Source organism: Muntiacus reevesi, chromosome 1 (assembly GCF_963930625.1).
Source record: "Muntiacus reevesi chromosome 1, mMunRee1.1, whole genome shotgun sequence".
Classification (NCBI taxonomy): Eukaryota; Metazoa; Chordata; class Mammalia; order Artiodactyla; family Cervidae; genus Muntiacus; species Muntiacus reevesi.
This window is the reverse complement of record NC_089249.1, coordinates 204571359-204859716: the sequence shown is the minus strand read 5'-3', so window position 1 is coordinate 204859716 and position 288358 is coordinate 204571359. Positions and strand designations below refer to the sequence as shown.

The following is a 288358-nucleotide window of genomic DNA, read 5'->3' as shown; positions in this document are numbered from 1 at the left end:
AAGCAATCTAGGTAAGAAAGGATTGACCCCTTAAACAGAATGGAGAGTGCTTAATTCCAGCTGATTTCTATATTTCAGACCCTACCCATCAGCAGTGAGGTCAAAAAAAATTAAAAATAAACAACTGCTGCTTAAATCATGAGCTCTGTGACTATTAAAATGTCATTGTGACTCAGACTATTTGTGCTTCTTTGAAAACAAGATCTATTTCAACCACAATGGTCTGACATCCCAGTTAGGGTGGATGACATGTGCTTTTTTTCACCCCTTCTCTGTACCACCCAGCACCTCCAAGCTTGAATTCAGTTCCCTGAACTCTAAGGGGCCAGAGTTCCTCTATTTAGCGAGGCAATGATCCCAGAGCAGCAAGGAATTCCTCAAGGAGCCTGTTGTTTAAAAAGGGGACGGTGACGAGCACAGTGGAGATACATCGGGTGATAGGTGCTGCTGCAGAGCGGAGGTGAAGTGTTCCTGGGGACCGAGCAGGAGGCGTCGGTGCCTCGGGTGAAGGGAGCACCGAGGCCCCGCTGAGGAGGAGGACTTTGGCGTGGACCCGAGGGCGGGAGAGAAAGCCGCAGGTGGGAAGAGGGCGAGGAGCAGAGCATCTGGCGGGCAGCATCATGACTCAAAGCTCAGAGGTGGGAAGCCTGGAGGTGTTCAAAGAATACCTGGTGTGAGGTGGAGCTGCTGAACGGCCATGGGACGCTCTCCTTAGGTGACGGCAGATCAATTACATGTAAGTTTCTTCTTGTCCACTGGTCATTTTGCTCAAAACCAAATGTGACTTGATCTTTGTTCCTTTCTGAACTTACTTTGAAAATATAGTAAGACCTCAGAAAAATTCCACTGACAGTTTGCCAGCTAATTTGTGGTCCAGAAAACAGGTGTATCAGGTCCACAAGAGGGTTAAGAGGTTGGTGAGGGTCTTGGATATTGGAGTACAAGGGTTTTCTGAGGGGAGGAATGTTAAATTTGAGCTTAGAAAGATGTATCATGACGCAGTATAGAGGAAGTATGGGGTGAGAGAGAGGGTTTCTCTGCAAACGAACTAAATTGAGTGGCTGACAGTAAGAATGACTATGGGTGAGATGGACTCCTCACACAGGGCTTAGTGACTAATTCAGGGTGTTTGCACCTTGTGAACTTAGAGTCCAAGGAGCTTAGTTTGAGAAAAGGGATGTATTACATGACTTTTGAAAATGGCAGCTTTCAATTAAGGTTTCCTTGGTCCATGATAAAATTAGACTTTATTTCCCGAGCACATACAAATGGACCCAGCAAAGGGAAGACAGGTGTGCTATGTGATAGGGAAAGCCAGTCAGGATTAAATACTGCTGTGAGTAGCTCTGGTCCTTCTTAAAATAACTGCCTTTTGTTGTTATTAATGCTGATAATGGTTGCATCAGAATCTTTCAAAATAATTTACTTGCCCACATTCCACTATTCTGAAAGGAACCTTTTATTGTTTAGGCAAAAGCAATTGTGACCATTCCCTAAGAATTATTTCTACCAAAAAAGGGACACTTTACTCTCAGGCACTTACAAAATTTGGATGTCTTTGAATATTCTTGTACTGTGGTGGCCAAGTGATTACATTTATTTCTATTTCTGCATCTTTCACTGATGATTTCTGCATCTTACACTTTAGCTTAAACATGCTGTTGAGCTTTCCAAATTTGTAAATTATTGATTAGTTGATTGCAGGTTTAAAATCAAGCAGGCTCATCTAGGGATTTCAAGTAGTTCCAGGCAAAACTGGGAAATAGTTGGCATTTCTTTCTGAATCTCTGGATCTCCATCTCCTTTCATAACCATTTCCTCTTCTCATCTCTACCCACTCTCCGTCATCCTTCCCCAGGACTCTCCCTCTGGACCATCAACTCATAGCCCCCAAGTCTGGTTCCTGCAAGTCCCTCTAGCAGCCGCTTGCTCCCAGCAGGATCTTCCTTCAATTTCCTTTCTATCTACCTCTTTTCTTCCTCCTCCAAACAGGAATAGTATTCAAAGACAAATCCCTGCCAGTGTGTTAATGTGTCATTTTCCCTGGTAAAATACTGCACTTTAATAGAGACCTGTGATGATTTGACCAAATGAAGTTATTTTAATAGGAACTTGGGCATCATAGTATGCTGGGAGGTCAGAGGCTTACAATCTGTAAAGATCTTTAGAGTTCTCAAAATGCTTTCATCTCTATTGTCTCCTCAGTTTGGTATATCTAAAAGGGATTGGTGGTGAAAGGCTCAGAGAACAAGAATATATATATTTATATTTTAGCAGGCTTCTCAAAACACCTGATCAGGTTGCAAGGAGGGTTAACTATATCCTTAGATCTGCCTTTTAATCAGCATAGCATGGTAAAATTGCAAATTAAAACTGTGTTAAGACATTCTAATAGTTGGTTTTCCTGTGAAGAAGTGAGGCCCCAGACTCATGTATAGAGAGATGTCGCTGATGATCTGAATTGAAATGACTAGGTTGTTTACTGGGGCTTCTTGGAATGGTTGCCCATCACTGCATCCCCCAAATGAATGGTGTACCCGTTCTAAAACCTGAGTTATGGGGTAAGCCTAGGAATTACAGGATGCTTAGCTAAGAGAAAAGGACTTGATACTTTGCCTTGTACAAAGGACAAGGCTGGAGAAGACTGGTCCAGGGTGTCATGATGGTGCTCATCATAATAGTAAAGTGAAGACCAGGGGTGAGAAAGAAGGGACTGAAAAGGTATTGCTATATTAGTCAGACAGCCCATGACTAGGGTGTCATTAATACAGGCTCATAAGGTTCTGTATCCACTTCTCCACTGTTTTCATTGAACTTCACAGGTCTATGGTCCTCTTTTTTCTTCTATTTCCCTTTTGGATTATGTAATGTTTTCATAAACAAAATTTTCCTAAAAATGCAAATCTGTCTCAGCTGTGTTAAAGAACAGACAAAGAAAATGGCTCTGGCTTCATTTGGGCCAGAGGGAAAATGGACATAGTAAAATGGATTTTAGTAAGCCAGTGGGAAGGCCAGGGATCAGTTGGACATGAAAAGACAAGAGGCACCATAGTGTGTCTCAGTGGTAAAGAACGCGCCTGCCAATGCAGGAGATGCAAGAGATGAGGGTTCGAGCCCTGGATTGGGAAGATACTCTGGAGGAGGAAATGGCAACCCACTCCAATATTCTTGCCTGAAAAATCCCATGAAGAGAGGAGCCTGGCAAGCTACAGTCCACGGGTCGCAAGAGTTAGACACAACTGAGCTTGGCACAGCGTAGGCATCTATTCCTCTATCACCAAAAGGCTTTCTTTTGACCCAGGTTTTGGAGAATTTTTTGTTTGGTATGATTAAGTCCAGTTTGGGTGTTTGGTGTGGGTATGGATGCCCTTCGGAGAAGGCAATGGCAACCCACTCCAGTACTCTTGCCTGGAAAATCCCATGGACGGAGCAGCCTGGTAGGATGCAGTTCATAGGATCACTAAGAGTCGGACACGACTGAGTGACTTCACTTTCACTTTTCACTTTCATGCATTGGAGAAGGAAATGGCAAACCACTCCAGTGTTCTTGCCTGGAGAATTCCAGGGATGGAGGAGCCTGGTGGGCTGCTGTATATGGGGTTGCACAGAGTTGGACACGACTGAAGTGACTTAGCAGCAGCAGCAGCATGGATGTCCTTAGCTAGAAGCACCAGGGAGAGCTGCCTTGGCTACCTTCCCTGTCCGCTCTTCAGTTCCTATTAAGAATTAGCACCCAAGACTGGTGGGGTGCTTAAAAACAAGCAAACCAAGCCCAATCCATGAATATCCTCTATACTCCTAAAGAGATGTTTTTAAAAAACAGTCAAATTTTATTCCAATTGTATTTTAAAATAAAAATGAATCATAAATGAATCTCCTGCAACTATTCCAACCTTTAAAAAATTCAGAGTCAAGGAGCTGCAGAATATTATTTCCCCTAAACTGGTAACTCCTTCCTCCCAGATACCAGTTGTAATTCCCTTTATAAACTGTTTTTAGACTGTGATTTTATAAACTTTGAAGTGTCAACATATATGCAAACTGCTATCATGCTCACTAGTTCTATACCTCAAGACAATGATTATAAATTAACTGAAGAAATACTATGTTAATCCTCTAGGCCATAATTCTATTTTTATTTGGTTGCTTATTTTCATTGAGCATAATTTCTTTTGAATTCATGGTAATTTCCATAGATGACTATGTAATTTTTTTACAGACAGATTCATAAATGTGTCCTATGATTTACCTATATGGTAATGTCTAATGTAAGTGCTTTTCTTTATCAAATTTGATTTAAATAGGTTTAGTTCAATATATGAAGCTTTCACTGACCTTGGTGTCTACTTCAATGTGCCTTTAAAGACAAACAGTAATATCCATACACCTTAGTTTTTCTACTAGCAAAATAGAAATGGTGATAATCTTTCTTTCTTTCTCTTCCTCTCACCAAATGGTCTTAAACAAACAGTAGGAAGCTGCTGTAAGGCTTTTAAAAAATGCAATCAATTTCTTTTCCCAAGCTCGGTTCTCTAGGTCCTTTCCAGGATCAAGTATTGAACCAGGTTTTTGTTTTTTGATGAAAAGAGAAAAAGCAGCAGCAGTTTAATGGTTTGGGAGTCTGAGACCCCTCCCTTCTCCCCTGGCCCAAGCGAGAGAGCGCAGAGGAGGAGCATGGTAGCTTCCTTAGTCCTGTCTTCAGTGAAGCAACACTTTGTTTCCCTTGCTTTTCATCTTTGTATGCTTTTCAAAGGTTTCCCCTGACATTCATCTTCATGGTAGCACCGTGAGATAGCACGCAGCCATTTCTACTTCTCATCTTTCCAGCTTAGTGACCTCTTCAAGGTCCCACACACAGTAACACGGAGGCTAGAGACTGAAGACCCAAACCCAATGCTCCTTGAGAGAGTTTCTATATTGAGCAACTTTTCCAGCCCGGCTCAGACAATAAAGAATCTGCCTGCAATGCAGGACACCCAGGTTTGATCCCTAGGTTGGGAAGATCCCCTGGAGAAGGAAATGGAAACCCACTCCCGTATTCTTGCCTGGAGAATCCCATGGACAGAGGAGCCTGGTGGGCTGCAGTCCATGGAGCTGCAAAGAACTGGACACGACTGAGTGACTAACACTTTTCCAGCCTCAGTTTCCTCATACTACAGAGATCCCTGCTTTCATGGAGGCTGTGGTAGAGTGGCTATCTTCAGTCCTGGCACACAGCTGGTGTCCAGTCAATGGGCTCATTATAAGAATGATGTGAGAGTATTGTTATTGGAGGGAATTTGGAAGAAACTTGGCAGGGAGGCTGGGTTTGGAAGTCAAGTTGGCAACACACCTGAGGTCAACATTACCTTGTACGTTTCTCATCTTCTGTACTCTGGTTGCCCTTCCTGCCCATCCCTCCTGGCCCCAGGTGGCTGCCCTGAGAACAGTCTGGTAATTTCATGCAAGAGTAACATATTCTTCCCCATAGTTATATGGAATTAAGCATCCCTGTTGAAAAAGCTTCTCTCTGAAGAATAGGATGATGAGCCTAGAAATAAAGTTGCCCTTTGATGTTTACTGCCTCTCCTTCCCTTCCTTTCTCTCTGCAGCCTCTCCAAGGTGCAGCCACCATGATCTCGGCAGGCTGATGATGGAAGAGAAAGAAGCTGGGAGACCCCGTGCTCTAGCATCCCTGGACAATGGATGGAGGACAGCCAGTCCCTTCTCCCCTGGTGCCCCTTGGGAACATGTCATCAGATTCTAGCATGTCTCTGGAGCAGAAAACCACATTTGTTTTTGTGATTTTGTTGTTTATTTTCTTGGGCATCCTCATCGTCAGGTGCTTCCGGATTCTTTTGGACCCGTATCGGAGCATGCCAACCTCGACCTGGGCTGACGGACTTGAAGGCCTGGAGAAAGGGCAGTTTGACCATGCCCTTGCTTAGCAGGACAGCACCAGAGGTCCATCCTGAGGAAGAGAAGTGCTTCATGTCTCAGTGAGAGGTTTCCATTAGTCACCATTCTCAGCAGCTCAAAGTCTTCACCCTATCTGGTTCTAGAACCACAATCCGTTTATTCAGTAAACATTTGAGACATTGGAGATGGAGGTTTCTATTACCAACCCCAAATGGGAAAGTTTCAATTTCGATATTTACTCAATGAAAGAATATTGTTGAATGTGTGTGATGACGAAGCCAAGAGTACCAATGGTGACTTTGCCTAAAATGAAGCCCTACTGAACCTGGGGGACCTGACTAGGTCACCAGGAAAAAACACCTGATTTGCATCTGAAGGCAGGGCCAGAACAGACTTCCTTGCCCTAATTTTGTCCCCCAGCTTGTTTTATTTTCAAGGGAATCTGGGTCCTAGGCAGAGAATGAGGAAGATGCTGCTGAGTGGACCCAAAGCAGGTACTTGTTTTCTCCTAAAGCTAAGAGCAATGGGAGGCAATGGGGAATGCTTAGAAGTGGTTGATCCCTGGGAAATACGAGTGAGGATGATGTTATTTTACTTTTCAAATAAAATGAATTCAAAGGCTTGTAGAGGTTTGCAAACTATTTACCAGGCCAAGTGCATTCTATGTATTCATATTAATAACATGAGTAGAGGTAGCGATACATAATCTGAATTTACTTTCTTTGCACAATTGATTGAAATAATAGGTGGCTATTTCAAGTTGTGCTTTTTTTTTTTTTTCAATAAAAAGTTAGCTGTTTGGAGGAGAAGACTTTTATAGTCTTAAGAAGAATGTATGCTTATGACTGAATAAACCAAATAAAACTTTTCAAGAAACAGAAGTGTCTCTTCTCTCTTATTTCAGTGCTCTGGAGGCAGTGTGTTATATCAAATGCTGAGGACTGATTGTTCTGAGAAAGAGAAAAAGACCAAAGACCATGAAAGGTCATCTAATTCATCCCTCTCCCATTTCAGGAAGGGCTTCCAGGGATTGACACATGGGACCTATTCTAAGCACCGTTTAATCTTCCAAAAAGAGAGATATGAAAACCTCTTATTCCAACTCCGTACGGATAGGAAAAACTTTCATCTAAACCAAACTCCTTAAGGCTGCATTTAAAGTCTATGTCTTTTAATTTTCTCCTCAATTAGCCTTCATTTAAAAAAAAAGTTTAAAAAAGGAACTATGCCTAAAAAGGCAGCCCTTAGTAAGACTTCTCCCTTGTCTTATTCTTTCTTTTGTAACATTTTGGAGATTCTTCTGCTCAGCTTTCCCTTGTCCCCCATGTTCCCTCTTGATTTATTTTCATTTAAAAAATAATAGCTCTACTAAAATGTAATTAACATACCACAAAATTTAGACTTCTAAAGTAAACAATTCACTGGTCTTTAATATATTCACAAATGTGACCATCATCACTATCTAATTCCAGAATTCTATACCCACCACCAATCATGTCCCACCCCTCTTTCTCTCAGATCTAGTAATTTCTAATCCAACTTTGGTCTCTATGGATTTGCCAATTCTGGACATTTCATACTAATGGAGTCAAAGAACACATGGCCTTTTGTGTCTGGCTTCTTTCACATAGCATGTTTTTAAGATAGATTCATCTGTGTTGTAGCATGATCTGTATTTTATATCTTTGTATGGTCAAATAATATCCTGTTGTTTGGCTAGATTGTGTTGTTAGTCACTCAGTCATGTCCGACTCTTTTCAACCCCATGGACTGCAGCCCGCCAGGCCCTTCTATCCACTGAATTCTCCAGGCAAGAATACTGAAGTGGGTTGCCATTCCCTTCTCCAGGGGATCTTCTCGACCCATGGATCGAACCCGGGTCTCCCACATTGAAGGCAGATTCTTTACCATCTGAGCCTTTATTCATCTATCATGGTTATTCATTGGCCAGTCTTAAAAAAAATGCTGCTATGAACACATTTGTACAAGATTTTGTATGGATATATGTTTTCAATTCCCTTTAGTAAATTCCCATGAGTGGATTTGCTAGCCCATATGCTAATTCTATGTTTAACTTTTTTTTTTTTTTCTTTCTTTTTTTTTTTTTTTAAATTTTATTTTATTAGTTGGAGGCCAATTACTTCACAACATTTCAGTGGGTTTTGTCATACATTGACACGAATCAGCCATTGAGTTACACGTATTCCCCATCCCGATCCCCCCTCCCACCTCCCTCTCCACCCGACTCCTCTGGGTCCTCCCAGTGCACCAGGCCCGAGCACTCGTCTCATGCATCCCACCTGGGCTAGTGGTCTGATTCACCATAGATAATATACATGCTGTTCTTTTGAAACATCCCACCCTCACCTTCTCCCACGGAGTTCAAAAGTCTGTTCTGTACTTCTGTGTTTCTTTTTCTGTTTTGCATATAGGGTTATCGTTACCATCTTTCTAAATTCCGTATATATGTGTTAGTATGCTGTAATGTTCTTTATCTTTCTGGCTTACTTCACTCTGTATAATGGGCTCCAGTTTCGTCCATCTCATTAGAACTGATTCAAATGAATTCTTTTTAACGGCTGAGTAATATTCCATGGTGTATATGTACCACAGCTTCCTTATCCATTCATCTGCGGATGGGCATCTAGGCTGCTTCCATGTCCTGGCTATTATAAACAGTGCTGCGATGAACATTGGGGTGCACGTGTCTCTTTCAGATCTGGTTTCCTCGGTGTGTATGCCCAGAAGTGGTATTGCTGGGTCATATGGCAGTTCTATTTCCAGTTTTTTAAGAAATCTCCACACTGTTTTCCATAGTGGCTGTACTAGTTTGCATTCCCACCAACAGTGTAAGAGGGTTCCCTTTTCTCCACACCCTCTCCAGCATTTATTGCTTGTAGACTTTTGGATAGCAGCCATCCTGACTGGCGTGTAATGGTACCTCATTGTGGTTTTGATTTGCATTTCTCTAATAATGAGTGATGTTGAGCATCTTTTCGTGTGTTTGTTAGCCATCTGTATGTCTTCTTTGGAGAAATGTCTGTTTAGTTCTTTGGCCCATTTTTTGATTGGGTCATTTATTTTTCTGGAATTGAGCTTCAGGAGTTGCTTGTATATTTTTGAGATTAATCCTTTGTCTGTTTCTTCATTTGCTATTATTTTCTCCCAATCTGAGGGCTGTCTTTTCACCTTACTTATAGTTTCCTTTGTAGTGCAAAAGCTTTTAAGTTTCATTAGGTCCCATTTGTTTAGTTTTGCTTTTATTTCCAATATTCTGGGAGGTGGGTCATAGAGGATCCTGCTGAGATTTATGTCAGAGAGTATTTTGCCTATGTTCTCCTCTAGGAGTTTTATAGTTTCTGGTCTTACATTTAGATCTTTAATCCATTTTGAGTTTATTTTTGTGTATGGTGTTAGAAAGTGTTCTAGTTTCATTCTTTTACAAGTGGTTGACCAGTTTTCCCAGCACCACTTGTTAAAGAGGTTGTCTTTTTTCCATTGTATATCCTTGCCTCCTTTGTCAAAGATAAAGTGTCCATAGGTTCGTGGATTAATACCATTCACCATTGCAACAAAAAGAATAAAATACTTAGGAGTATATCTACCTAAAGAAACAAAAGACCTGTACATAGAAAACTATAAAACACTGATGAAAGAAATCAAAGAGGACACAAACAGATGGAGAAACATACCGTGTTCATGGATTGGAAGAATCAATATTGTCAAAATGGCTATTCTACCCAAAGCAATCTATAGATTCAATGCAATCCCTATCAAGCTACCAACGGTATTTTTCACAGAACTAGAACAAATAATTTCACAATTTGTATGGAAATACAGAAAACCACGAATAGCCAAAGTACTCTTGAGAAAGAAGAATGGAACTGGAGGAATCACCCTCCCTGACTTCAGACTCTACTACAAAGCCACAGTCATCAAGACAGTATGGTACTGGCACAAAGACAGAAATATAGATCAATGGAACAGAATAGAAAGCCCAGAGATAAATCCACGAACCTATGTTTAACTTTTTGAAGAACTGTGAGTCTGTTTCCCAAAGCAGCTGTATTAGTTTGCATTTCCACTAGCAAAGTATGTAAGTTTTGATTCTTAACTCTTCCCAACTACTCAGATTTCTTTAGCTATAGAATTCATAACTGTGTTCACTTCTAAGAATGAGCCAGATTAAAACGAAACCTCTTGCTTTTGTCAAGCTACAAGTTAACTGATGCCTTCAGAGATCCTACATTTCTAGTTCCAAAAACACAACACTGATGCTGATCTGTGGTCATCCTGTGGTCTGTTAAGTCACCTAAGTATATATACTTTTTGTCTTACTATTGCATCTTTCTTTAACCTACTAAATGTAAAGTTTTCTTTTTTCTTCAAATGTACCATGTCATGTGTATCCTTTTTTAACTTCTCTCCTATTTTCTTGGGAGTCAATTCAAACCCATTCGAGTACTTACTGAGCACCTGCTTTGAGCCTGGCATTTCTAGCATTGGAGAGATAGGAAAAACATGAAACTAGTTCTTGCTCTTCAGTAACTGTCGACCCCACTGAAGAGCTGAGAAATGAAAGAAGGTATGTGTCCATGTCATTGTTCAAACAACTGTGGGAACCTATGGTTTCTACACCATCAGAATCCTCTGAGAGCTTAATAAATATATATTCACCCCCACTAATTTTTATTACAAAATGTGTATATGACCATGGTTAAAATGTAGAAACAATATGGAAAGATATAAAATAAACAGCCAAAGTTAAAGTTCTGCCTCCTTAGTTCATTCCAGCTCCTTAGTTCCTCTGGGGGAGCTTGCTGAAAATGTAGATTCCGACAGCCTTCCCTCCCTGCAGAGTAATTCTGTAGAGGTGGGTCAGCAAACAGATGCTCCAGGAGACAGAATATGGGAGAGATGGATGAGGGCCAAGATAGTCAAGGAAACGTCCCAGGAAACAGTGAGTCAGTTGAGGACAGTGCATGTTTAAGTGCATGGTATAAAACTTGATGCAATCTAAGTTACTATTATGAAATGAATTATGTCTTGACCTAAGATGATAGATGTGTTTTAGATATGTTCATTGGAAGAGAAGAGGGAAAGTTGTAGAAGAGGAAAGGGAGTGAGGGTGTGGGACTTAGAGCAAGGGGAGCAGCCTGCCTGGACAATATAGTTGGAGGGAGAGTTGGAAATTTTATGGGAAGGATAAGGGTGGAGCTCAACATCTGAAAGTCGGAAATGGCAAAATGAAGGGTGAGAGTCACTGCAGATTCTTGAGAAAGAAAATGAAATGGGGAGTGGTGGTCAAGGCCAGTGTGTGCACCCTCCCTTGGGGCCACGCTAGGATCTGCTACTAAAACAGGACAGACGCAAATAGCCATCTGCCCTCCACGAGGCCTTGGAACACAGGGTTGCCAGTAAGTGCCACAGGGCCTCCCAGTGCCTGCTCTTCTTTCTCTCCTCACTTTATCCCCCACTCTATTTTTGTTTTTCCTTCTCAGATTACTGCTCCTTCTTTAACCCACCCCCTCACCGGTTGGGCCAGTTTGATCCCACCCTGAATATGGGTCTCCCACGCTCCACCCTCCCTTGTCCAGAGCCAGAACAAGTGATGAAATGCTTTGGGGTATTCAGAGTAAATTGATCCCTCCAGTGAGAAGTGCTAACCCTCTGTTTTAATTACTCAGGACTCCTTGGGGTGAACAGACTATTCTTGAAAGGTCACAAAAGCCCTCTCTCTCCTGGCTTTCTGGCTACAGGAGTTATAGTGCAGCATTTTGCCTACCTTACAAGACATTTATAATGAGTGCAGCTGCCCTCTATCATGTATATCTGTATCCCAGGATGACAAAAATTACTTTCCCAAGGTCACGCTAGAAGAGAGCTGACTTTTGATTCAGAAAAATGTGGCAGACTCATTCTCAGTCTGAGCTCTGTTTGTGCTCCCAAGAGACTCCAAGTTCTAGATCAACACTGCTTCTTCCAAAAGACCTCTTTTTTAAAACATCTTAAACCCTGTAAAGTAAGTCTAATATGGGTTTGAAGGAGATTAACTTGACTCCTGCTGTTACACTAATGAACATTCCAAGTAAGATTGTTCTTTTACTATTTTTAAGGGTTAAAGCTGAAACAAAATAAAGCAACAGTTTTAGTAGGCAGAAATTAGAGTGGATGTATTCAGGGGGGGAAAGTACCCATTCAAGTCCCATTGTTTTATTGAAACACTGAAACTTTTATATTACATTGATAAATTTGGTGTGATGACAAATTTTGCTTGATGACAAATTTTACCTGACTAAATCATCGAAAGACATCTCATAGTTTCAAGAAGATGTCAACTTTCAGAACTGACATATAAACCATATGGAAACATAATTATTTTCGAAAAAAATATTTTAAGCTCCAAAGCATTGAATAAATTCTGAGATGTGATTTGTGAGATCTGAGATATATGTCTTCTGAGACAAAGTATACAAAGAGGCGTGCCTCAATTATTGATTCACCACAAAGTTGTAGAGAGCTGTGATCTCCAGAAAATGTGTTCAGTTCCCTAAATGTGCAAGGTCAGAGTGGGATCAAACTGGCCCAAGCCAGAAGAGTTTAGTTATTTGCTTGTTTGAGATGCAAAAGAAGGACAACCATTTAAGCTTTGTCTCTCCTGTTACTTAAAAGAATAAATGAATTATTTCCAGAGAGGTGTCTACCTCTTTAGAAGGAAGTCGTCCCTACCCTTACAGCTGGTTCCAGCCTGATGAGTCAGCACCCAACCCTTCAGCCAATCTGGGGCTCTTATCAAGGTCAACTTTTTAGAATAGGATTCCCTGCTGAATTGAGAATACAGTTGAAGTTTTGCTTCCAGTTTACTGCCATAAAGTGCACTCACATCTTATCACAAAACACCACAAGATATTCCTATATAATTCCATCCCATAGACTTCCCCAATATCCTGATTGATGTGTCTATGCTTTAGCCTAAGAGAGATTCCCTTAAACCATTTTTCAAAGGGGATTTCCATTTTCTTTTCCCTTCTAAGCTTCCCATTATTTTCTTTTAAGCCCTATTATATTCTTAGAGCTCCAAATATTAGGCAGCTTTTAAGAAGGCAGCTCGTCCTGGATTCTCTGGAGTTTGCAAAGCTGTAGAGAAACAGTGCTATCACCTATTTCAACCCCCTCACTTTTCATGGAAAGAAATAGGAAGACAAAGAGGTCAAATGGCATGCCCATAGTCACATCTCCACCCACTAGTTATACTTGTGTCGTCTTACATATGTGGTGTGTGTGCACATGAATTCAAACAAAATGAACAGTTAATAAATCTGCGAAGTGAAAAATGTCCTTTTGCTAACTGTCATGAGAGTTACTCTTAAATAATCTCCTTTTTTTGGCAGGGGTGGGTGGTGGGGGAGAAGACATGTTGTATTTCTTAAAAACAACCCTATGGACAGTATCTTTTCCTTTGGGGTATTCCCAAGCTTCAGTTTAGGTGTCTGGACAACAAGAGGTATTTCCAGGTAAATTATAAAGGATCCCTTAGCAAAGATTCTGGATCTCTAGACACAGGATAATCAATCTAGGATAAGGCTTCAGAGTTTATTTCCAAGTAGATCTTTGAGCTGTTTTTCTTAGCTGAAGAGGCTCGCCAAGGGAGATGACAACATAAAGTTCATAAAGGTTTTGGATCCAGCCCTAACTCTGGCTTATCAAAGAGATGTCTGGGTCCTCTTAGGACAGAACTAGAGCTTCAGAAGTTATACAACAAAGTATTTCAAGTTTGAAAGGACCCTTTATCCTTTTCTGTCATGCATTTTTTCCTAGTTACCTCACTTATTTCTTATCCTCTATTTTCTGATAAGTGGAGTGCTGGAAGAAGCTGAAAACAACATTAAATTCAGTACTGCTCTGGTGTATAAATATTTCTTCAACAGTCACAACAAATGGCTGCCTGAGTTCTGCCTGAACATGTCTAACTTCTCAAGGAGTCCATTCCATCTTGAGCTCGTTCTGTTTTATAGAAAATAATTTTAACCTACTGTAAACTTGTATTTTGGCCATTTTCTCCAAGGGGACACCACTGTTTTCTCCTGAAGTGGCAGATTTCTGATATTCTTTAATAGGACCATCCTCGAGATGCAGCTGTTGTTGAAAGACACTTCTTCATGGATCCCTCTGCCTTTTTGCATGTCCTGCTAGCTGAGGCACTGACAGAGTTTAACTCCTTTGAAAGTTCTTTGTTTAGAGATAGTATCTCTCTTGCCCTAGGTAGATGGTTGGGCAGATTTGCTTGTTGTTGTTCAGTTGCCCAGTCGTGTCCAACTCTGTGACCCCATGGACTGCAGCACACCAGCCCTCTTTGTCCCTCACCATCTCCTGAAATTTGCCCAAATTCATGTCCACTGCAGGTAGCCTATTATAAGAGATTGGGGTTTCCTGAGCTCAGGATTCCTCTCTTATAATGCCACCTATCGTGTGTACAAGTATCATGTCCTCCCATTGGCATTGCCCTGTGCGAACTGGGATAAGGAGCTGACACAGGGAAATGCTGATACCCTGGGTCCTCTGACTGTTGTGAGTAATGAACTGTTCTCTGACTCTGGGTCTTATGCTTTCTACCACCATCCATGAAACTGTGTCAGGCTAACAGATCAGCTTGCAAGTATGGTCAAATCTCAGCTTCTTCAGATTTCTTGACGGTTATTATTACTCCCCCAGGATAAAAATACTCCAGTTCCTTACACCACCCTTTATAATGTCATATGTTTTGAATCATCTCTTGTTCTTATCAAACATTCTAGATGCTCTTCAGTTTAGCCATGTCCCTGTTGCAGAGAAAGGAAAATAATAACCCCTATGTGGCTGATTAAAATGAGTGGAACCAAATTCTGATTTATTTTGTTCTGAGAAGCACATGTTACAAGATGCAGTCCAAGAGGAAATCATCTTTTTTTTTTTTGCAGCCACACTACTGTTCATAGTAAGCCGTTCAAAAGTCATCACAGGCAGCTGAAACTCTCGGGTATTTTTATGTATGCCAAGGTAGAAATTTACCTATGCCATGTGGTGCCAAATGTTATGTCAAACATAAAAGCCCATCCTCTTCTGGTACAGTTTTAAAATATTGCACCCCAGTCTAAGAATTTAAAATTTCTCTTTTTTATTTCATTATATTCCATTGAGTTAATCGGTCTAGGCTTTTTATAACCTGATTCCCTCATTATCATATTCATTGTGCTCACCATCTTTGTGTCAACAAGACTTCCATATTTTTTTTCACTTTAATAGCAAAACTTCAAACATATCAGAGCCAAGTAGAGAGCCCTGGGTCATGCCACAGAGATCTCAATGCATTTAAGGAATCTGTTGGCAGACATAATTGTAAGCAAATGCTCCCCCCAGGAAACTCCATGGAGATAGACACTCCATGGAGACGTTTAACCAAGAGGAAACCTAGGAAGCATGATGACTCATGCAAGTCTGCAGCAAAGTTCCAGAAGACAGGGAAACCACCAAAGTGATATTCGCACAACCTTCCAAACTCAGCTGAAATGTTATGGATCCAAATTGGCAAATGGAAGTCACACAAATGGCAAAAAGAGCGTCTATCCACTTTTGCTAGAGCTTCAAACTCATAGGCAGTGAAGACTGTTAGCTCTACCTAGCTCTGTGCCCAGCGTTGTAACTCTGGTTACACATGAAAACAACCTCACACTATCTGCTGGAGAAAACTCCTACTAGTGGCAGAGATCATCAAGCATATACTAACCCACTTGAGGTAGTAGATGTTACATGATAGTATGGATCAGTTTTTCCAGTGGTCATGTATGGATGTGAGAGTTGGACTGTGAAGAAAGCTGAGAGCCAAAGAATTGATGCTTTTGAACTGTGGTGTTGGAGAAGACTCTTGAGAGTCCCTTGGACTGCAAGGAGATCCAACCAGTCCATCCTAAAGGAGATCAGTCCTGGGTGTTCACTGGAAGGACTGATGCTGAAGCTGAAACTCTAATACTTTGGCCACCTCATGCGAAGAGTTGACTCATTGGAAAAGACCCTGATGCTGGGAGGGATTGGGGGCAGGAGAAGGGGATGACAGAGGATGAGATGGCTGGATGGCATTACCGACTTGACGGACATAAGTTTGAGTAAACTTCGGGAGTTGGTGATGGACAGGGAGGCCTGGTGCTGCGATTCACGGGGTCGCAAAGAGTTGGACACGACTGAGCGACTGAACTGAGCTGACTGATGGATCAGTGAAGGAGCACACACCGGGCGCTCAGGCAGCTTGAATCTTTACTGGTCCTACCAGGAACCAGCTGGAAGGTTTTGAAGAAGTCCCTTAATTCCCCAGGGCCTCGTTTTCTTTTCATGTACACTGAGATATATGGACTAGCTAATCTCTAAGTACCCCTTTTTCACTTCCTAAGAAAGCATTTATAGCTAGAAACTTGGGAACCATTTACTGAACACCAACATGAAAGAGATCTGAAAAACTTAGTGTGTCTCAGATCACATGGCCAGTGTGAGGTTACATGAGAATTTGAATGTAGGTGGCACAGTGGGTATAGAGTCTGCCTGCAATGCAGGAGATCCACGTTAGATCCCTGGGTTGGGAAGATCCCCTGGAGGAGGGCATGGAAATCCTCTCCAGTACTCTTGCCTGGAGAATCCCATGGACAGAAGAGCCTGGCAAGCTACAGTCCACAAGGTCACAAGCAGTCAACCCTATGGTTGCCATCTCAGCACAGCGTGCACCATCTACCAGATAGCACTAGGAAGGGAACCAACAGCAAAAACTCTGAAAAGAAGAAAAACTCTAGAAATAGAAATAGCTTTCTAGAAACACTAAATTGAATCAACATTCTGCTGACACATTTGTTGTTGTTATTTTTAAGAAACTACCTGGAAAAGAGATTTTATGGGCTAACAAGTACAAGTAGCCTTTCACAGGGCTGTGAGGTTGACTTAGCATACTTAGTTTTGTTTTGTTATGAATATTCAGCTTGTTTACATTCAGGTTCCAAACCTCCTTCATTTTGTGACCTGGGGAAAATGACTTAACTGTTATACCTTATTTCTTAACTGTATAATGGGCATGCTATTAATAGCATTTTCCCCACAGGCCTTTTTTCAAGAACTAAATGAAACTAGTATCTGACTAACAAGCTTTTGACAAACACTGACTTGAAAACTGCTACAATGAAGGAGGGATATTTTACATATGCGCCTCACTGAGACACCAAATTATTTAAGTATGTACCCCAAACATAAGACTCTACCTTTAAAAATTAGGCTATTAAGGGCAAATTTTGCACAATTGTACTTTGTGATTAGTTTGTGTTTCTAAATTCAGGATATAACAAAGAAAATATCCAGTTTTAAAGTAATGATTGATTTGAGCTCAGTACTTAAAAGCTTTATCTTTGGAACTAGTTCAGACCTCTAGGCACTGAGAGACAAGGTTTCTCTTTTTCATTCCCAGAAGTACTCTTTCATCATACAGATTTTTTTCTTTACATGAGCCAACTTTCAAAATATTTGGAAACAGAAAGGATTCACTCTTAGGTTTCTTATCATTGCTTTGCTGGTGACCTTGATAAAGTCAATTGAGTTCCTTCACATTCTCCATAAAATGGAAGTAATAAATGGGACTATGAGGCAAATAAATCAATGATCTTTTAAGTGTGTAAAATCTTACCAAACTATTAAATATCAAGATATGAATATTTGAAAATAATGAATTTTTGTGTCCCCCAAAAGAAATAGATTAAGCATAGACTTAATTGATAAAACAAGATAAATGGCAAATGTTACAAATGCTACTTCATAGCCCCCAAGTAATGTATTTAATCCTGAAATATTGGAGAATTTATTGTGGATGTTCTCTAGCAGTATAATCTCTGCCCTTTGCTAGTCTGCCACCCCCTCTAAGATAAGTAGAGGCTTTTGCAGCTATTTTTAGTTTTAAATTAGTTTTAAATAGGGAAAACATTAATCTTGTGATTACCCTCCTCAAAGAGTTCCAAGACTGAGCTTTCATGGAGGTCACTCTGTTCCTCTGAGGGGTCTATAACCGAAGTTTCAAAGAATACCCAGCTAGCTAGTCCAGGAATGAAACTATGTGTTTATTTAAATATCTCACCAAGGAGGGCAAAACATGAGAATGATACGTCCTCAAACTTTTGCAAAGAAATTCTTGGCAATAAATCTCGTTGACTCTTTGGAATTGGATAGGTCTGCTTAGTACATTGGACCGTTTTCCAAAATATCAGGTTATTGGCCACAGCTTTTGGTGGAGAGGTTTCTATGGGGCAAACACCTCTGGGGAGAAATCTGTAATTGGTGCATCCTAGAGGATGTCATTGGGGGATTGAATAGAATAGCCCCTGTGGTCAGCCATGATCCTCTCCCAGAGACTTTTCTCAAAATGTAACCTCCCCCTTGTGCCCTGGGAAACCCTACCTGCTTTCTTGGATTGTTCTACATTGCTGAATCATTCTCTACCTTTGCTTACCCTTCTGGGTAATTTAAATCTAAGGAGTGAAAGTTTCCAAATGCTGTGAGATCACATTTTGCATTAATCAATTAATTCATTCATCCATGTACATTACTGAGTACCTAACAGCTATCAGGCACTGTACTGGGCCCTCATTGGGTTTACAAAAATATATACATATACTTACTCTTGAGGAGTAGACATGCTAGTTGGGAAGCAGAAAAAAGGTTAAACTCCTATCTATTACTTAACTTTTGAAGAAGCAAACATTCTGATAAAATTTTGCCCAAGATGCCCCTTAAGTTTGATTTGTTTCCATTTACCTTCTAGAAACAGTATTACTTCCCATTAGTTTTTAAATGAATGTTTTAAAATGTTTCAGAGAAATCAGTAAAATATGATAAATGAGTAAATGTTATTGAAATATACAAATGTCTTAACTGATGTCTTCAGATCCTAGAACTACCCAATGTTTACTTTTTGGAAATGTCTTTAAGATAGATTTAAAGAAAACATTTGGATTTAGGCCAAATGATGAACCCTAAGTTCTGGGAGACCAAATTAAATCAGTTAAATGGTGAATAGGAAGAGTTCTCCAGGTAATTAAGACCTTTTCTCCCCTACAAACCAGTGCTAAAGTCTGTAAATGAGGAGAGGGTTGATACTCTGATCAGCTGACCGAAAAATAGTATCCACAGTACCTGAAAACTCTGGTTAATCAGATGATAGTGATTATTTGTAATCATCTTTATTTCCTGCATATTTCCTAGTCAGCACACTACTTTAGATATAACAAATACTTAATAATTATTTGTCACATAGAAGCGAATTTAACTGAGGTTAAGTGCCTGAATATCTACTTATCCTGTGGCCACTGAATACTGCCTGAGATAAACTTCCATACTCTGACTCTTAATGTCTATACTCTAACTCTTAAGGTCAAAAACATGAAAGGCCAGTTACTGTCTTTTCCTTTTTTCCCCCATTAAAAAAATTACTAGTAGGTCCTCTGTGAGGGAGTCATGTGTATGTGTGTGTATGTGTGTGTGTGTGTGTGTGTGTGTGTGTGTGTAGGAATTTTCCTTAGGACTGACTCTCATTTGGGGGATAAGTTTTACTTTCTAACCATCCTTTGAGCCCCATGTAAAGAACATAATTAAAAGTAGAAATATTTTGGTGATTTTGTCTCTTTTAAGCTAAACCCATATTATATGAAATTCCTGCTTTTTAAAAGTTACCCTCTAACCACAGTTTGAAACGGAATTTAGCATGATAAACATTTACTTAAGAAACATACCAGGATAGAAGAATTGGGTGATGGATTACCATACATTTAAACAGCCACTGGCAAAAACTAACCAACTCTTTTTCAATCTAACTTGACTGGATCTTTTTGGCTGGTAGCCTTTCTGTACTCGGCTGAACTGGCACTCTTCATATTTTAAAGAGACACATGGATTTTCAAACTAAATCTTTAAATCCCTAATAGCTTGGTTTCTGCTATAACTCACTAATTCCCTTCTGCTTGTTTTAATGAAAGGAAAGGTTTAACAAGGAGGGATAAAATTATTGTTGTTATTGTTTTTTTAAATCAATAACAAGCTTTGAAATGAATGTGGAGCCTTTTGTTAAAGGAGACCAAAAGGCATTGCATTATGGCTTATCTTTTTTTTTTTTTTTTTTAATGTTTTCATGCATCCATTTTTCTTATTATAGATTTAATAGCCAAGGTTTCAAGTTACTGTCATTTTCCTTTGTTCAATCATCTGTTTGACAAGAATACATGAAGAGTTTCCTACGTGGATGGCATTCTACTGGATATACACTGAATCAGATAGCATCATTGGCTTTGAAATATTTAAAATCCAATAAAGAAGCTAAGGGTCACAAATATGCATCAGATTTCAGACTGCGTGTGGGCACAGAAGGATGTCTTTGCTGGTTGGTCATAATGAAGGAGGTGACATTTATCTTAGGTCTTAAAGAATAGATGGAATTTCTATATGCAAAACCAGGAGAAAGAAGAAGGATGAATGAGGGGGTGTAAAAGGTAAAAGACTGGAAAGTGGAGGATTTGGGTTCTGGAAACATCCAGAAATTCACTTCAGGTACTCTAGGACATCAGGGTCTTCATCTGTAAAATGAACTATGTCAGGTGATTTCCACCTTCCTTTCCAGATCTATCATTCTATTGTCATGGAAAAGCATGGAATTAGCATGAACGGTCTGGAATGACCAGTAATTAAGATAAGCTGGTGCTCAGGGGTTCGTGTTGAAAGAAAGAGTAGTAGGCTTTGGTCTTCAATATCAAATTGGGGAGACTACCTTCAGTACTATTAATAATAATAACAGGATCTAATGTTCAATAATATTATATTTAATGTGGAAGAACAACAATTTTTAAGTCTGCTCCACCCATCAGTTGACATTCAGAAAATGATCTTGAATGACCTGATATTTGCATGAGGTTTTGTCACTCATCCTTTGCTACTTCCAGTTATGTCAATTAATTGCTTCAGAAAAGATTGGTTGTTTCTTCTCTTCTCAGAGACAAATCAGGCCCACCGATGGGTAAAATTTAGGTATTTGGGATCTTAAAGACACAACTAGTGTTGGCATCTCAAAGGAGGAGCCAAGCCCCTGCAGTGGCATCAGGAACTTCTCCTTCTAATCTTGTTCTATACAAATTGTTGGGTTTGGTTAATAGATTGGTTGCTTTGGGGACTCATGAAAGAAGATGTATTATTTTGGCTTGTAAAATACTTGCAAGGGTAACTTTTTCTGAGCCAGGCTTGTTCAAGTTAATAAACAGCCCCTACAGAAATACCACATGATCCCTCCCCCAGCCCCTCCTCAAAAAACGGAGTGAGATTCTTCCAGCTAAACAGAGCTCCATCTTTTTATGTTCTCATTGCTGTTCCAAGGCATCACAGCTAACATGCAAAGAAGCAAAAAGCTGGGGGGTGGGTAGCTATAACAGTTTAGATTTCATCTGATGAACAGAGAAAAGGATTTTTTTTTTTTTTGAGTAGGGAATGGTTTGATCTGAATTATTTGCTATGAAGAATGATTTGGAGACAGAACACAACGTGGATAAGGGACACTGGAGGAGGGAGACTGTACAGGCAGAGAAACCTGGCAGGATACATTGTAAGAAGCTGGAACTAGATGGTAATATTAATAGTAAGACTGAAATGGAAGAGATTCAAGAAATATTAAGGAGGAATACAAGAATGATCTGAAAAATGCTGTCCAATAGAAATATGAAGTAATTCACATATTTAAATTTTCTGGTGGCCACATCAAAATAAAAAGAAATAGGAGAAATTAATTTCAATGATAGCATTTAACTTTGCACAATATATCCAAAATAGTGTCATTTCGACATGTAATCAATGTAAAAAAGTATTAATGAAATATTTTACATTTCTGTTTGCTGTACTGTGTTCAAAATATAATGTGCACTTTGCACTTAAATTTCATCTCAGTTCAAACTAGTCACATGTGATTAGTGGCTACCATATTGTTCAGTGCAGCTCCAAATGACAATCATACATGAATTGGCTCATAGAAGAAGAAAGGAGAGAGAAGCTTAGGATATGAATCTAAAGGAAGATGAAGCCTGGTTCTTTTATTAAACTTGGAAATGTTAGAAGATGCATGTGGTTGGGAAAAGAAATGGATATAGAGGATGAACAAGTAGTGAGCCTATCACTGTGACTTAAAGGTTTCAATAAACAACTACAGGAAAATACGGAGTGGGCAATTGGAAAGGCAGGGTTAAAATTCAGCATGAAAGACAGAACTCAGGAATGAGATACAGACTCAGGAACTGGTTCTGAGAGGGAGACAAATGGGATGGTGATATTCAACGTGGTTATCAAGGGCAGGGAGAGGAAAGAGCCTTGAGAAATGCTGCAATTGAAGGGTACAAGAGTGAAGGCAATTTGGTACATGAAAAAGGTCACAGCCAGAAGCCTGGGAGGAGATCAGGTCTGGGAAAGCCAGAGAGAGGGGCCCATACACTGCAGTCTGTTAGGATTCAGAAGACACACTGGCCTGGAGGGAAATGGAAGCACAATGAGAAAGCTGTGGTAAGAAATGTGTGTTTTAAGTTTGAGATTCATTCTTCTCTTCACTGACCTTAGAAAAACTGTCTTTCTGAGTTTCCATTGTTTAACTGTAATAATAAAATAATAGAAAAAAGTGAAAGCCGCTCAGTTGTGCCCGGCTCTTTGCGACCCCATGGAATTCTCCAGGCCAGAATACTAGAGTGGGTAGCCTTTCCTTTTTGCAGGGGGTCTTCCCATCCCAGGGATCGAACCCAGGTCTGCCACATTACAGGTGGATTCTTTATCAGCTGAGCCACCAGGGAAACACAAAATAATAGAAGGTAACACATATTACTTATTTCCTCTTCTGCACCAAATACTGTGCTAAGAGCTTTACAAACATTACCTTATTTAGTTTTCACAAAAGACTTATGATATCAATTTTAGGGAGTATGCTGTGATAAGAGTATTATTAGATGACGATATGGCTAAGGAATCCATTTATCACTTATTTTAGACACCCTTCTTTTTAATTGTATATGGGACATGGAAAATAGCAGATTCAAAAGTTTATTTCATGTACATACATATACTTTTTATCCTTCCCCCAAGAAACAGTGCTTATGTCAGTTGAAAAATAGATTTTCTTTGACTATTTGTCACATTGCTCCCCAAACACCAAGTTATATGAGGATTGATCCTGAAGTCAACATTGCTGTACTAATTTGGTCTAAAGTCTCTTTAAAGAATCTGCTGCCAATTCAGGAGACATAAGAGATGCAAGTTGGATGCCTGGGTTGGGAAGATCACCTGGAGGAAGAAATGGCACTCTCTTCCAGTCTTGTTACCAGGAGAATCCAATGGGCAGAGTAAGATGGCAAGCTGCAGTCCATGGGTTCACAAAGAGTTGGATATGACTGAGTGTGCATGCACACACACACACTCTGGTCAGAGATCTAAAATGTATCTAAGACAGGAGAAAGACATTACATTTTAGACTTCTGGTATAGGTTAACCTTGATTATTCCTGCCTTGTGTTTGGCATAAACCTGTGATTTAATTCAAGATCCTGCCTTCCCTCATCTTCTTAAATAGATTATTGATCTTCAAAAAACTGGGCCTAAAAATGGCATTGGTTTTTTTCAAATGAATAATAGCCAACTTTTTGTGCAAGTTGCTAATTTGAAAATATAAGAAATTATTTTTATTCAGCCATAGCAAAGTAGTCAGCATATATAGAGTGCTATCTATGTACCTGGTATTCTATATGATGACTGTGAGTTAATTCATGTGATTATCCCAAGACTCTGTGAGATAGATGCTGTTTTTATCTCTATTTCATAGAGTAAGGCTAGGCAGAGGACATTTATGTTACTTGCTCAAGATCACACAATAAATAAATTGGAGAGCAGGATTCAAAGACAGTGTGGCTTTAACCCCTATTATATTTCAAATGGAGGAAATGGATATCTGGAATGCATAGAAACATTCTAAAAAGTTTAGGCTGCAATTTAAGAATCAATTACAATTTCTTAATCAAAATCACAAGCTAATTGGAGATTCTGTCTTTTCATTATATCAATGCTCATTTACTTAGTATCTATGATACAGCATAGCAATGGAAGACATGGTCATGCATAATTATAATAAAGAGTTCTTGCCCTTGAATTAGCTATAATCTAGTTGGGAAGACAAAACTGATGCACAAAACATTCAGAGAGCACTAAAAGGATGTAGTTAAATATTAAATCGAATGGTGCATAAAATTGTACACTAGATAGGCAAGAAGAGGGGGAATTCAGAGGACTGGTGGGCTAGGGAGGAGTCACAAAGGATCTTAAATGATAGGAAGAAGCTGGATGAGGAGCTAGAAGACTATACTTGTCAAGAAGATCAAGGTGAACATAAATGGAAGCTATTTAGCACTTGAAATAATATTCCACTATCTGGATGTACCACTGTTTATTTATCCATTTACCAACTATAGAACATCTCAGTTGTTTCAAGTTTTAGCATTTGCTCAGTTTTTCTGTGTACCTAAAACTGCTCTAAAAAAATAAAATCTGTTTTAAAAAAAGATAAGTGGAAGTTCTGGAAGAGGAATAATCATGGTGTAATGGTTTCTTCTCCTCATTCCTCTCTCTCCATCTTCTTCATCTTCTCCCTCCACTTCCTCTCTCTGTTACACCTTCACATTCATACATCATACATCCATGCTTGTGGCACTATGCATGTGTATGTAGGTAAATATACATAGGCTTACTTCTAAATAATATTTGTCTTCCGGCAGTCTTAAAATGTTTCTGATAAACTCAGAAGCATGATAGGTTGCTGGAGATGACAATCTGTAATTTTTAAATCTGCATTTTACACCTAACCCATAAAATCAGAGGGTATGAGAAAGAAATAAGGTATTGGCTGCCCCTGACTAAATCTGACAAAAATATCCTCCTTTCAGAAATCAGGGGCAGGTCAACACCTGCATCAGGGAGATATTTTTATTAAAAGAGAACTCTTTATTTGGCAAAATTGACTGTTTTTTGATTGACACCATACTTTAGTCTTACCTGTACACATTTTTGGTTTATCACTGCTATGGGCAATAGAGAGAAAATTGCTCTGTAATATTATACCTCTGAGTTCAACAATAAAATCTAAAGAAAAAAAAATATTCCTCCAGTACAGTGAGTTAGGTGACAGAGATGAAAATTCAGTTTTATGGGTTGAAATAAAGTTATGAATCATGGGTGTTATTACCAAAACAACCAGTTTTATAAGACCAGGATAAGGAATTCTTATATAAAATTCACAATATCCTCTGTTACCTTGATTGTATAAAACAAAGGGACTGACATTTCTGTCTTAATTTTGAGACACAGTAAATTGGATTGGACTGGTCACAGGATTTTTACAACTGATAAAAATATATTACTTTGTTTTTAACTGAAAACTTCTGTGATTCACAGGCTAGTACTTAAAAGCTATCTTTCCCAACATCAACAGAGTATGATATTCTTGTTGTAGTACTGTATTTTTAACAACCTCCACGAGTAGTTTCTGGAGCAGTAGCCATATCTGTATTCTGTAGATGTACTCAACTGGGTCAGTGCTATTTAGACACTATCATATCTGTAAGTTCACTGACCCAGTATAACCAGGGGCAAAATTGATCCTCTCCTCTTTTCTTTTACAAAACCCATCATGAACTCATAGATGTGATAAAAGGCATCAGCAGTAGCATTATTTCTGATTCCGTCAATAAGAGGTCTATCTGTATGTGAGATTTTGTGCCCGTGTATGTAACCAAGACAATAGCTTCCTGGAGTAATCAGATATATTCTAGAATTCTGAAGTCACTTTTCTTTTAATATTTAAGTAAAAAGTTCACTGATTCCTCTTTTCATATATTGTTGCAAACCTAGAATATTTTTCAGTAACTACATTGATTTTTTTGTTGTTGGGGTTTTGTTGGTAAGGGATACTGCTTTACATCTTCCCTGATGACTTCTGCTTTCTAGTTCTTGTTCTATTGAATTCTCAATCTCTTCTCAGCCTTTCACTCACTGTTTTTTGCCATTTTCTGCACTGCTTTATACCATCTGAATCTCTCTACTAGCATAATTCCTTTGAATATAGGCTATGTGTCTAGCAGATTTCGCTTAAGGACTTGGAGTGCTAAAGAAGAGTTATATAAAATATGCAGCATATTTGACTGGCTAACTTTCAGTGTTAGTCTTGTTCTTAAACTCAATCATTCTTTTTGAGTTAATTTTTACTGGTTAACTTGACTTTGGCTGCAGTCTACTGTCATATTGTTGGGTTCCTCTCTCTTCTTCAACTATTTCTCTTTCTCTTCAGCTTGCTAATCCTTAATCACCAAATTCCTGCTCACTTCTTCTCTAGAATAGTTTATGTATATCATCAAGTTATAGAAGAATATTTCCAAGTATGTTTACACTAGCCTCTGCTCTGAAGTCTTAATCTTCATCATCAAAACACTGCTTGATATTATTTATGCAGTTAACTTGTACACATAAAATGTTTTCCTAAAGAGTAATATATGCTGAAAATATTACAGAAGAAATGATGTCTCTTGGGGTTGTTTCAAAATAATCTGGAGGAGAGGCATAGGCAGAGGTAGATATGAAACAACGGTGACTATAGGTTGTTATGTCAGTATCGCTGAGTTTTGTCAGTAATGATCATGACTGTTGAAGTTGGGTGATGGATACATGAGCTCCATTATGCTTTTCACTCTACTTTTGTATATATTTAAAGTATCCTATAATAACAAGCTAATGCTTTTATACCATATATATATATATATATATATATATGTAGAAGTATATATAAATATATAACATATAATTTATATATTAGTTAATATGAACTATAATAAAGTATAGTATATACCATATGATTAATAATTTTACAATATATAAAGATATATACAATATCTATAATTAGTGTAAACAATTTAAGTGATTAGTAGACTAAAAGCTGGAGGACAAAAGCAAATATTGGATGAAAGACAAAGTTAAAGGCACACTTAGAGATTTTTTAAGAAGAAATACAATGATAGAAAATATATCAGTTTGTGCTACTAAACAACCAATGAATCACTGAAGAAATCAAAGAGGAAATCAAAAAATACTTCAAGACAAATTAAAACAAAAAATATGATAATCCAAAACCTATGGGACACAGCAAAAGCAGTTCTAAGAAAGAAGTTTATAGCAATACAATCTTACCTCAAGAAACAACAAAAATCTCAAATGAACTAATGTAAACTAATGTTACATATAAAGCAACTAGAGGAAGAAGAACAAGCAAAATCCAAAGTTAGTAGAAGGAAAGAAATCATAAAGATGAGAGAAGAAATAAATGAACAATAGAAAAGGCCAATGAAACTAAGATTTGGATCTTTGAAAAATTAGGAAAATTGATAGACCTTTACCCAGACCCATTAAGAGGGAGCTCAAATAACTAAAATTAGAAATGAAAAAGAAGTTATAATTGACACCACAGAAATACAAAGAATCATAAGAGACTATTACAATCAACTCTATGCCAGTAAAATGGATCAACTGGAAGAAATGAACAAATTCATAGAAAGGTACAGCCTTCCAAGACTGAACCAGGAAGAAAGAGCAAATATGAATGACAATCACAAGTATTGACATTGAAATTGTGATTTTAAAATGCCCATTATACAGAGTGAAGTAAGCCAGAAAGATAAAGAACATTACAGCATACTAACACATATATATGGAATTTAGAAAGATGGTAACGATAACCCTATATGCAAAACAGAGAAAGAGACACAGAAGTACAGAACAGACTTTTGAACTCTGTGGGAGAAGGTGAGGGTGGGATGTTTCGAAAGAACAGCATGTTTATTATCTATGGTGAATCAGATCACCAGCCCAGGTGGGATGCATGAGACAAGTGCTCGGGCCTGGTGCACTGGGAGGACCCAGAGGAATCAGGTGGAGAGGGAGGTGGGTGGGGAGATTGGGATGGGGAATACGTGTAACTCTGTGGCTGATTCATATCAATGTATGACAAAATCCACTGGAAAAAAAATAAAATTAAATTAAAAAATAAAATAAAATAAAATAAAACTCCCAATGGAGTAGCATTGACTTGTAAACGCTACCACGTGTAAATTAGATAGCGAGTGGGAAGTTGCTTTATAACACAGGGAACTCAGCTCAGTGCTGGTGATGACCTAGAGGTATGGGGTGGGGTGGGGTGGGAGGGAGGAACAAGAGGGAAGGGATCTCTGTATACACTGACTTTGTTGTACAGAAGAAATCAACACAACATTGTAAAGCAATTACACTCCATTAATAAAGTTAATAAATAAATAATTCCAACAAACAAAAGTCCAGACTAGATGGCTCCCCAGGTGAATTCTATGAAATATTTAGAAAAGAGGTAACATCTATCATTCTGAAACTACTTGTTTAAATAACAGAGGAAGGATCATTCCCAAACTCACTCTATGAGGCCACCATCACCCTGATACCAAAACCAAAGAAAAATATCACAAAAAAAGAAAATTGCAACCCAATATTACTAATGAATATAGATTCAAAAATCATCAACAAAATACCAGCAAAATAAATTTAACAGTACATTAAAAAGGGTCATACACCCAATCAATTGGAATTTATTAAACAGATGTGAGAGTTCTTTGATATTCACAAGTTGATTGGTATATAGACCACATTAACAAATTAAACATTTAAACCATGTGACTCTCTTAATAAATGTCAAAAAAGCTTTTGACACAATTCAACATCCACTTATGACAAAGTTCTTCAGAAAATATGGACAGAGAGAACATATCTCAACATAATAAACGTCTTGTATGATAAGCCCACAGATAATATTCTCAAGGGTGAATAGCTGAAAGCATTTCCTCTAACACCAGCAATGAGAAATGGGTGCCCACTCTGACCACTTTTATTCAACATAATTTTAGAAGTCCTACAAATGGTGACCAGAGGGGAAAAAAAGAAATAAAAGGAGTCCAAAGTGGAAAACAAGAAGTAGAACTGTTTGCAGATGACATGATATTATACAAAGAAAATCCTAAAGGTGCTACCAGAAAACCACTAGAGTTCATCAGTGAATTCAGTAAAGTTACAGGGTACAAAATTAATACATCAAAGTCTGTTGCATTTCTATACACTAACAATGAAAAATCAAAAAGAGAAATTAAGGAAACAATGCCATTTACCATCACATGAAAAAGATAAAATACCCAGAAATAAATCTACCTAAGGAGGCAAAAGATCTGTACTTAGAAAACTATAAGATGGTGATGACAGAAATCGAAGATGACACAAACAGATGGAAAAATATACCATGTTCTTTGACTGGAAGAATCAACATTTTCAAAATGACTATTGAATCTGACAATATACAGATTCAATGCAATCCCTAATCAAATTACCAATGGCATTTTTCATATAATTAGAACACAAAAATCTTAAAATTTATATGGAAATACAAAAGACCCTAAACAGCCAAAGCAATCTTGACAAAGAAAAATAAGAGCTGGAATAATCAGGCTCCATGACTTCAGACCGTATTATAAAGCTACAGTAATCAAAAGAGTATGATACTAGCACAAGAATAGAAATACAGACCAATGGAACAGGACAGAAAACCCAGAAATAAAGTCACACACCTATGGTCAATTAATACATGAAAAAGGAGGCAAGAATATACAATGTAGAAAAGACAAGTCTCTTTAAGAGCTGGGAAAACTGGACACCTACACATAAAAGAATGAAATTAGAATACAACACCATACACAAAAATAAACCCAAAATGGATTAAAGACCTAAATCCAAGGTCATATAAAACTCTTAGAGGCACAACACTCCTTGACGTAAAGCACGGCACATCTTCCTGGATCTGTACCCTGAGAGTAATGAAAATAAAAACAAGAATTAAAAATGAGACCTAATTAAAAGCTTTTGCATAGCAATGGAAACCATATTTGAAAGAAGACAACCCACAGAATAGGAGAAAATATTTGCAAATGATGTGACTTATAAGGGTTTAATCTACAAAATATACAAACAGCTCATACAGCTGAACAGAAAAAAAATTTAAAAATGAGCAGAAGATCTAAATAGATGTTTCTCAGATGGCCAAAATGCACATGAAAAGGTGCTCCACATCACTAATTGAGAAGTGCAACTCAGAACTACAGTGAGTATCACTTCACACTGGTCAGGATGACCATCATCAAAAAGTCTTCAAGTAATAAATGCTGGAGAGGGTATGGAAAAGGGAACCCTTCTGTTTTGTTGGTGGAAATGTAAATTGGTGCATGCACTGTGAAGAACAGTATGGAGGTTCCTTAAAAAATGAAAAATAGGAATACCATATGATCCAGCAAACCCTCTCCTGGGCATATATCTGAAGAAAGCCATAATTTGAAAAGATACATGTATCCCAATGTTCACAGCAACATTATGTACAATAGCCAAGACATGGAGTCAAACTAAATGCCCATTGACAGAGGAACAGATAAAGAAGATGTGGTACATATATACTATGAAATATTATTCAGCCATAAAGAAGGATGAAATAATGCCGTTTGCAACAACATGAATGAACATAGAGATCATCATACTAAGTAAGTCAGACAAAGAAAAACAGATATCATATAATACCATTTATATGTGGAATCTAAAAAAAAGTGATACAAATATACTTATTTACAAAACAGGAACAGACCTACAGATTTAGAAAACAAATTTATGGTTACCAAAGAGGAAAGGTGGGGAGGAGGGATAAGTTACGAGGCTGAGATTAAAATATACACACTACTGTATATAAAATAGATAATCAACAAAGACAGTACAAATACAGTATAAGAACTCTACTCATTATTCTGCAATAAGTTAGATGGGAAAAGAATCTGAAAAGAATCCAAAAAAAATAGATGTATATATACCTGGATCACTGAAACAAACGCAATACTGTAAATCAATTATATGCCGATAAAAAATTTTAAAAAATTAAAAAGGCACACTAGAGAGGTTCCCTGGTGGCTCAGTGGTAAAGAATCTAGCTGCCAATGCCTAAGACAGGGATTCAGTCCCTGATCCGGGAAGATCCCACATGTGGTGGAACAACTAAGTCTGTGCGCTACAACTATCGAGCCTGTGTTCCACAACAAGGGAGCAAGAGAAGCCACCACCACTTCAATCAGAGAGTAGCCCTTGCTCTCCACAACTAAAGAGAGGCCTGCAGAGCAGTGAAGATCCAGCACAGCCAAAAATAAGGAAATACAATTTAAAAGACACATTAGAGATATTTTAAGAAGAGATGTATTGGTAACAACTGTATTAGTTATCTTTCAGTGCACAAGAAATTATGACAAATTTAGTGGATGACAACAACAAATATTCATTATCCCAAAGTCCTGTGGGTCAGGAATCTGACCATGGCTTAGATGGATGTCTTTGGATCAAGGTCTCACACAGCTGCAAGCAAGTTGATGATCAGAACTTAAGTCATTCCAAGGCTTGACTAGGTAAGTATCTGTTTCCAAGCTCATCTATGTTGCCGTAGGCAGGTCTCAGACCCTCACTGGTCGTTGGCCAGCGACATTAGTTCCTTGCCCATGTCTCTCTCCACTGGGTAGCCCCACAACACAGCACTGGTTTCTTTAGAGAGTGATTGTGTGTGTGTGTGTGTGCGCGCGCGCGCGCACGCTCAATCATGTCTGACTCTTTGCGACCCCATGAACTGTACCCTGCCAGGCTCCTCTGCCCATGGAATACTCCAGGCAAGAATACTGGAATGGGTTTGCCATTTCTTATTTCAGAGCATCTTCCTAACCCAAGGATCAAACCTGAATTTCTTGCATCTCCTGCACTGGCAGGCAGATTTTTTACCACTAGCACCACCTGGGAAGTCCAGAGAGTGATTAAGACACAAATTTAAGCTAGAAGCCACAGTCTTTCATCTCCTAATTTCAGATGACATGCCATTGCTTCTGCTATTTCTGTTTGTTAGAGGCATGTCAGTAAGTCTAGTCCAAAAGGGAGAGGATTGCATAATGTTAGAATACCAAGAGGTGAGGATCTTTGGGGGACATGAAGGAGGTTGTCTACCACACACACAGTCTTTAGGCCCCAGTGATTCACATTCAAAATACACACTCCCCCTTCCTAGGTCCTCAGGGTCCCATTCCTTTACAGCATCAGCTCAAAGTCCAGATTTTTATCATCTAAATTAGGTCCAGATATGGATGATATTTCTCAGGTATAGTTTCTTAAATATAGCTTTTTGTGCACAATTTTCCTCAGCATACAGATATGTGATCTGTGATCAGCATACAGATCCAGGTGATCTGCTCCTCACACACTCAATATATAATGGTGAAATAGGCCTATAGGATAGCCATTATAAGCATTCTAATCAGAAAAAGCAAAAAATGGGAGCCACAAAGGAGAATCTGGTGAATAGGAATTCTTAAATCTAACTGGGAAAATGTTGGCAATCCCTTGATTAGTCCCAGCAATCATTCTTCATGGCTTTTGGCCTTAAATTGGCTAACTTGGTCTGCATAGCAATACCACAATTGGGTGGCTTAAATAACTGAAATTTATTTTCTCACAATTCTGGAGGCCAGAAGTCCTCTGTTAATGGGCCAGCAGTGTTGATGTCTGATGAGGCCTCTCCAGACAGCAGATAGCCACCTTCTTTCCATATCCTCACATGGCCTTTCCTCTGTGCATGTGCGATGAGAGAAAGAGAGATCTGAGGTCTCTTCCTTCAAAAAGATGTTGGTCCTGCCCGGTTAGGGCTCTACTCTCATGACCTCCCTGAAGCCTCATGGCCTCCTTGAAGGCTCTATATCCAAGTATAGTCTCATTGAGGGTTGGAGTTTCAACATATGAATTTTGAGAGATTCAATTCAGTTCATAACAGGTTCTTAATTCAGCCTCCTGCCTCATCCTTCCTATTTCATGAAAGATATCACATTTACCCATGAGTAGTTTTCCCAGCCTACTTTCTGATATCTTGGGGGATCCATTTGCCTCTTTGTACTTTTATGCTGCCTCTGTCCTTTTCAACCCAAGGTGGCATGGTACATCTTTAATCTCAAAGAGCCTTTTTTATGACTGAATCATTCTCTGAGGCCCTACCTTTCATCTTGCTGAGGTCTTAACAAAAGATTTTGCTATCATACCCTCAGCTTTATCTCTAGGCCAACAGCATAATATTATGTCTTTGGTATTTTTGCCAAAAATGCATAACTGAATTTAATCATGAGGAAACATCAGACAAACCCAAATTGAGAGGCATTCTACAAAATAACTAACTGATATTCTGTAAAAGAGACAAGGTTATGAAAGATGAAGAAAGCCTAAGGAACCAGCTCAGATTAAAGGAGACCAAAGGTATATGATTAAAACAGATGAAAGGGTGTGCCAACTAAATACAGCATGGGGTCCTAGATTGGATTCCAGTCCAGAAAATGGACATTAGGGGAAACTTGGCAAAATCTGAACAAAATATGTAGATTACTCAATAGTACAGTAATTTAAGGAAGCTAGATGAAGGTGTACAGGCATAGTACAATATTATTTTAGAAACATTTTTTGTAACTGTGATATTCAAAATAATAAGCTTTCTTAAAGCTTTAAATAATTTACCAAGGAGCAGTTATACAGAAAAGATGTGAATTTTAAGAGTGTAGGCTAGGAAGTAGTAGCCGAGGAATTGTCAGAAAAATGAACCAACAGGCAAAACACATTACTTAGGCATTTCCAACTATTTCAGGTTTGAGGCCTCCATATAAAACTGATTATGGTCAGGAAAATTTTGTCTGTGTTGAACATTGAATATATATGTTGATTTTGCTCATTTTATGTATGTTTTATAGATAGAAATGTAAAGATACAAAATAGAAATCTTTTCCATTCCAGCATTTAATGTCAATTCAATAAATTACTCATTTGTAGATCATTTATCTTCATAGCTATTAAATAACAAACCAATAAGTATATAATAGTACATACTCAAATAAGCAGGGATGACATAGCAGAAAAAGTCTTATCCCTATAGGTTTGCATGCTGGAACGCTGTTACTTAGTATCATGGTCTTACAAGAAATAAGACAAAGTAAAACAAAGAATGTCCATTATCTGGAGCCAGGGCCACAAATCTAAGCTTAGGACTGGTTATTCCAGGGGCACTGGAAATGAAAATTTGTGTACCATGTGGGTGGAGACACTGAGGCATAGTTTAAGTTTGCCTCAAGAATGACACTGAGGCATAGTTTCAGTTTGTGCTGACTTTCAGGGACATATTCAGCTCCAATCTGGCAAGTTTGCAAAACCAAAGCCCTCGTTAGACAGTCCTGATTCAAAACTGAAGTCATATCATATGGGTTAGAGAAATACAGACTTACATCCAGTTTAGCCAAGCAGGAAAGAAATGCTATATGATTAAGATAATTCCAAGAGAATAATAGTCAGTGAAAAAGGGTTGACATGGATAGTGGAGTATAGAGTAGTAATTAGCACATTTTTTTATCATCATAGTTTCTATTGCTGCCCTTTCCCAGTGACATGAGGTTTGGAATGATAATCAGTTCTGATCTTTGGTTTCAGCATAGCACACCCTACCTCATAGGTGTTACTGTGCACATTAATTAAATAAATGCATATGTCAAGAACGTGACACAGTAAGTATTTGATCAACGGCAGCCTTCATTTATGTCCTGATGATGTTAAGCCACATCTAAGCAGACTAATGGAGAAGGCAATGGCACCCCACTCCAGTATCTTGCCTGGAAAATCCCATGGACGGAGCAGCCTGGTAGGCTACAGTCCATGGGGTTGCTAAGAGTCGGACAGACTGAGCGACTTCACTTTCATTTTTCACTTTCATGCATTGGAGAAGGAAATGGCAACCCACTCCAGTGTTCTTGCCTGGAGAATCCCAGAGACGGGGGAGCCTGGTGGGCTGCCATCTACGGGGTCACACAGAGTCGGACACAACTGAAGTGACTTAGCAGCAGCAGCAAGCAGGCTAATGTTTTGGGGAGAAGTGTCCAACAAAGACACTGGATAACAAACCAGATACAAGAAAAAAAATTGAAAGAACTTTCATGACCATTTTTTCATATTCCATGAGTTAAGGCAAAAATGATAGCTAAATAAGCCTTGGAAGTTTCAGGGTTCCACTCAGATACTACGGATCTGTGACTTAATCCAGAAAGACTATTTTTGGCCTCTCTGCCCATAGGCGGAAGTGGAACTAATGTGTTCATTTTATTGCACAGGAAATGAAGATAATTCAGATACAGCAGCATGTCTTTTTTTTTTTTTTTTTTTTTTTTTAGCAGCATGTCTTAAAGAAGCATTAATAATACCTTGGATAAGATAATTCTGAACCTGGTCCCCTGAAGAGTGGGTAGGTGGGGAGAATTCAGTAACTGGAAACTAAGGGATCCTGAAGATGAATTTATCAGGCTTGCATTTCATACGCATGAACTGAAGTTCAAAAATATAATGCTATTTTCTACAATTAAAATATATCTTCTGATGTTGAGTCTTCATTTGGGTTCATGCACACAAACATAATTTATTTTAGGTAAACTCAGTGAAAATATGGTAATATCTCAGACAATCTTAGTTTATAATGCAGAAACATTGTGGATAGAGGTTGCTTTTTGGCTTTTATCCCTGGATTTGAGTCTAAGAATGAGTGGGTTGATACAGAAATTTTGCTCCAAATCCATGCAATATTCTTGGGAAGGAAGTCATTTGCTTCTTAGTCCTGTTGTGTTCTGACCCTATGCAGATGTCCTTTGACAGGTAACTTACCTGCTTTTTAAGGCACAACTCACGGCTTACCACCTGCCAAAATGCATAACTTCACAGTCAATGTTTGATTGTTAGACTCTGCCCAAGGTTTGTCTATTTAAAAGTTTGTGATGCTGCCATGGTCTCTGGTTATCACACTGCATTCTCCCAGGCCCAAGCTCCAGTATTCTCTTGGTTTCCCTTTCCATGTCCTAATTTTTCTCCCCATCTTGAGATGCAGAGTTCAGGCATGCTCAGAGGCTGTCACTCCATCCCTGACACTGTCTGACTCATCTCTGCTCTGTTATCTGCAAACTCCGTTCTCATTAAGGACATTGGCTTGGTGTACGATTCTGGAGTTCAGACTGCACTGGTGAAGTATTCTTTTCTATTGTAATGGTACCAGGAACTTTACCAGCCAGTGAGCCTCAGTCAGAATGCAAGAGATGTGTCCTTTTTGTTATCAGAAATCAAAATTTAAAGGACAATTCCATTGTTTTTCCCCTCCATCTTCAGGTGTCAGGTGAGAGATGGGGAGGGGCAGGGGCAGGACACAGAAATAGACAAAAGTCTTTAGTCTTGCTTCTTTTTTTTGTTTGTTTGGGTTCTTGCTTCTCTTCCAAATTTTCTCTTTTTAGCACAGTTCAAATGTTTTCTGGTCTTGGGGCAGGGGTAGAAGCATGGGTGAGCTTTACCAAATTGCTTTTACTTTCAAGACTTTTTGGTCATACATTAAAGAAAGTGAAGTCGCTCAGTCGTGTCTGACTCTTTGCAACCCCATGGACTGTAGCCTACCAGGCTCCTCCCTCCATGGGATTCTCCAGGCAAGAGTACTGGAGTTGGTTGCCATTTCCTTCTCCAGGGGATCTTCCTAACTCAGGGATCGAGCCAGGGTCTCCCACATTCCAGGCAGACACTTTAACCTCTGAGCCACCAGGGAAGCCCAATCCCACATTAATGTTTTTGAACCTAGGAGCCAAAAATCTAGAGTTATTGCTCCCCAGCCCTATCAGAGTAGAGATTCTAGGTGGATGGCAGCCCCAGACCTATCATGGAATGAGCACAGGAGGAAAAGATGAATTGGTATCAAATGATAACCCTGACAAGTAAATATTGTTCCGGTCTAATGTGGCTTCTCATAGAATTCCTTCTGTTAACACCTCTGCTAATCGTAGCTTGTAGAGCACAATAAAAAAGCATTCTAGCATCTCATACACTCCTCTGCTAGCTCACCACCAATTCTCCTTGGAGGGCTATTCCCCTCCCTGTTACCAGGTTCCCTGTGGTCTCACAGGCTCATCCAACTTTCCCTTCCCTTTCCTGGTTCTTATCCCTCAGACATAAGGTAAATTTCAATTGTTTCAAGGCATCTTTCCCAAGCATATATCTTCTTTGATGAGCTAAAACTTAATTCCTTCAGTTTTCATTCATTTAGGATTTATTTCATTATTGTTACATTTTTTTCTTCTACAAGAATATGTCACTTGAATGTAATGATCTTGCCACATACTCTATTTACATGCTATGAATTGTTTATCATGTTATTAGTACATGGTGGATGCTAAATACTGATTCATTGTTCTACATTGGTTTAAAAAGAAACATGAAAGTTTAAGCAATGTTATAAATTGTTTTCTAAGTTTTGACAACAGTTTGGTTTGTGTTTCCTGGACACATAAAAGGTTTCTGAAAAAGCAAAACTGAATAAACCTAATTTCCTAAATTTTTACCAAATGATTTACAATTAAATATTGATCGTAGATATGAAAGGCTTTTAAATTTTCTGAGGAAACAGTCTGGTTTGCTTCTGTATATTTATCATTACTTTTTTTCATCATGTTATGCTGTTTTCTGAGGCAGCTGTCCTTGCCATTTTAAAGGTCTCTTTACAAGGTATGGATAAAAAAATATGCTAATAAAGCAAAGAAAGACCAGTACACCATAAATATAAAGATTAGAGGAATGATTATATTATTAATATCAACTATAATAATAATTTCTTAGAATGTCTTATAGATAAAAATAACTAAAAATTCCAATGAATAGATCAGAACTATGTTCATTTATAAAGTTAGCTATATAATTGTATATTATTCTATTATTATTATTTTTGTCTTACTAATAAGATTTGATTTTGTCAGTATTCCATCCATCTGTTCATTCATTCAACAAATGATTATTAAGCCCTACTCGCTAGGCATTGAAGTTACAATAGTCTTTACTATCAAAATAACTTAAAATTGTAGTTTCTAATTCTACTGACCAATTTAATTTTCTATGTCAGAAAGAACTATAATTGAAATTAGATTTTTTTCAAGGGGATTTACCTGGTGGTCTAGTGGCTAAAACACCATGTTCCCAATGCTGGGGGCCCAGTTCAATTCCTGGTCAGGGAACGAGATCCCCCATGCCACCAACAAAGGGTTTTCATGCCTCAACTAAAGGTCCTTTGCACAGCCAAATATAAATAATAATTTTTTAAAAAGAGGGTTTCCCTGGTGCCTTAGTGGTAAAGGATCTGCCTAGTAGTGCAGGAGACACATGTTCAATCCCTTGTCTAGGAAGATCCTGCATGCAGCAAAGCAATTAAGCCCATGTGCCACAACTACTGAGCCTGTGTGCTAGAGGCCAGGAGCTGCAACTACTGAGGCCCGAATGCTCTAGAGCCTGTGATTTGCAGCAAGAGAAGCCACTGCCATGGGAAGCCTGTGCACCACAACTAGAAGGGCTGCAGCTCGCTACAACTAGAGAAAAGCCTGCCCAGCAACAAAGACCCAGTACAGCCAAAGACTGAAAGCAAATAAATAAAAAGACTTTTTTTCAAGCATCTTATAAACTCTCTAACCAGCATTATTTTTGTAAACACTTTTAGAAACTTTTAAAATATTTCATGAATATATTTAAAAGTTAAAAGAGCAATATAATTTTCTAAATACATAACGATTCTAAATTTTGATTTAAAATATGTGTTTGCTTTTTAACTTCTGGCCAAGAAAATGCTTGTGATTTGTATTGAAAGAGGCAGCACAATGACTTATACTTTTCAAAGATAATAGCCTTTATGGGAGATTCTATGCGAGGAGAACTTCCTTTGTGGCTCGGATGGTAAAGAATCTGCCTACAATACAGGAGACCCAGGTTCTATCCCTGGACCAGGAAGATCCCCTGGAGAAGGGAATGGTAACCCACTCCAGTATTCTTGCCTGGAGAATTCCATGGACAGAGGAACCTGGCAGGCTGCAGTCCATAGTGTTGCAAAGGGTCAGACACGACTAAGCAACTAACATTTTCTTTAAGAGAAGAAATGATGCTCAGAAAGTCAGGCTCACTATTGCCTGAATCAAGAGGTTTGTTTTATATTAGCACTTAGAAGATAAACACTAGCAGCAACCAAAGGAGGTGGCGTTCACTGGATGTCATCTGACTTTGAGTGGGTGGACAGAGAGGAACAAAACTGCTGAGCAGCAGACGCAAGTAAATGTTTGTGCCAGAAATACACACGTTCACCATCATAACATCACTCCCACTTTTCTGCTTTGGTAGATAAATAGACATTCTATTTATTCTTCCCAGAATATGACATTTGTAGGATATTATTTTCCTTTAGATAGTTTTCAGTAAGATGTGAAAGAGGGTCTCTGTACAGACAAGCATACCAGGTATCTAATAACTCTTTGGATAATTTAATATAACCCCACCCAACATTCGTCATGGCCAGAGACTGTCATTTGACAAAGCTACAATATTATCAGCATCTCTGTTCTTGTCACTGTGCTGTATTCTGCTAATGTCTGTGGTACTTTGCTGGCCCAGGAGAGTATGCTAAATATTAGGAATGATTCAATGCTCCATATTCATTTTGACAAATGAAATACAGTCCTGGAGGGAACAATGGACTATTTTCTGTTCCATCTTCTGGGCCATTATTGGAAGCATGGTGCACAGAATCCCAATTACATTTCTTTTTCCTTTGCTAGAAATGGCACATAAATTGCCAATCTCCCTTCTAAAATTCAAAACTAATCCAACAATTAAAATGTATCTCTGTTTAGAAAATATTAGAGCCTAGTAGCTCAGCTTTTTTTACTTCAAAGCTGAACAATGTATTTTCAAACAGCGTTCTCTTTAGAGGAGATTTTTGTAAGCTTGCTTTGATTCTTTGCCTTTGATTCTTTGAATGCTCAGTTGGTTCCTGGTAGGGTTATTTTAGTTTGTTTAGTAAAGCTCACATTAGGATTTTTTCAGTGTAGGTTAAAAAGTTCTAGTTAATTAAATCACATCAATCAATTGCATCCATCTCAATTACTTTTTGAGATGTGATATACTAATAACTGTTCCTTTTAAAAACTATATTAAATGGGTCATGAGTGAAGGCTAAACCACCTGAAACATGACCAAGTGAGGAAAATTTACCACTGGAAGGGGTCTAAAGGATAGAGAGATTTTTCTTCATAAATACTGGTTAGGTTCTTTGGTGGAGAGTATTAACATATAAAGTTACAGAAGCCTAATTCACATGGGGTGGGGGTGTTCTGAATTTCTCATCTGATTTGAATGGAAACACAGGTAATTTTTATCTTTTTTTTTTTTTTTTTTTTCAGGTCTTCACTTTTGCCAAAAGTGAAAGAAAAACCACTTTCTCACATGGGAGAAAACCACAGTGTAAGTCAGGAAAAAGAAAAAAGTAGCTGAATAATCAATTTTCATTGTGTAAGTTGTAATGAGATTCTCTGTTTTTATAATAGACACCACATAACATAAAATGAATGGAAGAGAAATTGCCAAGGATCTCAGAAAATGTAAAATGAAAAAAAGTCACTTGAAAACTTGCCTAATGTATCCCCCAGGACTGAAGGAACTATAACTATTTTAGGTCTGCCCTTCTGATCCCACTTTCCTTCTAGTGAGTCAATAGAATTCAATAATCAAATGCTTCAAAGGATGGCAAAAGGTCTGACATAATTCACAAGGAAATGATTGGAGTTACTGCTAGGGGAAGGCAGAAACTTTAGGTGCATCTTTATTGAGTCTAGATTTGATTCAAAACCAGAGGAAAGTCATAAAAGCATCAGGCAAAGAAGACAATTGAATGTTTGTCCTTCCTATAGGACAGTTCAGTTCAGTTACTACGTGGAGTCCGACTCTTTGTGACCCAATGGACTGCAGCCCACCAGGCTTCCCTGTCCATCACCAACTCCAAAAGCTTGCTCAAACTCATGTCCATTGAGTCGGTGATGCTATCCGACCATCTCATCCTCTGTTGTCCCCTTATCCTTCCACCTTCAATCTTTCCCAGCATCAGGATCTTCTAGAATAAGCCAGTTCTTGGCATCAGGTGGCCAAAGTATTGGAGCTTCAGCTTCAGCATCAGTCCTTCCAATGAATATTCAGGACTGATTTCCTAGGATGAACTGGTTGGATCTCCTTGCAGTTCAAGGGACTCTCAAGAGTCTTCTCCAACACCACAGTTCAAAAGCATCAGTCCTTCGGTGTTCAGCTTTCTTTATAGTCCAATTCTCACATCCATATATGACCACTGGAAAAACCACAGCTTTGACTAGATGGACCTTTGTTGGCAGAGTAATGTCTCTGCTTTTTAATATACCATTTAGGTTTGTCATAACTTTTCTTCCAAGGAGCAAGCATTTTTTAATTTCATGGCTGCAATCATCATCTGCAGTGCTTTTAGAGATCAAAAAAATAAAGTCTGTCACTGTTTCCCTATCTATTTGCCATGAAGTGATGGGACCAGATGCCATGATCTTAGTTTTCTGAATGTTGAGTTTTAAGTCAACTTTTTCCCTTTCCTCTTTCACTGTCATTAGGAGGCTCTTTAGTTCTTCTTCACTTTCTGCCATAAGGGTAGTATTATCTGCATATCTGAGGTTATTGATATTTCTCCTGGCAATCCTGATTCCAGTTTGTGTTTTATCCAGCCCAGCATTTTGCATGATGTACTCTGCATATAAGTTAAATAAGCAGAGTGACAGTATACAGCCTTGACATGCTCCTTTCCTGATTTGGAACCAGTCTGTTGCTCCATGTCCAGTTCTAACTGTTGCTTCCTGACCTGCATACAGATTTCTCAGGAGGCAGGTAAGGTAGCCTGGTATTCCCTTCTCTTTAAGAATTTTCCACAGTTTGTTGTGATACACAGTCAAAGGCTTTGTCATAGTCAATAAAGCAGAAATAGATGCTTTTCTAGAACTCTCTTGCTTTTTCAATGATCCAACGGATGTTGGCAATTTGATCTCTGGTTCCTCTGCCTTTTCTTAATCCAGTTTGAACATCTGGAAGTTCATAGTTCATGTACTATTGAAGCCTGGCTTAGAGAATTTTGAGCATTACTTTGCTAGTGTGTGAGATGAGTGCAATTGTGTGGTAGTTTAAACACTCTTTGGCATTGCCTTTCTTTGGGATTGGAATGAAAACTGACCTTTTCCAGTCCTATGGCCACTGCTGAGTTTTCCAAATTTGCTGGCATATTGAGTGCAGCACTTTCACAGCATCCCCCTTTAGGATTTGAAATAGCTCAACTGGAATTCTATCACCTCCACTAGATTTGTCCATAGTGATGCTTCCTAATGCCCACTGGACTTCGCACTCCAGGATGTCTAGCTCAAGGTGAGTGATCACACCACCATGGTTACATGGGTCAGGAAGATCTTTTTTGTATAGTTCTTCTTTGTGTATTCTTGCCACATCTTCTTAATATCTTCTGTTTCTGTTAGGTCCATACCATTTCTGCCCTTTATTGTACCCATCTTTGCATGAAATGTTGGTATCTCTAATTTTGGTATCTCTAATTTTCTCAGAGAGAGCTCTAGTCTTTCCCATTCTGTTATTTTCCTCTATTTCTTTGCATTGATCACTGAGAAAGGTTTTTTTATAACTCTGCTATCCTTTGGAACTCTGCATTCATATGGGTATATCTTTCCTTTGCTCCTTTGCCTTTAGTTTCTCTTCTTTTCTCAGCTGTTTGTAAGGCCTCCTCAGACCACAATTTTCCCTATAGAGACAATGGTAGTTCTATTTGGCTTCCACAAGTTCTCAAAGCAAGTTTCTGGATTTTATCTACCATAAATTCCCTTCCTGAGACTCCTAGAGCAACCCACATTCAAGGACAAGGTGCTGTATAAAAAGATTTAATTAGGGGCCCAGGAGGTGGCAAAGATTTAGCATTATGCAATCAAATTAAATATTCTTCTGAAGCTTTCTATTTTCTCAACAACTTAGCAAAGTTACTCAGAATATAATAAATCCAATGGAGAATAAAACCAAGTGATTAATCAATAGTGGCAAACTCTATGACCTTTTCAGAGGGTACTTGGTTTTCCATTTTTGCTTGAATCCATTCCAAGAAGAACTAACTTCAGAAATAACGTGGAAAATCATTTGATCCGGTGTCAAACATTCAGGATTTGGTTAGAAAGGATAAAATTGTGCCTTTATGTCTGAGGATTTAGGGAGTACTATTTCAGTGAGTTCTTTACCTTCAAAGGTTTTAAATGTCCACTGTGGACTAGCTTCCCAGGTGGCTCAGTGATAGGGAATCTGCGTACCAAGCAGGAGACATGGGTTCAATCCCTGGTTTGGAAAGATCCCCTGGAGTAGGAAATGGCAACTCACTCCAGTATTCTTGCCTGGGAAACCCCATGTACAGAGTAGCCTGGTGGGCTACAATCCCTGGGGTTGCAAAAGAGTCAGATACGACTTCGTAACTAAATATCAGACATAGTGGACTCACTGGGAAAGCACTGAGATCTCTGGTTCTAGCTTCATTCATTAATTTGTTCATTCATTCATTTACTCACTTCCATCACTCATTCTTTCCACAAATTCATGCTAGAAATTACTATGCACTAGGCACTATGCTAGGCACTGGTGATACTCTATCAATCAAACTCAGCCTTTGTCCTTCAAAGCAAGGAGGAAACATGTTACCAAATGATGACCATACTGTAAACTTCTTTACAGGAACTTGATATTATGATGGGAGACCTCAACTATCCTGGGCACCAGTGGAAGGCCTCCTTGAGGAAACAAGGTTTAAGCCGAGATCTGAAGGATGGGTAAGATTTCACTACGTGAAGAAGAGGGAAGAGCTTTCCAGGTGGAGGGGCTAACATACACAAAAGCCTTGGGCAGGAAAGAGCATGATGCTCTGGGCAAGTTCAAGAAAGCCTAATGTGATTGGAAGCAACAACAGCCCTAAGAGTTTGATTCTTGGTTTCTAAAGACTATGTTTCAGTAAGCAAAACCAGGACTCCTGGAAAAATGGCCAGTTCCAGGACTGGAGAGGGAAAGTACAAGATGAGCCTCAAATACCTTGCTGTCAGAAAGTAACAAAGTGCTTAAAGAATAGAGAGGACTTGTCAAAATAACACTGAAGCAAAGCCAGCTTTAAGAAGCTTAAGTACTGAAATAAATAATGACAGTAGTATATTATAAAACAGTGAATTAAAATAGAAAATTATGAACCCATATTGATATATGTACTATACACAAATAAATTTAAAGTTTGGTAAGAAATGAGATATTTACGTAGTCTCAAATTACCTTCCTACAAAATATTTGTTAATTACAAAGGGAAAAAGAATATTTCACAATGGAGGATCTTGGCAGACACTATGGTCAAAATTAACTGAAGGTGGGGGAGAAGGGGACGACAGAGAACGGGATGGTTGGATGGCATCACTGACCCAATAGACATGGATTTGAGCAAGCTCCAGGACATGGTGAAGGACAGGGAAGCCTAACGTGCTGCAGTCCATGGGGTCTCAAAGAGTCGGACACGACTGAGTGACTTCCGCTTTCACTTTTCTGTTTTTATGATTACTGTTGTTGTTCAGTCACTCAGCCATGTCCGACTCTTTGTGACCCCATGGACTATACAGTCCATGGAATTCTCTAGGTCAGAATACTGGATTGGGCAGCCTTTCCCTTCTCCAGGGGATCTTCCCAACCAGGGATTGAACCCAGGTCTCCCACATTGCAGGCAGATTCTTTACCAGCTGAGCCACAAGGGAAGCCCATAAAAGTAGAAATTGTATGTTATTTTATAGCAATCAATGAGAGGGAAAAAATATCATTTCTCTGATATGCACAACCATCATGAAGAAAAACCAGACTAACCCAAATTCAATGATATTTTCCAAAATAATTGGCCTGTTATCTTCAAGTTTCAAGAAGATAAAGGCAAGCCAAGGATGAAAAAATGTTCCAGGTTTAAGGAGACTAAAGAGAAGTGACAGCTAAACACAATATGTAACTCCAAATTGGATGTTTGACCCTAAAGGATATTATTTGGATACTTCATAAAAGTTAAATAGGATTTGAGAGATGAATTTCATGTGAAGATTGTGATGGTTTAAGTATGTAGGTGAATGCTCTGCTTTGAAAGAGTTCATGTGATTAGGTTAGACCACCCAGATAACTTCTCTATCTTAAGATCAACTGATAGTAACCTTAACTATATCTGCAAAACCCCTTTTGTATAAAACAACACAATCATGGGGCATAACACCAGGAGTCAAACATTGTGGGGGTCATTTTAGAATTCTGCCTGTCCCAAGATGGGAGAGAGAAATGTACAATAATTGAGTCTTCTGCCAAACAATATATGTAAGGAACTGAAGGAGGTGAAAATTTGCTTCTCAGATTCATGAATTGGGGGTTTGGAAATTCTGTATTGTGATCTTTGAGACATCTTCAGCAGTAAAATTCTTTGTTTTGTCTTTATTAGGCAATAAGAGCAGCCACAGTATGTTTCTGATTTACTTATCTTAAGGTCTGGCATATAGTAGATGCTGTAATGTTGAGGATATGAAGAATAAATGCTGAGTGAAGGATCAGCTATGGCAACCAAAGATTTATTTCCTCATCTGACTAATCAAAATCTTCAGTGCCAATCTCTCAGTGAGTTATTCTTTCAGAGTAATCAGGTTAAGGAGAAATCTGAGAGTTAATTTCCGGTTCCCTTTTGATTGATGATATTTGTATGTATATAGAATTGCAGAGGTGTTTTTCTTTTGAAAATACAATTGGCCAAGAAGACTTAGAACATATTCATTTAGCAATAGAAGTAGCTAATATATTCAGACTGAAAGAACCTTACGACGCTATGTTGTTACAATTAACATGTGTAATGATGAAAGTTTAAAGCATTATTATATAGGGATATATGAGGAAATTGTATTCAAGATTATTTTGGAAATAATTTTACTACTTTTTGTCATTATACAATGTAAATATGCTCAAAGCAAAAAAAGAAAAAAGAAGAAGAAAAACACAGAAGAGTATGAAAAATAAAGATTACCTGTAATGCCACAATTCAAAGATAACCACTACTAATATTTTGATGATATCTTGTCAGATTTCTTTCCTCTGCAACTATGCATAAAACATATCACTTATATTATATATATATATATATATATATATGTATACATGCAGTTCTATATATGGAGTTATTTTTAATAGCTGCAATATATTTTATCATGTGGTTCTAGTAACATATTTTATTTATCCAATCCTTTATGATGGCTATTTAAACCATCTATAAGTTTTTAGAATTGTACATACCATCAAAATAAATATCCTGGTGTATAAATCCTTATACTTTGGTTTAATCATTTCTGTATAGTAAATATCTAGAACTACTATTGATAATTTGATATGCAAATCTTGATATTATCAGACTTCCACCAGAAATGTTTAATCCCATAAACAGATTATAAAGTACCTGCTTATCCTTACCCAAGTGAAGTGAAGTTGCTCAGTCGTGTGCAACTCTTTGCGACCCCATGGACTGTAGCCTACCAGGATCCTCAGTCCATGGGATTTTCCAGGCAAAAGTACTGGAGTGGGCTGCCATTTCCCTCTCCAGTGTATCTTCCCGACCCAGGGATCGAACCCGGGTCTCCTTCATTATAGGCAGACGCTTTACCGTCTGCCGTCTGAGCTACCAGGGAAGCCCATCTTTACCCAAAATGGGTATTAGTAAATATTTAATATTTTCAAATTTGGCACATGAAAAATAATATATTGTTTTAATTTGCTTCTTTTGTATAGCTGTATTACATTTTATTTTTTCTTCTGAGTTTTAAAAAGTATTTTAAGATGAGGTTGTTTGGCTCTTAGGTGTTATTTCCTCTTACATTTTTGTCCAGAAGTATATTTTTTACCCCTTATAAATATTGAAATCTTTATTTGAATAATATCTAGAAGGCTGTGTTACTATGACAGGCAGCCTCTAGGATGGCCCCCAATGGTCCCAGCCACCTGGTATTCATAACGCCCTGAAATCCCCTCGCCCATTGAGTGTGCACTGTCCCTGTGAGTCCCCTTTTTGTATTTCCAAGAGAATATAGTACAGGAGATGGGATGTCATTTCCAAGATTATAACACTCTGTGACTTCTACTTGTGAGCAGATTCTCCTAGTGCTGTCTCAGCTGCATACTTTGAAGAAGTAAGCTGCCATGCCGCAGCGCCCACCTGACAAGAAACCTTGAGAAGACTCTGGCCGAGATCCAGCAAGGATCTGACCCTCAGTCCATAGCCCGTGAGGAGTGCAGCTTTCCCCAGCTGCATCTTCAGATGAGACCCAGGCCTGCCTGCCATCCTGATCACAGCCTTGGTTGTGGCCATTTTATTGTACTACACTCTCTTGCAATGAGATGCCCTCTGTGGCATATTGTATCTCCAAGGTTTACAACAGAGCCTTTCAAATACACTGAATTGTGTCTTTAACATACTATATTTTATGCTACAGAGATCCAATGTTTATTTTGAGATTCCAGTATAAATGGGTTATCATATACTATATGGCAGTAAGCAGATTTTAAAACAGCCAAAAGGAAATTTGACCTCAGGATTATTTACATTTGACACAGAAAGTTGACAACAGCTCTAGTGTTTGTGCTTGTAATTTTTGTTCAAGATCTTACTGGCTACTTATGCAACATTTTACTTTTCAACTAGCAGTAGCAGTCTTAAGAACACTCCTCTGCTTTGACTTCCCAGTAAAGATTGGAAATTCTATGCCAATTTACTTACATGTACTTGTATTTATATAGATTTGAGCACCTGCTTATGTATGTCCTGACCTGTCTAGATTCTGTGAAAGATAAATAAAATAAATATTTTACTTGTTGACCCTGGGATGCATTTTTCCTTAGAAAATGTTTAGTGTGGAGAGCTTGGTGTTGTACAAAGGCACATTCATTCTGCTTATGGAGATCGGAGGACACCTCTGTTGCCTCCTCTAGAATCATGCTTGCCACTTAGCATTTTTGTGTTAATGTGAGTGCAACTGTTCAAAAACTTAAGAACATTTTGCTAATGTAAGTCATTTGTCTAAGAATGTCTCATTTGGCTCCCTGCTTATGAGGCATGGCCAGAGATCCACAAATTGTCATTTAGGGGAATACAGAAGGCCTCTCTCCCCTTTCCACCTTGCCTCTGCCTCCTTGACTCCTTGACTTTGCATTTATCACTTTAAATCCCACCTCAGGAGAGTCCTCTGATAGAGATGAGGGTAACATGACTTACTTCTACTCATTGAAATGTTTACTATGACAATTAGAGGGAAAATTTAATAATTCCTTATAGAGATTCTACTTATACATTCATTAAGTGAAAGATTTTCACAGAATGAGGAATTCAGCAGTGCACAAATTATGTCTATGTTCTTTTCTACCAAGTCTTTTTTTCTCACACAAAGGAAGGTGACAACATCAGAGTTAGATGTAGACAAAATAGGCTGGAGAGCAAGGCCAGAACAGAGGAATGAAAGAAGGGGAGCCTATCCTCTCACTTGCAATTTTACCCTGGTTTAGTCAGCTTTGAGTGACCACTACACCTTCTGTTTTAAACAAAACTGAGTAGCCGTTACCCTTCTGCCCAAAGTCAGAGTTTGGTTTCTTATTATCAGCTTTTACCATCTGAATTTGATCAGTTAAGAGAAGTCAAGAAATCTATGTTAAAAGTTCAGAGAATTCCCAACCTTGGCAGCTCACAAGAAATAAAATTCATGATGCCTCCCATCAAAGAATTGAGAGACTGTTTTACTTCCAGACTTCAGTTTACAAGCACAAAGGGAAAGACTGTTGTCCATGGAAAGCTCATATACATCTCAGTAGGAAGATGAGAACTGATTCACTGGGAACAGCTCTAGCACTGTTCACAGAGCACTTAAATAATAAGGCAGTAACTCAACATAGGACTTCCCAGGTGGCTCAGTTGTAAAGAGTCTGCCTGCCAAGCAGGAGAGGCAGGTTCAATCCCTAGGTTAGGAAGATCCCCTGGAGAAGGAAATGGCAACCTACTCCAATATTCTTGTCTGGGAAATCCCATGGTCAGAGGATCCTGGCGAGCTATAGTCCATGGGGTTGCAAAAGAGTCAGACACAATTTAGGAACTAAAACGAAATTCAACCTATGAGAAACACCTTACAGCATCTTCCCCGAGGAGTGATTAGTATCTCAGGACGACACCTCCTCAGGGTTCCACCTCTACCTTCTCCATTTGGTGACTTTCAGAATGACTGGATAAGCCATTCAGTGTGACAGAGAGACAGGACAGGATTTGGAATCAGAACATTTGGAGTCCACTCAGTACTTCCAGCTATGTGAGCAAGTCATCACATTTCTTTAAACCTCAGTTTCCTCATCAGCAACAATTTCATCAAGTTGTTCAGAAGTTCATTGAAATAAAAAGTGTGAGATATGTTGTTCTACACATTACACTCATGATTTTTGTTGCTATAGGTGTGTATAAATTCCAGAACATTCCAAGAGAAGCAGCATGACTTATTCAAACACAGATGTTATGACAGTAACATAATTGCCACTCATAAGCAGCATGAAAGGTTCAAGTTTTCATTCTAGTCTGTTAGGATACATCCAAAGATATGCCTGGAACAGAGGACCCCTGGGAAGTTCTCTCAGTAGACATAAAAAGATGCCTTTGAGGTTCATTATGTATATTTTAAAAATGAAAATAATTCAACTAAAATAATTTCTTCTAAAAATATATATGTTTTATATTCTACCACACACATACAAAGTAAGTCTAGCCAGCCATTTATATACATAACAACCTTTTCTGATGACAAGAGTTTTAAGAGAAACCAATCCTTAAATTAAGTTGCCATGCCTTTTGCATTCAACAGAAAGTGGATGCAAAAAAAAATGAATTTGGAGATTATGCTAACTGATTTTTGTTCTTGAAAAGATGTGAGGCACTGCGATGGCAGGTAGGGAAACTTATTCAGTTTTCCAGTTTCCAGAAGTACCTGTAGTTGCTAGGCCTTTGATAAAATATTTAGTGGATGAATTTGAGTACTCTACTCATGACTTAAAAATATCCATAGTAACATTTTTGATCAACCTAGACAGCATATTAAAAAGCAGAGATATTACTTTGCCAGCAAAGGTCCATCTAGTCAAACCTATGGTTTTTCCAGTAGTCACGCATGGATGTGAGAATTGGACTATATAGAAAGTTGACCACCAAAGAATTGATGCTTTTGAACTGTGGTGTTGGAGAAGACTCTTGAGTGTCCCTTGGACAGCAAGGAGATCCAACCAGTTCATCCTAGGAAATCAGTCCTGAATATTCATTGTAAGGACTGATGCTGAAGCTGAAACTCCAATATCTGGCCACCTGATGCAAAGAACTGATTCAATTGAAAAGACCCTGATGCTGGGAAAGATTGAAGGCGGGAAGAGAAGGGGATGACAGAGGATGAGATGGTTGGATGGCATCACCGACTCGATGGACATGAGTTTGAGCAAGCTCCAGGAGTTGGTAACGAACAAGCAGGCCTGGGGTGCTGCAGTCCATGGGGTCGCAAAGAGTCAGACATGACTGAGCAACTGAACTGAACTAAAATGAACATTTTGAGTGGTGGTGGGCTGTATAAAATACATATAAGACAGTGATGAAAAGTTTGGATTTTAATAACCAAAGGACATATATATGAATTTCAGACTCTCTAATCCCTGGCCATGGGATCTTGGGTAAATTATTTAACTTTTCCAAGTCTTAATTTCTTTGTATGGGAAACAGCAATAACAACGATCACCACCACAGTGTTAAAATGAATAATGTGAATAGAATAAATGCTTAAAGATAAGTTTTAAAAGATACAAAAAGTCTTGAGGATGTTTACTGCAGTTACTAGTTAACCTTTAAAATTTCATTTCTGAAGTTGTCAATTAACTGGAGACATGTTATTTTAAGGAGAAATTGTCAGCCTAAGATAACCTGTAGTATCATTTTACTTGTGGTTTTGATCTCCTTTGCATCTCCAACTTCAACTAAGGGAGTCTGATTGTTTATTTTTATTTCATAAGCAAAATTCATGAAACCTCAATGTGAGATTTATGTTTGCTTTTTAAAAAATCGTCATTAGGTAAATCGACAGACAAATGAAATTAGTTCCTGCAGTTGTAACTGAGCAACCACCTCCACTGGCAGTTTTGTTTAGTTGTTGCTCTGCTGTATCTGCCATGTGTGAAATGACAGGCGGATCATTCAGGAAATTCAATCTACCCACAGAAAGCGGCCAAACATGACAGCTTATTTTGGGAACCATTCTATCATGAGGATACATTTGTTCTTGTAGCAGCCTCAGAAAGCCTCCCTTTTATTAAACCGTGTCTTGAATAAAGGAACAGCTAACGTCTACTACCTAGAGAATGGTTTTCTCTTGACAAAGTTGCCTTATCATCAACACATATTTTATTGCTAAATATTTGTTTATTGCCTCTTTCCAGCAGCACAGATTGAAAGATGGCTCCTGGAAGGCTGAGCACAGTCATCTCATTAATTACAAATAGAGAATTCTTATGATAGTGCATATGACATTTTAATCTTATAAAATGTATAAAACAATATACTTCTGAAAAAGAGGACATGGGAATGGAACTACTGGTGTTCTACTCTTTTTACTTTTAAGTTTGAGACGTGGTATAGTTCTCCATAATTTGTTTAGTAATTAAAATTTAGAAACCAATTTAGAAGTTACTATGTTTTTACCAGAATCTTTAGGTGAAAGCAAATACTTGTTTATTAACTGTAGCTAAAATTAAGAGTGACATTTGTTAAGGCACTTAATTGTACTTTTTATTCTCTTGAATTATTTTCTTAATCTATATTCTCTACCTATAATATAATAAATTAACTATAATCTCTACCCAATCTTGGGATTTATAGTTCATTTAACTTCTTTTACTAATGCAACTCCAAATGGCCAAAATAATCCTTTGAATGATGAATAATAAGTATAATACCTTGAAAGTGGGAAGGTAGCTCCATTTTACCAGTTTCTAGGACTTCACACTCTTGTTTAATTTATTTTAGATTCAGTAAGCATCTCACAAACTTTTTCATAAAATAATAATAAAGGCTTATCAGGACAAATAATAATTCACTGGTTGAGGAGTGTCTGGTAGATTGTGAGCAGTTTTTCTCCCTGTGGTACAGGTCGAGTGTTCTTAAAATTAAGAACACTGGCAAAATTGCTTGCCTTTTAAAGTTACTCTATTTAAACTTTTTCCCTTATTTTTGACCTACCACACATAAACCACTCCAAGATCAAATTTCTTTTCTTTTCCTCAGATTGCAGTTAATAATTAACTTCTTCCCTAAAATTAAAACAATAAATACAACATTCTCAATGCTTTTTAGTTGTTTCAGAGTAACTGATTTTTGAATAATTTCTGTATGTTTTCTGTGAAACAAAAATACTGTCCTGTGCTGAAAAGAGCAGATTCTAAGAGGAATTGTTTCTCTACCACACTGATAGCTTATGATGATGAATGTTTCTAGAATGGCAAAACATCCCCTGCTTTGAATGAGTACAGATGGTGTCAACTGTCTTTCCTATTTGTCATTTCCATTTCCATTTACTTTCAACTCACATTCACAACAAGTTCCAAAGTGTTGTCTTCTTGGTGAAGGATAATGATGAAGATGTGACTTCCAGGTTAAAGAGGTGACTTGTCAGTCATATTCAGATTCTCATAGTTGGGGCTGAGACTGCATTCCGGCTACTCAGGGGCCTGTTAGACTTTCTGTAAGGGAAATGTGTGTCCTTCTCTCGTATTGCTGTTCTCTCCTGTCTTTATCCCAACTCTGAATCTTCTGATCTCTCCTTCAGTGTTCCAGGCACTTCAGGGAGAGTACAGAAGCCTCTCAAATCCTTGTCCATCGTACAAGTAACACACACACACACACTTTCAGTGCCAAGTAGTGCCGGGTACAGACTGAGTATTCAATCAAGTGAATACATTCAATGAATGGTAGAAAAAGTGAAGGAATAATAATGACATGAACGATGAAGGAAGACTGAAGGAAATATGAAGGAAGATGTTATGAATTTTTGACATAATCAAGATGTTTTGTTTTGTTGCTGTTTCTATGGGAGTAAAGATGAAGTTTTATCATTCTTGGAATAGAGAGATTAAAATGGATGTCTTTCTTAAGTTAAATAAACATGTTATTAGACAAAACCATTTCAAAATAATTTCTAATCTATAGCTACAAAATGACTGGTAGTTTTATGAATATAATAGGGTTAGTGAGTACAGTATATTTTAAATAGAAATATTGTATTCTGAGGATAAATGATATATAAACTACTATAGGGCTACTGTTTATAGTTTTATCTAAAATAGTGATTCTCAAATTATATTTTAGATAAAAATATTAAGTGCTCTTATCCTTTAATTTTTTGTTTCCCTTGCTGGTATATATCTCAATGAGGAAGAATAAAAACATAAAAATAGAGAAATAATGACCTTAAGGATTGTGACAGTAAATTAATCTTACTGAATATTTTCTTGTCTAGATAACATGAAAAAAATGTGTAAATCACTTATATGGCAACATCTTATATTAATGAGATCATTGTTATTTCTATCATAAAACAACCAAATAAGAAATGCATATGCAAATTATATAAAATTATGTGCAAATATATGCCTGCACTGGATGGTTAAAGCCTCCTAAATATATTTCATCCTTCCTCATTATGTAGTAGCAATGGGATTTGAATGGCATTGATAGCCCGCCCTTAGTCCTAAAGGGTGGGTTCTCCCAAATCCTTTCCTGTTGCCACAATAGTTGGTTTGATGGTGGACTTATATTTCAAATTTAAGTTAATCACATTTTCCAAGTCAATGTGACTCACCTACTTAGGATCACTCAGTTAGAACAAAACATATGACTTTTGTCTAAGATTAGGGAAAACACCCTCTTTCTCTATCTCTAGCCGTGAACAAAGTCACCTGGAATCACATTTACTACTGGCAGCCATCCTATGCCCATGAGGAAAGTAAGTCATCAGAAGAAGCCAATGGTGGTGATAGAAGAATGGGAAGATGGAAAGATACTGTGTTCTGATACCGTCTCTGGTTAACCTGGAAGTACTTTTAATCTCTGAACCTTCTACTCGCATGAGCCAGCAAACTCCCTTATCAGTTAACTGCTTTTGCCTTCCCTGTAACTAGTAACTGAAAGTATCCATTACAATACAATGTCCATAAAAACATGTTAATTTATTTGGCCATAAGTTATGAAAAAAATCCTAGCAGAGAAGATGATCTTCCTGAGAAACAACTTCTTAAGATTCTCTACTGTCACCTAGTTTGGTTTTACTTATTTGAGTCTAGAGTCTTTATTGGAAGTATAAAAAAGTCATCAAAGAGATGAAATTATAACATTCAAATAAATTATATTTAATTTTACAGCTAACCTACAAGAAATTTTAACAGAGATACAATTAGAGACTCTACATAGATTCAACAGAACCTAGCGTAGCAAAGTATTTGGAAAAACAGGAAAAATATTTTTAAATATATTAACCCAAAAGAGGAACTAAAAAGCCTCTTGATGAAAGTGAAAGAAGAGAGTGAAAAAGTTGCCTTAAAGCTCAACATTCAGAAAACTAAGATCATGGCATCTGCTCCCATCACTTTATGGGAAATAGATGGGGAAACAGTGGAAACAGCATCAGACTTTATTTTTTTGGGCTACAAAATCAGCGCGTATGGGGACTGCAGCCATGAAATTAAGACGCTGACTCCTTGAAGGAAAGTTATGACCAACCTAGATAGCATATTAAAAAGCATAGACATTACTTTGCCAACAAAGGTCTGTCTAGTCAAGGCTATGGTTTTTCCAGTGGTCATGTATGGATGTGAGAGTTGGACTATAAAGAAAGCTGAGTGCCGAAGAATTGATGCTTTTGAACTGTGGTGTTGGAGAAGACTCTTGAGAGTCCCTTGGACTGCAAGGAGATCCAACCCGTCCATCCTAAAGGAGATCAGTCCTGGGTGTTCAATGGAAGGACTGATGTTGCAGCTGAAACTCCAATACTTTGGCCACTTCATGCGAAGAGTTGACTCATTGGAAAAGACCCTGATGCTGGGAGGGATTGAGGGCAGGAGGAGAAGGGGACGACAGAGGATGAGATGGCTGGATGGCATCACTGACTCGACAGACATGAGTCTGAGTAAACTCCGGGAGTTGGTGATGGACAGGGAGGCCTGGCGTGCTGCAATTCATGGGGTTGCAAAGAGTCAGACACAACTGAGTGACTGAACTGAATTGAACCAAACCCAAAGGGAAATTTCTTGGAACCATTATTGTTTTTACCTATCTCTAACTCCAATATCTTACACTGTGATAGGAACATAACAAGATAACAAATGTTTTTAAATGAATTAGTGATTTACTTTCAAGAAATAAATAACTATAAAAGAATAGCTTGTCAATTATAGAAGGAACACAAATACGTCCTCAACAAGACAGTGTAACAGTTAAAAGAAAGCAATGAATATAAGCAAAATCATGAATGAGGACTGGGCTGTAGGTTGAAGAATGGGGTTTCCCGAATAAAAATCAACAGGAACATGAAAAATAGAAGTGCATGAATTAGAGTTGGGTTCGAAGCAACAGAAACCAATCTGGGCTAAGAAAAGAGAAATGGAACTAACTGGCAGTCTACCGGGACTCATGAAATCAGTTGAGTTTGCAGTTAGAGTTGGTTAGAATGGACAGCAACCAAGGCCATTCCAGAGATTAAGAAGCAGGACTCATAATAGGCAAAGTTTAGGTCAGTATGCAGCTATGTAAGGGAGATGACAAAGTGAAGGCTGTTTGTGGCCTGAATGAAAGCCATCCCAGTGGATACTATGACTAGTTGGAGAAGACTGAAGAGAGATGGAAAAATAAACAACTTTTTGGATGAATTTTTCTGTGAAGGGGAGCACAGAAAGACATGAGGTCAGACAGGTTTTAATGCTGCTGCTTAGCATGTTTCTATGACAATGGGATAGGACTAAACCACTAGCTGGAACAACCTTCCTTGCGAAGGTCCCTAGGCTGCTCCTTTCCCATCCGCTGTGTTTCAGTTCTATGCTGTCTTCTGTTCCTAGTTGTACATTCTTGTTTTATTCTTTCTATAGCACTTTTTCTATCTGAAATTATCTTCGGTAATTTTTTTATTGACTCCCCCAACTAAAGTATGATATTTATGAGGGTGGCAACTTTGGCTTGCTTTTTATCACTATATCACCAGCATCTAGAAACCCCTGTCACGTAGCAGAGCCTCGATAAGTATTTGTGGGAAAAAATAAATGAGCATATGGATAACTAGAACTTCAATTGCTTATTTTATTCTTATATCACTTGTTTGAGATTCTAAGTCCCAGGATCCAGTTGCTGAACAGCCAAGTTCAGATGCTGTGCAGTCCTTTGGATAGTATTTGTCCCTCCTTCGGTTATGCCGTGAGTGCTGAGTACATAAATTTATTGTCTCTCTAAAACTGAACACAAGGGACAGAGACAATTCTTATAGGGGCATTAAGAGACTATTTGGGATTCCTAATATGACAAATGTTCATGCAATATAGAATTGTGAGGAAGGAAAAACAATATTAACTTTCTTCCATTAAAAAAAACCATAGATGAAAAGCTGACATTCCTGCTCATCAGCTAACAGCTTTTAATTTTATTCCTGTCTTCTGAGGAAAGGCTTTAGGACCAAGGGGTAGGCAAGCCTCTCTGCTCACCCAGGTAAACAAGCCTCTTCATTAAAGCATGCTGGAAGTCTGGAGATAATTAGACCCACTGTGTCAAGCAATCAGCAACACAGGGAAGAGGTCACAAAAAACAATGACAAGAGAGCTGGCTAATTCTTGAGAGAAACACAAGGAAAGTTGCTGCAATTAATTGAAAGATGTTTGGGTTGTGAACAGTACATGGACTGAACAGTCCATGTACTTGTTTGTGAGATGTTACCGTGGTTTCTCTCCCCTTCACCCCCTCTTCTTGTCCTCCCCTGGGTCAGACACACCCTGACTCCCAGCCACAGGCATTGTCACCGTGTCTATTACAATGAAAACAAAGTGAACCTCCCTGGGTTAACTCTGTGATTAGTGGTCATTAGTCTCCACAGAATTGTACCTCCACAGGAGGAATACCTATGAGGTACTTCTGCTTGTTTTTATTCATTTATTCTTTCTTTTGGTGCTTGGCATTTGTTAAGTAGGACACCCTTTGGAACATCCAACACTTTCTTCATTTACTCTTTTTCTAGTAGAACATGCATGGCTATTAGAATGACAGCCTTGATAAAATGATCAGTTCCAAGGGAATGGGGACCAGTATTGATTTTATTTATGCCTCACACCATGCTTAGTGCACAATGGGTCTTCAACGTTTGGTGAATTAGTGAATTGAAAGTGAGTGGAGAGGTAAAAGCCAGAGGGCTCTTTCCCTGGCAGAAGCTCTCAAAACCTCCACTGCAGCTTTGCCTTCTTTCTGCAGCCATTCTAATTCATTGTCATCTACTATCTGTTCTGTTTTGCTCTCTGCTCATTGTATGTTTCTTCTACCTTCCTTTCTGATCTTATTTCTTCTCTGACCTAAGTTTAACAAGAAATCTTGATAAGTGTTAGGCTGAGAGCACATAAATTATGTATAATCCTTAGGATTCTTCTTTGTTATATATACATATATGATTTCTGATTCTAAAATAAGATGTACTCCTGACAAGTAAGTTTACAGATTATGCAGAGTGTTCTTTAAGAGCCCTGATGAGCTTATGATTTTTTTTTAAATTTAAAATGCTGTTAATGGAGGAAGTGCTGATGATTTACATTTATTTCTAGAAATTTTAAAAATCCCCCCATATCCTTTAGTCTAGAGGGAAATTTTGTAGTTTTTTCTCAAGATTTAGTCCATCTTTAAAAATAAGTTCATTTCAATGACTTTCGTTAATAAGTTTTTTCCTTCAACTTAACCACAAAAGGATAGAATCATTTATTTCATTATTTAGCCTGTTCAGTCAAAAATTCTGTAGACTAATATGTTTTCAATAAACCTGCTAGTTTCTTCACCACTTCCTTCTGAAATCCTTCCCTGTAGCATTCGTTTTAGAAGGTAATAGTGGAAAGGTCACTTTGTTTTTCAAGGACTTTTTGAAAGTCTGTTTTTGTACCAGCCATAACTCCTCACCTCTTTTTGATCATGAGATGTAAGATAAGATTAATAAGCATTATAAATAATTAGTGCTTACACTGACTTTCACCAGCCATTACTGAGATGACCTTCCTTTCAAAAATTGGTATGAACCAACCACACAGTGAATATCTGCACATTCCTCTAAAAGGCAGTAAAGTATAATCCATTCTGTGGGTTTTTTAATAAGATGGGCCAAGGAAACAGAACAGAATGTTAAATCTGGAAGGGTGACAGAAACAACTCAAGTTGAGTCTTTTATATTAAAAAAAGGTCATAAAGAGGTAAGATGATTTTCTGAATTTCACACAGACCGCTAACTAGAGGCAAGGCCAATACCCCAGTTTTTATCTTTCCACATCCACCTAATTAGTGTTGATTTTTCCTCTTAGAACACCAACTGCTCATTGGTTCATAACTTCACTTGTATCATTTACTTGTTTTTATCAGGGATCTGGGTGACAAGGTTCTGTTGGAGAAGTAAATGCTCATTATACTCTTTAGTTGATAAACTACCACTGATTTCACATTACTCTGCCAACAAAGGTCCATCTCAAAGCTATGGTTTTTCCAGTAGTCATGTATGGATGTGAGAGTTGGACTATAAAGAAAGCTGAGCACCAAAGAATTGATGCTTTTGAACTGTGGTGTTGGAGAAGACCTTTGACAGTTCCTTGGACTGTAAGGAGATCCAAACAGTCCATCCTAAAGGAAATCAGTCCTGAATATTCCTTGGAAGGACTGATGCTGAAGCTGAAATTCCAATACTTTGGTCACCTCATGTGAAGAGTTGACTCATTGGAAAAGACCCTGATGCTGGGAAAGATTGAAGGCGGGAGGAGAAGGGGATGACAGAGGATGAGATGGTTGGATGGCATCACCAACTCAATGGACATGAGTTTGAGCAAGCTCCGGGAGTTGGTGAAGGACAGGGATGCCTGGCATGCTGCAGTCCATGGGGTTGGAAAGAGTCAGACATGACTGAGCAACTGAAATGAACTGAACTGATTTCACTACTCTTGCAGTTATCTGGTCTACATGCTCCCTCCCTAGAAATAAACTCTGTGATTAGAAGAATTTCTCTCTTTCAATCTATTTTGGATGCACTGTGTGATTAGGTTTGTGTGAGTCCAGGACATAGAGTTCAAAGCCCAGGAGTGATTCTGTCTGTAGACTGCAAAGATCGTATATGTACTTCCTGCCAGAGCAGGAAGTGGAGTGAATGAATATTAGTTGTCCTGGGTCCACAAATGCATCCAGGGAAGGATGTAGCAACTGGATGGGAGAAAGTGGCTGTGTTTTTCAGACAAACAACAAGGAAGAAGGAGCAGTGGCTACAGATGATTTGTGACAGTGAGCAGATCACCAGCTAATCAGTACAATTTATTACTTCTGCAATCCTAAGTCTGGATAGAAGCCTTAATTAGGATGTGGCCACGTGCAGTTTTCTGCCTGGGCCTATGGGATTATCACAAGGGGAGGCAGTCTGTGGCACAAACTACTGGCAGCCTGTAAACCAATCCATTTCTGTGACTACACACACTCAGACAAACAGTGTGATTGTTTCCTTAGCACTGGCTCTGAATGTAAACATGTCATGGTTTGAGCACAAAAACCATTACTTGTGGCCCACTTTGAGTGCATTTTCCAGAAATGATGAATCCATAGTGATTTTCATCTACACTCATGCCTGGATCTGATTTGTGAGATGTTTTTAGAGGTTACTGTGGCTTTGGAATTGAAACTTTTTCTCTGGGAAGCTAACGGCCCTTTCCTCAGCCATTGTTGTTGCCTAGTAACGGGGACAGCAGAGTAATAACAGGGATTCTAAATGTCTCAGGAATGGGGATAGTCAATGTCTGTCCCACAGATAGGGCATCTCAGGGGGCCCGATTTGAGATGGGAGAATGTTACAGCAGGACATCTGTGGTCCCAGGGTGTGACACCCCAGGGAGGAGCAGGTGAGTTCCTAACTACTCCTGTTCCAAAAGAATTCATGGGAATTTATAGATAAAGTAGCCTTCACTTGGTGCTTCAAAGAAAACCTTTCCTTCATGTCTGGGGAAAAGCATCAGACAGACTTTTTCTCCTTTCCTGGAGAATGAACCCTTTCTTTGAACATGGATGCCTTCTCAGATGAAAGGGCAGGGTCTGATATGCAGAAGGTGTTCAGTAAATATTTGTTGAATAAAACGTTCCTCACTCATTCTTCTCAAAATCACATACTCACCCCAACCATGATACTGGTGTGAGAAGGGGAAGTTGAGGCAGTCCTTTTGTAGAACCACTGGAATGAAACGTCATCCTTGCTGCTCCCTTGCCAAGAGATACACACAAAAGAAGTTAGGTCATTCCAACCATACTCAAACAGAAATCCAAACCAACTCTGGCTATAAATATGGAAGTACAGTACCTTGGTACAATCAATCTATAGTTAATCACTCGGAAATCTGCATGTTGACATAATGTTCCTTTCCCCTTAAAATGTAGATGTACCTTCCACTTAGAATTTTCTTTTAAACCTTGTATGAGAGATAACCAGAACTTTTCTGTAGAAAGAGCTATATCCTCTAAAATGATGTCCTTGTGATATGCACACTTGTAACTCTAGTCCTGATTTATTAAGATTTAAAATATATTTTCATTACATGAAATGTGTGCTCACTTGCTCAGTTGTGTCTGAGTCTTTGCAATCCCTTGGACTGTAGCCCTCCAGGCTCCTTTGCCTGTGGGAATTCTCAGGCAAGAATACTGGAGTGGGTTGCCATTTCTTTCTCCAACATGAAATATGTGAGCCTTGTTTTTATTTACTTCTAACCTATGTCTATGGTCCATAAATGAAATGAGAAATTCACAAATTCTCCTGTTTGTGAGAAACATTTCTACACGCAGAGGAGTCTGTGACTCTCAAAAGATTGACAATCTTTTGGGGGAAGGAAGTTTTTTGAAGGTAGTTTCTGTTAAAGAAAATAAAAATCTAGCAAACACTTGTTTTCATTTCTCTGAACACGGCACTTTTAGAGATGACATGTCATTGTGCTGACAATTGGAGAGCTGAATGCAATGTTACCAAATGGAGGAAAAATGGCCTGTGATAAAAACAACTTTGAAAGGAACAGCCCAGGGTTCAGCAGGGAAGTCAAGTGGAGAGCGAGGCTTTGCCCTCACTGTAAATCATCAGTGGGGGGTCTGTTCTGTTAGTATATTTGGCAGTCTTCTGTGCAAGCATGGAGCAGGGCTCTGATGAAGGAGACAGTGGATGACCATGAAACTCCACTTCACCTTTAGAACGGTGCAATTCAGCTCTTTCACTTCTAAGCAGGAACAAACTGGCCCCATGTATCTGCCTGCCTTAATTTCTCTCCCCTCCTCTTCCCAGGCCCTTGAGACAGACCTACTCCATAGCGTGTATAGTTTAAACCAAATGGGAACGTGCACAGAGTTGTCTAAGCCAGGGATGGTTAGGTGCTGGATGCAGTTAACCCAGGGGATGAAACAAAAAGCTCTATCCTCTCCTAAAAGAGACGAGGTGCTCAATAGGTGTATTTCCAAATGAATTTTATTAAAATATTCATCCACTTGGACCAATTGGTGAAAAAAAGGAGGCAAAAAGTTGGGAGAACAGATATACAGAATTTTTTTTCACTGAAAGGAATGAAATATTTATGTCCTTATTAAATACTGGAAAAAACAACTATAAGGCCTATATGTCATATTATTACTTCCTGCCAAAAGAAATTTGAAGATGTTTTTTCAGATCTTCTATGAACCCTGAAGGAAGAAATCACTGCAATAAAAACAAGCTTCATAAATATATTTGGTAATTCTAATTTGTTTTCTCTCAAGGCTAATAGGCTTTCTAAAGCTTTTGTTCCCTTAATTATGGTACAATATGACTTGTCCTGTTGTATGCTGAGTTACTATGGTTACCCTGAGGCCATGACTCATGACCTTTAAATATTATTGTCAGGCAGCCAAAGCTGCCTTTTAAACCCATAGTTTTGTTTCAGGCATTACTAAAAGAAATTACCTTCAAACAGTACTTTTTCTTGTATATCTGTGTCACATCTGAATATGCACATGTATTAGACTCATTTTTTTTTTTGGTTTGGTTTCATTCAGTGACCGAATATTCATTTCTTGATTAAGCACAGTCGTACAGTCCTTGTCTTCTGAGAGGTGTCATTGAGAAATGCAAAAATAAAGGTAGACAAATAGCTGTAAAACATCATGAAATGAAATAAAACCCATAAAAGACAGACGTCCAAAATCTGCTTGTGGACACAGAGGCAAGAAATGGTTCTGACCAGTAGAACTGAAGAGGCTTGTGGGAGCAGCATTTGAGTTGTGGTGTAAGGAATGGGAATGGCAACCCACTCCAGTATTCTTGCCTGGAGAATCCCATGGACAGAGCAGCCTGGTGGGCTACCGTCCCTGGGGTCCTGGGATTGCAAAGAGTCAGACACGACTGAGCGACTAACACTTTCACTTTTCATTGTCATGAAGAATAGGTAAGATTTTAACAAACAGAGATGAAAGCATGAGGAAACAATCTGAGAAAAAGATAAACACACACTCTGAAACTACAGGGTATTAAAAATCAAATTTGGCGAAAATATCAGTTTTTGTGAGATAGATTGATAGAAAGTAAAATTAGTTAAAAGGCAAGAAGGGCCAGCTTACTAAGGTCCTTCAAATGGCTTGCTGTTTTTCCCAGCAACTGTGATGATCAAAAGCATGTTTTCCATTTCATGACAAAAGGTACTGTCAAGTAGAAAGCTGATTTAGGTATGATGCAAGAAAAACAATTATATCTCTCAGAACCCCAGTGTGTCCTTCACTAAGTGGGAATTTAATTAATTTTGTTCAGTAGTCACTGATTACTCTGTGAACATTTTAAACGGTTTTGACTTTTTTAAAGTAAGAGACATGCACAGAAATACGGGAATGAAATAATACACTCATTAGGGAGATAGTAGGATAGAAAATAATAAAAGTGCCCCAATATTGTAAAATAAGGTTTGCTGGTTGGTAACAACAGAATGACTTATTAAGATTGGAGGTTTATTAACTCAAATATTCATTCATTTATTTGTTCATCAAATATTTATTGACCATCCTAGCCCTCTTGAAGATGTTAGGGATAGAGTAAGAAAATAACAGCATAAAAAAATTCCCTATCTTTAAGGAATTTATATGTTCAGTTGAGAGGAAACACAATGGATATAATAAACATGCAAGTACATAAAGTGTTAGAAGGTGGTAAACACAGCAGAGGAAAATCAATCAAAGTAATTTGGATGGACAGAGGAGTGAGGAGCTTAATTCTAAATGAAGTGCATGTGGTAGGCTTGCCTGAGAAAGGGATATTTGAGCAAAGAAAAGAAGGAAGTAGTAAAAAGCCGGGTGGACAAGTACAGATGGAAACTTCCTGGCATAAGTGATGGAAGAACAATAAGAAAGCCAGTGTGACTCAAAAGGGAGGAGTTGAGAAGAGGAATATGAGATGAATTCAGACAGGTAAAAGGAGTGCTGTGTTTGGGAGGGGAGGAAGGGAATGGAATGGAATCCTACAGTAGGTGGAAAAGCTGAATGGCAAAGACATCTTTAGGAGCTTGTAGGTTGTTATATGGCCTTTGGCTTTTATTCTATGTGAAATGGAATCCTTTATTAGAGATTTTTGTTTGTTTTTAGCAGAGGAGTGAAATAATATTTTTACAGTTGATGTGTGTTGAAAACTGAAGGTAGAGGGCAAAAGTGAAAACCAGAGAGACACATTTAGGAGATTAATGCAACAGTCCAGGTAAGATCTGATGCAGCTTGAGGTTTAAACCAGGTTGTTAGCAATGAAGATGGTGAAAACTGGCCAGGTACTGGATATATTATAATGGTAGATCCCTAAATTTCCTGTTGGGTTGGATTTGGTTTCCATGACAAAAAAAAAAGCCAAGGTTTTGGCCTGAGCAACTGGAAAGATAATGTCATTGTCAACTGAGATGGAGAAGACTGCAAGTAGAGCAGATTTGGGAGTAGGAATCAGGAGTTAGGTTTTAGAAATGTTGAAATTGAGATGTCTACTAGACATCCTGGTGGAGATGTCAAGAAGGCAATTGAATAAATGCATCTGGATTTCAAGGGAGAAGTCTGCACTGGAAATATGTACTGGGGAGTGATCAGCATATTGTGTTAGTTGCTCAGTCATGTCCAACTTTTTGCAACCCCATGGGTTGTAGTCTACTAGGCTTCTCTGTCCATGGAATTCTCCAGGCAAGAATACTGGAGTGGGTTGCCTTTCCCTTCTCCAGGAGATCTTCCCAACCCAGGGGTTGAATCCAGGTCTCCTGCATTGCAAGCAGATTCTTTTACTGTCTGATCCACCAGGGAAGCCCCAGCATACTAATAATATTTAAATCCCTGAAGCTGGAGCAGCTCACTGAGGGAGAGAATTGAGTAGAGAAGAGAACAGGCCAAGGTCGAGAGTTGAGAGAAAGAAGAAACAACCATCAAAGGAGACTGAAAGGAGCAGGAGATGGAATGGGAAGAAAGTCTGGGACCTTAGGATGTCTTGGGAGCCAAGTGAAGAATGCATTGCAAGCAGGGAGTCTTGAATCATGTCAAAAGTTGTTAAGATGAACTGTGACACATGACCACTGGTTACAGTAATGTGGACTCACTAGTGAACTCAGTAAGTGCAATTTCTGTGGAATGATAGTTGTGAGAGCCTGAATGGAGTGGCTTTAACAAAAAATAGGAAGAAAGGAATTAGAGACAGTGACAATATAGTTTTGTTCTAATGGGGATCAGAGTAATGAAGCAGAAACTAAAGGGTTAAGAGGGCTCAAGATGCAATAAATAACAGCATGTTTGTAAACTATTGGAAATAATCCAGCAGACAAAGAGAAATTGATTGAGAAGCGGTGTAGGAGACAAAGAATTCTCAAAGTCTGCTGTTTCATAGGATATGTTTTTCTTCTTTCTTTTTTCTAGTTGAAATAAGATATTTTGCAGGTTTTCAGAACAGATTGTACTGTTCGGACTGCTTATTCTCAAGAGGACCTTTAAAGGCTATTTTATCTTCTTCAAGTAAAGTTTACATTCCCTAGTTTTGACTTCCTTTAAAAATGTTCAGAAAATGACATTGGGAGGAAATACTTTAGAAGATACATCTCCAATGTTACAGCATAAAGATCTATTAGATGCAGGGTGTGTATGTGTGTGTATGAGTGTGTGCATGTCTGAGAGAAAATTTTGGAATTCTAAATTCTTACTTTATTTCAGCACCACATCTGGAAATTCAACATCAACTACACAACAAAGAAACAAAATACCGGTAAGAAAAGAGGTTTTCATGAGCTTCTCTTTTAAAAGCATTACAGTTAATGAAACTGTAACTTCTTTAAATGATGTAGAGATTTTTCTAACATAGTTTCTCTTTCATATTTTACTAGTAAACATTAAAAAAAATAAAACATGTACTTTACCAAGTAGAACGTGTTAAAGTGGGCAGGGTACCAATGAGGGGATGCTGCTGGGCAGGAGGGAAGTTGGCATAGGGTGGCTGTGGTCACGCTTTTCCTTGGGATCTCACACTGCTCTCTGGGGTCTTGCACAAGCATAGACATCCTGGGTTACTTCAAAGTATTTGCTAGTATATGAGGAAACTCTGGAATTTAGACATGAAACAGATTGGGTAACTCATCTTACTTGGTTTGTTTGGGCTTGGGTTTAAATCACAGTCTCTTCCCGATATTCTCAGTTCATTCCCTTCCAAGTCATTCTGGAGCAGCTGGGTCCTTTCTACCTAAGCCTCAACCAGTCCCCCTAGAGGCCTCAGGTGACAATTGGGTGGGTTAGTGTTAGAGCTGTGATGAGTTCATGGAAACTCATTACACTAGCTTTCTATTTTTATGCAAGTTTGAGGATTTCCTTTAAAAAAGGAAAAGGATGAGCTATCTGTACACCCTTGATTCAGATTCAGTAAGGACCCCCTAGACTCTGCCCACAGACATTTCTGGAACAACCTTTCCAGCTCTAATGTAGAGGCAGTGTGCTAGAGAAGACAGACTGCAGGACTAGAAATTAGGCTGTAATGATACCCCAAGTCACTTAAATTCTCCGAGTCTTGTTTTTCATCTGTAGAATGAGGATGATGAGACTTTAAGAGTCTATTTGATATAAGATGTTTGGGATATGAAAATGGTTGGGAAGCTATCTACAAGTGTACAGTGGTACAGCTATTAGCAATAGATTCATTTCAAACAGACACTCTGGCCCATGGGACCTTGTGCTTTGGTTTCGCTATTTCTTTCTGGATTCAGCATTCTGCTTTTCTACTCATGACCCACTCCGGCATCATCAGCTAAGAACATTTGATCTAGTGAGGTACATATTCAGAACCTTACTTCCACACAATTATTTTTGTTCAGTGTTAACATCTCTTTTCTAAGAATTCATTTATTCTGGTCCCAGACAGACTGGACATATGTCTCAAACCCACAGAAATTTTCAGGAGGTGGGTTTTTGTTGAAGAAATAGAAGTCAACGGGAAACTCACTTAGATTAGTAGAATATGAGTTTAATGAAGAATTTTTCTACCTCTAGTTACCATTGAATATTCTATTACTATTTTTCAGTGAGTTTTTATCTTATGTAGTAGAGCTATTTATGGTTTTGTTGTCCAAAGGAAGAGTGTCCCTCACTGGCACTAGATGAAAACATTTTTTCTCTGGTTAGTTGTAACCCTTGAGCTAGTAGTTAAATTGGAGTTTTGGAAATTGGGAGACTTCAGCCTACCAATCTCTGTTGACGGCCTTTTCTCAATGCTAATCAGTTAACACCCTAGAGGTAACCCTCTCCCTGGCTGCCTAAAACACTGAAAAGGACAAGGCGCCAATGACTACATTTAGGATTTCTGCCCAGGGCTCCCAATTAGCTTCCCGGAGTTCAGAATCTATCTTCTCTCAATTTACATTTCACACAGTCGAGAGCCCTGGGGCTTGAAGTAACTGCTTTTGCCTTAGTTACTGAAATTTTTACATTTCTAAAAGAATACATTTAGCTTGAGGTAGAGGGTAGGATTAGAGACTTGAAGGCCACAGGATGGTCACAATTAGTGCTGCCTCCTCAATGCACAACCCCCTTCAAATCTTGGAACTCAAAGGATGATTATTTAGCAGACCAGATTCTGCCCTGTACCACAAGGAACCAAACTGTAGGTGAATCTCAGATGCCTCTTTTGAATAGGTGTGGTTAGCTTTAGGAGAGATCACAACGGATGAAGGATAAAAATGTCTTTAATTCTCTGAAGGTATCTTGAGCACCAAAGCAGAATGAAACACACTCTACCTTTGTGGCACCTGGCCTCTGAACAGTACTTTAACATCTTGACTTTCCTGGTAAACTGTGCATTCTTAGAGTCTTTATTCATCTCTGCAGCTAACTGGCTTCAGTTATATCCGACTCTGTGCAACCCTATGGACCGTAGCCCACCAGGCTCCTCTGTCCGAGGGATTCTCCGGGCAAGAGTACTGGAGTGGGTTGCCATGCCCTCCTTCAGCCAACCTAGGGATCGAACTCTTGTCTCTTACGTTTCCTGCAGTTTCTTTACCACTAGCGCCACCTGGGAAGACCCATTCATCTCTATGTCCCTGAGAGAAAGTTTGTGATATCAAAACGGCATTCACTCAATACCATCTGAAACAGAACAATTGGACTGAGTTCCAGGCAAAGCACTAGGTAACTGACAGATGTTGTCCCTCTGAATTGTTACAGCAGCACATGGGAGTGGATTTTTTAGAATCATCACTATTGTACTTTTCTTCTCCTCCTCCTCCTGCTCCATGAATATTATTATTATCACCTTAGGAATTAAGAAATTTAAAGTCAAGGAGGTTGAGGGAGAGTTCAGTTGTTGAGTGATGGGCGAGTCATATGTTAACTGGAGAGCAAGAACATTATGGTGTCATCCAGTGAGAATTTACGTAGATCCACTTTTCAGGTGCCAGGTTACCCCTGTTTATCTGGACCATATTAGAATGTTATTTGAACTGTTGCCTTTGCTTCATTTTAACATCCTCTGACAAAGAACATCTAGTGCTTATAAGTCACCTCACTGGAAACTGTTTAGGAAATAAAAGTTCTGTTGCGAGGAGCCGTGACTGAACCAAATACCCGACTCAGGGCTTCTCCCTGTGAACTATCCCTGAAAACTGTGACACAGAAATGAACAATGTAAAAACATCACATGACCTTTCGTTATCTGGAGTGGCACATCCAGAAATGAGAGTGTGGCTACAAATTCAATAATGCTAGAATATGTATGAACTATTTCACTCATTTTACAAAACTAGGCTTATTATGAAACCTCATAAGCCATTTAGGGCTCAAATTGTAATTCAGTGATGACTTCATTAAAGAATTATCAAGAGCCCAAAATATTAAAGCACTTTAAAATTTTTTAATTCATAAGGTCAAGTTCATAGCACACTATATAGGAAGTCAATTTTATGAAACAAGCTTAAATTAGCTTTTAAAATACTACATTTGACAAACTGGGAAAGACAAGAATGCCTTAAATTGTGTCAAATTGCATAACTTCTATTCTTCTAGTACTAGGTATAACATAGCATTAGTTTTGCAGGAAGCATATATTTGGTCACATTTCTGATATTTTTAAATTTTAGCATTCTGAAATAGCTTTCAAAAGATTCTTCGCTTTAATAAGCAAACTTTCAAATCACTAATGAATTACAGTTGTTAAATATTGCTTGTATTTTAAATGAACATTTCAAATGATTTAAAGGAGACATTCTTACTTATCTTGCAGTGAGATCAATATAGAATTGCATTTCTATGTATACTTAAATATAAAGATTTGTTGCTGTTACAAGAAATAGGTTATTTTACTACTCCAATATGTAACAAATGATATCTCAGAACAGTTTTAGATTTTGTTTCCTTTCTTTTCCTTTTATTTTTTCCTTTCTATCTTCTTTACTCCTTTCTATTTTTTCCTTAAGCATACTTGACAATGTATGTGTACTTGACAATGTAATGTGTACAAGTTGATGAGTTTTAACATATATATATACATGTGAAACCACCATCCCAGTCAAGATAATGATCTTTCCATCACTCCCAGAACTTTCTCATGCTCTTTTATAATCCCTCTTACTCATTCCTTCCCACCTAATTTCCAAGGAAGCATGTTTCATGTCCTTATGTATTGTTTTGCATTTCCTTGAGCTTTATATAAATAAAGTCATACAATATGCAACTTTTTACTGACTTCTTTCATTCAGCAAAATTATCTTGAACTTCATCCACATTTTAGTGTGCAATTAATAATTAATTTTTATTGCTAAATAGTATTCCACTGCACTGAATGCACCAGTTTGCTTATGCCTTCACCCACTGACTGACATTTAGGCTATTTCCAGCTTTTGACCTTTTACAAATAAAGCTGCTATAAATGTTCATGTACAAATCTTTGTATGGACATATGCTTTCTTTCCTCTTGGGTAAATCCCTAAGAGTGAAATGGTTGAATCACATGGTAAGCTGTATTTTTAACTTTCTTAACAACTCCCAAACTATTTTCCAAATTTGTAGCATCATGTAACATTCCCACTAGCAGTGTATGAAAGTTTTAATTTATTAATATTCTCTCTGATTCTGGTAAGGTCAGCCTTTTAAGTTTAGCCATTCTAATAGGTGAGGTGGTATCTCATTGTGGTTTTAATGTTCATTTCCTCAATAACTAATGGTGTTTGAGCACCTTTTCATCTATTTGCCATCCTTCTATCTCATTTGGTGACATATCTATTGAAATGTTTTGTCCAACACAAATTTTTAAGTTGTGTTGTTTGTTTCTTGTCATTGGGTTTTGAAAGTTCTTTATATATTCTAGATACATGTAATTTTTCAGATGTATGTTTTGCAGGTATTTTCTTCAGTCTATGGTTAGTGTTTTCATTCTCTTAGAAGTGTCTTTAGAAGAGCAGAAGTTATTAATTTTGATGAAGTCTAATCTATCAATTTGTACTGTCATGGATCATGCTTTTGCTATCTGATTTAAAAAATCTTTGCCCAAGGTCACAAATATTTTCTTTTTTCTACCAGAAGGTTTATAGTTTTAGGTTTCACATTTAGATCTATGATTTACTTTGAGTTAATTTTGCCTGAGATGACAAGCAGCTGAGTCTATCACCAAGAATTTTACTTGGATGAAGGCACTCCATTGCTCCAAAGTCATCCCCGTTCATGGGTCAACCTGCATCCAGTGATTGGTTGATGCAGGGCTGCAAGACCTGGGTCCCTTTTTTTGAGGGCAATCCTGAAGGGAGCCGGGCCAACTCGCTAATGGAATCAGCTCAGGCTGCTGTTGCATTTCTGCTTCTTTTCTTCGTTATAGGTGTTGCTTATAAGAGCCATCTCCAAAAAGCCTTCTGTAGCCAAATCTCTGAGAGTCTGTAACCCTGGAACTCTTAACCCCATAGAATAACACAACCAGAATAAGTCTAATTGAATGAATGAGGTTTTGTGAATGGGAATTCACAAGAAATGCAAAGCAGTCATTGTGCTGTAACTGAGGGCAAGACAAAAGACATGAATAGAAACGGTCTCTGCAACTTTGATAGTCCTTCAGACAAATCTTTCTTGATGTGAGAGATTTAATAAAAATCTGCAAACTTTAAGAAAGTAAAACATTTCATTTAATAAAGCATGGTAGAACTTCTCTGGTGGCTCAATGGTGAAGGATCCACCTGTCAATGCAGGACACATGGGTTTGATCCCTAATCAGGGAAGATCTCACATGGCTGGGAGCAACTAAAGCTGGTGTGCCACAACGACTGAGCCTGTGCTCTGGAGCCCAGGAGCCTCAACTACTGAGCCCAAGTGCACTAGAGTCTGTACTCCACAAGAAAAGCCACTGCAATGAGAAGCCCGTGCACTGCAGCTAGAGAGTAGCCCCCCATTGCCACAACTAGAAAAGAGCCTGCACAGCAACAAAGACCCAACCACAGCCAAAAGTAAATAAACTTTTAAAAGCATAGTCATTTTCATGGTTTCAAACTAACAACTGGATTTTTCACCCATAAAAGAACATGAATAGTATAGAAATAAAAACTTTATTTCTAGGGATATATGCTAGTTTATCTAGATAGTATCTAATATCCCCAATATTACTATATCTGGATGAGTAATGTTAGCTCCTCCGATGCTGGAACACGAATGTTAGCCTGAATTTCTACACACTGTTCAACCTCTCATGTAATGACTTTTATATCGATATCTTGCAAGAAATAAGGCACTGATCCAGGTCAGGCTTTCTTGCTCCTATCCCACTGTTGTCCCTATATAATCATCTCAAAAGTTCAACTAGTTTAATAACCTAAATTCTACAGGCAACAACTTCAACAGAGAGTTCAGGTCAAGCAGTACATAGAGAGGTGGTAGTGATGGCATCATTGGTGAGAAATATATATATATTTCCCCCCCCACCTTTGGCTACTATCAAGAAATATCAAAACTTCATTAAAGTTTTGGAAGGATATTAGCTGCAATTGGCTAATGGCTTATCTTAATATTATATTTATCTGAATGATTCACTTCTTCTTCACAATACCTGTCCACACTGGGAGGCAGAGGGACACTTAATCGTTGTTTCTAAGGGACCTCTGGATGGGAGCCTTGCCTGGAGTGCCCTGCTGCGATCCAGGCAGGCAGCAGTGGGAAGAGAGTGTGCAGAGTGCTCAGCCCGGAAGTGACGCACACCATGGCTTCTCCGGCTTCATTACCCAGAGAAGTCACATGGCCAGAAACAACTTCAAGGACTGGGCAAGGGAAATCATATAGTGTGCTAGAAGAATTTTCCGAAATATTCTGGTGGACAAAAATTACAGCAATACTGGGGACTTCCCTGGTGGTCCAGTGGTTAAGAATCCACCTTCCAATGCAGGAGTCACGAGTTCAGTCCCAGGAAAGGGAGCTAAGGTCTCACATGCTGAGGGCAGCTAAGCCCAGGAGCCACAACTACTGAACCCTCATGCCTAGAGAAGCCCATGCACCAAAGAGAAGAGCCCGCATGCCATAACTAAGAACTGGTGCAGCCAAAAACAAACAAAAAATATTACGGCAATATAAAGCTAGACATAAATAAGAAAATAATTAAACCTAAGAAAGGAAATGCTATAGTTAGATACAAAATAAAACGTTTCCTCCAGAACTTTTCATTTTAATAACAAGTTCTATCCAGCTTAAGAGTTAATAGAGAGAGTTTAAAAAGAGTAGTTTAAAATAAGATTGGTCAAAGAACTAGGAAGTGTCCTTTACAAAACGCTCCTTCATAAGCCGTTAGGCAAGACGACCTGTTTTGTTTTTAATTTTTCTAACAGAGTAAATGTATAAGAAACAAAAGGTCCTGTTTTCACATGCAAATATGTTCCTTTTAAAAAATGTCAACAGGCAAAGAAATTTAGAAAACATGTGGCACTGAAACAGATTGTTTACAGATAGACTGTTTTCCAGAATGTCCCCAAGAAGCATCGGTGGCGCAAAGGACCTCTGTAAACTGAAGTATTTGAGTGTCTGCAAATTTGTTTCATCAGATGCCCATGACATTTTTTTCTCTATTTGGCTTCTTCAAATGGCAAAAAGTTCCAAACAACAGGCATTATTTTGGGAGAAAGCATGGTAATTTGTGCTGACATTTTTTTTTCCCTGTAAGAATGGAAATGTTAAGAAGTGTGTGTATACACACAAAAGGAAGGAAGTTTTGAAATGTAAAAAGGGGACAAAAGTTAAATATATATGACTATATGACTATATAAAGGTTAAATATATTAGTTGAATTTAAGGGTTACTCTGAATAAATATTCTGGATAAACTCAGGTTTCATGTATGTGGCTCAATCATGTCTGACTGTGACCCCATGGACTGTAGCCCATCAGGCTCCTCAGTCAATAGAATTTTCCAGGCAAGAATACTGGAGTGGGTTGCAATTTCTTCCTCTAGGGGATCTTCCCCTTCCAGGGAAGGAACCCATGTCTCTTGTGTCTCCTGCAGGCAGATTCTTTACCACTGTGCCACCTAGAAAACCCAAGTTTCATGTATAATTTGCTCATTTTCTGAAACCTGAACGTTCAGATCAGAGGAAGACAGGGCAAGGGAAAAATGTGCTTTGGGGACCATGGAATCAATCAGTCTGACTATGAGCGCACACTTCAACTGCTGTCATCTGAAGAAAAACACTTTCCCAAACATCTAGATTTCCTTGAGAGAGACTATCCCCTGAAGGGTTCAGGTCAGTTATTCAATCTAGGAGTCAGTCTCCCTTTGGGAGGCTGTCTTTGGGTGCTTGGAGAGAAGTTGGCAGTGAGTGGGGTGACCTGGGGATGAGAAGCACAAGGATGCAGGCTCTCAGGGATAAAGTCTGGCCTCTGGCTGCCCTCAGTCTCATCAGGCAGGTTGGATAACATCAGCTCAATTTGTTTTGATGGTTTTGTTAAACTGAAATTTGCTGCTGGGAATAATAGCTCCAGGTCATCATGTCAATAGCTGAGCTGTTTAATTTAGGTAAGGTATCAGAGTGAATCAGTTATTTCAAAATATGTCTAATAATTTGAGTCAAAGTGATGTATTATCTGTACTTAATGAGGTTCAGAGAAATGGAATGTTTCTCCAAGTTATGATTAGATTTTGCTTCTGCAAAAACTTCACTCTCCCCTCAAACAAAGTTATGCACTAATGCACAAAGATGAAAAGATAATTGAGTCTCCAGAAATTCTGTATCTCATAAGAAAGTACACCACTATTCTAACCCATAAGAAGTACTTATAAATATTCAAAATAAATATTAGTACATATTTGTAGCATCTATTACAATATAATATTCTTCATATATTAAGGTCTCATATTAAATCAATGAGGAAAAGATTAGCCTTTAAATTGAAAATGGACAAAGGACAAAATTTCTACTTTATAAAGAAGACATACAAATACCCAATAAGAGATCCAAATAGAGGCAAAGAAATAAAAAATTTTGAACTTAGATATCATGTTTACCTGTAAGTTTGACAGACATAGAAAGTATTGAAAATATCATTATTGTCAAGGGTATAAGAAAAGTCTGATTTTCATGTCATGGGTGGGAGGATGAAGTTGGAGGATGTAATCTTAAATATGTATCAAGTATATAATCTTTAAAATCCAGTAACCACTTTTTCCATTTATACTATTAGAAAAACAAGGTCAAAGATGCACATATATGCTTATTACAGGTTTGACCAATAGTGGGAGAAACTGCCTGTGCACATGGTAAAATTTATTGTGACCATTGAAAGTTATGGTAGCTTTTAAAGTTAAAATTGGTGAGAAATGACTTTATTATTCAAATATAGATACTTATGAAATTCTATTAACTGAAGATGATCATAATTTAACCACATATAACCATGTATAGTATGAATGTTTTATATGTTATTCATCTTCAGGTACATACACACACAAGCCTAGAAGATTATATACCAAATGTGGCGTCTAAGTCTGCTCAGGCTGCCATAACAAAATACCACAGACTGGGTGGCTTAAAACACAGACACTGATTTCCCACAACCCTAGAGGCTGGAAAGTCAGAGATGAGGGTGATAGCAGGATTGGGTACTAGCTTGCAAACAGTTGCCTTGTTGCTATATCCTCACATGGGTCAAAGGGGGAAGGAAGGGAGAGGTAACAGACAGAGAGAGTTCTCTGATTTCATCTTACAGGGACACTAATCCCATCACAAGGACACCACGCTGATGACTTCATTGAAATCTAATGACCTCCCAGAGGCCCCATGTCCTAATACTATTACATTGGGTGTTAGAGCTTCAACATATGAATTTGAGGGGGCCTGGAACACACACCTTCAGTCCATAACATGTAGCAACCTCTGGGTGGTAAAATTCTAATGATTCTCACTTTCATTTTTATATCTTTTATATTATCTAAATTTGGGGGACATAGTATATTGAAAATTCATGGCCCAGTGATGTTGCTCAATACATGTCTTTTTCCTTTCTCCTTTCTCATCCCTGTAATATTGGAGTCCACTTATCTGAGTATCTGTCCTCCTTTTCTCAATTCTTTTTTCACATTATGAGCTACTGGAGGGTAGAAAATTTGATGAACTCAGCTTTATCTCCAGGCTTTAGCTCTGGACCTACCAATGGCAGTCAGTCAATACATGAATGCTTCTCATGTGTTTGTTATTGAATAGCCGGTCACATTTTTCAGTTAGGGAAGAAAATGTTCTTGAATCATATATTTAATGCAAAGGAAAATTAAATTGTAAGACATTTTAAAATTAGATGTAGTTCAGAAACATTCTTTGGGAAAAAGTAAGCCCTGTTTTGCCTGCTTCAAATGCCTAAGGAAAATACTATAAATTCTAGAACAGTCTGCTTTCCCTAGGGGCTATTTCTACTTGGAATCTTTCTTAAAATAGAAATATCTATGTCCGTGGTAGTAACTATATTCTGAATCTTATTAATTTTTCTCCTCCTGAGTAAAGCTGCATTTGGCCTTTTGCCTTCAAATGTGTTCTTACATTCTTTTCTGACAATTATGTTCTGAAAATCTATAAAAAGTCTCCCATAATAACTTTGTGACTGTTTAACATGTAATGCTGAGACCTGAATGGTCCAATTTCAGAACTGCTTTGTGGTAAAAAAACAAACAAGCAAACAGATTAGTACCCATAAGGTAATTTTCAAATTACTCAAGTTCTTAACCCTCAGTATACTAGGAAAATAATCATCATTACTGACCATCTGGATTAAATAAACTCATCTAAATTTTTTTCATTTTTAAAATTATTTTCAAATACTTGACAGAAGAATAAAGGCATAGGTTTAAAATTTAAACATAGCAAATCTAGCTATTACCAAGCAAAACTTTTGGCACATCACTGTTATAAGATACAGCAGGATACTGTCACACATTTCCTTAACACAGTAGGAAAGTTCAAGTTCTGTTACAAAATTCTGTGTGATATAGCCTGTCCTGTATGAGCGTCTCCTTTTTATCTTTAGAGGTATGTGTTTCATTTACTGTTTCATGACTGAGGACATTCACCTAAGTCTCTCAGAAGTCTTGATCTAAAAGTTTGAAAGTCAAATATCTAATTTAAAATTTTCTAGTAGCCACATTAAAGGTTTTAAATAAAGAGGTAAATAAACTGTAATACTATATCTTCTCTAGGGCTTCCCCAGTGGCGTAGTGGTAAAGAATCTGCCTATAAGGCAGATGTGGGAGATGAAGTTTCAATCTCTGGGTCAGGAAGATCCCTGGAGAAGGAAATGGCAATGGAATGGGTTGAAGTGGGTTGAAATGAAATGGAAATGGCAACCCACAACCCAGGTCTCCTGCATTGCAGGCAGTCTCCTGTGTTGTAGGCAGATTCTTTACTGGCTGAGCCACCAGGGAAGATGCAGCTACATGATATCAATGCCAGATGCTAAGATACTAAGAGTTACTAACAGATACTAAGAGTTTCTGGTCCTTATGCTCAAGAGCTCAGGTTCTTTCCTTAGCTGTAAGTTCCCAGGAGCTATACCACAGAAACATAAAATCTAGAGCTTAAAAAGATGATTAAAAAATAAATAAATAAAACAAAGCAACTTCCCTCTATGGGTCAAGCATTATGCTAAGCATTTTTCCACATGACCACATTTAATCACCATGGCAGCCCTCGGTGAGTTAGCATTTCCTCCATTTTTTAGAGAGGAGGAAGTGGAGGCTCAGGATAATTAAATTACTTACTTAAAGTCAAACAAGTAGCAATCAGTCAGATTCACATTTGAAACCAACAGAACCCATTCCAGTTAGTATTCAGGAGAAAGTGGATTTCAGAGGATGCCTAGGAGAGCCAGAGAATCGGTCTCAGAGACTACACCCAACTTCCCTGTCAGATTCTGGTAGAGAACCTACTACTGCCGCCACTGGGCAAAGGCCCCACAGCCCCTCCTACTTCCTTTAAGATGTTACTTCTTTTTTTAAGATTTTTTTTTTTTTTGATGTGCACCATTTTTAAAATATCTTTATTGAACTTGTTACAATATTGTTTCTGTTTTGTTTTGGCTTTTGGACTGCAAGGCATGTGGGATGTTAGCTCCCCTACCTGGGATCCAATCTGCACTTCTGGAATTGGAAAGTGAAGTTTTTGTTTTTGTTTTCATTTATTTTTATTAGTTGGAGGCTAATCACTTTACAATACCGCAGTGGGTCTTGTCATACATTGACATGGAAAGTGAAGTTCTTAACCACTGGACTGCTAAGGGAAGTCCCGGAGATGTTACTGCATCTGCCTCCTGTCACTGCGGCCTCTGAAAACAGAACGACCCTGCTCACCCAGTCAGATTCCATTCTATTTTGCACCTTTCACATCACTCTCATTTATGCTGAATCCTCAGGCTGCTGTGTCAGACGTGGGGAGCCTAAGTCACGTGCCTACAATGGGGCATGGAGGGGCAAAGGAGGCCGGAGTGGGAGCTCCTGGCTTATTCTTTGGGGAGATGGGGTTCATGACATGGGAAATACTCCAAACAGGGAAAGACAAGGCATGACAAATGGCCATTGCAGAGTGCAAGATGAATTAGATATAATGATCTCGTCATTTCACAAGCAGCTGGGTCCCACTGAGCAAGCTCTGCCATCTTCTCTGATATGTGGCCATGCCTCTTAGTAATATTTTGACTGGGAGACCTTAAAAGAAGTGGAAATTTACAGCAAAAGAGAGCTCTCTCATCTGTCCTCTGCTTACCTTATCACAATGGAATGTACTATGGAAATTGTGGCTACACTTTTATCTGATCCAAAAGGATGCATCACATTTCTCCTTCAGATCTTGGTAAAGAGGGGAGTCTGAGCAAATGCCAGGCTGGGTTGAAGGAGGGGGAGGCTGATCATGGAAAAGGTTTCTCATGGAACATCAAGTTCAACTAAGGATTTCCTTGCTAGGTTTTGGGAAGAGCATCATTAGAGTCTTCAAGTTTTTAACCACTGCAAGTTAACAATTTAAAATTTTTTCTAAAAGTTTACTTATGTGGAATCTAAAATTCACCAGTAGACAAAAAATTACCTTCACTTTGAACAACATCAATCATAAATCATTTGTTGCTGATTACATACAGAATAGCAAAAATTTATTCACAAAACTAAATTTGAAAAAATGCCATTTGGGCAATAAAATTCTATCACCTTACACATAAGCTGAGCTGAAAATCCTTCTCACAGGCATATACATTTACTGAACCACTGGGATACACTGGGAGGATGAAAACATTGTTGGTCAACATACCTAAATATTCAAAATCCAGTTGGAAATGATGTCTGAGAAAATAAATAATCCTGTCACTAAAAACTCAGTTGTATAAAGCATTATCCTTACAAACAGGGGAAGTATTTGCATTATTAAATGTCCCACTAAATAAAAATTTAAAACAAATAATATTTGGTAAATGTTTTAAACTAAAGGAATCAAAATCTTTTCCTTCATGAGAGTACTTTACTATGCTTTTTCCTTTTCTTAAATTTCACAGTTTTTATTTTGTGCAATCTCTTTTGCAGTTCTTTTTCACAATAATATTAATCACAATTCATACTAATTCCTTCATGCCATAACTTATCTGCTCTATACATTTGTTTTATAGGTTATTTAAAATTTTATCTGTGATAAATATATATATATAAAACATAAAATTGACCATTTTAAGCATTATTAATTTACAGTTCAGTAGTGTAAGGCATGTTCATGTTTTTGTGCAACTGATATGCATAACTTTTAATTTTGCAAATCCAAAACTCTATACCTATCTATTAAATAGCATTTCCTCATTTCATCCTCTCCTTTATTTAAAAAAAAAATTAAAATCATTTTTTTGGAAGGTAATCAAACTTAAAAACTTTTTCACAGCAAAGGAAAACACAAACAAAATCAAAAGACAACCCACAGAATGGGAGAAAATATTTATAAATGAAGCAATCAACAAGGGATTAATCTCGAAAATGTACAAACAGCTTATGCAACTTAATATCAAAATTCAATCACAAAATGGGCAGAAGATCTAAATAGACATGTCTCCAAAGAAGACATGTAGGTAGCCAAAAAGTACGTGAAAAGATGCTCAACATCACTAATTACTAGAGAAATGCAAATCAAAACTATAATGAGGTATCACCTCACATCAGTCAGAATGGCCATTATCAAAAACACAAATTACAAATGCTGGATATGGTGTAGAGAAAAGGGAAATCTCCTTGGTGGAAATGTAAATTGGTACAGCCACTATAGAGAATAATATGGAGGTTCCTTAAAGAAGCTAAAAGAAGAGCTACCATATGACCCAGCCATCCCACTCCTGGGCATATACCAGAGAAAACCATAACTAGAAAAGATAACATATGCCCCAGTGTTCATTGCAACACTATTTACAGTAACCAGGACACGGAAGCAAACTTCAAGTCCATCAACAGAGGAATGGATAAAGAAGATGTGCTACATATATACAATGGAATATTCCTTGGCCATAAAAAAGAAAAAAATGCCCATTTGCAACATGATAGACTTCAAGACTGTCATATTGAGTAATGAGAGTCAGAGAAAGAAAAATATCATATCACTTCTACGTGGAATCTGTAAAAGGGTATAAGTGAACTTATCTGCAAAGCAGAAACGGACTCACAGACTTAGAAAACAAACTTACAGTTACCAAGAAGGGAAGTTAGGGGTGGGATGAGCTGGGAGACTGGTACTGACGTATATACACTACCATATATAAAACAGACAACTAATAAGGATCTACTATATAGCACAGGGAACTCTTCTCAATACTCTGTAATGATCTATATGGAAAAGAACTTGAAAAAGAGTGGATGTATGTAAAACTGATTCATTTTACTGTACACCCAAAACTTACACAATATTGTGAATAAACTATAGTAAAAATTAATTAGTAAAAGATAGCAGCAAATGTTATAAACATTGAAGCAATTTGAAAAATGGGTCAGGGTATCCACAGACAGAGGGGGAAATTATGTTTTAAAGTCTCTGAAAACATGCTACTAATGTTTTGGTAGATGACTGTAGCATGGATAAAACTCAAGACCAATTGTTCATAAAACTACACAATACATAATATTTTAGTACCTACAAACATCAGAAATGCATTCAATCCTTCTCATTGGCAAGTGTTAATCAATGAGGAATAATCAAAGGTTACAGTCCTCAAGATATTTCCTATGTACCTTGATTATCAACCAAGAATCACAGAAAATACCCAGTGCTGCTTGTTTTTCTTTCAGCAACATCTAACACTATTTCAGAATTACTCTCCCTGCTCCCAGTCGTTTCAGAACAAACCCAGTCTAAATTGATTTATTGGGGAAGATCAATCAGCAGATGTTTGGCAAGCAGAAGGTTCAATGTGCACTGGCCCACCTTGCTTGTGCAGAAAAGACAAAATAAGACAATGAACACAAAGCTGTTGACTTTAGCCCTAGGGTTTCAAAGATACCATCTCATCCGAAGACACAAACTCATTACTAATGCTTAACAGCCGGTTTCATCTCTGATGTTGAAAAAATGGTTTTTCCCTCTGACAGTAGAAGAACTGGAAAGAAAAGCCATTATAAATATAAGATAAATCACATGAAAGCTCTATGAAAAGCTTACTTATTCCCAGAGTAAAGAAATTCACATCAATGGCAAAAAAACTGAAAAAGTTTATCAGTGATGCGTGCTGTTCATGGCAGACCCTATTAGCTGCCTACCCAACCTCTCGTCACCTCTTCCTTGCTGATAAAATATTTATTTGGTTGTTTATGATGAAGTTGAGTCCAATAAACAATCATGATTTAGACAGAAAAAAACAAAAATCACTTTTAACAGCAAATCACCTTGCTACATCCTTTCTCTTTTTCTATTATGAAATAAATATATTCTCATTATTAAAATCTTTACTTCACCGTCAGCATGACAGGTTTACTAGTGTGACTCAGTTACAAGAACCAGGCTTCCCTGGGAAGGTATGTTTCTTGCTCTAGTGTCCAAAGAGAAGAGCCATTCTGATTCTTTTGAGTCTGGGGTATCTCTAGGAAGAGCAAATTACTCTCTTGTTCATCTGCATGATTTACAATAGAGGCAACAATAACCTATTCATACCCTCGTTCATTAATATTTGGTATTTTATTTTAGAATATAAAGCAAAGGTGCTGGAATACACTATTCCCTCTAAACAAGGAATATATAATTTGGGTTACACAAATAGCATTGAGAAAAACACTTAAGCATCTTGAAAGTAAATGTGAAACTGTGTGCTTATAGCACGTGCACGTGTGTGTGTGTGTGCAAGCATGTACAAAGGTTTTTTTTTTTTTTTTTTTTCTGGTAGGAGAATTGATAGATATCATTAGTTAGTCAAAGAGGTGTATGATACCCAAAGTTTTAAGAAATCCACCCATAAAATCAAAATGCCAGAGGGCTGTTTTAAGTCAAAGAACACATTCTGTAATATAACATGAACCCACATTCAGGTCTCCTGTAACTCAGAACCTGTTTTACTACTAACTTTTATTTAAATGATGAAAGATACAAACTATTTACTAGGTCCCTTTTCTCCTCTAATACCATCCATTCACCGTCTGTGAGAACTTATCTAGTAGTATTGTTTGAGATAGACCTGGGGTATCTGAAAGCAGGTTAGAACTTCTCTTACCTCCTTCTAACATCTATTAGAATCCTCATCAAGGAGAAAAGAACAGGCCCCAAAGCACAGAGTAATATATTATGAGTGAGCATAAAAATGTTCAATTAACCAAATTCTTGACATTCATTTTCACATAAAACTAAATCCAGGACTTTTATATTGGAGAGAAATTCTAAACTGAGTATCTGGTGGGGGTATTAATCCTGAATGTCTGGTTCCAACCTATTTCCCCATTGCTTAGCACAGTACCTGGCAAATGGTGAGCCCTCAGTAAATATTTTTTGAACTTAAACGAATTGAATCATGTTCAATTGAACTAAAGTTAGTTGGCCTGTTAAGAGTTTTAGGTAAGCCATTATTTAAAGTTATATTTATGAAGCTATCGTATGTTGTACGGCCATTTCTCTCTAACTGGCGCCAACAATCTTTTTACAAATTAAAACCTGAATCACCAATTCCTTTTATATTCCTTTTTCTTTTGCTCTATAGTTGATGCTATGGAAATGGAAAAAGAGTTAACCTTTCACAGGTTGTAAAGGTCGACCTTATAAAAGGTCGACCTTTACAAGTGTGGGGTTTTGTCCAGAATAACAGTATCTTGGAACTGTGCTAAAGTGACTTGATATTGAATTCAAGTCCATCTTGGACTTGGTCCAGGGGAATTCAGGGAACATAGTTCTGGAATAGCCACCTGACAAAACATTCAATGTATAATTTATCAGAGGTCACTTAGATAGAAGGCCTCTACGCTTTTAGATTTTTATAAACCAGTAAGAATTTCCATCAAAAAATAATTGGTTAGTTCTTGTAGGATTGCCAATTTTTCAATTTTTTCCAAGACAAAAAGAAAACAGCAAAACACAGTAATTCCCATGTACTATCACTAACATTTGTTTAAGACACATCTTCTTAACACAAACATATGTAGAATGATCATAATCTCACAATAAAGGACAGTCCTCTAAATAGAATAAACCTGGCTTCATGAAAAATTCACAATGTCCTTTTCAAAAGTTTGCTTTCATCCTTTTCTTGCTGACTGGTGAAAATGTTATCCCAAATCAACACTGATCTATGGGCTGGCATTTGAGAACCACTAACAGAATTAGACCCTTTCAGCCTGAGATTTTTTTGTTACTCCCTCCATATCCACTCTCCACCCTTCCCCACTTGCTCTTTCCAGGGAGTTGGTCTCTCTGGACTTGCTGTTGAAGTTCTCTTGTCCTCTGGTTTCTCATTGGGTTCAGCCCAAGGAACATCTAGACAGAAGTACAGCAGGGGAGAGGAGAGGAGGGTCAGGCTATTTATTCCACTGGTCCACCCACCACCACTGCCTGGACACAGGTTGGCAGCAGCTGTATTTTTCTGCCCAAGACCTCAGTTTATTGGATGGCCCTCCCTGCAAGCTCCCTTTCTAGATCCTGTGACAACAGTCCCACACACCTCTCCCCCTACTCTTCAGGTCAAGGTAAGACAAAGAGTATCTTCACATCTGGGTGAGGGCAGTGGGAGGTGGAGGGGCTGTCTCCATCCTTGGTTGACACCCTTACCCGTACTCTCACCATTTCTTTCATCAAACTGCCCTCGATCTCTTTAACTATGTTTCCTTCTGAAACCTGACCAATGCACTTAAAGATGAAAGAAATAAAGCCTCAAGAATGGGCTTCCCTGGTGGAGATGATGCAGGAGTTGCATTTTCAGTCCCTGAGTTGGGAAGATGCCCTGGAGAAGGAAATGGCAATCCACTCCAGTATTCGTGCCTGGAAATCCCACGAACAGAGGAGCCTGGTGGACTATAATCCACGGCATCGCAAAGAGTTGGACGTGATTTAGCAGCTAAAGAAGCGAAGCTCCAGAGTCATATAGCCCGGGTCACACAACCAGTGAGTCAGGTTAGGTCTACAACTCCAGTGCGGCCTTCCACATTCCAAGCAGAGTTCTCCTTAGTCAGTGCTCATCCGTAATCCTCCCATGACCATCTCCTTTGAGGTCATAGAGATAAGCACTTTCTAGAAACTCTTTCCACCGGGCTTGGACAATAGATGTAGTTGGTTCATGTTTCAAACTTAAATATTTTATTTAGTGATTAATGACACAACCTCAACCACAGAGAAATACTGTTTTCACTATAACAGGTTGGAATCAGCAAAACTGAATTGTTAAACGGTTGCCTAAAGAGAAACAGGCAACTTAGCCTAAGAAGTTATTGCAAAAGCTAAGCCCAGAGGGCATGAGAGGGACTAGCTTTCCACTGTAAAGTGAATTCTGATGACTGGAGATTGAGGGAGGAGTGGAAAAAAAATCTGCCTGGAGGTAAGAGGCTGAGTTGGGGCTCTGAGGGAAGACTTTAATCTACGTGAGACATATAAGCAGGTTCTAGAAGGGTAAGACAGTTTAGGGCATTTGTTGCTTGTCAAGCTGGGGGAAAGAGGAGTAGGGCCACAGTAATAAATAGACAAGACATCGAGCAGGAAGCTTGACTGTTGCAGAATGTGTTGAAAGCGTGTTTTATCTGGCAGGAAGTTACTGGACCACTAGGCAGAGGCTGCTGCTGGAGCCCTGGACGTTAGTTGCTCCAGATTGGTAAAAACATTTAATTGTCTTAAACTGACTTACTGCAAAACGCTCTTCTGTAAAGGCAGAAGGCCATAACCACATCTCTATTTAGCAACCTTGCTTTTAAAGAAATGCACCCACATATTTAATATATTAACTTTGTTCTAATTGCTTACTTGACTGAATTTCCCATTGCCATGGTTTAATCATTTGCTGTTACAGAAGTGTCTTAATGGGAACTTTCTTTTCCTAGGGTTTAAAAATTAGTTAGCAAATTTTTAACATCAAATGATTCTCTCTAGAGGAATTTGAATACAATCTGTAAAAAGAATATTAATTGAGTATTCATCTGTCCAAGCAGTTACCTGATTTATGTCATTTAATCCTCACATCAACCCTGCCATCATCACCCAACCCACACCCACCACCTCGCCCTCTGCTGCGCTGTCTGGCCCCTGACCTTGGCATGCAGACTTGATCTGGGGCTCTCAACCCAGTCAGTGTTCTAAGCTGGATACTTGGAAAGGATTGCTCAAAGGAGGCACTGTTACAGCCTCTCAGCATGAAGGACTGCTCCATCTGGTGCGGTCACCTTCTCTGACTGCTGAACCTTCAGTCAATCAACAACTCTTTATTGAGCTCCTAGTAAATGCTCAGGGCAGTGCTGTCTGGCTGCTGCGGGCGGTTGTCTTTCTAAATGCTGCACGTGGATTCAGAGGCAGGTGAAAGATTTCAGTGAATCAGAGATCTTGAACCAGTCCTGAAGGGTGAAAGGGATCTCTATGGCTGAGGAAGAGCAAGGTCATTGTAAGACAGAAACATAATGACTCAGAAATAGGGAAGGGAACAATGAAAAGGTGCTGAGTTGGCTTAGAGATATCAAGAAAAATTAAATTAGAACAAAGAGTAGGTTTTCCTCCAAATTCTCAAATGAGGAACATTTATAGCTAAAAAGGAAATCTACTCTTACAGTGTTGCAGAAGGCTCGTCATCTAGTACACTGTCCACTTTAACACGAGAGCATAATAATCAAGTGTCTGGACTATAACCAAAAGTTCATGGAATTTTTAATATTCTGTAATAGTCTTTTACTTTGACCATCCTGATTATCTTAGGTACATGCATTTATATTACTGATAGATATTTAGGTAGAAATTCTTAGGACAAAGAGTGGAATTTAAAGGCTGGAATACACATTGAAGTGCTGGGGTTTACCATTTGAAAATCCACAGACATAGACTCAATCCCCAATCAACTATATATATCATACATTTTTACTTTTGATTAAAGTAGTTGATGAGGGAATCATATTAATCACAATACAGTTTTGTGTTCATAAGAAACATAAATTGCTTTATATACACAGTGTCCACATGTACCTGAGGAGAATGAACTTAATGATGTAAGTCCCACCTTTCTGCTCTTATATCATTGCATCCTGCAAAACCGGGACAGTGACCAACTACACCTAACTGTTTACACTCCCTGAAAATAGACACCTACCTCCAAAACTTCCAACGCCAGGTTTTTTACTTATTTCTGAGATTCCCTGTGTGCATGTTCAGTTCTGTCCAACTCTTTGTAATTTCATGGACTATAGCCCGCCAGGCTCCTCTGTCCATGGGATTCTCCAGGCAAGAATATTGGAGTGGGTTGCCATGCCCTCTTCCACGGGATCTTCCTGACCCAGGGATCAAACCCATGTCTCCTGCTTTGGTAGGTGGATTCTTTACCACTGAGCCACCTGGAAAGCCCTATTTCTGAGATTATTCATGATTTAATCTGTAGTCTTTTGCTTGGTTAATGGAGGTTGTTTCCTATTAAAAAGTGCTTGACTTTGTGTAAGCCATTTTTACTCCGAAGTAGATACATTCATGGCTCTTCCCCTTAAAGGAGAGGGGGTAAGAAGGCAAGTCAGGGAATGGGGATTGACGACTGGGATAAAGGTGCAGAAGACACGCTTGGCACTCCTCACAGTCTGCTCAGAACGCTCCCTGTTCCATAACACACGATGCTGGCTTAAATCTACCTGTACACAAAGGCCTGTGCTAAATAACAGTCTCCAGTCAAGCCTGTTTCATTTGACTTTGACTTGTAATGCTTTTGTTTTACTGGAAATGGTTGTTCTTTCTGGCAAGGAAAATTAGGGATGTTTGGAGAAAAAGACCTAGAGAAGTAGATTAGATGATCTTGCTGGGGCTACTCAAGGATTTTTCAAACTTCCTGTTGAGGTCAAACACTAGACAAGAAGATTCTCTTGGAAATAGTGATCTAGATCAGGGACTCTTAGTTGTTTTTTTTTTTTTTTTAATAGTTTTGACTCTCAACAATTTCCCCTTTAGGCATAAAATGTTTTGCTAGATAAACTACCTAAAAGTATAAATATACAACAATTTTGTTTTGTTTTGTTTTGAGATGTTTTCGACTGACTCTTGAAATTATTAGAATCATGTATGGGAGAGTGAAAATTATTGGTTCATCCCTGAATAGATAATATCACTGTTCATCTATTAGAATATCACTGTTCTAACCCAGAATTTTTACCCACCAAAGGCTGGGGGAAAGTATACAGTCTTGTGTGACTTAGGAGCCATGCTCTTTTTGAGACAGAACATTTTTTTGCCCCTCATCCCATGGAGTTTCAGTTTTATCAGAGGTCCATGGCAAGGCTTTAAGTTTCGGAGCATGGTATGAACAATTATAGGAACTGAATGAATGCCTTATTTTTATGGCTGGTTCCATTTACCACCAGATGGCTCTATTGTATCATCAGGAAATGCACATATGTGTAAAATCGGTGGGCTCCTAGACCAAAGGGAAAATAAAGCAGCAGTTTTGTGGGTTTTTTTAATATGTAGGAACACAGTTCTTTCTTTCCTCTGGAGTTAATTGGAAGCAGCTGCAGCAGCCTGAACATTCACAAGAAAACAGGACATACCCAAGGATATAGGAACATCGGAATCCTAACACCAATGGGCTTTTCCTTTGACATTTCCACATTGCTGTGTATTTATTAATTAATTGTCTCAAGGGCCAAAGAGTAGTCAGGAAGTGCCCTAGCGTTAGTAGTGCTAGTAAGTGATAATTCCATACCAATTTTGCATATTCTTTGCTTGTACATGAGAAACAGCAACTTCAGAACAATTTTGAGAGGCAAGGACTACGCGTCTGGTGATGAGTCATATTAGCCATGTTGGAGATCCAACCAGTCCTTCCTAAAGGAGATCAGTCCTGGGTGTTCACTGGAAGGACTGATGCTGAAGCTGAAACTCCAATACTTTGGCCACCTCATGCAAAGAGTTGACTCATTGGAAAAGACCCTGATGCTGGGAGGGATTGGGGGCAGGAGAAGGGGACGACAGAGGATGAGATGGCTGGATGGCATCACCAACTCGATGGACGTGAGTTTGAGTAAACTCCAGGAGTTTGTGATAGACAGGGAGGCCTGGCATGCTGCGATTCATGGGGTCTCAAAGAGTCAGACACGACTGAGCGACTGAACTGAACTGAACAGACCCATGTTCTGGGGATGTATAATCTGATTCTAAACCATGCAGTTTCTTTGCTTTAATGGAACTTGTGACAAGAAGGTGACAATCAAAGGAAATGAAAGTTTCCCTGAGTTGAAATGACTAAGATAAATGAATGTTAAAAAAAAAAATGCAGGCACACTAGGTGACATCTCTTACTGGGAATGTGAAAATTTGGTTCTAACCTCTTGAAAAATATTTATATCAGAAATAAAAGTTGCACATTAACCAAATTTTAACATGGATATTTTATTCTACCTTTGTAAAGTTGCTCATTGTTCATTAATAAGCACTTTTTAACTCTGTCTTTAGACTCTAAACAGTTAAATAACACTATTGTCTTTGTAACATTTCACTGTTTTATTGCTATGTTAAAGAAGAAAAGGAGATGATGTATGTGAGTTTACTAAGCCTGTCCTTAGTCCACAGAGTTGTCTGAGATGTGCTCAGGAAACTACCCATGTCAAAAAGTAATACTTGGTTATTGTTTTAAAGAAAGAGTCCCTGGAAATCGAACAGATGTCGTCTAGTTTGGCACAACTTGAGACCTTGGAGATTTGCCTGAAGGAAGCAGAAGAAAAGGCTAAAGTCTTATCCGAACAGGTAATACCTGTCACTGGGACTGGAAATATATGTTCCTCAGTGTGCAATAGAGCGAGGAAAATCTAAATACGTGTTCCAACCTCTGTACCTACTAATACACACACACACACACACACACACACACACACACAGCATTTCATTCAGTTCAGTTATTACAATGATCACTGTAATCTGTATGAACCTTTTGAGCCTTTAAAACTTCTCTTACATTTTTGTATTTTGTTTTCATTCACCACAGCCCATGAGCTAGGAAAGCCACCTTTAAGCAAGTAAACTTCTGAAATAAGTGAAACATATAAGTGAAACATATTTGTATTATAAACGGATAAAACCTATAGGAAACCCAAAGGAGCAACTTTCTCCAATTATGGGGAGAAAGAGTTTTTCAAATACTGGCATCCCTCTTGGGTTTTGAAACTCACAGAGGCAAAACAGATAACAGGTGAAGCATAGCTTCGTCTGAGCAGTCAGGTTGCTTTCTAGGTCATCTGCACACACACCAGGTCTCCTATTTCAGAGACACAGAGCGTGACTATCAGTAAAGCTCAGACCATTTCCCGACACCGCTACGCTTTGCAAACCGTACAGTGTATGTTGCACAATCCTACTGTTACTGTGGCCCTTCCCCCGGGGGAGAGGGCACTTGGCCAAGAGTCTGGGTCCTCCTACAGGGCACCAGTGCTCACTGTTGGTGGCGGTCAGTGGAATAAAAAAGACAGAGACCTTGAAATGTTACATTGATTGATTTATCATGGATTGAGCCGTTTTGCTAGTAAATTTTTAGAAATTTTCAAAAAACAATTTTGAGTTTTTAATAACAAGGGTCTATATAGCAAAAGTTGAGTACGATAGAATTTTACAAGAATTTTTGCAGAGACTAGGGGAGAAATGTGCTAAATACAATTAACATGTAATGTAGAAAGTGAAGTGAAATGTTAGTGGCTAAGTCATGTCCAACTGTTTTGCAACTCCATGAACTGCAGCCTGCCAGGCTCCTCTGTCCATGGGATTTTCCAGGCAAGAATACTGGAGTGTATAGTCATTCTCTTCTGCAGGGGATCTTCCGCCCAGGAGTCAAACCTGGGTCTCTTGCATTGCAGGCAGATTCTTTACCTTCTGAGCTACCAGGGAACCCAGGTAATACAGGGATACATGCATAAATGGCCTCCATTTTTTTCTACATACAAAAAAATGTACTCTCTTACTTTGGAATATGTTTACTGATGGCTGCCTAAATGTGATATATGCAATGGGTCACAGGACCCACCCATCAATTAATGAAACAGTGGTGCCCCTAGGCCCAGTCCCACTGGGGAGATTCCATCTCACTCACATGCCTTAACCTGGCTTACCAACTGGTCTTCTTTTTTAAACCACCCATAAGAAGCAAAGGAGAATGAAACAGCAACCCACTTCAGTATTCTTGCCTGGAGAATCCCTTGGACTGAGCAGTTTGGCAGGCTGCAGTCCATGGGTTCAGAAGAGTCGTACACAACTTAGCTACTAAACCATGAAAAGCAAGCTTCAAATTGTGGCAAAATTTGAATTACAAAGAATTTTTTATAATGCTAAACATGAGGTACCATTGCAAAGTATAAAAACCAAGGATTTCAGAGCATGCAAACCTGAAAGAAACTGGAAATGGCGAACTGAGGGCACCCTTGCTGGTATTAGGTTTCACTAAGAAGATGTATGTTTACTTTGTAATTGAATGTCTTTTAGTGCTTTTAATAATGTAAATCAGTAAAATTCAACTCATCCATGAAAGTCCTCATCCCTCTTGTTCTTTATAAAATACCTTTATCCAATGCAACTAGTCCCTAATATTTAAGATTCTTAACTAGATGATCCCTTTATGTAACATCAAACACTCAGATACTTCTTTTCAGGGTTTAGCAGATTAATTGTATAAGATGGAAACTAGATTTCACCATTTCTTTGTAACTACCATGAGTAAGATACTAGTTAGCTGTTTGGGGAAAGAAAGATATGCAAAGCTTTTCTACCCAAGTAGCTCACAATCAGAAGAATCACAGCAAGGGCTGGAGAGTGAAAATAGGTGTTTGTCTGACTCCCACATAGACTGCAAAATAGCATTAATATGCAGGAGCTGTATGTGTTGTTTTCCTGAAGTAATGCCCCTGGAGTTGCCAAATTTGTATACAACCAAGGGAATTTAATTGGAAGTTGGCAATGGTGTGAGGCAAAGGAGAACATTACATGTGGGGAAAAAAGCCCATTACAGGCATTTTTAATATTACATTTTTAATTAAGTTGAGTATTTTATTAGCTTTGGCTGTCTCCACTGTTACTGTTGAAACAGGTTAATCAAATGCAGACACTAGCCTCAGAGGATTTACTCCTGAAATTTTTGCTTTTTTCAGTGTTTCAGTTTACTCTTATTCTTGATGAGTTAAAACTGTAACAACATTTGCTTCCCCCCTATTTTTAAATTCAGTAGATGTCTTAAAAATGTGATGACAGAAGGATAGGGAAAGGTAAGAGCACCTTTCTTAAAACTGAGAGAGGAGGATATTTCTGAAAGGGACACCTGTCTCAAACAATCAAACGTTTGTCCACTGGGTGCCACTGTCTTCCTTACCAGGCTAGGCCACTTTGTGGTTGCAAAAAGAGAAATTGTCTTTAGTGGTCTAGACAGTAGTATGTGTGTTTGTGTGTGTGTGTGTGTGTGTGGAGTATATTTTTCCTGTTTACGTGTATACGTGTTAAGTCTTCTTTTAAATACCATTAATTTAGGATTTGTCACAAGGAAGGAGGGAATGCTAGCTAGCTTTCATTGGTAATCCAGATCATTTTGTCAGCCCTGTGGTTGGACACTGGCCAGATGGGCTGGCCTGGTGGGCTAGAAACAAGCGGGGAGAGGAGAGGAAATGTTGAGGACGAAAATTTGTGCTGAAACTAAGGAGTGGAAGCTTGTGGGACTGTCAACCACTGGGTCCTGCCTCTGAGAAAAGGGTAAATGTTGATGTTATTATGGTTGAATGCTCTTAGCAATGCACATAGAACCAACCCAGGCAGATGCCTCAGAATTCATCTACACCAAGCACTTGTAGGTCCTGGGTCTCAGGTTACTTAAACTGAACCTTCCTAGGGTCCCTTTCAGCAAGACCTCTGCTGGTTCATGATGCAAAAGAAGAAACTTAGTAATAGTAAGGAAGAAAGGAGTTTGTGGCACTTCCTCTGTGAGGTCATACGGTAAACAGACTTCTTTGTTGGTTTCCCTTAGCTAACAATTATTCTTTATTTCTCTTCAGTCATGTCACTAGTGTCAAAAGAAATATGAGATCAGGATAACTTGCAATTAGACTTTTAATCTGGGCTGTTCACAGCTCTCAGAAATAAGTTTGCAGCAAGTCAGCAGGCCAGAGGGAGAATGGGACATAAGAATCCATCTCTTGTCCTGGGTAATAACGATAATTCAAAACATTGCTAAGTTTTGCTAAAGAAAACACTTACTGAAATTTCCTGTAGGTTATGATCAGAGGGAGGAAAGGTTTGGAAATTAGGTAGTAGATAAAAGGCTAGAAGGAGGAATGGGAATAAAGGAAAAGAGTTAAGGAGGAGAAAAGAAGAGTAAAAAATTTTCAGGAAAAACTCATTAAAGAGCAGGTTTTGCTGTGTGCTGGTTTCTATCAGCAGTGCACATAGGAGGAGGGACAAAAGAAAGGGCTCAGGGGCTGCAATTTACAACCACACAGGAGCAAAGAAAGCCCACAGCTTCTATGCTAAGAAAGTGTCAGGAGAAGCCACAATTTCACAATGGAGCACAGATCCAGAGATCCCAGAGATCCCAGAGCACAGAGGGACACCGCCGGCCAGTTCCTGAGCTGCTTCCTCTGGCAACAGCGCTGGTCCCGTGTCTCTCATTCACCATCAGTCTGGTTCCCGGCTCCCAGCAGCAGAGCCAGGAGAGTTCAGGGTTTGCTTCTGCTCCCCTACTTGCTAGCTTTATAACCTTGGGCAGTTCACTTCGTCTCTCTGAATCATAGCTATCTTCTATAGAAGAGGGTAAGCACACTGGCTTCATAGGGCTGTTATGAGCTTTGAATAACTGTACCTGGTTCTTAGTAGGTTCTCAATAAATGTTAATTATCTCTACTCCTCATAGTGGTCATAACAGAACTGTGTGAACCTCTGAGTCATGGGTCAGGGGCTAATGTGTGTGTGTGTAAGTTTGCTTTTTTACTGGTATCTCTCAAAGTGCTTGAAAGACACACAAATCACAACACAGTGATTGCTTAAGAATATCAGTCTTTCAACCAGGAAAGACCCCAACCCCACCCCAGCTCCTTTTTCCTACTTGGCTTTTTCACTGCCTCGCTTTCCTTTCTCCTCTTCCTCAGCTCTTCGTTTGGTAAAGGGACTTCTATATTACTTTAACTTTCTTTCCTTCTGCTTCATTCTGTCCATTCTCTATGTGATTTATATATGATTTTCTTCTATTTAATATGGTTTTGCCCAGATGGGGAGCTGAATGGACAGTGCTGGTACCTGGACTTCCTGGGGTTTCAAGGACAGAAAACTCAGGAGTGGAGAAAATTTGTGATCACTTTCTAATCAAGGAGGTGAATCCAGTAACAATTATGTAGTCAGAATTAGCTTTAGGCATCTTTTGGATACCATACTTAGCAAAATATTAGTTATATGTGGTGTGTGGCATAAAAACCAACTGGGAAAGAAATATCATACCTTGAAGCAAGAGCTTGGAGGTGGGAGGCTTGATGCAGAACTTGACCTTTTATCCTATTGTTTTTCCCAGGTAGGAAAAGGATATACACAAAACACAGTAAGGGGCCCTTGATCATCTTTTGGATCATAAAAATAATTTTGCCCCTTTTGTCTTCATAAAGAGAGATTTATTGGTAATACTCAAAATGCAGAGACATTTCAGAGGAGAAGATATATGGTAGTTTTATTTCTCAGCTTTTGAAATAAAGTACATGGGAGCTTACCTTTTTCATACTTAGTAATGGCTAACATGCCAGCTAATTTTTCCCTTACCCGATGAGCGAGACATTTATAAAAGCTCAAAATAAAATTAATAACAGCAACTTCCTATGTTCTCACTCTTTACTCTACTTGACCAATTATGTTATATTCAAAGGCAGTTTCTTCACTTTTTTCACCTGGGATTTCCCTGTCTGAGGTTATCCTCGATCTTAAAGAACATCAGAAGCAACAATGGAGGCAAAGCATGAAAAAGGGCACAGTTGGGGGGTGGTGTCTAAGTTCACATCCTACAGGGATGCAGGCCTGGTACCAGACCTTTGCCAAGTATTACCAATGGTAGGCAGAGAGTGGAGGAACTAGCATTTACTAAGCACCTATAGTGTTTCAAGTACTGTGCTTAGATCCAGAAACAGGCTCAGTAACTCCGCAGCCCTCAGAGGCCTGAGCTTGGCCTCCATGCATTCAAACTTGACTTCCATCCTCAGGGTCCAAGAGGCACCTGCAGACATTCAGAGTCAAGCACCATGAATATGGAAAGAGCAAGTGCAAAACCGAGATGGACAACTGAGCAGCCTCTTCGAAGAGCTTTTCCCTAATCCTTTCCTAATGAATTCTTACTTATGCTTGACCACAGTTATTAGCATGGGGGCTAGGAAATATGGAATTTTAGCTAGGTACATTGTCACCCCAAGAGCATGAAGACAGTTTTACTAAGAAGGGGAGAATGGATATTAGGCTGCCAAATATGTCCTTTGCTCATCCAACCCTTGGCCAATTCTGTTCCTCATAGTGCTTTGTCCTGATAACTTCAATGTTCTCTAGCATGTGAAGATCTGGTTTCTCTACTTGTTGAAGAGACAATGTTTCTGCATTGAATGGTCTTGACAGCCTTGTCAAAAATCAACCATTCATAAATACATGACTCTATGGACTCTCAGTTCAATTCCAATGCTCTGCAACAGTGTGACTTTCAGCAGGTACTTCTGATTGTAAATCCCAGGTAAATTTTTGAGCTGAAATTAGATTCAGTCTTCTTGGTCCTTTACCAATACTCTCTTTTTGTGTAAGGACTATCATGAACCCCTCTGACTTATGCAATAGTTTCTGGGGATTGAATGAGACATCTAACTGATCTTTTTACCTTTAACACTGAGCAAAGTAAGCAAACCAATAGAAAGACAAAGACTCTAATAACTAAAATCTATTCATCACTGTGTATCTCAGGCTCTAAAATAAACTCTATTGTTTGCCTCTTAGTGTTCAATCTGTTTACTTTACATTTAGCAATAGAAAGAACATAGATCTCCAGCAAATTTTTAGATGCCGATTATGTGTGTGAGTAGCTAAAAGTGATTTGATGCATACTGAGATTGTCTCAAAAATGTACTGGTTCTTTTTTCATTGTTTAAATGCAACAGTGGATCCCTTGATGTCAAGTTTATTTGAAATAAGTAATGTGCCCTTGGTAGGAGTATTCATTTCTGCAAATGCTCAGAAATTATGCCTGATATGCCAAGCCCAAATCATGAGTTTTTGTGAATGAGTTTTTGTTTTCCAGTCTGTTTGGAAGTCTACTTTAATGCCACAAAATCACAAACAGCTTGTTTAACTTGGAAAGTCTTTCCTTATCACCATGAAACCTAGTAATTGAGAATTTTGTTAAACGATTTGGTTCTAGTTTATTTTACTACAGAAAATTTCCCCCCTAAAACACATACACACACACACACACCCTTGTGTTGCATATTGACTGGGAACCTCAGAGAATGTAAGAAAAGACTACCAGCTGGTGAAGAGATGTGTTGTTTTGAGTAGAATCAAGCATAATGACAAATGGGCTTCTGTTGTCATTGTTATAGGAGGGACGAATGGATTTCTGGCCTATTACATAACTAAAGACTTCCTTTTGCTTGTAAATGTCAAGATCAAACTGAGGTCAGTTTTAAATAGCTGACTGAGTACTAATAAATGTGACTTTCTTGTCTAAGAAACAGCAAAATCCTCTGTCTCTTATAAGTCTTGGCTCTGCTGATAAGTGCAGGTGTCTTTTTTGCATGGGCAAAGGCAATGGCACCCCATTCCAGTACTCTTGCTTGGAAAATCCCATGGACGGAGGAGCCTGGTAGGCTGTAGTCCATGGAATCGCTAAGAGTCGGACACAACTGAGCAACTTCACTTTCACTTTTCACTTTAATGCATTGGAGAAGGAAATGGCAACCCACTCCAGGGTTCTTGCCTGGAGAATCCCAGAGACGGGGGAGCCTGGTAGGCTGCCATCTATGGGGTCGCACAGAGTCGGACACGACTGATGCGACTCAGCAGCAACCTTCATTTTCTTCTTAAGACTGTCTCAGTGATGGCAAACTAACTTTCACTTTGCTTAGACTCTACAAGGAAATTAGTAAATTAGGTCTATACTTTTGTTTAATTATTCATTTATTCATTCAATAATATATTTGTTGAACTCTTTAACTGTGAGCCAAGCACTCTGCAAGGTACTCCTATATATGTTAGCTTCCTGTATTTTTCTCCCACTGGCCCTGGAAATGTGTATTCCCATTTTGCAAATGATGAGAATCCTTTTGTGGGATTGCAGCCCACTTGTATGCTTTTTCTAGACATTCTCCCTTGATGGCTTGCCTTCAGAGCACACAACCTATCAAAAAGAACCAAGTCTTCCTCCTGATCCCATGTGTGAACTTCCAACTGCCTACTGATGGGTCCACCAAGGCTCAAAGAGGCAACTCAAGCTCTGCCTGTCCATTAGCTTCCTGTCCCAAATCTGTTCCTGTTCTCACATCCCCTAAGCCAAGGATAGCTGCCAACAGTTCTCTTGTGGCTATATCAGAAATCCAAGCTGCTTTGACACTCTCCTCTGCTCACCCCACACATCCAAATGCTAAGTACTATGAATGATGCATCTCAAAGAGTTCTTTGATCCATCTGCTTTTCTCTATCACCACTGCCCTTGCCCAGGCCACCAACTCCAGAAACTTCTCCCACTTTACTTTCATTATGGTGCTTATTGACGGCTCCTCAACGCTACAGCCAGAGGGAAGATTCTGCAACACAGACCTCATATTTTTCCTTACTTAGATCCTAAATTAGCCCCAATTTACTCTCAGGATCAAACATATACTTCTTAACAAATTTTACAATCCTTTGTGGTCTAATCCCCTATTTGTTTCTCCAGTTTGATGTTACACCACTCCCAGTATATTACTATTACACCGCTTTCAATTTCTTAAAAGTAATATATTCTCTGTTACCTGTCTCATCTATTTAAAAAAAAGGGCTTTGTTCCTTGTGCACAGTCGTGTTTTCCTCTTTTGTGACCCCGTGAACTGTAGTTCACCTGGCTCCTCTGTCTGTGGGATTCTCCAGGCAACAATGCTGGGGTGGGTAGCCATTTCCTACTCCAGGGGATTTTCCCAGTCTAGATATCGAAGCTGAGTCTCCTGCATTGACAGGCAGATTCTTTACCACTAGTGTCCCCTGGGAAGCCTCTTGTTCCTTATAGTCAGGTTTTAATTAATTCATCCCTTTCCCTCTGCTTCTGCAGAGAATTGCTCTCCTCTCATTCCCTTTTCTGTTATCCAACAAATTTCAACAAATTTCTCCTTTTGGATTTTCAATTAGATGACCACTTACTCCAACCTGTTTTTCTTCCTCTTTCAAGTTTGAGTTAGATGTCCTTACTAGGTGCTGTCATAATCCTTCTCCCATTTTACCACCACCATCTCTGTCCGTTTTAACTGTCTATTTGTCTGTATCTTCCACTACACCACATGGAACACAAATACAAACACTGACTTCCCTGAGGTCTCAAATCAAGTTAGATCTATCCATTTCTCTCTCTGATGTCATATAGCTCATGCTCTTTTCCATCAAAACATTCAGAGTTGACCTACAGGCAAAGGGGAGACATTAAAGGGTTTGAAGGGTATTCAAATTTGCCCTCAGAGAGAAAACTCAAAGAAAACTGAGAAGAACAGAGTAATTATTAGAAGACCACAGTCAGGTATATACGGATCAGTGGAACAGGATAGAAAGCTTAGAAATAAACCCATGCACTTATGGTCAAATAATCTATAACAAAGGAAGCAAGAATATACAATGGAGAAAAGACAGTCTCTAAGTAGTGGTGCTGGGAAAACTGGACAGCTACATGTAAAAGACTAAAATTAAAGCATTCCCTAACACTATATACAAAATTAAATGCAAAATAGGCTAAAGAGCTAAATGTAAGACCAGATTAATTTCCAAAATATACAAAAGGTCATAGAGCTCAATATTAACAAAACAAACAACCCAATTTAAAAAAAAATGAACAAAAAACCTAAGAAGACATTTCTCCAAGGAAGATATACAGATGGGCAACAGGCACATGAAAAGATGCTCAACACTGTTAATGATTAGAGAGATACAAGTCAAAATTACAATGAGGTATCACAACAATCATAATGGGCATTATCAAAAAGTCTGCAAATAATAAATGCTGGAGAGGAGAGGATGTAGAGAAAAGAGAACCCTCTCAAACTGTTGGTGGGAATGCAAATGGGTACAACCACTGTGGAGAGCAGAATGAAGGTTCCTTAACAAATTACAAAGTTGCCATATGATTCAGTGATCCTACTCCTGGGCATGTATCTGGGAAAAACAAAAACTTTAGTTTAAAAATGTACACACACCCCCATGTTCATGGCAGCAATATTTCCAACAGCCAATACACAGAAGCAGCCTAAATGCCCATGGACAGATGAATAGATAAAGAAGATATGGTATACACACACACACACACACACACAAACACACACATGTACAGGAACATTACTCAGTCATAGAACAGAATGAAATAATGCCATTTGCAGCAACATGAATGGACCTAGAGGTTGTCCTATTAAGTTAAATAAGTTGGGTAGAGAAAAAATATCATGTGATATCACTTATACATGGAATCTAAAAAAAAAAAGATGCAAATAAACTTAAAGAACAGAAATAAACTCATAGGCATTGAAAAATTATATATTCATATGACCCAGAGGACATATTTGGAGATTAAATGGATCTTAGGAATCTCTTTGCCTGGATCCATAACATTATATTTTAACTATCAATTGACTTTTTGGTGAGTATTTGTATTTTCATTCAGAGCTTAAATAAATGTTTCTTCACTCCTCAGAGTTCCCTGCTTTGCCCTACCCCCAACTTGGGGGTATTATGGTTAAATTTGGTCCCTTCCAATTTCAAATGTTGAAGGTCTAACTCCTAGTATCTCAGAACACAACTTTATTTGGCAATATGGTTTTTGCAGATGTAATAGTTAAAATGAGGACATGTTGGAGTAGGATAGGCTCCCAATCCAATAAGGCTGCATCCTTAGAAAAGTGGAAATTTGGACACAAACATACAGAGAGAAGTCATGCAAAGATGAAGCTATAGAGACCAAAGTCATGCTTCTAGAAGCCAAGGAATACCACAGATTGCCAGAAGCCAGAAAAGAGACATAGAAGAGATGCCCTATCACAGCCCTTAGAAGGAACGAACCCTACTGACACTTGATTTTGAACTTCTGGCCTCCAAGGCAGTGAGATAATAAATGTATATTTAAGCCACTCAGTTTGTGGTACTCTAAGAGCAGCCCCAACAAACTAAAACCGGAGGTAACCATGCTTCTAAATTAAAGACTTGAGAAGTCTATATTAAGATGTGCATACACCTAGGAATGGCTAGAAATAACTTGTTAAAAGCAGAAATGTTAATAAATGTAAAAGTCTGTTTTGTCTAGGATGAGGGTAGGATGAGGAATTTGTTGTTTGCTTTTAGCTGTAAAACTGGAAAGAGACCAAACCAGTTCTGTGACCTGAAAGTATCTTCAGACACAGGGGTTCTTGCCCGTTCCACAGTAGGATAGGTAATTTTTACAGAGCTTGCCTCAGTTATTTATTGCTAGGGAATTTAGTCGCTTGTACTACTAGTCCAACTCAGCTTGCAAAACTTGCAAAACTACTAGTCCAACTCAGCTTGCACAAGGGAAGCCTTTGTTTTTAAATAGTCACTCTTCTCTGTAGCGTGAGTTCTGCAAGGGTTGCCAAGACTCAATTTGTTTTTGAGTGGTTTTTGAGTGACACTGGAAACCTCTTCTACGATATTAATTGCTGTGTATGTGGGTGTGGATTGTGGAGGAGATGATCTAAGAGAACCAACAAGAGGAGATAAACATAACAGTTCACACTACTTAATGAGGTGGCTTTAATAATTGTCCTCTATGAAGGACTGAGTAGATGGTGAAAGAAAGAGAAGTTTTAAGTATACCTGTGGCTTGAACATATGGATGACTGGTTCCATTTATTAAGAAGAGGGAAGTCCTGGGAAGCTATAGAATATGAGGAGTTAATTTGCAATATATTCATCCTTTCTTAGAATTTATTTTATTGAAGTACAGTTGATCTACAATGTTGTGTTTATTTCTGCTATACAATATGATTCAGATATATACATATATTCTTTCCATATTCCTTTCCATTACAGTATTCCAGGATATTGAACATAGTCCCCTATGCAATACAGAAGGACCTTATTGTTTGTCCATTCTGTATGTAATACTTTGCATCTGCTAACCCCAAACTCCCAATCCACGCCTCCCTCACCCCTTCTCCCCTTTGGCAGCCACAGGTCTGTCTCTGTGTCTGTGAGTCTGTCTCTGTCTTGTAGATAAGTGCACTTGTGTCATATTTTAGATTCCACATATAAATGATGTTACATGGTATCTGTCTTTTTCTTTCTGACTTAGTAAAATATTCTCTAGATGCATCCATGTTGCTGCAAATGGCATTATTTCACTCTTAATGAAGGCATTAATTGTTGGTTGCCTAGTAAGTATTTGAGTGACAATATTAAGTAGGTTGTTGGATATATAAGCTAAGTGGTGTATGTAGCAAAATTGGGAGCCATAAACAGGTGTATGACTAGTGTTTCAACCATGACACCTAATGAGATCTGCTAGGACTTTCAGATTTTTATATTTAGAGAAGTGAAAACAATGAAAATCTAGCCAAGGGAACTAAGAATCAGGAAGAAATCCAGAGACTCATGTTCTGGAAGCAGGAAGAAGACAGTGTTTCATGAGGCATGGCATCCTCAAACATGTAATAATTTACTGGGCTATTGAAAAAGATGGCCCCAAATGAGTACATTGCATTTGGAAAAATGAGACTCACAGGCAACCTAGGCACAACCAGTTTTAGTAGAGTAGTGGGGGCGGGGGGCAGAGGTGAAGAACAGAGATTAGGAGAGGGAAATAATCCAGGGTAGCCCTCTTCACAGTCACAGGGAATTTTTTCTCTGTAGCATAAAAGGGAGAGAGGTTAGGAGAGAGAGAGGGAGGAAGGCAGGGAATTCTGAGGATCTAATTTAAGACTCAGAATTTAGGGGTGCCTCTACTTTTCATTTAAATGAACCAATTAATTATCTTCTTAATGGAAACCAATTTGCATTAGTTTTCTGTAGTGTAACTGAAATGGTCTTGACAAGAAGAGGAATTAGTGATACACCCAAAACTAAAACATAGTACACCCCCTACCAAAGGCATGCCTTCTAGCTTTCTTCTTGATGGTGACCATGGAAGAAAAGGACAAAGAAGGCTCCCAGAGGTTAGAAACAGAATCAAACAGACCAGAAACTTCCACCTCCACTCATTGCATCACCAGGATAGGCCTTATTATTGCTGACTGAGAGAATGTGATGGTTTCAATGGCCTATGACAACTGTAAATTGTTTCCCTTCCCCCCTCCTTTAAAGGAGAATAATACCGTGACTATCCTGTTTTCTCTGTACTTTAGGCATATGAGGGAAGGTACTTTAAAAATTGTCTCATGCCTATATCATGATGAGGTTCATCTGGATTTGATTCAGAGAGATACACACAAAATGTGATGTAGGAACTTGATATGACTTTAGGTTGTCTCCTTTTGAGAGGGAAAGTACATTTTGGATTAATGTAGAATAGACACACGGTCTTAGGCAGGAACATTTGGGGGGAAGCACATCCTTATGAGCATGAGGATGTAATTGTGCTGAACACAGAGGGTGAATTTTAATTGGCTTCTGTTTTATGTTTACCTTTTCTGGAGAATAGTTCCTCAGGCTCCAATCTTTTAATAATCCCGGGACCATCAACCACAATATTTCTTACTAGAAGGAATGTTATAGAAGCACATGACCTAGGTCCAATCAATTATGATATCCCATTTTCCTGACCATAAAGATCAACCCAGGATTGGTCATATGAACACAGGTGGGGCAAATACAGTTCTTCTCCAACTTGTTTTTGGAGGACAAACTGTTTTACTATTGAGGACCTGAACCTGGAAGGTGACAGGTAGCATCTTCCCCAAAGTGTGAAGAAGGCTTGTCTGCACTGGGAAATCATGAAGCCAACACATAGGAACAGCACTAAGATGCAGAGGTAAAAGGAGAATACTACGATTTTTTTGGCGTCTGTGGAATCTAGCTGCGAATGAAACAGAAATCTACTTCTGATTGCCCAGTTATATAAGCCAATAATATTTTTTTCCTTCAGAAAATAAAAAAGAGTGAGAAGACTGTAAGAAAGTGACAACAGTGTGGGTAGACAATCATTTTAAGAAGTTTGAGTGGGAAAAGTAGCATAGAAATGGGATGATGATTAGAGGAGGTGGTGGGGGAGAGTTCAACAGACAGCTTTTGTTTATTGCAATTACTATGACATGTTTATATGCTGAGCAGAATCATCCAGAAAGGGTAAGAGAGAGAAAGAGAATGCAGAAATGGAAGGGGACTGTGGGGCTATGGAAATTACAGGAGCAAAGGCTTTTGACAGATTAGAGAAGATGAGATTCAAAGACAAGTGAAAGGGTTGGCCTTTGATAGAAGAAAGCTTCTCCATTTATTGAGTAAGGGTGCTTTTTCCTTCAACAGTAACCCAATTAAAGTAATATGTTAAGGCCAGCTATCATTGCACATAAGAGTAAGTCCAGAGATGGAGCAGTTCCAGAATTTGCTAATTCAACAGCTCAAGAATGCCGACAAGAACACAGGTGTTACCCATCCTTTGCTCTCCCATCCTCAGCGTTGAATGTCTTGCTTACACAGTAACTGCAACAGTTCCAAGCATTATATGCAGTCAGAACATCCTGCAAAAAAGATGTTCTTCCTCCTGTATATCTTTTAAAAAAATCTGGTAAAGAGCCTTTTCTAAATGCTCCAGGGGCCTCTACTGGATTGCAGGCTCATGCCTAAAATAATCCTTTATACCTGGGAATGGAGCCCAACAGGGCTGGCTGAGCAACAGTGATTCATTTGCTGGAAATGGACAAGACCAAGCTTCCCTAAACACATGGCTGCTGGCTAATCCAAATTGGGTGTCTGGTAGAAAGGGATAAATGGGGAAACAGTCATTGGGAAAGAGATTAGTACAGTCTGCTGCAGGAAGGTTTATATATTGGCTGATGAGAAAGTGAGGGAATAGCTATCTGGCAGCCTCTATTTTTTTCAGTGAATTATTGATGAGGTGATCATTTGGGATGAAGGTGGAATTTTGATGAGAAAGAAAGTATGAAATGATATTTGAGGAAAGAGCAGAGAATAATAAATAGTTTTCTCAGAGAGGAAGAATACATATTTTCCAACAGGAAAATATCGTATTTTGATGTCAGAGGAGTATTGAGTACCTATGTGAACTTTGAGTTCATTCATCTAAAATTATACCAATCCAATTTTGTTTTTTTTCCCCTAATAACATTCAGTGAAATGGACATAATGATGACAATTTTCTTTACCATTCAGAGCTAATCAGAAAGTCATTTTCTTTTAAAGGAGGTGAAATTCACATAAATACAATTAACCATTTTTAAATGGATACAGTTCAGTGGCATTTAGTGTGTTCATAATGTTGTATAACCACAACCTGTCTTGAGTTTCAACATTTTTCTCCATCCCAGAAGAAGAATTACTTCCTATCCATTAAGTAATGATTCCCCATAATCCCTTCTACCCATCCCCTGACAACCAACCATTAATCTGCTTCTGTCTCTATGGGCTTATCTATTCTGTGCATTTCCTACAAGAGGAATCATACAACATGTGATCTTTTGTGTCTAGTTTCCTCCTGTTGGCAAAATCTTTTCAATATTCATTCAAGTTGTAGGAAGTATCAATAATGCATTCCTTTTTATGACTGAATAATATTCTTCATTGTATGTATACAACACAATTTGTTTATTCATTTGTTAACAGATATTTAGTTTCTACCTTTTAGCTTTTGAAAATAATGCTGCTATGAACATTTGTATACAAGTTTCTGTGTGGATATATGCTTTCATTTCTCTTTGGTACATACCCTAGGAGTGAAATTATTGGACCATACAATCTGTATAATAGTAATTCTATTTTTAGCTCTTTGATGAATCACAAAACTGTTTCTAACAACATCTACACCATCATACATTCCCTCTAGCAACATACAAGCATTCTTCTTTCTCTACATCTTTACCAGTACTTTCTACTTTTTAAATCACAAGCCTATACGCATGCTATATTTGAAACAGATAAGCAACAAGGAACTTCTATACAGAGAACTCTGCCCAATATCCTGTAATAACCTAAATGGGAAAAGAATTTGAAAAAGAATAGAATGAATCACTTTGCCGTACACCTGCAACTAATATTATTGATCAAATACTCCAATATAAAATTAGAAAAAAATTAGCCATCATAGTGGCTGTGAAGTGACATCTCATTGTAGTTTTTAATCTGCATTTCCTTAATTAATGACTGCTTATGTTGAGTTTTTTAAATTAGGAAGTGCCCAGTTTTATTCATGCAATCATTAATCACAACTACAAAAGGAGATTTATAGTGCCACATATCAATAACAAAATGGAAAGGAAATGAAATATTAGAGACATCTTGTAAAACTGCAAAGAAATACACACTAGGCTAAACATCTTCAGTTAAACCATGGTTTCACAACAGGTTGTTTCATTTTTTCATTTTCGCAATAAGTTATTCCTTATACTTATTTTTTCTCTTTTTGAACTAATTCAGATATGGTTTTGTGTACAAGAATTTTTTTCCTGGTCTTTGGTTTAATTCTGTGGAAAACGACCTCATTCTAGTGAATAGCCATAAACAGTAGGGTCATTTGCCTTCTCACACTGCATCTGATCAAGGTAGATGACCTATTTCTTTTTCTTGCACACCTGGACTATGTTGGTGATTTGCTGACCTTTGTAGTGTCCTCAGACCAACTGGACATTCCTGTCCTTGTGGATGGGCATGAGCAGATGTTGTACTCTGCTACAATCCCTTGGAGAGATGCCATGATTTTCCTGGGCACATGCTAACATCTACCTGGTCCTAGGCATACTTTCAAACATCTTTCCTTGTGTCTATTGGCCATTTGTGTATCATCTTTCGAGAAATGTCTGTTGAAGTCCTTTGCCCATTTTTAATTGGGTCATTTGTATTTTTGTTGTTGGGTGGTAAGAGTTCTTTATATTGTACATTCTTCATACTAAATCTGTATCAGACATATGATTTGTAAATATTTTTTCTCATGCTATAGGTTATCTTGTCACTTTCTTGATAATGTTCTTTCCTGAACAAAAATGTTTAATTCTGACGAAGTCCAATTTAACTATTTTGTATTTTGTTGCTCCTGCTTTCAGTATCAAATAATCCATTTTCAAATCCAAGATCTTGAAGATTTTCTCCTGATGTCTTCTGAAAGTTTTATAGTTTTCCTCTTATATAGATCCATGTTTAGTCAATTTTCGTATATGGAGTGAGGAAGGGGTGGAGTTTCATCTTTTTTGTATGTGTCTATACATTTGTCCCAGCACAATTTGTGAAGAAACTCTTCTTTACCTATGATATGGTCTTTGCACTCCTGTTGAAAACCAACTGTCTGTAGATGTTTGGGTTTATTTCTGAATTCTCAGTTCTATTCCATTGTTCTATTTATGTATCTTTATACCAACATTGACACTGTTTTTAATTACTATAGCTTTGTAGTACATTTTGAAATTGGGAAGTATGAGTCCTCCAATTTGTTTCTTTTTTATTATTAATCGACTGTTTTGGCTATTCTGGGTCCTTGAGATTCCATATGAATTTGAGGACTGGCTTTTCCATTTTTACAAAGAAAGCTATTAAATTTTAGTAGGGATTGCATTGAATCTGTAGTTAGTTTTGGGGAGTTTTAACAATATTAGATTCTGCAACATGCAAACATAAGATATTTTCATTTAGGTTTTCTTTCATTTCTTTCAGCAATGTTGTGTAATTTTCAGTGTATCACTCTTTCACCTCCTCGATAAAATATTTATTTATTGGTAGCTTATTCTTTTGGATACCACTGTGAATGGAACTGTTGTATTTCTTTTTTGGATTACTCATTGCTGGTTGTATTAATCATGCCTTTAAAAAAAATTCAGATGACTTGATATCCAGGGCCTTGCTGACCCTGGAGGGACGGCCTCTACCCTCACAATGGTTGCCAATCAATTCCTAGAAATAGTGAAAGACTTCTCTGTAAATGTGCCTTTCATATACAACTGACCAATCCAAACACAGGGTCACTATTCCTCTGCTCTAAACACACCAGGTACAGGTATCAAGTAGGGACAACCTCAATGTTCCAGAGCCCACTGAAATTATCCAAACTAGCTAATCCTAACCCTGATTATCTTTACTCACGTGTTCCTTCCCATGGAAACTACAATAAATGTTCTTGTCCACATTTTCCTCTTGCATCCTCTACTCCTGACTGACCCTTTAATTTATAAATGTCCCCTCCATATCATTACCCTCCTCATGATGTGTCATGTCCCTCCTCTTGGGGGCTGTAACAAACTATCTTTCCAATGGTGATCAACTCCAGATCTGTTAACCTCACTACACCTTAATAATAATTAGTCTACATTTTAAAACACAGGTGTATAACAACCCAAATTAATTTTTATATGTTTATCTTATACCCTGAAACTCTACTAGATTCATTTATTAGCTCTAGTAGTTTTTTTTGAGGATTGTTTGAAATTTTCTATATACAGAAGCATGTCATCTTCATGCGGAAATAGTTTTATTTCTAATTTCCAGTTTAGATATTTTTTTCTTTTTCTACCTTATTTGGTTTGAGTAGAACTCTCAATACAAAGTTGAATAAGCAGTGGAGAAAGCAAGCATTCTTGTCTTGTTCTTGATCTTAAGGGGAAAGCTTTCCATTTTTCAACACTGAATATGATGTTAGTTGTGGGTTTTTTCATAAATGCTCGTTACCACATTAGGAAGGCTTTCTTTTATTCCTAGTTTGCTGAGTGTTTCTATCATATCATGAATTCTGTCAAATAATTTTCCTCCATCTGTTGAGATGAACATATTGTATTTTTCCTTTATTCTATTAGTGTATTAAGTTATAGTAATTGTGGGTTTTTTAATGTTGGTCTGCCCTAGCATCCTTGTGATAAATTCCACTTATTCATGATGCATACTCTTTGTAATTAATGTCCTTTTGGGCCCAGTTTGCCACTGTTTTGCTGAGGAGTTTTGCATCTATATTCTTAGGTGATATGGGTTTATACTTTTTTTAACAGTATCTTTGTGTGACTTTGATATTAGGCCAATGTGTTAGGAAGTAGTCTCCTTTTCTGTTTTTTAAATGAGTTTGTGTGAAATTAGTGTTTACTGTTCTTAAAATGTTCGATGAATTCACAGTGAAGCCATCTGATCTTGGACTTAGTTGAAAGATGTTGACTAAAGATTCAATCTCTTTACTTGCTACAGGTCTGTCGAGATTTTCAAATTTTCTTGAATCAGTTTTGGCATCTTATGTCTTCCTAGGAATTTGTTCATTTCATCTAGATAATATAATTGGTTTGCATCCAATTATTCATAGTATTCACTCATAATCTTTTAAATTTCTTTAAGGTTGATAGTAATATCCCTAGTTTTACTTGTTTTTAGTTATTGTTTTCTTTTATTTTTTGTTAATATAATTAAAGATTTGTCAACTTTGTTGATCACCTCCAAGAACCAGCTTTTTGGTTTCATTGATTTTTCTCTGTTGTTTTTCTATTCTGTTTTATCTCTGACTTAATGTTTATTATTTCCTCCTACTGACTCTGGGTTTAGTTTTCTCTTTTTCTTCAAGTTCTAACTTCAAGGTATGAGGTTAGGTTGCTGATTTGACATAGTTCTCCTTTTTTAATGTACATGTTTCATCTATAGGTTTCCCTCTGGCACTGTCTTCACTGCATCCTCTAAGTCTCAGTATGTTGTTCTTGCATTTTTCTTTTTATCTCCAGATATTTAATTTCCCTTGTGATTTTTTTCTTTGACCCATTGATTCTGTAAGAATGTGCTATTTCCACTTGTTTTCAAATTTCTCCTTTTTCCTTTTGTCATTAATTTCTAGATTTATTCCATTGTGATGGGTGAAGCTACTTTGTATAATTTCAATCCTTTTAAACTTATTTAGAATTATTTTGTGGCCTAATATATATGGTCTATCTTGGAGAATGTGCCCTGAGCACTTGAGAAGACTGTGTATATTCTATTGTTGGATGGATTATCCTGAATATGTCTGTTAGATCTAGCTTGTTTGTAGCGTTGATCAATTCTATTTGCTCCTGATCTTCTGCGTACACTTTCTATCCATTATTAAAAGTAGGATATTGAAGTCCCTACCCTATGACTATTACTATTTATTTCTCCCTTAAATTCTGTTAATGGTTGTTTCATATATGGGGGGTCTGTTGTTTGATGCATGTATATTTATAGTTTTGATAAATTAACACTTTTATCAATATATAATATCCCTGTATTCTGTAAAAATTTGACTTGGCATCTATTTGATGTTCTCTGATATTAGTATAGCCATGCCAGCTTTCTTTGGGCTACTATGTGAATGGAATATCTTTTCTATCCTTTCACTATTTGTTTCTTAGAGGTGGAAGTTACTCTAGTATAAGTGTATGTGTATACTTAGATCACATTTCTTAATTCATTGTTCTAGTCCCTGTCTTTTATTTGCTGGGTCTAATCCAAATACTTTTAAAATACTGCTGATAATAGAGGACATGATTCTGCCATTTTGCTATTTGCTTTTTCTGTAGTTTACATCTATTTGTTACTCAATTCCTCCATGCTGCTTTCTTTTGTGCCTGATTTTTGTGTACCATTTAAATTCCCTTTTCCTTTTCTGCATCTTCTTTAGTTATTTGCTCCTACAATGTACGTCGGTATACTTGGTAGCTTTCCATAGTGTCCATAAATCTCTGAGGCTCTGTTCACTTCTCTGTATTCCTTTTTCTTCCTGCTCCTTACATCAGGTAATCTCAGTTGTCCTGTCTTCAGGTTTTCTTGATTCTGTCATCTTCCAGCTTATATCTGCTATTAAACCATTTCAGTAATTTTTTTCATTTCAACTATTTTGTTTCCTAACTTCAGAATTTCTACTTAGTTTCTTTTTATAATTTTTATCCCTTCATATATTTTCTACCTGTACATGTATCATTCTTCTTATTTCCTTTACTTCTTTGTCTATGGTTTCTTTCAGCTCTTTGAGGATATTTAAGACACTTATTTTAAAGCATTCATTAAGTCCAAAAGTTCATTGCCTAGGCTTCTTCATGGAGAGTTTTTAATAATTAATTTTTTTCCAATAAATGAGCCATACTTTACTTTGTGATTTTTGTACTTGTTTGTTGAGAACTAGACATTTTGAATATTATAATACAGTAACTCTGGAAATCAGATTCTTTCTCCCTCCCCAAGACTGTATACAATTCTTCCCTCCTCTACAGTTTGTATGTTTGTTTAGTTACTTTTCCAAACTAATTTTGCAGAGACCATAATTTTTGTCTTGTGTGGTTACTAAAGTCTCCGATTCCACTGCCTCTGCAGTTAGCCAATGACCTGACAGAGATTTCCTTGAATGCCAGCATCTTTGTTCATCAAGCACTTTCCTGGATGCTGAAAGTATTCTACTAGAATCCAGAGCTAATAAATGTTGGTTCTGACAGTTCTTGCCAGCTCAAAAATTATTTAAGTGGGAGAACCAATTCCTAGAGCTTCTTATTCTGCCACCATTTTGAAGTGCACGTCATTTTGTTTTGACTTTCATCTTGAATATTAATATGAAATGTATCAATACACTTTCTTGACTGCATCAATAAGCTGTGCAATGAATAGAGTTTATCTTCCTTTCACTTTTAATGATATTGCATTACCTTTATGGTGATCTTCTATTGAATACTGAGGTATATATTAAAGTTGAGTATTTTAGTGGATTTATATAGCCTCAAATGTATAATATGAAAGTTGCTCCTTTGTCTTACATAATTCTTATATCAAATGTTGTTCATGCTTTTAAAATCATCTCCTCCCCCTAAATTTGTTAGAATCAGGCAGAAGGGAAGGGGCCGACTCTTCAAAAATCAAAGGAAGAATATTAGTCTCCCAACATCATGTGAACCATATGTTCCAGCACAGATAGCTGGTTAGGAAATATAAAAATTGATTATTTAGAGAATAATGCAATTTCTACTCTCTTTTTATAAGCAGATATCTGATACTAAGTTGGACTGAGCTTTTATCTTTATTCTCTTTCAAACGAGTAACTGTAAAACCAAGCAGCTCCTATGAAAAAAGAAAAAAAAGAAAAAACAAAAGCAATAAAAAGGAAGTAGTGCCCAAGGCCCCTAGAGTTTTTAAATTCAATTGGGATATCTTGCAGCTACTAACTTAGGTTTCCTCTTATTTTCTTTGATACCTTGTTTTCTATCCTATCATTTGAATTTGAATTTAAGCAGCATTCCTAAGAGCTTCCTGAATTGAAAATTAAATTTTGAAAAGTTCTACAACTCCAATCAAAACAACGGAGTGAATTCAAAATGGTAGCTATTACCTTGCAACTCAGCAATAGAGTATATTCAATTATCTTATTTCATTTTATTTTCTTTCATTTTTTCTGTTCTTTCATTTTAGATTATCAGTCTTATCTGGCAGGTCATTTTCAAAAGGGCTGGGGCAATATCAGTAGTTTTATGCTAATAAACAGTTTCATCATTATATAATGCAATCCAACATTAGTTCTTGCCTCAATGTATCCACATGAGGCAGAGATAATAAGATCCCTTTATCCTGCTTTTGTGAGATTATGAAACATATGAGAATGAAAACATCATTTAAAAAGTTAATAAATGGAATGTTCTTAGCAAATATTATTTCTGGCCAATTTGACTGAATTTTGTTATAAATTTTGACACAATTCTCCCCATTCATCCTTCTGGGAAATTTATAACCTAGTTAGAATACATATGACTGGAGAACTACCCTGTAAAAACATAGCAAAGTGCCATAGTAAAATTTTATTATAGGCTCATAGGTCATAACATCAGAGGGTTGTGGGGTCAGGCCTAAAATATAGATATTGTGATTCCATGTCAAGATTTCTTAGAGATAAGCTGAATCTGAGCTAAATGAGCCAAAGGGATATTCAGACAGAAATCTATTAAAAGAGGAGAGCAAAGAGATGGGGTTGGTGTGTATATAAAAAGGGGCTGAGATGGAAGGACAGAGTTTTCTCAAGTCTTAGGAAAAAGGAAAATAAATTTCCTTCAGGTAAATAAGTGAACACACAGAGAAAAAGTGCTGAAAGTCACCTGATCGGGGGAAAATCATAGATCTCATCTTTGCAGGCAGTCTCAGAGTTAGGGTTTGGATATACTATAGAACCCAGAGTGGGAAACAGACCAACGTAGATCCCAATCCAACCTGTTCTTATTAGCTCTGGGAAAGCCCCTGAAAGCACCTAACTTCCAATCTTTAACATAGTCACAACAACCACAAAAAATAAACAAAATGTGTGGTATGCTGTAGCAACCAAACAAATGTTAGTTGCTATTTTTCCATAGACCTTACTCACTTATGGTTATGATTATGCAATTTTGGAATCAGACAATTTATCAGCAGAATGCTTATGGTTGTAAATAAGAGAAAACTCAATGTCTAATCAATAAGGAAACTTATAAACTCACTAAGGGTAAGTCCCAAGGTCGGAGATGCTTCAAAATTAGTTGAAAAAAAATTTCAGTAGTGTCAACATGACCCAGGTTTGTTCTGTTGTCCACACTTCCATTCAGAGAGTGGCTTTGTTATATAACCGGTTTCCTGGATGTTTGTAGGATGGCTATGGTAGCATTCATGTCTGTGGATAAGAGAAAGTGCTTCTCCAAATCATCAAAGTTCCTCCTGGCCCAGCGTGGGTGGTACAAACTAGGTCATATTTCCTACACATTAACTGTTGCCAGAGAAGAGTCAGGATCTGATTGGTTTAGGCCTTGATTCCTAAACCAATGGGAGAAAAATGGATGGAAGGAAAGAGAATGGGATGGTCATGATTATCAGGCCCCATTTTTGGGGTCAGACTTGGGCTTAGGGAGTCACACCTAATGTCCACTATTGAACACTTGGGTTCCAATATTTACTGTCTATGTCCTTAGACAAGTTATACAACCTTATTGAATTTACTTAGTTGTAAAATGAGTATGAAGCTGAACTGAAATAAATATGAAAACAAAAGATTCTCAGAATATCTGATATGTACTAAGTCCCCAGTAAGTATTAAGGAGTACTAATATTATTATTCATATATATACGTTCACATTATGGAATAGCTTTTAAATTGTCTGCTTTTCTGAGTAAATTGTGAAAATACAAACAATATCACCTTTATTTTTTACCTCCAAAGCTTACATATAATAAAGATCCAACATATTTTTTTAGCAATGAGTGACTACATGAATATCTGTTGAGCAAATGAATAAAGACCTAAAAACAATAGGAGATAGATTTAAAAGAAAGATAAGCAAATAGTGACCGGATCAATTATTCAGGATATGGGAACAAAATGGTACAGACTGAGAAAGAATATAGTTGAGATTAAAAAAAAATACATCAGATTTAGAGAGGACTTTTCCCTGAAGACTAGAGTGGCTACAGGAAGTGGACAAACCAAACATAAATTGAGTATAGGGTAACCAGCTCATAGAGACTGTGACATCTTCAGACACTTTATTTTATAATTTGATAAATAATGAATATTTGGATAAAACCTATGTGAATGCTTACTGCAGTCGAGAGGATGTAGAAGAAATAATAATAGGAACTACTGAGTGTTTGATCTATTCTAGGCATTGTTCTAAGTGTTCCTCTTGTGTAAACTCATGTATAAACCTCAAAACAAATGCACGAGATAAGTACTATTCTTTGTGTTCTCATTCCTATTTATAGGTGGGAAAGTCAAGCCCAGAGAGTCTGAGCAACTTGTCTAAATCACAAAGATAGCAAGTAGCAAACTGAGACTTTTACCCAAAGTCTCAGAGTCTGTGTCCTCAGCCATTACACTCTGCTATTATAAAATGGAAGGGTGCTCAGAGAAATCAGATTACATTTCCAAACCATGATGCACCCAAGAGTTAGATGTATTAGTATTCATGCAGAGTACCTCAGGCCTCCCAGGTCACTGAGAGCTGAAAGGCAAAGACAACAGTTCATGGCATATGTGCTCCCTCTGACCCTCCCTTTTGGGCTTCCCTTGTGCCTCAGCTGGTAAAGAATCTGCCTGCAATGTGGGAGACCTGGGTTTGATCCCTGGGTTGGGAAGATCCCCTGGAGAAGGGAAAGGCTACCCACTCCAGTATTCTGGCCTGGAAGACACGACTGAGCCACTTTCACTTTCTGACTCCCCTGTTGTGCTTTCATCAATCCCTGCATATAACACAATGGCTGCATAGAGAGCCAACTAGACAAATACTTGTTGAGTGAATGGTTGTGTGCATGGATGGATGGATGGATGGATACCAGCATACGTGATGTACCCAACTTATTTCCATGGCAGACTAACCTCTCAATGCCTCTCCATTTGGTAAATGTCTCTAAATATTTGTTGCCCTTTTCAAGATGAGATGGTATGCTTTGCAATAATTCTTGGAATAATATGAAAGAGATACTTAAGAGATAAGCCATGCCTCAGAGCCTGAGATTTGGAATGAATACAAGGTTATATGTCCCTTTCCAGGGACTCTTTCCCTGGAATTGTGGCTGAGCTAGAGAGAAAAATCACAAGGGACTCTTCAGGGAAGCTAAGGGACTAGGGATTATCCAAGTACCACTCCCCTCAGGAGAAATCTACAAACAGTAAAACACTCATCTTGAGACATTTTATGGTTATGGTTAGCATAGATCTCTCCTGGAGAAGGAAATGCAACCCAATCCAAGATTCTTGCCTGGGAAAGCCTATGGATAGAGCGGCCTGGTAGGCTACAGTCCATAGGGTCACAGAGACTGGGACAGGATTTAGTGACTAAATGACAATAACAAAAGCCCTTGATCATCTGACTTTAACTGGAAATTCCTGCATTTCCCTTCAGCTTCTTCTATACTGCTGCTGCTGCTAAGTTGCTTCAGTTGTGTCCAACTGTTTGTGATCCCATGGACTATAGCTTACCAGGCTCCTCTGGCCATGGGATTCTCCAGACAAGAATACTGGAGTGGGTTGCCAGGCCCTCCTCCAGGAGACCTTCCCAACCCAGGGATTGAACCTGCATCTCCTACTGCTCCTGCAGTGCAGGCAGATTCTTTATAGCTGCACTAAAAATTCAAGGGAGGGAGTCAGAATTCCTCCTCTTTCTAGAGAGCTGTGGCCTCCCGTGGGGTCACAAAGAATTCAACATGACTGACTGAGCATGCATGCATAATTAGCTAGGATTTTGGGGGTTTCCCAGGCGCAGAGGTAAAGAATCCACCTGCCAATGCAGGAGATGTGGGTTCTATTCCTGGATCAGGAAGATCCCCTGGAGTAGGAAATGGAAACCCACTTCAGTATTCTTACCTGGAAAATCTCATGGAGCCTGGTGGGAAGGCTACAGTCCATGGGGTCACAAAGCGTCAGATGTGACTGAGTGACTAAGCAGGTAGCCTCCAAAGAGTTAAGTTTCAAGAACCCTATCTAAACCACAATACAGATTTCAGATTCAGCTGTGCAAATAAAATACCATGTTGAAACATAACAAAGATGAGTGTTGAGACTGTTGTACTAGACATCTCTCTGCCTGCCTTAACTATGTGGTCTCATCTCTTGCCCAGAAAGATCTTTATTATTAAAAATAAATAAAACCAAAATTATTTCCTTATCTCTCTTTACTAATCATTTGTCATCTATGAGAATGTTTCAAAAGTCATTTTCATATTTAGTAGATATTGATGGAAGGCAATTCATTTGTAAATTGGACTTTAATAAAAGAAGCTTTAAAAAAGTCATGGTACTTCCATACCCTTACAAACACATTTCTTCAGCTTGCAGTCTCAGAAGGAACAAAATTAAAGCTGCTTGAGCAAGTTTCCTGGCTGGAGAAAAAGCTAGAAGCTCTGGACTGTAGGGAAGACAGTAGAAAACTATACAAAAAAATGGTTCTTGCAAAAGACCAGGTATGTCATAGAAGAAGAATAATCTTTATTTTAAAAGTTACCTAAACATATGAGCTGACAATCCTGTAGTTATTTCTGGCTGGACTGGAAGTTCATATTTAAGTTCAAGATGGTAAATCACAGTTTTTGTATTTGCTCAATATAACTGTATTTCCTGATAGAATATTCACATACAAAAATAAACTTTCTTGGTGATATTTTTAGGTGTGATATGTATTCTTTTGAATCATATTAAGTGAATATTCTATTTATTTTATAAGTGATATTGACTATACAAATGTTTCTTAGTTTTCAATTGAACTTAAGCAATAGCTTCTTTCTGGGTAGTGAAAGAAGTTGATCAAAACATTTTTCATAGACTTTTAATAAATTACTTTATAAGAAGTTACCACTCTCTGAATCTCAGGACATTTATATATGTGTCATTATGTAAATGTGTCTCTTGTTCACTCCATGTTGTTTTGTATCTGCTTTTGTGATAGAGGGATGGATAGACGGGTAATCTGTATCTACATATAGGTATATATATCTTTACATTAAAACATATCCATATATTCCAAAGGCAGAGACCAATTCATTGGGTCCCACATGTATGTATACGTGATGTGATATAAGGTAGCTTAACATTATCTGCAGTACATCAAGCAAACATTATTTTTCCCGATCATGACCTAGTTTTTACTATATTAATATACTTTGTTGATGGGTTGTTCCATGGAATGGAAGAGAGAAAGAGATGGGAGCAATGATCTATTTAATGATGATATTCAAAACATCTAGCTGAGATAATGCTGCCGTTTGTAAAATATGAGAACCAGTACATATTTACATCTGGAACATTTTGAATATGTAAAAGGAAGAGTTACACACTTTGTTTCTAAACTCTACCCCTTTTCAGTGCATTGAGAAATTACAGGCTGAAGTAAAAGCTTCCCAGGAGCAACTTACAGCCCATGTAAGTGTATTCCGCCTTTTTCCATCCTTTATTTTTTATCATTGTTATTTTGCGAATGAACAGAAATGTTTCAAAAGTTATAGCTATAGTCTCTCCACTGCAAACCAATCACAGGGCTAAGAACCAGCATTTTACCGCCTCTATAGCGTTGTTTTCCAAAAACAGAACTCTGATTTACACTGATGATAAAAAATTGCAAGACTGAGTTCTTATATGTAACCGGATGACCTAATCAGATACGATCATGATAAGAGAACTGGAAACTAAGGGTAGAAAAACAAGCAAGCTGGGCTAGTTGTGAGTGAATAGAAGTGGAAACTTTAGACACCTCTCCTATAGGCCTAGGACAGTTCTTAAACTTTTGTATACGGAGAAGTATCTGGAAAACTTTTTGGAACAAACAGTTTTCTGTATGCCTAGGATAGGACCTGAGAGCATGTCATTCTAGGGAATGCTGGATTCAGATGCCGCTGCTGCCCATCTTTATACCATATTTTGAGTAGCATTATTGTATATATATTTATTTTGCCCCAGTCTTCTGGTTTTTAGGCTAATGACCATATGAACAAATCAGATAATGAACTGCCCATTTTCTGCTACAAGTCTTCCCTGAGAGAGAGGAGGAGAGACCCTCTGAAGTTCCAGGGGAAATTTCATTTATACTTTACTCTGTCTTCACTTAGAGAACAGCTTAATGAGCATCTCCTGCCACAACAACCTTGTGGATCCATGTGCCTAAACCAGTGGTTGTGGCCCTGCCACTGCCCCTTCTCAAGGAGCTGAACAGCCCTAATGCTGGGAGTGTTTCCTCAAAGAGTCACTCGCCATCCCCTTACTTATCTCCTCCATCCACATCGCGCGTACTATGGAATGACTTATTGATTAAGAAGAGTGGCCAGTCACCTTCCATGGCCAGTCTAAACAACAACAAACTCAGACCAATCTGAGATCTGACAGACTGCAGCCCAGAAGTCCTAGAGAAAAGACCACAGAATAATATATTCTGGTCACCAGCCCTTTGAGGTTTGCAGTGATCTGATCTGGATAAAAACCACAAGAGTTGCCCCATTTTTTTGTCCTGGGGTAGAGAGAAGCTAATCTGCCGTGGCGGTTAGCAGAGTTTTAGACTAAATTTAGATTCTTTTCTGGCCTTGTGTGCTCAAATGACCAAGATTGAACATGACCAAGGCCTGCACTCAGGACACGGTGACTGATTCAGACAGAAACATCGCTCATTAGCCGAGCGTGTTCTCCCCACTGCCTCTCCCCTGGCCTGCCTCTCAGGCTACTGGATAATGACTATTGTCAGAGGATGGCACCTCATGCCAGGTGGATCCCTACAGCCATTCACCCAGGGAGTTTTTAGCTCAGAATGTTTTAAGGAGAGAGATTTGCTAAGGTTCAGTTATTAGCTTCCAGCACCTCTTCATGAAAAACTGATGAACACTCAAGGTCATGGGAGCCTTAGGGAAATTCCTGCAGTGTCCTCTTCCCCTGTTGAGCTTCCACAGAGTCGATTCCTGTTCCATGCTGTTCCTGTCCCAGGCGTGTCTGAACTGGGAGCGCTCCCTTGTCTTAGGGTATTGGTACCAACCAACGAGATTCCTCCTGTGTAATTGTCAATGCTCAGCTTATAATATAGCAGATTCATCAGTAAAGTTTTGCTTACTCATCAAGAATATGTAAATGAAAATAATGTTAATCATAATGTTTACTGAAGTGGACTGTGTGTTTCCTAGGTGATAGGGGCTTTATGTATTACCTATTTTACTTCCCAATACAACTCAAAAAGGTGAGCATTATTTTTCAGATAAGAAAACGGAGTCTTAGAAATTAGATCATTTGTCACACACATGTTGATTGTGAAATCCATGCTTTTGCTCTCACTTGCTACCTCTCCAAATTGTATTTCCCACACACCATTGGAAGTGTCAAACCTGTTGATCAAGCTCCTATCTCTAGTCTCCTTTCTCTATCTACTCTGAGTGGTTAATCAGTTCATAATTCTTGAACTCTTCCTTCCATGCAAATAAGCATACGCTCCTCCCTCTACCAAGTTCTTTCTATCTTAATAATCTTCTGATCACAGCTCCTCAGTGCTGTAATGAGCATTTCTTAAAACACTGTTCCTGGAGAAAAAATTTTAATTATGTTAATAGGTATTCTGAAAAAAAAATATGAGAGGGGCATTGGAAATAAAGTTAAATATGTTCACTTACTGCAGGATTTATCAGTGTATAATCAATCTCCAAAAAAGGGCCAGAGTATGTAATTTCCCAGTGGTGTTTGTCCTTGAATGACATTTTAAGCATACAACCTTGGAGACTGCTGGTATACTGCATTGAATTAAAACTCTAGGTTTGCTAAATACGACCTGAATATGTCACGGATATCCTAGGTTCAGCACATACAAAGTCAAATTTATCATTTTTTATTCTTTTCTCTTCAGTGTGTTCGTCTGTGTTCCCCAGGCATGGTGAATAATATCACAGTGTTATTACATATACTGTAGATCCAAACTTAAAACAGTATTAAAATCCTACCTGTTTCTGCTTATATCTCATATTTGCCTAACTGCTGCCTCTGAGTATACTTCTACAAGTTATCTCACTTCCATGTCTTTGATTCCATTGTCCTGCCAATCCCTAGCTCTTTTTGACCATCATAGATCTCAACTGTTGCTACTAGCCCCAAATTATCAGATATTCAAGTTCAGAGCCCCCGCGACCCCTGCCCACCACCTCACCCAATCACAATGCAGCCCACTCGCTCTCACATCATCAAGCCCTGTTTGCAGAAGGAGAAAGGATAAAAAACTGTGTGTAAGATCTGGTGTGGGGGCAGAAAACCAAACAGAGCTGGAGGTTAGCATTCATGGGAGATTGGAATGTCCTGGAGGAGCAGAGGAGAGAAGGGGGATGAATGGCCCAAGGTGTGGGAGTGGAGCCCTGAGGATGCGGTGAGGAGACAGGAGATCAGAGGCTCCTGGGAGTCCTGGAACGTTCAAGGTTAGGCAGTAACTGAGAGTATTAATGAGTTTTTGAGCAGTTTGTACTTACACCACCTACAGTCTGTGAGAGTCACGTGCAGAGTCTAGAATTCCTGCCTGGCTGTGCCTCCCCAGTGTAACCCTGCTGCAGGACGTGACCACCGCCAGGCTCTCCTGGCTTCCCTGCCACTCTGGAAAGTTTTGCACAGGACTGTCCCATCCCTAGCCTTCATTTCCCTGTTCTCACTCACCCCTCTCTCTCCTCAGTCCAGCAGGCTGGTAAAATAGAGCTGTCATCTTTCTCTACACAGCCAGAGTCTGTCCGTGCCCTGTGACTCTGCTCTCTGTGCTCCCACGATCCAGGCTGTCCTTCTACTTTTCCAAATAAATGTTACTCTGTCTGTAAGACTTGTATTAAGGACCAACCTCTCCCTTAACTCCCAGAGTACCTTCTCTGGGCTCCCTAGCCTCTTGTACACCATCTGTTTTAGCTTGAAACACTGCATTTTATCTATTTATTTTTATTGGGGCATAGTTGCTCTGTGGCTTCTCTCATAGCTCAGTTGGTAAAGAATCCACCTGCAATGCAGGAGACCATGGTTCAATTCCTGGGTCGGGAAGATCTGCTGGAGAAGGGACAGGCTACCCACTCCAGTATTCTTGGACTTCCTTTGTGGCTCAGCTGGTGAAGAATCTGCCCGCAAAGCAGGAGACCTGGGTCCAATCCTTGGGTTGGGAAGGTCCCCTGGAGAAGGGAAAGGCTACCCACTCCAATATTCTGGCCTGGAGAATTCCATAGACTATAGTCCAAGGGGTTGCAAAGAGTCGGAGACGATTGAGTGACTTTCACTTTCACAGTTGCTCTATAATGTTGTTACTTTCTGCTCACATTTTACTGATGCTCTGTTTACACTTCTGTCCACCACTGGACATGAAGGTCAGCACCAAAAATGTATGGGCTCATTGCAAACCACTCAATATATTTTGCTTAACTGAATTTTACCCTGAGCATGTCATTTCCCCTGTTCCAATGCCAGGAGCTATCACAGTTGCCCATTTTCCCAGAATAAAGTCTAACCTCCTGACTACGGCTTTTATCACACTGGAAATGAGAGGCCAATCCCTTCTCCTGTCTCTTCTCCATCACACATCTGTGTGATGGCCCTGAATATGGCCATGAATTCCTGCCCCTTTGCTCATTTGCGACTGGAATATGCCCCATCATTGTGCTCCCCAGATTTTCCCCATGCTTTATTAAGCTTATTGCTCCCAGAAAGTTTTGTTTGGCCATCAAACTGGAAGTGGTCTTCTTTCCTTGGTACTTTCACAGCCCTCCTCTGCACGTGTCTTCTGTCATTTGTTACACTATGACCCACAACAGAATTATCTGATGGGCCCAGTGCTTCCCCAAGCCTGTGAGCACCTCAAGGATAGAGAGCAAGTGTGTTTTTCTTTATGCCTCTCACAATGTCTGGTTCAATGCTTTGTACAGATTTCATTGAAATGAATTGCTAAAATGGATAAATTTAAAATAAGGTTATTTTGGAATTTATAATAGTCCACTTTAAATCTCTGGGAAAGTTATTTTATGAAATGTTACTCCTTAGAAATGCCAGTTACATAAGGCACTACTTTAATCTTAAATTGATACTTTCAAGGTATAACATGGAAGGGACAAAAAGGTAATGATTCCTTAGAGTGAAAATAAAAGGAAAAAATAGCAGAGAAAGAATAAGTTGTAAGAAAGCTCAATTTCAGAAGAAGTAAGAAGAGCAGCTGAAGGACACTATGGTCTTAACATGGAAATTAACAACCCAAGGTCTTAGTTTCCTTCTATTCAGGATTCACTCTTCTAGAAACCAACAGTCAAATTATATTATTATATAATTAAATTGATAGCTATGAAATGTGGAAAAGGTACAAGCCTCAACATTTCAGAGTAAAACTGTCACTGCTAATATTTTGAAGATTAAAATCTCATCCCATGAACTTTGGGATTCCTTGTCACAGCTAACACTTTTAAAAGATTACCAAGAACTGCCCCTCTCAGCACACATGTGGACACCCACTTGAGCCACCCACAGGACTAACTTGCTCTGAGCATTTTCATCACTCCCATCTGCATGATTTTATCTACTAAAGAGACCTATATGGAATTAAACAAATATTTCAACTGAGTGTTTATAATAACTTAAATATTATTGCCCACATTAGGGCAATTTGAATCAGAACTACGAGTCTTAAAGAAGAAAAAAAAAAAACAACCTTTTAAAATGAATGCCTTCCGAATTGTTGAATCCATTGCTTGCCTACTTGTAGTATTTGGGAAATATAATTACTTATCCTTGCTCATTCACTCTGTCATCGACAATGTGATTATCTGCAATAGTCCAGAGGTTTGCCTCCCCTCACACCTCCCCTCCATCCCAATGGCTAGTTCATCTCTTGGTCTCGCTACCACCAAAATTTGACCAGAGCCCAAAGGTCTATAATACTCCATAGGATTATTCCAAAAGAGAAATCTAGACAACTGGATGATAGATGCTTGAGTGTTATGCTGTTCTTTATTCTGTCCTGTATGCTTGAAATAATTCATAATAAACAGTTACAAATACCCAGAAGAAGAAACCCTTCTAATGAATTATACAGGGTGCTTCAAGCTTTAGTTTAGATACTTGTATCTTTAAAATCAGAAGCTCCTGACCTTTCTAAAGTTTCTAAGTACATTCTTAGACCTGGAAGCAACAGTCCTGATACTCAGAGTGAGGAGCAGAGGACATGGAAGGATCACCATGAGTACCATGGCAGAATTTTCCCAAATAATTGGTTTTAATTGCTCCCTTTCCTTCTCTAAAGAAGCTATCAATTCCCATTTTACTTTCCAAAGTAAGGATCCACAAGAGTCACCAATTTAGATCCAATGCAGACTCCTCTCCCCTAGAATTCCAGGCCCTCTACTAATTAGTCTTTTCCTACTATGATAGAGAACATGGGCTATTTTTGTTATTGCTGTTTTTTGGCTGCCTAAGCATTCATTAACACTCCTTCCTCAGCAGTACCTTGATATCCTTTCCAAATATGTCTCTCTCATTGTGCAGTCTTGGAAGGCCTATAACTCAAAGTACCCTGTCAGCTAGTAGCTGGGAACAGGCATGTGCCCAATTGGACTCTGAATATTCATTCAGGTGAAGCAAGAGAGGAAAAACTCATGGAACTGAAATACCCTAGCAGTGTCACCCAGGCATCACGGTGCAGGAGTTTGTGTTGCTGGACCAGGACTGCTCTAGCTCCTGTTTCTGAATCTGACTCCTGTCCATTTTAGGAACCACCAAATAACCCTAATTAGCTTGAAGAAAATTCCCTTTTTCTGTATACTCATCAGAATCAGATTAGATTGTTTGTTTACAGCTGAGATGCTGTAATTCTTATACTCTCCAGATTGTTCTCAAAGTGTGGCCCTGGGACCAGAAGCAAGAGAGTCACCTGGGACTTGAAATGCAAGTTTTCGGGTCTCATCGCACACCTTCTGAATCAGAAGCCCTGGGAGTGGGATCCAGCAATATGTTTTTCAAGTCCCCCAGTGATTCTCATGATGGCTCGTGTCTGAGACGCACTGCACAGTCCAGCACAATCCCCATCGCTTTCAGCCTAGACTCTCCGTTTTCCCCAGTATCATTGTCCCTAACCAGCATCTCGCTGTCACCCTCATAACCCCTGCCTCTGGGAAGCATCTCCAGGCCTCGTTCTTTGTACAGCAAGCCAGGATCATGGCACATGGGACACGTTTGTCCAACTGATGAACCAAAGGAGAATGGTCTTCCCGCTCCTTCCCCTCTAAAGCTCACACTTCTGTGTAACTCTAGAAGTATTACCTTGTTCCTGCAGCTTGTCATGACTAATTTTAGGATAATGTGACAGTAATTAATACCTTAGAGTCATACACCAACCTACACTTTTCTAAATGCTCCCGCCCACATTATGTCATCTGTTTTTCACAACAGTCCTGTGAGGCAGGTAGTACTCCACCTTTATCAGATGAGGAAAGTGAGTTAAAGAAGCCTGCTCACAGAAAACAGCTTACATGGAACAAAGCAAAGACCTGAGTGTAGCTATTCTGACTCCAGGACCCCTGTTTCATAAGCATGATTTCACTTTCATTTGAAAATTTTTGCTAAATATATGTGCCAACACACACGCTGGTTGTATTGATAAATTAATTTTCAGATCTTTTAACTTTATTATCATCTACAGACCTCATGTCAGAGTGAATCAGCCTGAGAGACTTTGTTAATGGGATCTGATAGAGTCCTACCTGGAGTCAATGAGGAATGGGGGAATTCCTCCCCTATGGGCCTTTCTTTTTGAACCAGACACGTTAATCCAAATGGAAAATTCCTCAGTGATTGTTTATGAGCAGAACCCATTGGTACTAAATAGCTGCATGTGGGATAAATCTCAGAAATATTTTTATTGCATTAGTTGATTATAGTTAACCCTCTCTACATTCTGCCTTCGTTGGTTAGGCTATCTGGGCTTAATGACTATTTTGAACCTTCATTTTATAGGTTAAAATAACCACATAACCCTTTATGTGGTTATCCCATGGCTCATCTCCTATGTGCTGGCACTGGAGAGGTGACAAATAACTGAAGGATGACAGAGGTTTTCTGATCCCATTGGTGGGTTTTGCTGCCAAACGTCTCAGTGAGCTTGGAAGGAGAGGGTCTGAGCTCTCAGTTCACATCAGCAGGTCACTCATAATCTCTGAAGTCAGTACCCTCTGAATTATGAGCCATTACATGGCTCCTGCCCAGCAAGAAGTGGTTGAATAACTAATAGCATATGGATGAGGCAATATTAAGTATAAAACTTTGGAGTGCCACCAGGACCTTATTTAATTAAAATTACCTTTTTCTCTCTTTCTCTCTCTCTCTCTTTTTTTTTTTTTTTTTTGGCCTCAGAAAGTCAAGGCACAATACGTTGCTGTGGGAGCCACTAATATTAGCTATAGGATCCTCTACTAGTGAAGGCAGATTGAGAATGCAGGGACCTGAGGCCTGAGTTTGGTCACTCAGAACAAGCAAGCTTGGATTCTCATTTTCCCAGGAGGCTCATTTTCCCCTTCTCTAACTGGATATGGGGTCTGTTTGCTCACTTTCCATAGATGATGAATAAGTTCAAGATGAACAAGCCCCCAAGGACAATCCTTGTCCCTCCAGCGACTTTAGAATCATTGCATGTGTCTGATCTTTGTTAGTCACCTACTTGGACCCATAATCTAATCCACTTACTCTGTGAATACCTGTTAGCTGACTATGCATTTCTTCAAACTTACATTTCATTTATTTGATAAGCTTGGACTTACACCAACATCCTCTCAAAAGAATATACAGAGTTTAGAGGCCCAAACATTTCAATATATTCATAGATTTTTGGTATACTCTCTAATTGCTTGTCAAAAAATCAGGTGGGAACAACACAAGATTGTTCCCAGCATTTTCCTCTTTGCTCCTGAGCTGCATTAATCTTTATAAGCCACCAGCCATTAACGCTCACACAGAATTCACTCTATACTATTATTATCAGCATCGACTAGAAATCATGTTTTTTATTTGTTCTCTTAATAACTGAAAGCACTTTAAGATGAGAGAGAGTCATACCTTTTCATTATGAAGGATAGAGAGATAAGCTATAGATATGAGTCACGAGGGTTTTGTAAAGGCCTCGCTGGTCCTGGTATCGGGGCTTCCCTGGTGGCTCAGCCGGTATAGAGCCTCCCCACAGCGCAGGAGACCCAGGTTCAATCACTGGGCTGGGAAGCTCCCCGGAGAAGGAAATGGCAACCCACTCCAATATTTTTGCCTGGGAAATCCTAATTCCTGTCGGTATAAGAACAATAATGGAGAGCTAGTTGCTGGGTTAGTGACTTAGCCCTGCTACTCCAGCTGCATGACTGACAAGGTTTACTAAAGTTCTTCTCTTCCCATTTGTGTAAAGAAGCTAATAGCATTCTTTAGCCTCATAGGGTACCATGGAAGACATATAAACTGGCAAACTGAGGTAACGCCTATGAAGTGGTTGGCAGAGTGCCTGACACATACCAAGGTTCAAAAAAGTTAGTAACAGTTATTCCGAAAGGGACTGTTTCAGTATAGTTCCACAATTTTATGGGGTTGTCACAAATAAGCTGTTGGAATGAAGTACTTCGTTTTGGCTGCCCGTTTGTTTATAGACAGTGCTAGGAAGCTCATTAATCAGAGACTCAAAATTAATTTCGGAGGAGAATCCTGCATCCTTGAGTACTTTCCTCAGCTCATTTCTCCCCCTGGAGAATGTCTTCTGGAGCCTTTTGTAGAACTGTCTCCTTTTGATTTAATTGTGTGTCTGTCTTTACCTCTGGTTAGATTGTAAGTTTCTGATTCTGGTGTCTGCCAAGTAGTAGGTTCTCAATAAATATTTGTTTAAAAAAAAATGAATGAATCAGTTTATCAGTGAGTGACTGAGTGAAGGAAGGTGAGAAGCCTTTTAATTTAAAAGAGTTATTTCAGGCTTCACAATTTCTAAAACCAGATGTTAGTTCTAGCCCCAACCCAGCTGACCATTTCTACCAGAGAGTTCTGTGCTTAACTGCACTCCAAGAGTGATATTTGAGCTCAATATTTAGCTTTAAAAAGCTGGGATGAAAGGAAGCATATCACAGAAGAGTGCCTGAAATAAGGTCCACATTCCCCTTTCAGATAGATACCCTAAAATCCTTCCTGAATTAAGTGGGATTAGCAAAAAGTCACATTTCTAGACGGCATCAAGTTGTCCTAGTATTGCTTTTATCGAATGAGAGGGAGGTAGGATGGCATGATGCTAATGACTTAGTTTGGGAAGATTTTATTAAAAAATTATCCTGTGGAGTTTTTCAGTATATTCACTATCAGATTATTGTTAAAGACATTTATTATTTTACTAGAGAACATGTCTTTCTGTAATTTCTGTATCAGGAATATTGGCATTTCCATTGAGCATTGGACTTGCTTTTACTCCTTGGATTCTGTGCTTCTATTAATAGTTATTTTGACTATTAGAAAGGCTGGAGCCAAGTCCTCTGTACCTTGGCTCTAGAAAGTGATAATGTAGGATGTCAGGGAATGAGCTGTGTGAACCAACCTTCACACCTGTTTCCCTATCCTTAACTCCTTAATGTATCTTTCAAGTTCTTATTTTAGTGACTTCTAGTTCAATTTATTTACCTTTTCAACCTACTCTAAATTCTTTCTGAAATGCATCAATACCAAATTAAATAACAAATCATAAGAGAAGTATTAATAATAAAACTGATTCTATAAAAGTGCCCTGGGCAGTTCTCCCAGAATTGGCTCCACTGACTAGAGATATACCATGTTCTTGGACTGGAAGAATCAATATTGTTAAAATTACTATACTACCCAAAGCAATTTATAGATGAATGCAATGCCTATCAAATTACCAATGGCATTTTTCATAGAATTAGAACTAACAATTTAACAATTTGTATGGAAACATAAAAGCTCCCAAATAGCCAAAGCAGTATCAAAAATGCAGCTAGAGGAATCAGGCTTCCAGCTCTCCTACAAAGCTACAGGAATCAAAACAGTTTAGTACTGGCACAATAACAAATACAGATCAATGTAACAGGACATAAAGTCCAGAGATAAACCCATGCACCTATGGTCAACTGATTCCTAACAAAGGAGGCAAGAATATACAATGGAGAAAAGACAGTCTCTTCAGTAAGTGGTGCTAGGAAACTGGACAGCTACATGTAAACAAATGAAATTAGAACATTTTCCAACACCGTACACAAAAATAAACTCAATATGAATTAAAGTCTTAAATGTAAGGCTGAATACTATAAAATGCTTAGAGGAAAATATAGGCAGAACACTCTCTGATATAAATCACAGGAATATCTTTTTTCAATCTACTTCTTATAGTAATGAAAACAGAAACAAAAACAAACAAATGGGACCTAATTAAACTTAAAAGCTTTTGCACAGCAAAGAAAACCATAAACAAACCAAAAGACAACTCATGGAAGGGGAGAAAATATTTGCAAAGAAAGTGACTGACAAGAGATTGTTCTCCAAAATCTACAAACAGCTCATGCAGTTCTACATCCAAATTAAAAAAAAAAAACAAAATCAAATCCAAAAGTGGGCAGAAGATCTAAATAAACATGACATTTCTCCATAGAAGACATAAAAATGGCCAAAAAGCACATGAAAAGATGCTCGGCATCACTGATTATGAGAAAAATGCAGATCAAAACCACAATGACTTATCACCTCACACTGGTCAGAATGATCATCATAAAAAAAATCCACAAATGGATGCTGAAGAGGATGTGGAGAAAAGGGGACTCCCCTACACTGTTGGTAAGAATGTCGATTGGTGCAACCACTCTGGAGAACAGTATGGAGGTTCCTTTAAAAAGTTAATATAGAACACCATATGACCCAACAATCCCATTCTGGGGCATACATCTCAACATGCAATCTCAATGTTCATTGCAGCACTATTTACAACACCTGTGACATAGAAGTAACCTAAATGCCCATCAAAAGCAGAATGGATAAAGAAGATGTGATACATATATACAATAGGATATTTCTCAGCCATTAAAAGGAACACATTTGAGTCATTTCTAACGAGGTAGATGAACCTACAACCTATTATTCAGAGTGAAGTAAGTCAGAAAGGAAAAAACAAATATATCCTAATGCATATATATGGAATCTAGAAAGATGGTACTGATGAAATTATTTGCAGGGCAGCAATGGAAATACAGACATAGAGAACAGACTTATGGACACGTGAGTGGGGGGAAGGAGAGGATGGGATATATGGAAAGAGTAACACGGAAACTTATGTTCCATATATAAAATAGATAGCCGATGGGAATTTGCTATATGACTCAGGGACCTCAAACCAGGGCTCTGTAACAATCTAGAGGGGTGGGATGGGGAGGGAAGGGGGAGGGAGGTTCAAGAGAGAGGGGACATATGTATACCTATGGCTGATTCATGTTGAAGTTTGGCAGAAACCAACACACACACAGATAAACACACAAAGATAAACTTTCTAAAATGTGAAAGAATAAAAAAAGAAGATGTGGTACCTATATACAATAGAATATTACTCAGCCATACAAGAACAAAATAATGCCATTTGCAACAACAAGGATGGAGCTAGAGTGAAGTCGGTGAGACAGATAAACATGGTATGATACAGCTTATACGTAGAATCTGAAAAAATACAGTATAAATGAACTTATTTACAAAACAAATATAGTCACAGATGTAGAAAACATGCTCTTGGTTACCAAGGGGGAAAGCAGGGAGGGTTAACTTGGGAGACTTAGATTGACATATACACACTACTGTCTATAAAATGGTAACTAATCAGAACCTATAGTACAGTACAAGGACTCTACTCCCGACACTGTAATGACCAATATGGGGAAAGAATCTTTTAAAAAAAAAAAAGTGGTTATATGAATATGTATAACTGATTCACGCTGATGTACAGCAGAAATTAACACAATATTGTAAATCAACTATACTCCAATGAAAGTTTTAAAAAGAAGCCTTAAGAGAATTAATAAGATTGATTCCATAAAAACATCCTGGGCAGTTTTTCCAGAGCTGGTTCCATGGACTACAGAATCAGTTACACGAGTCTTACTTAAAACTCTCATAGGCTGCTCATTGACTACAGCAGAGTAAATAACTACCATGCAAGTAAGGACCTCAGCCAGGTCCCTACAATTTTCCCTTTGCCAGCTTCATCTCCTGACCTATTCCTCTATCCCCTCCTGCCAGTTGACACTCAAAGTCAGTGCTGATTTGAGGGTTTGGAATTCACTGGGTTTATCTACAGGTTCAGGCTTCCATCTCTTCACAGATTAGGCCCTTGCCCCTACTTCAACCTCTACTGGCCTTTCAACAAATTTACACATGGCCCCCGGCTGAGAACCTCTCCTGACTCCTCAGACAGAAACTCACCTTCCCTCTAGTCTACATTCTGTAGATATCTCTTTTAGACTTTATTCTACTCCATTAGTTGAGTCCTCAAGTTCTAGAACTTGACTTTATTCACACATAGTTCTTGACACAAATAACTGTTCAATAGATGCCTTGTGGAGTGATTGGACAAGTAAATGAGAGAACATATCTGTCTGTATCTGATGGCTGCTTTTTAATGTTAATTTTTAAAAATGAAACAACAAATCATGTCTCTCTAGTTTACAGCAAATCATCTAGAAATACCAAGAAATTCTTTATAAATTTATACTATTTTCTAAAGGGAAAAACAATAATCAAAAATTTATATCTTAAATGAATATAGCCTGGCATTTTATGAATATTCAACTTTATCTCTTCTCTTGATATAATTTATACTATTAAACATTAACTATAATGTTTAATTTAACCATACTTATTTATTTATACTCTAATTTCACAAAGAATTTGAGATGGCATATAAAAATGCAAGGATGAAATAGTTGAATTTTTAAAAGCATATAAATAACCATAATTGAGAAAATATATATTAAAATAGCAATAAAAGAAGAAAAATAGAGTACTCATGTTTAAGTTCTGAATTTCCTTATAGTATAGTTGAAACAGAAATATAGCTTTGGTCTCCTGAATGGCCAAAGGCAAAACAGGGAAAATAACCAAATAGTTCTTATCATATTAGGGGGAGGAGAGGTTATTACTTATTTTCTAATGAGTTAATTCTGAAATGAGTTTTTGTTGGATTTCACATAAGGAATATTGAGAGATATAGTGAGAGGGAAAAACCCATAAAAAATACCAGATCAGCAAGTACAATAAAAGATTTTATATGACTGTTTATATAATTTCCATTAAAAGAAGCCAAGGGCATAACATGCAGATAGTTAATCTTTACTCATTGTAACTGTAGCTGGTTGGATTGCATATTTTTTTAATCCCCAGCTATTTATAATAACACAAAAAGCAAATTCAACTGCATTCAAAGGCCAAGGAAGTAATGCAAGAGAGGGAAGATGGCCAGGACAAGTCATATGAATCTGGAAAGTGCATGCTTTACATAAAAGTGAGAATAAAGCCCAAGTTGGCCAAATTATCCAATTTTTCAGAAGATGAAAATACAAATTTTTAGTGAAATTTTTTTCATAAATTTAGGCAATTATTTCAAATAGAATGCTCTGTATGGCAAACAAAGCACATTTATAGGCATCCTAAATAAGAACTTGATAGTGAAATTTAGACAGCTATTACATCTATTCTATAATTTTGAAGTGTTTATTACAGAGGACATGAGTGTGTGATTACACATGAGGGGAGTTAGCTTGGTTTTATGGTTGCTGTTTCAGTTACTTTGATTTTTTTTTTTTTACTTTGATTTTATTAGTTAAGATACAACTAGTATTGTAACAGAGACCCCAGAATTTTGGTGACTTAACAGAAGTTTATTTCCTGCTCATTCTAGTAATAGTCTATTTTGAAAGTTCTTGTTGGTGGGCAGGTTCTGTTCATTCATCATAACTCAGTGTCATTCAGGACTGAAGGTACCTCTGTCATCTTTGACATGTAGATTTCCAGTTACTTTGGGATCCTCTCTATTCCCATTGACAGAGAAGAGATTGTGGATGTGTTTGCTTGGAAGGTTTATAACAGGCCATATCTAGAAGTGGAGAACCTAACTTCTGCTATATTACATTGCCTAGAACTCAGTCATGAGGCCACACTAACTGCAAGGAATTCTGGGAAAGGTAGTTTAACTGTGCGTGCAAGAAGAAGAGGGGAGAGTGGATTTTGATGAGTGGATATTAGATTCTGCTGCACTAGTAATTTAAGTCATCCATCTCATCTTATATCTATAGGTATCCAGAACATGATCCCAGAGCGAGTGACATTAGAAATTGGTTTATAAAAATTACAATGATGATGATGATTATTAAACCAAGTAAAACTTGAGATTAAAATTTATGCAATAAATTCCAAAGAATCAAAAGGTATGAAAGAGAACATAATTATCCCTCCACATCTAGTTCCATGACATTCAGTGGACCAAAAAAAATTAAATTGCTTAAAAAAAAAAAATCTGCCAAGGCCTCCTTTTGTCATTGTTAGCAGGAAATTTGGTCTCAGGCATTCAGCAGGAAGACTGGTCTTGTCTCCTGCTCAGAGTCTGCATAGGAATTCCAGGGGTTTTACCATCCCAAGGTTGGGGGGCACAATTTTCTAGTTAAACGTGGCTGCTGTTGCCTCTGCTCCACACCCATGACTATTGGCCCTTCAAGGACCAGTGGCCCTTTTTGTTTGGTTCGAAGCCTTACCATAAGATTTGTGGGAGTTTCTGGTCTACATAGAGAAATCAGAATTTGGCCTCTTTTAACATACATTCCTATTTGAGGTCTTACTAACCAAAGAATTTGGGTAGAAATGGAGTATGGTCCCTGCCATCTGAAGAACCCCCAGGACCCAATCCTCTTTATTTTGAATGAGCCAGCTTCCTCCTCGAGTTTGTTTACATTGTTTTCCTTTCAAGACAATGCACGCCACCACCCCCCTACTTATTTTTAGGTTCTTACATTAGTGAGGCCAGGACTCTCAACCACAGGCAGGCTTTCCAGATGCTCAACACTCCATCAGCAAATGTTAATTTCCTCTCCTTGCATGAGAGCACAAGTGGGTGGTGTCAGTGTTGAAGTGAGGCAATTGCCCTTCATGATGGTGAAGTTTCCAGTTTGGATTTGTTTGAAATTTAAGGGATTATCTAACAAGTTAGGTAGAAATGTGTGCTTTGATAGTTGAGGGAAAATAGGATATATTTTGTAGTTTATTTTGTTGTTAAATGTGACGTACTGAAATTATTAAGTAAAATAAAACCTAAGCTGTTAACTTCAGCTGAATTAGCATTGAAATTGATTTTGACCAGTCATATGTTAGAGAGCTTCTAATCCCCAATGATCAGTCTATCATCACTACCAGTTTACTAGGCAGTAACATTCATAAGAGGAAATGTGAGCTCTCTTACCAGTGATCATAAGGTATAAGAGTCATTGTCAAGGTCTGAGAAGAAGAAAAGAGAAGGGGGAAAAGATCTCTCTCCCTGCCTCAATCTCTCCTTTACAATACCCACACATCCACCCCTGCCCCAGCAAACTGGGCAAGGTGACTAAATGTTTAAGAAATGCTTGAACATCACCTGCTTGTATAAGACATTTTTCCCTCTGAACATTCTAGACAGAGTGGGGTGAGAGGCCTGCTCTCCTGGCTCATGGGCTGGGTGACCTTGAGCAGATTGTCTGATTTTCTGAGGCTCAAGTTCCACAACTTCAAAATGATGATAATGTGTATCCAGCTCACATGGTTGTCATGAGGATTAAATGAGTTAACACTTATCAAGTTCCTAGATCAGTACATGTACACAGTACATTTACCTAAGTGCTAGCTATCTAATACAACAAAACAACAACAACAACAAACCCAGCAAATATCCCTACAACTTTGTTCACTGCTAACTTTAATAGCATCCTTGGAAAGAGAATGCGCTGAGAATTCTGCATCATGGTCGTCTGTGAAATAGGATAACCCTAGAACCTACCTCAGTAGGGCTATTGTGAGGACCAGTAGAGATGACAGAGGTAAAGAAGACAGAGCTTGAGACAAAGCCAACCCTCATTAACCTTGCCACTGATTTCACTGTTGCTACCTTATCCTGATCATCATTTGCAATAAATGCTTGGACATTTTTCTAACAGTGTGAAAGCATCTAGTTTTCAGTATCAGATTGCCCTTTATTGAGTTTGACTCTTAATTATTCCCTGTCTTCACAGTAAATATATGTCCCTATTGAACCTAAAAAAGTGCTTATTGTTATAAGTACTTATTCTTCTTGTACATGAGGAGAGCATGAGGAACACTGTCTACATCTGCCAAAGGAGGCACAGAGGAATAACATGGGCGTTTTTGCTCCAAGTCACCTGAGTAAGAACACATGATTGCATTAGGCAGCTGTCAGTGCCACGGGGAGTGGAAAACTACTGCTGAGGAACTTTGTAACTGGAAAAGATCATCTTTGATGCTAAGAGGCAATTCTGACCACATTCCTGTCCCTCAAAATTTGCCTTCCTAACCTTTATCTCCTTGACCCCCTTGGAGAAAGTTATCCTACCTGATTGGGATTCTTGCCCGACCCTGTAAACAAACATCCCAACTGGGAGGTCTGATGACGCATATTCCCCTGTGTAGTGCTAAATGAAATGCAGCTGACTTAGCCAAAGTTTCTTTGAAATTCTTTTTTGGATGCGCATTTCTGGAAACATCAGTATGCCTGTGGTTAGGGAGCCACTGCAGGGTCAGCTGCATATACCTTTCCAGATCCCTATTTTGTTCTTCTGACCTCCTCCTTCAGCCTCTACATTCTCAAATACCATCAGGAATTCCTCTAGAATAGATGCACCCACCCTCAATTGAATCCACCAGGAAACCTCAGAATGGTTAAGAATTTACTTTTTTTTTTTTTTTTTTATAGAATTTACTTTTTAAGCAAATATATTTTCATATCTTTTCCTAGAAATCATTGAAGATGTCAATCTCCTCTTTTGCAAAATGGAAAAGGGAAGTTGTTTCTAATTTTAAATGTTAATTTCAGTAACTGCTTAAGTGCAGATATTTATCATTTGTAGTGTTTCAAACATAAATCATCTTAGTTTTTTACCCAATCTCTTCCTCTTAAGTCCTATTTATTGAGAATTGACATAAACTTTACTGGAAGATTTTAGGGAGACAAAGGGTTAGGGGGAGTTCTCTTGAGCCTTAATAACTGAAAAGGCAGTCATAGCCTCAGAACCTATAATAATAATCAGCAACCATACAACGTAAATGGTTTAAACAGACTTGTTTAGACGGGTGTGATTTCTCAAAGGAGGGTAACCAGTCAGAGAGTCGACAGATGCTTTAGATATGAGTCACCTCAAAAATGAAGAAAGCCTAAAATAATAACTCCACACCTTTTTAACTTTTTTCATTAAAAATGTATGGCAATATTGTATGGCCAGGACTAAGGAGAACTTGAGCTTCTCACAGAAAGGATAGAAATCATTCACAAGATTCCAGGAAGAGGTTAAGGAATACAAAACCAAAAGATATCCTTATTAATTGTTCATTCTTCAACTGTTTGTGCTGATCCTAACAAGCCAGGCTCTCATCCTCCAGGCTTTTTGGGTGCGGGGAGATTTGATTGTGAATTGTTATTGTCTGTCTTCACAGAAGAACTGGTTAGGAGGAAGTGTTAAGAGGAGGAACAGGAGGAGGAAGCTTGGTGATCAAACAGAGAGGCTGCTGCTGGAGGAGGGAAGAATGCCTGGTGCACCAGGGTGGGGGTGGGAGCAAAAACAATGCAAACAGTCAGACTGCAAGTTCAGAAGAGGGACTAGGCGGAAACGAGAATAAGAGGCATTATGCTGCTTTATGGAATTGCTAATGAGAATACTGCCAGATATTTAAATTAACGCTTAAAAACAAGCTATGTCCAGCTTGAACTCATGGGAATGTTCCCCCCTGAAAACTCTTCCATGCCTGAAACATACCCATCCCCAGAGACAGAGCTCTCGAGGGAGCAAAAGTAATTAAGGAGCTATATCACAGTAACCCTTAAAAGGCTGCAATGTTTAGCTAGTCATTGCTGTAATGGAAAGTTACACTGGATAGAAACCTAGGATTGAGGTGGAGTTCAGCCTAACCACGAGCATGTTAAATGCTCATAAATGTGCAAATTTTTAGTACATTGGAATAGTTCAAGTTTAGTCAGAGAAAGACTCAGTTAAGGATAGTTTCATGACTTCAAAAGTGTGTTGCCTGGGGTGTTTACTTTGCCTTTCAGCCATGGGTCTCAGAATATGAATTTAAATTTCAAGATGACTTCCTAGCAAATGGATCTTTTGCTGGTCAGTTTCAAGTGTGATTTCTCTGGGAATTCACACCAATAAAATTTTATGCCTCGAGGCTCTCATTGCTCCCCTATTCAGGTCTTGTGTATCTGCATTGTCTTAAACATTGAGATGTTGAGAATAAACGTTGAGAATAAACGATTGTGTTCAGTAATCTTCTTTAAATATACCAAATTCATTTTCTTAGGATACTCTGTGACTAGTTTTCATGTATGGGTTTTTCTTTTTATTTTCAAGATCATATGTTCTGGGAAAATTTTCTATCCTAAAATACAATTCTATACAGCCCTCGTGGACAAACTTTATGTTAGCAAGGTCCCTCTTTTTGCAATAACTATATGTTGCCTTAAAAATGCACAGTAGTAAGACTCCAGGCTGGTGTTTCTCAATCTGAAATTGTAGGCTCACAGATATATTCATAGGCCCACACGGTGTATGCATATACTGTGTGCCTTGGGAGCTCTTGTAGACATCAACTTCAATACATTTTAGAAAGTATCAGTTGATGTTTGTGATATTTTTTGTGGATGCCCACATGCTAGAGCAAACCAAACATAAAGTAGATAAAATGTCAAAACATCAACTGAAGCACTGCTTCTAGATTTCATTTCAGAGTGATTTAAGAAACTCAAAACCTGGTCTCTTCATTATGTGCAGTAACCTACTGAGGATGAAGGGTGTTAGGGAAAGAATTAGATTTCACATAAATGAAACATTTAAGAATATTCACAGGTTATTGCATAGAATTTATCTTCAACATCACAGAAACCATCCTCTCATAGGCCTCTCAGATGGCCCACTAGCATCTAAGGAGTCTCTTTATATCAAAAAGTATAAGAAGGAATTTGTTGAAAGCAATGGTTGACTGTGTTCTTGATTAGGCGTTATTAAGTGTACAACATGTACATACAAAGTTTAAAAATCACAAATTCATATTTTTCCTTAAAACTTTCCATTCATCCTTGATGATTAGCTAAAGCTATTAGACATTGAACTTTAAAGCTGTTGTTGTACATTAATATGTGTCAAAGAAAGTAGTAGGGCAGGGAGGTTGATTACTAAGACCACCTAAACCATTAGACTGATGGACTTGGCAAAGAGATAATGATTCCGAGGTAGTGTTCTACAGAGAGTACCTTAGAAATCAGCATAGTAAATAAATATTTTATAATTAGTGTCAAATATCACAAAGGGTTCACATTGCATCAGTGAAACTTCTTACACTCTGAGTGGTAGAGAGGATTTGCCCAATTGAACCTAAAAGGAGGGCTTTTCTGAAAAAGAGATTTGGCAGGGCTCTAAAGCTCACAAGTGAATTTGGGACAAGCTTCTACTGACAGTTCAGCATTAGTGGGGCCTCTAAGGTAGAGTCCTGTGTTAGCAGTTGTATTCTTGTTTAACAGAAATACATCCCAACAAATTTAAGCAGAATAGGAATAAAATGAAGATTCATGAGTGACTTCCAAACTCTCTAGGAAGGTCAGAGGGCCACACTTGGAAACTGAAGTTGGGAATGATGCTCAAATTACTCAGAACTGCCCCGGTAGAACCATCTGCCACCACTGCTATTTGCCCCATTTAGTACCTCTGATTCTAGTCCTGATGATTCCTCTAGAACCTCTGCAAGGTGTTTCTGCTCTGAATAGAGTGCACCCCAAAACTGCTTTGATCTGAATTCTGGCATAGATGATTTTGACTGGTGGAGAGCAGAGCTCTAGCATGCCCTTGAGGATGCAAGGGAGGTAGAAGTGAATTTTAGGTGCCTACCTTGAGAAAGTAATGACTTGTAGGTAGGGAAACCTCCAAGTTTAGGAAAAGTGCTCAAAATGCTTGGAAGGCAAAAAGAATGGCGTATTTCCACTACACCCATCAAACTCAGAATCTGGTTCACAGGGCGAGCCTCATCAGGTAACCTCCTGGTTTTCAGACAAAAATAAATCAAGGCAAATTTAACTGTAGCTTAGGAGAGTACTAGAGTTCATAATGATTGACTTACTCCTAGCTATTTGTTTCTTTACATTTTACTCTTTACTATATCTGGATTTGATTTGTCAAACAAAAGCAATAATGTGATATTGTTGTTCAGTTGTTCAGTCATGTGTGACTCTTTGTGACCCTATGAACTGCAGTATGCTAGGCTTCCTTGTCCTTCGCCATCTCCCAGCTTTATTAGTTAGTTATACTAACTTAGTAGTTATCTTTTTATTTATGAATGATCACATATTGTGTGATTCCACTGATAAGAAATGTTCAGAGTAGGCAAAATCATAGAGACAGAAAGTAGATTCAGTTCAGTCACTCAGTCATGTCTGACTTTGCGACCGCATAAACTGCAGCAAGCCAGGCCTACCTGTCCATCACCAACTCCCAGAGCTTGCTCAAACTCATGTCCATTGAGTCAGTCATGCCACCCAACCATTTCATCCTCTATCATTCTCCTTCTCCTCCTGCCTTCAACCTTTCCCAGATCAGGGTCTTTTCCAATGAGTCAGTTCTGTGCATCAGGTGGCCAAAATATTGGAGTTTCAGCTTCAGCATCAGTCCTTCCAAAGAACAGTCAGGACTGATTTCGTTTAGGATTTACTGGTTGGATCTCCTTGCAGTCCCAGGGACTCTCAAAAGTCTTCTTCAACACCACAGTTCAAAATCATCAATTCTTCAGTGCTCAGTTTTCTTTATAGTCCAACTCTCACATTCATACATGACTACTGGAAAAGCCATAGCTTCGACTAGATGGACTTTTGTTGGCAAAGTAATGTCTCTATCTTTTACTATGCTGTCTAGGTTAGTCATAGCATTTCTTCCAAGGAGTGAGCATCTTTTAATTTTATGGCTGCAGTCACCATCTGCAGTGATTTTGGATCCCAAGAAAGTAGATTACTGGTTGCTATTGGCCTGAGAGAGAGGTAGGTGGTGGATGGAGAATGGATACTAGTGGGAAGAGGCTTCCTTTTGTGTTGGTGAACATTTTCTGTAATTAGATAGCAGTAGAGTTGTACAGTTTTGTGAATATATGAAAAACCACTAATTGAACATTTTTAAAGGGTTAATATTATAGTATAGGAACTACATTTCAATGAAGAGAGGAAAGATGCAAGGATATTTCTCAATTTTTTGCCAGATGATCTAAATGTAGGTCTGGAATGGAGTCTGGAAACATATTTAATTTGGAAGCAGCTGGCCTATGACCCACACTTCAAGAAACTTTATACCTGAGCATATGTTACATGCATAACTCCTAAACTATACCACTGCAGGAGTACTCATAAAATTCACAATTCTTCCAGTTATACTCCCCATGGACAACACTGTCATGCTTAGCTGGGCTCGCCAGGTGAGGGGCCAGGGTTGGAGGTGGGAGCCGACCCTGGGCACCTAGATCCCAACTCTGGTCTCTTAGCCCCAGGAGTCAGACCTTCCGTTTTTATTATACTAACAATGTTTGTTTGTTTTCAGATTTTTTTAATTGGAGTATAATTGATTTACAATGAAAATGTAAAAGAGTATAGAATACTATCAAAAGAGTATACAAAATACTATACAAAAAAACAGCAATAGTTTTCTCCTAAATAATTGCTGTAAAACTAATGGACTTAATGATTTTTAATAAATATTTGTATTTTTTTTTTTTTACTTTTAACCCTCTTGCATTCCAGGAAAAAAATAAATTCCTACCTCTTATTACCGAGTATTACTTGGTGAAAGTCTAAAATATTCTAAATATTTTAAATTTGGGGCTTCCCAGGTGACTCATATGGTAAAATATTCTAATCTGTATTAATACATTTAATAAAATTTTGTCATCAGATAGTCTTGTGCACTGGGTTGATGTGCAAAAGAGCCAGCCCACCCTCTAGGACTTTGCCATCTAACGCAGTGGTTCTAACCTTGGCCACATTGAAATGAAAGGGAGAGCTTTAAAAAACTCTGAATATTGGTTTCTTCTGTCCTAGAAACCCTGATTTCATCAGTCTGGAGTACAGACAGGGCAACAAGAAAATCTCCTTGGATCTAGTGTGCAACCAAAATTTAGAACCACTGCTATAAGAAAGAGATGAACCATGCATAGATCATATCACACATGGCAGTAATCAAAACTTACTATGACAACTCAGAGGAAACATCTTTAACTCAGGCTAGAGACGGGGATTGCTCAGTAAAGCTCCATGTATGAGCAGAGTATTAAATTCTGAGGAGAAATTGGCCAAGTGAAGATGGTGGTGAGCATGAAAGAGATCCAGGCAGAAGAAATTGACTGTGCAGAGTCAGGAGAGGTGAAAGAACCTGAGCGTTATCTTGAGGAAAAGACTGTGAAGCAAAAGTCCAACGTACATGTCATGTATTTTGTAGCTGTCTACAGCCTTACACATTTCCTCGGAAACCAACGTAGGCAGGTGATGCTGGGACTTTTTTGTCATGGCACCTTCCTTCCTTGCATTTGAGGAAAGGCAGCAGTTTCCTAGTACCCTGTATCAGGGACTCAGGAGAATTCAGCTGTGCTGGGCTTTTCTGGCACAGTTAGTAGCTACTTAAGTGGATCCTTGAGTTGTTAGTTTTGTAAAGGGTTTATACATGTCTACTCACATCAGCTGCAGAGTGACTTTTCTAGGAGTGCTAAAAGCCATGTCCCAAATAAAGATCCTCTGTCATCCCTTGATTGAGTAGTCACTGAACATCAGGGAGGACACACACGAGACGACTGCTAGGAAACAAACTAAAAAGGAATTTTCTGATGGAACAAGAGGTGCCTGTTTCTCTCTTATCCCTAGTAGAACTCTGGGCGTTGGGTAGTTACCACCTACTTAGGTCAACAGACCCTGCTTTAGGCTCCCAGCCCTGTACTCTTATTATCTTTAAAGTCTGATTACCAGACAAATACAGGTGGCTCTCTGGTAAACAATCCGTGTATTATTTCCAGAGGAATATTTAAGGCTGTAGGGTGATTGTCTTTATCTGATGTGGTGGAGTCAGTGATATGATAATATATGTTATCTTCTATTGAGGCTGAGTGATCACATCTATTATGATCTGAAAAGAGCTTCCATCTCAGCAAAGGTTTAATACCCCCGTGGATGTTAGCACAGGAGGCAGGCCTTCTGACGGTTTCTCTTTTTACATATCTCTACTGCCAAGTTGTGTACACTGTACCATAGCTTCTGAGATCCTCTCACAGAGAAGTTTACTTTCTCCTTAGGAGATTTATAGGGAGATTCAAGAACTGGTTCAAGGTTAGAGTCACTGTGTCTTACTTGGAACAGGTGGGAAGACACTTAGGCTCCAGTTCCTCAGCACAAGTGAATAGTCCATTGTCTGCACAGTGACTGTATTTGTCCAAACAGTCTTGCTCTCCATTTTTCGGGATGGCTTTATCCTTTTGTGTTTTACAAAGTATTTAAAGCACACACAAGCACACAAGCATACACTCACCCTCTGCAGTATCTTTCATTTAACCTCAACATTTCGTGTATACTAGCTGATTTGTATTATTTTAAATTTTTCCTGTTTTGAGTATCTAATACTGCAAATGATGTGTGTGGAACTGAATGAAAATTATTTACCTGAAAAATTTTCATGTGCATTTATGACATTTCACTCATATTACATTTTTTCATATATTTTTATTAGTTGGAAGCTAATTACTTTACAATATTGTAGTGGTTTTTGCCATACACTGACATGAATCAGCCATGGATTTACATGTGTTCCCCATCCTGATCCCCCCTCCTGCTTCCCTCCCCATCCCATCCCTCTGGGTCTTCCCAGTGCACCTGCCCCGAGCACTTGTCTCATGCATCCAACCTGGACTGGCGATCTGTTTCACACTTGATAATATACATGTTTTGATGCTATCCTCTCAGATCATCCCACCCTTGCCTTCTCCCATAGAGTCCAAAAGTCTGTTCTATATATCTGTGTCTCTTTTTCTGTCTTGCATATAGGGTTATCGCTACCATCTTTCTAAATTCCATATATATGCATTGGTATACTGTATTGGTGTTTATCTTTCTGGTTCACTTCACTCTGTATAATGGGTTCCAGTTTCCTCCATCTCATTAGAACTGATTCAAATGTGTTCATTTTAATGGCTGAGTAATATTCCATTGTGTATATGTACCATAGTTTTCTTATCCATTTGTCTGCTGATGGGCATCTAGGTTGCTTCCATGTCCTGGCTATTATAAACAGTGCTGTGATGAGCATTGGGGTACACATGTCTCTTTCAGTTCTGGTTTCCTCGGTGTGTATGCCCAGGAGTGGGATTGCTGGGTCATATGGTAGTCATATTTCCAGTTTTTTAAGGAATCTCCACACTGTTCTCCATAGTGGCTGTACTAGTTTGCATTCCCACCAACAGTGTAAGAAGGTTCCCTTTTCTCCACACCCTCTCCAGCATTTATTTCTTGCATACTACATTTTTAAATAAGCCATTCTTTCAAAGCCATTTTGCTTGGTCCTTGCTCTGTAACTCCAAAATGTAATCAACAAATAATTGGTCAAAGGTCAATGATACAAAGGTATATGAATTTTAAAATTTCCTTCATTTTTTTCCCTACCTTTTTACTATTTATGTCAATAGCACTTCATTACTATAGCCCATAACATAGAAAAACACATATACACATGTACACTGTTTAGAGTTGGGATGATTTTATTTTTACAAAAATATGATCTTTTATATGTATCACTTTCCATTTATATGTACCACCTTTCTCCCCTTATCAATAAATCATAGGCATCTTTACAATTCTTTTTAATGACATACTCTTAAACTAGTGAATTTTTCAACAAGAATTATTTTAATCTAAATATATTTTTTAACATTAAAATGTCTCATTAGCTTTCATATCATACTTCTCATGCCCTCTGTTCACCATATGGCTGACATTTTTTCAAACATCCTTTTATCCTCTCATCCCCATAATACACATACATTACATATGTCTACACACATACGAAGTCCAAGCAGGCAAAGTGCTCACAGTAACATTAAATGATGACTAAAGGCTAGTGGTGTACTGGTGAATGTTTAACTAACAGCTCTTGGGAGAGGGGGAGAACAGCGATTTATAGTGTTTGCCTATTTCAGTGTTTTAAATAAGTACTCCCACCCACACTGGCCCTTTTATGCTGAAATTTAATAACTTGCTCTCGCAAGCCTGTATGAGCTGGCTCCGGAATGCCACTGACGAGGCCACAGTGCTAACAGTAGAAGGTGCTGGAACTTCTGTAGGGCAACCTGAGGCTAGTAGAGAGATTCCTCTAAGGACCAGCCTCTTAAGAAATCCAAAAATCTTCTGAGTCCCTTGTCTTGATCCAATTCTACGGGAGGTTAGAGAACTCATCTTTCTAAGGCTTCCATGCATCTCTTCTAAACTCCATAAGGATCTTTCATGTGGGATTGGGCAACCAGGTTTTCATGAACTTTATGGGTTTATCTCCATTTTACCAATGTTGAAGCTAAGATTTTATTCATGTATCCTGTAAGAAGTCATAAAGCCTACCTCAGAACCTACTGTACCTGGCATCTGTAATTCAGAGTGATAGACAAGAAGGGAACTAGAAAGATTAGGTACCTCTTACATAGTCCTTAAGCCCTCTGGTGTTTAAAGAAGCTTTCCTAATGGCTATTTCCTCCATGGCAGCATGGGTATAGCTGCCATAAGAGATTTTATTTGCAAGATGGTACCCAGAAGCCACGGAACAGGTGGGCTAGCACAAAATCCAGTCAATTATGAATCATACTATAAAACTTAATTTTGAAACAACTATACATATTTCCTAAGCTCTACTGGCTACCTTGGTTTCAAAAATGTAAATCAAGGGATGGTTAAGGGAAGATTTAAATAAATTGAAATCTAGAGACAAGTCAATCCCTATTGGACTCTGGCATTTTCTAAACCACATTTGAATCACTTGTCCTGATGCTTTTCCCCTAGGGATAAGAAAATTGCCAGTTCCACTCCAAGGACAATACTGAAAGCATGGTAGGACCCCTTGCTTATCACCTAATATCACCTAATTAAGAAACACTGCAAACTGCTTGTTTCCTTCTCAGAGTGAAAAGTCTTTCACTTTGTTCCTTGGGTACACTGTTTAACTTTTATACCCTGGCCCCATTCAGGTTACATCACCTACGAAGAAAAAAAAAACAAAAAAAAAGCTTTTCCCATCTGTCATTCCCTTGATGCCCAAGCTGCCTATGAGTCTGAGGAAACACAGAAATCAGAGTTAAATTGTTCTGCTTAAGACCTCACTCATTTATTTCCCAAGTATTCAAAAGGATGCTTATTTGCGCAGTCAACAAAACAGACTAAATCCCTTCTTGGAACTTATATTGTAGTGGAGTGATAAATGCAAAAAAACAAACAAACAAACTAGTGAATCTTTAAAATGTCATATGGTGCAAAATGGCTTAAGACAAAAGTGGAGTAAGGGGATTGGGTGGATCCTAGGAGAGGCGTTTATTTTATACAGAGTGATCGGGAAAGGTCTCACTGTAAAATAATATCAAAGCAGAAATGAGAGGGAGTGAGGGAATGACCTCGGGGAAGGACATTCCATCAGCGCTCTGGGAAAAGCAAAGCCCACATGCCTGGTTTCAGAGCACAGATTTCTGCAGACGAAGAGTTCTGAAACATGACCAGCAAGACGGCCCTCAAACATGAGGGGCTGCTACAGGGTTAGACGCTATACCAGATGCCCAGGTCCCTGAGGCACAGTGAGTGACACCTGGCTTCAGGGTTAGACTATGTCTATATTGCGGCCTAGATACCATCCTTGGTGCCAGGCCTCAGGGCAAGATGTCCAGGGAGAAAAGGAACCAGTATCCCTCAAGGCTCTTCACGAAGTGCCCAAACCCAGAGAAGTATCTTGCTTATCGGCTCTGCAAAATTCCAAGCAAACCTGCCCCTCCCCTAACCGTGCCTCTGAGGGCATTTGGTTGCTTTTGCACTGGTGCTCTGAATCGTTACTACAGCGCGGGTGCAGATGGTAATCCCACCACCCAGGTGGTTCTCCCACACTTTGTATGAGGAAAGTCTGTCTTTTCACATCTGCAGGTACAGTTGATATTGACAAAGCCTGGGGCTGTTTGCAACCACACCCCTTTCCCCTGCCATCTGCCAGGTCTACCTCTGTCAACTGAGCGCAAGTTTGACCTGTACGCCCTTGGAAGAGTCCAGAAGCCTCCAGAAGCCTCCTTGTTAGAATTCACATTTTAATATGTTCTTAAACATTAAATATGTTCTGCTCCTCTCTCTACTTATTTTCCCAGTTCAGTTCCCCACCCTGAAGCTTATTTTACTAGTGAACCAGCCTCCCTCCATCATATGGGTTAAAGACCAAAAAGCTACACTGGGCCAACTTTTCACCATGTTGGCCAATAAATTCTATTCTCAAGTCTTGTTGAGGTCTCTGCCTTACAGCAGCCAGTGAGAACACGATGCTCTCTTTGGAAAGAGCTATCCCCAAAATGCCGTTTGTCTCTGACCTCTAGGGTCACCCTGAGAGTCCTTCTTATATGTTCCAAAGAGGTCATAGAATTTTCCCCAATCATGTATCAGAGTTTTTATTAAAATTGGTGAAAGGCTTTCTGTTCCATCTATGCCCACACAAAAGAATCATTATTGATCTGACCTCTAATTGCCAACTAGTCAATTTTTTCTATGCTGATGGAAATCACGGGCATTTCCAAAATGCTCAGTCCTCATGCCACCCGGCACGCCAGACCAACAAGGTGGTCACATCAACATGTGCTTCTAGCCAACAGCAACATTCCTAACCATGAACACATTCAGGAGAGGAATGAGAGCAAACCAATGGAAGAATTGAGATGTCCAACACCACCTCTTGCTCTTTGAGAAATAGTAACACCTAGAAGAGCCTATCTTCAGGGCCGTGACCAAGGTGGAAAGCTGTGCTTCACTTAAGAAAAAAACTTAGCAGCTGTAGGTTTCTTTGAAACATTAACAATAATATCAACAACTTCTTTCCTAGCCTCTCAAAAGGGAAGGACAGAACAAATAATATAACCTTTAGTTTTGATTGAGAAAAGGACTGGAATTGCTCAATGTCCCATGAAATTTATTTCAATGGATCCTGTTTAAGTGTGCCAGCTGGAGAAAATATTATTTATAAAAGCAAACAAGCAACTTTCAGAAAGGAAGCAGGACCTGTGAAATAATGTGGAAAATTTTTCTTTCGAAACCCCTGTTCTTAATGTTTTCCTCACTGGGGGTTCATATAAATTCAACAGGTTTTGTTTGAGCATTTCCAGAACTCTCCACATCTTTCACTGAATGAAGTTCTTTCTGAACACTTTTCTCATGGAATTTCACAGACGCAAGGACAAAGATACAGTTGCCTAGATTTTAGAGAGCATCAATGTCAACACTGTCTAAGATCGATCAAAATGAAATCTGTGTTAAAAAAATCAATTGTGACTCATGGAAACGGGAACCCGGAGTGCTCTATAGAAAGCAGGGTCACTGCATAACTCACCCACCTTCTCTTCTCCTGCCCCGCGGGAGATGCTGTCCTCCAGTCAGGGTCACTCTCTCTTGGAAAAGAGAACGTCCAGGAAGTCATGCAGCTTCTTACAAAGTAGCTATTTTTTCACCACCTATGCTAAAATAAAGGAGGCTGCATTGGTGCCAAATCTTTGAACTCAAACATACTTGTTTCGAGGCAAACAATGCAAGTTTTCATTAAAAGGTTTTAAACAGGAGAGGACAAACTTGGCAGTTTTCAAGTCCATGAGCTGACTTTTAAGAGAATCTGGATATTCAGACAGGAATACCATAATAGAATGGTCCCACTCTTTGACCAAATTTTGATACTCTTATAAAAGTAAAGATTCATTAAGTGTTTGCCTGAAGAGCCATGTGAAGGATTAAGAATGTGTGGTCACTTAGAAAGGGACTGCTAATAGTACTGCTTCTGTTTTATCTGTTAAGACGCATTCCCAATTTACAACAGGTATAAAAACAAGTTATCCACAATAGCAACAGAGGAACAGTTCTGAGACATAGCCTAGAAGCCAGCAGGTTGTGTGGTATCTCTCCAGAACATGAAAAGCACTATCTTTGAAATAAACTGTATAGCAAATAAAGCTCTGAGCAGAAACATGTGGTCATCTCATCTGCCATAAATAGTGACTCCCAATGTCAGCAGGACCCTTGGAGGCCATCTGGTTCAAAGCCCGTAAGCAGCTGAAATGTCTCAGCAGCACCCCGGTCCTTGAAGGACGGCCAGATATACCCCACCAGGCATACTTCTGGCTCTGAGTGGTTCACCAGTCCTTCAGCTCGCAGCCCAGGAGGCCACAGCTCTTCTAGGTTTGTTATACCTAGGTTTCCAAAGGAATAGCCCACAGTCCCTGGTTCTTTTGAAGGCCTCCTGAAGGCCTTCAGCCAATCCAAAAAGACAAGTCCTTTCTTCTATTTATTGCCAAACATATACAATTTCACACACACTTTCACTTATGAAAAAGTAAAGATTTTTCTGATAGTTAAATAGAAGATAAATTAACATGCATTACTGATATTTGAGATTCATAAACTAAACTTGGCACCTGTTAGAATTTCAGGAAGAAGGTATTTTGTAAGTAGTCAGTCTGTGACAGTGTCTGCAATGCTGGAGAGCTACTGGAATGCATCTAAACAACCAGTGTGCTGTGTTCTCAGGGTTTCATCAACCTTGTAACTTATCTTTGCTTTGTAATTATAAATTAAAGTCAGTTTATCTTCATAATTTTCAATTTAATTTATTTAGGATTTTCTGGATACTGAGGATCATTTGGTTAAAGCTTACCTGGTTATTGTTAGTGAATATTTGCATTATTAGCTTATATCTTTCAGTGAACTACTTATTAGAATACACACATATTGAAGTTTAAATAGGAATCACCAAAGACACTAATGCTAGAGAAAATATATACAACCCACACATCACCATCTCAATCCACCTCCATGAAATGGCTAATTACATGCACCCTGTTGGTAGGTGTGCTAGTTGAATTTGTACAGAGTTACAACACACTATCAAGATAAGTGTGATAAAAATACATGTATTATTTTTTGGTTTAGAGGGCACTGTTTATAGCACATGTGTATAAGCTCAGACTACAAATTGTTTCTTTTTTCCTTCTTTGTTATCACTGAGTTCTTTTTAATCGAAAAGGAAAAATAAATAAGTTGATGGACTAGACATTTTGACTTTCTCCATCCCCGTTCACTGAAATGGTTTATGATTTAACAAAAAATAAATGTAAGAACCAGGGCTTTAAATCACAACGTACTCTGAAATGTATTAAAGTCAGAGTTGTATAAACATGAGTCTTAATTTTTTACTGGGGATACAGCTGCCTCGCAAAGAAACAATTTTAGCACAGATGAAACTAAACAAGTGACAAATTCTTATCTCCTTTTGGCTGTCCCATGTCCAATCTGTGTGTTTCTGAACCATAGATAAAATGGACTGTCTGTCTATCTTTTAAGAGTACTTTAAGACTTTAGCGAAAATTTGGCTTCAAGAAAATCTGGAGTTTGTGTCTTCAAAAGACAAATGTCTCCAATTCTTCTGTGGTTTAAACCTAGTCATTTTTCTCCTTGCTGAGTTTTGATCCATAATGATCTTGAAATAAATTTTGTAATGCACTTAGAACTGAGTATGTTTTACTAGAAAACAAGAATAAAGACCACCTCTCAGGTTCTTCTACCTACAAGTGTCCTGATGACATTGTGGTGATAATTTTAATAATTTTTTAAAAGAATCATGTTTTTTTTTTTTTTATCAATATACCTTTCTACAGATAATTTGAAGTCAACTATTAAAACATTTATACTTATTTTTAAAATATGATAGATCAAAAGAAAAAAGAAATGCTGAATAACACATTAGTGAAGTGGATGAATTAGCCACTTAGGTTGGCTCTCCAAGACCTGTGTTCCAAGGTGTTGGCAGTGGAAGAAGCAAAATATGAGGAGGACTGGGCAGCTTTACAAATTAAGCCATGAAAATTCCCGAAATGCAGAGCTCTTTTTAGAAAACTTGAATTGTGTCTTCATTCCTTCTAGGAAGAGCAAAAGGAGTACAGGTTTTTCTGCAGGCACCAAATACCCACTTGGTCTGTCAAGACTCTGAATCTTGGTAGTAAACTTCAAAGGCAGTTTTGAGCACTTTCTTCTAACACCTACTTTCCTTTTTTGGGGGGTGGGGTGGGATATGATATCCACTGTGTCCTTTGGGAATAAATCCTAAAAGAAGAAGAAGAATGTTGCCCTGAAGTCTCCCCCACTTCAGATATTCTTGATGACAACATAGAAAAACTCAGTTTCAGTTTAGAAAAATTTTATCATTCTCATGGTGAATGATTAGCCCGAAGTCTTAGAGCTGTCTGACATTTTGAAACTTTGATTTACACTGGCATGGTTTATTGTCTTTAAATACGGAACCTTTTGGTTCTTAAATATTTAATCAGTATAAAAGTATTAGGCACGGTCAGCAGAAGAACTCTTTGTGCTGCTGTCATTAACACTGGCGAGCCTCTCCTGCCCCGGACACAGCTGTGCAATGTACAAGGACTTTATTGAAGTACTGGACCAACATATAAATGTCAAAACAATAAAGGAACTCTTTTCTCCAACTTGATCTAATCTGTCAGATAGTAACTTCCTACTCCTTTGGAATAGTCCTAACAGTTCCTGGAAAAGAAAAACAAGAAGCATACATATACCTGGACTCTCCCTGTGTAAAATCTTTGACCAAGCTCCAGGATTTCCCACCCATTATTTGCTAACAATTAGCAGGTCTGATTCATTATTTTTAAAATCTCTATCCAATGTTTTAAAGAAATTTATTCTTCACTTTTGATGCATGTACTCTGGGAAAAAAGGCTAGACTTCTCTTGAATAATTAGAAACCATTGGGAAGAATACATTACACTTGAGAAGAGCAGTGAGTCATGGCGCTTACTTGTTTATTCTGTTATTAAGTAACAGGAATGGATAAAAGAGTCAATGTTGTGATGCATTTGGAATCAGAACCATTTAACTTTCTTCCCTGTCATCACACTGTCCTTGAGACTTGTATGAGGAATAAGGGATAAGACTCCTTATGGGAATACCTTAATCCTCATAAGGTAATAAGATAAATGTTCCTTTGCTTCTCTGGTGGCTCAAATGATAAAGAATCTATCTGCCTGCAATGTGGGAGACCAGGGTTCAATCCCAAGGTTGGGAAGATCCCCTGAAGAAGGGAATGGCAATCCACTCCAGTATTCTTGCCTGGAGAATTCCTTGGACAGAGGAGCCTGGCAAGCCCCAGTCCATGGGGTCACAAAGAGTTGGACAGAACTGAGTGATTAACACTTTCACTTCGCAGAAGGTAACCTCTGGATTTTTCAAGCACATTTGAATAATCTGTTACACTTCTAACAAACAAAAAGACCAAACAAGGGGTCCATCAGAAATAGTGTGAATTTTGTTTTCTAATTACTTTTTATCTGTTCATTTGATAAATACTTATTCATCATCAGTTATGTGCTAGGTTTTGTGTTCATAGAACAGTGAACAGCATAAAGATTGCCTCTGTCCTCTGGCACTCTCAGACTGGTGGATGACTGAAGCAAGTTAAAAGGCATTTGCAAAGCAGTATGAAGAGTGCTGAGGTAGGTGTAAATACACCCCTTCATGACAACACCTGGCAAGAGTCCTTAACTGAAGCTGGGAGAAGGTGAGGGCTTTTCCTAGAAGAAATGACATATAAATTGAGACCCAAAATATGCATAAGAGTACAGGTGAGCGAGACTATGAAGCAAAGGGAAATAATGTTCATTTCTTCAAAAATGAGCATAGGCATATTTTGGAATAGAAAGACGTTCAGAAATAAGTCTAACGAGGTAAGTGTGGCTAAGAGCAGATGGTAGCTACTGAATGGTTGTAGATATAATCAGATTGGTATTTTAGAAATGTCAAACTGAGAGCAATGTAGAAAATGAACTGGAGAGGAGGGACCCAGGATACGTACTGCAGGAATCTGGGTCAAAGGTGATGGCTTTCTGTGGATGGAGACCACAGGGAATAAGGAATAATGAGGGTCGAATAAGGAATAACGAAGGTCGACTCCGAGAACTGGAGAAAAGCTGAGGGAATGGGGAGAACCCCGTCAGACGCAAAAGCTTGAGGATGGAGTGGAGGGTGAGTGACATTCACAGAGGCAGGAAGCTATTGAAGAACAGGTGAGGGAAAGAGAATTTCATTTTGAACACACTGCCTTTGATTTGCCTATGGGACATAAGTACACTTGGTTAGAAGTAAGTTGAAACTGCAGATCTGAAGTGAAAAGTGAGAGAAGGGTGGGTTGGAAAAGTTTTAAGTACAAATCAAGCGAATAAAATGGGAAATTTAGATTCTCCTGCACATTTTTTTTTTCAGAATTGTTTTATGGTAGCTAACTTAATAAACATTTTCTGGAGTTTGCAAAGAAGAAAACACAAACTACCTCCCACCTTTGTCCTTCAGATATGTGTGAGAGCACTACAATTTCTAAAGGGTTTGTTTATTTTTAACATCATTGCTGGAAACCAAAAAGAAGAGATAGGAAGGAACAAAAGAAATTGCTGTAGGAGGAGCTAGGTGAAGAATAGCAAACACGGTGAAATGTATTTTTAAAATTATCAAAGTAAAAATTGTCCAATTTCTTAAAATATCTGCAATAAAAATTAGATTAATGAAGAACTCAGATAAATAATTTCCAGAATCAGGGCTTTTTGTCTTTGTTGATTTCTATGTTGCTGTTGTCGGTGTTCAATCACTAAGTTGTGTCTGACTCTTTGTGACCTCAAGGACTGGGGCCTGCCAGGCTCCACTGATCTCTATAGTGAAGTCGCTCAGTTGTGTCCGACTCTGTGACCCGTGGACTGTGGCCCGCCAGGCTCCTCTGTCCATGGGATTCTCCAGGCAAGAGTACTGGAGTGGGTTGCCATTTCCTTCTCCATGGGATCTTCCCAACCCAGGGATCTAACCCGGGTCTCCCGCATTGCGGGCAGACACTTTATCCTCTGAGCCACCAGGGAAGCCTGATCTCCATAGAGGCATTAAATACTCTTGAATATAGTTGCAGCATGGTTTCCCCAGCTGTAACCCCTGCAACTGTATACTGATGGCAAAATAGACATAGACAAGGATCTCTGACAAATTAGAAAACATACTGGTGGTTTTACCAGTCAGGAAGGGAAAAAAGTGTACATTTTTGCAACAAATTATCCATTTCCCTGGAAAAAAAACCTAAAGTGGAACAACAAAAAAAATGTGAATTCCTATTTCTTACCTACCTTTTATTCATTCCAAATTTATCTCTCAGACAATTTTTTTAAATCCTATATAGCAAAGAAATAAAAATAGCAAAATGCTCACATCCAAGAGATATTCAGTTGCCTTTTCAGCCTCTAGAAAACAAAGGTTTGCTCTAGCCTGCTGCTGTGTTTTGTCTTGTTAATTTTTTGTCAATGGATACATTTTTGTCCCTCCCAGGCCTCAAAGACTAGGAATGAAACTGGACTCAGGCAGAGATTTCCTTTAATTACTATAGAGACTGGAGAAAAGGAATTATTACTTTGATATTAGTTTGCTAAGGTTGCCATAACAAAATACTTCAGACTGGGTGGCTTAGATAACAGAAATGTATTTTCTCATACTTCTGGAGGCTATACGTCCAAAATCAAGGTGTTGGCAGGGTTGCTTTCTCTTGAGATCTTTCTTCCTGGCTCGAAGACAGCTACCTTTTGCTGTGACTTCGTGGTCCTTCTTTCTATGAGTGCATGTTGTTCTAAGGACATCAGTCAGACTGAGTTAGGGGCCACACCAAAGATCTCATTTTACCTTCATTACCTCTTTAAAGACCTTATCTCCAAATATAAAAAGGTTACATACTGAGGGTTAAGACATCAATATATGAGCTTCTGGAGGGGAGAGACAATTCAGCCCATAGCACCATGCTCAAATGCATAGTCAGAGGGTTTGGGAGGCAAAGGAAATGGACACTGATTCCTCCTACTCCTATGACTTTATAATCCACAAACGAACTTAAAAAAAATTCTTCTTTACGGAAAAGTAAAAATTGTAAGTTATAAATATAGAATGCTAAATGATAGTTTAAGAACATAGTTTGGCAACCCACGGAAATCATAATTGAGTATCTGTTAATCCACTGTTTTCAGTGAACTCACCTAGCAAGCCTAGCTCAGAGGCAAAACCTGCAGGGCTGCTGAGTTGTTTAAACTCAGCAGTTAATTCTGAGGGATGCCACGTCTAAATTTGTACAAGCTGATGGGCATATTTTTTTTTTTTTTTTTTGGAAAAGTGCTAGAGGTTTTCTAAATCTAACTTGACAGTTTGGAAAATAAATCCTAATATCAAAATAAACGTCTTCCCCCTACAACCTCAATTATTTCTTCTGTCTCAAAGTTTTTGTATTTATGCTGTCAAAAATTAGCACCGTATTTTTTAAAGTTCATAAGCATTTAGCACTAACTGTAGTAAAAAAAAAAATGAATTTAAAATAAAATCTGTAATTATAAGAATGAATCATGCTTTAGAATATTGTATATGTATATATTCACACATATATGCCTGTGTATACATATATTAATACAACTCCAATTATAGAATTAGCAAACATTGCATGTGACATAGTTTTATAGGGTCTGAGTTTCCTCACATAACTTTACTACCATCACAATCAACACTCATATTGTATGCATGGGTTTTTTCAGATAGTTATTATTCGGAAATCAGACAATGCCAAAAAGGAAGTGATTTCTGGAGGTTTTAATCACTGAATGTAACATGCTGATTTTTATGAGTCTTAGAAATAAAATAGTAAGTATATAAAAGTAATTCCTAATGGTAGAATTTCAAATATTATGACATAGTGGTAGAAACTATATCCTTGATATTCTTTCTTAGACAGTGACACTGTCAAACTTCAAGTTTGTTGGTTTTTTTTTTAAGATTTATCTTCATTAAAAAAAAATTGAAGTAGGAACAGTGGGCATTATCAAATAAGAAGAAACTTTTTCCACCTTAGAATTAGCTCCCTTAGCAGACTTTTGGGTAAAGAAGTAACCGAAGGTGAAAATAAATCACAATGACCCAGGACTTTGCATCTTTAAAGAAGACACATCAGATGCAGAAAATCTCCCAAGCTGCAGGGAAGAAGTTGAAACGTTGGGTTACAACAATCCCCCCATCCCATTTTAAAAAACCGTGAATATATGGTCCAAATTGGAACTAAAAAAAAAGAGGAAATTTTCAGATGTCAGATGTGCAGTATAACTCAAAGTGAAAGTGCTGAGTTGAAGTTGATCCCAATAAGCTCAATAGAAATTAGAAACAAGTTATCAATTAATGGCTGAGGACTGGATTACTTGCAGAAGATAAAATGGACCATGGGACTTTGGGAGCAAAGAGCTAGAATTGAACCTTCATGTGTAAAGCTAGGGGCCAGGAAAGTCTGTTTCACAATTGAAACAGAAACAAAAAATTTCTGGAATAACTAGGAGGAAGTTTCTATCCACAGCTGTATGTTGAAATATAATCGGCCACAAGAAATTGAAAACCTAAGCTTGCTCTGTTCATGGATAGAGGTCTGACTATGTGTGATACACAAAGCCCTATATCCTCAAGCTGGGAAATTAATATTAAAAATCCATCAAAGACTAGTGCAAATGGGGCTACACAGAGATAAACTGCAAGAAAGAAGAGATTATAATATAACATGACAACCACGCTGAGTACAGTAACCACCATAAGAGTGAGTTGGCAAACAAATGCAGGATTTGCACAGCATACTGGGAATGGAGATAATGAAGTAATTTCAAAAGGACTTCAACTTATTTACAATGTTCAAAAAAGAAAGGAAGGAAAACATAAAACAAAGGCAAGGTGGTATGACAAAGAATAAGATCTGAAAAATTACCTAACAGAAATTCTACAAACCAAAAAAATATAGTAATTAAAATTTTTAAAAGAACAAATTTAACATTAGACCAACAGAGAGAGAATAAGTGAATAAGAAGAGAGAAGATTCTCTTGGGTCACACAGCATCCAGCACAGAGGGATAAACAAATGAAAAAATATGAAAGAGAATTTAAGACATATGGAAAAAAAGAATGAGAAGGTGTCAGAATACCTACAGAGAATAGAGGAGAAAAAATATTTAAATAATGAATGTGAATATTCTTGTATATAAAAAACATAGCTCCAAATTGAAGAATTTCATCAAGTTTCCAGTAGAAAAAATATAAGTAAATTCACATATAGGTACATTGTAGTAAAATGTCAAAAAGTAATAATGCAACAAAATTCTGTAAAGCAATTATCCTTCAATTAAAAAATAAATAAATTTTTTAAAAAAGTATTAATGTGACCTTTTGATGATCAATGCCAAAAAAAGAGAAAATCTTAAAAATCCACCAGGAAGAAATATGCCTGTAAAGAAACAAATGGATAACAGACTTCTCATCAACAATGAGTATTGACAAGAGACAATGGGAAAGAATCTTCCTAGGGCTGAGACAATAATATTCACCCCCAAATTCCATATACAACTAAACTATCACTCAGATCAAAGTGGAATAAAATAATTAGATAAATGGAGCCAGAAAGATTATACTATCTTCTCATGGAAAGAATTTCTAGTATTCGTCATCAAGCAGGAAATTGAACTAATATAGCATAGTAGCTGGATGCAAAAATAAGTGATAAGCAAAAAAATAAGTAACAGATTTCAGCAAATATAGTTTAGTGTTGATTATTCTGAAATATTTTTAAATAGATTCATTTAGAGAACTTTAAACTTGAGGTAATATCCCACTCTGCCCTCCCTAGAATGCCTAAAATGGAAGCTATTAATAATACTATGTATTGACAAGGATGAGGAGCAACTGAAACACTTAATCATTTGTTTGGGCAGGTAAATTAACACAATAACTCTGAAAACTGAACTTGGGCATATTTTGTCACCTAGCTAAACTATTCTGTTGGAACATTTCCAACATAAATGAAAATTTAACCAGAAGAAATATACTAGAATGTTCACACAATCTCTATTTATAATATATCCAATGTAAACTACCCCCAAATCCATAAGAGAATGGATAAAACCACTTATATATTCATACAACAAAATATTAACAGTAAAAGTAATGAGCAAAATTAAGCCACCATACAATGATACACATGAGCCTCACAAATATAATCTTGAGTGAAATAAGCCAGTCATGAAGAGGTACATCCTGTGTGATTAGGTTTAGTTACAGTATAAAATAAGAGAAAAAATCAATTTATGATGTCAGAAATTCAGATAGTAATTACCTACGAAGAGCCAGAAAGAAGGTATGAGGTGAGTTTCCAGAGTGCGTATGATATTATATATCTCAAGCTAGAGGCTGATTATTTACATGGATGTATTCAGTTTGTGAAACTTCACTGAGCAACACACGAATGATATGTATGCTTTTCTGCACATAATATGCTGCAAAAACCAGAAAAAACAAAAACTAAACGACAGGTGCCCCTACAGATTACTTATTAATTAGAAATGGGGAAAACCGAGATTTACAATGGTGCTATCTGGAAACCACCACCCTGGTCAAGCGATCCAGCCTAGCATTATTAGGACATTAACAGGACAACAGGTTATTATTTGCCTCCTGATAAGAGGTGTAAAACATAATCTATATAGTCTTCTGGTCCAAAAGGTTTAACCTAATTATGTGAAAAAAAAAAAAAATAGTTGAATGAATCCAGGTTGTCAGACATTTTACAAGACAACTTATGCTGAACTCTTCAAAAATATGATTATGAAAGAAAATAAAAGGCAGGGACTTATCCAGATTAAAGTAAAGAAACATGATAACAAAAGGCAGTGGGCATACAATCCTTGGAATGATGTGAACTTGAAAAATATACAAGGGCTATTTTCAGAGCCATTGAAGAAATTGAAATGCAGACTGGCTATTAGGTAATATTCTTGTATGAATATGAATTCTAGGGGTGTACAAAAGGTATTGTGGTCATAGAGAAGAATGATGTTTTCTTAGAAGATGCTTGTTGATGTACAGGCATACCTCACAGATATTGTGAATCTGGTTCCAGACCATAGCAATAAATCGAATATCAAAATAAAGTGAGTCACATGTACTTTTTGATTTCTTGTTGCAGACAAAAGTTATATACTGTAGTCTATTAAAAAACAATGTATACACCTTAATTTAAAAAAGGCTTTATTGCTAAAAAAATACTAACCATCATCTGAGCGTAATGAGCAAGTCAGCCTTTTTTACTGGTAGAGATTCTTGCCTCCATTTTGATGGCTGCTGCTTGATCAGAATGGTCATTATTGAAGGATGGGGAAAATGTGGCAAATTCTTAAAATAAGACAATGAAGCTTGCTATATCAAGTGGCTCTTCTTTTTACAAACTAGTTCTCCATAGTCTCCAATGCTGTTTGATAGCATTTTACCCATTGTAGAACTTCTCTCAAAATTGGAATCAGCCTTCTCTAACCATGCTGCTGCTTTATCAACTAAGTTTAGGCAATATTCTAAATCCTTTGTTGTCATTTCAACAACAACATTCACAGTATCTTCACCAGCAGTAGATTCCATCTCAAGATATCACCTTCTTTGCTCATCCATAAGAAGCAACTCCTCACCTGTTACAAGTTTATGAGATTGCAGCAATTCAGTCACATATCCAGGCTCTGATTCCAGTTCTCTTGCTATTTTCACTACACTTGCAGTTACTTCCTCCACTGAAGTCTTAAACCCCTCAAAGTCATTGATGAGGACTGGAATTAACTTCTTCCAAATTCCTGCTAGTGTTGATATTTGGACCTCTTTCCATGAAGCATGAATGTTCTTGTTGTTGTTCAGTTACTAAGTCGTGTCCACCTCCTTACAATCCCATGGACTGCAATGTACCAGGCTTCCCTGTACTTTACTGTCTACCAGTGTGCTCAAACTCGTGTCCATTGAGTCAGTGATGCTATCCAACCACCTCATCCTCTATTGCCCTCTTCTCTTCCTGCCCTCAGTCTTTTCCAGCATCAGCATCTTTTCCGTTTAGTTGGCTTTTCACCTCTGCTGGTCAAAGTATTGGAGCTTCAGCTTCAACCTCAGTCCTTCCAATGAATATTCAGGGTTGACTTCTTTTAGGCTTGACTGGTTTGATCTTGCTGTCCACGGGATTCTCAAGAGTCTTCTCCAGCACCACAATTCAAAAGCATCAATTCTTTGGCGCTCAGCCTTCTTCATGGTCCAACTCTCATAACTGTACATGACTACTGGAAAAACTATTACTTTGATTATATGGACCTTTGTCAGCAAACTGATATCTCTGATTTTTAATATGCTGTCTAGGTTTGTCATATCTTTCCTTCTAAGAGCAAGCATCTTTTAATTTCATGGCTGCAATCACCATTCACAGTGATTTTGGAGGCCCCCAAAAATCTGTCAGTGTTTCCACTTTTTCCTCATCTATTTGCCATGAAGTGAAGGGAACAGATGCCACGATTTCAGTTTACTGAATGTTGAATTTTTTTGTTTTTTGTTTTTTTTTTTAATGTCGTGTTTTAAGGAAAATTTTTCACTCTCCTCTCTTACCCTCATCAAGAGGCTCTTTAATTCCTCTTCACTTTCTGCCATTAGAGTGGTATCATCTGCTTATCTAAATGTTCTTAGTGACATCTAGAATGGTGAATCCTTTCTGGACGGTTTTCAATTGACTTTGTCTGGATTCATAAGAGGAATCACTATATATGGAATCTATAGATTTATGAAATTTTTATTTCTTAAATAATAAGACTTGAAATTCAAAATGACTCCTTGATCCATGGACTACAGAATGCATATTGTGTTAACAGGCATGAAAACAACCTGAAATTCATGTTTATCTCCATCAGAGCTCTTAGGTGACCACGTACATGGTCAAGGAGTAGTAATATTTTGAAAGGAACTTTTTTTTTTTTGAGCAGTATGTCCCAACAGTAGGCTCAAAATATTCAGTAAACAACGATGTAAACAGATGTTTAGTCATCCAGGCTTTGTTGTTCCATTTCTAAAGTACAGATAGGATAGAGTTAGCATAATTCTTAAGGACCTTAGGATTTTCAGAATGGTAAATGAGCACTGGCTTCAATTTGAAGTCACCATCTGCATTAGCCTTTAATATGAGTGTCAGCCTGTCCTTTGAAGCCAGGCAGTGACTTTTCCTCTTTAGCTGTGAAAGTCCTAGGTAACATCTTCCAACAGAAAGCTGTTTTGTTTGCCCCCCAAATCAGCTGTGTAATGAAGCCACCTTCATTCATTAACTTAGCTAGATCTTCTGGATAACTTGCTGCAGCTTCAACTTCAGCACTTGCTGCTTCATCGTGCACTTTGATGTTATCGAGACAACTTCTTTCCTTTTCCTTAAACCTCATGAACCAAGCTCTACTAACCTCAGAGTTTTCTTCTGCATCTTCCTCACCTCTCTGAGCCTTTACAGAATTGAAGAGAGTTAGGATCTTGCTCTGGTTAGGATTTAGCTTAAAGGAATATTATGGCTGGTTTGTTCTTCTATGCACATCATGAAAACTTTCACTACTATCCGTAATAAGGTTGTTCCACTTTCTTATCATTAGTGTGTTCACTGGAGTAGTACTTTTAATTTCCTTCAAGAATGTTTCCTTTGCATTCATAACTTGGCTAAGAGTTTGGCACAAGAGGCCTACCTTTTTGTCTATCTCAGTTTTCCATGTGGTTTCCTCACTAAACTTAATCACTGACAGCTTTTGATTTAAAACGAGAGCTATGTGACTCTTCCTTTCACTTGAAAGCCTTTCATTTAGAGGATATTGTAGAGTTATTCATTGGCCTAATTTCAATATTTTTGTGTCTCATAGGATAGGGAGGCCCAAGAAGAGTGAGGGAGATGGGAGAATGACCAGTCAGAGGGGCATTCAGAACACATACAATATATATCAAGTTTACTGTCTTATATGGGTATATGGGCACAGTTAGTGGAATCTCAAAACAATGACAAGAATAACACTGATCACCATAACAAATATAGTAATAAAAGAGTTTGAAATAGTTTGAGAATTACCAAAATGTGACACAGAGACGTGAAATGAGTAAATGCTGTTGGGAAAATGGCACTGATAGATTTGCTTGACACAAGATTGTCAAAATCTTTCAGTTAAAAAAAAAAAATGCATAAAACATTATGAATCAACTATACCGCAATACAAATTAATCTAAAAATATGCACATCTATGATGTGCAATAAAGCAAAACACAATAAAAGAAGCCTGTATGTAAGAGTACTATGCCATGATATTAGCAACATAATTAAGAGAGAGATAAAGCAAAAGTAGCAAAAAGTTAACAATTTCTGAATCTAAATGAAGGGTGTATGGTCCTTATTGTGCTCATCTTTCAACTTTTTTTAGGGTTGATGCTTGTCAAAATAAAAATACAGATGATGGAGTAAATTTAGATGCAATTATCATTTTATACAACCTGAACATGAAAGGCTGTAGACACTGGAGCGAGATCTGAGTTAAAAAAACACTTTAATGTTCAATCTTCGACTAAAGAGGCAAGAACATACAATGGGAAAAAGTCTCTTCACTAAGTGGTGTGGAGAAAGTTGGACAGTCACATGTAAATCAATGAAGTTAGAACAGCCCCTCTCACTGTACACAAACACAAAATGGCTTAAAGACAAGCATAAGACATGACACTATAAAACTCCTAGAAGAGAATATAGTCAAAACATTCTCTGACATCAATCGTATCCATGTTTTCTTAGGTCATTCTCCCAAGGCAATACAAACAAAAACAAAAATAAACAAATGGTACCTAATAAAACTTACAAACTTTTGCACAGTGAAAGAAACCATAAACAAAATGAGAAGACAACCTATAAAATGGGCAAAAAAATATTTGCAAGCGATGTGACTGACAAAGGCTTAATTTTCAAAATACACAAACAGCTATGCAACTCAACAGCAAAAAACCAAACAACCCAATTGAAAAATGGACAGAAAACCTAAACAGACATTTCTCCAAAGAAGAAATACAGATGGCCAGTAGGCACATGAAAAGATGCTGTCAGCAATAATTAGAGAAATGCAAGTCAAAACAAGGTAACACCTCACAGCAGTCAGAACAGACATCATTAAAAAGTCTACAACTAACAAATGTTGTTTTATGTATTTGTTTATAAAAGGAAAAACAGCATGGTAGATCCTCAGAAAACTAAAAGTAGAATTAGCATATGATCCAGAAATCCCACTCCTGGGCATATATCTGGACAAAACTATAATTTTAATACAACCTAATATAATTTAATACAAATTAAAGTGATACTCAAAAGGAAAATCATAACCTTAACTGTACTCATTTCTCACAAGTTGAAAACAAATTTAATTGCTAATTTTAAAATGCCAAATAAAGAATCAAAGATTAAATTCAAATAAATAGTAGTGAAATAAATGGAAAAATATGAACTTTTATATGTCATTTTTTTTAAACAAAAAGACAAAATCAGCAAGATATGAAGAATAAAAGTATGAAAAAGTAGAAGCCATGAATGAAACAAATGTCCAATAAATATATGAAAATATCTTTAATCTTACTGCTAATCAGAAAAATAGAAAGTAATATAAGGATACAATGTCATACTTATTTGATTGGAAAAAATAAAAAAAGCAGCAAATATTGGAGAAGATGTGAGAAACGGAAGGTTTTACAAAATGTTGGCAAGCGTTGTTCATTAGCATATTAACTCTAGAGCCATCAGGAAATACCTTCTACAGCTGAAAATGTACTGTCCTATATCCCTATAATCCATTTTTCAGTATTTTCCCTGAAGAAACTACTGCACCAGGATAATCACTGAAGACTATTACAGATACAGACATAGACGTGCTATTATATATATTATCTATGTTATTATATAAATATAACATATTTCTATGGAAGAAAAGCCATGACAAACCTAGACAGCATATTAAAAAGCAGAGATATCATTTTGCCAACAAAGGTCCATATAGTCAAAGCTATAGTTTTTTCCAGTAGTCATGTATGGATGTGAAAATTGGACCCTAAAGAAGGCTAAGTCCCAAAGAATTGATGCTTTTGAATCATGGTACTGGAGAAGACTCTTGAGAGTACTTTGGACAGCAAGGAGATCCAACTAGCTAAGCCTGAAGGAAATCCACTCTGAATATGCATTGGAAGGACTGAGGCTGAAGCTGAAGCTGCAACACTTTGACCACTTGATGAAAAGAACTGACTCACTGGAAAAGACCCTGATGCTGGGAAAGACTGAGGGCAGGAGAAGAAGGGGGAAACAGAGGATGAGGTGGTTGGATAGCATCACTGACTCAAGGGACATGAGTTTGAGCTCACTGGGAGATGGTGAAGGACCGAGAAGCCTGGTGTACTGCAGCTCAGGGGGTTGCAAAGAGTCAGACATGACTTAGTGACTAAACAACAACAAAATGCTACTATAGATGGTATGACAGCATTAATGTAAAATTTAAAAAAATATGTACGGAACAATGAAGGCATAAAAAATGTCTATAGCAAAAATACATTAAGAGAATCTATAGAATAAAATAGACTAATAAAAAATTTTAACCTGAAAGAATCACTCAAGAATTCAAACTAGTAGTTGCTTGTAGGGAGAAAAGAAATTTGGGAAACAGAAGTGGGGGTTGGAACAAAGTGATTTTCAAATTTATTAGTAATTTGAAATTGGATTACTAATTCAACAGGATAGTAATTTATACTGCCTCTAAACCAAATCACTTAAAACCAAACTATGTATTTATATCCTGTTCTTTTTTAGATAAAACCAAATGAAATGAGAGTACCTCAGAGCCTGGAATCTGTGAATTATCTCGGTGCACACATGTGGCATCTTAATTGTGCCAGCAGGTCCTGTCCAAGTCCCAAGCTACTGTGGACTCTCGTGGGGCTTGAACCTCCTGATAGTTGAAATGGTAGCCAAAATAGCCAATCTTTTTAAGCAATTATTCTCAACTTAGCCAAAGAAAGGGGTGATTCTGCAAGCTGATAGAAAAAAAGGGAAACTTTTAATTATGGCCACATTAGAAAGGCTTGGCCCTCTTTTTAAGAGCAAATCTTATTCTTTGGTTGTCCCCTATATAGTTCTTACTCAGAAAATACTTGTGGGGTAAAATCCAAGTGTTAACATTCTCAGGTGGCCCCGTCCTTTTCTCTCATTTCACAGTCCTACCTTGTTCACTGATGGGCTGACAGCAGATAATCAGTTAATTAATCCTCCGATAGCACACAATTTATACCTCTATTCTAGCAGTTTCATTATCTGAATTATTATATTAAAATTGTATTGTGTTAAAATTATTTTAAGTGAGCATCACTTTCAAAATTATTTAAGCTTCTAGTTCACTGTTCCAGTTTCCAATTCGCACACAGTCAGTGCTCAATAAATATATAATGATTTGAATTTTATTTCTTCCAGTCTCTGTTTATACTACATCATAAAGATAAAATAGTAAACTTCTTGAGAGCAGGAGTATTATCTTCTCTGTATGCTGCTTATACATTTTACTATTCCTTACTTTATTTATCTATAGGAATTGCTTTGTATTGCTCAAATGATTAAGAAGAAGAATATTTTAAAAGTATTTTTCCTTACCAAAGCAAAACGCTCTATGAACCTTCAGAGACTTCCAGTGCTTGAAACTAGTATTCTTTTTGTAGATAAACTATTGCTTGTGTTCCTAGAATACACCTTTGTAATAAAAAACAAATATTCTAGCTAAGCAAGATTATATTACTGTAGTTGGGCATAGTAGTGTTTGAATAATCTGTATAAAAACAATTATATTGAGTTCTTTGTCTCTCGAGAACTTTCTTCATATTTCCAACCAAGACAGAGACCATGAAAATTTCTCTATGATCACACACCAAAAAACTTACACATATTTTACTATCCATCCAAAAGAAGTAATTTGAGATCAAGTGAAGAGAAGGAAAATCACAATAACAAAAAGTGAAATGTTAATATGGCTTTACTGTAGTGCATAAATGAATTTTATAAATCATACAAATTTGTTTTATATTGTAACATGTAATCATAGCATCTTTTCAGGCAAAGATTTCAAATTGAAAAACAATCTAAAATCATCATGAGGAGAATTTTTTTTAAAGGGAGCAACTGTTTTCTTCAAACAACTAGCTCTCCTGGGTAGAGTCAAGCAATCCTGTCCCTCAGGGCTGCCTACTAATTGCTTAAGCCTGCAGTGAAGGTAATACAGCTGCGAGTGTCTTGAACCAATAAAAACATTATCATCTAATGAGTGAAGAAAATGTGATTGCACAATAGCAAAATGAGGGTTAATGTGTTGTTCAGTGCTGTAGTAGCCTACAAGGGCCAGTGTATATTTTCCTTTCACAAAACAGAGAAAAACAGAGTTCAAATTATTGGAAAATTTGTATAAAAAGTAAAAACTACATAGTTCCAAAAATTTTGCTTTCTTGTCAGCCAATTCTACCAGCTGCCTCAGAAAGTACATGCAACCTGAGAGGAAAGATTAAAAATAGTGGTCGTGTCTTTTAATTAAGCTAAGAGGTATGATTTTAAAGACCAGCTTAGTTCTATTTGTTCTGTGGCATATACTGGATACACATACACCCGTGCTTGTGGGCTAAGTCACTTCAGTCATGTCTGACTCTTTTGAAGTCATGGACCAAACACTGCCAGGCTCCTCTGTCCGTAGGATTGTCCAGGCAAGAATACTAGAGTGGATTGTCATGCCCTGGGATGTATGTGTACCCAGAACACATACATGTCTACTGGGCACACATACATCCCATCTCATTTAATAAGAAATTCAGAGGGATTCTCAACTAGGTGGCATATTTACTTACACTGAAAAATTATGAGGAAATTAATCTCATATACTAGGAAGTAGCTCATGTTTTTCAGCTGTCAACCTAGAATCTGCAAAGTTTCCCAAATTCACTCCAATAGTTTCCCTTTGGAACCTCTTCTCATAAAATTCCTTTTGCCCAATTTCTATGGCTAACTTCCTAATCAACTTTAGTCAAGTCCCCAGTGAACCCTTCACCAAACAGTTTTCTCTTCCTTTGAATGCTGGATTTTCTTATGACCCTCCTCAGGTAATGCCCCAGCTTATGGTGATTCTAGAGAAATATTTTTCTTCCTTATTTGAAGGTAAATGCTCTGTGCGCAGGGATTGTGCTTTAGCTGTGTCAAGAGTCAGCCTGAAAAATGGCGCCCATTAGTATCAAAACAAATAGTCATGATTTAATACTGAATAATAAGAATTAGCCCAGAATTCATACTGAATTTCTGAAAGTGAACTCTAGAAAAGCATTATACAAATATGTTATCTACTTGAGTCACCCCCTCCCCTTCACTCTCCTGTTTCATCTCCCTGACACCTAATAGACTGCCAAACTTTGCCTCAGTTGGTAGCACAGAGAAAGCAGTGGTTGTCCCTAGAACACTTTACAGATTGTCACACACATAGTTAGTTGGCAGGTAGCAGGTACTGACAAGCACAGAACAGTCAGACAGTAGGGTGCTTTACTTTCACTTAGAAAAAATTATGATTAGAGAGTTCTGTGTGCTTAGTTGCTCAGTTGTGTCCAACTCTTTGTGACCCAATGGACTGTAGCCCACCAGGCTCCTCTGTCCATGGAATTTTTCAGGCAAGAATCCTGGAATGGGTTGCCATTTCCTTTTCCAGGGGATCTTCCCAACCCTGGGATCAAACCTGCATCTCCTGTTGTCTCTAGAATTGCAGGCAGATTCTTTACCGGCTGAGCCTTCGAAATGATTACTTAAAGGGTTCTAGATTGTTTAATTGAAAAATCAAAAGATGTTACTGACGACTTTGAGGATACTGAGAAAATATCCCTCAGCCGTCAAAAGACATTAATTTTCAAGAAACATTCTAATCACAATAGTAAACATAAACATATCCAGGAAATAACATCCAGTTGACAGTAGTTCTTTTTTGAAAGTGGGAATATATACAAAGTTGCTTTCTGGGGATTAGTGGATGAGCTGTCAGGAATCTGAAGTCTTCCCGAGGGCTCTCTTAAAACTTCCTTTCTATGGTCCTCTGTGAGTTTTTTACAGACTAAGCTCTGCTGTATTGATTACTTGCTGATTTTCCCTTTCTCTCGTCAGTAGTGAGAAGAGGCAAAAAGAAAATGAGACTAAGAGAAGGAGCCCTAAAAGTGTTAAGACCAGATTTCCTAGTTTCCAATTCCCATAACCACGGTTTCTTTTTGCCCCAAAGCCTACACCCCAACACTATGAAAGCAATGTTCATTTTGTAGCCTCCACCTCAATTTTGTGACCAGAATCTGTATAGCACAAATATCCTATTGCTATGGAAACTCAACTTCAAACACTCTGACCATCTGGGCCTTTTCTGCTGCTGCTGCTAAATTGCTTCAGTCACATCTGACTCTTCTCAATCCTGTGGACTATAGCTTGCCAGGCTCCTCTGTCCATGGGATTTTCCAGGCAATAATACTGGAGTGGGTTGCCTTGCCCTCTCCTCCAGGGCATCTTCCCAACCCAGGGATCAAACCCATGTGTCCTGAGGCTACTGAATTGCAGGCAGATTCTTTACTGCTAAGCCACCAGGGAAACCCCCTGGGCCTGTTCTAGCGAGGATAAAATCCTCTCCCAAAGAGGCTAAATAATGCCAAGTAGCAGCTCCAGAGGAAACTCTTTAGGGAAATGTCTCCTACTTGAGCTCTGGATTTTTCAGCTACTTCATGCTCACAGCTCTTCTTCTGTATGGGAGGCACATACTTTTTTAACTCTATCGATAAGCTAAGGAAACCATTATAACTCAAAAAGAAGTATAAACAGATCTTGGAATTTTTAGACAGTAATAAGGTTGCCCATCACATGTACTTATAGTGGAAGTGTTAGTCGCTCAGTCGTGTCCAATTCTTTCTCACCCCATGGACTGTAGCCCATCAGACTCCTCTGTCTATGAAATTCTCCAGGCAAGAATACTGGAGTGGGTAGCCATTCCCTTCTCCAAGGAACCTCCCTGACCCAGGAATTGATCCTAGGTCTCCTGCATTGCAGGCAGATTCTTTACCATCTGAGCCAAACTTGGCAAAAACACAAGTGTTCAATTATAGTAAAACACGACAACAAAAGTTAGACAACTGTTGAAAGTCTCGTGCTTATAAAACATGTAAAACCATGGGGAAGGGGGCTTCCCAGGTGGTGCTAGTGGTTAAGAACCCACCTATCAATGCAGGAGACACAGGAGACTCGGGTTTGACCCCTGGTTTGGGAAGATCCCCTGGAGGAGGGCATGGCAAACCATTCCAGTATTCTTGCCTGGAGAACCCCATGTACAGAGGAACCTGGCAGGCTACTGTCCATAGGATCACAAAGAGTTGGATGCAACTGGAGGAACTTAGCATGAATGCATGTACCATGGGGAAATGCTCACTGCATAGTGCTAAAACAGAGGGATGCAAAACTACATCATTGGTATGTGACCAATGCTATACACATGTAGTTGATCCTTGAACAACATGGGTTTGAACTGTGTTGGGCCACTTCTACACAGGTATTTTTCAATAATAAGTACAATAGTAATAGTAGTGATTGGCTGAACCCTGATGAAGAACCAGAGATACAAAGGAACTGGGGATACTGTGGACCAACTATAAATTATATGCAGATTTTTTACTGCACAGAAGGTCAGCACCACTCACCTCCAGGCTGATTAAGGGTCAAACTGTATGTGAATGTGCATAAGGGGCCAAAAACCAGGAAGAAATATACCAACATTTTGGCAATATGACTATCTTTTAATATTCATGGTGATGTCTATTTTGTCTTTAAATTTTATGCTCTTTAAAGTTTTACAATGAATATGTGTTCGCTTTTAAATCACAAAATGAAAATAGCCATTGGTTTTTTTAAAACTATACATTTAAATCTGACTATGAGAAGGAAATGATGAAGAAAAGAAAATATCAAAGATCACTGCCCTGAGTTGCAGAGTAGTAGTTAAAAGATTGGGCTTTGGAATAACACTGCATGGATCCATGGTCTTAAATAAACTTCTCTAAGCTTGTGTTTTCGTGTAGTTGGATGGGGATACTATATTTCATCAAATCTAAGATTCCACAGATTGTAAAATATACACACCTTCATTTTATGTGCCGATAAGATTCTTCAAGTGCTGCCAATACTTGATTTTAAGACACAGTCTATTTCAGAAAGTGAAATAAACATGTCAGAGAATTGATGAATTATGGTAATAATTGTACCTACCTTCATTAGCTTTTGTGAGGACTGAAGAAAATAGTCTTTATCAAGTTCTTGGAAAAGTCCATAACCCTTAATTGTGCTTAACAAATGTAAGCCATTATGCCAGATTCACTTGAGATGGCAGACAAACCCTGAGGGTGAAGGTGGAGATTTCAATCTGAGAGGCCCAAGGAGGGTATGTCAATGGACATTTAGAACAAGAGTGAAGGTGGGGAAGAGTGACTAGTCATGGAGACTTGAGGTCATCCTGTCATTTCTCAACTAAGTGTGAGAGCCTCAGGTAGAAAAAGCCTACAAAAAGCAAACATTTGTGAAAATATAGACCAAAGGAACCCTCATACACTGCTGGTAGGATGTAAATTGCTGCAGCCACTATGGGAACCAGTATGGAGTTTCCTTAAAAAATTGATCTGTTAACTTAAGACCATATGATCCAGCAATTTCACTTCTGGGGAAAAAAATCCAAAGAAAATGAAAACACTAATTTGGAAAGATATATGCACTCCAATCTTCATTTCTGTCAATGAACAATTGAATAAGGAAATGTGAGACACACATGTGTCTCACACAATTCCATTCCACACTATTCCATTCCACACAATGGAATAGTATTCAGCCATAAAAAAGAACGAAACATTGCCATTTGCAGGAATGTAGATGAACCTAGAGAATATTATGTTTAGTGTAATAAGTCAGACAAAGACAAATACTATATAAGGAATCTAAAAAACAATACAGATAAATGTATCTGTGAAACAGACTTACAGATATAGAAAACAAGCTTGCAATTACCAAAGGAAAGATGGAAGAAGGGGAGGGACAAACTAGGGGTTTGGGATTAACAATTGCTATATATAAAATAGCTAAGCAACAAGGATATATACTGCATAGCACAGGTACTATACCCATTATCTTGTAATAACCTATAATGGAGCAGAATCCAAAGAAAAAAAAAATTCAATCACTATGCTATATACCAGAAACTAACACAATATTGTAAATCAACTATACTTCAGCAAGTAAATAAATCAATAAAAAAGAAAATAGAGCCACTGTTTCAGAAATCAATATTACATAGGGTCCTAAACTGTGACATCCTCAAGTAACTGAATAAGAAGTTAAATATTGAGGGCTGAGGAGAGAAAAAGAGGAAGAGGAAGAAAGTTTGAGGTTGAGTGGCTTCAGTCTGACAGTCATCAAATGATCTCATTTATCTCTAATGTCTACTGATTAACCACAGGACACAAAGAGCCCTAGGGTTACATGGGGGTAGTGGAGATGGAGTCACAAGGAAAAGTCACATTTGCAGTCTCTTAAAGACTTTTCAAACAAGTGAACAAAATAAAAACACACTTGTAGCAGTATTTGCAATTTGCATGCCTATAACAGTAATATATAAATTATAGTAGAACTGAATAAAGATAAATGCAAAAATGGGCATGCTAATACAGAGTATCATTAAATTATTTCACATTTCCTGAACTACAACAAGGTTCAAGGAAATTAATGTTTTTCTTCAAGTGCTTTTTATAAAAGACCTATTGTGACTGAACATAAAGCATGCATATTTATCTTTGCTTAAGAGCAACAATAATAAAAGAGAGTTATTAAAAGCATTAAAAAGCAATATATTTTATCATATTGGTCACTTAAAGAATAAATCTATTATGTTTTTATTTATTCATGTATAAAGTACTTACCAAATATTTACTACATGGGTGCTTAAGTTAGATGAATGCAAAAGTACTGGCAGAGGCTATGGCTAGGAAATGAAATAAAGAATGTTGACCAAGAGGGGAAATCTAGTAGAATGAGTCAACCAGAACCCTGACCAATGAACCTTTTCAGGTTTAGTATAGAACAAATCTTGAGTAGAAACAGACTTGGCTTGGAAATGGCCCCGAAAAATGAAATATTCTATGGTGCCCAGAATTGAATGGAGGTCAAACAAAGGGAAAAGGAACTGTTGACAGATTTTCCTTTAGATTTTATGCAGTCTCAGCAGGCAAATCAGTTTTAGAGTACAGAAGAGTGGTGTTGTGGGGTCTGTAATAAACTTCAAGCTTATAAATTCTCAAGCTCGAGAGAACAAAGCACATCATTATGGGATACATTGTCATTCAGGAAGAGCAAATCCTGTTAGATTTATCCTCCAAAGAGTATGATTTATTCTTTTCAGAAGAAAGATTCATCAAAGTACATCAGTTGGGGTCAAATGGAGTGACTGATAGCTAACACTTTGCATAGGCATTAATTTTAAAAGAGTGAGTTTTTTAAAGTAGCACTTGTGGTTGTCATTTTTCGTTTTAGCTTTTAGAACAAAATCTTTTTGGTTTTCAAAAAATGAAAGACTTCTTGACTCCTAGAGTGGAAGGGGCTTCATCCATCTTCCTGTCTTGCACTGGCCCTTGTAATCTTCTGGAAGAGGTGAGGCAGGTTGAGATCACACCAAGCTACTTCTTGACATATGATCACCATCCTCTCTTAACTGTACTGTCTTAGAACAAGAAAGGTTGTCCAACCTGTGTGTGGGTGACTTCTGCTTTCAATGAGCATTAAGAAGAGTCAGTGGGTCAGGGTCCCCAGCGGGGAACAGTAAGCAAGTCTTTCTATGGGCAATTATATCCTTTGGACCAGAGGGTGTAGACTTGTGTTTTAACGGGGGCCAATCAAATAGTATATATGGTTCAGTGAAGTCAGGGTGCAAGAAAAAACACCAACTGAGCAAGTGCAGGGACAAATGTTGACCGACACTTGAATTCATTGTAGGAGCTAAAGGGAACGAAGGAGGCTGTGATGACTGAGCAGGCAGGCTCTGTTTTAAAAGGGTAGCCGGCATTTGGCTGCTATCTGAGGAACACGGGCCCGGGTGCCAGAGCCTCTGGATTTTCATGGGCTGCTGGCTTTTTGGGCATGCTAGTTGTGGAGGCATGTCAGGTCTGTACTCAGACGGGCCCACACTTGTTCTCATGCTCCGTGGTCACTGTCATAGAATTCCTAAATCGTTTTTGAACAAGGGTGGCTGCATTTTCATTTCGTATTAGACTCCCCAGATGATATAGCCAGTCCTGTTTTCAAAAGATACTGTGCATCTACACTTTTCTGTGATACATTCTCATTTTTAAATATTGTCAATGAATTTGAATTTTAAAACGTAGTGCTGCTGCCGTTAAGTCACTTCAGTCATGTCCGACTCTGTGCGACCCCATAGACGGCAGCCCACCAGGCTCCCCCGTCCCTGGGATTCTCCAGGCAAGAACACTGGAGTGGGTTGCCATTTCCTTCTCCAGTGCACGCAAGTGGAAAGTGAAAGGGAAACCGCTCAGTCATGTCTGACTCTTGGCGACCCCATGGACTGCAGACTACCAGGTTCCTCCGTCCATGGGATTTTCCAGGCAAGAGTACTGGAGTGGGGTGCCATTGCCTTCTCCAAAAATGTAGTAAATGGTACACAATTGCAAGCTAACTGGCCTAAGAACAGGCAACACATTTCAACTCTATGGATCATCTCAGTGAATTTCCTGGAATCTTAGAACTTGGAGCTGTGAGCTCTTTGCTGCAACTTGGCCAATCCCCTTATCCTCTGAATGAGGGAAGAGTCACAAGAAATAAAAACAGGAACACTGGCTTTCATATACAGCACCTGCCACACTGGGCCTGTGGGGAGCAGCTGTTCCTACACATACTCCCCAAGAAAGGAATCTGAGTTTTATGGCATCTGTGACAGTGTGTACTTTCTGCCTCATCATTTTAATTTTGTGGATAATGATCTGCCAAGAGAGTTTCTTTCATCTTTTGGTGAGTTATATTTATTTTCCCCAGTGATTGTAAACCATTGTTGATTTTTACTACAATTTACACAGTAATTATCTGAGTACTATCTCTTGAATGAGGTGGTTGGATGGCATCACTGACTCAAAGGACTTGAGTTTGAGCAAACTTGGGGAGACAGTGAAGGACAGGGAAGCCTGATGACTGCAGTCCATGGGGCTGTAAAGAGTGGGACATGACTCATGTATCACTCACAGCTTAGCAACTGAACAACAAAAAACAACTATCTCTTGACCTAGTCAGGGATCTGTACATTTCTACGTCCCAGTCAACTGCAGCAACTATATTATCAGATCCCACCCAATCTTTTAGGTGAACCATTTCTTTCCTTCCTCCTTTTTTCCAAGATGCCACCTTTAGTAACATGTTATACGATGTAAGAAGGGAAAAAATAGTGTGTACAAATGTGCAATCATATTCTAGCATGAATGTTTTAATCTCCTTAACCATTAGTATATTAGAAAAGTATGCATTCTTGGGTTATAAGACATTGTAAGGGCTGGCTATTTTTAAGGTATTTAATTTTGTGTTGGGGTTCTCTGGTGGTTCAGACAGTAAAGAGTCTGCCTGCAATGTGGGAGACCTGGGTTCGATCCCTGGGCTGGGAAGGTCCCCTGGAGAAGGAGACAGCAACCCGCTTCATTATTCTTGCTTGAAAAATCCCAGGGATGGAAGAGCCTGGCGTGCTGCAGTCCATGGGGCTGCAAAGGGTTGAACACGACTGAGCGACTAAGCATACAATTTTGTGCTGTGCCTACCTAAACTTTTTAAAGAATGTGAAATAAAAAATACAGTCCCTTCAAGAGTCCTGGTTCATATTTGTTTGCCTTTCTGCCCGCATTTCTGTTCTCTGCCCTGTTCTTTGGCAACCTGTGACCTCAGAGAACGCTGGTGGTCTATCAATAACTGAAAATGTGCTTTCACACATCCTGGAGCTGGCCACGATATTCCATTTCTAATAGTGAAATTTTATACCTGAAGCTCTTGTATAATCATTTCATTCCTCTGCACCTCAAAGTCTCATTTTCAAAGCCAATTAAACTTTTTAATGAAGTAGTAGGATTTAGAGACAACTTAATCGAAAAGATATTGTGATGACAAGACAGGTGTTAGCAGGAGTGGATTTGACAGACAACAGAAGAAGATGTCAAAAGCAAATAACCTGTGCCTTGGAAATAGTGGAGGCTTAGTCCCATCTAGATTAAGGGTTTGTTTTAATTTAAGCAGGTTTTGGGGGGGAGGGGAGATGCTCACCCTGTCCTGCGAGGGCGTCTGTCCGTCCCCAGGTCACTCCAAGTGGTTAGTTATCTTTCACACCCAGGGCGAGACTGGGCTGGATTTCACTCTTGCGGAGATAAAGGCTAGAGAGGGAAGGACGTGTGGCAGACGAGTGTGATGCTTTGGGGACGCAGAAGGATGTGGATGGCGTGTCTGCTTGCCATGCCTTCATGGTGGCAGCCTGCCGGGCTGCAGGGCCAACAGTGCCCTGGGTTTGGTCCTTTGCTGTTTCATACCTTTTGGTGCCAGCAATGCTCTGGCAGCTGATACCACTGACAGGCGCCCCTGAAATACCCAGTAGCCCTGGGAAGACAGGAGGAAGTAACGTTTGCGGCCACATAGGGCCTCATGCCACCAGTTCACAGGGCATTGGCTTTTGTTACTTGTTTATTATTTTTAAACCAAAGGGTGCCACCCTCTCTCTGTGGTTCTTTGAAGACAGCCAGATGCCATTGCTTTTCTCTGCTCCTAGGAAGGATCGTGTGTGAAAGATAAATAACCCCAAGATAATAGGAGGGAGCTGGACAGACTTGAAACAGCCACAGTTGTACTAAAACCAGGGAATGCCACAGTCCAAGCGAAGCAGGGAAGATGGGGTTTTCATTTGAAGAAAGAGCGGCTATCATCCAAAGAAATTATGTGACACGTGTAGGATATGTTGGTGTATCCAGTGTGTTGTTCTTCATTGATGCGTGGTGTTCACAGGCATTCAGCAAGAAAGACTGCACTCAGGATCTGGCTCCAATAAGCAGACCTAAGTCATTGTGTACATGACCAGCCAACTCTTCCTATTTTCCTCCCTGTTTCAGCCTTGTTCTGTTAGGGGAAAATACTGTAGCCCCAAGTAAGAGTACCCTGCGGGCACAGCTATGACAGGCAGGGACTTCTCAGGAGGTAATAGCTCTAAGATAGAGCAGTTTCAATCATCCACAGTTCAACTCCATCTCCAAATTAATTTTAAAATATTGAGTCTGTGGAAGAGTCATTTTCCCAGTCAGAACCTGGTGTATCAAAGAATGGCGTTTCCTTTTTTCCTCCTGACTTCACTCTAATGATCAGTTCTGAGAGAGGAATCAAAAGAATATCAAGTGTTCAGAATGAAATGATCAGTTTTGAGAGAAGAATCAAAAGAATATCAAGTGTTCAGAATGACTTACCCAATGTAAATCATTCCCCCCAAAGCATGATGTTTTATATACTTCACATTGAAAACCTTCTTAACGTACATTCTTACCAATATGAGAGTGCCCTGGGATATTTAATATCATTCCATCCATCAATCTAACATATTTTTATTTACTAAACACCATTGGATCAGACAATCAGACTGGAGCCATTCTGGAGAGAGCTGAGGAGTGAGTGGGAGATGACACCAGAGAATAGTGACAGTGGGCAACTCCTTCAAGAAGTCTGGCTGTGATACCTACAGCTCATGCATCTCAATATTCCAAAAACAGCACAATCAAAAAAATAAGCAGTTCAGTTCAGTTGCTCAGTCACGTCCAACTCTTTGCGACCCCATGGACTATAGCACACAAGGCTTCCCTGTCCATCGCCAACTCCTGGAGTTTACTCAACTCATGCCCATTGAGTCAGTGATGCCATCCAACCATCTCATCCTCAATCGTCCCCTTCTCCTCCCTGCCTTAATGTTTCCCAGCATCAGGGTCTTTTCAAATGAGTCAGTTGTTTGTATCAGGTGGCCAAAGTATTGGAGTTTCAGCTTCAGCATCAGTCCTGTAATAGACATTTCTTCAAACAAGACTTACAGATGGCCAACAGGCACACAAAAAAGATGTTTGCCATTGGTAATTATTAGAGAAATGCAAACCAAAGCTACAATGAAGTCTATCACCACACACAGGTCAGAACGGCCATTAAAAAGTCTACAAATAATAAATGCTACAGAGGGTGTAGAGAAAAGAAAGCCCTCTATACTGTTGATAGGAATGTAAACTGGTGCGGCCATGGCAGAGAAGAGTCTGGAGGTTATTTAAAAAACTAAAAATAGAGCTATCATATGATCCAGTGATCTCACTTCTGTGCATATACCCAGGAAAGATGAAAACTCTAATTCAAAAAGATACATGCATCCCTGTGTTCATTGCAGCACTATTTACAATAGCCAAGACATAGAAGCAACCTAAATACCCACTGATAGATGAATGGATAAAGAAGATGTGGGGTGTACATATATATATGTACATATATATATATACACACACACATACAATATTACACAGCTGCAAAAAAGGAATGAAATAATGCCATTTGCAGCAACATGGATGAACCTAGAGATTATCATACTAAGTGAAATAAATCAAACAGAGAAAGACAAATATCACATGATATCACTTATATGTGGAATCTAAAAAATATGATTCAAATGAACTTACTTACAAAACAGAGATAGATTCACAGACTTGGAGAGCAGATTTGTGGTTGCCAGAGAATAGGAGAGGGAAGGGTAGATTGGGAGTTTGGAACTGACAGATACACTCTACTCGTATAAAATGGATGGACAATAGAGACCTATTATATAATGTATAGAATAGGGAACTGTATCGTCTTGTAACAATCTATAATGGACAGAATCTGAAAAAAGAATCTGTCAATCTAAGTCATTTTGCTGTACACCGAACTGGCACAACACTGTGGATCAACTATACTCAAATTAAAAAAAAAAAAAAAGATCTGATTGTGAATGTAAGTTGAGGGTGATAGCTGGAGGGGGATGGGGGATGAATAAGGTGGTTCCTCTGTCAATCTGTTTTTAAGAAAGGTTGCGCTTATCTGTATCTGTTAAGAATGAGCCTCAGGGGGACAGTATGAAGATGTAGAAGATCAGATGATATGATCAGCAGGGAAAAGTCCCTGGAAAGGTGGGAGAAAACAAAACCCAGATCACAGAAGGGCAAAAGGGAGGGGTGAGCCATGGGCAGAAGGAGGCCGCTGCTTCCATTGTGACAGCAAGGGATGGAGACCAGGGTAGCGGCCAAAGCAAGTGACTCTGTGCACTTCAGGGTCTGAGTCTGAGGAGTTCCTGTCTCAGTTGGGTATCTGTGTGAGTTCTGTTATTTGGGTCTGACAGGCCACTGGCAGGAAGGAGAGGAAACTGCAACAGAAGCTCAGAAGAATTGCTAGGCCCTTTGAAAACTCAGTTGAGACCTCGGTACAAGACAAAGCAGTGCCATGAAAAGCAAGATTGTGAGGATTTTCTCCCACAGAATTCAGTCCCATCAGTGTTGGTTCCAGAGGGACAAGGACCAAGGGAAGCCTGGTGCAGAAGGTGGCGAGGGTGATGAAGGGACACTGGGCAGGATGCTGAGAAGACAGGTGAGGTGACAGGACAAAAAAGTCCCAGTGGATACACTTGACTGTGCTCGTGGAGCTGGCATCTGAGATCATTCATACCACCTCGCATAGTTAACAAGTAAGGAAACTGAGGCTCAGGGAGGTTTTGCTTAACCACTGATTTCTCTGAAGACAATGTCAACAAACAAATCATCGTAATGTATTTCTCAGTTACCCATATGAACTTTGTAATAAATGAGGATTTCATTGTGGGGCAAAACCTCGGCTTCAAATGGATAAACAGACACAACAGTATGTAATAAGAGAAAATAAAGCTATAAATCTTTATATTTTAATATACCAAAATTATGCTGAGTCAGTGGAAACATATATGTGTTATGCATATTAACTTTACAAAAGGCTTTCATATAACTCAGTGTACCCAAGGAATAAAATTTAATTGTTATGCATCATAAATTTGTCCTGACATTAATGTTCTAGCTACTTTCCCTAGAATATAACCTCAGTAAGAATCAGAATTTTGTCTTTCTTACAATGGTATCCCCACAACCAGAATAGTATCTGGATGAGTAAGTATTCAATAATATTTGTTGGAAAAATGAATACATTATGTGGAGCTGACTCGTCCCCTTGACCTATTTACAACACCTTTAAGTCAAAATTGGATTCATTTTATGCCCATTCTCACCCCACATGCTCCCATCCCCACAAAAGAATCTGATCTTCCTTTGTATTGCCTACTTCAGTTAAAGATGTTTCCATCTACCTAGACAGTAAAGTGAAAAACCAGGGAATCAGCTATGATTCCTCCCTCATCTCCATTTCTAAGACTAGTTGGCCCCCATATCCTGCCACTTCTGTCTTGGAAAAAGTTTGATCAGTGTTTTCCCCTCTCATCATCTCTGCAGTCCTGCACTGTGGAAGTCTTTGTCATTTCTCAACTAAGTTATTGTGTTGGTTCTCTATTTAGGTTCCCTGACCCAAATTTCCCCCACAGTGGTCCAGTGTTATTTCTAAATGTCCATCCACTGGCTAAAAATATGACCCATTATTTTCTTCTGAATAAATTTCCTTTGCATGGCCTTTAAGAGTTTCACAATCTAATCCCTTGCTAGGCTTGGGGTCTTGTCTCTTTCCACTTTGCACATTTACCACTCAGGATGGACCAAATACTTTTTTTTTTTTTTTTAACATAGTCTTTCCTCATATAGATGTCCCCAAATTCTCCTACCACAGAGCTTACAGGCTACTCTAACTTTCCCCTTTTAAAATAGAGAACAGATTTATGGACACAGGGTCGGGGAGGAAGGAGAAGGTGGGACAATGGAGAGAGTAACTGGGAAACATATACACTATCATGTGTAAAATAGATAGCTAATGGGAATTTGCCGTAAGACTCAGGCAACTCAAACAGGGGCTCTTTCCAATTTTTAAAGACAGGTACCAATTGGCATTGACAAGACTGTTTCTTTTGTGGGTCTCTTTATTTCTAACTCTTCAGTAGTCCCCATTTCCATTTTCCTATTAGAAATTCAGATTCAAATGGGAGTAGGATCCTAATAGGAATGGATATATATACTTAAATACATAAATCTTGTTCACTTTGGTTGTGTGCCATGAATTTGTTTCTTCTGGACAATGTGTTTTGTGTTTTCAGAACAAATGAAAGAAAAAAAAACCTTATTAAGGGTTCAAGTGAACAAGCTGTCTACAGCCAGAGGATTTGGAACGGCTGGTCAGGAAATGGGAAACAGTATTTGTCTTTGGGCAACATGCGTTTATAGGTATGTTCTGAACTTACTAGAGAAGATTTGAAGAACGTGGTTTCGAGGTTAGAAACATTTCTTCTGCAGTGTGCTTATCAGTGAAGGGTACCTTTCAAGCAAAGGGTAGCTTAAAGAGCAAAATTCCCTCACCCCGCCAAGCCACCCAGATAAAAATATGAGCTAACTTAACAGTGTGTTTGCCATGTAAACACAGGTCTAAACCAGTGCCCTGGCCCCAGCCTGCCAGCTGGATTACTTGCCCCAAAGTCTCTTGTCTAGAAATTCTGAACCCACTACTGTGGCTAATTAAGACCTGAGTTTTACATCTCTAACATCATGGGAGGATCAATCATAGGAAGTAATAAGAAGTGAGGGAGAGAGGTCTGGCCTTTTGAGTTGTGTTTTATTTTTAACTTGAAGAGGACAACATACACCTGTAATTGGTTTTCAATAACCCCACTAAACAACAAATCTATTCTTTTTCATTTTAAATTGATTTTCCTTTTCCATATATTGGATGGTCAAACTGTTGAGTGACAGCTGTTTTCTTGCTCCTAAGCAAGACATTGGTTCTTTCTCATGGTTACAAGTCTAGCAAGCATTTCTGCATGCTCCTTGAGTTGGTCTGTAGTAAACCCTCAACAATAGATGGGGAGACAATGGGAACAGTGGCTGACTTTATGTTTTTGGGCTCCAAAATCACTGCAGATGGTGACTGCAGCCATGAAATTAAAAGATGCTTACTCCTTGGAAGGAAATTATGACCAACCTAGATAGCATACTAAAAAGCAGAGACATTGCTTTGCCAGCAAAGGTCCATCTAGTCAAGGCTATGGTTTTTCCAGTGGTCATGTATGGATGTGAGAGTTGGACTGTGAAGAAAGCTGAGCGCCAAAGAATTGATGCTTTTGAACTGTGGTGTTGGAGAAGACTCTTGAGAGTCCCTTGGACTGCAAGGAGATCCAACCAGTCCATCCTAAAGGAGATCAGTCCTGGGTGTTCATTGGAAGGACTGATGCTGAAGCTGAAACTCCAGTACTTTGGCCACCTCATGTGAAGAGCTGACTCATTGGAAAAGACCCTGATGCTGGGAGGGACTGGGGGCAGGAGGAGAAGGGGACGACAGAGGATGAGGTGGCTGGATGGCATCACCGACTCGATGGACATGAGTTTGAGTAAACTCTGGGAGTTGGTGATGGAGAGGGAGGCCTGGCGTGCTGCGATTCATGGGGTCGCAAAGAGTTAGACATGACTGAGCAACTGAACTGAACTGACCTGACCTGAAACCCTCAACATAGCCATATACTCTCAGTTCTTTTTTTTCTGAGGGTCATGAAAGAACTTCACAACAGATGGAGTACAGAGGAGTTCAGCCTTTGTCCAACTTGGGAGTGAAATCTGAACTCCCTGGTTCTCTGAGTCTGTTTCCATATCCATGCTTTTCCTTTCTCAATCTATGTTTACCTCCCATCCTTTGGCTATTCACATCTGACCCTGCTTCCTCTGGCCTTCATCCTTTCTCCCTGGATATTCTGGGTCACTTTCCTTTCTGGAGCCATGGTGGCAGGCAGAGAAGTTAAGAGCCCAAATCTAGAGCCATCCTCTGGGATTCAAAATTTATCTCTACCACTTATTAGGTATGCCTTCTTCCCTAAACTCTCCCATTCATCTTGACCAATCTTCTGTTTCCTCCACTGCAAAATAAGGATGTTAACATAGGTCCCTATCATGTAGAATTCTTACAAGATTCTCAGAAGTTGATATGTGTAAAGTGCTTAGAATAGTGCCTCACATAGAGAAAACACCAAACAAGAGTCAACTCTCATCATGACTTCAGAGACAGTTCATTTTGGGAAGAAAGGCAGCGTCCATTGTGGAAACTAGGAAAACTTTAGTTACATAAATTTCACATGGAAGCTGGAACGTACATAGAGCAATCCACAGCCTACTCCGAGATAAGAGCTTCTAAGTAAACATTAAAAATATTTATTTATCTCTTACCTTGAATTTATTTGGAAGTAGTAAGTACAGATTGCCTATTGTGCCTAGAGTTTGAGCCAGAATTTCTACTTACTATTTCACCTTCATGGCACTTCCAGCCTGGCCACAGCCCACAGTCCAACCACAGGGGCTGGACGCTGACTGCATTTGGCTTATGACTAGGGGCCCACTCTGGAGAAGGCAATGGCACCCCACTCCAGTGCTCTTGCCTGGAAAATCCCATGGACGGAGGAGCCTGGTAGGCTGCAGTCCATGGGGTCGCTAAGAGTCGGACGTGACTGAAGTGACTTAGCAGCAGTAGCAGGGGCCCACTCTGAGCTAGGCAGTCACAGCCCTGGCTCACCTCTGTTCTGGAGACTTTATGGAAGACAGTCAGCCTCAGGAATACAACAGTACAGAAAGAACTGGTTTTCCTGGGAAGTTCTGATTTCATTAGCCTTGAGAGAACCTTTCTCTTCAGCCGAGCAGTACCCAATTTCCATCATTAAAGATTCATCCTCTTGGCCTTAAGTTTCTTCAGCTTGTAAAAATCAAAATGTCACCAAGTGATTAATATATGACTTGGGTTAGAGAAACACAAGACCCAGGAGAGGTGGGAGACAGCCAAGGTGGAGGGAGAGGAAACAGATCTTCATCTCCTCAGTAATTCATGTTCCTAAAGTCAGTCCTATTCCCTACCCTGAATCAAGGCTGACAGCTAAGGATTTTCTCAGCTAAGAAAATTTTCTTGTGAAGAAGAATGTCTCAAGACAGGATTCAGAAAACCCAAATAAGACCTTTTGAATCTTGAGTCAAAATATCACCTGAACTTTTTACAGTTGGTCAGACATCTGCAGTTACTCAGAAAACAGCAACAACTGGGGGGGAAAAAAAAGGGAATTTTATCCACCTTTTCTGATAACATTGGCCAACTGACTGCGAAGCGGAAGTTTATGGCTTCCAGGCTGGTTGTAAAATAAAAGCCTTGTGGATTATACAGTGTAGGATCAATAATGCTGCCCAAGTCTGCCTCTTCTGTGATGTAGTTTCATGATGGCATTTAATCCCCTTATCTGCGGCAGGTGTAGAGCCACAGGAACATTTCGTGTAGCTGGGCAGGTTATTCTGTGAACAAGGACACCCAGCTGAGGGGAAGTGTGGATAGTATCCAGATACATCCTGCTCACCTGGCTGAGCACCTTGACTCAGGAAAGGGTACTTTAAAAATAATCTCAAAAGAATACTCTCATGGCTAACACAAAGATGCCATTATCTCCGTGGGGCACCTTTTACTAATTCCCACAAAGGTGCTCCGTGGGATGCAGCAGCAATCTCGGCGGACATTTCTGAGCTGCCCAGAGCTCTAACCCCTTTACTGAAGCTGAGGGAGTTCTCCATTATGTAGGAAGGTCTTCAAGAAAAGCAGGGGACTTCCCTGGTGGTGCAGTGGTTAAGAATCTGCCTTACAAACCACCTTGCAGGTTTGACCCCTGGTCAGGGAACTAAGAGCCCACTTGCCAAGGAGCAGCTAAGCCAATGCACTGCAACTAATAGCCCATACGCTCTGGAGCCTGTTCACAGCAATGAATGACTCCACATGACCCAGTGAAGATCCGTGGGGCTGCAACTAAGACCCAACACAGCCAAATAAATAAATGAAGGAATAAATAAGTAAATATTTTTTTATAAAAAGAAATGAAAGAAAAGCAGAGCCATTGGGCCAAGCAGGCCAGATAACTTTCCAGGCTCACGTGCAGCCAGAGTGAAGGAATATGACCAACCAGATGCATTCTCTGCACTGTCAATTGGGAGGAGGAAATGCAATTCCCAAAGATCAGGGCTGGTTTTAGAGGCAGGAGCAAATTCAGATTTCCAAAGCAGCAGAGGCAGAGTAGCAGAAGCTGTATGGAGCATCCGTCATTCAGTGCCACAGTGAAGGGCTGCCCGCGACTCTGAACTACTTCCGTCAAGTATTTGGTTGTTGTTGTGGCTGCTGCAAAGTCTCCCTTGTGTCCAGTCTGTTTCCCAGTTTGATTCTCCATGTTTCTTGGCAGTAAATTCTTTTTGTATTTAAATTGGTCTTAGTGGTTTGCAAATAAAACCTATACATAGGGATTAGCACTAGGGAGTGCTTTGATTCTTGTATCTCCCATCTTTTAGAGTTAAAAATTATTCTAGAAAGATTATCAGACTCCTCACCTTCCTACCACCACACATATAGGTGTACCTATTTCTGGGTTAAACACCATCTGGTTTTGGATCCAATTCTCTCTCAGCATCTCAGAATATCAACTACTCACTTTTCTTGTATATTTAAACTTGCCCTCTCACTAAATCCTTCTTGTCAGCATTTCAATATGATCACATAGCTCCCAGTTATATAAAATGTCTTGCCCTGAGCCCACATGCCTGTGTAGCTATTGCTACATCTCACAGTTTACCAATCAGGAGGCCAGAGAACTCTGTGTCCCAAGAACAGGTTCTAGGTTTGTCATGAGATTCTGAAGGTTGTAAAGATTTATAGTATCAACAATAGGCATTTGGTGAATTAGAATCTCTAGGAATAGGACCCAAGATGCCCATTTTAAACTTTTCATACCAGAACTCAAAGTAATTAAGTCTAAAACATTACATCTTAATTTCTGGAAAATTTTCCACCGTTTTTACCTCAGGTACTGCTTCTCCTTCATTCTCTCTTCTTTCTTTCTGGAAAACATGTTAGACTTACATTCGAGAAGAAATGATGAGACACAAGGGTTTCCAGAAGAGGCAAACCCGGAACCGAACGCCTGGAACTCTCATGGAAGCCATTCCCATTGAAGATAAACTCATAGACCAAAATCACAAAGCACAGATTCCTATGTTTCTTAAGCTTTCTTCTATATTTCCCACCCCTTCATTCCTGTAAGTTCTTAAGAATCCCCAGATTGTCTATCGATGTACTCTCTTATCTGCTATATCTGTTCTATAGTTATACACATTTTTCAATGATTATAGTTTTTATTTTCAAATTTTTGCTTGGTTCTCTGGCGTACTTTTTTCTTTTTCTCTGTAACGACTTATTCTTGTCATAAGATTTTCAAACTTATTTTTGAACATTAAAAACCCTTTGATTCCTCTGTTATCAATAATTCCTGGGTGTGAGTTCTATTTGTTGTGTACACTGACGCCGTGTCTCTCATTGCAGTAAGTCAACTTTTGTGCTTTGTGATTTCACCTCTGAGCATCCCAGCTTCAGTGGGAATGACTTCCATGGGAGCTCCAAATACTCAGTTTCAAGTTTACCTCTTGGAACTCATCTTTTCTGAACCATTTACAAAATATTTTTGGCTAACAGCTTCTGCATGAGAAGATAAGTGTGAATCAGAATCACACAGCATACATGGATGCTGGATTTGAGGTTCATATTTCTCCAGACTATCTCTTTGCCACCCATTTCCTACATTCTTGCATGGTCCCTGAGTTGGGAGGTGTGTAGTTTTAGCCATTTTTCCCAACTGAAAAGCCCCTTCTAGCTTAAGGGAACATATAGGGAAGAAGAGCCCCATTCCAGCTCCTTACTGTGCACAAGAGGTACAAGGTTTGACTCCTATTTCTAACTGACAGTGACAACTCCCACCACTAAAGTTTATGTCTGTTTTATTTCCACTCCTGTGAAATGGAGTGGATTAGTTGCTTTGAGTTCCCATTGCATTTTTCAGACCCAGATATTTCACTTTTCTGATTTGGAACTTTCTATATATGTTTTTATATCTATAATGTATTTTTCTGTGTTACCATATGACTTGAGTGGCAAGAATGTGTCCCCAGTTCAATCTGTCATCTTGATCCCATCTGGATTGCTATTTTAACAAGCTCACTAGGTAATTCTTACTGACACTAAAGTTTCGGAATCAGACATCACGTTTGAAAGTCACTGCATTATGGAATTTGATACTTCCTTTTCCACCAATGGCCCCACCCCAAACCACCCCACAAACACAGCGCCAATCACTTGAAGTATTGCTTCCTGAACACTTTGTCTTCCTATTACTCCTCAATTCATTTGGACCACTAAAATGCTTTCCTAACTGAAATCCCTGTATCTACACATTCTCCCTGAAAATTCTACTTACTGCAGGCCATGAGGGTGATCTATAGCTTGTATTTGTCCAAGCCTAAAATTCTTCCATTCTTTGGAAGTTTATAAAGCCCAGACTTCCCAGAACTACATAACAGATTATCCATAATCCACTCTAACCTTCATGCTTTGAACTTGATGTCTTGAGCTTGACTTCATGAAGATTTCTACATAGACAGTGTTTATGAACCTGTCTTGTAAATAATGGAATGACCTTGCCTATGTACCCCTTACTTACTAACTTATCTCATTACTATTCATGTTTTAAGATTCAGTTAAGGCAATATATCTTCTAGGCAACTTTCTTTGACCCTCCAGGCAGGGTTCAGGGTCCCTCCTCTGTGCTCCCAAAGGATCCTATACATACTCTGCCACAAACATTATATTGAAACTTTGTTGTAAATGTTTCTCTCATAAGACAACAGCTTCTGAAGAGAGGAGATGATGTTTCATCTTTGCACATATAGCATCTGGTTTAGAGACTGGTACTTGGTAGATAATGTTTGCTGAACTAAACTATTATTGATGATCTCAGACAGCCAGCTCTTCCTAATGAGCTTCATTCTTTCTTAAACTTTTATCTACTTTGGAACATTTAACCTGGTCAGAAAAATATGTTCTCAAACGTCTTACACCAAAAAGTTTTCCAGTAGCTTATGCACTTGGAAAATTGGGATTAGTCCAGGAGAAACATTCAACCCTTGTTGATAGGCACTTTGGCTCTCCCAGGTTGATAGAAATGCCACCTCTTGTATAATTTCTTATCTAATTTAGAGTTTTTCCCCTCATTTACTCTATCACAGAAGATAGTAATTACAATCACATTGGAAAATAAAGAGATTGAGAAAAGAATACAGAAGCAACTAGTTATCTCTTCTCTCCTTAAAATTATGCACAGTGTGACTCCAGTTTCAGACAGAAAAAAAATAAACAGAAGCAATACAAATGATCAAAGATTATCTAGTAACTATACCACACATTAAGCCTTTTCTTAGATAATTTAAGATTCCTCCTTTTCATATACTGGAATTCACTGAAGTACTTTGAGGTCGTATAAGGTATTTCCCCCCATAATGCACAAAAATTAAGCTAGCCAGCAAAGATTTTTGATGCATTTTGTGCAAAAAAAATGATGTTTCTTTTCCTTTTCTGCCATGTGCGTGCGTGCATGCGTGTGTGTGTGTGTTAAGTGCACACTGGGATTATCAAGGGATTTAAGACATTTAAGAAGCACGAGTTTCTTTTCTTAAAAAAAATTATTGAATGACTTTTTAAAAAAGAAAAAGAAATTATAACTTTTAAACTGAAAAAAGGACATTTTCATGAAGTGTCCTTTTCATTGCATCTGTTCCCCACCTCACCACGAACATCTGAGGCTCAAATCATTTAATCAGGATGAGTTAATTCATGCACATGCAAACCCTGAGGTGATTTTTAAAATTCCATTTGTCATTAGAGAGTGAGTATCAAGGCACTTGCCTCAGATTACTGTGTTGTTGACAGACTTAGGAACAGAACCTAAAATTTTCCTGTTAGATTTCTTTGAAGCTTATGAAAGTTGATGAAATAACTTTGAACAATGCAATGAGTGTGAAAGCTGGTACAGGAATTTTCCTTAGCTTTTATAACTTGCGAAGAGTTTCAAGGGAGCTCAGAAACCCGAAGAACTGGGGTGTTCTTTCCCAAGTCTGGCAGGAGGGAGTACTAGAGCTCTGAATAGCTTGGTGTCTTCGGTACTTTCCTGTCTCTTCACATTTACCCTAAGAAAGGAAGCCAGTGCAGTTCATAAATTCCCTAAGTGAAGTGCCATAGGGTAGTATGATTTCCAAAACCAGACACTCCTTTGTTCCAATTGGTTGGAACTAGTCCCTTTCTTTCTACACCTGAAATTGGTCAAGTAAAGAAAAAATAGCAGATGTTATGTGGACTGAACCCCATGGAAACCTTCCCATCGTCAGCTTACAGTAGTTGCTGCTATCCCAATTCCCCAGCTCACGTTACTGCCTGGCCTCAGGAATTTGAGCACAAAAATGTCCATAGGACACTCATATTGCCATTGCGGTCAGCATCTGGCTACTGTCTATAGATTCTCCTTTGGTCAGTCCACACAGATGTTACCATCAGAAGCAACCAAAAAGCTTAAAAACCAGATTACCAGCCTCACACCCACACTCTCTCCCATTCTGATTGGGTGGAAGCGGAGAGAGGTTTGAGCTGATGTAATTTTTTGAAAGCTCCTCAGCTAGATATGATGTGTAGATGCCAACCTATAGAGCCACAGGGGAAGCCGTAATAGCCCCTTTTCAAAAGGGCAGATGAAACCGAGAGGTTCATCACTAAATTAGCTTGTCTGATAAGCATCTGCTCCTCTGAACTTCCTTTCTAACAATCACTATCAAAATTTACCTATTTCTTAGGTTACTGCATTCTTGAGTTATATCTGCTTGGTGATCCCAGGCCTCTTTGCCTGTCTTTGGGGTTTTGCATTTTCTAACAGTTGTAAGTCATACTGGCAGTACTAGCAATCTTTATATAAAAAAAAAGGATAAGGCCCTATGTCTGACATAAAAGAAATGCCTGATTTAGCAATCTGTGATAGAAATTGTCTTACCAAAATCATTTAAGAATATATACAATATAATTAGCCTCCAATTAAAATAAATTAATTAATTTAAAAAACAAAAACAAAAAAAGAATATATGAGATGGCTTCTAAATGAATTTTTACTTTGGGACCAATGTTCTTGGTTAACAAACAGTAAACATTTTTGGTAAATGAAAATGCAATTTATAATTAAAAGTTTCAGCTTATCTAGGAAAGACAAGTAGTGTAATTACTGTACTACTATGATTGCTATTTCAAGAAATGTCTTCCATATAAGAGTCAAGAGGTGCCAGGAACATGTGTCTTTCAGTGGATGAACGGACAAAAAAAAAATTGAATACACATGTACTAGGGAATATTATTCAGTCTTTTAAGAGGATGGAAATTCTGACACATGCTACACCATGGATGAACTTTGAAGACGTATGCTAAGTGAAATAAGTCAGTAAGAAAAAGACAAATATTGTATAATTCCACTATGTGAGGTACGAGAGTAGTCAAATTCATAGGAACAGGAGGAGGAGGGGAAAATGGTTGCTAAGAGTCTCAGTCTTGCTGAATAAAAAGGTTCTGGAGATTGGTTGCACAACAATGTACATATATTTAGCACTACTGAGCTGCACATCTAGAATGGTTATAATAATAAATTTTATGCCATGTGTGTTTTCCACAATTAAAAGGAAAAAAATACCTTCTGTTGAAAAGTCGGGTGCATCTGTGACTCAATACTTGATACTGTTAGTTTAGAAAAGGCAGATAGATTGAAATTAGAGAAAGCAGATGTCAATTTCGGAGAAGGCAATGGCAACCCACTCCAGTACTCTTGCCTGGAAAATTCTATGGATGGAGGAGCCTGGTGGGCTGCAGTCCATAGGGTCACGAAGAGTCGGACACTACTGAGCAACTTCACTTTCACTTTTCACTTTCATGCATTGGAGAAGGAAATGGCAACCCACTCCAGTGTTCTTACCTGGAGAATACCAGGGATGACAGAGCCTAGTGGGCTGCTGTCTATGGGGTTGCTCAAAGTCAGACACAACTGATGCGACTTAGCAGCAGCAGCAACAGATGTCAATTTTCACTTCCACACATGATATTTGAGCAAAATTAGAGCATATTATTCAATTTTGACCACAGCACTCAGCTTGTAGGATCTTAGTTCCCAGACCAGGGGTTGAACCCTGATCTTTAGCCTTGAAAGCACCAAGTCCTAACCACTGGACCACCAGGGAAGGCCTTATTCATTCTTTCAGATCATCAAGAAGTATTTACTTGCTGTGTATCTCCTGAACTTAAATTTCACAGAACCTTGACTGATACTCATTCTTAACTGGGAGCTGGGGGGGAATCAGATTCAGTCCAGGGTGTCCCAAGAATGCATTTCTGGGGCCATGACATTTCCAGATCTGGTGATCTTCAGTGAAGCCAATGTTGTCCCCACTATTACTAAGGATGACCTGGAAGTTCAAGTCTAAAGGACCACTGATCAAATGTGGCTCCTGTGGGTTTTTCTGGGTCAGGACCAGAATAGACAACTCACCATTTGTCTAACTTGAGAAATCTTCAACCTGTTCCTGATGAACAACTCATCTGGTTATCCCTAAATCTTATTACAATCAATCTCAGACTCTGGAAAGTGTGACACCACAAGTTTCTACAAAAGATGAGGCAAGTAGCTTTAAGCCCAGTTCACCCATTCCTCTCCCTATTCATTATCCTTACCTATCTCACAGACAAGGGTGTGTTGATGGGAACAGGCTTAGAGGTCTACCAGATAGGACTCCAAGACTAAGACTACTTAAAGACTCCTGTTTGGAAGTTTAGATTCATGTGCTATCTTTTCACTGCTAGCTTTCTTAATGAAATTAGAGAAAGTACCTTGCTAGAGAGTAAAATGAGAGAGACAAACTCTTGAGTCCAACAAAACCAAGAAACAGTCCATATCTGATGACTTGTCTTATAGCAGAGACATTTGTCTAAACTTGTTAAAGTATGCAATCTGAAACTTGCAAATATCTACATAGCAAAAGTTCCCATCACTGCCACACCTTCCCCCAGAACCCCGCCTTGAGTCTTTGCATAATTATTCTCAATGCCTCTTTCAGTGGGTTATGCCTTTGCAACATTATGTTGCACGCATAAAAGTCAATTCACATACATCAGATTCTGAAATTAAACTTTTTTAAGGACTATTGAAAGTAACTATACACAAATCCAAATAGCCTATCTCACCATCTGTGACATGTGGCTTCATGACATGAATGAGATAGCTTTTCTAAATAATAGAGGACAAGACCAAAAAAGTTTAACTAAAATTACAGCTAGAATATAAGAAGTGAAACTAAATTTAGGTTACAAATATTGCCTAAAGTTTCCCCAAACGCTCAGTCACCTTCACAGAGCAGGACTGATACCTTTTTAGTATGGAAGCTTTCTGGTGTGGCAAACCACTGCTATTTCTTGGGGGTCTTCTTTAAAGGTTTATGAGATAGGTTGTTCTTGACCCTGGTGGTCAAGAACAGAAACTGCACAAAAACCCTGAGGGAGAAACTAAGCTGATGATCTCAGATTGAAAAACTTTAGCTAAAGAAAGCAAAGAAAACTTCTGTTACAGTATTGGAAGCATGGGTTTTCTTGTCATCAAATACACAGACTACAATGTCACCAACACTAGATAAAAGGTCATCTATCACACATGCATCATCAGTATACATTCACAAGATATCAAGAATATGAACAGAATTGAGGAGGGGACTGTAAAATGTCTTTGCAAAGATACCCCCAAAGCGACCTTGCATTGCAGCTCTTGGACAAATGAACTCTAAAGCACTTCAGTTTTGATCATTGGATTATATCTACAGTTATCAAGATAGTATGTCTGAAATTTATTTGAATATCAACTGTTTAGGGACTTCCCTGGTGGTCCAGTGGATAAGACTCCATACTTCCAGTGCGGGGGACAAAGGTTAAATCCCTGGTCAGGTAACTAAGATTCCATAAGCCACACAGTGTGGCCAAAAAAAATAAAAAATCTTATCCCAACATTCCTATATTAAACTGGCTCAAAATACCCAACTCCTCAAATTGTCTTCAACCCTATTATTGCTCTTCCCCATGGCTCAGCAGGTAAAGAATCTGCCTGCAATACAGGAGACACAGGAGACATGGGTTCAACCCCTGAGTCAAGAAGATCTTCTGGAGAAGGAAATGGCAAGCCACTTCAGTATTCTTGCCTGGGAAAAGCCATACACAGAGGAGCCTGGTGGGCTATAGTCCAAAGGGTCACAAAGAGTCAGACATGACTGAGCAACTAAATATGTACATCAACTGTTTGCTGTGTACTCATATCCTCTTGAGGAAATCGATTTTTCTAACTGAAGGCTAGGACTGGTATCCTAGGCCAACTGAAGGCTCCTGGTATCCTCTTTGAGTCTGTTTTACATGTGACTTCCTCTTTATTATCGTGGATAGCTAAGAAGAAAATGAGAATAGGAAAATCAAGAAAAGAGAATGCTCAGGGAGCAATAATTACTGAACTGTTAGACACTGCTTGAGGTTTTAGATGAAAGCCATTGGTCTCAGCAAATGTGAATGAAGATCATTGATTCTGTTGTCACTTCCTAACAACCGCTTCATTAATTTATTCTCTCCACTTGAATTTGTATTGTCTGACCAATTTAACATTCAAGAGAATCTTCCATTTCAAGTGAAAGAGTTAAAAAGACAAACCACATCTTGTGCTAGGAGTCAAACTCGATGCTTTAATTCCTGGTGATTTCTCCATATGCATTTACATGCCCAGAGTCAAATTAACTGTCAAACGTGGCTTGCAATAAACCTCACTGGAAATTTTAGATTTTCTTCGGGAGAAACTTGACTTCAGATTCTTACTGTTTATGAAATTATTTTTGTTTCCAGACATATACCAGATTAAAGCAATTTAAAAATTAAAGACTAGACAAATTGCTTATTTAATTGCATCCATAGACCATTCAACCATAGATATCACTGTAAAGCCCTTTGCTTGATAATTCATAGACAAGAACCACCATCTCAGAGGTTCTACTTATAAAGAATGAAGATCCTAAAATAATCATAGCACTGTCAATACAATGCCACTCTAGAATTTATAAACATTCACCCTGACACTTTTAACATTATAAATATTAATACATTTTTATATGAGGTCAGATCCACTTCACCTTAAATTTCTGCTGTAAAGCTGTTTCAATTTTGCATTAAGAAAGCAACAGTTTTTAAAAATATTGTATTTCATGGGGAGAAAATACACATCACACAAAACTTCCTACTGTGGTGCATTCTCTAATTTCTCTTAAGCATTGTACAAAGTTATTTTATGTCATATGAGAATCATTTCTCCTCTTATGATAATTTAATTTTCTCTATTTAGATTTCCTTTTGATGTATTAAGTTGTCCTCACGGAGCCTATATTCCCTGTAATTTCACCACTCTTAGAGAAGAGTGGAGTTTCTGAAGGAAACGGATGTTTCTTGGGAGGGTTTACTTAATTTGGTTCTTTACCACACAGAAAAACCCTTCAAGGTGATATGAGCAATTTGGTGCTTCAGGATCTTAATTTTCTAGTCCACAAACACAGGCCTTTGCATTATGATTCAAGATAAGTCACAGATGGCCAATAGCTACCAATTTTTTTCCCAGAAGGCAGCCTTAGTCAATTCAAAAGGAGTGCTGAGCACAAGAAAACCAAACAAGTATCTGCCCAATTACCAAGTCACTGCAGAGAAAAAGCCCTTCTTTATTTTTATAATCATGTTGGAGGAGATTAGCAGCACTGTCATTAGGCAGATATAGGAATTCTTTTTCACCACCTGTATTTTCTGTCCTCTGGCTTCTGTGCTCTTCCATTATGCCTCTTTGCCAATGTTACCAACACTTGTAGAGGTGGGGCTGACAAGCTGAAATTGCTTCATATTCAGCTTTGGCCCCCTGGGCTTTCTCTGTCGCCAGAGAGGGTTGGACTGAAAAACAGCTTCCTAGCAGGCTCTGTTAGGTGTGACGAGGCACTTTCCCCTCTTTTCTCAGGGTGTGATTTGAGATGGTAAGCCCAAAAAGTAGATTTGGCTTGAGCAAGCGATGGCTACTTTTTCTTTTCATGATATCTCCTGAACACTCAATTTTGTTCTGTGCTGTGCTCAGCTAATGAAAACTTATTTATTGCACCGTCGGTTCTTCCTCAAAAATCTCAGTTGTCAGCCTGAGTAATGTTTACTGGGTAAGAATGTCGAGGCACAGTTAGGCTCACATAAAGAAAGAACGTACAAGGAGTACTCGTTAATCTCAGAAGTGGATTTGTTTGACTGAGTACAGATAGCCTGATGCTATATGAAAGCAAGTTGATTGGTCTAGCTTATTTCTTTGAAGTTAGCAGGATCTCAAGTACCTAAAAATTCTTCCTATCAAATATAGCTCTCATATAATATACAATGACCTTCATATACCATGTAGAATGGCATGATTCCAGTACTTCATGTTTCTGTATAAAGAGGGTTTGAAGGGAATGTTGCCTATATAATGACTGTTATTTTTGACAGTGGGACCTTAGAATTTGGGGATCTTGGTTACTGTTCCAGGTTCCAATCATACACCCATTCCCTGGCCCTTCAGCTCTTACAGCAAAAAAAAAAAAAAAAAAAAAATGATAGAGTAGGAAAAATCAGTGAGATGGAAAGTGAGAAAACCTGGCCTGGAGTCTTGATTTTTTCTATTTTATTAGCTGTGACTTTGGGCAAATTATGTCCTTTTACTCTGCTCCTACTTATATAATTCTAAAATGCTAGAAATGGGTCATTTGTTTTCAACTATTGCACCCAAATCTGTGTCATCTAAGTTTCAGTGATTCTACCTGATTTCCTTAATTGTACTGAGGGTGAGCCAATGGCTCAAATCTTCATGATCAGAAGTTAGACTCTTCCCGCTTTAAGAAATTCTAAGTGGTTAGAATGGGCATCCTTGTCTTGTTCCTGATTTTAGAGGAAAGGCTTTCAGCTTTTCTCCATTGAGTATGATGTCATCTATGAGTTTGTCATAAATGGCCTTTATTATGTTGAGATATATTCGTTCCATCTGTACCCACTTGGATGAAAGCTTTTATTGTGAATGAATGTTATATTTTGTCAAATAGTTTTTCTGTGTCTATTGAGATGATCTTGTAATTTTTATCCTTTCTTTTGTTAATGTGGTATATTACATTGATTGACTCGCAAATTTGGAACGACCTTGCGTCTCTGGAATAAATTCCACTTGATCATGGTGTCATATTATAGGTGATCAGAAAGTGTCAGCTTTTCTCTGGCACATTCCCAACAATGACCCTTAAACCACATGAAGGATAGCTTACTATCTTTTAGGGAAACAAATCCCAACTTTTGGGTAATTTTATTGTTAGAAATTTCTACCTTATCATTGGAATTTATGTCAAGATAAAGTTTTTCTCTATTTGGTATTTATTTTTACCCTCTCTTACATAAACACTTATTCCAGCATCTCTGGAAACTAGGACATCTACTGGCAAATTCCATCTCTGTCTCTAATAATTTTTTAGAGGGAAAGAAATGAAGCTTGGCTAAAACTATAGGTAAACTCTTCCCCAGTAGTGAGTCAAGATTTTTGTCTAATTACTGGGGTTTTATTTTCTTTTTATTTGAAATTCCTAACCCTCTGGGTATGGGAAACAAAATTAAAATGTATTCCTAAGCATGTTGTAACATAAAATAAGCTACTTAGAAAGGAGGGATACTGCAAAGAACTGAAAAGTATCAGCTATGATTTCTGAAGTCTGACTCTCTTGACTTTTTATAAAGGTGGTCACATGAGGCCTGGCTCTTGGTCAAGGTTGTAATGAGGCCTAAGGGTTTGTGCATAAGCTAGTTCCCCTGCAACATTACTAAATGAAATAAGACTAAATTACATTTTTTCATTTGTGATTTGTCTTTCATTAAAAGTATTTTGTAAGAAAGATTCATCTGATTCACTCTTTGTCACTTCAGATGAATCAACAGAACATAATGATCACAATCTTCGGGGTCAATTCAGGATGCTCTGATGAGAATCACTAAGAGGGCTAAGAACATCTAGCACAGATAGTCCTTAGTAGGGTTCATCAAATCTTTCCTTTATTTCCCAAGGTTCTCAAAAGATATCATGACAACCCATGCTGTAAAGGCCTTGCCATCACACTTCAGTGTTACTGTTTTATTACCGAGTCTGTTACACTGCCTTCTTCTACTCACTGTGACTCTCTAAAGTCACCTTTACAAACCTAGCAAATTAATGGTACTCTCCATTAGTGAAGCCTCACATTAGCATTGAAAAGGAAAATCAGCATCTGGAATCAAAAGACCTTGGTTCTAGTCAATTTAGCTACTTCCTTACTAAGAGAGCATGATTAGCTCTACTCAAGCTCTCTGGGACCTCATCTTTCTCACCTACAAATCAGAGACACTAATACAGATGACAATTAGGTTTCATCAATGAGCAGAGCTGTTGGAAGTGCAGGTTAAGGATTAAGAAGCCATATATGCAACCCAGTGTGAAAGAATCCCCAAGTCAAAGGCTTGCCATAGAGCAGGAAGAAACATACATGGCACATATTTATCACTCCTGAACTTTTAAAATACTCACCTGAGGAAGTATAAATACAAAACAAAATAAGAGATGTGAAATTGATTTTTAAACTGAGTTATATCAAAATGCTACTATCACTTTTAATAGTTGCACTATTAATGATGGGTTATTAGAAGAGAAATGAAAAGAGAAACCTACCTATACCTTTTGCATTCAGATCATTCTCTTATATGTTCTTGGTAGTAAGCATTTTTATTAGTGGCCACCTAAAGATAAAACCCATCTCTTACATCTGCTCTCTAAGTGAATGAAGGTGGGTTGGATGGGGTAGATTTCAAAGTGGAAAGAAGCTATGCTCTGGCAGGCCCAAGTCAGAGATTCCATGGGAAGCAAGAGGTCAGGCTTTAGAGTACCCTCATATCGTTTCAGGAAGGCAGCCACCTACTATGCCTAGGCATCAGGCCAGCTTTGGCAGAAGATTGGATCAAGGCTATTTGCATGTCTGTTTCAGGACATTAAGTTTTGTCTACCCATACAAGGTGAGGAAGAGATCAATGCAATCATGAAGAAAACTTAATTTAGAGGAAGAAAAAGGAAGAGAAGAAAGAAAAGACACAAGTCTTGCTTTCACTGAAGTATATTTTTTGTAAAGTGTGACAGAGTCGTCTTTAGAGAAGATCCTTAGTGTTTTAGTGGCCAGTTTAGAGTATCCTTGGTATGCTTCAAGGAATAATGACAAAAGGCAGACAGACATTCCACTTCATTACAAGCATAGCATTGGGTACTGTCATCTATGTGTTATGTCATTTAATCCCCACCAACTCTGTGAAATGGCATCTAAGGTCTGGCGATGTCATGTCTGGCCTAATTTCTCATGGCCAAGAATTGACAAGGTCCAGCTTTAGAATTCGAGGCCATGATTTGAAGTGTGTGGAAAGACTAAGAAATTTTAAACCGTGCTGGCAACTCTGTGTTGTAACTCTTCTATAAATAGTTCCCTGATTATTCCTAAATCCCATTGACTTGGTATAATGTAAGCTATTCAGCAATGTGATATGGATAAATATTTCCTTTTCAAAACACTGCACAAATACATGATTTCCTCCCTCTGTCCACCCTGTAGGAGAAGTAGGAAAAGAGCAAGGTAATAGGAATTTACCTCTAAGCTATAAAGCCTTCCTTTCCTTTCAGTAATCACTGAGGGGAGCTCCTAGTTACTAGGGAGACCGTAACAGTGCAGTAGATTCAAGTACAACACTGGGGTTGCCTGGCTAGAGAATGCCAAAAAAGCAAAGGAAAATATTATTGTTACTGAAACCATTTGATGTCTATGACTAATAAAAAACATGTTGGCAAACTGAATTTTCAGAAATGCCCAAAGGGCTTAGTTAAAGCCACGAATTAATAGCATACAGTAGTTCTGTCTGGATAAAAGAAAAAAAGACAACAACGCCAAACCATTTTAAAAGTTATCTGAATAACCAAAAGATTCCAATATAAATCTTAAGCAACCAATCAGGGTCCTTTAATTCAACTTTTAATTGAAATTTCTTCTTTCCTTTCTTTTACAGCTAAATAACAGTGTTACATATTTTGAGTCACATAATTCTTGAATTCTGGGGGACACACCAGCCTTCTTGGCCTTCTTAACCAACATCTCACAAATCCCAGAATTATCTCTAAAGTGTCCCTGACAGCTGTATTCATCTTAGAGACGGAGACGGGCTGAGCTGTCCATTCACACAAGTGCTGTGCCTCAGGAAGCCTGGTGGCAGCTAGGGGCAGATGGGGCTGGGGCTGAGTCAGACCTCCAATTACCTCTTGACCCAGGCCCCAGAGGTTACCATGGGCCTGCCTGAAGATGTTCATCTGGATTCTGCTTGATCGTGCCCAGAGCAGGAGGCCTTTGCTAGAACATATCCTATCTTGCTATGGATATAAGCTCTGACTGTTGGAGGGCGCTTTCTCATGCTGTGCCAAAATCTGCCTGCTCATGTTTTCTATCCCTGGTTCCGCACACTATCTCTGGAACAATACTGTTTGACTCAACTTCCTTTCGTCTTGAATAGCCCTTTAGATAACTGAAGCCAACCATCATAATTCCCTGACATACGGTCTTCTCCAAACTAAATATCCTCCGTTTCTTTCTCAGATCATAAGGCAAAAATATACAGACATTATAGCAATAATAAGAGACAGAAAATATATAATCATCATAAGAGAAAGACAAAAAGGTGGTCTGGAAATGATTTTTTTTTAAAGAGTTGTTTTTCTAACTGGCAAACTGAAAATTTTAAGTGATTTTGAGAACTGTCTCTTTTCACTGAGTTCCTGCATGCTCGCCATCAAGTCATCCCATCAGAATGGAAATGTGGCTTGCCAAGGATTTTTCTTGTTGACACCATACCAGCTCCAAGTGATCAGCCATCAGTTCTCACTAACTTGCATTTATTTTTGCTTTGTTTATTTAGGGTCAATGCCCACTTTGAGAAAAGTTTCTGGAAGGATACTTATCTGCTATGAATAGGTGTGACATAATTTCAGAATTTGAATATCATCTATTAAGAATTAAGGGAGGGACAATGTAAGGAAACTGAATCCTTAGTTATTTCTCCTCCCCAAGTTTTATTATGCAAAATTCCAAGCATACAGAACAGTTGATGTAATTTTACAGTAAACACCCATATTCTTCATAGCTAGACACTACAATTGACACTTTGTTACCTTCAATTCATCACTTATCTATCAGTTTCTTGATCCATCCATCAACCCATCTTACTTTCTTACACCTTTAAGTGTTAACAGTGCTCATCAGTACACTGAATTCCTGACACTTGAGCATGTATATCATTCAGTTCTTTTTTGATGCTTTTCATTAGCACTCTTTTCTGAATTCCTCTTACTATTCTTTCCCTCATTCTCTCCACTTTCTTTTCTTACAGAAAAGAAAACTTCCTTTCTACACCCTTCCTCCCCCTTGCCATCCCCCAAAGTTCTAAATGGTAAAAGGAAATGTGAAAAATCTGAGCATGCAACTGGTCTTGAAGCAGCTTCAGGAAATGTCCCTCATAGGTGTGAGCTCCATAGACCTGGGAGAGACGAGGTTCTCGTGAACAAGCTGATGCAAACCAACTTACAAGAGAGGGAGGTATAGAGCAACAAGGCAACAGAATTTACTGTGAGAATCACAGCTATCAAATACTTAGGCGTTTTGTACACTACTACCTTGCTTCATCAGCTTGACTTCTCCCTGAACTAAGCTGCATAATGCGCAAATTATGAAGGGTTTAGATGAACAGAGACTCACAGAAAGACAGTAAGGTCTTAGTGACATGAAGCAGAGATCTCATCAGCACTTTTTAATAGCTGGCCAGCACAGTGTCCGATACCAAAAGGATGCTTCATGATTAGTGCATGCATGTGTGAAGTCGCCTCAGTCATGTCCGACTCTGTGTGACACTATGAACTATAGCCTGCCAGGCTCCTCTGACCATGGGATTCTCCAGGCAAGAATACTGGAGTGGGTTGCCATTCCCTCCTCCAGGGGATCTTTCTGACCCAGGGATCAAACCCATGTCTCTTACATCTCCTGCATTGTCAGGCAGGTTCTTTACCACTAGCGCCATGGAGCAGAGATCTTATCAGCACTTAACAGCTGGCGAGCACAGTGTCCAAAACCAAAAGGATGCTTCATAATTAGTACATCATGAAATGAGCACATGAACGCTAACTACCCCTCTAAGTAGAATGACTCTGGCTCAGGGCGCCTTTCCCCTGGACAGGCTGAGTGAACTTTGCCCACGTCCGCTCTTCTAGCGCTCTTCAACGAAGTTCCAAGACCACCATTCTCCTTTGAATGATGCATTTTCTTTTATCAGTGCATATGCCATTCATTAAACTTTCAGGACGTCCTAATCTTGAGGTCTATGACTATCTAATCCTGTCTTTGATAAACTGATTTTATTGGCTTTACTCTCAAAACAAAGAGTGATCTCCTGCTGCTTGAGTCTACTCTTTTTAAAGATCCGGGAACACTGTCTTCCCTGATGAGCAAAAACCATTCCTCTCACTGTCTCAAGATTTATGTCCGATAAGAAATGTTAGCCATTTATTTTCTGGGCTTCCTAATTACCAGCCCACAAAGACTTGGCAAGGTGAGCTTTTCACTGGAAGGGCAGCACCACAAAAATGCCAGCACAGCACAACTACAGATTCTCTGTAGTTGCAGAGAAATCCAATTGTGACAAATCAAATCCATTTTGAGAACCCTAAGTGGAGTTTTCTAGTCATACAGTCTCAACGGGAATCCTTCGGTTATATAACAACTTCTTAATGTAGTTCCTTCAAAGGTTTCAATGTCACAAATCAGACTATTTTATAGCAAGGAATTCCTGTCCTTGCTATTTCAATTTCTTGAAAAATATTCTTTCCCCTGACCACTTTCTCTATATAGATACCATAGTAAATATCTATAAACATCAACATTTCATGGAAATGCTTTAGAGTTTATTTGGATGCAAACTCTAAGGTGAAAATGACAAGAGAATCAAGGCTAAGACTATTTCCTGTGAGGTTACTTACAGGCCAGGAAAAACAAAAAAAACAGATGCTTTTTGGTGTTGGCACTTCAATGGTAAAATGACTGAGAAAAAAAAAAATCAGATGCTTTTCAGTGTTGGCACTTCAATGGTAAAATTCAGACTGCCAGCTAGAGTTCTTTTCTAACTGCCTCTCTATATAAGCAGCCAACACACAAGGTTCAGATCCAGATAAAAATCCTTCAACAGGGTGAAAGATACTATGATGCGGATAGCAAACTTTTACTGTTGGTGGTTTCAATGCTCTGACAGGAGAGCATGGACCTCAAACAGGACTTGGTCTAGGTGAACACGGAGCTCTTTCTTTTAGCTGGCCTTTAAAGGCTATGTTTGTTCAGACATCATTAGTTCTTTTTCTTTCTTTGGTGCATCTGTCTCTAGTGATAGAAACTCTTTTTTTTTTTTTTAAGAAACTAAAGCACAAAAGGAAACTGAAAAAGCTGCAAACTGATCTGGCAACAGCTAAGCAAGAGGCTGCCATCACAGTCCTGGCACTCAATGAGAAGATCAAGACTCTATGTGAAGGAAAGTCAGCCCCTAGAGGTCAGTATTACCACGTGACAGTTACACACTGGCCCTGGGCCCTGGGCGATGCATATAGCTTCACTGGCAACAGAGCAGAGAGCAAGGCCACAGTGCCAGGCAGCACACCGGGCCAGCTGCATGCTGGCCGGGCCTGATCTCCATTCTGCTTGATTAGAGACATACAGAAACCGCGAGCTCCAGGCGGGGTGTGCTTCCGCTGTGAGAAAAGCAGGGAATGAACAAGCAGTTCCTTCAAGGAAAGTCTCTGGGGCTGAAGAATAGAGTGAAACATCTGATCAGGGTCTTGCTGGGTGGCAGTGAGGAAAATCCAGAGCCCAGAGAGGAAGACCCGAGGCTCCCAGGGGTGGGTCTCTGAAGTGGGGCAAGGAGAAGGGCTTGTCTGAAAGTGTAGACAGGCTGATAGACCAAGACAGGCATGGGAAAGGAAAGAAATCTGTTTTAACAACAGGCTAACCAGCCAGAAATACGCAGGGAAGACGGGCTGAGGGTGAAATCTGGGTGGTTCCGAAAAAGTTAACAGCTACTCTGGTATGGATGTTTTAAAAAGTCTTCCCTCAGAGATGATAAACACACTTGGAGGGGGCGGGGACCCTCAGATTGTCATCATCAGCAATAATAAGAATTAACATTTGATACGGCACACCAGGCATTTTGTTAAGCCATTTCATGTGTTTAATTCTCAGAATAACCTCTGAAGCAGGTATTAGTACATTTACAGGTTCCACAAGAATAAACGCAAGCTACCTGGCCCTAGGTTAGATGTGTGTGGCCACGCCTGGGCAGTCACCCCAGGGTACCTATGCAGCTTTGGTGCAGAGAGGCAATTTCTCTGCAGCAAGAGCAGATCTTACTCTGCCTGGTAGATCTCCTGCAAAACTATGGTTCCCTGGGACGAATGTCTTCCTTTGATGTGCGGCACTCTTGCAAAGCCAGGAACATGCAATTGTTCTTACTCTCACTTCCTCTATTACTCATAAATAATTATGGAAAAAGAGGAGGAATGTGGAAATAATGGAGAAGGAGGAAGTAGGTGATGCGGTGGCTGTAGAAAGTGAGACACTCCCAGCATCCTGACCGTATGGGAAAGCGTTTAATATGAGTTTGGTTTTAATTTTCAGTTTTGAATAGCACTTTCCCTAGCTGGAAATGGCATGTGACACCATCACCTTGAAACACATGGTTTTCTCTTTCCACAGAACAATATAGCTTAATTTGCTTTTACCACCATGAAACCTAAATGAATAAAACCCATTAGAGAATATTATCCATTTAAAAGTCTTTATTCTAAGGCATCATAGCCAGATTTCAAATCAGTTGCATGATAGGAAGCTGACAATGATTGCACAGGATGCTGGAGAAAATTTTCCTGCTCATCTGAGAGAAGTTCTCAATATCTCAACTATACTTTGAATCTAGTGGAAAAAAATTTTATTGCAAGTTATCTGATTCTTATTACTCTCATTTTGACAAAAATAATGTCCTTTGCTATCTAAGGATGATTTTGTCCCTTTGATATTTTGATAGGTCAAAATTAGGATACTACTGGGTTACCAGGACTGTAACAATTGTGGGGGATGTTAGAAAACATTAAATTCTATCTTTGCTTCTTTGTCCGCTTTTATCTCTCTATTTCTGTCTAAAGCAGGGGAAAATTACCTGTGCAGGAAAAAACCAAAAAAACCTAAAGTATTATGAACAGATATAAATTTAAATAAAGCCAAATATTCCAAGGTTAATTATGATGAAAGTACTGACTCCCTATAGAACCTATGTATTGCTTCTCTTATTTGTTGGAGAAACTGAGTCAGTAGACAGACATACAGCCTGAAGCTCTTAAAATGAATATTTGCACAGTCTTAGTCTCCTATGGGTTTCAAACAGCCTAACCCTGTGTTCAACAGCCCAGGAAATTATTATCAAGGCTCTCGTGGCCCCAGAGTAACATGAGCTCTTGTTCTCAGAGACTTTGGTCACCTTGCCCTACCTCAAAATTGATTTGAAAGTAAAGTCTGCAAAGATGTAGGTAACTTTAACACACAATGGCTCCCATTGAACCACGAACAATTAGGGTTGACCCACCTCCCACACACATTCCTTGACCAGAACACCACTCCTTCCCTGCTTTGTCCTGTGCCCTTTGATAAAATGTTTGTTTTTGGTTTTCAGGCCTCTGTTTGCCAATGACAGATACCCTCAATCATAACAGCTCATGATTGGGTGATTATGAGAAAGGGTGATTTGTTGGCACAAGCCCTAACAAACTGAGCCAGGGCATGCTCAGCCTTCGAGTCTCATAGATTCAGGGACTCAAATCCCATCAGGGCACTCTATCTATGTCTCTCTACTTCTCTCTGCACTGAGACTTTCATTTCCTCAAGAGGGATGTCTGGAGACACTGAAAACATGGCCACAAGCAACCAAGGGCTGCCCTACTTGTTTCTTCTCCAGAGAAGCAAAAAAAAAGTATTTTCCCACCAGCTTTAGTTAGGAAAAGTATGAGAAGGTACCTTGTCCTGGCTTGGGTTGGGTACTTATTCGAGCCCATGAGTCTGTCTTTGTAGCTGGAGGTGGGGAAGCATGGTTGGACGAGCTTGGTTATGCACCAACCAATGGATGCAGGGGCAGAAGGAGCTAAGGGTGGGACAGGAGGATATTGTGACTGCTGGATCCCAGAAGTACAGGGCTGGGCCGGGAGAAGACACTGGAACCCTGTCTTCCAGGAAGGGCTAGCCTGTTGCAGCAAAGAAACATGTCCAACCTACTCTCAGTGTGATCAAGCTAAAATATAACAAAACGCTTTAAAAATCACCCATCCATGAGTATTTGCACTTTTTAAGTGGATTCTTCTTGATGAACAAAAAACCTTCATGATCCAAAGATATTAATGTCCAATGGTAAAACTTCAGATTCTATAACAGAGTGAACCACTTTGGGAAAGGAGACCCCTTGCAGCCTCCATCATGTGACAGCGTAGTTGCCAACTCTGAAGTTCAGTTTTATGGTAACAAGTGAAATTGCAAGAGGGGAGAAAGGGTTGGTTCTAACTTACATGTTATCTGGATTAACACAAAGCTACTTCTCCGCTGTAGTTACAAGCCAGTGCCTACAGTTATAATGAGCAGATTAATGAGATCGATTCAAATAAATTAGAATCTCTTTCTATGCAAATGGGCACAAATTTTCAGTTTGGTTCATTTTCTAAGCAAGACTATATAAAAGGTTGCCATTCAACTCTTCTGATCAGAGGAATGCCCTAGAATACTAGGGATGCTTTTAAGCATGTTCAAATTGATGGAGCAGTGAGCTATGAAACATTTTTTTTTTTAACATGTAAACACATAAAATGATTTCACTGGCTTCATACTTAAATAACCTCCAAGGAAATAAATGATTTAAGTCAATGGAAAGTTCAACTGAAAAGAAAAACACCTTTATTATAAAACTGGCACAGCAGGAAACTTACTTACAGTCTGAGTGTTGTTTGTTGATTTTAACTTTGTGCAAATAATCACAGCCCAGGGCTGATTCCTTGCCTCTTTTCCACAGCTGGCACCTGAAGTGCTTGTAGTTTAATTTACTCACAGAATTCAGTGAAACGCCTATTGTACCCATTCAGAGCTTGAGTCCATCTTTTGGTAAACATTAGTATGCAGGAATCTAAGGCTAGATTTCAAAACAATCTGCTTCCTTTGGTTTTGGAGCAGAAAATTACTTTGTAAAGGACCTGAGTGAGTTGAGTCCTGGCACATAAGTATCAAGTCACCTGCTATGATGAAAGCTTGAATCCTTGACCAGAACATTCAGGACCTGATTTGTAGATTTCAAGCTAGCACACTAAAGGGAATGCACTCTTCTGGGTTTTTTTCCCTTTTAATTCTTTTCTCAATATGCACAGCTGGTATATCAAATAATGTACGTCTCATTCCCACAGGCAAGTTCCCAATGTCCCACTGAAAGCCGTGTCAACTTTAAGTCATTTCTTGGTTTTACTCTCATTAAGAAGACACTGCCCCAAACCAAACACCATATATGAAAGCATATATGTGGAATCTAGAAAATTGGTATAGGTGATCTTATTTGCAAAACAGAAATAGAGACACAGACGTGGAGAACAAATGTATGGACACCAAAAGGGAAGTGTGAGGGTGGTAGGATGAACTGGGATATTTGGATTGACATATATACACTAGGTATAAAACTATGGATAAAGCTGAGAACCTGCTCTATAGCTCAGGGAACTCTCCTCACTGCTCTGTGGTGTCCTAATGGGAAATAAATGCGAAAAGAGAGGGGATATATGTATACATGTAGCTGATTCACTTTGCTGCATTGTAGAAACTAACACAACATTGTAAGACAACTATACTGCAATACAAACGAATTAATAAGAAAAGAACAAGTCAAACAAGAAGACGATGACACTCCCAGCTAGTACAGGTACATCCCAGGGCAAGCTTATCGAGGACTCAGGGTCTAAACAGAGCCAGACACAGGATTGACTTTCCAGTGACATAAAATTACTTTTAAACACTATCTCATTAATTTTAAGAATAGGACTTGCTGTCCTATACCATCATGAAAGTCAGGAGATACATCTCTTTGACAAAACCCCAGAGCCAACTCTAACCAGCATTCTAAAGAGTACCTTTTATCTTGATGTCCATCCCCAGGCACACAACCCAAATCCCCTCTCCTTTTTATTACTCTTTTTCCAAACGTTCTTGGGAGAAAAACTCCTATTGCAACTAGATTTTAAGAAAAATGGGATTTGAGGGTGATAAAAATGTTCTGGAATGAGGTAATGACAATGCTTGCACAACATTGTCAATATAGGAGGACCATGGAATTGTACACTTTAAAATGGTTAGCATGGTAAACTTTATGTTATGAGAATTTTATCTCAGTTAGAAAAAAACATAGTGATTAAAACAATCCTTGCAAAGATGTAACACCCTGTCAAGTGTAAGTATGTTTTAATGAGAATGCTTTGGGCCTAAGTAAAATCTTGCCTTGGTAGGATTCCAAGCTTTTAGAGAGCCAATCATGTTAATATTTATTGGAGTAAGACTAGTCTTGAATAGTTGTCCATTTGTGTCTAGTTTTTTAAACAATGCCATCCTTCTCCTCTTCTACTGTCTCTCAACTCTCTGAAAGGCTGGTGTTCCTCAGACTAGGGAGCAATTACTTGACCAACAGTTCTGCACACACTTCTTTCACCGCTGAACACAGATTTTTATTTATAGGTCTACCTAGAATTTTCTAATATGGTAACAAGGAGGACTCTGGATTCTCACAGTTCCAACTCTTGGGGCTTTGTTATAAACTCTGCTCACCACCCATGGCATCAGACCGCATGAAGTCTGGTTTGATATTTGGTCAAAACACAAACAGGCAGCCTGCACTCCCCTACTGTTGCCAAGGGTGTTACTGCCTTGATGGAAAGGGACAAGAACTCCGGGAAACAAAAGGTGGAGATTTCCCCACCCACATAATTATCCCTACGTTTGCAGAAAGAAGCTTTCTTTTAAGCACTCCTACTGAATCCTTAAAGAAGCTATTCCATGGTGGGGTATTTTACATCTAGACCAATAAACACCAGAAATTAACAGTAGGGAGCATGAGAGAACATAGGAATAATAACTTCAAGGTGTGCTTTCTAAGTGTAACAAGTTCCTCAGGACTTTTTGTATTTACCTCATGGAAATAGCTTATATTTATCTTTATAATCCCTTGACTCATTTAGAGATTACCTGTCAGGTTTGCCTCTTCCTTTGTCCACTGAATTCTTCCTGAAATGGAGCCACTTCCTGGAATAGAGCCCCAAAGCCAAAGCCTTCACATTGATTTCAGAAGTTCCCTCAAGGATAAACAACCTCTTAGGAGTCCCTGAAAAGCTTAGAGATCTTCTTGCACAAAGATCCCTAAAAATCTTTCTTATTCCATATGTACCAATCTGGAGTGGTTCTAATTTTCAAAAGGACATTGTAGAGACTCATAGGCCTAAAAATAACTCATGTGAAAACTAGGTGTCACTTAAGACTTTGTTGGTTGCAAGTGACAGAAACCAAAATGAAACTAGTTTAACACAAAAGAAATTTTACGAGCTGCTAAGGCTGGCAGTGAAGCTGAGTGCAGAGTTTCTGAACTCTTCTTTGACCCCATGTGACCTCTTGCAGGCACAGACCAGGAAAGATCCCCTGGCTGTCTTGACTTGTCAATCTTTAGCGAACATCAGTTTCTGCCTGCTCAGAACAACACCCCTTTCTTTTAGTAACGGAAACATGGTTTTCCTTTGGAGAACTATGCCTCTCCTGTTCTCTGTGGTCTGTTGGGACTGTCAATCACACTGTCGCCTTCCTGCTTGACCCAGGAAAAGGCCTGTGACAAGCTGAGCCAATCACACTCACTTTTTTTTCAGGAATGTGAATCTTGAGCTGAGTTGAATGAAGAAGGGCAGAAAAAAGCAGAGCTAATTCATCCTGTAGGTCTAGCCCTGCCCCCTGAAGAAACTGTCTCTGAACTTCTGATATCTGACTAACTTCACAAGGTTGGGTTGTTAAGCATTCCTTCAATGCTTGAGAGCTTTCTCATATCCTTCCTATAAACTTATTTTTTGCTTAAAGTAGTCTGCATTGGCTTATAATACTTGCAACCAAAGAACCTTAATTTGTACCAAACTAAAGGGAACAGAAGTCTTCCTCACTCAGTGGTAAAGAACTCAGCTGCCAACAGAGGAGACATGAGTTCAATCCCTAGATTAGGAAGATCCCCTGTGAGGGAATGGCCACCCACTCCAGTATTCTTACCTGGGAAATCCCAAGGATAGAGGAGCCTGGTGTGCGACAATCCATGAGGTTGCGGAGTCAGACATGACTAAGCAACAAACTGATGACAAAGGGAATACAACTTATTTCTCACAGATTCGATACAGAAATCTCAAGGAAGACATGTGATTGACTGTAGTTGTACCATATTCTTATCCATGCATCACCTGCTGTGCCTAAGACAACAGGATTTTATCAGAGGCCACATCTGGGTCATGTGCCAAAGGTCAAGGGCTAGAGGATATTACCAGAAAGAAGATGCAAAAAGTTTCTGGACAGAAGACCAAAACAAAACAACAAACCTCTCACTATCCCCTTTAATCTATTTTAGGTAAAGTTCATAAACTTGGCGAAGATAGCCATGAGCCGAAGATCAGTTTTATCTTGTGAGGAAAGTACAAAATTTCTCTTCTTTCTCTCCCTGTCATTTTCAAACTGCGTATTCAAGCCCTTCCTTGCAAAAAGTCTGGAAATTTATTTATTTTATAATTAACAAAGGGTAAGAAGATCCATTCTGAAATTTTTGGGTGAGGGCCAGTATTTGCTAGCTATACCAGCTGTGGGAATTCAATGATGTCAAGGCCCCTCCCTCCTTTGTTTCTGAGACTAATTTTGGAATTATACTATTATCAGGAAATGGTGCTCCCTTCCTTCTGTCCATCCCTTAGGAATAGCTTTATTATTATTATTTTTTTTAAGTCTCCTGGCTCCTGTATCCAGAGAGTTTGGATGAAAGGGCAAGCACCAGCTAAATGTCAGACAAGGCACATGGGAATTAGAGCTTGATCAATTTCAAAGGTTTCCTCGTTAACCTTGGAAAATGTTCTGATCACCAGAAGAGCATGTGCAGTTTTGGAAATACTGCTCAAAAAAAGAAAGAAAGAAAGAAAGCCCAGACCAGAGCAGAGAAGGAAAATACTTCCTTCCAAGAAATGAGAAATGTACAGAGAAATTTTGAGCACTCCTCTGTCAAACAAAGCAGATGGAGATTTGTCAACAGAAGATGAATTGGAGAGCTTGAGGTTACAAACAATTGTCAGTCAGCTATAGATACTGGTGCAGCTGTTCCTGCTACAAAAAACTCTTAGTGCCAAAGTAGAAAAAGGGAAAAATGTTCTCTCCTGTACTCCCCAGAAACCACAATGCTATTTTATTTAATGACTCAGTGTTTCCTGATAGGAGGGTAAAGTTACAGGCCAGCTACATCAGTCGTATGCATAAATTTGGAGGAATGAGGGGTGTGAGGGGAGTTTGAACTCATTGAATCAAATTTAGAAAAGATGCATAGGACCAGACTATACCAGACAGGTGGGAAACTTCTGTTTGAAGACATGGGATTTCTTTCTGGTCAGTGGAACTGTGTTAGTTTATATTCTTATGCATACATTAGATAACTATGTGCAATGTAGTAGTCTGGAAGAATATTTGTTTTTAAAGATATACTGCCTTGGAACAGATTATTACCCTATTACACCTTTAATTTTTTCCAATCAAATAAAGCCACAATTTGATACTAGACAAAGAACATAGAACTAAGAGGAAACAAAGAGGTAAAGAAAGAGGAACAACATTATTCCTGATTTGTTTAATATGGATTGGATCCAGGAGAAGAGTGTTCATTATGCTGGCATACTAATCAGTGCCTACAAGATCTGAAAACATCACTGCTCTTCTGCAGATGCTTTCCTTAATCCCAGAAATGATCAGAGAATGTCACTGTGATTTTCCAGTATGACCTGAAGTCCTGCCGTGACAAGCTGTCATTTCAACCTGGGCACACTGTTAGAACATCTGCCGCACAAAGAGGACAGCCTCAACATTTTACAAAGGCCCCTTTTTGTTTCTGAGCAATTTCTCGTGAATAAAGAAGGAGCCCTCTTCCTGTTTCAGGGAATTCTGAATAGAACTTGTCACACAGAAAAGAGAAATGCTCTCAGCCACAAACAGAATTTGTACCTTCATGAAGAGATCAATTGTAACCCTGAGGTGAGTTTCTGAGGTCAAGAAAATTAAAGGATGCAGGAGAGATGGTGGAGAGGTACATGTATGCTTCATGCATGGATGAAAACAAGGATTCTTAGGAGTCCTCAAAGGCAGAACAAGCATTACAAGACTCAGGTCAATCAGATAAATAACTTATTTCATTCTGTAGAAACCTAGTATGATCTTAAACCTTAAAAGATCCTAAATTTATAAGGTTGTTGTTCAGTCACCCTGTCATGTCCAACTCTTTGAGACCCCATGGACTGCAGCGTCCAAGCCTCCCTGTTCCTTACCATCTCCTGAAGTTTGCCAAAGTTCATGCCCATTGCATCAGTGAGGCTATCCAGCCATCTCATCCTCCGATGCCCTCTTCTCCTTCTGCCCTCAATCTTTCCCAGCATCAGGGGCTTTTCCAATGAGTCGGCTACTTGCATCAGATGACCAAAATACTGGAGCTTCAGCTTCCATCTTCAGGGTTGATTTCCCTTAAGACTGACTGGTTTGATCTCCTCTCAATCCAAGGGACTTTCAGGAATCTTCTCTAGCAACAGTTTGAAGGCATCAATTCGTTGGCACTCTGCCTTCTTTATGGTCCAGCTCTCACAATAGCATGTGCCCACTGGGAAGACCATAGCCTTAACTATATGGACCTTTGTTGGCAGATAGATGTCTCTGCTTTTCAACACATTGTCTAGGTTTGTCATAGCTTTCCTGCCGAGAAGCAATTGTCTTCTGATTCCATGGCTGCAATCACCATCTGCCATGATTTTAGCGCCCAAGAAGAGGAAATCTGTCACTGCTTCCTCCTTTTTCCCTTCTACTTGCCATGAGGTAATGGGGCCAGATGCCATGATCTTATTTATTTTTAATATTTATTAGGTTATTGGATGGCAAATTCTTTTTTATCACACTGAACTGTCTATAACAGGATTCAGACTTCAGCTGTTTAACACAGTCACTTTCAAGCCAGAGTAACACTTTTGATAGCTCTTTAGGGTGAGTAGATTTTTCTAACCCAAGATGAGTGCTAAGGCCTCTCATCTCACACTATATAGTTAACTAAAATTCTGACGAAAGTTAATTTCAATAAGCTTTTACTTTTTGTAATGCATGCCACAACCAGACACTATTCATTTTTATTTGCAGTTATACATAATGCTAATTAATTCATATATAACCTTTTTAAAAGATTACCTGGAATTTTAAAAGCAGAATGCTTCTCATTTCAAAGTTTTAATGTCTTATATTTATAGTGATTGTATTTTCAGAACTAAAAATCAAAACATTTATTAAAATAAAAATTTACATTCATATCCCCAAATGTTTGAAACCAGGACTGTACTACAGAATCCTAAATGTATTTTCAGAATACTTACAGTTCAAATAGGATTGCATGAGAGAGTGGAAATGGCATATTTACCTAATGTTATTTGTGAATCTTAGCAGATAAGAGTCTTGGAATCTTAGAAATGAAGGTTAATGGAATATAATTAATACCACAAATCCAAGAGAAATGTTGGGAGACCATGAGGGAAATGTAGAACTGACTACTCTGAAAGTAAGAATCAGTGCTTATCTTTAAAAATTGTATCATCAGAAGAAAAAATATTAGAAGCAGACCTTGCATAATCCATCTAAATGCTATACACATTCTCAGATGCAAGTGGCTGATCTTTTCTTTTTTACAACCATAATTTTTCTGTGTAAGTCACAGGAGTCAGTAATTGAATTTGAGAAAAGCTGTCCTTTTGAGGTTGTTTCTGATCTAAAGCCAAAGGGGAGTAATTTAGTTAGCAGAAACTGTGGGTTCTAAACAAAGATGTATATATAGGAATATTGGCAAACCAAAATAAAGTACCTTTATTTCTTTGTCAATAAAGCAGCATCAAGAAGCTAAAAATTCACTTCAGAATAAATTCTTAGGGAAATTTCTAAGGAAATGGAAACTGGTTGAAGTTTCATTTTTCCTTCATCATCAGCATATGCTGATGATCATTCTAATTAATATTACATAAAAAGTCTTTGGTCCTTCTTTAAAAACACTCCCAAAGAAAAATGAAAGACTTACTAGTCTTTTATTGCCTCACTTACATCAACTTTCTTCTTGCTTAATTTAAGGCAATAAATTAATATTCTTATCCTTTTTAAATGACTGATTTCACACACATGTTTCTATTTTAGTGAAATTTTATGTATTATTTCTGAATTTATTACATGCATCCATTATATTAAACACATTGCTTATGAACATTAAGCAAGAGTGAAAACAAAATACTGATTGAACTTCAAATCAAGGGAGGATTACAAGCATAATATATAAAGATTATACTAGAGAAAAAAATTCCACATGAAACAAATGAGGCCCAAACCTAACTGAAATGGTATAGCCATGTGCAACTACTAGAAATTTCCCCCAAAGTGCCAATCTGCTCATTTCATGAAGGCTTTGCACTAGCTATATTTCCTCTTTTTAAGATACTTTAACCCTTTACCCCCTTACCCCCCTCCCGACTCTGTCCCCTTCTTGTATTTTGATCCTTCTTCAGAAAGTGTTTTGGGACCACTTCCATCACCACTACCATCTCCCTACCCACTCACTAGCCTTTCTATGAATTATGCACCTATAAACTTTGTGCACACCATATCATAACATCTATTATATAAATTTCTCTTTATCTTTCTTTACTAATAGGCCCAGGGGCTCCCTGAAGAGAAACAGAATACATTTTGTTTTTTCTTTGTATCTACAGCCTACAGTGTCTGATACTTGATGGTCATAAAATGTTGGATGGATGGACACTGAATAAAACTTAATGGAATTCTGTCCTAGTGCTTTGTTGCTTAATATGGTTATGAACTGCTAGGCATTGGAAAAAGTTTGCTTATAAAATTAAAAATTTAAAACCAACCTGAGTGGCAGATTTACCAGGAAACAGATTGTACTTTCAGATTGCCAGTAACATCTGTAGGACCACTAGCACAGCTCCTGGTTCCCTGGTAGGAGATTATCACATCCCAGGACTGACTTCAAGTATTACCAGGGAACCCCTGGACCACCAGGGGTTAAGACTCCACACTTCCACTGCAGGGAGCATGGATTCAATCCATGGTTGTGGAACTAAGATCCCACATGTCATAAATAAAAAAATATTTTTGAATAAAAAGAATTGTTCTTTTAAAAAATACCTCTGATTCCTCTATACCATATTTTAGCAAGCTGATATTGATTTATCTCCAACTATGTTATTTTATGACTTTTTACCTTTTTAACAAACACTGATGGTAAACACATATATTTAGATGCCATAAAATCTAGCACTCAGGGTTCATATTCAAACATTATCATTAAAATGGCCCATCCTGTAAAACTGAACTGAACATTAGTTCCAAAGTCCTTTCTGATCTATGCTATAAACTGACTGGCTTCCCTGTCCTATTTAGCACTTTAGGCCAGCACCCAGCATCCTTGTGTTGGCCAGTCTATGCTTTGAGGCACTCTAACACCACCCATCATGCATACTACTTCCTGAACACTTCCTAACCTCCTCTGGCCCTATCAATGACCAAAAGCTTTATGATTATTTATTTGGTTCCAATATGCAAGGTGACACTTGGGTTCTCACTCATTCTGTGCTTAATCACTATGTCCCTTGAAGTACAGCTGTTGCCAAGTACTTTAAGTAATATCCTGCCTCATCCCAGTTCAGCTTCTAGGATTCCCTCCCCTGTAGCCTGATATTCCCAATCCAGTTGGTTTGGTTCCCAAAGACACCAAGATCTCTTAAGAATTTAACCTTCAGTGGTCTGGTTCAAGTCAACTGCTGGTTACTTTCATTTAGATCTTGATTATCTAATCCTGATCCGTCACGAGTGGTCACATTGAGTTGTTTTTTGTTGCTGTTGTTAACCATCTCAGTGTTTTAATGCTTCACGTTAAAGGAAGGTTAGTTACACAGGAGTATTGTTTAGGTAATGTCACTTTCATAGTGAGAAATAGTTCAATGGCTTCTCAGTGTCTGTAAAATAAAGGTCATTATTTCTTAACCTGACATTCAGAGTCCTCCATGAACTGGCCTCAGGATGTCTTCCTAGATTTATTTCTTAAACCTCTTTTTATCTATTCATATTCCCTCTTCATCACCTGACAAATATCTGGTAGAAGTCCTCTATCTCTGTTCTTCATGTCTGCTGACAAAATAACAAAGCCTGCCTGATTGTGGTTTCACTCTGTATGATTACAGACCTCAGATGAGCATTTAACTTTTCCCAGCAGAACAGCTCTGATCTTTTCTCAGTAGGTAGCTTTCTCCCTCTCCAAGACAGGTGCTCGGTCCCTTCCTGTCTCTTCTCAAACTTTCTTCCCTCCTCCACACTTTCACCCAGCTGATGACCTCACCTATAATGCACTGAGTATACACAGGTCATCAGATGGAGATGCTCACCTTTCTACTACCAACCAAATCTAAATTCTTGCTTCAGATTGTCACCTGTGTTCTCCTGGTTGCCTTCTGTTAGCAGTAGAGAAAGTGTTGCTCCTCTCATTCAAGGTGCCATCCTCCTACGAGCGCTCCAGACCCCGTGGTTCTCACCTTCCTAGGGACCTCACTTATTTACCCTATCTCACGCTTGCATCATATACTCCTCTTTACCAACTCATTCCTATCTGCATAAGGACGTGTTGGTATTTCACATCTCTGCAAAAGCTTCCTTCGATTCCTCACCGCTTGGTGCCATTTTCTCACTCTTATTCCAAAGTAAACAACTACTGTGTCTTCACTGCCTCACCTCCCTCCCACTCTTGGCTTATGTCCAATCACAGAGTCCTGGTTTTTCTTCTTTCTTATTGGTTACTTCTCTAACTTGTTGAATTCTCCTTTATGGAAGCTTTGAAGACCTTCTAAGCCTGCTCCAAAGGCCCTTCTTTCTATGAATCTTTAGTTTTCCCCTAGATTATCTCATCTACTCTCATGGCCTTAAATATCACCTATAGTATAGTAATTTCTAAATTTGTATCTCCAAGTCTCTCCCTTGAACGCCAGATTCATTTGCTTGCCGGTTAATTTTATATTTTCTCTTCCAACCTAACCACGCTGCAAAGATGGCCTTGCCCTATGTTCTCTCATCTTAGGCAGCGGCACCACCATCTTCCCTGTTACTCAAGCTAAATAAATAAGAAGTTACAAATTAGAACAAGTGCAGCAAAGAATTTAAATGGAATTGTATGACATAAAATAAATTTTGGAGTAGCGAAAATTCTGATGAGGTAGATCAGCAAAATCCTTCTAAGAAGGAGATGATATTTCAACTGAAAGGTAAATTATGAGTAGTAGTCAGACATATAGAAAGGAAGAGGATGAGCACACTCCAAAAGAAAATAGCACGTATAGGGATGTATTAGGGAAAGAGTCTGATGCATTTTCATAATAGTAACAAATCTAATATCCCTGAAGTGGAGTAAGTAAATGAAGAAGAAAGTAGAAGGGGGTGAGTGTGTAAAGATACGCAGGGACTAGATCAAATGTAATATTTCAATAGTCCAGGTGAGAGGAATTGGTAGTGTGGACCATGAAGATAGAACTGGAGAAAATGGATTTAATTTACAGTAGCTCTTGTAGGGACTTCCTTGGTGGTCCAGTGGTTAAGACTCTGCACTCCCAATGCAGGGAGCAGGGCTTCAATCCCTGGCTGGGGAACTAAGATCCTGCACATTGCACAGGGCGGCCGAAAAAAATTAAAATTGTTGTAGCATAATACTCATAAATGGGCTATTTATCACGCTAACCATTTGTAGTATATAGTTCAGTGGCCTTTAGCACATTCAATGTTGTGTAACTATCAGTACTATAGATAGCTAAAATTTTTCACCATCTTCAACAAAAATTTGTGCCCATTAAATAATAACTCCCCTTTCTTTCAGTCCCTGGCAATCCATATACATTGGAGAAGGAAATGGCAACCCACTCCAGTGTTCTTGCCTGGAGAATCCCAGGGACGGGGTCGCACAGAGTCGGACACGACTGAAGTGACTTAGCAGCAGCAGTAGTAACCTATATACTACTTTCTGTTTTTGTGAATCTGTCCATTATAGGTCCTTCTTATAAGTTGCATTCTTCTGTTTCTGGCTTATTTCACTAAATATAATGTTTTTAAGCTTCACACATGTTGCAACATACATTAAAATTCCATTCCTTTTTATGGTTGAACAGTATTTCATTGTCAGTTCTATTTTCATGGTTCACACTACCGATTCCTCTCACCTGGACTACTGAAATATTACTTTTGATCTAGTCCTTGTGTATCTTTACACACTCACCCCCTGCTACTTTCCTCTTCATTTACTTACTCCACTTCAGGGATATTAGATTTGTTACTATTATGTCATATGTATGTGCATATATCTTTTCTTATTCTAAAATATATTTAATCATTATTTTGGAAGAAGAATTAGAAAATGGAGATGAACTGGATTTGGGTGTGAAGGAAGGAGATGAAGGAAATAGATGAGTCCTAGGATTCTAACTTGTGAAAATAAGTGGCAGGAGATTAATAAAATGAGGAAGACTTGAGAAGGACCTGAGAAGATTTTATCATAATCAGACTGAATTAGAATTCTTAACCTACTGGATAGAGGAGGAATCTGGATGGATGAGGCCCCCTGTTCGGTCTTAAATGATAAATGTGAGTTGACCATGGTGGGAGATAGGCATGAGAGCAGGTGGATGCAGAAGTAAATTTTAAAAAGAATGGACCAAATGACAAAAGTCATGAAGATCTTGGCTTTGTTTCTTTTATCGGAACACGCTCTTGTAATTCCTGATGTCCCTTTTGTTTCCTGATCCTCAAATCCAAGGTGAAATGCCCAGCTCTTCAGATCCCTCTTAAGCACTTACTTATGCTCTTTTAATGGTATTTATCATCTTTCATCTTATCTAACAATTTTGGTCCATTTCTTCCCTACTATACCATAAGCTCTTTGAGAGCATATATTACATCTTTAGCATATTTGTATCTTCCCACAGTATCTAATGCTGTTGTCATGCATAAAGAAAATTCAACAAATGTTGGTTTTCAACAGACCATAATCATCAGGAATGAGAATAAAAGATATTGTGTAAATTACTAAGGCTGAAACAGACCATAAAGAATGTTGGTTACAGTAATTATTATTTGAAGATTTTTAATTTCTTTTTTTCAAAATTCAGTTGTACAATTATCTGATGTCATTACATTTTCAGAGAAAATGGAGAAAGCCTCTAAGTTACAGAATAAGTCTTAGACTCTTACTCTCTCAAAAGAAAAGCTAGACAGTCCTGAGATAATCAAGGAGCTATTTTCTGTTGTCATTGTTCTGTTTTGTTACTATGTATGCCTAATCATTAGATAGATTAACCCCAGGGTAGAAGTAGCAAGAACAGTTCTCTATCTATACATTTCTAGCTTTCATCTAAGATGCAGACATTAGTTGAGATACAGCTTAGAATTCCAAATACTTTAATCTATGTGAGCTCAAAAAGTATCCCTATAAAATCAGAAGTACTGATACTTGCAAGTATGTATATCTATTTCAGATTCATAGGTAATATGGAGAGAATTTAAATTTTATCTTCCCTAACTCTACTAGTTCACTTGGCAACTAGCAATGTGATCCTCTGACATCACCTTATCATTTATGTCCAATTTTAGAAATATGTGACATCATTTTACATGATGTTTTAAAGAAAACCTAGATTATTGTGGATTTTAAAAAAGGCTTGAGAATCTGTATTATAGTTGTACAAATGAGCAAATAAAGATTTTTTTTTTTTAAAGTTAAAGGTCTGGTTAAATATAAAACCACGGCTCAGGACTAGGAAGAGAAACAGTATAGAGCAGGCTTATGCAAAACAGAAGAACAGAGAAAATAATGCTCTCCATTGTTTTGAGTGACAAAGAATTGGCAGGAATCCAAATACCACAGGAGACAAGATTAATATTAAGTATATCTGTCAACATCCTGTTTGAAAATCTCAGCCAGGATCTGAGGTATCTGAAAACATCCAAAGGGGGTTTCGCCTAAAAATGAGTCATACTCTCTGTAACAGAAAGCCCTGAAATATCAGCATAGGATGTTAAAAGTGAAACAGACCTCAGTAATTATATTGTCCAACTCCCGTGTTTTACAGATGAGAAAACTGGGGCCCAGAAAACCCTCTCTCCATTCTGCAATACCGGGAGGCACCAGGAAGTAATGCACAGGATATGAACATCGGAGCCATACAGAATTAGGTTCAGATCCCAGTTTGATCACTCAGACAAGTCCTTACTACCTCTGAGCCTCAATCTCCTCACTTGTAATACAGGAATAGCTATTATGCAAATAGTTGTAAGGTTATGATTAATGTTCAAAAAGCATCTGGCACAGAGAGAATCAACAAATGCCAGGTCAGATCCTAGGGTTCATGGCAGAACAAGGATGCCCATCTCAATCCAAGTGTGTCTTCAATGTACCTTGAAAGGTTCCCCCAGTCAGTTAAGCTCTTCTCAAAAAAAGAAAATGAACAAATGAGCAGAGAGGGTGGTTAACTCTTCTATAAATATTCAGGCCTTTAATAATCTGGAAATATCAAATGAGTCAGTTAGTATTAAGTACAGTGCCAAATGGAACTTCTAAAATTTTCCAGGACTTCAGTATTGCAAATGGATAGTTCAACACAAGGAGTAAAAATTGAATAACTTTGAGAAAGCGCCACTAAATACAACTGAAGGAATTTTTCTGAACTTAATCTTTATACTTAAATATGTGTGGGAATGGAATGTCAATAGTTGCAGATATGTATGCTAAAGTAGGTTTTGGAAATTATACAATGGACTTTTTAAAATTTAACTATTATTGATTTACAATGTTGTATTAGTGTCGGCTATACAGCTTCATATTCTTTTCCCTTATAGATTATCACAAGGTACTGAATATAGTTTCCTGTGCTATACAATAAATCCTTGCTGTTTATTTTATATGCTAGTGGTATGTGTCTATTAATCCCGTACTTCTAATTTATCCCTCCCTTCCTCTTTGATAACTGTGTTTGTTTTCCATGTCTGTGACTCTGTTTCTGTTTTGTAAGTAAGTTTATTAATATTACTTTTTTAGTGTCCACATATAAGTGATATCATGTGGTATTTGCCTGACTTACTTCAGTTAGTATGATAATGTCCACATCTATCCATGTTGCTGTAAATGACATTATTTCATTCGTTTTATCGCTAAGTATATGTGTATATATGTACCACTGTGTGTGTGTGTGTGTGTGTGTGTGTGTGTGTATGATGTACCACATCTTCTTTATCCATTCATCTGTTGATGGACATATAGGTAGGTGGCTTCCAAGTCTAGGTTATTGCAAACAGTGCTACAATAAACATTGGGATGCATGTATATTTTTGAATTATGGTTTTCTCTGGATATGTGCCCAGGGTGGGGTTGATGGATCATACAGTAGTTCTGTTTTTCGTTTTCTAAGGAAACTCCATATTATTCTCCATAGTGGTTGTACCAATTTACATTCTCACCAACAGTGTAACAGGATTTCCTTTTTTCTGCATCATCTCCAGCATTTGTTATTTGTAGACTTTTTGATGACAACCATTTTGACTAGTGTGAGATGGTACCTCATTGTAGTTTTTATTTAATGGTCTAGTTTTTTAAATTCAACAAAATGCATTAGACTTGCCTAACATTAGAAAAAACTCCAAATCTTCAAAGGCTGATTGAATTATACAGAGAAGTAAATAGAAATTCCTTAAGACTTGGATTTGTAAGAGAGATAGCAGAAACATTTGTCCTAAGTAGCTATCTTCGCTGTATATGTACATGACATGGAAACATAGGCCCTACCACTTACATGATAGACTTGAAAACTACAAGTAATCTGATTGCTCAGCCTCTTTAGTCCTATCTAATCTTAACTCGCTTACATAGATATAGTCATTAGCCATGACATGTTAAACGAGGATGGACAATTTAAGTTTCTACAACCAGGCATCTGCTTTGCTAAATACCTTGTGAGCATCACCCCTTTGAAACTAATATAAATGTCCTACTCTGAAGCAGAATTCAGTCTATAAATAAACACCCTGCAACCAGCTTCTCTTAGTTACTACTTAGGTTATCTCCGGGTGCCTAGAGTTGGCAATATGATACTATATTGGGTGGGTCACAGAATTGTTTGGGCTTTTCCTAAGAAGGTATGGAAAAATCCAAATGGACTTTCTGATCAACCCAATGGAACTGGAAAGCTGTGAAACAGAAGATATACAGGATTTGGGAACTAGAAAGGCTCTTAACAGGGCCATGAATTAGCTTACAGGTTAAATCTAGCCAGCCAAAGTGCTTGCATTGTTCTTTAAAGTATTGGCCTGTGCTATATGTTAGATATCTTATATTAGTAGCAACCATTTAACAATCAGATTTCACCTTACGAGAAAGGGTTTCCAACATCTCTTGAAAAGCTGGACACGCAGGCAATCCTGAGTGTGAATTCTTTCTTGGCAGCCTGTGGTTAGAGCCGCAATGTGCCAGCCGCTTTCCAGTAGCCACACCTCAAGCATTAGCCAGGCCAGTTCCACCCACTGTCCTTAACTTCACAGCTCCTAACGTACTCTAAACTGATATTTGACAGAAGGGAAAAACCAAAGCCCAGAGAAGTCAAAATATTGAAGCTAGCTCCAGAACTCAGATGCTCTAGTCAACTATGCCTCTCCATTTGAGAAAGTCTTTAATGAGTATTAGTTCATTAAGTATTTCCTAAAAGATGAATAAACACAAAAGCATAATATTGAGCAAGCAAGATTCACGAGAAATGAAATCCTTAGGTAAAAAGCAGTGCCAACTCAGACAAAATATTACTGATTATCAGTTGCTACTTAGCTTGATCTTAAGTTACAAGCATATTCTTAGAATAAGGCCTAATCATTCAGGTGTTGTGGTTTTTTTGAATAAGAATCTCTAAACTGGCTTCATTTGGATTTCAAATATTAGCATACAAAAAATTACCTGGAGAATTAGTGGAATTTAAATTCCTAGGTCCTTTTTAAAGACATTCTGATTTAGTATGTCTGTCCTGAGATGCAGAAATTTACATTTTTTTATGATAGCACAGGTGATTTATCACAGTGACTCCTTAGACTTTCACTTCTTCCCTTAAGCTCTAGACCTTAATCATGGTATTCTGTTCCCCTTCCATCAGAAACCAGAAATTTCCTGTGGTCACTGATTCCTGTCTCTCTTTTTCTGTGTTCTCTGCTTTGTGATTTATGGGAGATAAAAAGAAAAACAAATAAAAACAATCAGACAAACAAATCTAAAGAAGACATCATGACTGATGCAGTACAGTGGCTCTAAATGTAATTACCTAAACTCAGTTGCTCAATCTGAATGTTTTTACCACAGTGACTAGGTTACTAATATATAATATCTGCTACCTACTCTACTGCTCTTCTTTCCAAGGAATGGTTGCTTTGAATTGGAAAAAATAAAAAGATTCAATTCAAATTGAAAATTTTTTTCCTTTCTGAACCAAGTCTAGCAGATTTAATAGCTTTAGTTTGAAACTTTAAGTCAACTTCTTTTGTGCTTTTTCCCTAAAACCTGTGTTCTTTCAAGGTTTTATACTTTATCTTCTATACATTTTAGGCAGATGTTTAATATAATCAAACAAACAAAATAAACACTGTTGTACAGTAGTTTCATTACATGTGACCATTATTTGTTTCCACCTAATGGAACTGGAACTCAAGTGCTGTATTATATTAGAATCCATTTATCAGATTTAAAGAAATTTCAAAGAGAAAAATTCTATATTCAGTTCAAAAAAGTAAAAAAAAAAAAAAAACCAAAAAATTAGTTTCTTCAAGGGAAGAGATTGCCAAAAACGAATATGACGTCTGTCCACAATTAATCTACATGGAAACTCTACAGAAGTAACACCACATTACAGAAAGTAAAGAAGAAAGACTTCATCAAAGCATTGAGCGGAATTCCCAATAGGATAGTTCTGAATGTGTTAAGGCTCTCAGGTGACGAGGACTTAAAACAGAGCAATTCTTGATATAAAAGCAGGTACATCTCATCAGGCCACTCTTGTGAGAAGAGATAAGACCTTGCAGGATTTTTAATATTCTCTGTTAACCTTCCCAGGTGGCACTGGTGGTAAAGAACTCTCTTGCCAAAGCTGGAGACACCAGAGGCAAGGGTTCAATCCCTGGGTCGGGAAGATCCCCTGAAAGAGGGCATGGCAACCCACTCCAGTATTCTTGCCTGGAGAGCCCCACGGACAGAGGAGCCTGGCAGGCTACAGTCTGTAGGGTCACAAAGAGTCGACACAACTGAAGTGACTTAGCACCCACGTGTGGAAACTAAACTCCTATATACATGGAATAATACAGGTTTAGAAAAAGGCCATATGCAGTGTTTTCTTTTTTCAGTTTTTCTCCTGGGATTAGCCTTTGGAAATTTTTCTCATTCCTTTATCATCTTTTAAAAATTTACATTAGAATGGGTATCCTACTGTATGACAGTACTTTAAAAAAAAAAAACATTTGAGGATGTAAAAATATTTAATGTATTTTACTTCAATTTTTTATTACAATAGAACACAAGATAGTGTGCTTCAGAAGGAATTGATATGAGTCTATCTAGTTATTAAGACCTTCCTATTCACATAACAAAAACAGATTCTCAGACTTCAAAAACAAGCTTATCATTACCAAAGGGGAAACAAAGCAGAGAGGGATAAGTCAGGAGCTTGGGATTAACATACACATACTACTACATATAAGACAGATAACCAAAAAAAGACCTATGTGTACACAGGGAACGATATTCAATATTCTGTAACAAACTATAATAGAAAATAACATGAAAATATATCTGAATATAAATATATATGAATCTTGAATGTCCCTATATAGAGTTCCCTATATAATAGTTTGCTTATACATATAGTAATTTGAGGGGCGAAAAACCCTGAAATCATGCCCTACTTTAGGCAGCAGTAAGTAGCCTGCTTTGCAGGAATGAGGGAGGTGGAGGATAAGAGGCAACAGGGCAGAGAGAGAGGCAATGGGCTTGATCACAGCCCAGCGAGTGAGACTGTTTGAGTGACGAAACAGCCAGGCTGTGGAAGTACTGGCCTTATTTGGGACCCATTCCCAGCTCTGCACAGATCACTCCATCCTGCTGACAAGGTCAGGGAGGGAAAGTAAGAGGATGGAGGTCTCCCTGACTGAAATGGAGCCAGGGTGCCTCTGACAGAATTATGGTTTTCTAATCCCCACTGTGACTCTAGGGCATGTGGGTCAAATAATGACTCAGTGCAGATAATAGGACAAATCTGCACTGTGAGCAGGGGGTCCCCGACTCAGTTTTGCTTAATTTGCAGTGCCTTCTGGATTCCAGGGCAGTGATAAAATTCAGGGAGTAAGCTCCTCCGAGTCAACAGGCTTTTTAGGAAGAAAATACAAAGTTTGTGAATGAGGAATGAGTCACAGACATGTTTTGAAATTTGCTTCCAAGAGTAATAGAATGCTGGCAGTTTCAAACTCCAGAGTAAAAGTTAGGAATTATGTCTTTTGTCTCTTCTGTAGTTGCAGGGCATAGAGAGACTTCTTCCCAATGAAACCAAAGAAATGTTTCATACACAGGTGAATGCTTGTGTGCGTGCTAAGTCGTTTCAGTTGTGTCCAACTCTGTGTGACCCTATGGACTATAGCCCACCAGGCTCCTCTGTCCATGGGATTCTCTAGGCAAGAATACTGGCGTGGGTTGCCATGCCCTCCTCCAGGGGATCTTCTCTGTTCAGGGACTGAACTCTTGTCTCTTGTGTTTCCTGCATTGGCAGGAGGGTTCTTTACCACTAGCACCACTGGGAAGCCCACACAGGTGAATAGAGGTCCGCAAGGCAACCTTTCAAAGAGACGTTTGCCCAAGGAGAGGAAGGTGTGCCAGCAGACTGGTGGAAAGGTTAAGGTGTCTTCAGAAGCAGCAAAACAGACCCTGCTCGGAGGCTGCTGACCAGGCCCCATCAGGAAACACGCTGTTCACAGGAGAGGAGTCCTTCAGAGAGAGTTTCTGGGATGACCATGCTGCCGGCTCAGTCACCAAGCCGCAGCGTCAAAAAGGCAAGGGCCTGTTCCAAGTCTTAAAGACTGTAAACACAGCCTCTCAGCCGGCAGCCGTAAATGTAAAAGGCGATCACACACCACACACACACACACACACACACATGCACACACACAGAATGAGAAAAAGGGTCAATAGAAAATTGGAGCCTTAAACTACTATCCCTTCAAACCCACACAGTAAGCGTCTGCTCGCCTCTCAATTGTGAGCTTGGGAGGGGGGTGGGGCTCAGGTTAAAGACTCAGGCCTGATCTCGACCTTGCAGGACCAGACTCCCTATTTGTAGTGTTTTTAAAAACAGAAAATTCTCAAGACAGTCTGCATGTTTATCCTTGAATATTTACTGAAACTCCCTAGTTGTGTGGATGCACCATAGAATGGGAACAGGCATAAACGAGGCATGAGCTCTGAACTGTGTGTGGGGTGGTAGGCCTCCTTGGAGGTTATCCTCAAGGTCATGTTTCCATGGACACTTAAGTAATGGCTTCTGAGCCCCAGCAAAAATTCCCCAGCAGTTCCAAACAGCACCTGCATCCACAGATGTTTAGTGTAACATGTTGGTGTATCCATTTGTCAGAGACAATTTAACATTTGCCTTGAAGATCCAGTTCTCAGGAGAAAGAGCAGAGAGTGGAAAGAAACGGAAAACTGGCATCCGACTCCCAGCTCTGCTAATCCTAGTATTTGGCTGTGCCTTGGTTTCTTCATTGCTCTAAAACTGGAATAGTGTTGTAGGATTTTGTTGGAAAAAAAGCATCTGAAAGCTCCTGCATCATCAGTGTTCCTTTCCTTCTTTTTCTTGAAGGTGTCTGTTCCTTTTAGAAAGGCGACACCCTAAACTCAGATGCACAAGCACAATGGAATTCTGTTTATTCTATTACAAAAATCATGATGGCATGAATAATCATCAGTGATGTGTGGTTATTTTGGAGAAACCTAGGTCAAAGAAGGAATGTTTAGGTGGTTATTCCCATGACTGTCTCTCATTTGTACTTGTACTAATGATTAGTAAGAGTTTTTGCTGATGATAAAAATATGTGTGTGAGGTCTCCTGGGCATATACCCAGAGAAAGACACGGTCAGAAAGGATATGTTCACCCCATTGTTCATTGAAGCACTGTTTACAACAGCCAAGACATGGAAGTGACCTCAATGTCCGTTGACAGAGGAATGGATAAAGAAGATGTGGTATATATATATATAGTGTGTATATATATATATATATATATATATATAGTGTGTATATGTATATATATATATATATATAGTGTGTATATATATATATATATATATAGTGTGTATATATATATAGTGTGTATATATATATATATAGTGGAATATCACTGGGCCATTAAAAAGAATGAAATAATGCCATTTGCAGTCACACAGAAGGACCTAGAGATTGTCATGCTGAGTGAAGTAAGTCGAAAAGAGAAGCAAAAGCATTCTGTGATATCCTCTTACATGTGAAATCTAAAAAGAAATTATACAAATGAACTTATTTATAAAACAGAAACAGAATCACAGACTTAAAGAATGAACTTATGGTTGTCAGGGAGGAAGGTCAACAATAGTCAAAGGAGAAGTGAGTATGCTACTTTAAATATAGCACACACTGCTGTATTTAAAACATTAAAAGCCCATATATTTAAAATGGATAAACAAGGACCTACTGTATAGCACATAAAGCTCTGCTCAATGTTATGTGGCAGCCTGGATGGAGGGCAGTTAGGGGGAGAATGGATACACATATGTATATGGCTGAGTCCCTTCACTATCCACCTGAGATTATCACACATTGTTAATTGGCTATACCCAATACAAAATAAACGGAGAAGGCAATGGCACCCCACTCCAGTACTCTTGCCTGGAAAATCCCATGGACGGAGGAGCCTGGTAGGCTGCAGTCCATGGGGTCGCTAAGAGTCAGACACGACTGAGCGACTTCCCTTTCACTTTTCACTTTCATGCATTGGAGAAGGAAATGGCAACCCACTCCAGTGTTCTTGCCTGGAGAATCCCAGGGACGGGGGAGCCTGGTGGGCTGCGGTCTATGGAGTCGCACAGGGTCGGACACGACTGAAGCGACTTAGCAGCAGCAATACAAAATAAAAAGGTTTTTAAAAAACTTAATATATATATATCTATATATGAGGTAATGGGCATCTTTTAAACTATATTCCCTATGAATCTGACTGATTAGAAAAGTGAATGCAAAAAGCCTGAAAATTAAAAAATAAAATTGAAGAGTCATTTAGTTTAGCTACAAAAAGTAAACACAAGCAAAACTAAAACAAAAATATTTAAATAATGACTGACAGACTGAGAGAAGAAGGTTGTTTTTGTGCCAGCTTCAGAGAAAACTCAGGAGAAGAGCATGATCTCTGAGAATCTTCCTCGGTGCGCCACGTGGGTCAGGCCTTAGCTGCCTTTATCTATCCCCATTCCATGCATTGCTGACGGTTCATCCCATCCCCACCACCCCGCAGCTATTGCAACATCCCAATCCTAGTTTAACCTAGTCGCTTACTGATCTACCGTCACCCAGATTGTGTACTTCCTTCCTATGAGGGCCCTTGATTATGTTTATTTTTTAACATTTCCTTATTGTCATCTTTGTAAGCTTTGTCAAACCAGCTAATGAGTCCACCTTCAGGACCAGTTGGTCAACAACAGAGAGTCAAAGGAGACATGAGTGACTTTGTTTTCTTAACATGAAAAAATGGTGTGAAACGAGTGAAACGAGGTACAAAGGAGAGTGTCAGGGTGAGCAAGATAAAACTGGTGAAATTCCTTCAAGGTATTCTTTTTATAAAGGTCACTGGAGCACGTTCTTGCAGTAAGGCCAAAGTCTCAAGCAATACTAACTAGGGGCATCCCTAAACTTAGTCCAAAATACCAAAAAAACTCTTAGTTTTCTCTGACCTCTCTCCTCATGCGCCTTGCCCAGGGGTGTTTGAAGCCCACTGCCACAGCACAGGTAGATAATAGGCTTACATGGTTTATTTAACCATGTAAGGCAAGGTAGCGAAGGAACTGGTAGATAATTTACTCCTCAACTAGGTGAATGCTAGTGTAGGGAAAGAAAAGCTTTGCTCTATACTCATGTTTAGTTAGTGGAGTCTGCAAATTAAATCAACAAAAGACAAATTAAGGAGCTTTATAGGAAAGATTTCATTCGAGTCCCAAACAAGGGCAATGCCAAAGAATGTTCAAACTACCATACAATTGCACTCATTTCACTTGCTAGCAAAGTAATGCTCAAATTTCTCTAAGCTAGGCTTCAACAGTACATAAACCGAGAATTGCTAGATGTTCAAGCTGGATTTAGAAAAGGTAGAGGAACCAGAGATAAAACTGCCAAAATCTGCTGGATTATGGAAAAATCAAGAGCATTCCAGAAAAACATCTACTTCTGCTTCATTAACTATGCTAAAGCCTTTGACTGTGTGGGTCACAACAAACTGTGGAAAATTCTTCAAGAGATGGGAATACCAGGCCACCTTACCTGCCTCCTGTGAAACCTGTCTGCAGGTCAAGAAGCAATAATCAGAACCAGACATGGAACAATGGACTGGTTCTAAATTGGGAAAGGAGTATGTCAAGGCTGTATATGGTCACCCTGCTTAATTAACTTCTATGAAGAGTACATTATGCGAAATGCCAGACTGGATGAAGCACAAGCTGGAATCCAGATTGCCAGGAGAATATCAATAACCTCAAATACGCAGATGACACCACACTTGTGGCAGAAACTGAAGAGGAACTAAAGTCTCTTGATGAAGGTGAAAAAGGAGAGTGGGAAAGCTAGATTAAAACTCAACTTTCACAAAATCATGAAGATCATGGCATCCGGTCCCATCACTTCATGGCAAATAGAAGGGGAAACAATGGAAATAGTGACAGACTTTATTTTTATGGGCTCCAAAATCACTGCAGATGGTGACTGCAGCCATGAGATTAAGACATTTGTTCCTTGGAAGAAAAGCTATGACAAACCTAGACAGTGTACTAAAAAGTAGAGACATTATTTGCTGACAAAAGTCCGTTAAGTTAAAGCTATGATTTTTCCAGCAGTTATGTATGGATGTGAGAGTTGTATCATAAAGAAGGCTGAGTGCCAAAGAACTCATGCTTTTGAACTGTAGTGTTGGAGAAGACTTTTTAGAGTCCCTTAGACTGCAAGGAGATCAAACCAGTCAATCCTAAAGGAGATCAACCCTAAATATTCATAGGAAGGACTAATGCTGAAGCTCTAATACTTTGGCTACCTGATCCGAAGAGCCAACTCATTAGAAAAGACCCTGATGCTGGGACAGACTGAAGGCAGGAGGAGAAGGAGACTACAGAGGATGAGATGGCTGGATGGTATCACCGACTCAATGAACATGAGCTTGAGCAAGTTCCGGGAGATGGTGAAGGACAGGGAAGCCTGGTGTTCTGCAGTCCACGGGGTTGCAAAGAGTTGGACATGACTGAGCGACCGAACAACAACATAGGAAAGAAGCAAAAACCTCAAAGAACTGGCTAGGCCTGAGAGTTCATATACCACTTGAACAAAGGAGTTGGGTTTTTTGGAGGTGACAAATTGTGGGAAGGTAAATATATGGGTGAAATTAATGAAAGATATCAGGTTTACCAACCTGATAAAATCTGTTGGTACAGATTCATCTCAGCATCATCTCCCTGTCTCCAGTGATAAGAACAGTATGGGGAGGGCACCTATCTCATAGGAAATGTATGCTTTGCTTTTAGACCGAAAGGGGAATGGTAGAGAGCCCTTCCAGCATCTGCCATTTCTCAGTTCCCTTCAGTTCAGAATAGTCAATATACCAATGCAGTATATTTTGGGGTGACATTTTCTGATCCCTTTCACTAGCTACCATTTTCTGCTCATTCACTCACTGCCTTTTAAGAGCATTTTTCAAAGAATGATACTGGGATCTTCGGTGTCAAAATTACTTAGAATTCTGTATACTGAGCCTACCCCTCCCCCCGCCCCCCCCCCCCTCCCCGTCCTCAATCAGATGAAGTGGAGCATCTGGGATGGTCCCAGAGTTCACATGTTTCACAAGTTTCCAAGCAGTTTTCAGATTTTGGGTTTCCTTATGCACAGGGCTCCTTTCAAGCACAGTGAGAAATGCTTACAGCTGTGTGGCCGCTTCCTCTCCATGGGCTGTGAGCGCCAGAGTTCACGACAATCCTCACTAACCCCCTTCACTCACTCATGTGTACCTCAATGGTGCATGTAGGAATTTATGTTTTCAACCCCTGGTTGAAAGCCTTCTGGGTTTTGTGATGAGGGAGGAGCAGCTGCCTCTTAAAAATCAGACTTGCTAACAAACATTTCTTGAAATCTCTTCTGCTTAGTCTACTTTAGTTCAGAAAAAATTCAAGTTAGAAATGTAGCAACTCTAATATGGCAGATGGCTGCTTTCAGTCTCTCGGAACTTGGGGAAAGCGTATGGCCCTTCTAAGTACACCAAAGAGCTGTCAGTGAGTGGTCCAAGAGCTGATTCCCAGAGCCTGGTCCTTGTTTGATGGCTGAACAAAGGCATCAATACAAAATATCTTTATGTCACCTCTTCTACAGCTGCTGATGAGTCATGGGGGAATTTAAGAGGCAAAACTAGGACAGTTTCCCAAGACTGTTAGTTCTGACCCTTGGGAGAGAAGTCAGGAGAAAAATGTCACAGGCGTAAGGCAGCACTGCTTGAAAATTAGCAATAGTCTACCTTAAGTTGATGACCCACAGAAAAACTGCTATATATGCCACATCATCAGAGAATAGTTTAATAAACATTCTTACATATAAACTATTATCTCTACCAAAAACATAGTGCCTAACCTGTGTTAATAATATTAACCAAAATTTTAAGCAAGATAAAAATTAGCCATAATCTTATTGCCTCAGCAAAATGTTTTTTCATATTATCTCTCTTTCTGCATAAATGAATTTATACACATACATATTTTATGATCAACTTACTATATTTTTGTGTCCTGCTATTTTATTAAGATTTTTTTCAATTTCATTACTATGGGGATCCAAAATGATGAATGAATTGTATATATAAGAACCATTTGCCCAGGTGGTCACCACCAAAAAAAAAGAGAGAGAGAGAGAGAATAATTGTTGAGGAATATAAATCTTTAACAATAATAAACAAATAACCTAGAAAGAACATAACAGCAGGAAGCTATAAAACAGTTTTTTCCATTCTTGGATCTGGGTCCTGACATTCACAACACGATTGTTAAAAAAACTTCCTGCCTTCATTCAAACCATTTATTAAATACTCTGCAATTTACTTTCACAAACGTTCCTTACTAGCTCATCACCCCCAGTTTTCACATACCTCCTATCCATATGTATTCATGAAACATATATCATACTTGGCAGAGAAAATCAAGTGACGTCTGTATTGTTGGACTGGTCTTCAGCTGAGCATTCAGCATTCTGCAAGGATTGCTGCCTGCCATAGCTATAGACAATTTTCTGGGTTTATGTGACATCACAGAGGGAATAATCTACTAGGCCATCAGCAGTGGTATTTTTATAAATGATGACACCAGTTATTTTGGGCAGGCCAAGCCAGTGAAGTACCATAGTGCTTCAGTGATTAATGTGAATGTGTATGTCAAAATTCTTACTCACCTGAAGTTGTTCTAGAGCATGTGAGTTTATTACCTGTATTTAAGTTTATGGCCTCTTCAGTTAAGACTTATGTGGTAGCAAATGTCAGGAACACAAATTATACTTGTTTTGACAAAAAAAGGGAATGTATAGACTTTTGTAATAAACATCTGAGGCATAACTAGTTATAGATTTTTGGATAATGTCAATGGGAACCAGGATTCTCTGTCTCTTGTCTTCTAACCCTTGGGTTCATGCTTAGGCATGTTCTTTCCCTTGCTAAATTGAGATGGACACTAGCGGTTCCACAGTTACACTGTAAGCAACCCCAGTGGGACAAGGGCTCTTAGAGAAATCTCATCTAAGTTCTGCAGTTTACTCTCTTGGAATTTTGTGAATGAATCATTGTGACTGGGTGATGTCAAGTTGTGGATGGAAATGCTTGATTCATGTGGGCACCAGTGGAGCCCTTGAGTAGGGTCAGCTGCACCCAAGTCATATAGCTTGAGGGCAAAAATGGGAGATTACCCAAAGATAATTGGGATGATATTACTAAGAATGGGACTACATGGTGGAAACAGACAAAAATAGCTGTCCACTACAAATAAAAATGCTGAAAACTCTCTATATATTTTAAGGAACTTCTCTGGTAATCCAGCAGTTGACTCCACACTCTCAAGGCAAGGGGCATGGGCTTGATCCCTGGTTAGAGAATTAAGATTCTACAGTGTGACCAAAGAAAAAAATGCTAAAAACTTGGTCTCAAGTTTGGTCTTATGTGACTAAATTATAAACCAATAGCTTTTAAGAAAACTAAAATCCAAAAACATAGAAACTTCTATTGAAAACTGTTTTGCAAAGGGGTGTAACATACAGTATAGGGATATGGTCGATAACATTGTAATAACTTTGTATGGGGACAGATGGTTACTAGACTTGTCATGGAGATCATTTTATAATACATGCAAGTGTCAAATTACTATGCAGTACATCTGAAACTAACATAATATTGTATGTCCACTTTATTTCAATTGAAAAATAGAGCAGCAAAATCCTTGCAAAAAAAGGAGCAAAAAATAAAAACATCACCAACAAAAAAGAAACCTGTTTTGTTCTAAGAAGACAGCTAGTCATTAATATTAAATGTAAATGAGTGAATTTTATCACAATAAAAAGTGGCTATGATAGGTAGAATAATAACTCCACCTATAAGTTCTCCAGTGGTCATGTATGGATGTGAGAGTTGAACAGTGAAGAAAGCTGAGTGCTGAAAAATTGATACTTTTGAACTGTGGTGTTGGAGAAGACTCTTGAGAGTCCCTTGGACTGCAAGGAGATCCAACCAGTCCATCCTGAAGGAGATCGGTCCTGGGTGTTCATTGGAAGGACTGATGCTGAAGCTGAAACTCTAGTACTTTGGCCACCTTATGCAAAGAGTTGGCTCATTGGAAAAGACCCTGATGCTGGGAGGGATTGGGGGCAGGAGGAGAAGGGGACGACAGAGGATGAGATGGCTGGATGGCATCACTGACTCAATGGACATGAGTTTGAGTAAACTCTGGGAATTGGTGATGGACAGGGAGGCCTGGTGTGCTGCGATTCATGGGGTCGCAAAGAGTTGGACATGACTGAGCAACTGAACTGAACTGATAAGTTCTTATCCTAAACCCTAGAACCTGTGAATATTATTTTACATAGAAAAAGAGGCTTTGCAGATGTGTTTAATGTTAAGAACCCTGAAATGGGGAGAGTATCTTGAATTGCCCAGGTGGACCTAACATGATCACAGGAGTCCTTAACGGTGGAAAACCTTGGGGCTTTCCTGGTAGTCCAGTGGTCCTTCCAATTCAGAGGGCCAAGGTTCCATCCCTGGTCAGGGAACTAGATCCCACATGCTGCAACAAAGATCTCGCATGCCATGACTAAGACCTGACACAGCCAAATACATTTAAAAGAAAAACAAAATCAAAAACTGGAGAACCTTGCCTGTGGTCAGATGATGCAATCATGAGAAAGGGACAGAGAAGTGCAGCGTTGCTGCTTTGAAGATGAAGATAGAGGAAGGGCACCAGGAGCCGAGGAATGTGGGCACCTCTGCAAAATGGAAAAGGCAAGAAATGGGTTCTTTTCTAAAGCATCCATAAGGTATGCAGACCCACTATCACCTTAACTTTAACCCAGGGAGACCTGTGTTGGACTTCTGACTACAGAACTGTCAGAGAGTAAATGCATGTCCTTTAAGTTGCCTCTGTGGCAATTCATTAGAGCAAGCAATAGAAAACTATGGCAGCAGCTGTTTTGGCACTTTCTCACATCCTAGGGCCCAATTCTCAAGTCATGATCAGTTCAGACCACTTGGAACACCTCAGACAAGAACCTCATTTTGGCAGCAACATTTAAAGCTCACTGAACACAGATGTGTCACCCGTCATCCTAGCCTGTGCGCAGTTAGGGAAGATCAGCATAATTTTCTCTAGTCAATGGATTATTAGCTTAAGTAACATATGTAAAATTCCAGGGCAATATCACAAACTGTCCCTGCACGCCTTCCCCCCAACTCTTGTGCCTGTGGAAACTGGAATGCTCATGCTGAGATGGTGATGCCACAAGATGCAAACATCCTGGATCCCTTAGACTCTGTTGGGGAGGATCTCCCTGCAGAACCACTGGACTTGCAACAGATTTTGTGTGAGTGAAAACTAAATGTTTATGTTTTAAACTACTGAAGTTTCCAGGTTCGTTTCTATAGCCCAACCAAGTCTATCCTGCCAAGTACACTTGTTTAGAATAAGGCAATCCCAAGAAGCAAAGAGGATGTACCAGGTGGCTCAGTGGCTAAGAATCCACCTGCCAATGCAGAAGATGTGAGTTCAATCCCTGGGTTGGGAAGATCCCTGGAGCAGGAAATGGCAACCCACTCCAGTATTATACCTGGAAAATTCCATGGACAGAGAAGCCTAGCAGGCTACAGTCCATGGGGTCGCAAAGAGTTGGACAAGATTGAGCAACACGCATGACAACGAAGAGGCAAGAATCCAACCTATCAACTTTAACATAGAAAGTACTTTCTAACTCTCTCTTATTAAACTATTAAATTATATCCTGTATGCCTCAATTTCCCTGTACATATAATTGAGAGGTTGGCAATTTTATATAGCACCTGAGGAAAGATTGAATATTATATAAATGACTGTGCTGTACTTAGTCGATCAGTCGTGTCCAATTCTTTGTGACCCCATGGCCTGTAGCATGCCAGGCTCCTCTGTCCATAGAATTCTCCAGGCAAGACTACTGGAGTGGGTTGCCATACCCTCCTCCAGAAGATCTTCCCAACCCAGGGATCAAACTAAGGTCTCCTGCATTGCAGGCAGATTCTTTACCATCTGAGCCACCATGGAAGCCATATAAATGACTACTTTTATTTCTGCTGTTTATGTAATACAATAGTGGATTTTAACTTAGAAAATAAAAATGCTTCATGTTTTTATTAAGAAATAGTATTTTTTGGTTTTCTTCCATTAACTGGTAATGATAATGCAAATATTATGCCTTCATGTCAAGATTATATGATGGAAACTTTAGTCATATGATGAAAATTGCTTTTTTCTATCAATATTTTATATTTAAGACACTTGCCAAGATACAACCTTAGTAAAACAGCATTCTTATAGCCATCCAAAGGTACAAAAGACAAGGAAAAGTAAACTCACAGCCTGTAAAGCTTTTCTAAGAGAACTGGAATGCAAAAAAGTAAACCAAAAGCATAATCTGTTTTAAAGAAAGTAAGAGAATATTTTCCATCTAATCATCCAAGGTGATAATAGCAGCCTGAGAAGAGCCAGAGATTACCCAATTTTTCTCCTTCATTTGATAGAAGAGAAAATTGAGGATTATAAAAATTAAGTAATTTATGTCTCTAGCCAATGAGAGAGAGATAATAGGCCATGATTTCGCTCTCCTGTAGAAGAGTCACACATTGAATACCTCAACTTATATACATGTTGACTGTACACATCCCACAGCTTATTCAACTCTCAGACACATGGCTCTTATGGCTCTTTCCCAGGATGGATGATTATTTTGAGGAGGGAAATACTCAAGACATACTAACAGTCTAAGCCCACTCACTTCCCCTGGTCATGTTACTTAACAGCTCTTTAACTTGGGTCAAACCAGTTTCTCTGTTAAAAACTTAGAGGTCTACAAGTTGTTTTTGTTTTTTTTTTTGTTTGTTTTCTTTTTTGTTTTTTTTTTACCAAGAACTAAATGAAATAAAGTTTTAATGAAAGGTTTTTAAAATCTTAATATTTACAGAAGTATAAAGGAACATTATTCTTAAAACTATAGTGCCAGTCATTTAGTCTCATCTTTCACTTTCCCAAAACAGAATAAAAAACTTCAACTAAATCAGCTCAGAAATAAATTTTAACATCATTTCTGTCTGATACAATATGGCACATTAATGCACTTATATCCCTTTCTTAAGGTAAACTTAGAACTATAACATCGGGTTCTGATCTCAATTTTTGTAGTAGTAGAAAAATAATGTTTTGAAACACCCTCTGATATAAATTCTAGTCTCAGTAATTTAACTTTATTTTTGTTTCTCCCTTTAATTTCTTTTTGCCATTAAGAGTAAACCCTGAGATTAAGGGTTACCCCTCAGGATACAGCAAAGTAGCAAGGGTACAGTACAAAGAACAACTGCTTAAGTGTAGCATTCAAACTGAGATTTTTAAGTTCCACAGGGAGATAGTAATTTTGAAAATCAGGCTTTCATAAGAAAGAATTTTGTCAGACTTTCAAAATCATATTTTTATATATTGAATCACATGAGATTCCTAATATTTAACCAGTTTGACCTACAAAAATGGAAATTTATTATCATTCCACCTACAATGTGAATCTAAAACTCAAGCTTGAGATTTCCCTGATGGTCTAGTGGTTAAGAATCCAGCTGCCAGCACTATTTACAATAGCCAGCACGTGGAAGCAACCTAGATGTCCATTAACAGATGGATAGATAAAAAAGATGTGCTACATACATACAATGGGATATCATTCAGCCACAAAAAGGAATGGATTTGAGTCAGTTATAGTGAGGTGGATGAACCTAGAGCCTATTACATAGAATGAAGCAAGAGCCAGAGGAGTCTGCCCTTTGAGAGAGCCCATCCTTACTGGCCAGAAGTGAGAGCACTTGCCCAGCATCAAACATCCATGCCATCAAGGAAATACCCAAGTTACTCTGTGTCCTGACCTGGGGTAAGGGGTGAGGTGCAAAAGATCTAAGGCCAGAAGAGGTCTAGGGTTGGTATAAGGAGATGGCATTAAGATCTAGAGAAGATGGGCTACATCAGAGACTAGGGTCTCCAGTGTCCAGTTACAAAGCAACATCTAAAAACCAGGTGAAACCAGACATAGCTCAACAGACACCCATCAGCAAAAGACACGGGCAAACCACAGTAGGACTACACAAGTATGAGGCATCTTTCTGTCAATCCCTGGTAGTATAGTGCTTGAACTTCTTAAAGACAACCACAGAAAATTATACGAGAAGACGGGTGAAAAGACCCCAGAGATGAGTAACTGAAATTCTTGTTGGGAGAGAAAGAGCCTGTTTTAAACTGCAAGCACATAGTCACCTTGAGTGAGTAAGTTCACCTATTCCCCCTGCAACCAAGGAAAATAAGAAACCAATAGAAAGAAGAAATCAATTAAATTTTGAGGTATGCCACACTAATTGGGATAAACATGTTTTTTGAAGTGGATTGCATTTAGGAAACAATTTTCTTTTTTCTATTTTTAACCTTTGCAACTTTAAATCTGCTACCTAATTTGCAGTCTATGTGCCTTTAGTATACAATGGTCCCAATTTCAACAGCTATAAAAGCTATAAAGTTAAACAATTTATCTGTTGTCACTGGTTAGTTAAGGAAAGAACTAGAAGCAACACTTGTATTTTCTGACACCTGGTCTCTTTTTAATAAAGAGAAGGTTTTTGTTTTCATGCAAAATGCTAAGACAACCATGTACTGAAATTTACTGAACTAACTGGTAAATGGCTTTTTAAGAAGTTTTCTGGTCAAGATAGAGAAATAGAAAAGTTCAGAGCCTGATAGAATAGTTGATATATACTTTTTCACTTCTTAGAGATCAGAATCTCAATTCAACTCTGTTTTTATTGCCTCTCCTACAAAAAAATCATCATCACCAGAATCAAAATTTCAGTGTTTTCTAAATGTGTTCATTTTAATTTGGCACGGCTTCCTCATTTCCTCTGTGTCTGCCAAGTCAAGTGCCTGTGTGAAAGAGACTTATGTCAAATTTACAACAAGTCAGAGAGAGTGCCCATAAGATGAAAATGATCAGAATGTGTTACGAGGAAAAGTCAATCTTCCTAAGTTTCCAAAACTTCAAAGGCATCTCAGATCTGCATCTTCTGCCTGAGGTTAGGGGCTGGAGAAACCTTCCCTGCCTTATTTGTACATCTGCAAAATGATATATGCCTTTATGGCTTTCCAGGTGATGTATGATGCAATCCTTTATCTGCCTTCAAACTGGATTACTGTATACCCACTCCCTCAAGGCCTTTGGTGTGCTCACTAACAGAAAATGCAGAGAGGCTCAGCAGGCAAGAACGGGTGGCACCACTTTATTATACAGGCTTCCTAAATAATCACAAAACATTCATGTTTGAATGGAACCAATGCTCTTTCTCAGATCTGTTGGTTAATGTATCCATCTTTATTAGAGAGCAATTGATGTAGAATGAGGCAATAGAAAAGGAAACTTCCAGCTGCGCTTCTGAATGGTTGGGTGTGTGATTGGGAAATCCAGACAATAATAAACTCCTAGGGTTGAACTAGTAATTGTTTGGAACCGAATAACTATACAGTTTCAATAGTTGTATGTAGCGCAACTCCTCCAACCATTCCCATTGTTTTCCTGTTCCCCATTACACATGGGGAGTTCTTTTCCCAGGCAGGACATACAAGAAAGGGGGTATCTAGTAGTAAACAGTGGACCACTGACTGTCCTGATCACAGTATTTCACATGACCCCACACACAGGCCAATAGCAGTGTTCTGCCAAAGTTTAACCCATAGGGAATAGACCTTTGAGACTGTTTAAAAGTGGCTGGCTGTGAGAGAGAAGCCTATTTCCTTTCCTGGAGCTTAATTTAGCTGGAAAATGAAGATAGGCGGAATGTGAGCTTCCTGAAGCTTCATGCGTTGTATAATTTTATTAGACAGAAACAAACTTGCCATCAGTGACTTATGTTAGACAACTGAAATATTTATTTTTCTGTAAAATGTGACTTTCAAGCTGTATATGGCACATCATCCAAATAGAACACAGACTAGCTCCAGACAATTTCCCTTCAGAGTCAGTTCTGTCACCAGATTGAGGAGCAGAGACCACTTTCTTAAATTTCACAAGGCATCCCCTGAGTCGTGCAACACTGCTAGGAGTCCCAACATTTGTAAAGCGCTGCTGCAGGCCATGTAACAGTGCAAGCTCTGGAGGTTAGGAACCAGGTGACCCCCGTCTCAGTCCCCAGGGAGTTCACACACCAGAGGAGGGGTCAGAGATTTAGAAGGACAAACACCAACAGTAGCCGACACGTGCTGGTGGCTGTTGAAGACCTGTTGCTACTGTATAAATTTGGGAAGTGCTCACAATTCTGGACCTGTTATCACTTGTTTGATATCCAAATGGACCCTAAATCTATGCCGTCTTCTATAAACTGACCAGGGGGAACTAAAGCAGAACATAAAGTATTCCTCTCAGCACTGTAAATTGATGTGCTCCATAATTTATATGTATTTATTAATAGAGATATATAGAGACTTTTCTTCTTCCAGATCCACAGAAGGGATGATAATGTACAATAAAATTGAAAAAGATGGGATATTAATACCAGTTTCCTATTTTTGCCTTATTTTAAGCTCTTTTTTGGGACTTCCCTGGTGACTCAGAGGGTGAAGAAACTGCCTGCAATGCAAGAGACCTGGGTTCCATCCTTGAGTTGGGAAGATCCCCTGGAGGAGGGCATGGCAACCCACTCCAGTATTCTTGCCTGGAGAATTTCCATGGACAAAGAAGCCTGGCCGGGCTACAGTCCATGGGGTTGCAAAGAATCGGACACAACTGATCGACTAAGTACAGCATGGCTATTTATTTTAAGACCTATACCCACTTAGTTACCCCCCACCTCAACCTCTCAACAAAAATGTTTTTGTGAGGAAACAGTATCCAGCGGGAAATGTCACTGACCTGAGACAAGTCTTCAGGCTGTTCTTCCAGGAGCCTCCTTTTGAAGTGTAAATCGTGCATCCTCCTTACCCGCATATAACAATGGTTTATAAAGCTGTTTTCCTGTCATCTCCAGTGCAGATAAGCTCCTGGGTTTAGTGGGGGGAAAAACAAGTGGGATTTTACTTTTTTCTTTTTATTGATGTACAGTTGATTTACAATGTTAATTTCTGCTATACAACAAAGTGACTCAGTTATACATATGTATACATTCTTCTTAAAATTCTTTCCATTATGGTTTATTATAGGATATTTAATATAGTTCCCTGAGGTATACAGTAGGACCTTGTTGTTTCCTTTTCTCTTGTAAGTGTGGTTTAAAGGTGATGCCAAAAAGATTTTGAAACATAAGCATCCGAGGAAGCCAAGGGTTTCTTCGTTTATAGACGTCACCAGAGAAAACTAGCTCTTAAGTCATGAAAGTCTTCTTGAAAGGCATGCGGGCAGTCAGTCTCTCATCTTAAAGGTTTCTCCTCTTGTCCTCAGCTCTGTGAGCTCCGGATGCTTTCAGTGGGACTTCCTAAGGTTTGCTACATGGTTCCATGTAACCAGATCTGCCTCCAACCATACAAGAACCACAGCCAGCTCCAGGTTACCCTTCCTGACACTGTTACTTAGGCCAAGGTAGAGTTTTACACTGAACACTGCAGCCATGCTCTGCTTGTAGCCCTGATCAAGACCAGGTTCCATCTTCACAAGTTAAACGGTCCAAATGTTCCCTCATGCTATAATAACAGCTCGCCGTGGTTGTTCAGCAGCAGATGGGGGGTTCTGTTTTGTACATGAACTTTCTAGAGACCACGTGATGCAAGGATAAGATCAGTGTTTTGAGAGTCAAAACAGGTATAATCTTGAATCCCAGTTGAGTAAATTTTCTTCCAAGACCTGGGGTAATTCTGCAAAAAGCAGATATAATGATGCTGATGGTACTGATCATGAAAATGAAGCCCAAAGAAGCTAAAATAGGACACACAGTGAGTAAATAGCCCAGAGAGAATTCAAATGCAGATGCCACTTTACTGTATTTCCTTCAAAACTGGGTCTTTACCTCACTGGGGCATGAATGCTCCACTTGTTTGGGTTAATATCTGTTATAAACCTGCATTTACCTCTTTACTGTTGGCCTCCTTAGTGACTAAGTAGTTCTACATCTTGAGGCCTCTTTGATCACAAAAGGGAAAGAAAACATCAAGAGGGCACTGGAAAAGAGATTTTCTGGTTCACTTCTACCTAGACTGCTTTCTGTTAGTGATGTGAGTGACAGCAGATTTTTTAAGCCCAGCTGTAGTTACTGCGGTTAAATCTGATGTGGAGATTAAGCCTTTTTTTGGAGAATTTTAAAGCACATGACTTTAGACTCCCTGGAGGAACAGAGGAAGGACTCTTAGAAGAATTTTCTCCTAGACAACTCTGTAGATCTTAGGAGCTGTTAGCAAGGATAGTAGGCCTTTTAGATCGAGATCTTCTGTCAACTTCCTGAGGCAAAACCAGACGAACTGCCCAAAGATTTGACAGAATTATAGGAGACTTATGTGGTCACCATAACAGCACATGTTCTGGAGGGAAAAGTGAAATTTAGAGGCTTGGTAAGACATCATTGCTGATTGCTTGATTTACTCCAGGTGGAAGAAAATGAAAAAGCCATTAAGAATGGGTTGAGGGGACACATGAAAAACTAAGTTTATTTTGACCTCTATTTGATGGTGTGTTTGAATGAATGTGGATACAGGGATAAGAGTTTAAAATAATTGGAGCAGGGGGTAGAATTATTATATCTTGATAAATGTTCCCAAACCAAAATAACTACTTCCTGGAAATCATAGCAGATATAGTGAGTAGCAGGGAAGATTGATCTGGTGATAATGAATGTCATGGAGGAAATGAGTTTCACCTGTTTGGGATCTGGAGCGCTGATTGGTTCAGGATGTTTACAATTGGGGAAACTCACATCTCACTTAATAAATCTTGACTTAGAGAGCTAGAGGTAGAAATTTCCTCCATACTCTCTCTTGATTAGTGCTGGGCTTAGTCGCTCTGTCGTGTTCGGCTCTTTGTGACCCCATGGACTGTAGCCCGCCAGGCTCCTCTGTCCACGGGGATTCTCCAGGCACGAATACTGGAGTGGGTTGCTGTGTCTCCTCCAGGAGATCTTTCCAACCTAGGGATCGAACCCTAGTCTCCCACATTACAAGCAGATTCTATACCATCTGAGCCACCAGGGAAGCCCAACTCTATAATTTATGTAAAACTTGAAGGCCAGATGTATTTCAGAAAGGAGAATTTTTCAAATTTGAAAGATAATTCAAACAGGGTTGGGATAATAATCCATACTCAAAAATATCATTTACATCGAATGGGATGTATAAATACTAAAAATAGCTTCCTATCCGTTCAGATCAGATTTTGCTGCCAAATGAATTCAGATCAGGTCAGATCAGATTTTGTCACCAGATGAACTATGAAAACTTTCATTTTCCAGAGATTTTAGGATTTTGGAAATAGAGATATAGGATTATGAAACTATACAAATGAAAATTTCTACTTGACCCTGCTGCTAAACAGAAACATCAAATGATTTACAGGAAGATGGTGAACGTTGATGTGAGGAATATGCTTAGAAACTGTAGGTAGACAGTAATAATGATATAATTAACATTTCTTGCACAGTTCTTATGTGCCAGGCATTATTATAAGACTTTAGCATGAATTAAACCATGTAAATATCTTATAATTTGATGAGATACTATGTTGACATATTGATAGACCTAGTCACAGGTGAAGAAACTGAGGCACAGAAAGTTTTGCCCTGCAGAGCACGCAGGGCAAATTGATCAGATGGATCCTAATCTGAACACAGAACACTCCCTTCTTTCAATATTTATACTTCAATTTTGTTCTACACAAAGATAGTTCTTATATGTCATAGTCATATTCCTCTTACCAATATGAAACAAAGGGGTGTATTTTTTATTTAAAGGTACTATAATATTTCACAAGATGCTTGCCTTCATCATGAAATGTCTTTTACATTCTGGCATTTGTAATTCTTTATCTTGAAACTGAGTCAATTAGCAGATTATTGACACAAACAAGTTTAGTGTAAATAATAAAAAAGAATTAAGCATTTACACTTTTCCTTGAAAGTGGAGACTGGTCTCTGGCCACTGTTTTATCCACAAGGCTGCACTTAGAGGTTTCTGTATAACAGCTACTTTGTTAGATGAATAAATGAGTTCAAATCTCCAAAATCTCCCAAAACAAGTGAGTTCCAGTCAAATCCTAATTTGTATTATTCCATTTATTTGCATTCTTCTCTTTGTTGATGTTAATTTATTAGAATTTGAGATCAAAAATTTATGTTGATTGGTTTTTATGTCCTGGAGTAAGAAATGGATGGGAGGTTAACCACTTTGCATTTGGTCGAATGTATTATTTTAGCTGGGCTCCACTGAGTCCTGGCCACGTTGATATGCATGTGTATTTACAGTGTAAATACATGGAATGTGTGACACATCCTGATAGCATCAGGCTCACCAGCAGTCCTTGGGAAATGATGCTGCCTAACCAGTCTCACCACTCCAAACACTGGATCGCTACAGGCAGGTGCTTCCACCTGATTCCCAGGCCTGTCTGACAGTATCTGAAGAGCTCTTTGACTCAGAACTTTGTCAAGATGAAGGGATTGGGAATGCCAGAAACCATCTTATAATCCATACTATCTACAGTTTTCTAAATTTACCTTGAGCAGACTGCGGTTTCTCATATTAACTTCCTATCCTATTCATTAAGGAATTTGTAGATGAAAAAACCCCTCCCTCATCCTGTCCATATTTTGTACCATTGCCATTCTGCTTTGCACTGTCCTACTTTCAGACTTTAAGTAGACTTAAAGTCACTCCCTTTTTTCAGGGCTTCTACGCTCACACAGAGAATTCTCTGTCTACCTGCAATCATTCAAAGTTCTCTCTCAAAGCAAAAAGTATTTTCATTGAGGCTGACAACAGATTCTACTGTACTATTGTATACAAACAGTTCTGGCACATTAGGGAGTTCCATTATTCCAAATCATCCTCTGCAAAATTGCCCAGTAGCTGCTCATTCTCATAGCTTCGCCTCTGCTACACTGCCATGCTAAGTCTACCCATTCCTCCTCCTCTTTGTTCCTCTGTACTTCTACCAGTTCTGTTCTGCAAGGGTTGGACGGGCTATTTTGACAGAATGCAGCTTTCAAGGGGGGTAAATCCAGATGAAGGACTCCACACTGAAAAGTAGTCATTTACCCTACTTTTTCCTATGTCACATTATCTACTTCTTCTCTGGACATTCTTGGACCACAAAGATATATGCATACACATGCAGAGATACACACTGGCACTCCTATATCACCCCTGCTGAGAGATGATAATTCAAGGATTTAATTTGTCCTATTGCCTCTACAAGCATTTATTAAACCAGCCATTAACACAGCATCAATTTTAAGAATTTATTTTTCAATTTTCAAAATTGAAATTCCTGCTTTTCTTACTTTCTCCATATGGGAGATTCATATCCATATACAAGTATATAACTTTGTGGTTTATCAACAGAATTCATAAATTCTAGGAAGTTTGAAAAAGCTAAAGATGTGTTAACCATGCTATTTCTGCTCACCTTTTGGCTGTTTTTCTATTAACAAAGGATTGACAAGTAGTTTGGGGGCATATTAATTAATCGAGGAGATACTAAATAAGCTATTCACTCCCATCTGTCAAAGTAGATTGAGTCATAATCACCATCACTTCCTCCAATTTGATACAATAAGATCTGACACTAACTACACACACGCTACTGAGACATACAGTAGAATGGGCTGTTATACCAGGTATAAGAATCTTGTATGTGAGAGTTGGACCACAAAGACTGAGTGCCAAAGAATTGGTGTTTTCAAATTGTGGTGCTGGAGGAGACTCTTGAGAGTCCCTTGGGCAGTAAGGAGATCAAATCAATCCATCCTAAAGATAATTAACCCTGAATATTCATTGGAAGGACTGAAGCTGAAGCCCCAATACTTTGGCCACCTGATGTAAAGAGCCAACTCATTGGAAAAGACCCTGATGCTGGGAAAGATTAAAGGCAGGAGGAGAAGGGGATTACAAAGGACAAGATGGTTGGATGGCATCACTGACTCAATGGTCATGAGTTCGAGCAAGCTCTGGGAGAGGGTGAAGAACAGTGAAGCCTGGCGTGTTGCAATGCCTGGGATTTCAAACAGTCAGACACGACTTAGTGACTGAACAACAAGAAGCTTAAATGCTGATTTGCAAACTAACAACACATTAAGTCCCAAAGTAGTTTAGAATACAAGCCCAGAATTCCAAAGTCTCTAATATAATCATAGAGTTCTAAAGTCAGGACAATATTTCATTGATTATATACATTGACATTTTTGTCTTACAAATGAAGAGGCTGAAAAACAGAGATGTTGATTTGTTCAAGATTTTAGGTAATTACTTCAGTGCCCCCCCCCGCCCCATGTAGTGTAGACCCTGAAACCCTTCCCCCTCTCTTTGCATCTTTTGGTAGCTGCCCTCTTTTTCTATACAGAATCATGTAGTTTACTTGTTGGCTCTTATTCATTACTAATGTATCCAAGAGTATATTTTAGAATGTACAACTATGCTTTTCACCTCATGATGTATACGTTAATAGTAGACATTTCAGAAATGTTGACATTCCTAACATTAAAAATCACTGTGTATTTAAAAGTACCTACCACTAAAAACATTTCTTCTTAGATTTTAAAGTCTCTCCAAATGATAAACAAATATCAAAGCCAAGTTTGAACCTAAACTAATTCTGCCTGAGTTCTTTAGCCAAAAAATATTTAATTTCCCTAATAGCAAAAAGTCCCTATGAATAACTTCTTTATATTTTTCAAAACCAATACTCTGCATCTAAAATAACCAGCTTCTTATTCTGCTAAAATTTTAACACTGGTGTGGATATTACTAGTTGTTTCCTATAAATTTTATTTTTATGATTTGCTTTATCTTAAGTTGCGGTTCATATGGTAAAGAAACTGCCTGCAATGCAGGAGACTTGAATTCAATCCCTGGGAAGGAAGAACTCCTGGAGAAGGAAAGAGCTACCCACTTCAGTATTCTTGCCTGGAGAATTCCATGGACAGATGAGCCTGCTGGGCTATAGTCCATGGGGTTGCAAAGAAATGGACACAACTGAGCAACCAACACTTTTTACTAAGCTGTCTTCCAGACAGTAATTATTTAATTCATTGACACTCTTACTAGGGAAATAACTGCAATATGAAATTCATAATAATTAGGAAAGGTCTTTATTTCCTCATTATTCATTCATTCATTTGCTTGTCTGCCTAACTTCCTTTCTCTTCTGTCAGAAAATCACTGTCATAATTGTGTTACTTTAAATGCATTACAATGTTAGAAGCTTAAACATCAGTTGAATAGCCCATCCACTGGTTCAGAGATGAGCTTGTAATCTAATATGAGCCAGTGAGGGATATTTGCTGAGGCTTATGGGAAAGAAAAGCCTCCTACTTTTCTGTGTTATTACAGGTAGACACTCTTTTTGACATTAAATGGAAAGAATGAAGGCTATCCCTGGAAGACAGTAGTAATCATCTGGCTACCAGGCTTGGGAAGAAATTGACATAAAGAAAGGGCAGAGAGGCCAAAGGGCCTCCAGTTGCATTTGGGGGACTACTAGTTCAAATCTTGCCTGAAACCAGTCCTATCTCAATATATTCTTTTTATTTACTTAAGCCAGTTAGAATTGGGCTTTCAGGGTTTGGTTTTTTTTTTTTTTTTTTGCAACAAAAGCAGTACTGAATGTCATACTACTATTGGCATTTGTGTGACAGTTTTATTCACTATGGCAGACATTATTGGTCAACCACACAAAAGTCACTATTTTTCCTTCTTAGCAGATTCCCAATTTATTAGTATTTTAGGCAGATAATGTGTTTCAAGGGTCTTCCCCATCCATCCTAGAATTTCAATGTTTATTAGTCTTAACTAATCATGGGGATTCTATATCCTTGTCAAGACTGCTTTTGGAATGTGATATGATCAGATCTGTTATGGCATCATGGGAGATTTCCTAATGCTTAAAAAGGTAAGACTTTCTTTGTCTTCCAACTTTTAGACAACACCCTGTAAGCAGCAGCCACCTTGCGTATAGGGAGAAACCAGAGAATTCAGGAGAAGCCGACCTGGCTTCCTTGAGCCACAGAATGAGTTAACCTTGGAATTCCCCCAGATTTAACCTTACATGCAGTAATAAACTCCCCATTGTCTAAGTTGCTGAGAGTCACAGGTCTGTTATTCGGAGCTGAAATCACTCTGACTGATATATCCACAGACAATATTGATTCTTTGAGGCTAATCTCAAGTAAAAATCACCATACATGATTGATTAAATTCAACCTGACTCTTTAAAAAAATGGATACTTTTACAATTTTAGGCATACTTTCTCATTTGAAGGTTCAACTTAGACTTGAAGTGATCAATTAATACATAATACAGATTAAATAATTTCTATATCTCAAACCAGAGACAAAATGAGAACTTGGCCTGCTGCACACTAATGTATCACTAAGTTTTTGTTTATCCAGGTGGTTAGAACCCAGAGACATGGGAGGGTCATCTTGGAAGGTTGCCAGAACAAATGCCCATAAGTCTTCATGGCAATCCTGCTGCCAATTCCTAGGATTCCTACCATCTTAACATTTTTCAGATCAGAAATTAAGAACAGATGAAAACAAAAAAGAGACACCTGGCTTGCTGTTTTATTCTTGTAAAGCCAGGAATATCACATAAGCAGTTGAGAAGTACTCAGAAAATGCCCCCATGGATATGTTGTGATCCCAGATAAGGAGGGTATGCTAAAGGGACAAGGCTTGTGTGGACTTACTTGTATACCTGATGGTGGAGGTGGGGAGGGGTGATGAAGCTGAAAAGTGGCCCGGGTATTTCTGGTCCTGTTTAAGGATTCTAGGGTTTCTCTAGTGGCTCAGACAGTAAAGAATCTGCTCGCAATACAGTAGACCAGGGCTCCATCCCTAGGTCAGGAAGATCCAATGGAGTAGGAAATGGAAACCCACTCCAGTATTCTTGCTTGGAGAATTTCATAGACAGAGAAGCCTGGTGAACTACAGTCACAAAGAGTTAGACATGACTGAGTGACTAACACACATATAAGGCATCAGTCACAATTATAGAAACAAAACACAAACATTTCCTCTGCTCTGTTGTGACTGCTAAACAAATGCTTAGTAAAATGACATAAAGTAAGAGCTCTGTAAATGTTCATTTATCCCCCACTTCCTTTTTCACTCCCCTCTTTTCTTCCTTTTCCAAGTATGGAGGAGGGGGCTATGAGTCATAATTATGGAAGTTCTTTGACATCTCTAAAAAATATAAATATTTTTTTCAAAATTTATGCACAATATATCCAAAATACATACAAAACTTCCCAGGATCAGAATGGAAGCATTTTGCTAAGTGTTTCACTAGTCTCTCAGAAAAATTTCTGTGTTTCTCTGGAGTGCCTTGGGTTTAAATCCAATGTGAAAATAACTCCTTTACCATTAGCTTTGATAATGTTTCCAAGGCATATAATTTACATGACAGCATAGGTAACTAATGGGAAAACATCTATGAATTTTCACCCAATATCAGAAGATTTCCTAAATAAAGAATAGTTTGTTTGAGTTCCCTCTTGGGGAATTTCTCCATCACTTTTGAATTATCTTTGGTAATTTCAAGATGAAATTACATCTTGAAATTTAAAAAAAGAAATAAAATCAAGGTGATAAAATTGCAGTGGCATTCCACTGGGAGAAGGAATTGAAAGAATCATGCTCCCTGGGTTGTCCTCAGGAACAGGGCATTTTTATGCTGCCAATTTAGTTCAGCAGAGACACCCCTGGCCCCCACCCACCTGAGTCAGTTAATGTTAACAACTCACTATTGTCTTACTACTGTGAAATTTAAACTAACACCAACTGCATAAAATAAAAGTGAAAGAAAGAGTTTATGAAAGTAAAGGTAGCTATGATTACTTGTATAGGAGGTAAGACTAATAAACAGTGTTTCTGTGAGCTATTCCTCTCAACTGTACAAGGGCCTCCCTCCTTTGACATTTTCTTATCCATCTCAACTCTGCTATTGTTTCTCATGCACTCAAACCACTTTCAGGTTTCCTTTCCAAAAATATACTCCTTACTTGGTCTTAATTGAATCCCATAGATTCCAGCTCAGATGTGGCACTATAAAGCCCATTTGTATCATCTGATAAGCAGTCCCCACCAGCTTCTTATGTCCTTTTAGAGCCATAAAGGACTGAAACTGAGGAACAAGTCGTAGATCTTGGAAAAGTTCTTGATAAAATAGTATCCATAGACATTTTAAAAATAATTTTTAATTAAGAATAATAAGGCCATGGAGGTGAGGGATGTTGCAGGAGTGTGTTGCCTGACCTCATGGAGACAATTAGACAATTAAGCATCATTTAGAGGTTTGAATCAACAGGACTTTGTGACAAGGAGGATGGAAGAGCATGGGAGTCAAGGAGAAATAGAAGGAACTCTCAGATTTCTGACTTTAGCAGGCAGATGCGTGGTGATGCCATTTTACTCAGCTAGAAAATACTGGAAGGAAATCAATTTTGGATGTTAGTGAGTTCAAGTTGGTATATATTTTATCTGAGAAGTGAAGAGGAGGAGTCTTTATCGAGGGAGGAGTCTAGGCACCAGAGCTCAGGTTTGACCTAACATTGTAAATTTGGGCATCATTCTCACAAATAGTTTACAGCCATGGCCACAAGGAGTAAATGAAATCATCTATAGAAAGAAGAAAGTTTAAGGCCAGGAATGTAAGGATCTCCCTGCAATAACTGTGCTGAGGAGGAGCCTAAAGGAGTATTCAGAAAGTTTGGAAGGAAACCAAGCATCATATTATAGAAGTTAAGTGAAGGGTGTTTGAAGAGGGGCTGTCAACAGGGGCAAGTGTTCAGAGGTCATTCAAGATGAACACTGAATCATGTCCACTGAATCCGATGACATTAGTAACCTCAACGAAACCAAGTTGAAGAATGTCACTAAATGCAAAAAGTGAGAATGCAGTGGGTTAACAGGAGGAAGGTGTGTGGAAGAGGAGGAGAGTAGAGACAACCCTTCAGAGAGGCGCATCTGTGAAGGGTCATACAGTGGGAGCACAACCCTGAAGAGGCTTCAAACAGTGAAGAGACTTTATTTCCTTTTCAAGTTAATAGCAACTGAGTATATTTAAATGCTGCTTGCTTGGAGCCAGTAAAAAGGTTAACATTTACAAAGAGGAGGCACCAACAATGGAATAAGATTCCATAGGATGCAGGAGAGTCCAGAATCCAGATCTCTATCCCTTGGGAAACCCTGAGTTTCCCTCGGTTGAGACCAAGTTGACTGGCTAAGCAGCTTCTGGGCCCCTACCATGGATAGCTTTTTCTCATTACTCACCAGATATCCCCCTGGGGTGGAGGAGGAGGATATTTGACCAGGAATTGAGACTGATGAGATACCAAGGATCGGAGATTCTTGCTAAAGTAACTTAGCAGGATTCTTGTTGCAATCAGCCTCTTGAGGACAAGGGTCAAGGATCAGGATAGTCAAGAACATGACTCAGAGAAGTCTGACTAAAATTTGGTCGAGTGTCTTGGTCACTATAGTATTTTTTTTTCTTGCAATTTCTGACATCTTTTGCATGGATTCCTTAACTCCAGCCAAGAAGCACTAAGTCCAGACCTAGCACTGTAATCTAGGGGGCCAGGAAAATTCAGGGGTGTTATCACAGTCATCCCAGGGCTAATCAGTCAAAAGGAAGAAAACAAGGGGCCAGGTGAGAGTGAAGAAGGCTGTGTGTTGTGAAACAGATGCTCAAGTCAGTCAAAAGTTTACATTGCAAAATGATGGCATCCAAGGGTCCTGTTGTCACAGACATTTAAAGACAGTGTCAAGTCAGCAAAACTAAAATGATTTCGACCCCCTGTCCACAAATCCCATTCCCCTACAAAGTTTAAACAAAGTCCTGGTCAACAAAAATGATGATTCCTTTATCCCACCTTTCTCCAGAGCTCATTTTCACGATCAAAAAATAATCCTGCCAATACTACTATTACTATAGTGTCATTTTATTTCTCAATGCCATACAACACTAGAAACTGTACTATCTTTTGAAAATTAACACAAAGTAAATTGGTACTCCTCATTTCATAAAAACTTTGGCTCAGGTAACCTCTGTGTACCCAGGAAGAGAAGTAGAAATTCTCAACTACTGGTCACCCTAGTGCAAGACACGGTCCAAATGATGGAATATCATCTTTACTTATATTCCTCTGTATAGTCCATGGGGTCACAAAGAGTTGGAGATAACTGAGGGACTTTCACTTTCTTTCTTTATTCCTCTGAGTGACTTTGCGTCCATGCGGATTCCACTTCAGATAAGCATAGAAACTATCCTTCATCTATTGTTTCTTCTTGTTCTTCCTTTCTCCTGATCTCCTGGATCTCCCTCTCCCTTGAATTTTCTGTTCTCCCACCAGGGTCCATTTTTATCTTTCAGCCTCTGGCCAGGCTGTCAGTCATTGCATTCAACCATTATTCTCTTCCAAGAAGCCAGATCTATGGGAGGCGACTTCCCGTCTGCTTATAGGAAGAGATAAGAGACGTTCCCCAAATCTCTCTTCTGCTTAAACTGATTTCCTCTTGGCACAACTCGGGTGCACTGTTAGGCAGACAGTGCTCGGGTACCTTGTCAAAGCACCTCTCTGCAGAATCATCTGCTGTAATCTGAGACCCTTAAGCGGGTGGGAAGGAACCTTGCCCTGAAAAGGAGTGATGGGGTAAGTTAACATATGCTGTCCTCCCCTCACCCAAGTAAAACCTCCGCCCTACTGGTGTGGGTAGGAGACGGCACACAACACTATAGTCTGCCCACCGAGTTTTCCCCCTCCACCACGTCCCAGCTCTATGTGTTTTTGTGGCACCATCTTCGAGACATCTTCACTTGCTTTCCCATACAGACAACCCTCTTCCCAAGCTAGTGTCACATGTCTTTCTCTGACAATGTTCTTATCAGTTTTCTTGGACACATCACCTGACCCCGGCAAGCTCTAAGAAGAAAACACTGGCTTCAGATCTGCAGAGGGGATTCCCTTGTTCCCTGTCTGGGCATGATGGCCGTTAAATTCCTATGGAAGCTGGGGAGTCACCAAGCTTCCACCCCAAGGTATGATCTCTCCCTTCCTTTCCTCTGGCTCATTTCCTCTCCCACTCAGTCCTCATGGGAAGGAAGAGAGAGACTCCTCCCCAGGCCAGCCTGTGAGGAAATGGATTCATCCTTGCCCCTGGGAAATAGAAGCAAAAACAAACTCCCAAAGACTCAGCATTTTCTCTGGTATTCTGGAGATAATTTAGCCATGTTAGAACCGGCAAGAAGAGATTTAGGACAGGATAGAAGCAAGGCTGTAAGGACCGTGGGTGAATTCGGTCAGCTGGTCACATTTACAGGCAGAGCCCCTCTGGGTAACCAGGGAGAGGCCCAAAAAGTGGCTTGCCAAAGCACCTCAAGTGGGTGGGAAGGAACCCTGCCCTGAAAAGGAGTGACGGGGTAAGTTAACATATGCTGTCCTCCACTCACCCAAGTAAGGCCTCTGCCCTCCTGGCGTGGGTAGGAGACGGCACACAATGCTATAGTCTGCCCACCCAGCCTGTAACAGGCTACAACTGAACAGACGTCATCTCTCCTCCAGCTGGGTGCACTGAAGCCTTGTCGAGAAGACGCTTGCCTAGGGGATTCCTGACCTGCCCCTGAGGATTTTGCCAAAAAACTTGGTTCACCGTGTTTACTGTAGGTCAGCAGAAATTCAAGTGCAAATACCTGGCTGATCATCAGAATCACCCCCAAGAACCTCACAGAAAAATAAATTCCCAGATGTCCTCCTCAACTCGCTTGAGCAGAATGTCAGCAGTGAGGACCGAGATTCTCCATACTGGCAAGGCTTGTCAGGGGCCAACTTGGCAAACCATTTTCACAGCTTTGAGAATCTAAGTCAATAAATCTGGAAACGACCTACTTTAACTTTCACACTTTTCTATTAAAAAAAAAAACAAATAAATGCAGAGATGTTAAGTACCATGTTGTACAATCGCAACACTTTATTATCTTTTTAAAATGCAGTAGTGAAAAGCTTTGTTTGAAAAAAAATATGAAAAAATTTGGGGACCAGCTTAATGATATACCACTTGAAACCTCTTGATTGGTCATGCCATGGCGATTTTGTATCATTTACTCACTTAACTTTCATTCACTTATTCACTTAACAAATGAGTACCCACTACATGTCAACACTCTTAGAAACAGAGGATATGGTAGTGAAGCTATTCTGCCCTCTTAGAGCTTTTATTCTAGTGGAGGAGAGACACTAGTGACAGAATAAAATATAAAGTAGTCAGATGTAGTAAGTTAGGAAAACCAAAGTAAGCAACAGAGATTTGGTGTGTTCAGCAATGGGGGTTGTGTTGAAATTTCAGGCAGGGTGATCAAGGAAGGCTTCATTGTACGAATATGACCTTGGACAGGAAAGACCTGAAGGAAGTAAGGGAACTAGCTATGTATAAATCAGAGTCATAATTATCAGGCAGAGGAAAGAGAATGCAAAGGCCCTGAGGTGGGAAAACACTGGGTCTGGTGGGAATGGTGAAGAGGTTGGTAGGAATTTAGCAGGGTGAATGAAGAAAGAGGGAATAGGAAGTGTGTCAGTAACATACAAGGGGAAGCAGATCACAGATCAGTGTGAGCACTTGGGTTTTTAGCCTACGTGAAATAAAAAATTACTGGAGGGTTTTGGACAAGAGAGTGTCAATATCCAACCTATGTTTTAACGTAACCTCTCTGGGCAGAATTGAAACAAGATTGAAAGGACAGTAGCAGAGGTAGTGTGGCCAGATGTGAACTTATAGCAATACTGCAACTATATGTGCTGTGCATTAAGCATTTTCATAAAGGCTAAGCATGGGTATATCACAGTACATTTATGCTTTGGAGTATACATAGGATGGAGGCTGGGAATCTGCAGTTTCCTGAGTCTGCTTGGCTCCCATGACTCATGGTGAGAGCGTCGTACCAGCACAGGAGTGATGCTGGTGCTTTTCATCCTACCTGGTACCCAAACGCTAAACAAGTTCTCACAGCCTCCACATCAGCCAGAGCCCGCACGCTGGCCACGGGGCTGGCACAGGCACAACATCTGCTTGAGGCCCCATGAACTTGCAGCAACAAGAGCCTCCTGTACAGTCTCTAGCACTCCTTGCTTTTCCTAAGTGTTTTCCTTTTCAACGAGTGTTCTATAGGCTTTCTGAAGCACTTTTCCATGTCATCAGGGCCGCAGCCTTTCTACAAGGTTTCAACTAAATATATTGTCCTTCCAAAGCACTGATTAAAACATTCTTAAGCTCTTAGGTATGGAACTGTTAGGATGTTGCTGGGTGAAAGTGTATATTTGCTCCAGTCTACAATTGCACCTCAAATTTTTCCTCTGAAATACACAATCCTTTTATAGGACAGGTCATCATTATGATATGGGGAGTTTTGTGATACATATCAAAACCTCCTAGCAAATAATAGACTGTATTTTACATATTTTAGCTGACTAATACTATTTGCCAGCTAAAATCTGTTCTTATGACACTGCTTGGTTGTTGGTGGGTTTTTTTTTTTTTCTCCAAATTGACAAATACCAACTTCAAATGTATTCTGTGCTCAAATAAAAACATTGGAGCAGGAGGATACACAAGTCTGCAGGAAGTAAGACAAATCTGATTTTCAAGAGGTAAAACATTTGTGTTACAAGAATGCAAAATACAAGTTAATCATTTCATTGCAGAGAACTATCATTCTCAAACATTCACTGTAAAAGTATAGAGAAGGATGGAAAATTAGGAAGGGTTTTGTTGTCATTTTGGATCTTATCCAAGTAGCAAAAGGGGTGTATTTACAAGGATGTGCCAAATTTCAAATTCAAGTATGGCAACATATGAAACTGGACTCCCTTGTGGTTACTGGGAAATATATACAGCTTTCAAGACCAGCATGAAGGTGAGTCAGACTGACAGGTATTTGTACAGAGGAGGAAGCTGACATAGTCTTTTAGGCCAAACAGTAATCCTGGGTGGCTCTGAGGCAGTGAGGTATGTAATCACCTCACTGGTGGGAGTTTTTCTAATTGAGAAAATACTTGGCAGCCTCAGTCATCAGCCTAAAAGTCAGAGAGAAAATAAATGTCCACAAATGAGCACCCAGTGGAGGTGCTTGTTTAGGCCAAGTCTTGGATGTCCTAACTCAGTGTTGCCTCTCCTACCCAACTGTGGAGCTGTGCATGGGGCCAACACGTGTCTGATTTATGCTCTATGTGCAGGGTCCCAGTTGTTGAACTAATTTCTGAATGAATAAGTGAGAGGGCCATGAAAGATGCTTAAGACCTAACCTAAGACCTTCCCCTAATGGGGAACAGGGTGTTTCCCCATTGCTAGAGGTATTGGAATCAGATGCTGGATCAGCAGTTCTCAGCATTTCTCTGTTCAGTGAACACTTTTGGGTGGTGACATCAGTAAAGGGATCAAAATGCAAACACTCCTTTTTAGAAAAAAATATTTATAAGATTTAAAAAAATTTCTTTCCAGCCATTCACTGGCCATCCTTCACACCACATTTCTTTCCCCTGATTAGTTATAAATTGTACCCTGCCCTCCTTCAGCCTGTCCATCAGAGCCTTCCACCTGACAGTTCTAGAATAATAGGCAGCTGCATTCACGGCAAAATGAAAACTTCATTAATTACAACTGGCAGCTGACCCAGAAAGAGGAATACCAGTGTGTGCAATTTACTCAGAAAATCATCATTTAGGGATGCTGCAGAAATAATTCCTGCACAGGTGAGGTCAAAATGTACATTCCAACTGTCAAGGCTCTAAGCTACTCAAACTACAATTACCTCTGTTGTTGACGATTTTGTCATTTTTAACATAACTCTCATGTGACACTTTGCTAAGAGCATGAAGTTTTCAAGGGTATTGAGAATGGGAAGCTGGCTGGTGGCTCAGTGGTCAAGAATCTGTCTGCCAATGCTGGAGACACGGGTTCCGTCCCTGATTAGGGAAGATCGCACATGCCACAGAGCAACTAAACCAATGCACCCAACTACTGAGGCTGTTTTCTAGAGCCCAGGAGCCGCAACTACTGAGCCCAAATGCCCTAGAGCCTGTGCTCCAGAAGGAAAGTCAACACGATGAGAAGCCGGTGCACCACAGCTAGAGAGTAGCCCCACTACACCACAACTAGAGAAAAGCTGCACAACAGGGAAGACCCAGCATAGCCAGAAGTAAATAAATCAGTAACATTTAAAAAGAACAGGGCACTGGAAATGGCCAAAAGTATTTTGTCTTACAAAGGTGACTTAGAAACCTGAACACAGCCTGGCCCAGCTGGAAGCAGAAGGCTCCTGTTGTCTGCCCTCTAAATCTGCACAATTATCACCACCCTTTCTCCTCCCTTCTCTTTGCCATGATCCTAAACTCACAGCCTCACTTCTACTTCCCAGCTTTTTAAGGCAGAAATATGGTAAATCCTGAAAAATGATGTATGCTTGTAAAAACCTGCTACAATAGTAGCAATTGTGATGACATTGTACCTTGACGGTTGCTAATCAGATTTGCTCCCTCTGACACAGAAAAGAATCTGTCTTGCCTCTGGGTATGAGGTTAAACTGAGATTATCTGGTCAGTAAACAGAATCCCCCATGCCTCAGGCAGCCATGGCCTTGGCAAGACTGCCTGAGCTTGTAGCAAAGGCCACGGAAGACCACAGGTGTTTGAGATTTGGGGGCAGCTTGAATTGTCAAGACCTTATAGGGACACATATCTCTTCCTATTACAGATGAGGGAGCCTCAAGTGGGGAAGAGCAGTGTAGACCAGATCATGGGAAGACTAGTGGTAGAGTCTGAAAAACTCACTGGGATGAGGTGAAGTGAAGTGAAAGTCGTTCAGTTGTGTCCATCACTTTTTGACTCCTTGGACTGTAGCCCACCAGGTTCCTCTGTCCATGGGATTTCCCAGGCAAGAATACTGGAGTGGGTTGCCATTTCCTTCTGCAGGGGATCTTCCCGACCCAGGGACTGACCCTGGGCCTCCTGCATTGCAGGCAGACTCTTTACCAATCTGAGCAACCAGGGAAGTGGTAGAGTCTGAAAGATTCACTGGGGTGGCCTTGGGCTATTTCCAATACAAATAGGATGTGAGTCCTGGAGTTCCTCACTTTGCTGAAAAGTTTAAAGCACTTTTGTTACTCATCATGTGTTTAGAAACGGAACAAAAATATTTTTGTTATATGTGTAAAGAAGTCATTTAATAGTAAAAATATACTTGCATGAGAAATCTCTTCTTTGTCTCCCTATCAGCATCCTCATTTAATACATGAAAACATTACAGTAGGAATCAAAGGCCTCCTGCCATCTCTCCTTTTTTTTCCAGCTTCATGTTCTTTCTCTGCTCTTTTTTCCAATTGTCTTCTCCCTGTGTTATGGATGGAATTGTGTTCCCCACCAAATCCATATGCAGAAGCCATAATCCCCAATGTACTAGTATTTCGAGACGGTGCCTTGGGGAGGTAATCATTAATAGACAAGGTCATGAGGGTAGGACCCTCTGAATGAGGTTAGTTCCCTTGTAAGAAGAAATATCAGAGAACCTGTGATCTCTTTCTCTACCATGTGCAGACACAGCAAGAAAGCCACTGTCCACAAAGCAGGCAGAGTGCCCTCAACAGAACCTAATCTCACTGGCACCCTGATCCTGGGCTTCTGAACTCTAGATCTACAACAAAATTCATTTGACAAATATTCCTTAAGTATTTAACAAGTATTCCTTAAGACAGGCAGCCTATGGTATTGTGCTGCAGCAGCCTGAGCTACTGAGACACCCTGACTCGTTTTCTCGTTGTCTATCTTCTCCTCTACCACACTCTACGGGGAGGGCAGAGAGCGAGGAAACGACCTAGTGACTGATAGCCCATGCAAGGCCACACTGCTGCATTTTTGCCCCTTTATCATTAGAATTCAGTGAACAAAGTATGCTACCTATATTGCAATATGTTACAAAAACATTTAAAAAAAAAATAGTTTTGACCACTCTGCCTTTGGGAATGGCTCTAAACTCCTTTTTTTTATTGTGCAATCGGTAGAAAATAACTTCTCCTGAAAAGAGAGGAAAACCTTGAAATAGACTGAAGGAGAGGTCAAAGAGAAAGAAGACGACAGGCACAGACAAGGAGAGATGCTTCTGATGCCCCCTCACCGTCCCTGAGCCTCATGATGCCCAGCCCTCTCCATCTTGCCTGCCATTCCTTCCGTCACACCTTCCTGCTGCCACTTTCCATCTATTCTTTCATCTCCTGTTGAAACTCACTTCAGTCCCTAAGAATCCATTCTCCCAAGCCCAGATTTCCACACCTCCACCTTCTGGAGTGGCTTCCTGGCCCTGGTGGCTCAGACAGTAAAGAATCTGCCTGAAATGCAGAAGGCCCAGCTTCAATCTCTGGGTCAGAAGATCCCCTGGGAAGAGAATGGCTACCTACTCCAGTGTTCTTGCCTGGAGAATTCCATGGACAGAGGAGCCTGGCGGGCTCACAGGGTCACAAAGAGTCGGACACAACTGAGCAATTAACATTTTCACCTTCTGGAGTAATAGAAAAATGATCCATGTGCTAATGGTTGAAGACTAGCAAGACTCCTTACTAAATAGCAACTGTCCATCTTAACTAGAGCCATCTACAGGAAACACATCCAACTGCGTTTCAAAGAGCACTCAGCCGAAAGCAAACTCCAGCTCAGCGCTATGCAGGAGAAACATGATGACAGCCACAAATTCAAGCTGCTTATGATACTTTCAATTTTCTAGTAGCCACATCTTTAAAAAGTAAAAACAAAGGAGTAAAATTGATTTTAAAAACATATTTTAGAAAAATAAAAAAATAAAAATAAAAAAATAAAAAATAAAATTAAAAAAAATAAAAAAAAAAAAAACATATTTTAGTGAAACATATACAAAATCATTTTAATATAGTTTTTAAAATTTAAATGAGACATTTCACATTATTTTCAAGCTGTCTTCCAAATCAAGTGTGTATTGTATCCCTATAGCACGTCTCCATTCACACCAGCCACATTCACTTGCCTAATAGCAACATGGGGCAAGAGGCTACTGTACTGGGGTAGCACAGCTGCAGTCAGAGAAACGGTGAGGCCTGGCAAATCAGCAAATGAGAAAGGCCCCCCATCCCCACCCCATGAACACCCTCTTCTGGGCCTGAAAGCACAGACCTATTGAAGAGGGAACACATTAAATGCTTGTTTGAGATGAGATTTTTTTTCATTGCTTTTTAAGAAAGGTGCTCAAACTACCATCTCCTTAAACATTACTGTTAGAATTTCAAGTGTACAGGAAACAAATTTTTCCGTGGATTCTCGAAGCATAGTATAGCGCTGGTAATAATTTCTATGAGGGCAGAACAGCCTGATCTCTAACTTTTGTAAAACCAAAGCATCATGTCCACTGTGCAAAGTGGTGTTCAAAGCTTCCACTCCATGATCTTGTGAAAATGATGACTGCAAATTAGTTTTGTTTGCTGAGAGATGGATGATTCCCTGCCTGCGTGGACTATCACAATAAAGTTGCCCCATTTTAGAAGGTGTGTAGGGACAAAATAGTTGCAGGTTTTTGTATCCTGGACTTCACCTTATGTTTCTTTTAGGTACAGCGGTGCAACGTGTTTTCACTGGGGTTTGAGTAATGGCTGGACCTTCAATTATAGCAATTAACTGTCAACACCATGTGCCAGGTTCATCCATATGCTATTGGTTCAATTCCAACAAAGACACCCAAGTCCTTGACGTGCCTTACTTCTTATAGCTGAAGTCTGCCTTTATACAACTTAGAGGTTATTTTAACGGTAGAAATATCTGGATTAGAGTGGTTGGGGCAGCAGAGAATACTGCTAAAATCTAGTGGAATGAGGTTTTATTTTAATAGCTACAACTTCTAATGGTCTCCTGATATTTGCTTTTAAGGATTTCCTATTGCCAGCCACTATTCCTTTATCTCTTTGTTGAAATCTCTCTCTCTCTCTCTTTCCTCCCTTCCTTACTCAGGCTTTTGTCTCTATTTAAGGGGTTAGATGATAGAAGCTAAAGATAAGTTTTATACTCAGGAGGTTTGTGATTTTATTAAGACATACTGAAAAGTCTTCAGACCTAAAGAAATTGATCTGTATACTATGCTATAGAGTTTTCCTGATCACCTCAGATTACATCCTTGCCAACTCTAAAGTTGACTTAAGAAACTTGTATTTTCTCATTATTATTTTCCCCAAAAGGGGCAATGGCAACTTTTTTCCAGTCAAATTAAGATTTACATTGAAGTGTATTTCTACCAGATTGTGAAAAATTCTTAAGGAAAAGGATATTGCTGTTTATTGCATTTTTTAAGGACAGTTCATTCCCATGGTTAATTGAAAGATAAATGCGTATAAAAAAGAGTTGGCAAAAACTGATTCTCCTCCCTCTCCAGAGGCTTCTAAGATTTTTTTCACGAGCACCCAGAGTCTTTCCCCACACTCGATTCAGATTCCTTTCTCAGTATATCTGGCCAGATGATGCAACATCTGTGTTCTCTTTTAAGAACATGAGAAATGAAGCTTTTTCATCTTCCCTCTCTTTGAGTTCTGGGAAATCTAATTAAAACTGCTCAGGTTTTCCTTTTCTCATTTGCCTTAGAAGACAACTCACTGGAAGAGTCCTGTGGTGGTCTCCCGCCTGTGGAAGAAGGTGACCGAAAAATCAGCCTGATTATGGAGTTGTCGACTCAGGTTTCCCTTCAGACTGAGAAGATCACTCAGCTGGAAGAAGTTTTAGAGGAAAAGGAAAGGAAGATTCAGCAACTGGAAGCTGAGCGGGAGGCTCATTGTTTCCCAGAGGTCAAGGACTCTCCAGAATGTTTACAAGAAACCCCAATTTCTCTCTGATAATAATAATGTTTCTCCTGTGGTTTATGATGAGGATTTGTAAAGATACCCAATAAAAAAACAATAAAAGTTTATTAAGTGTCATCAAGGTAAAATCCAGAGCCCAAGCACTCTCCTCATTGCTGCTGCTGCTGCTAAGTCATTTCAGTCATGTCTGACTCTGTGCGACCCCAGAGACAGCAGCCCACCAGGCTCTCCCGTTTCTGGGATTCTCCAGGCAAGAACACTGGAGTGGGTTGCCATTTCCTTCTCCAATGCATGAAAGTGAAAAGTGAAAGTCAAGCCACTCAGTTGTGTTCGACTCTTAGCTACCCCATGGACCGCAGCCTACCAGGCTCCTCCATCCCTGGGATTTTCCAGGCAAGAATACTGGAGTGGGGTGAATCTCCTCATTGGTAAACTCAAATTCAAGTTCATGGGTCTGACTATCATATAAGGTTCATATTGGAAGGAAAGAAAACAAAGGGAGGTCTTCAGATGCAAACACTGAACCCTTTAGACATTTGCCATATAATCCACACAGCTGTAGAATACTATGTTTTAGACATTCCTGATAATAGAGGGAGAGGAAAAAACACAAAACTAGACAGATGGTCAAAGAACTTAGCATCATCCTCTTACCAGTGTTTTGTCACATGGCAAGGGAGGTGTGGCACAAATTCCATTTTGTTATGCAGCTCGACTGTGAACAGAAAGCTATCGTGGAGGGTGAGTTTCAAGCTGGGGAGTGTTGGGGTACTGAAAGCATAATCATTGTCAGCAGAGTAAATAGCCATGACTTCTGTCCTTTTGTAACCTCTAGAATACATTTCTCTATTGCATGTATTTCATTAGCATTTAGCAAGGGTAGAAATGAAGTAAAACCAAAGCAATCAAAAGAATGGATGAATCAGAGCTGCAGTCCTTTGGGAAAAGTGTCCTGGGACAACATCACCCTGGGAAAATGGGTTACACTCGCTTTTCCCTTACAAGCAACACTAAGACCAAAGCAAAATATCAGTGAGCTGTGGGACAGCATAAAAATAATAAATAATAGAGTATAAGCAAATGAAAGCAACCCTGTGATTAATGGAATAGAAGATGTCATATATATTCCTCTCCCAGACATTCCCTTCAGATGAACCATTTCTCATCCAAAGAGAGCAGCTGGGTACTAACTTTAAGACGTTGGTGCTTAATTCTTACTCTTTTGGTACAGCATGACTCAGGCACACAGCTATAACTCTTCCATGAGTCTGACTATTGCTACTTCTCAATTTAATTAATCAGTTCAACAAATATTCATCAAAACTCTTCAGGTACAATAATAGATACTAGCAATATTGTAGCAAACATGAAAATCACAACTACACAAATCATTCAGGAGTTCACACAGTTAAGAGTCTCCTTAAAACAAAGTTTCTAAACCTGTTTTTAAAGGAAGTATTGGGTTTTGGATTCATAATAGCTTTGCAATGTTGACTCTAGAGGTTCACTACAAAATAAAACCACTGGTTCTGCCAGTAGGTTCTATGTTCATATATAGCAAGAGTCTTCCCATATTTGTTTTATAACCTCAGATTTTCAGCTGAAATGTGAGCAATACACACAGTTGTAGTCCATTATCAGAAATGAAACCAACTTAAAGTTTCATGATCATAAATACACAACTATCCCAGAGGGTGACTCGAAAAGCACTTATCCACAGCTCCAAGAGAAGCTTTTCCATGAAGTTTACCTAAGTCCTTCATTTCAGAAATCCCTTCTCTCTGGTACCTCCTCCTTACTTCTTCAAACTTTTTGATCCCCATTGTCTTTTCTGTTTCTCTGGTTCCAAAGAGGGTTCCCTGTTCCAATTTTGAAGTTCTGCCAGTTGCATCTGACACCATAGTAAGAATGATCATTGCCATGTTTTTCCTGTGTATTGCTGTGAGAAAGCTTTAAATTTTTCAGTTAGTTGAGGGGACTATCTCCAAGAGAAACTATCGTCTCTGCAAATTTGATGTGTTATTTTGATAATCAAAAGTCTCCATTTCTTTATTTTACTAGATTGTCTTAATCTCATGGGATCCTGAGGCTAAGATGACAAATAGGGAGAAGAGGGGAAAATCTATCACATCCCAAAAAGGAGCGCGTTCGCTTCTAGATCAATTTCCCCTTGTCAATGTCATGGCTAGCCCTCAGCATGAAAGTAGCCTGACAGCGGAGATAAAGTAACAGGCAGAGCTGGAGCTGCTGTTAATAATTAATGGAGCCTGTCACCTCTATATATCTAAGGACCAGTCATTGAAGAGGAAATCATCAAGAGTCTTAATACCCTGCAAACCCGTCTTTACAAGAAACTGATCTTGAGTCAAGTCTAGGTTATCCCCAAATCAGAAGTGGAGAAGAGATTTGGTCCAAAGGTAAAGAGACTAATCTTTGTTAACGACACCTTGGTAATAAGAATTTTTTAAATATCTAAGTTTTATGAAGAGGGGGAAAGATGAGAAGAGGTGTTACTGGTCTCTGGCCTCTGAGACACTTACAAGTACAAAATTTCACAATCTCTACTGAACATTTATGCCACTGTATGCCCCTCAAAGTTCATTTCCATTTTCTGCCATTCCTCCAGATAACTGGGTCATAAATTTCAGATTGTGCCAAATAGCTGGTTCAGACAAACTAAAAACCAGATAGTAGCCCACCCTGTAAGCTAAAGTCTCATTTTCTTAGAAGCCAGCTGGATTGTTGAAATAGTCTACTGATTTTTAAAATATGTGGTGTAAATATCACAAGGCAGATAGTATGCTGATGACTTTGTTCTTAAAGAAAATTTAGGAAACCATTCAGGTATCTGGTTCTAACTAATTGGAAATCTAAAAAAGTAAACTAATTAACAAGTAACGAAAGCCATTCTTTAACAGTCTAAAAACATTCATAGAAAAATAGCTTTAATTCTACTTTTTCACCAGTCATTAACTATTCTCAGAGAGGAAGTTAAGTTGAACATGTGGTATGACTCATCAACTTAAATAAATGCTGTATTTTTTTAAAACAATTTAATTTCATTATTATGTGCTTGGCAAGCTGAAATCATAGTAACAGACTTATTAAAGACTAGCAGGAAAGCAAGTTATCAGAGAAACCAACCCAGAAATGTGAAGGAGATGCCCTAGAATTCAATTAAGTTAATAAAAAAGCAAAGATACTATAGTATTTTTGACAAAAACATTTCTGGGAAAGAATGAATTCAGTGAAGTTTCAGTTATCTCTGATGCTCTCTGCTTACCCCCAAACCCTATTATTTCCTTCTACATTACTCTGAAGTAAAGAATTTTTGCTTTAATAAGTAGAAAAGTGCTGATGAATGCTGCAGGCCTAAGTCAAAATAATATTTATCTGACAATTATCAAGTATAGGGACTGCAGAGACTAAACTATTTCCAACAGACATAAGAAAACAAACATATTTAAAGGACTTGGAAAATAAAATGCTTGAGATTCAAAAGTTTGACTCTCATAGTTTGAAAAAATAGACAAAAAAAGAAAAAGTAAATTGTAAAGAATAAATGATTGCTATAATTTCTGCCCTGCTATTATAACAAAATCTTGTTAGGATTTCCCACACACAAGAAAATGTTTTCACTCATAGAGGAAAGTCAAGTTCAAGTAGGAAATTAACCTTTTTAAAATAAAAGTACTAGTACACTGGGACAAAGTTCACAGCAAAAGATAGGGTTGGGCCTGAGATTTCCCATACCTAATGAAATTAGGACTTTTACAGTAAAACAAAACTAAAAACAGCTTTAATTTCCAGGTTCCCAGAGAAATTAAGTATCTAAGTTAGATACTCAGTACATTCCCAATAACATGAACCTGTGGCAAGATGACATTTAATTCATTGTCTAACCATTTCTATCCCAAACGTCTTAAATTTGCTTTTTATTTAAGAAAGAACAACCCTTAGTGCTCAAATCCAGTAATAACAAATCCCTTGTTTTTGGATGGAAAATATCACAGAATGTATTGTCTAATAATCCTTTAATCCATTTTCTTAAAAACCACAAATAAGCTTAAATAAGAGTTTATTGTCTGATTTCACCTTTTCAAAGAATGATATAATCACAGGCAAAGGATGACAGCTGAATGAGAGAGAAAGAGCTAGACTTCCACCATCTCTTTGTCTTGTGGGGTTCAAACAATAATAACAGTGAGTTCTAGTTAAAAGAGAAAAGCTAATAATATAATCCTTGGCCCTGTAATAAAAAGGTGTGCCTTATTGCCCAGCTCCTATTTGAATGAAGTTGGTATGGTGATGGTGAAAGAAACAATAAACAGCTAGAGTGGATGCCATATTATCTTGCTAGGGACCTGCATTTACTAGCCATGTATATAGGAACATAACTAATATTTACATATCAATTTATGATTATTTAAACATTTTCAAATAGATTACTTTATTTAATTTTCATGAGGTAGGTTTTAGTTAGGTAATTAATCACAAGTTTATAAGTAGGAAATGCCAGAACCAGGGCCTATGGCCCCCAGACCAGTATAACTTCCACAACACTCACCATCTCTATGCAGTTATGTAACAAAGACATTCATTGTCTCCACCTCTTTCTCAGGTCAGCCCTCATTTCCATTCATAGGAAAAACAATCTTCCATGGGTACCTACTTTCTCCAGCTTATTCCATAAGAGGAGTCAAAAAACTGTCCATATTCAACTGATCAACTTATTGGTTTGGTTGAAACTTCGTTTTAGCTTTTGTTTGCCCAGTGTGTTTTGTTTTAAAGTAAATACTTCTAAGAAGAGTGAAGATGCACTGTACAGTTTGCCCTGGGCCCCACTATTTCCTACTGTCTTCAAGCAGGCTGCTTATTTTATTTTTTTCCTCAACACTGCTTTCTTTTTTTTTTTTTTTTTTTTATTAGTTGGAGGCTAATTACTTCACAACATTTCAGTGGGTTTTGTCACACATCAATATGAATCAGTCATAGAGTTACACGTATTCCCCATCCCGATCCCCCCTCCTACCTCCCTCTCCACCCGATTCCTCTGGGTCTTCCCAGCCCACCAGGCCTGAGCACTCGTCTCATGCATCCCACCTGGGCTGGTGACCTGTTTCACCATAGATAATATACATGCTGTTCTTTCGAAACATCCCACCTTCACCTTCTCCCACAGAGTTCAAAAGTCTGTTCTGTACTTCTGTGTCTCTTTTTCTGTTTTGCATATAGGGTTATCATTGCCATCTTTCTAAATTCCATATATATGTGTCAGTATGCTGTAATGTTCTTTATCTTTCTGGCTCACTTCACTCTGTATAAAGGGCTCCAGTTTCATCCATCTCATTAGAACTGATTCAAATGTTGCTTGAGACACTGATCTCAACTGCCCTGTAAATAAATGGTCTGGAATCCCTGCCTGAAACACAATGTGTACACCAGGTCCAATTTTGTAGGTTGTCACCATAAATTTCCATGTTTGGGTTTTTGACCTATAGCCTAATATATACTCAAAATGAGAAATTTTTAGACAAAATGAGTACATTACATCTTACCCTCAGTTAGTTTAAACTTTTTCAGATAGATTATTTTATTTAACTTTCATTTTATATTCAGTGGTAATGCATATTCCCACATGCAGGACAGAGACAGCACAAAAAAAGACCTAAAGGAAGTAACTAAGAGTTCACTGCAGCTTCCTCATCAGCTCAGAACAATTTCTAAATTTTTCTTTTTTGTATGTGTGTGCTGTGCAGAATGGAATTCTGAGAGAATAAAGTCATTTGACCCATACGACAAATCGCAGGTAAGTAGGTAAATGATGACTACCAGAACTGGCATTTTCTAAAGGGAGAAAGCCCACCTATAGATGTTCTACTTGTTTCATCTACACAACCCCGCTTTGCAACCAGTGGCATCACTTCTATATCACACAGAGAATCAAAGATGAACAATTAAGGGACATCTATATTTAGCATTTACAGACAGGAAAACTAAGGTGTAAATATTAGAGCTAGACTCAATTCAGAACAGGGATCAGCAAACTAAGGCTACAAGCCAAATCCAACTGGTTACCTATTTTTTCATTACAGATGAACATAGGATGGTAAAACAAAAAAATTTTTTATATTTGCAAATGGTTGAACAAAAAAATCATATTTATGACACAAAAATTATTTAAATTCAATTTTCACTGTCTGCAAGGTAAATTTTATTGGAACACAGCCATACTTAGCTATGAAGGTGTCCCTGAGCTGGTTTCTTGCCTATGGTGGTAGAGCTGAGTAGCTGTAACAGAGACCTACAGCCAGCAAGCCTAAAAATCTGGGCCTTTACCAAAAAAAATTTGCTGACTCCTTGTTTAAAGCAGATCAAATGAATTGCTTGAAGTCATATAGCTAGTAAGTTTCAGAAGTAGGCTTGACTGTGATGGTCTTACTCCAATTTTACTACTCCTAGTGATCAGAGTACAGACATTTTTACACAGATTTGTCCACAACTCAGCCTCCTAAAGAAACTGTGTTACTCATGGGGCCCCCCAACTCACCAGGCTAAGGCTAAAAAAGAAATGCACATGCCTTTTATTATCCTGTAACAGAATGATTTTTCAGTGTATTAAGGCATTTTGCTCCCCGTATTTATTTCATTCTTTTTGCACATTAAAAATATAGCTTGCTGTGTGCTCCTTTGTCTAGAACCAGGAGTTCTGTGTAAGAGCAGAGAAGCAGACCATGAGAAACTTTCTAGGCTTTCTCATTTCCAAAGCTGAAGTCCTTTGCAGAAAGAAGGTTTGAGAAGATGCCTCTGAGGGGAAGGCGAGGCGACAGGGTGGGCTTCCCTCCTCCCCTGAGGCGTCTGTGTCCAATCAGCAGCAGGGACCCATTCCTGCTCCCTTCTCCAGCGACTGTAGCAGGCAGGATCAGCCACAAGGAATACCAGGTGGGTTAGATTCCTTGGTGGCTCACAGGGTTAAAGCATCTGCCCACAATGCGGGAGACCCGGGTTCAATCCCTGGGTCGGGAAGATCCCCTGGAGAAGGCAATGGCACCCTACTCCAGTATTCTTGCCTGGAAAATCCCATGGACTTAGAAGCCTGGTGGGCTACAGTCCATGGGGTCACAAAGAGTCGGACACAACTGAGCGACTTCACTTCAGATTCTGAGGACCAGGACTTCAGGCCCTGCCAAGAGTTTCACATACTTGTGTGTCTTCAGTGTGAACAAGCTGCAGACTTGAGGGGACCAAGCTGACCGGGAAGACAGGGTCTCAGCATCATCAAAGGACAGAAAAGTGTCTCCGGACCAAGAATCCTGACCTGAAGTCAGGTTAAGTGAAGACTCAGAATGACTGGGGCCAAGTTTCCTGCCTCCCTGGTGGGATTGGGGCTCAGAGCCAATATTCAGATAGTTTATAGAAAAGAAAGAAAGAAATTTGTGCAGGCTTGTGTTTGTAGCCTGAGATTCACTGGAGCTGAACTGTTAAAAGTTTCCATTAAAAATGAGAATGACAAAGACTCCACACCTCCATCCAGAGCATCTTACTGGGGCCAACCTTCCACTGAGTTCTGCTCTCCAGGAAACTTATGAAAACCCCCCCTTGCTGGTGACTCCACATGTGGATCTGTGGTTCTCACCTTGAACTACTGCAGCTTCAGAGACGGGCTGTCACATCCAGCCACGCTGTGACTGCCTACCTGCCCCCACCCTCACACACACACCTCCACTCTGATACCCTGATGGGCTCAGTCACCGTCAGAAACATCTCCCTTAACCTCCTGAAGCACAGCCAAACCACACAGTGGTATTTAACAAAACTTCATTAAATGCTTGGGAGTAATCAAGATACACTGCAAAAAATCACATATAGGGCTAAACTTAAGATCACAAGTTCTTGTTCTCAGTAGACTTCCACATGGCAGACACCAATACCCTTGGCATTTCACTATAAACACCCCATTTTCTTCCCCCCGAGAAAGGAGCAGGCCTTAACCTTCCCTCATCCAAAGCTGTTCATTTTGAACCCCAGGATGATTAATGATGACAATATTCTTCTTCTGGAGAAAATTCTACTCCACCCACAGGGTGTGGTCTCACTTCATGGACTGCAACTACATATCCTTAAAATCGGGAATATTTCAGCTTAAATAACACTTTTTGTGGCATTCCAAGAGTCCTATAGATATCTATACTTAGGAGAAAATGGTCTCGATATATACTTCTGTACAGAAGGCTAAGTATCAACCTGTACTTCTACATTCACATATATGGTAACTTCATTATCAGGCATTTGCTTCACATTCTTGTAATTAAATGACCATTTTTGTGATTCTTCTAGTATAAGGGAAGGCTTCTCCAAAAATGAATGAAAATCATAACTCTACCAATCCAGCTGCTGATAACTTATATGGAATTTCTTGCACAAAATCAAAGTGTCTTTCTCTGCCGTAGCACCCTCTACCATTCCAAGGACTACACAGGGCGGCTGCTCTGTAAATCAAAGGAGAAATCTCACCACAATGCCACTTTTGTCAAGTTACCACTTTTTAATAGATTAATAGCCAGATATATGCTCCCTTGTTCACTCAACAAATATTTACTGAGCACTAACTATGAGTTTGTACTTATTTTATGCTCTATCAATCATAGCAGATATCTAGGTTTGGCCCAAATGTATAAATGCAATAATAGAGAGTTTATCATTGCCTTAGATTTACGTACTATACCTTTTAACTTTGTTAAATAGTAAGTTCAAGAAATAACTGGTAGTGGGGGAGGTTTCCAACATCACAATTTCTTTTCATAAATAAATTTGAAATTGGTTAGAGGTAAGTTTTTTTAACCCTTCATGGATTTTCTTAAGCAGATGAGTGCTACTTTGTAGGGGTGGACAACTTTCAGAGAGCCAGGCCATGTACAATCTGCTGCAGACTGGAGGAAGATCTAGGGATGGAGAAAGGTTGTGGCTCCATTTAAGATGCCAGGAATTTAAACTAAATATCATCTCGGAATTACTCAATCCTACTATTTTACCATAGAAACTTAGACCCATTCCAAAATGTTCTTGAAATTGCATCTTGCTAAAAATTTTGACGAATTGAGATACTGAAGAAAGAAAAATATTTTTACATCTTGGTGTTTGCTCCACAATTTTGAAATAGAGTATTTAACTCCCAAGACATAAAACTGTTTGTGAATCAGGAGCTCAGGCTGTGGAATGGTTATCTGTAATGGTGGGAGTTTTTTCAAGCCCTCAGATCATACTGAGGGATTCCTGAGACCTACTTAAATGCTGAAATTGAAAAGTGTAATCTGAGGAAATATATTCCCTTCTGTTATTTTTCAGTAAGAACTGAAGAACTCAATGCATACTGAGAAAACAGAATAAGATTTAAAGAGAGTCACTGTCTATATTGAAATTTCTTTTCTTCGGCAATTAAAATGAGAAAATAAATACTTACAATATGAACCAAAGACATGGAAAATCTCTTCTGGGTGATGACTCCCAAGAAAATCTGCTCTCCTTAATACTAGGGTTAACCCTGAATGAGTCAGAATATCTGCAATATCTTTCCCCAAGAAAACTATGGTGAATCCCTAAGAGTTCTAAATTATCAACACATAAATGTTTCCATTGATTTAATGAACTCTCTAAAGGAGGAATAAATCCATAGAGAAAATGAAAAATGCTAAAAGTTACTAAGTGGAAAATAGAGAAGGAAGTTATCATTTATTTTTGGTACTGCTATAGTTGGCATCTTATATTTTTTATTAAATTATGGTTGTTTAATTTTATTAAATTATGTCTTGGGAAGGTACAATTAACTATAACAGTTAAATACTAAAACAAGGAACTTCAATCTGAACTTCTCATCACTCTCCTAGATTAGGGAAAAGAGAGAGTTAAATGTTTTGTGTATTGCCTGTCTGCGTTAGTGACAGTGAGGTTTGTTTAAAATGAGTTTGTGAAATTTTCCCCAAGATTAAGTTGATTAGAATTTTCCCTAAGTGAGATAACTTGATAAATCACATGTCACATATATATATATATTAGATGCTCATAGATGATTCATCATTTTTCCTAATGATCTAAGTAGTGTTGGAAGAAAGTGAGTAGTATGGCAGCTTTATAAAATAAGTGTCTTAATTTTTCTCCCAGTTTGAGGGCACTTTAGGAGATTCTTCATTCTGTTACATTTTTAAAGAATTTTACAGAATTTCAGTCAGTTGGATAATGAAATGACACTGACATAACTTTCTCCTTGAGAGCATCCACATGTGGTTAAGAGAGCTTTTATTTCCAATGCATTTGAAAAGTATGCAATACTTTCCCATCTCCAACAAGAGACTTTAATAAGTAATATGCATATAACATCTAGAATAATCTGTAAAAAAAAATAAGCCATACAAAGACAGACAGACAAATCAAACTGGATTTTTAAAAATAACCCAAAGAAAAGCAGGAAAAAGAAAATAAAGAAATAAGTAAACAAACAGAAAATTTAAAAACAAAATAGAAGTTTTAAACCCTAACATAGTAACAGTTCCATATAAATATGAATAATCTAACTAAAACACAAGGGATCAGAGTGGATTTAGAACATAACCCAACTATATGCTGCCTCTGAGAAAACTATTTTAAATATAATATAGGCAGGTTGAAAACTTAAAATGTAAAAAGATATATTATGCAAACACCTGACAGAGGAAAGAAGCAGTGGCTATATTAATATCAGATAAAGTAGACTTCAGAGCTAAGAAACTTACCAGAGTTGAAGGGATACATTATATTGTGATAAAAGAGTCAGTTCATCAAGATACAGTAATGCTATGTATATTGGCATATACAACAGAGCTGCAAAATATCTGAAACAAAATATGACAGAATTGAAAGGGAAATAGACAAATTCACAGCTGTAGTTTAAGATTTCAAAACCCTTCTCTCCACAGTTGATAAAACAACTAGAAAGAAAATCAGCAATTGTGTAGAAGAACTGAACAACATCATTAACCAACAGCATAATCAACACTCACAGAATTTTCCATTCAACAAGAATAAACAGTAGCAAGATAGACCATATCCTATGCCATAAAACACATCTCATCAAATTTAAAAGAACTTAAATCTAACAGAGTGTTCCCTGGCCACTAAGAAATAAAACTAGAAATCGATAAGGAAATGATAATAGAAAAATCTCCAACTTGGACAATAAACAATAAACTTCTAAATAATCCATGGGATAAAAAGTCCCAAGAGAAATTTTAAAATACACTGAATTACATGAAAATGAAAATAAACATATCAATATTTGTGGGATATTGCTAAAGCAGTACTGAGGTAGAAATTTATAACATCAAGAATAAATATTTAAAAAGAGGAAAAGTCCAAAATCAAAAATTAAGCTTCTTATGAAGAACTTAGGGGAAAAAATGAGCAAAATAAACCCAAAGCAAGCAGAAGGAATAAAATAATAAACAGCAGAAATAATTGAAATTGAAAAAAAGAAAACATAGGAGAAAGTCAATAAAAAAAAGACATGGTTTTTTAACATACTGACATAATTGACAATTTCTACAAGTCTGACAAAGATAAAAGAAAGGAGACGCAATAGAGCAGGAACAGAACAGTTGCTTTCCATGTGGACATCAAAGGAAAATAAGAGGATATGCACACCAAAATCTGACAATGTACAAGAAATGAACCAATTCCTTAAAAAGTTTCAAACCACTACAACTCAAGCTATGTGAAATTATTTGAATAATGCCACAAATATTAAGGACATTGAATTAATAATTTTAAAACAAAAAAATCTCCAGGCCCTATGATTTCACCAGTGAATTCTAAATATTTAAAATAAGTATCAACACCAATTTTATGTAATCTCTTCCAGAATTTAGAAACAAGTGCATCAGACAGGGTTCTCTGGAGAAACAGAACCAGTAAGGGTGTGTGTGTGTGTGTGTGTGTGTGTGTGTGTGTAGATAGCATGATAGATAGATAGATAGATATGTGTGTGTGTGCATGCATGTGCATGCATTCATGGAGACAGAACAAGAGCGAGAGCATGCAAGAGAGAGATTTATTTTAAGGAATTGGCTCTTGTGAGTATCAGGACTGGCAAGCCCAAAATCTGCAGGAAAGAATCAATGTTGTAGTTTCAGTTCCGAGGCAGCGTGTTGATAAATTTCCCAAGGGAAGTCAACATTTTTCTATTAAGGTCCTCAACTGCTTAGATGGGACTCACCCATAATATAGAAGGTAATCTGCTTTACTAACTCTGCTTATATAAATGTTAATCTCATTTCAAAAAATACTTTCACAGAAATATCTAGAATAATATTTAACCAATTATTTGGGTACCACTGCCTAGCCAAGTTGACATAAAAACAATTATCACAAGGAAAGAATACTTTCTAACTCATTTTATAAAGTTAGTATTACCCTGATGTCAAAACCAGATAAAGAAAACTAAGACTAATATCCCTCTTAAATATAAACTCAAAATATTTTAATGAGACTTTAGCAATACAATATTCACCAGAAATGAGAAGTAATTATACATCATGAATTAGAGAGGTTTATTCCAGAGATGCAAGACTAGTTCAATATTCAAAACTAAATCAATGGAATCTACCATATTAACTAGCTAAAGAAGAAACATCACTTAACACATCAACGGATGCAGAAAAAGCATTTGACAAAATTCAATACCCTTTCATAATTTTAAAACTCTCAGAGAAATAGTGGTAGAAGAAAACTTGTTCAACTTACTCTCTCATAAAGAACTGTCTTGATGAAGAATGTCTACAAAAAACTTACAGGTAGCATTACACTTAATGATAAAAGACTATCATCCCTCTAAGATCGAGAACAAAATGAGGATGTCTAATCTCACCACTCTTGGTCAACACAATGCTGGAAGTTACAGTTAGTGCAACAAAGTGTGGAAAATATATAAAAGTCATACAGATTGGAAAGGAAGAAATAAAACTGTCTCAAATTACAGATGTATAGAAAATCCCAAGGATCTAGAAAAAACTTACAGGAATAATAAGTGAGTTCAACAAGATCTCAGGATATAAGATAAAAATACAAAATTAATTGTATTTCTACGTACTAGCAATGAACATGTAATTAAAACATTGTCATAAAAAATGAAATACCATTTACAATCCTTTCATTCTTTAATTAAAAAAAAAATTTTCCAGTGTACATCTAGCAAAACATATATAGGGCTTTTATACTGAAAACTGTAAAATGCTAATAAAAGAAATCAAAGAAGATCTAGATAAATGGAGAAGCATATTGTGTTTACAGATTAGAAGACTCAAGATAGTAAAACACCAGCTGTTCCCAAAATAATATAAAGGTTTAACACAATTCCTATCAAGCCTCAGCAATACTTTTTGTCTATATAGAAGAGATTATTCTAAAATTTATATGCAAAGGCAAAGGAACTAGAATAGCTAAACAACTTGAAAATATTTGAAGTAATAATGACAGGTCTTTCAAAATTAATGATAGACACCAAATCACCAGACCCAGGAAGCTTAGAATATGCGAAGCAGGTTAAATGCAAAAAATATACACAATTATGTATGTGCATATTCAAACTTCAAAAAAGCAGATGTAGAGAAAATCTTTAATGAAACCAGATGGGCGAAAAAAACACCTTACCTATGTAGGAACAAGGATAAGAATTATACTGGACTTCTTGTCAGAAACTATGCAAGTACAAAGTTAAATATTTCAAGTGTTGAAAGCAAAAAGCCATCAACCTAGAATTTTGTATCAGTGACATAATTCTTCAAAGATAAAGGAGAAATATTCTCTCAGAAAAGCAAAATTAGAGAAATAGAGAACAGATTAGTGGCTGCCAGATGTGAAGGGTCAGGGAAGAAAGTGCGTGTGGTTGCAACAGGACACCATGAAGATCTGTGTGGTAATGGAAATGTTTTGTACCTTGGCTGAATCCGTGTCAATATCCTGGCCGTGATATTATAGTGCCATTTTGCAAGGTGTTGCCACTTGGGAGATTGGGTAAAAGATACATAAGATCTTTGTTATTTCTTACAGCAGCATGTGAATCTATAATGATCTCAAATTAAAAATGTAATGGGGAAAGAACTCAGCTGTTCAGGATTGTTTCTTCTTTATCTTTATCCTCGGGTTGATGCTAACAAGTTCTGAGAAGAGGTGGAGGCAAGCAGATGGCCCCCCTGCAGCAGCGGGCCAGGTGTCTGTGCGTCAGGCCCATGCTACCTTCCTGCTCCAGGTGTGATTCATTCTATCGTATTCTCATGGTGTGTGGAGACGCTGCACACCTTGACCTGGCTTCCACACAGCATCCTGGGGTCCAACTGCTAACACAAGACCTCAATCCCCTGGTCATGATGAAACCCCTCATTCCTGCCACAGGACCCACAGAGCCTAGAGGCTCCCTCAGCTTCCATCAGTGATCTGCTCTCGGGGGACTTCTGAATGCCTTTGCTCACAACTTCAAGTGCACATAAAACTGAGAAGATGTCTCTGCCCCTCCTGCCTAGATCCATTGTGTCACCAGCTCTCATCTATACCTGCCATCTGTCACATCAGAATGGCATGCGAGGGAGGGGTCACCTCCCTGAGAACTGCTGACCTCTGGTCCAAATTCTGGTCATAGGTTTCTATCTTCCAAGCTGCACATTTAACAAGGGGTTTCCTCATAGCCACGTTCTCTCAGCCTTTACCACAAGAGAAACTGGTTCTACAAGGACGCCTGTGAATTTTTCCACCTTCCATTTAAACCAACAGTTTTGAAGCTAAGAACTGAGAATATGCCACCTTTGTCATTCAGGTTTCATAACATCTTCCCTTCCCCAAAGCAACATGCAACTTACGTCTAACTTACTTGGGCTGAAGGGAAATACCTTTGGGCAACCAAGTAAAGAGAAGAGATGTTAAACAGCCTGGCAAAAAAAGGAGAAACACATCAATGAACACAGTGGGGTGAGGGGTTCCATCCATAGTAAGGAATCTCTGCATTGTGTGAAGGGTGCACCAGCCATGCTCCCAAGGCACCACCTGCCCCCAGCATGCCAGGCCGTGAACACTGAAGACAATTTGTGTCCAAAGATAACACAAACCTGCCATGGACCTTAAGACTCCAGAGGCTCTTTGGAAATACTTCCTATGTGAATGCTAAAGAAAAAGGAAGACATACATGGCAGGAGAAGAACAAAAAGAAAAAAAGTACAGGAAAACCTTGAACACAAAACCTGTGGGAAATGGACCATTTGCAAACTCTTGTCCACCTACTTCCTGATAACTCTCACTTCACTGAAGCCCTGTTTTCACACAGACCCCGGTGAGGTCTTCTTGTTGCACACACAACGATCCTTTTCAAAAGCTCGGTGCTGGCAGTATACTTGTTTGATACTTAGCGGCTGCTTGTTAAGTCACTTCACATCCTGGGGCACAGAGCACTATAGATAAATTAACCTTGTGAATTCCTTACAAACACCCAAGCCAATGTCCCCTTGGTCAAAGATTTCAAACACAAGAAAATCTTTTGTGTGAACAGGAAACTGCTTTGCGTACTTACTGTTAACTAGACAAACAACTGCAAGTGAATTGCATTTGTTCTCTTGGCAGCTCTGTTTCTACAAAGAGGCTTAACTAGAAGATTAAAACAAATTCTATCTTAAAATATTGAGCTGTAAAATCATACACCTGCTCAGAGTTCAAAGGACCGTGGTCTTATTACAGGTTGTATAAGCATCTGGAAAATTTTACACAGAAAAACGGTTCATAGTAACAAACCTGGACATCTTGGGCAAACCTTCCCAAGTCCAAGGTTTCCTGGGCTGGCAGATTGAAAAGAGAAGGTCAAATTTATCAGCTTCCTCAAGGAAAGCCAGTTGGACTGACCATGTGGAGAGCTTTGGAAACTTGCACAGTATCACTGCTGCAAGGAAAATGCAAAGTTCTACAAGGGCAGGGAAAACATGAAACTACTTTTGGATTCTATGTCAGAAAGGTTTTGCTAATTCTAGAATAATTATGGTTATTAAGAAAAATACTGTTTCCTGGCCTATATGGTGATTATCCCTTGTTGTTGTTGAGTCACTAAGTCATGTCTGACTCTTTTGCGACCCCATGGACTGTAGCCTGCTAGGCTCCTCTGTCCTTGAGATTTCCCAGGCAGGAATTCTGGAGTGGGTTGCCATTTTCTTGTCCAAGGAATCTTCCAGACCCAGGGGTCAAACCCATAGCTCCTGCTTTGGCAGGCGTATTCTTTACTGCTGAACCGCCAAGAAAGCCCAATTACCCTTTATTTCCCATCAGAGATAAGTGTGGGCTGAGACAATAGAACTAGATGGGGTACATAAGAGAAATTTTCGAAAGGCCGTGGGCTGTTTAAGCTTTCACCAAGACTGAAACTTTCTGGGAGACTGCCCACACACAAGATAAAAATTAGTATGATCCAGGGGTGCAGAAGGTGATGCAAGGAGTGGTGTTAAGAAAATGACTGTTTTTATTGCTACCTAAAATTTTCAAAGGAATGACCTAATGCTGCACAGAATGAATAGACCAACTCTTGGAGGAGAGCTGGGTCTATTTTTTTAACCGAAAGCAGGAAGGGCTCCTCCTGCGCTCTGTCCCTGTCCTGAAGCTGCTCTGGGCCCCCTGCCAAGGATTGCTCATTAGGCTCCTACTGCTTTTATGTCCTCATCCAACCCTTCTGCCTTCTGTTCTCACTCCTTTTCTCTATAACATACCTTCTACATGTTCCGTGATAGAAGTGACCTGCACTCCCCGGCTACCTGCTTAGAGTAGGGAAGATCACCTTGGGTTGATGTGAAAATCAGTTGTTGGCTTTGTCTTCAAGACACAGACACACATAAAAATCCACTAAAAATTGAGATCAGGCTGGGCGTTCCTTGGGCTCTGAAGGATTGTGTTTCTCTTGAAGTGAAGTGAAGTGAAAGTCACTTAGTCATGTCCAACTCGGCGACCCCACAGACTGTATAGTCCATGGAATTCTCCAGGCCAGAATACTGGAGTGGGTAGCCTTTCCCTTCTCCTGGGGATCTTCCCAACCCAGGGATCAAACCCAGGTCTCCCACATTGCAGGTGGATTCTTTACCAGCTGAGCCACAAGGCAAGCCCAAGAATACTGGAATGGGTAGCTTATCCATTCTCCAGTGGATCTTCCTGACCCAGGAATCAAACCAGGGTCTCCTGCATTGCAGGCAGGTTCTTTACCAACTGAGCTAGAAACAAATTGTCTTTAGGAACCTGAATCATTCCTGTGGATCCGTCCTATGGGCTGTGCAGGCACGTGGGTCACTGTGGTTTGATGCCAGTTGTCCCCTCTGGGCAGCAGAATTCATGCAGTGCCCACTTGCAACTTTCAACCTCTTACAGAATAAGGAACCAGATTTCCTGGTAAAATGGGTTCCCTTTCTTCCAGGGAAAGAATTATGTCTTAATTACTCACTTTCCGAGAAATTTTCTTTACAAAAGCTCCCAAGATTAAGCCTCTTGGCAGTTCCTTGTCAGTTTTAGCAGAGGTTTCAAACTGGCTGAACTCAAAAACACATTCATTACTCTGTTGTTCTCTCTCAAGTTCGCTATTTCTCCAAATGTGTTATACTTCTGAGCCACTCAGTTCAGTTGCTCAGCTGTGTCTGACTCTTTGTAGATGCCACGGACTGCAGCACTCCAGGCTTCGCTGTCCATCACCAACTCCTGAAACGTGCTCAAACTCATGTCCATCGAGTTGGTGATGTCATCCAACCATCTCATCCTCTGTTGTCCCCTTCTCCTCCCACCTTCAATCTTTCCCAGCATCAGGGTCTTTTCCAAGGAGTCAGTTCTTCGCATCAGGTGGCCAAAGTATGGGAGTTTCAGCTTCAACATCAGTCCTTTCAAAGAAGATTCAGGACTGATTTCCTTTAGGATTGACTGATTTAATCTCCTTGCAGTCTAAGGGACTCTCAAGATCTTCTCAAAACACCACAGTTCAAAAGCATCACTTCTTCAGCACTCAGTTTTCTTTATAGTCCAACTTGCACATCCATACATGACTACTGGAAAAACCATAACTTTAACTAGATGGACCTTGGTCAGCAAGGTAATGTCTCTGCTTTTTAACAAATACACTGTCCAGGTTGGTAATAGCTTTTCTTCCAAGAAGCAAGCGTCTTTTAATTTCATGGCTGCAATCACCGTCAGCAGTGATTTTGGAGCCCAAGAAAATAATCTTTTTCCATTGTTTCCCCATGTATTTGCCATGAAGTGATGGAACCAGATGCATTGATCTTTGTTTTCTGAATGTTGAATTTTAAGCCAACTTTTTCACTCTCCTCTTTCACTTTCATCGAGAGGCTCTTTAGTTCTTCACTTTCTGCCATAAGGGTGATGTCATCTGCGTATCTGAAGTTAGTGATATTTCTCCTGGCAATCTTGATTCCAACTTGTGCTTCATGCAGCCCAGCATTTCTCATGATGTACTCTGCATATAAGTTAAATAAGCAGGGGGACAATATACAGCCTTGATGTTCTGCTTTCTGTATCTGGAACCAGTCTGTTGTTCCATGTCCAGTTCTAGCTGTTGCTTCTTGACCTGCATACAGGTTTCTCAGGAGACAGGTCAGGTGGTCTGGTATTCCCCTCCCTTGTGGCTCAGCTGGTAAAGAATCTACCTGCAAGGCAGGAGACCTGGGTTTGATCCCTGGGTTGGGAAGATCCCCAGGAGAAGGGAAAGGCTAACCACTCTAGTATTCTGTCCTGGAGAATCTAAGCCACTAAATGTATTTAATTTTATAAATCCAGCTAAAACCTCTAAAAATAAGACTTTCAGGGGTTTAGCTCAGGTGAATAGAATCATGACAGTTTCACGCAATGCAACCGGTTGGAGTTTCCCTAGCTTTTGCTGTAGAACTCTGTCCGGCCTGAGCTCCTCTCCAGGAAGGAAGCCCTGCACATCACCACACTGCCCTCTCATCTGTTTCCTGCTAGTTCAGCAGGCAGCCTGGCACCTACGTTCGAGTCAGGATTGCACCACTTCCTAGCCATGTAACCTTGGGGATCATTCCCATTACCTCTTCAAGTCTTGGATTCTGGCTTAACACCATGCTAAACAGTCTTATCTGGTCTTCCTTTCTGGAGTTCCCCTTGGAGTCAGAGGCCATTTCCCTCAGAACTGAAAAAGACAAAGAATTGCCACGCAACCAACAAAGTATTGATGCCTGTTCCTTGACCCTCCCTTTACAAGATTTCCTATTTCCTGCTGCAGTTGCTGAAATTAGAGATTCACTGACTTGAACAGTTGCTGCTCACTCTTTTCTCATCTTCCTATGACATCAACAATACTTACTATATATGTATGTGGAGAGAGAGAGAAAGAAAGAGGGCAGAGGTACCTAACATGGGTTGATGAAAACTTAATAAATGTTGTATGAATGAATTGAAGCTACTAAATGAAAACCTGCTAGAACTTTTTAATAACGAAGACGGACATGTCTGGACCCACAGATGTATTATTTAACAAAACACTTCTCAACATCCAACACTAAAATTCACGGTGACCTCCTGGCTGCACTGAAAAAATTTCATCTTTTGAACAGGAATGTTCACATGTCCATTAGGTTTCCCTATCAACAGTGTTAAATGATGAACCCAGACAGGCCTGATTTTCCTCGTTACAGGAAGGTCAAGTTGCCTAGTCTGTGCCACTCATCAGGCATTTCCTCATACCTCGTGTCAAAGGCTAAATTTATGCTTGAGTAAAGAATAATAGAACAAAATCCCAGATATGAAATTGTTATAAAACACTAAAAGTATAAAAACTGGTAACAAGTACTATTTCAAACGGTTATAGTGAAGATTAGATGAGATCACATAAGCACCTAAGTTACTGAGCACAGAGCTTAGCCCATGGTAAGCACTCAGGAAACACAAGCTCTTGTTATTTTTACCAAAGTATAAAATAGCATTTGAAATCTCAGAGACTGCAACCAAGCTAAAAATATGCAGCAACATTTATAAATATGTCAATACTAAGGACAAGTGTCTGCTGTCTGTTAATATCCTGTCATCATAAACATCCATCATGGTAGAGATCCCTGGACAAAAGGGTCTGAGGGAGGGAACTGGGTGCCTGTGAATCACTGAGGAAGAATCACTTCAGGAAAAACCTGTAAAAGGGGTGAGGAAAGTTAAGAGAGTGGAGGATGATAAGCTAAGCAAGGATGTGGTCTCAGAGGAAGTCCAGTCTTACGTCAAGCTATAGGGAGGCTCTGGAACTTAAAACCAAACACAGAGTTGTCACCCACTTAGGCAAGGAGACTGGTCTTTCGTATTTCCATGTTTATCAGTAATTTGCTGTGGGCTGCTATCCTCCCTACCCACTAGACACACACAAAAGATGGGGCATAATCTATAGGACAAAGCAGCCTCCTTCAGCTGAGGGCAGTTCTCCAGAAAGGACAGCCCGTAACAGCTACCACCCATAGCAGCTGAGGCATGTTTACAAACATGTGGTAGACTGCTGGCAAAACTTAGGCCCATTATTCTCCTTTCTCTATCCATGTCCCTTGCAATGGGACTTTCTGGCCCCACACCTTTTGTATCTGAACTGACTTCATGACTTATTTAAAATTAATTCCCATCTTTGTTTTTCTCTTTTTATTTTTTTATTGAAGGGTAATTTCTTTACAGAATTTTGTTGTTTTCTGTCAAACCTCAATATGAATCAGCCATAGGTATACATATATCCCCCTCCCTCCCCATCCCACCCCTCTAGGTGGATACAGAGTCCCTGTTTGAGTTTCCTGAGCCATACAGCACATTCCCGTTGGCTATCTATTTACAGATGGGAATGTAAGTTTCCATGTTACTCTTTCCATACGTCTCACCCTCTCCTCCCCTCTCCCCATGTCCGTAAGGCTGTTCTCTATGTCTGTTTCTCCACTGCTGCCCTGTAAATAAATTCTTCAGTACCATTTTTCTAGATTCCATATATGTGCTTTAGAATACGATATTTAACTTTCTCTTTCTGACTCTCTTCACTCTGTGTAATAGGTTCTGGGTTCATACGCCTCATCAGAACTGACTCAAATGCACTCCTTTTCATGGCTAAGTAATAGTCCATTGTGTATATGTACCACAACTTCTTTATCCATTCATCTGTCGATGGACATCTAGGTTCCATGTTCTAGCTGTTGTAAATAGTGCTGCAATGAACAATAGGATACATGTGTCTTTTTCAATTTTGGTTTCCTCACAGTATATGCCTAGGAGTGGGATTGCTGGGTCATATGGTGGTTTTATTCCTAGTTTTTTAAGGAATCTCTATGCCATCTTCCATAGTAGTTGTATCAGTTTAGATTCCCACCAAGAGAGCAAGAGCATTCCCTTTTCTCCACACCCTCTCCAGTATTTATTGTTTGTAGACTTTTTGATGGTGGCCATTCTGACTGGTGTGAGGTGATATCTCATGGTTTTGATTTGCATTTCTCTAATAATGAGCAATGTTGAGCATTTTTTCATGAGTTTGTAACCATCTGTATGTCTTCTTTGGAGAAATGTCTGTTCAGGTCTTCTTCAAACTTTTTGATTGAGTTTTTCTGGCATTGAGTTTTATGAGCTGCTTATGTATTTTGGAAATTAATCCTTTGTCAGTTGTTTCACTTGCTATTAATTTATCCCATTCTGAGGGTTGTCTTTTCACCTTGTTTATAGTTTCCTTTGCTGTGCAAAAGCTTTTAAGTTTAATCAGGTGCCATTTGTTTACTTTTAATTTCCATTACTCTAGGAGGTGGGTCAGAGGATCTTTCTTTGATTTATGTCATCAAGTGTTCTGCCTATGTTTTCCTCTAAGAGTTTTATAGTTTCTGGTCTTACATTTAGGTCTTTAATCCATTTTGAGTTTATCTTTCTGTATGGTGTTAGGAAGTTTCCTAATTTCATTCTTTTACATGTAGTTGTCCAGTTTTCCCAGCACCATTTGTTGAAGAGGCTGTCTTTTCCCCATTGTATATTCTTGCCTCTATGGGTACTATAAAGTACCCATAGGTGCATGGGTTTATTTCTGGGCTTTCTATCCTGTGCCATTGGTCTGTATTTCTGCCTTTGTACCAGTGCCATACCATCTTGATGGCTGTAGCTTTGTAGTATAACCTGAAGTCAGGAAGGTTTTCCTCAAGCTCCATTCTTTCTCAAGACTGTTTTGGCCATTCAGGGTCTTTTGTGTTTCCATATGAATTGTGAAATTTTTTGTTCTAGTTCTGTGAAAAAAATGCCATTGGTAACTTGATAGGGATCACATTGAATCTGTAGATTGCAGTTGGTAGTATAGTCATTCTCACAATATTGATTCTTCCTACCCAAGAACATGGAATCTCTCTCCATCTCTTTATGTTGTTTTTGATTTCTTTCATTAGTGTCTTATAATTTTCTGTGTACAGTTCTTTTGTCTCCTTAGTGAAAGTATAAGTGAAAGTGAATTCACTCAGTTGTGTCCGACTCTTTGCGACCCCATGGACACCAGACTCCTCCATCCACGGGATTTTCTAGGCAAGAGTAGTGGAGTGGGTTGCCATTTCCTTCTCCAGGGAATCTTCCCAACCCAGGGATCGAACCCAGGTCTCCTGCATTGTAGACAGATGTTTTACCATCTGAGCCAGTCTCCTTAGGTAAGTTTATTCCTAGATATTTAATTCTTTTTGTTGCAATGGTGAATGGGACTGATTCTTTAATTTCTTTTTCTGATTTTTCATTGTTAGTATATAGAAATGTGAGTAATTTCTGTGTATTGATTTGGTATCCTGAAACTTTGCTAAATTCACTGATTAGCTCTAGTAATAATCTGATACTATCTTTAGGGCTTTCTATGTCATCTGCAAACAGTGAGAGCTTTACTTCTTATTTTCTGATCTGATCTGGATTCATTTTATTTCTTTTCCTTCTCTGATTGCTGTAGCTAGGACTTCCAGAACTATGTTGAATAATAGTGGCGAAAGTGGACACCGTTTTCTTGTTCCTGATCTTAGGGGGAATGCTTTCAGTTTTTCACCATTGAGAATAATATTTGCTGTAGGCTTATCATATATGGCCTTTACTATGTTGAGGTAGGTTCCTTCTATGCCCATTTTTTGAAGAGTTTTAATCATAAATGTGTGCTGAGTTTTGTCAAAGGCTTTTTCTGTATATATTTAGATGATCATATGGTTTTTATCTTTCAATTGGTTAATATGGTGTATCACATGGATTGATTTGTGTATATTGATGAATCCTTGCATCCCTGGAATAAACCCAAATGATCATGATGTACAAGCCTTTTGATGTGTTGCTGAATTCTGTTTGCTAAAATATTGTTGAGGATTTTTGCAGCTATGTTCATCAGTGATATTGGCCTGTAGTTTTCTTTTTTTGTGTTGTCTTTGTCTTGTTTTGGTATCAATGTGATGGTGGCCTTGTAGAATGAGTTTGGAAGTGTTGCTTCCTCTGCAATTTTTGGAAAGAGTTTTAGAAGGATAGGCATTAACCCTTCTCTAAATGTTTGATAGACTTCTCCTATGAAGCCATCTGGTCCTGGGCTTTTGCTTTTTGGGAGATTTTTGATCATGGCTTTAATTTCAGTGTTTGTAATTGGGTTAGTCATAATTTCTATCTCATCCTGGTTAAGTCTTGGAAGATTGAACTTTTCTAAGAATCTGTCCATTTTTTCCAGGTTATCCATTTTATTGCCATATAGTTGTTCATAAAAGTCTCTTATAATCCTTTGTGTTTCTGCATTGTCTGTTGTAATCTCTCCTTTTTCATTTCTAATTTGGTTGATTTGATTCTTCTCTCTTTTGTTCTTGATGAGTCTGGCTAAAGGTTTGTCAATTTTGTAGAACCAGCTTTTAGTTTTCTTAATCTTTACTATTCTTTCTTTCATTTCTTTTTCATTTATTTCTGCTCAGGTTACTATGATTTCTTTCTTTCTACTAATTTTGGTGTTTCTTTGTTCTTCTTTTTCCAGTTGTTTTAGGTGTAAAGTTAGGTTGTCTATTTGATGTTTTTCTTGTTTCTTGAGGTAGGATTGTATTGCTATAAACATCCCTCTTAGAAGTGCTTTTGCTGGATCCCATAGGTTTTGAGTTGTCATGTTTTCATTGTCATTCGTTTCTAGAGATTTTTTTATTTCCCTTTTGAATTCTTCAGTAACCTGTTGGTTACTTAGAAATGTGTTGTTTAATCTCCATGTGTTTGTGTTTCTTGCACTTTTTTCCCTTGTAATTGATAGCTAGTCTCATAGCATTGTGGTCAGAGAAGATGCTTGATAAGATTTCAATTTTCTTAAATTTGCTGAGGTTTGATTTGTGACCCAAGAAATGGTTTATCCTGGAAAATGTTCCATGTGCACTTGAGAAGAAGGTGTATTCTTCTGCATTTGGATGAAGTCTTGAAGATATCAGTGAGATCCATCTCATCTAATGTATTATTTAGGACTTGTATTTCCTTATTAATTTTCTGTTTGATGATCTGTCCATTGCTGTAAGTGGGGTGTTAAAATCTCTTACTATTATTGTGTTACTGTCAATTTCTCCTTTTATGTCTGATAGTGTTTGTCTTAGGTATTGAGGTGCTCCTATGTTGGGTGCATATATATATACAATTGTTATGTCTTCTTCTTGGATTGATCTCTTGATTATTATGTAGTGTCCTTCCTTATCTCTTGTAATATTCTCTATTTTAAGATCTGATATGAGGATTGTCTGATATGAGGATTGCTACTCCAGATTTCTTTTGCTTCCCATTTGCATGGAATATATTTTTCCATCCTCTCACTTTCAATCTATATATGTCTTTAGGTCTGAAGTGGGTTTCCAGTAGACAGCACACATGAGTCTTGTTTTTGTATCCATTTGGCCAGTCTGTGTCTTTTGGTTGGAGCATTTAATCCATTTAAAGTAATTATTGATATATATGTTCCTATTGCCATTTTGTGGTTGATTTTGTAGATCTCTTTTCTTCTCTTACATTTCTTGACTATATATATGTTCCTTTAACATTTGTTGTAAAGCTGGCTTGGTGGTACTGAATTCTCTTAACTTTTGCTTGTCTGAAAAGCTTTTTATTTCTCCATAAGTTTTGAATGAGATCCTTGCTGGGAAACGTAATCTTGGTTGCAGATTTTTCTGTTTAAATATATCCTGCCATTCCTTTCTGGCCTGCAGAGTTTCGACTGAAAGATCAGCTGTTAAGCATATGGGGTTTCCCTTGTATGTTACTTGTTGCTTCTCCCTTGCTGCTTTTAATATTCTTTCTTTGTGTTTCGTCTTTGTAGTTTGATTAGTATGTGTCTTGGCATGTTTCTCCTTGGGCTTATCCTGTATAGGACTCTTTGTGCCTCTTGGACTTGACTATTTCCTTTTCCCTGTTGGGGAAATTTTCAACTATAATCTCTTCAAAAATTTTCTCATACCCTTTCTTTTTCTCTTCTTCTTCTGGGACCCTATAATCTTAATGTTGGTGTGTTTGATCTTGTCCCAGAGGTCTCTGAGACTATCCTCAGTTCTTTTCATTCTTTTTACTTTATTCTGCTCTTCAGAAGTTATTTCCATGATTTTATCTTCCAGTTCACTGATTTGTTCTTCTGCTTCAGATATTCTGCTATTGATTGCTTCTAGAGTATTTTTAATTTCAGTAATTGTGTTATTTGTCTCTGTATGTTTATTCTTTAATTCTTCTAGGTCTTTGTTAATTGATTCTTGTATTTTCTCCATTCTCTTTTCAAGGTTTTTGATCACCTTTACTATCATTATTTTGAAGTCTTTTTCAGGTAATTTTCCTATTTCCTCTTCATTTATTTGGACTTCTGTGTTTCTAGTTTGTTCCTTCATTTATGTAGTATTTTTCTGCCTTTTCATTATTATTTTCTAATGTACTGTGTTTGAGGTCTCCTTTTCCCAAGCTTCAAGGCTGAATTCTTCCTTCCTTTTGTTTTCTGCCCTCCTAAGGTTGGTCCAGTGGTCTGTGTAAGTTTTGTATAGGGTGAGATTTGTGCTGAATTTTTGTTTGTCTTTCCTCTGATGGGCAAGGCTGAGTGAGGTGGTAATCCTGTCTGTTGATGACTAGGTTTGTATTTTTGCTTTGTTTGTTGTTTAGATGAGGTGTCCTGCACAGGGTGCTACTAGTGGTTGGGTCTTGTATTCAAGTGGTTTCCTTTGTGTAAGTTCTCACTATTTGATACTCCCTACTCTTGCCTGGAAAATCCCATGGATGGAGGAGCGTGGTAGGCTACAGTCCATGGGGTTGCAAAGAGTCAGATATGACTAAGTGACTTCTTTTAAGGTTAGTTCCTGGAGTAGGAAATGGCAACCCACTCCAGTATTCTTGCCTAGAGAATCCCATGGACAGAGGAGCCTGGCAGGCTATAGTCCATAGGGTCGCACAGAGTTGGACATGACTGAAGAGATTTAGCCGCCACTGCCACAGTTAGTTCTCTGGTAGTCTAGGGTCTTGGAATCAGTGCTCCCACTCCAAAGGCTCAGAACTTGATCTCTGGTCAGGAACGAAAACTCCACAAGTGGTTTGTTATGGCATTAAGTGAGATTAAAAGTAATATCCAAAAACGAGAAGCCAAAGATGAACCCCACAAATGTCAGTTACAAAATCAGGCAAATAATAATTAAAATAATGGAATATACACATATACATATACACCCATGGCAGAATCAAAACAGTCCAACAAAAATAATAAAGTATAATAGATTGACCCAATGAACAAAGGAAATCAAAAATTATATTTACCAGTTAAGAACAAAACTAACTGAAACACAGACTGGGAAACAAAACTAAAGCAAGGTGCCAAGTTGAGAATAAAGCAATGAAAACAACTAACAAATGTGCTGAGAGGAAAAGATAGCTATACAAAGTTAAATAGAGGTAGATAAAGAAGTCTTATATACATTAAAGATTAACCGCAAAGGGAAAAGAACAGTAGGAAAAGCAAACAGAGGAATAAATGTTGAAAAAATAATAATAGGTTTAAAAAATTTTTTAAAGAGGAAAAAAAAAAAAAAAAAAAGGAAAACTCCCCAGAACTGCAAAAGCCCAATATAGGGTCAGAGGTTTATAATAATAAAAAATGTGACTGAGAAAAAAAAGCTCAAAAGCTTAATTATACTTCATAGTGCCAATAAAATCAACAACTACAATGAGGTGGGGGGAGGAAACAAAAAGAAAAAAAAAATCCAAAAGAATTTACAGAACAAGTCAAAACATAGGAATAATAAATGTTTTCCTTGAGTCTCTGCTGTCAGAGTCCTTTCCCTCGCTGGAAGTCACAGTCCACCCCATCTCCCTAGGATGCCCTCCAACACCGTGCTGATCTCTGGACCTGCTGTGGGGGCAGCTCAGATCCTACTCTGGTCCTACTCCTCTCTGTGTTCTTGCCTCCAATGTCCACTATCAGCTATCAGAACTAGTGCGTTTTTTGTGGGAGCTCTCAATGACCCTTTATATATTCCACAGACAGAGTCTGCCAAGTTGATCATGTGGAATTAATCTGCAGGCTGTACAGCTGGTGGGAGGGTTTCGGGTCTTCTTCCTTAGCCACACTGCCCCTGGGTTTAAGTTGTGGTTTTATTTCCACCTCTGCATATGGGTCGTCCACTGGGGTTTGCTCCTGAGGCTGCCCTGGAAGCCTTAGGTTTGTCCCTGTGAGGGCCAGGAGTGGAGGTGGTGCAGTTGCTTGGGTCGCAGGGGTTCTGGCAGCACCAGGTTCTCAGGGCAGTTGGCGGCTAGGACAGCAGGAAGTATAGTGCTCTAGAGGGGTATGGCAACCAGTATTGGCCAATTCGCTCCAGTATTCTTGCCTGGAGAACTCCCTTTCCTGACAGAGAAGCCTGGCAGGCCACAGTCTACAGGGTTGCAAAGAGTCAGAAAAGACCAAAGCAACCCTGCACACGCAGATGAAAGACTTTTTTTGCCTGTGGCACCTGTGCCCCAGTGAGAGTTGAGCATGAAGGTGGCACAGCTGTTTCGCTTGCGGGGACCCTGGCAGCACCAAGTGTGCAGGGACACGGACTGCCTCCACTACAGGAGCTATGGCCCTATCAGAGTCTTCTTTCAAGCCTCTTCTAGCTGGCGATCAGAAGGCCTCTTTGGCCGGTCTTTCTCTGTAGCTCTGCCCATTCAGGCACTTAGAGGACTCCCTTGCCTGGGGTCCTTCTCTGTTGTTTGGAGCATCAGGCACATAGAGGGACCCCCCTGGCTGGGGTCCTACTCTGTAGTTCAGTGCATCAGGCATTTGATGGGCCAGCCTCTCTGTTGTTCAGTTGCCAATGCTGGCATATTGGGGGAGAGAGGTTATGGTGATGGCTCCACCCCTACACATGACTCAGCAGTATCGCCTTGCTTCCATGGCTGCCTGACTTTCTTCCACAGGCATTTCCCACCATAATCTTCTCCCTCATATTTCCTTGATCCCTCTCTCCGCAGTCAACAGCAGCCCTTGCCCTTTGCTCCACAATTCCTAAACTCCAGCTCCCAGCCACTGCACCTTCCAGGGGAATCTGTGTCCCTGTCTGGGGTATGTATGGCTGCGGCAAGGACTGTCTGATTCCCATTCCATTTAGGCCCTCACAGATCAGCTGTTTCACTCTCAGCCTTAAATGTTTCTCCTCTGACTCAGACAATTGCCCCAATGTGGGGATCAGACTCCTGCTTCAGTTCCCCCACCTCCCAAAGGCAGGTCTAGTCCTACTAACACTCCTGTTTTTACCCCAAGTTCCTTCATCCTACCGAGTTTTGCGTGGGTCTATATATTTTTTCCGCTGGTTAAGTACTCTGCTGGTATTCTGCATGCATTTGTGTGTCTCAAGTTGTATTCCTGATGTATCCGTGGAGAGAGATGTAATCCACATCCACTTATTCCTCCACCATCTTATTCTCTCCTCATCTTTTTATATAAATAGTTTATTTACAGTATTAGGTTCGTTTCAGATGTATAATATAGCAATTCAAATTTTTATAGATTATACTCCATTTAAAGTTACTATAAAATATTGGCTATATTCCCTGTGTGGTACAATCTACCACTGTAGTTTATCTTATACATAATAGTTTATACCCTTAATCTCCTACTTTTTCTTTCCCCTTCTCTCCTTCCCTCTCCCCACTGGTAACCACTAGCTTATTCTCGATCTGTGAGTCTGTTTCAGTTTTCTTGTATTTATCCATTTGTTCTATTTTTAGATTTCATTAAGTGGTAACATATACTATTTGACTTTCTCTGTCTGACTTATTTTACTAAGATACTCTTAAGTCTATCCATTTTGTTGCAAAATCTCATTCCTTTTTCATGGTTGAGTAGTGTTCCATTGTATATATGTACCGTAGCTTCTTTATCCATTCATCTGTTGATGGACATTTACATTGCTTCCATGTCTTGGCTATCATAAATAATGCTGCTATGAATATTGGGGTGCATGTATTTTGTGTGTGTGTGTGTGTGTGTGTATTTTTGAATTTCTGTTTTCATTATCTTTGGATGTATACCCAGGAGTGGAATAGCTAGATAGTTCTATTTTTAGCTTTTGAGGAAACTCCAACCTGTTTTCATAGTGACTGCACCAATTTACATTCCTACCAACAGTGTACTAGAGTTCATTTTTCTCTTTATGACTTATTATGACTAACGAAGTATAGTCAAAGTGATATTATGCCAATTCTAATTACAGAGCTCAAGAGACTTGGTGAGTTTTCACTTCTTTTCCTGGAGCTCTGATGCCACCACATAAACAAGCCTGCATTGGCCTGTTGGATGATAAAAGACTTCGCTCCAGCCAACAGCCAGTCAGCCAATCATCAGACACGCAAGTAGAGTAGTCAACCTCCAGTCAACCCCCAGACTGAATATAGACACTTGATTGAGCCTCGGCGAGATCAGCTGAGCCTGGACAAATCAGCAGAACTACCCAGCTGGATAGTAGACTTGGAAGCAGTAATAAATGGTGGTTCTTTTTAAGTCATTAATTTTTGACTCGTCAGTAAATCTAAAACAATAGTAAATAACTGATATAATTGATTAAAAGGGAATCTGAGCAGAAATATGGAGTTAATGAAGGTGATCAAGCATCTTAAAGCAA

At 38.8% G+C, this 288358-nt stretch overlaps 2 protein-coding genes across 3 annotated transcripts in view; both read left to right on the top strand.

Annotated features, from left to right (window-relative positions):
- CTXN3 (cortexin 3) overlaps positions 1-6764 on the top strand; it is a 9622-nt gene extending 2858 nt beyond the window's left edge. The window contains exons 1-2 of one of the 2 annotated variants that reach the window (XM_065934347.1): positions 297-736; positions 5592-6764. In XM_065934347.1, the coding sequence (XP_065790419.1) occupies positions 5682-5927 (246 nt within the window). In that variant the 5' untranslated portion in view covers positions 297-736; positions 5592-5681 and the 3' untranslated portion in view covers positions 5928-6764. Of the gene's footprint in view, positions 1-296; positions 737-5591 lie in introns of those variants that run through there. The other variant, XM_065934355.1, reaches the window with a different exon arrangement.
- Positions 6765-65483: 58719 nt separating this feature from the next.
- On the top strand, positions 65484-258306 carry CCDC192 (coiled-coil domain containing 192). Its single transcript, XM_065934333.1, is given in 8 exon segments — positions 65484-65529; positions 65605-65656; positions 88655-88762; positions 115133-115264; positions 116163-116219; positions 199084-199216; positions 258016-258257; positions 258259-258306. Coding segments are annotated over 8 exon segments (804 nt in total). The 5' UTR covers positions 65484-65497.
- The last annotated feature ends 30052 nt before the right edge of the window (positions 258307-288358 follow it).